Source organism: Mobula birostris, chromosome 7, assembly GCF_030028105.1.
Source record: "Mobula birostris isolate sMobBir1 chromosome 7, sMobBir1.hap1, whole genome shotgun sequence".
In the NCBI taxonomy this organism is placed as follows: domain Eukaryota; kingdom Metazoa; phylum Chordata; class Chondrichthyes; order Myliobatiformes; family Myliobatidae; genus Mobula; species Mobula birostris.
Genome location: NC_092376.1, coordinates 173,091,552 through 173,341,556, shown reverse-complemented (window position 1 = coordinate 173,341,556; position 250,005 = coordinate 173,091,552). Strand labels below are relative to the sequence as shown.

General features: G+C 47.1%; 4 protein-coding genes and 1 long non-coding RNA gene across 7 annotated transcripts; 3 read left to right on the top strand and 2 right to left on the bottom strand.

Moving 5' to 3' along the window:
* Nucleotides 1–11,588: 11,588 nt before the first annotated feature.
* Nucleotides 11,589–120,845, bottom strand: LOC140200900 (macrophage colony-stimulating factor 1 receptor-like). The gene is made up of 17 exons (XM_072264547.1): nt 120,662–120,845; nt 85,043–85,167; nt 82,912–83,083; nt 75,799–75,982; nt 59,962–60,077; nt 50,774–50,880; nt 50,327–50,453; nt 48,740–48,844; nt 47,778–47,888; nt 32,548–32,683; nt 28,837–28,919; nt 27,701–27,786; nt 25,886–26,008; nt 25,282–25,393; nt 24,233–24,332; nt 21,350–21,455; nt 11,589–12,052 (listed from the first exon to the last, which is right to left on the bottom strand). Exons 1-17 carry the CDS (start codon nt 120,708–120,710, stop codon nt 11,930–11,932), a joined length of 1,965 nt encoding a protein of 654 aa, XP_072120648.1. The 5' UTR covers nt 120,711–120,845; the 3' UTR covers nt 11,589–11,929.
* Nucleotides 120,846–134,878: 14,033 nt separating this feature from the next.
* znhit2 (zinc finger, HIT-type containing 2) lies at nt 134,879–139,888 on the top strand. Its single transcript, XM_072264546.1, has 2 exons — nt 134,879–135,332; nt 138,431–139,888. Exons 1-2 carry the CDS (start codon nt 134,925–134,927, stop codon nt 139,190–139,192), a joined length of 1,170 nt encoding a protein of 389 aa, XP_072120647.1. The 5' UTR covers nt 134,879–134,924; the 3' UTR covers nt 139,193–139,888.
* Nucleotides 139,889–141,450: 1,562 nt separating this feature from the next.
* LOC140200574 (uncharacterized) lies at nt 141,451–157,789 on the top strand. Its single transcript, XR_011886666.1, has 3 exons — nt 141,451–144,450; nt 153,966–155,685; nt 155,839–157,789. It is a non-coding gene; the product is annotated as an uncharacterized lncRNA (long non-coding RNA).
* On the bottom strand, nt 143,965–216,191 carry hdac3 (histone deacetylase 3). 3 transcript variants are annotated; one of them, XM_072264089.1, is made up of 15 exons: nt 216,106–216,191; nt 205,192–205,274; nt 203,127–203,269; nt 192,539–192,620; nt 190,064–190,120; nt 188,326–188,381; nt 183,470–183,603; nt 179,563–179,643; nt 168,039–168,112; nt 166,936–167,000; nt 164,839–164,928; nt 155,369–155,427; nt 154,694–154,773; nt 151,217–151,374; nt 143,965–145,191 (listed from the first exon to the last, which is right to left on the bottom strand). In XM_072264089.1, exons 1-15 carry the CDS (start codon nt 216,158–216,160, stop codon nt 145,122–145,124), a joined length of 1,287 nt encoding a protein of 428 aa, XP_072120190.1. In that variant the 5' UTR covers nt 216,161–216,191; the 3' UTR covers nt 143,965–145,121. The 3 variants fall into 3 exon arrangements, with proteins under 3 accessions (XP_072120190.1, XP_072120192.1, XP_072120193.1); XM_072264091.1 differs by lacking the exon at nt 205,192–205,274 and having other exon boundaries at nt 216,106–216,184; XM_072264092.1 differs by lacking the exons at nt 188,326–188,381; nt 203,127–203,269; nt 205,192–205,274; nt 216,106–216,191.
* An 11,347-nt stretch (nt 216,192–227,538) lies between these two features.
* On the top strand, nt 227,539–244,279 carry LOC140200992 (RELT-like protein 2). The gene is made up of 6 exons (XM_072264629.1): nt 227,539–227,647; nt 229,676–229,738; nt 234,250–234,313; nt 238,936–239,145; nt 243,197–243,341; nt 244,111–244,279. Exons 1-6 carry the CDS (start codon nt 227,539–227,541, stop codon nt 244,150–244,152), a joined length of 633 nt encoding a protein of 210 aa, XP_072120730.1. The 3' UTR covers nt 244,153–244,279.
* The last annotated feature ends 5,726 nt before the right edge of the window (nt 244,280–250,005 follow it).

Genomic DNA, 250,005 nt, shown 5'->3' with positions numbered 1-250,005 from the left:
TTTCCCCTCAGTCCTTTGTTATTCCGTGTTTTTCCCCTCAGTCCTGCTGTCATTCCCAGTGGAGCCCACTGGGACGCAGTGGCGATCCCTTCAGGCTGCACAGAAAGATCCCACTGACACTGCACAGCTGGAGTGGGAATCAAACCGGGTGTCACTGTGAAGATCCACACTCAGCCCTCGTCATTGTGGGCTGCTCTCTCTCTTCCCCTTTAACCTTCAATGTGAATCTCTCTCTCTCTCCCCACTGTCCACCTTTATCTTTTGCATCTTCCACAGTGGTTTGAGTGGAATTTACCAACCATGTGGAAAGACTCTGGGTTCACACCCTCCGTTCCAGTCCTGGCAGTGGCCTTCCACAAGCACCTGAACCCAGGAAGAAGTGTTTACGCAACAGGACTGGACTGACCCTGCACCTCCTTGGCCATTACACCGAACACCACCGGCTCTGGACACGAGTCTGGGCTCTTCGTTCTCTGTTGCCATCCGGTGGTCCCTTGTGATGGAAACTTGGCCTGTGGCTTGTGAGATATGATGTGTCTCTCAACCTCCAAACACACCACAGACCTGCCCTCTCTCCTGCCCCCTCCTCCCCCTTGTGTAAACCATTTCCTGCCTCCAGCCTCAGATGTTAACTCTGCTTTCTCTGCACACACCTGCAGCCTGGCCCAGAGGCCTTGGTGTCACAAACTGGACCTGCCTGGAATCAGGCTATTCGGCCAACTAAGCTCATCCTGGCCCGTGGCCTCTTGTCCTGACAAATCCCATACCCCAGCACTTGGCCTGGGTGATTCCAGTCGTTGTCTAGACACAGCTTCAAGCTCTCTGCATCCACCCCTCTCTCTGGCTGTGTGTCCCATGGACTTGCCTCTCTCTGGGCGAAGAACAGCTCTACATCTCCCCTACTCCCTTGTTGAGATTGTGGGAATATTTTCTGCAGCGTGCCTGTACCCCTTATCAGTCATGTCCCCTCCTAACCTCCACCCCGCCAAGAGAATGGACTCAGCGTCTCCAACACCCCCTGATAGAGGTGTAGAAGATGATGAGAGGCATTGATCATGTGGATAGTCAAAGGCTTTTCCCCAGAGCTGAAATGGCTAACACGAGAGGGCACAGTTTTAAGGTGCTCGGAAGTGGGCACAGAGGAGATGTCAGGGGTAAGTTTTTTTACACAGAGAGCGGTGAGTGCGTGGAATGGGCTGCTGGGGACGGTGGTGGAGGTGAAACCGATAGGGTCTTTTAAGAAACTCCTGGATAGGTACGTGGAGCTTAGAAAAATAGAGGGCTATGGGTAACCCTAGGTAATTTCTAAAGTAAGTACATGTTCGGCACAGCATTGTGGGCCAAAGGGCCTGTATTGTGCTGTAGGTTTTCTATGTTTCTGTCCTCCCACCCTCCATTTTCAGCTAATCCAATTTAATTTTCTTAAACATTCTCCTGTGAACGTTCCTCACTGTGCAGATGTTGACTTACTTACAAGTAGATTCTCCCATATTGGCCACACATTTTAATTCCACATCCCATTCCCATTCTGATATGTCTATCCACGGCCTCCTCTACTGTAAAGATGAAGCCACACTCAGGTTGGAGGAACAACACCTTATATTCCGTCTGGGTAGCCTCCAACCTGATGGCATGAACATTGACTTCTCAAACTTCTGCTAATGCCCCACCTCCCCCTAGTACCCCATCCGTTATTTATTTATATACACACATTCTTTCTCTCTCTCTCCTTTTTCTCCCTCTGTCCCTCTGACTATACCTCTTGCCCATCCTCTGGATTTTTCCCCCCCTCCCACTTTTCCTTCTCCCTGGGCCTCCTGTCCCATGATCCTCTCATATCCCTTTTGCCAATCACCTGTCCAGCTCTCAGCTCCATCCCTCCCCCTCCTGTCTTCTCCTATCATATCGGATCTCCCCCTCTCACTCCCACTTTCAAATCTCTTACTAGCTCTTCCTTCAGTTAGTCCTGACGAAGGGTCTCGGCCTGAAACGTCGACTGTACCTCTTCCTAGAGATGCTGCCTGGCCTGCTGCGTTCACCAGCAACTTTGATGTGTGTTGCTTAGATTCTCCCATGAATCTTTTTCAGGTCACATCTGGTTCCCAGGAAACTGGTCTTCCTTCAGTTAAGACCATGCCTGCCTTTATTGTTGAAAATTTTGAATGTTAGTAAGTCTTAACTTTTGACCAAGGGTTGAGAGTAAACGCATGATTTACTGTAAACATCTTTCATTTGTAAATGAACAGAGAGTCAACGCAAAATTTTTATTGTTAATAACTGTATTGAATAAGGACTCACAGTCAACGAATGGTTTTCTTTTCCTGTATGTAATTATTTTTATTTTGTAATATTTCTGAATAAAGTATTTTTGGAAAAAAAAAAAAAAATTATTCCTGGTCTGTCCCTACAGTCAATGTGAAACGCATGGAATGCTGCCTCAAGGAAGCAGCATCCAGCACTGGCGACTCGGCCCACGGGGAGGCCGCGTCCAGCACCGGCGACTCGGCCCACGGGGAGGCAGCGCCCAGCACTGGCGACTCGGCCCACGGGGAGGCCGCGCCCAGCACCGGCGACTCGGCCCACGGGGAGGCCGCGCCCAGCACCGGCGACTCGGCCCACAGGGAGGCCGCGTCCAGCACCGGCGATTCGACCCACAGGGCCACGAGAGGCTGCAGAGGGTTGTAGAACTCAGCCAGCTTCATATCAGGTGCCACTCACCTCACCATCGAGGACATCTTCAAAAGGCAGAGCCTCAGAAAGGCAGCATCCTTCATTAAGGAACCCCATCACCCAGGACGTGCCCTCTTCTCATTGCTACCATCAGGGAGGAGGTACGGGAGCCTGAAGACACACACTCACCATTTTATGAAAGGCTTCTTCCCCTCTGCCATCAGATTTCTAAATGGACATTGAAGTTATGAATCTCATTGAAACCTACTTCTTATCGAAAAGTCTAGACAGAGTGGGTGTGGAGAGGATGTTTCCTATAGAGGGGAGTCTAGGACCAGAGGGCACAGCTTCAAATAGAGGGATGTCCATCTCGAATAGAGATGAGGAGGAATTTCTTTAACCACCGAGTGGTGAATCTGTGGAATCCGTTGCCACAGGTGATCTGTGGAATCCGTTGCCACAGGTGATCTGTGGAGGCCAAGTCATTGGGTGTATTTAAACTGGTGGCTGATAGATCCCTGATTAGTCAGGGCATTAAAGGTTACTGGGAGAAGGCAGGTATATGGGATTGGGTGGGATAATAGATCAGCCCTGATAGAATGGCAGAATAGACTCGATGGGCTGAATGGCCTAATTTTGCTCATCCATCTTATCATCTTATGGTTCAACACTACTTCACTGCTTTGTTCTCTTTTTGCACTATTTATTATACATTCTGAAATGTCTAGCAATTGTTATGTATATTACGTTTGGTAATTTTTATATACATTTTATTTATTGCACCATATTGCTGCAAAGCAACACATTTCATGACATACGTTAGTGATTATTAACCTGCTTCTGATTATGGTCATTATTCCCAAAATGCTCCCCCATTGGAAACTCCCTTCACTCAGCTGGTACATTTCCCAGGAGAAAGTCTGGTAATACTTCCCTTGTTGGTCTACCAACATTAAAAAAACTCTCAACACAGCTCAAACTCATTAACACCTCTACTTTCTGAGGAGGTGCTAGAGAACTGGACTCACAGTCTTGTCCAAATGTACATTCTACATCACTGCTTGGTACGGAAACTGCCCTGCGGCGGACAGGAAGGCTCTACAACGGCTAATCAGAACTGCCCAATGCACCACAGACACCAGCCTACCCACCATGGACATATATACAGAAAGGTGCCGGAAAAGGGCCAGTAACATCAGGAAGGATCCCACCCACCCTGCTCATGGACTATTTGTCCCACTCCCATCAGGGAGGAGGCTACGTAGCATCCACACCAGGACCACCAGACTCAAAAAACAGTTACTTTCCCCAAGCAGTGAGGCTGATCAACACCTCCACCCACTAACCCACCCCTCCACACCCCCAACCACCACTACTTTATCATTTCCTGTCAGTCACCTTGTGTACAGACACTCCTGTGCCAAGTGTCACTTTATGGACATATAATCAATCTATGTATATAAGCTATTTTATGTATATATATTTAACTTTTAATTATTTTTTTTTGTGCTGCCTTGGATCTGGAGTAACAATTATTTTGTTCTCCTTTACCCTTGTGTACTGGGAATGACATTAAACAATCTGGGATTCTGAATTCTGCCCCCTGAGCTTTCTGACCAAAGGCAATCCCTGTTTAATATTCAGGAGATTAAAGTTGACCAGAACCATAAGGCTGTTTTTATTGCATCTCTGAGAGTTTCTGCTCTGATCGTCTGGGGCTTGCTCACCAGCTCAGAGAGATACAAAGCAGCAACGACGGAGGTGTTCACAAACCCACCGTCTGCCCGCAGCACAGAGCGGGACATGAGGCAAGGAACAGCTGCCTGATCCTCACAATAGCCCGCCGACACAACATGCATCATTGGCGAGGGCTGACACTGATGGAGCGACTGCTTTGTCAAGCATCTTTGCTCCGTGCTCTGCAAAAGGCAACATTTCCCAGTGGCCACACATCCCAATTGACACTCCATCATGTCAATCCATGATGGGGCCACTCTCATGCTGGAGGAGCAACACCTTATATTCCATCTGGGGAGCCTCCAACCTGATGGCATCAACACCAATTTCTCAAACATCCAGTAGTTTCTTCTTTCTGCCTCCCTCCTTCTCTCTTTTTCCATTCCCCATTCTGGTTTCCCTCTCACCCCTTCCCTTCTCCTCACCTCCCCATCACCTCCCTCTGGTTTCCCTCCTCTTTCCTTTTCTCCCGTGGTTACTCTCCTCTCCAATCAGATCCCTACTTCTTCAACCCTTTACCTTCTCCACCTGTCACCTCCCAGTGTCTCACTTCATCCCCCTCCCCACCCATCCACCTTCCCCTTCACCTGGTCTCACCCATCACCTCCCAGTGTCTCACTTCATCCCCCTCCCCACCCACCCACCTTCTCCCTCACCTGGTCTCACCTATCACCTCCCAGTGTCTCACTTCATCCCCCTCCCCACTCATCCACCTTCCCCCTCACCTGGTCTCACCTATCACCTCCCAGTGTCTCACTTCATCCCCCTCACCCACCCACCTTCCCCCTCACCTGGTCACACCTTTCACCTCCCAGTGTCTCACTTCATCCCCCTCTCCCACCCACCTTCCCCCTCAGCTGGTCTCACCTATCACCTCCCAGTGTCTCACTTCATCCCCCCTCCCCACCCACCCACCCACCTTCCCCCTCACCTAGACTTGCCTATCACCTCCCAGTGTCTCACTTCATCCCCCCCTCTCCCCACCCACCTTCCCCCTCACCTGGTCTCACCTATCACCTCCCAGTGTCTCACTTCATTCCCTCTCCCCACCCACCCACCCACCTTCCCCCTCACCTAGACTTGCCTATCACCTCCCAGTGTCTCACTGTGTATGAGTATGGGAGGGAGGAAGGAGATTTGTTTTGCTGTTGTTGTTTGTGTAGTGTCCTGCTCAGCATTGTGGGAGTGAATTTCTTGGTGCTCACCTGGTGGAGAATCTCACCTGGTTCCTCAACACCAGCTCCATAGCAAAGAAAGCCCAGCAGCGTCTCTACTTTCTGCGAAGGCTGAGAAAAGTCCATCTCCCACCCCCCATCCTCACCACATTCTACAGAGGTTGTATTGAGAGCATCCTGAGCAGCTGCATCACTGCCTGGTTCGCAAATTGCACCATCTCGGATCACAAGACCCTGCAGCGGATAGTGAGGTCAGCTGAGAAGATCATCAGGATCTCTCTTCCCACCATTACAGACATTTACACCACACGCTACATCCGTAAAGCAAACAGCATTGTGAAGGACCCCACGCACCCCTCATGCAAACTCTTCTCCCTCCTGCCATCTGGCAAAAGGTACCAAAGCGTTCGGCTCTCATGACCAGACTATGCAACAGTTTCTTCCCCCAAGCCATCAGACTCCTCAATACCCAGAGTCTAGACTGACATCTACATCATTTATTATTATATTGTAATTTGTCCTCTACTGTGCCTGTTGTCTTGTTTATTATTTATTGTACTGCCCTGCACTGTCTTGTGCACTTTATGTAGTCCTGTGTAGGTCCGTAGTCTAGTGTAGTTTTTATGTTGTTTTACGTAGTCTAGTGTAGCCTTGTGTTGTCTCACATAGTCTAGTGCAGTTTTGTTTTGTTTCGTGTAGCACCAGCGTCCTGGAGGAACGTTGTTTCGTTTTTACTGTGTACTGGACCAGCAGCTTATGGTCAAAATGACAATAAGAAGCGACTTGACTGGTATGGTGCTGGAATGTGTGGGAACACAAACGACCATTTCACTGTATGTTTCGATGACACATGATAAATTAACTTGAATCCTGAGTCTTCCCCTTTAGTCCCGATGAAGGGGCTTGGCCCGAAACGTCGACTGTTCATTCCTTGCCTCAGATGCTGCCTGACCTGGCGAGTTTCTCCAGCATTTTGACTGTGTTGCTCTTTATTTTCATTTTCTGCTGAACACGGACCAGGAACAGCCAGAGTCCCACCTAACGGCAACAGGAGACCATAACACATAGAAGAATTAGACCATTTGGCCCATCGAGCCTGCTCCACCATTCCATCATGGCTGATTTATTATCCCTCTCAACCCCATTCTCCTGCCTTCTCCCCGTAACCTTTGATGCCTTGGCTAATCAAGAACCTATCAGCCTCTGCTGTAAGTACACCCAATGACCTGACCTCCACTGTGTCTGTGGTGATGAATTCCACAGATTCACCACCCTCTGGCTAAAGAAACTCCTCATCTCTGTCCTAAATGAACGTCTCTCTGTCTTGAGGCTGTGCCCTCTGGTCCTACACCTGCCCACGATAGGAAACATCCTCTCCATATCCACTCTGAGGCTTTTCAACATTCAATAAGCTTCAATGGCTAAAGCTTTAAAAATTAATTTACAACCTAATAAACTGACAGTTTTATTCAGTATAATCCCTCAATATATTCATGGTATTTCTATATCAGACCAACATGTAATTGCATTTGTCACATTATTGGCCAGAAGGGCTATTTTATTAAAATCGAAAGATGCCTCTGCTCCCACTTTGATACAATGGTTCTCTCAGGTGATGTTATGTCTTAGTTTGGAGAAAATCAGAAGTCAAACTTTTGATCCTCGATTTGACTTTGAGAAAAGGTGGGGTTCATTTGTTATCATTTGATTTGAGTTAATCGAGGCGGTCCCCTTCTGATTCTTCTGCGATTGGTTTGAGTTGGCGGGTTGATGTTTTTCTTTAATGGAAGCTTGTATGGCGTATAACTCTGGGGTTGTGCTCCCAATGGGTTTTTTTTCTCGTTTTTTTCCGGTTAGTAGGGTTTTTTTTGTTTTAGTTAGTAGGGGTTCTTTTTCCCTTCTTTCTTTTTTCCAAAAAATAATAGTTTTAACATTTTGTTTTTTCTTATGATTATTGGTATACTGTTTAGCTTGGTTAATCAGTTATTTGATAGTTTAACTCTTATTGTATATATTGATATGTTGATTTTAGTACTTTAATGTATTTTTTGTTGATTTTCAATAATAACTAATGAAAAGATTTAAAAATGAAAATAAGTTTCAATGAGATCCCCTCATTCTTCTAAGTTCAAGTGAATACAGGGCCAGGGCCATTGAAAACACCTCTTAAGTTAACCCTTTCATTCCTGTGATCACTCTCGTGAACCTCCTCTCGACTCTCTCCAATGCCATTCTTTCTGAGATATGGAACCAAAGCTGCTCTCAGTACTCCAGATGTAGTCTGACCAATGACTTATAGGTTAGAGGCATGGCAATTAATCTTTCAATAATCCTGGTTCTCTGGCTGTTACTGTAGCATTCCTGTGTGGAATTGTGCTATGCACAGAATGCCTGCTGCTATCCCCACATTCCACCAGGTGACCCCAAAATAGGAACACTCATCAAGCCAAACAGTATCTGTGGAAGATTAACTCTGTCCTGCCTTGATGAGCTGGGATCCATCATTGGTTGCGGGGGGCAGGGGGAGGGGTTAGCCCTTCCTGTTGGTGCTGCCATTTAGTGTTCACTCAGTGGAACAACAAGCTGGATGGACCTGGAGTTGGGAACATTCACAGACCATCAATCTGCAGGGTATGCCACTCAGCAACATGGGCTAGGTAACTGTATGCATCATTGCTGTTGTAAATATACATGCAGTGTGCTGTTGGTATTGCATTTTGCACCTTGGCCCTGGAGAAACTGTTTTCTATTGGCTGTATTCATGAATGGTTAAATGATAATTAAACTTGGACTACGAGTCTGTGGTGGCCAGTGCTATCATGTTTGCTGTTGTGTGCTGGGGCAGCAGGCTGAGGGTAGCAGACACTAACAGAATCAACAAACTCATTCGTAAGGCCAGTGATGTTGTGGGGATGGAACTGGACTCTCTCACGGTGGTGTCTGAAAAGAGGATGCTGTCTAAGTTGCATGCCATCTTGGACAATGTCTCCCATCCACTACATAATGTACTGGGTGGGCACAGGAGTACATTCAGCCAGAGACTCATTCCACCAAGATGTAGCACAGAGCATCATAGGAAGTCACCAAACTTTACAACTCCTCCCTTGGAAGGTCAGACACCCTGAGCCAATAGGCTGGTCCTGGACTTATTTCCTGGCATAATTTACATATTACTATTTAACTATTTATGGTTTTATTACTATTTATTATTTATGGTGCAACTGTAATGAAAACTAATTTCCCCTGGGATCAATAAAGTATGACTATGACTGTTGGAAATACACGTGCGGTGTGCTGTTGTAAATACACGTGCGGTGTGCTGTTGGAAATACACGTGCGGTGTGCTGTTGGAAATACACGTGCGGTGTGCTGTTGGAAATATACGTGCGGTGTGCTGTTGGAAGTATACGTGCGGTGTGCTGTTGGAAGTATACGTGCGGTGTGCTGTTGGTAATATACATGCAGTATGCTGTTGGAAACATACACATGCGGTGTGCTGTTGGTATTGCATTTTGCACCTTGGCCCTGGAGAAACTGTTTTCTATTGGCTGTATTCATGAATGGTTTAAATGATAATTAAACCTGGACTTGAATGGACACCCTGTTACCCACAGAGTCTTGGCTTTTATTGCAGAATTTACAGCATCGGCGGCACTTTAGCTTTCACCCTTTGACTTCGAGTCGGCTCTCTCAGCGCTACACTCATGCAGGAAAATTGGAAGAAAGGATCAGCCGTGATTGAATGAGGGAGATGGGCCGAATGGCCGAATTCTGCTCCTATGTCTTACGGTCTAAAACCCGCAGAGGGAACGAGAGTTGTCAAAATGCAATGAAACAAGACAGGTTAATTAATATTTATTTCAAGTACAATCTCTGCAGCGTTGGAAGTTTATCAGTTACAATGTTCAGCGCTTCAGTGAGTTCAACATTCACACATTAGTTCTACAGCTTTGTGGGAACCACCAGAGTTCTATGTTCTGCTGGGGCAAGGCGGACGCTGCTCTTGGTTGTATAACAGAATACAGAACACTACAGCACAGTACAGGCCTTTCGGCCCACAATGTTGCGCCAACCCTTTAACCTACCCTAAGACCAAACTGACCCTTCCCTCCATGTGTCTGTCTACGAGGCCCCTGAGCAAATCAGGGTTTTCTCTCAATGGGTCGAATGGCCTAATTCTGCTCCTATGTCTAAAACCCCCGAAGGGAACGAGAGTTGTCAAAACACAATGAAACAAGAGAGGTTTAGAGGTGATTTGATAGAGGTGTACAAGATAATAAGACGCATAGCTCATGTGGTCAGCCAGAGACGTTTCCCCAGGGCGGAAATGGCTGATATAAAGGGGCAAGATTTTAAGGTGATTGGAGGGAAGTATTCCGGGGAGGGGGGCATCAGTGGTAGGTTTTTTACACTGAGAGTGGTGGGTGTGTGGAACGAACGCCTTGCTAGGATGGTGGTTGTTAGGGACATTTAGCTAGGCACATGGATACAGAAACATGGAGGTCTAAGCGACAGATTGATCTTGGTTAAGAGGTTGGTACAACATCATGGGCTGAAGGGCCAGTACTATACTGTACCGTTGTATGTTCTAGCTGCCATTAATGCCCTGGGACAAGTGTCAGAGGTTAACAGAAACCTTTAAAATGTATTAATGGCATCTCAGTCACCGTGGAAACGCATTTTTCCCCAATTCAGAGACATCCAGGGAAATTCCATGGGATCTGGGGCCGGTTCGGTAGTGGGGTGGCTAGCACAGTGCTTTACAGTATCAGTGACCGCTGCTGACTGTAAGGAGGTTTACGTTCCCCCCGAGACCATGTACATTTCCTCCGGATGCTCTAGTTTCCTCCCACATTCCTAAAACAGAGGGTTAGGTGGATGTAATTGGGAGATCATTGGGCCGGGGTGGCCTGCTACTGTGCTGCATCTCCAAATAATAAATGTATCTCCCAGAGGAGAGTGTGGCCTAACAAACAAACATGGTTCTCAGTCACCGACACCCCCCCCCCCCGCCGCATCTCTCCACAGCTCAGCATGTAAGGGACAAGGCCTTAAACGTGAGCTGGGAGGGGAAGCGTTTACATATAGATGATCGCTCGAATGTTAGAACACTAATAAATTTGTTTAAAAAGCAGCATTCAGGACTCCGCACCTCCCAATTGTAAATGAATGAATGGGTTTCACAGGGGGTTAAGCCCCAGCCTGTGGCAGCAATGAGACAAAGGCATTGCCCGCAGCTTCCAGTTCAGTCCCAAAACCCTGCAGACCTGGTGAATTCATTAGAAAACCCTGCCCCCTCCCACACACCCCACTCACCCTCGCACCCCTCCTCATACAACCCACCCTCACCTCTTGCACCTCCCACTTCCCTTCCCCACCCTCATCCCCTCTTCCATCATGCTCTCATTTTCCACACCCCTGTAGTAACCCTCCCAGAGACCCCCAGCATGTCTCTAACCCTCCCAGGGACCCCCAGCACAGCGCTAACCCTCCCAGAGACCCCCAGCACTTCTCTAACCCTCCCAGAGACCCCCAGCACAGCGCTAACCCTCCCAGAGACCCCCAGCACGTCTCTAACCCTCCCAGAGACCCCCAGCACAGTGCTAACACTCCCAGAGACCCCCCCAGCACGTCTCTAACCCTCCCAGAGACCCCCAGCACATCTCTAACCCTTCCAGAGACCCACAGCACATCTCTAACCCTCCCAGAGACCCCCAGCACGTGTCTAACTCTTCTGGAGACCCCCAGCACATCTCTAACCCTCCCAGAGATCCCCAGCACGTCTTTAACCCTCCCAGAGACCCCCAGCACATCTCTAATCCTTCCAGAGACCCCCCAGCACAGCTCTAACCCTCCCAGAGACCCCCAGCACAGCGCTAACCCTCCCAGAGACCCCCAGCACGTCTCTAACCCTCCCAGAGACCCCCAGCACGTCTCTAACCCTCCCAGAGACCCCCAGCATGTCTCTAACCCTCCCAGAGACCCCCAGCACGTCTCTAACCCTCCCAGAGACCCCCAGTACAGCTCTAACCCTTCCAGAGACCCCCAGCACAGCGCTAACCCTCCCAGAGACCCCCAGCACAACGCTAATACTCCCAGAGACCCCCAGCACGTCTCTAACCCTCCCAGAGACCCCCAGCACAGCTCTAACCATCCCAGAGACCCCCAGCACAGCTCTAACCCTCCCAGAGACCCCCAGCACAGCTCTAACCCCTGTGTTATTTGAGTCAGTGGTCACAGCATGAAGCATTGATTAGGAGAAGGCAAAGCAGAGACTCAGCATGCAGATATTGTGCCGTCTTTGAGCTCTCTCGGACACCGAGAGAAAAATACCCACTTCCCTGGCCTCACATCTTGTTGTAGGGGTTGATGAGTGGGACGGTGTCTGCACCAACCTCATCCCCTTTGTGAACGGGAGAGTGACAGCGAGGAGAATCCGAATCATTGTCTCTCGACAGGTTGGTGTAGTCCTGCAGAGAAACACAGCATCAGAAACAGCACTCGTCGGGTTTCGGCAGGAAAAGGACCAATAGACACGGAACATAGAACAAGACAGCACGCACCCACTGCATTGTGTTGTGCCAAACTGTAACCCCAGACCAGGCCCTCTCGGCCCTTTGCAGATCCCAGTTTAACCCCAGACCAGGCCCTCCCGGCCTTTTGCAGCCCCCAGTTTGACCCCAGACCAGGCCGTCCGGCCCTTTGCAGCCCCCAGTTTAACCCCAGACCAGGCCCTCCCGGCCCTTTGCAGCCCCCAGTTTAACCCCAGGCCAGGCCCTCCGGCCCTTTGCAGCCCCCAGTTTAACCCCAGACCAGGCCGTCCGGCCCTTTGCAGCCCCCAGTTTAACCCCAGACCAGGCCCTCCCAGCCCTTTGCAGCCCCCAGTTTAACCCCAGACCAGGCCGTCCGGCCCTTTGCAGCCCCCAGTTTAACCCCAGACCAGGCCCTCCCGGCCTTTTGCAGCCCCCAGTTTAACCCCAGACCAGGCTCTCCCAGCCCTTTGCAGATCCCAGTTTAACCCCAGACCAGGCCCTCCTGGCCCTTTGCAGCCTCCAGTTTAACCCCAGACCAGGCCCTCCTGGTTCTTTGCAGCCCCCAGTTTAACCCCAGACCAGGCCCTCCCGGTTCTTTGCAGCCCCCAGTTTAACCCCAGACCAGGCCCTCCCGGCCCTTTGCAGATCCCAGTTTAACCCCAGCCGAACCACAGGACTATTCACAATGACCAGTTAACCTCCTGACTGCTACGTCTTTGGACTGTGGGAGGAAACCAGAGCATTTGCAGGTCATGGGAAGGAACGTAGAAACTTCTTGCAGAGGACATCAGAATTACCGAACAGAGCATAGGAACATCAGAAACAGGAGCAGGTGTTGGCCATCTGGCCCACAGAGACTTCTCTGCCATTCAATAAGATCATGGCTGATCTGAGCATGGACTCATCTCCACCTTACCTGCCTTTTCCCCATAACCCTTAACTCCCACTAATCTTGGCAACTTTGTACACACAAGCTTTTAGTTTAATGCCTTCTTTTATTTCCTTAATTATCCATACTGGCTCTCCCCACCTTTCTGTCCTTGCTTTTAATGGAATATACTTTTTTGAGCACTGTGAAAAATCTCTTTGAAAATCTTCCACTGTTCCTCAACCGTCTCATGATATAGCCTGTATTCCCAGTCTACACTAGCCAAATCCTCCCTCATTGGCGTCTCCACTGTTTAGGCATAATACACTGGTTTTACAAGGGGTGATTGATAAGTTCGTGGCCTAAGGTAGAAGGAGTCAATTTTAGAAAATCTAGCACATTTATTTTTCCTACATTTACACATTTAGTCCAACGGTCGTGGCGCATATGGATCCCTTCTTTGTAGAAGTCGGCGTCATGGACCTCCAGCAGTGGTCCACAGCAGGGATGATTGATAAGTTCATGGCCTAAGGTAGAGAGAGATGAGGAGAAACTTCAAACTTTCCACATTTTCACTCAGAGTTGAACTGCACGTGCAGGTAATGAGAGCTGTATAACTCATCTCCTTCTACCTTAGGCCATGAACTTATCAATCACCTCTGCTGTGGACCACTTCTACAAAGAAGGGATCCGTATGCTCCACGACCGCTGGACTAAGTGTGTACATGTAGGAGGGGACTATGTTGAAAAATAAATGTGCTAGGTTTTCTCAAATTGATTCTGTCTACCTTGGGCCACAAACTTATCAATCACTCCTTGTAGATCGAAATATTGCACCCTCCATTTGTACGAGAAACTCAATCATACTGTGATCACTCTTTCCAAGAGGATCCCTAACTACAAGATCATTAATTTTACCTGTCTCATTGCATAGGACCAGATCTAAGACAGCATGTTCCCTTGTAGTTTCAGTAACATGTTGTTCAAGAAAGCCATCACAGACACATTCTATGAAGTCCTCCTCAAGACTCTACCTTGACCAACTTAATTTCCCCAATCTATGTGCAAGTTAAAATCCCCCATGATAACAGCTGTTCCATTTTTACATGCCTCAGATATTTCTCTGTTTATTGTTTGTGCCACTGTAATGTTTTTAATTCGGTGGCCAGTAGACAACTCCCCAGTGATATGAACTCACAATTGAACTCGGAACTCCAATACCCTGAGCTATAATAGTGTTCCATGAATTGCCATGCCCTGCCCCATCGTATCAGCATTTCCAAATTGGGATACTGTATATCTTAACATCTTGTACACCTCTATCAAGTCACCTCTCATCCTCCTTCACTCCACAGAGAAAAAGCCCAGCTTGCTCAGCCTATCCTCATAAGACATGCTGTCTAATCCAGGCAGCATCCTGGTAAATCTCCTCTGCACCCTCTCTAATCCAGACAGCATCCTGGTAAATCCCCTCTGCACCCTCTCTAATCCAGGCAGCATCCTGGTAAATCCCCTCTGCACCCTCTCTAATCCAGACAGCATCCTGGTAAATCTCCTCTGCACCCTCTCTGATCCAGGCAGCATCCTGGTAAATCCCCTCTGCACCCTCTCTGATCCAGACAGCATCCTGGTAAATCTCCTCTGCACCCTCTCTGATCCAGGCAGCGTCCTGGTAAATCCCCTCTGCACCCTCTCTAATCCAGGCAGCGTCCTGGTAAATCCCCTCTACACCCTCTCAAATCCCCTCTCCATGCAATAAAGTGTTGCAACTGCTCCCCACTGAGCCATCTGATCTTGTTCTATCACGATAGTGGCTGGTGTAACTCTAAGGTCACGGTTCAATTCCCGCTGCTGTCTGTGAGGTGTTTGTATGTTCTCCCCGTGACCGTGTAGGTTTCCTCTGGATTCTCTGGTTTCCTCCCACATTCCAAAGACACACTGGTTAGTAGGTTACCAAGTTGTGGGCGTGCTTCGTCAGTGCCAGTAGCGTGGTGACACCTGTGGGCTGCCCTTAACACATCCTCAGTCCGTGTTGATGATTGACACAAGTGACGGATTTCACTGTGCCTTTGATGTTTCAACGTACGTGACAAATAAAGCCAACCTTTAATCTTTTCTACCCACGCCTCTCCCTCCTACTGAACACAAAGCTGCTTCTTTGTTTCAAAGTTCTGATGAAGGGGCTCGGATCGGAAACACCGACTGGCCGACCTGCTGGACGCCTTGCCACCACCGAGGGCTTGTCACAAAGCCAGCTAGCTCTCCACCTGTGCTGTGCACCACTTGCATTCTGAATGAGATTTTATGAACTTGTTTGTGGTGAAATTTTGGTTGATGTGCTGTTTGTGATATATTTATTTTGTGGGGTGCACCAAGGTCGAGAGGAACGTTGTTTTGTTTGCTTGTATAAATGTACAGTCAGATGACAATGAACCTGAACTTGAGGATTTTCACCATTGGAGCAGAATCAGAATCAGGTTTATTATCACCGGCACGTGACATGAAATGTGTTAACTTAGCAGCAGCAGTTCAATACAATACACAATGCAGAAGAAACAAAATAAATCAATTACAGTATACGTATATTGAATAGATTTAAAAACCATTCAAAAAAGCCAGAAATAATATACATTAAAAAGTGAGCTAGAGCTCAAATCCACAGAACAAGGGACAGAGAACCAATGTAGCGAAATGCTGGAGAAACTCCAGGAATGCTGGAGGCCTGGATAGAGTGGATGTGGAGAGGATGTTCCAATAGGGAGGGAGTCTAGGTCCAGAGGGCAAAGCCTCAGAATAGAAGGATGTCACTTTAGAACAGAGATGAGGTGGAATTTCTTCAGCCAGAGGGTGGTGAATCAGTGGAATTCATTGCCACGGACGGCTGTGAAGACCAGTCATTGGGTACATTTAAAGCAGAGGTTTATAGGTTCTTAATTAGTCAGAGAATCAAAGGTTACAGCAAGAAGACCGGAGAATGATGTTGAGGGATAATAATTCAGTCACGATGGAATGGTAGAGCAGATTTGATGGGTTGAATTGCCTAATTCTGCTTTGCACACAAAATGCTGAGGGAACTCAACAGATCAGGCAGAATCTACGTAGGGGAACAAATGGACAATGTTTCCTCAGGACCTACTGGCTTGTACTCCTTCCCCTCCGCCTACCTTCTTATTGTTCCCCTTCCTTCCAGTCCTGATGGATGGTTTCGACCCGAAATGTCGACTGTTTATTCCCCTCCATAGCTGCTGCCTGATCTACTGGGTTCCTCCAGCATTTTGTGTGTGTTTCCAAATTGTGCAGAATCTCTTGTGTATTCTCTGCTCCTTAGGTGTAACATCCTGGGAAAGGTTTCACTGCTAATGTGATGGTTTCTCTGCAGCGGCAGTGTTTGGGTTATGGCTAGAGATAACGGGGGCTTTGGAATGAGCGACGTCCAGTGAAGGGAGTGTTTTTTCTTGTTGTGTGCCGGAGATCGAGGTGATCTGGGCCTTTTAAGCAGCACACATCAAAGTTGCTGGTGAACGCAGCAGGCCAGGCAGCATCTCTAGGAAGAGGTACAGTCGACGTTTTGGGCCGAGACCCTTTGTCAGGACTAACTGAAGGAAGAGCTAGTAAGAGATTTGAAAGTGGGAGGGGGGAGGGGGAGATCCAAAATGATAGGAGAAGACAGGAGGGGGAGGGATGGAGCCAAGAGCTGTACAGGTGATTGGCAAAAGAGATATGAGAGGATCATGGGACAGGAGGGCTGGGAAGAAGGAAAAGGGGGAGGGGGGGAAACCCAGAAGATGGGCAAGGAGTATAGTCAGAGGGACAGAGGGAGAAAAAGGAGAGAGAGAGAAAGAACGTGTGTATATAAATAAATAACAGATGGGGTACCAGGTGGAGGTGGGGCATTAGCGGAAGTTAGAGAAGTCAATGTTCATGCCATCAGGTTGGAGGCTACCCAGACGGAATATAAGGTGTTGTTCCTCCAATCTGAGTGTGGCTTCATCTTTACAGTAGAGGAGTGGCCGCACATTTTAATACCACATCCCATTCCCATTCTGACATGTCTATCCACGTCCACCTTATCTAGTCCTTTCAACATTCGGTAGGTTTCAATGAGATCCCCAATCTTCTAAATTCCAGTGAGTACAGGCCCAAAGCTGCCAAATTCTCCTCATATGTTAACCCCTTTTTTTCCTGAATCATCCTGTGAACCTCCTCTGGACTCTCTCCAATGACAACACCTCCTTTCTGAGATCTTGAGCCCGAAACTGTTAACAATACTGCAAGTGTGGCCCGACTACTGTATTACAAAGCCTCAGCATTATCTCCTGAAAGCAGATGACGGGAAGTTAGGAAGGAAGTTGAGAAGCAGGACCACAAAGGTAGTCATTTCGGGATTACTGCCTGTGCCACGTGACAGTGAGTATAGGAATAGAGTGAGGTGGAGGATAAATGTGTGACTGAAGAATTGGAGCAGGGGGCAGGGATTCAAATTTCTGGATCATTGGGACATATTTTGGGGTAGGTGTGACCTGTACAAAAAGGATGGGTTGCACTTGAATCCCAGGGGAACCAATATCCCGGGGGGGAGATTTGTTAAGGCTATTAGGGAGAGTTTAAACTAGGATTGCTGGGGGGTGGGAACCAAACTGAAGAGACGGGGGAAGAGGCGGTTGGCTCACAAATAGAGAAAGCTTAGAGACAGTGCGAGAGAGAGGATAGGCAGGTGATCGAGAAGGAACACGCTCAGACATGGTTTGAGATGTGTCTATTTTAATGCAAGGAGTAGTATGAACAAAGCGGATGAGCTTAGAACGTGGATCAGTACTTGGAGCTATGATGTGGTGTCCATTACCGAGACTTGGATGGCTCAGGGGCAGGAATGGTTACTTTGAATGCCGGGTTTTACATGTTTCAGAAAGGACAGGGAGGGAGGCAAAAGAGGTGGGGGCATGGCACAGTTGATCAGAGATGCTGTCGCGGCTGTAGAAAAGCAGGAAGACATGGAGGGATTGTCTACGGAGTCTCTGTGGGTGGAAGGGGTCAATAACTCTACTGGGTGTTCTTTATACACCACCCAATAGTAACAGGGACATCGAGGAGCAGTTAGGGAGACAGATTCTGGAAAAATGTAATAATAACAGGGTTGTCGTGGTGGGAGATTTTAACTTCCCAAATATCGATTGGCATCTCCCTAGACCGAGGGGTTTAGATGGGGTTGGGTTTATTAGGTGTGTTCAGGAAGGTTTCTTGACACAATATGTAAATAAGCCTACAAGAGGAGTGGCTGTACTTGATCTAGTATTGGGAAATGAACCTGGTCAGGTGTCAGGTCTCTCAGTGGGAGAGCATTTTGGAGATAGTGATCACAATTCTATCTCTTTTACCATTGCATTGGAGAGGGATAGGAACAGACAATTTAGAAAAACGTTTAATTGGAGTAAGGGGAAATATGAAGCTATCAGGCAGGAACTCGAGAAGCATAAAGTTGAAACAGATATTCTCAGAGAAATGTAAGGAAGAAATGTGGCAAATGTTCAGGGGATATTTGCGTGGAGTTCTGCATAGGTACCATACACCTATCCAGGAGTCTCTTAAAAGACCCTAATGTAATCGCCTGCACCACCGTCGCTGGCAGCCCATTCCACATGCTCACCACTCTCTGCGTAAAAAACTTACCCCTAACATCTCCTCTGTACCTACTCCCCAGCACCTTAAACCTGTGCCCTCTTGTGTTAGCCATTTCAGCCCTGGGAAAAAGCCTCTGACTATCCACACGATCAATGCCTCTCATCATCTTATATACCTCTATCAGGTCACCTCTCATCCTTTGTCGCTCTAAGGAGAAAAGGCCGAGTTCACTAAACCTATTCTCATAAGGCGTGCTCCCCAATCCAGGCAACATCCTTGTAAATCTCCTCTGCACCCTTTCTATGGTTTCCACGTCCTTCCTGTAGTGAGGTGACCAGAACTGAGCACAGTACTCCAAGTGGGGTCTGACCAGGGTCCTATATAGCTGCAACATTACCTCTCAGCTCCTAAATTCAATCCCACGATTGATGAAGGCCAATACACCATATGCCTTCTTAACCACAGAGTCAATCTGCGCAGCTGCTTTGAGTGTCCTATGAACTCGGACCCCAAGATCCCTCTGATCCTCCACACTGCCAAGAGTCTTACCATTAATACTATATTCTGCCATTGTATTTGACCTATCAAAATGAACCACTTCACACTTATCTGGGTTGAACCCCATCTGCCACTTCTCAGCACAGATTTGTGTCCTATTGATGTCCCGCTGTAACCTCTGTCAGTCCTCCACACTATCCACAACACCCCCAACCTTTGTGTCACCAGCAAATTTACTAACCCATCCCTCCACTTCCTCATCCATGTCATTTACGAAGAGAAGAAGTCCCAGAACAGATCCCTGAGGCACACACTGGTCACCGACCTCCATGCAGAATATGACCTGTCTACAACCATTCTTTGCCTTCTGAGGGCAAGCCAGTTCTGGATCCACAAAGCAAGAACCCCTTGGATCCCATGCCTCCTCACTTTCTCGATAAGCCTTGCACGGGGTACCTTGTCAAATGCCTTGCTGAAATCCATATACACTATATCTACTGCTCTACCTTCATCAATGTGTTTAGTCACATCCTCAAAAAATTCAATAAGGCTTTTAAGGCACAACCTGCCTTTGACAAAGCCATGCTGACTATTCCTAATCACATTATGCCTCTCCAAGTGTTCATAAATCCTGCCTCTCAGGATGTTTTTCATCAACTTACCAACCACTGAAGTAAGACTCACTGGTCTATAATTTCCTGGGCTATCTCTATTCCCTTTCTTGAATAAGGGAACAACATCTGCAACCCACCAATCCTCCGGAACCTCTCCCGTCCCCATTGATGATGCAAAGATGCAAATAGTTTTTTTAACCTTTCTTTTGCCTTCCTCCTTTCTTAAAGAGTGGAGTGACATTTGCAATTTTTCAGTCCTCTGGGACCATACCAGAATCAAGTGATTCTTGAAAGATCATGACCAATGCATCTGTTATCTTTTCAGCAACCTCTCTCAGGACTCTGGGATGTAGTCCATCTGGTCCAGGTAACTTATCCACCTCAAGACATTTCAGTTTGCCTAGCACTTTTTCCTTGAAATAGCAATGGCACTCACTCCTGCTCTCTGACACATACAGACCACTGGCACACTGCTAGTGTCTTCCACAGTGAACACTGAAGCAAAGTACTCATTAAATTCATCTGACATTTCCATAATGGTTTTTAAAACCTTTACAGTTTCTCACAAAGATTCAACATTTTCTGACCCTATGTTACCTCCTTCTAAAGATGTAATTCCATCTCTTACCAACAGAGCCACACCACAACCTATGCCTTCCTGCCTGTCCTTACGATACAAAGTATATCCTTTGATGTTAAATTCCCAACTTTGACCTTCTTTCAGCCACGACTCAGTGATGCCCACAAAATCATAATGACCAATATCTAATTGCACCACAAGTTCGTCCACCTTATTCCAAATGCTACGTGCGTTTAAATACAGCACCTTCAGTACAGTACTGCATTCTTCACCCTTTTGAATCTTGCCTCTGTGGTACAATTTGACTCTTTGCTCTGTCTGCATTTGTACCCAGTCATTGGCTTGTCCTTCCTTACATTCATGTTACACCCATCATCTACTTGTAAACCTGCTGGCTCATCCTTAGCTCTGTCATACTGATTCCCATCCCTCTACCGTATTAGTTTAAACCTCTCCCAACAGCTCTAGTGAACCTGCCCACAACGATATTGGTCTCCCTCGGATTCAAGTACAACCTATCCCTTTTGTACAGGTCCCATCTGCCCCAAAAGAGGTCCCAATTATTCAGAAATCTGAATCCCTGCCCACTGCTTCAATCTTTCAGCCACACATTTATCTGCCACCTCATTCTGTTCCTATACTCATCATTGCGTGGCAGAGGCAGCAATCCCGAGATTACTACCCTTCTCAGCTTCCTCCCCAACTCCTTGTAGTCTGCTTTCAGGACCTCCTCCCTTTTCCTGCCTGGGTCATCGGTACCTTTGGCTGGCATCTCCACCCCGCCATCCAATGGAATGGTAATAAACCTGATACTGATTCCTTGCCCCTTGACCTCTCCCCATGCCCTCTCCTGAGTACAATCAAAGTACATTTTATTACCATATAAAACCCTGAGGTTCATTTTATTGCTGGCATACTCAGCAAATCGATAGCATTGGAACTCTACCAGGATCAATGAAAGATCAACCAGAGTGCAGAAGACAACAAACTGCAAATGCAAATACAGATAAATAGCAATAAATAACAAGAACATGAGATAATGAGTTCAAGAGAACCTGTTCACAGAACTGCACCATCTGCTTCCCGATCAGTCTCACAATCTGACTAAAGGACGGCCTCTCAGTGGCTTCCAATCTCCAGCACTGGGTCATGATGTCGTAGCTGGGGAACAAAGTTCAAAGGTCAGAGGTAGGCATGGGTCATCTCCCCTGTTTCATGACCGCAAGACCCTGTCTCCCAAGTCAGGGTCAGGCAGCACCTCGGCTTGGATGTCACAGCAGCTCAGTTCTCCCAGACCCCAGCGTCAAATCTCCAAAGTTGTGGGCCTCTGGGCACTGTCGCCCTGCACCCAGGGTTCAGCCACGCCATAGATCATGGAGTCCACACAGAAACAGGCCCTTCACTGCAACAAAGATGCCCTTCTACACCAATCCCTTTCCTTTTTTGCATGTGAAGCCCATTTCCCTCAGCGCCAATGATTGAGGTTCACCTCCTGCCGCTGGAGTTTGTACGCTCTCCTCACTGTTCCCTCTCGGGTGAACGGCCACACACTGAAATGCTCCCACACACAGCCTTTGTTGCTGCGCACATGGAATTTTATTTTATCTAACGTTTTATGAAAGTTCAGTGCAGTTTTCAGGCCGTTCAAAATTTTCCTGTTCAGAGCTGTGGTTGGTCCATGCAGCTGATAAAAAAAAATCAGAATGAACTCTGGTTCTCCCTGTGACGTGTGGGTTTCCTTGCTCCAGATTTCTCCTACATTCCGAAGACGTATGGATTCGGTTTTGTGAGTTATGGGCATGACATATTGGTGGGCTGCCCCAGCACATCCTTGGAATGCAAACAATGGAAAATCTGCAGATACTGGAAATCTAAGCAACACACCAGGCAGTGGGCAGTGGGCCAGGTAGCGGGCCAGGCAAGGCAGTGGGCCGGGCGGGGGCCAGGCAAGGCAGCGGGTCGGGCAGGGGGTCAGGCAAGGCAGCGGGCCGGGCAGCATCTTGGAAAGAAGTAAACAGTCGATGGTTCGGCTCAATATCCGATCATTGGACTGTGCAGGTCGCTGACGCAAATGAAGCATTTCACTGTATGATTTTATGCTTTGCGTGTGGCAAATAAAACTAATCTTTATTATTTATCTTTAAACCTTTCCTATCTATCAACTTACCTCAGACCATTAAACATAGAAAACAGGATAGTAAAGGCTTTTTGGCCCAAGATGACATGCCGACTTTTTAACCTACTCTCCATGTTTCTATCATCCATGTGCCAATCTGAGAGTCTCTCAAAGTCCCATTCTTGAAAGGTGGGACCGTTTGGGAGGATGGGAGGTGATAGACAGGACATACAGAGATGTAGTTACACGCAAGGTGCAGGACACCTTTTGATTCCTAACTGGTGTGACAAGTGTCCTGAGCTGCTTATATTTCAATGCAAGAAGTATCGTAGGAAAGGCAGACGATAGTGATGAAGATGAGGTAGCTGGTTTACAAACAGAGGGGCAATGTGCAGTGTGGGGAGGCTATTGATAGGGTAAATTGCAGTCAACAGGATGAGTTGCAATGTAAAAGGCAGACTGTCCCCATTGATCAGTTCATCTACACCGTCAGACTGTCCAATTGATCAGCTCATCTACACCGTCAGACTGTCCAATTGATCAGCTCATCTACACCGTCAGACTGTCCAATTGATCAGCTCACCTACAGACATCCCACCCTGCGAAAACTCATTTCAGGGAGGTAGCGCCATCAATTTCCGGGAGATGTGGGATGTCTGCAATAGAGTAGCTCCTTAGCAGCCAGCCAGCTAGTTTAAATAATGTTAGCTATGTTAATGAACGAATGACACCTGTTAAACTCACCTCAACATGTCTTTTACAGTCTTAACCCACCATGGGCAATAGAAAAGTCACTGTTGCAAACAGTGCAGCGAGCAACACTGTCATTATTTTTCACCCCTATTAGGCAGGGGTACACTTTAGTGTAGTCTGGGGTGACGTACGTTTTATATTTTTTTGGAACACTCTGCCATGGTGCGCTCTCTCTCTCTCTCGCTCGCTTTCTCTCTCTCGTGGTCGCTCTCGCGCTCTCTCTTGCATTCTCTCACTTGCTCGCTCTCAAAAAAATTGATTTCCGTGACATTGTATATAATTTGCAGGCATCAGGGAGCCACTATTCATATGCGGGAGACTCCCGGAACTTCCGGGAGAGGTGGGATGTCTGCATCTACACCCTCAGACTGACCAATTGATCAGCTCATCTACATTCTCAGACTGTCCCCACCGGTCAACCAAATGACCCATGATCTGGAGTTCCGTGCAGAATTCCGACCGGTTCCCTGCTGAAAAATGTGGGGGATTTTGTGTTTCTTTTACCACAGATTTGTGGCAGCCTTGTAACTACCCTTGTCAGTCCCAAGCCCGACTGCAAAAGGAGGTTTGGGCATGGGGCTGGTAGCCCATCCCGTGAAAACCTGGAGCTAGAGGAACGCCAACAGAAGCTCTGAAGAGCTCATCCCTGGGAGAGGAGGGATGCACCAAGAAGATGGGAAAGACTGCCTCAGAGCTGGTGAGCTGAAATAAATGGCAGCATTAAACGTCTCAACTACCAGATTTTTTAAAAAAGTGAATTTGTTCCAAACCTTCATTAGTGCTGTTGGAGATGGTGATCTCCAGGATAGAGAACAGGCAGGACTCGGATATGGGCCCCTGGATACTGCTCTCAGAGCCGATGTGATGGGAGTCCTGAGGGTTCGGCCCGTGCACTCCCCACCTGTACCGAGCCGTTCAGAAGCCGTTCCCCGGTCCAGTTTTATTGGAGAGTTCCCAATGAATCCCTCCTACTGCCCAGATCACTGTCTCATCCCTCCCCGCCCCACCATTCCCAATGAATCCCTTCCTTTGCCTCATCCCTCCCCGCCCCATGGAGTGACTGGCTTACAGCTCGGGAGGGGCGGTCGCTGGTCGTCCCATCTGAAAACCCGATCTGATCAGCTTGTAGAAGGTGCTGTCCACCGGAACTCCCGGGTACGGGCTCGAACCTGCAGTGGGAACACACACTGTGTTTGTCACGCTACTCAGGGAAGTTTCTGTGTGTGTGTGTGTGTGTGTGTGTGTGTATACACAAAATGCTGCGTGTGGCTACGTGTGTCTGATAGTGTATGCGTGCACATGTATTCAGAATGGTGTGTGTGAGTATGTGTCTGTGTGTGAGAGTGTGTACAGAATGATGTGTGAGTGTGAGAGAGGGCGTGTGTCTGTGTGTGAGAGTGTGTACAGAATGATGTGTGAGTGTGAGAGAGGTCGCGTGTCTGTGTGTGAGAGTGTGTACAGAATGATGTGTGAGTGTGAGAGAGGGCGCGTGTCTGTGTGTGAGAGTGTGTACAGAATGATGTGTGAGTGTGAGAGAGGGCGCGTGTCTGTGTGTGAGAGTGTGTACAGAATGATGTGTGAGTGTGAGAGAGGGCGCGTGTCTGTGTGTGAGAGTGTGTACAGAATGATGTGTGAGTGTGAGAGAGGGCGCGTGTCTGTGTGTGAGAGTGTGTACAGAATGATGTGTGAGTGTGAGAGAGGGCGCGTGTCTGTGTGTGAGAGTGTGTACAGAATGATGTGTGAGTGTGAGAGAGGGCGCGTGTCTGTGTGTGAGAGTGTGTACAGAATGATGTGTGAGTGTGAGAGAGGGCGCGTGTCTGTGTGTGAGAGTGTGTACAGAATGATGTGTGAGTGTGAGAGAGGGCGCGTGTCTGTGTGTGAGAGTGTGTACAGAATGATGTGTGAGTGTGAGAGAGGGCGCGTGTCTGTGTGTGAGAGTGTGTACAGAATGATGTGTGAGTGTGAGAGAGGGCGCGTGTCTGTGTGTGAGAGTGTGTACAGAATGATGTGTGAGTGTGAGAGAGGGCGCGTGTCTGTGTGTGAGAGTGTGTACAGAATGATGTGTGAGTGTGAGAGAGGGCGTGTGTCTGTGTGCCAGCGGCAGTGCAGGCTGTTTACCCAGAGAAAAGATCTCCCACAGGAGGATGCCGTACGACCAGACGTCGCTCTGCACCGTGTAGACACAGTCGAAGATGCTCTCCGGGGCCATCCACTTCACGGGCAGGCGAGCCTGGGGAGGGAGCAGAGTCAGTAACACTGGCCCGGGACGGCAGCAGGGGAGAGGATGGAGAGGGGAAAGGAAAGATGGGAGAAGAGGGGAGAGTGGGGAGGGAGCAGAGTCAGTAACACTGGCCCGGGACGGCAGCAGGGGCACTGCGGAGAGTGTCCGCGATTGGGAGGGGAGGAAAGAGGGTGGGGAGAGGGGAGGAGGGGTAGTGAGGGGAAAGGAAAGATGGGAGAAGAGGGGAGAGTGGGGAGGGAAGAGAGAGCAGGAAGGGAATGGGCAGAGTAGATGGGATGGGTGATTACTGGTGGAGCGGAGAGTGTTTGGATACTGAAGATGGTTGCCCCGACTAATGGCAAGTTTAGTCTGTACTGGACATACTGGACATGAGCTATTGCAACAGGACAGGAGGTGGGTGGGAAGGACCGGGGGGTTGTGGGGAGGCTGACAGCGGCGGACAGAGAGCTGATTCAGCGGCTGCCCAGTCTCAGAACTCACGTTGCCCTTCACCACGTAGTTGGAGTCGTTCATGATGTCCCTCGCCAAACCGAAGTCGCAGATCTTGGCCACTCGGCCCTGTGAGAGCAGGACGTTCCTGGCAGCCACGTCTCGATGGATGCACTGTAATCAGATCCGGTCCAGTAGTCAGTATCCCTTGCCTGATCTCACTATCGCTCAGTCCTCCACAGCCTCGTGACTCACCAGATAACCGGCCTTCAGCGCTGCAGAGTCCTTTGGCTCACAAACAGGCCCTTTGGCCCATCGAGTATGTACTGATAATCAAACACCACTGTCACCCATCCGATATCTTTCTCTCCAAATTAGACCATAACATACAGGGGCAGAATGAGGCCATTCTGCCCATCGAGTCTGCTCCTCCATTCCATCATGGCTGATTTATTATCTCTCTCACCCCCATTCTCCTGCCTTCTCCCCGTAACCTTTGACACTCTGACTAATCAAGAACCTATCAGCCTCCACCTTTAAGTGTGCCCAGTAACTTGGTCTCCACTGCCATCTGTAGCAATGAATTGACTACAAGACCATAAGGCAAAGGAGCAGAAGTAGGCCATTCGGCCCATCGAGTCTGCTCCGCCATTTTATAATGAGCTGATCCATTCTCCCATTTAGCCCCACTCCCCCGCCTTCTCACCATAACCTTTGATACCCTGGCTACTCGGATACCTATCAATCTCTGCCTTAAATACACCCAATGACTTGGCCTCCACTGCTGCCCGTGGCAACAAATTCCATAGATTCACCACCCTCTGACTAAAAAATTTCTTCGCATTTCTGTTCTGAATGGGCGCCCTTCAATCCTTAAGTCATGCCCTCTTGTACTAGACTCCCCCATCATGGGAAACAACTTTGCCGCATCCACTCTGTCCATGCCTTTCAACATTCGAAATGTTTCTATGAGGTCCCCCCTCATTCTTCTAAACTCCAAGGAATACAGTCCAAGAGCGGACAAACGTTCCTCATATGTTAACCCTCTCATTCCCGGAATCATTCTAGTGAATCTTCTCTGTACCCTCTGCAACGTCAGTACATCCTTTCTTAAATAAGGAGACCAAAACTGCCCACAGTACTCCAAGTGAAGTCTCACCAGCGCCTTATAGAGCCTCAACATCACATCCCTGCTCCTATACTCTATTCCTCTAGAAATGAATGCCAACATTGCATTTGCCGCCTTCACCACCGACTCAACCTGGAGGTTAAACCTGAATTGCACAGATTCACACCAACAGCCCCCAGATGCCACTTGTCACCCACACAATTCACAGTGGCCGGGTAACCCAGCAGCTCCGCACGTCACGAGGATGTGCGAGGAAACCGGTGCACCACAGGAAGCCCATGCAGACAGAGAGAGAACCTGCAGACCGTGGAGAATGTGAATGTGAACGTGAGTGTGAGTGTGGAGAATGTGAATGTAAGTGTGAGTGTGAGTGTAGAGAATGTGAGTGTGAACATGAGTGTGAGTGTGGAGAGTGTGAGTGTGAGCATGAGTGTGAGTGTGAGTGTGGAGAGTGTGAGTGTGAACATGAGTGTGAGTGTGAACATGAGTGTGAGTGTGGAGAGTGTGAGTGTGAATGTGAGTGTGAACATGAGTGTGGAGAATGTGAGTGCGTACGTGAGTGAGTGTGGAGAGTGTGAGTGTGAACGTGAGTGTGAGTTTGGAGAGTGTGAGTGTGAACCTGAGTGTGAGTGTGGAGAATGTGAGTGTGTACGTGAGTGTTAGTGTGGAGAATGTGAGTGTGAATGTGAGTGTGTGAGTGTAGACAGGCACCCTCCCTCTATCTGAGCCATACTCACATTTCGGGAGGACAGGAACTCCATGCCAGTGGCCACCTGATGGGAGAATCTCAGTAGATCCTCCAGGTTCAGCTGCACCTCGTCCTCTGTACACAACACAGCAAAGCAGGACAGCGTCACGGATAGTGACTGCACGCAAGGTGGCCATTCGGCCCATCCCACCCCTTCTTCTAGCACCTTGCCAATGCACTCATCCATTCCTTAAACCTCTACCTCCCCCCAGCCAAACTCCCTATTTACCAAGTCTCTATTGGATGACTTGGTCATGGAATGATAGTGAGGTACAGCATGGCAACAGGCTCTTCGGCCCATCGAGTGTGTGCTGACCATTTACACAGATCTCACTATATTCTCTCCCACGTTCCCATCAACAACCCCCCAGATTCCACCACTCACTCTATGCCAAGGGACCAATTAACCCAGCAGCCTGCGCACCGTTGGACTGTGTGAGGAAAGCGGAGCACCTGGAAGGAACTGCCCGGTCACGGGGACAACGTACAAACTCCTGATGGACAGCGGTGGGAACTGAACCCGATCATAAAGTGACTGCACCAACCAGCCAGAATGACTCTCTGCCTTTGTCCGTCTGGCCCAGGTTACCACCCCAGGATAACAGGAGCGTGATGTTATTGTGCCTCAGGTGTGGGAGTTCAATCCTGGTGTCCTCTGTAAGAAAGTTTGTATGTTCTCCTGATACATGGCATGAATTTCTTCTGGGTACTCAGGTTTCCTCCCACAGTCCAAAGACAGACCAGTTAGTAGGTTAATTGGTCATTGAAAATTGTCCTGTGATTAGGCTGGGGTTAAATTGGTAGGTTGCTGTGGGTGATGCAGTTCATTATCAGAAGGACCTGTTCTGCATCGTACCAATCGGTCAGTAAGCTCGGGACAGTACCGACCACTGGCCAAGGTGTGACCCCACCCCCCGACCCAGGAACAAGCATTACCAATCGGTCAGTAAACTCGGGACAGTACTGACCACTGGCCAAGGTGCGACCCCGCCCCCCCGACCCAGGAACAAGCATTACCAATCGGTCAGTAAACTTGGGACAGTACTGACCACTGGCCAAGGTGCGACCCCGCCCCCCGACCCAGGAACAAGCATTACAAGCACTGCCAGTGAACTGAACGCTTACCCTCGGAGTCCTGGTGTTCAGACTGAGAAATGATCGGACTGCTACTCCCTACACTCATCCTCATGGGCATGTAGTTGCCCGACCTGCGGGAGAGAAGAGGGCAGAGCGTTGGTTCGTGTCCTGGGAAGGATTAGGGGAGGAGACACAACATGATCTGTCCAACTGGAGGTGATCTAGCATTCAGTTTGAGAGGACTAGGATGCAATCAGTGCTGAGGCGTTGCTCAGACCGGACTTGGAGAACTGTGAGCAGCTTTGGGCCCTTTGGCATTGGAGAGGGTCCAGAGGTGGTTCACAAGAATGATTCCTGGGATGAAAGAGTTAAAGTATAAAGAGTATTTCATGGGGCTGAGCCTGTCCTCACTGGAGCTTAGAAGAATGAGGGGGGAATCTCACAGAATCCTGTCGAATATTGAAAGGCCTAGAAGGAGTGGACATGGAGAGGATGTTTCCCATAGTCTAGGACCAGAGGGCACAGCCTTAGAATAGAGGGATGTCCATTTAGAACGGAGATGAGGAGGAATTTCTTTAGCCAGAGGGTGGTGAATCTGTGGAGTTCATTGCTGCAGATGTTGTGGAGGCCAAGTCATTGGGTTTATTTAAAGCGGAGGTTGGTAGATTCTTGATTAGTCAGGGAGTCAAAAGTAGCGTGGCGAAGGCAGAAGAATGGGGTTGAGAGGGATAATAAATCAGCCATGATGGAATGGTGGAGCAGACTGGATGGGCCAGAAATGCTACTCCCATGTCTTCTGCTCTATAGACAGAGAATTGAACCTGATCTGCATTCACCAGCACTGTAGTAGCATTATGATCAGGCCAAGTTAAAACATAGAACAGTACAGCCCAGGAACAGGCCATTCGGCCCACAATGTTGTGCTGCCCAGCTAAACACCAAATCAGAAACACCCAAACACTAGTCCCTCCTACCTACCACTGCTGAGGCCTCTGTCGGTCAGAGTAGACTGTGGGTATTACATCCAGCTGTCTAAGTACGCAATATACAATATGGAGGGCAAGCTCCCCGCCTCCATGCGTCTGATGAATGGCAGGGACTGATACAGTTTGGTACCAGCAGCATGACGGGAGTTGCCAGTCGGGATTGAACTCAATGTAGGACTGCCTTAGGGACTCCAGCTCCAGATTTTTCCCTCGAGGTTTATTCTCGAAGCTTTCCCCATGAGTGGGTATAACCACAAGGCTGCAGAGGTTTGACATCAGAGTTTGCCTTCTCCTAGATGAGCTGCCAACCATGGCTGACGAGCCCCATTTGACCAAAGTGACTGGCTCTAAGGTCCTAGTAACCCACCTTTGCCCCTTCTCCTGTCAGCAGAAATGGTTCGGCTGGGCTTAATAGCTAAGTCACATGTGAAGGCCAGGAGCTGGACTTGGTTGTCAGAGGTTATTTGAGGCGAATGCCATTGGGAACATTTAGTAGGTAGTGGGAGCTTGTCTCCATTACCATCCCTGGCTGTAACAAACTTAAGGAACCTACACCATGTCCATATCCCTCCATCTTTCTCACATGTGCCTGTCTAAACTTCTCTTGAAAACCTCTCACGTATTTGCCTCTACCACCATGCCAGGCAGCACAGACCAGGCATCCACCACTCTCTGAGTAAAAAACTTACCCCTCACATCCCCCCTGAACCAACCCCCTCTCACCTTCAATACATGCCCCCTTGTATTAGACACTTCAACCCTGGGAAACAGATACTCCCAGTCCACTCTATCTCTGCCTCTCATAATCTTAAAAACCTCTATCAGATCTCCCGTCGGCTTCCGATGCTCCAGAGTCATGCCCTCTAAACCAGGCAGCATCCTCTGCACCCTCTCTAAAGCCTCGACATCCTTCCTATAGTGGGGTGACCAGAACTGTACACAATACTGCAGATGCTGCCTAACCATAAAGTTATAAAGTTGCAATGGAATCTCCTGACTTTTGAACTCAATGCCTTGACTAATAAAAGCAAACATCCCATAAGCTTCTTAACCACCTTGTTAACCTGTGTAGCCACTTTCAAGGAGCTATGAACTTGGATCCCAAGATCTCTCTGTTCAGCAACACTGTTAATGATCTTGCCCTTAACAGTGTACTGTCTCCTTGCATTTGTCCTTTTGAGGTGCAACACCTCACATTTATCTGCCAGTCACAGCAAACTGAGCAGTACCTGAGGGGGGCTGGGGAAGAACCATCACTGTTTCAGGTTGAAACCCTATTTGACACTTTAATCAAACTCCAGGATTATTTCTGTATGGCTGACATTTCACCAACAAGTAGAATATCTGAAAGAACCCAGGCAGTGCAGGAGACCCAGGGAGCAGATGAGATGAGCTGAGGGTGAGCTTTGATCTCAGTGCCAAGACTAGAGAGGCAAGGGAGTGTGAGTCCATGATCTTGTCCTGTTAATGTAGAGGGGGGCTTGACCCGGAAGCAGAGGAGCGGAGACAATTTAGCGATAAATGATACTTATCGCAAAATAGCAAGCCACAAGGGTCACAAATCAAAAGAGAACAAGAACTAAAGACGACGAGATAACGAGGTAACTTAAGACTTGGAGCCACTGGTTGAGGCTGGCTGGTTGGATGAGTGAACAAAGATTGGATGAGTGCTGGGTATAAATAGGCTGCAGGTGACTCCTGTTAGCTGGGTGGAGACTGGGGGGGGGGGTGCAGTCCGGGAGGAAGGCGAGTTGAGTTACGTTTAGGGACAGAACACATCACCACCTATCTGTATGATGCCATACAAAACAAGTGTCATACAACAATGGATAATATTAAAAAAGAGTGGGAAAAGGAGTTGGGTACAGAGGTAGAGGAGGTTATATGGAATGAGGTTTTGGAGTATGTTAACTCCTGTTCCATCAATGCCAGGCATTGTTTAGTACAATTTAAAATCCTACATAGACTACATTACTCAAAAGTAAGGATTCATAAAATATTCCCAGAGGTGTCCCCAATGTATGAGAAATGCAAGTCCTCGGAGGCAAACTTGTTACATAGTTATGCTTTGTGTCCCAGGATACAAGAGTATTGGAAGCAAATATTTGAGGTCCTATCGAAGGTACTAAAGGTTCAGATAATACCAGACCCCATTTTAATAATTTTTGGAACTTCTGTGAGGTCAAATGAATTCCAGGCTACCCAGCAACAACTCCTGACCTATGGCATACTTAATGGAAAGAAACTGATACTGATGTTCTGGAAAAAGGAGGAAACTCCATCACTCAGACAGTGGCTGGCTGCAGCGATGGATACTCTGCGTCTAGAGAGGATAAGATGCATCATCAAGGACAGACTCAAGGAATTTGAAAAAATCTGGCCACCATTACCGTTGTATTTAGAAGAGACCGACAGCTGAACTAAATGTGGGGGGGGGGGGAGGCAGTAGGACCTAAACAGCACATACGAGAGGGGTGAGGGGAGGGAAGGGCTGGGAAGGGGAAAGGAGACGGGGTGGTAGGGTTTCCTTTGCTTTTTGCTTGTTCACTATACATACATTCATTTGATTTTCATTATGGTGTTATAAGAAAGGGAAAAGAAGCATTGCACTCTAGGACATTGTCGGTTGTGGTTAAGCTGATGTTGCTTTACAATAAAAACATTTGAAACGGAAGGGGAGTTGAGAAGCCAGATGTGGGTAGGATTGGTTGGAAGAAGGTTGAGCCTATGGCAGATGATGTGAACCCGGTGCAGAGGACAGAATCTCCCTCACCTCTGGCCTCCTTTCAGCTGGGATACGTTCTTGTAATGATTCTCACGGTCACTGTAGGCCAGGCTCTGCCCCTTCTGTTTCAGGAAGTTCAGTAAATCGCCGTAGTGACAGTATTCGGTGATAACGAGGACTGGGCCTGCAATAAGAGGGGATCAGGTTAAAGAGCCTGTCACACATTGTTGTGTTAGTGAAAAGCACCTCCCTCGTAAACCAAAACTCTCAGCGTCAAGCAACCAGTCCCTGCAATCATCGACTCGTAACAATTCAGATTAATAACCTCGCCCACCTCGATTTAGCCCCTCTTTCTCCATCTCCATTATCTCTGTCTATTATATCTATCTGTCTCTCTATTTCTTTACCTTCCCTCTCTATATTTATGCAAACACTAAACAGTACACCACAGAAACGGGCCCATCAGCTCATGTACTTTGCACTGAAATATTAATCTGCCTAGTTTCATTGATCTGCACCCGGACCATAACCCTCTGTACCCCTTCCTTCCATGTACCTATCCAAACTTCTCTTGACGTTGTAATCGACCCCATATCCACCACTCGTTCCACTCTCACCGCCCTCTGAGGGAAGAAGTCCCCCTCATGGTTGCCTTAAACATTGCACCTTTCACACAAAACCTATGACCTCTAGTTCTAGTCTCACCCAAATCATTGGAAAAAGCCTGCTTGCATTTACCCTATCTATACCCCTCATAATTTTGTACACCTCCATCAAATCTCTGCTCATTCTCCCACGCTCCAGGGAATAAAGTCCAAACCTGTTCAACCTTTCCCTATAACTCAGGCCCTTCAGACCCAGCAATAACCTCATAAATTTTCTCTGTACTCTTTCAACCTTATTTACATCTTTCCTGTAGGCGGGTGACCAAAACTGCACACAATACCCCAAATCAGGCCTCACCATTGTCTTATGCAATTTCAACATAACATCCCATCTCCTGTACTCAGTACATTGACTAATGAAGGCAAATGTGCCAAAAGCTTTCTTCACAACCCTATCTACCTGTGACGCCACTTTCAAAGAATTATGGCCCTGTATTCCCAGATCCCTTTGTTCTACCACACTCCTCAGTGCCCTCCTGTTCACTGAGTAAGACCTACCCTGGCTGGTCCTACTGAAGTAGAAAACCTCACACTTGTCTGTATTGAATTCCATCTGCCATTTTTCCAGCTGGTCCAGATCCCTCTGCAAACTTCGATAATCTTACTCAATCTCCACTAAACCCCCAATCTTCAAGATTCAAGATTGTTTATTGTTATTGTTCAGTACACAAGTGTAAAGGAGGACAAAATGATTTCTACAGCGGATCTGATGCAGCATAAAAAACACAATGAAGGCATTCCTATAAAACTCAATCTACAAAGAACTGTTGAGTGTGACTGTGTACACATAAAAATATCTTATATACTGTATCAGATACTAGAGAGCACCCCCGTGGCTGTCCCCCTTAACAATAAGTACTCCTGTTTGAGTACTGTTGGGGGAGACGGCCTACCTGGGGGAAACGACAGTGGCCGTGCCTCTGGCACAGAGACTGGCCTCGTGGCTCAGAAGGGTAGGGAAAGGAAGAGGAAGACAGCAGTGATAGGGGACTCTATAGTTAGGAGGGTCAGACAGATGATTCTGTGGACACAGGAAAGAAACGTGGATGGTAGTTTGCCTCCCAGGTGCCAGGGTCCAGGATGTTTCTGATCGTGTCCAAAATATCCTGCAGTGGGAGGAAGAACAGCCAGAGGTCGTGGCACATATTGATACCAATGACATAGGTAGGAAAAGGGAGGAGGCCCTGAAAGCAGACTACAGTGAGTTAGGAAGGAAGTTGAGAAGCAGGACCGCAAAGGTAGTCATCTCGGGATTGCCTGTGCCACATGACAGTGAGTGTGGGAATAGAATGAGGTGGAGGATAAACGCGTGGCTGAGGGATTGGAGCAGGGGGCAGGGATTCAGATTTTTGGATCATTGGGACCTCTTTTGGGGCAGGTGTGACTTGTACAAAAAGGACGGGTTGCACTTGAATCCCAGGGGGACCAATATCCTGGTGGGGAGGTTTGCTAAGGCTACTGGGGAGAGTTTAAACTAGAATTACTGGTGGGTGGGAACAGAACTGAAGAGACGGAGGAAGGGGTGATTGGCCTCACAAATAGAGAAAGATTGGAGACAGTGCAAGGGGGAGGATAGGCAGGTGATAGAGAAGGGACATACTCAGACTGATGGTTTGAGAGGTGTCTATTTTAATGCAGGAAGCATTATGAACAAAGCGGATAAGCTTAGAGCGCGGATCAGTACTTGGAGCTACGATGTGGTGTCCATTACAGAGACTTGGATGGCTCAGGGGCAGGAATGGTTACTTAGAGAGCCAGGTTTTAGATGTTTCGGAAAGGACAGGGAGGGAGGCAAAAGAGGTGGGGGCGTGGCACTGTTGATCAGAGATAGTGTCATAGCGTAGAAAAGATGGACGTCATGAAGGGATTGTCTACTGAGTGTCCGTGGGTGGAAGTTAGAAACAGGAAGGGGTCAATAACTCTACCGGGTGTATTTTATTGACCACTCAATAGTAACAGGGACATCAAAGAGCAGATAGGGAGACAGATTCTGGAAAGGTGTAATAATAACAGGGTTGTTATGGTGGGAGATTTTAATTTTCCAAATAATGATTGTCATCTCCCTAGAGCAAGGGGTTTAGACCGAGTGGAGTTTGTTAGGTGTGTTCAGGAAGGTTTCTTGACACAATATGTAGATAAGCCTACAAGTGGAGAGGCTGTAGTTGATCTGGTATTGGGAAATGAATCTGGTCAGGTGTCAGGTCTCTCAGTGGGAGAGCATTTTGGAGATAGTGATCACAATTCTATCTCCTTTACTGTAGCATTGGAGAGGGATAGGAACAGGTAATTTAGGAAAGTGTCTAATTGGAGTAAGGGGAAATATGAAGCTATCAGTCAGGAACTTGGAAGCATAAATTGGGAACAGATGTTCTCAGGGAAAGGTACGGAAGAAATATGGCAAATGTCCAGGGGATATTTGCGTGGAGTACTGCACAGGTACGTTCCAATGAGACAGGGAAAGGATGGTAGGGTACAGGAACGGTGGTGTACAAAGGCTGTTGAAAAACTAGTCAAGAAGAAAAGAGAAGTTTATAAAAGGATCAAAATATTAGGTAATGATAGAGATCTAGAAGATTATAAGGCGAGCAGGAAGGAGTTTAGGAATGGAATTAGGAGAGCCAGAAGGGGCCATGAAAAGGCCTTGGCAAACAGAATTAAGGAGAACCCCCCCCCCCCCCAAGGCATTCTACGACTATGTGCAGGGCAAGAGAATAAGGCGTGAGAGAATAGGACCAATCAAGTGTAACAGTGGAGAAGTGTGTATGGAACTGGAGGAGATAGCAGAGGTACTTAATGAATACTTTGCTTCAGTATTCACTAAGGAAAAGGATCTTGGCGATTGTAGGGATGACTTACAGCGGATTGAAAAGCTTGTGCATGTAGATATTAAGAAAGAGGATGTGCAGGAGCTTTTGGAAAGCATCAAGTTGGATAAGTTTTCGGAACCAGACGAGATATATCCCAGGCACTGTAGGAGATGAGTGAGGAGAGTGCTGAGCCTCTGGCAATGATATTTGCATCATCAATGGCGACGGGAGAGGTTCCGGAGGATCGGAGGGTTGCAGATGTTGTTCCCTTATTCAAGAAAGAGAGTAGAGACAGCCCAGGAAGTTATAGACCAGTGAGTCTTACTTCAGTGGTTGGTAAGTTGATGGAAAAGATCCTGACAGGCAGGATTTATGGACATTTGGAGAGGCATAATATGATTAGGAATAGTCAGCATGGCTTTGTCAAAAGCAGGTTGTGCCTTATGAGCCTGATTGAATTTTTTGAGGATGTAACTAAATACGTTGATGATGGTAGAGGAGTAGATGTAGTGTATATGGATTTTGGTAAGACATTTGATAAGGTGCCCCATGCAAGGCTTATTGAGAAAGTAAGGAGGCATGGGATCCAAGGGGACATTGCTTTGTGGATCCAGAATTGGCTTGCCCACAGAAGGCAAATATTGATTGTAGATGAGTCATATTCTGCATGGGGGTTGGTGACCAGTGGTGTGTCTCAGGGATCTTTTCTGGGACCCCTACTCTTTGTGATTTTTATAAATGACCTGGATGAGGGCTGTCAGAAGTTACAGCGGGACATTGATAGGTTGCAAAACTGGGCTGAGAAGTGGCAGATGGAGTTCAACTCAGATAAGTGTGAGATTGTTCATTTTGGTAGGTTAAATATGATGGCAGAGTATAGTATTAATGGTAAGACTCTTGGCAGTGTGGAGGATCAGAGGGATCTTGGGGTCTGAGTCCATGGAACGCTCAAAGCTGCTGCGCAGGTTGACTCTGTGGTTAAGAAGGCATACGGTGTATTGGCCTTTATCAATCGTGGTATTCAGTAAGAACCGAGAGGTAATGTTGCAGCTATATAGGACCCTGGTCAGACCCCACTTGGAGTACTGTGCTCAGTTCTGGTCGCCTCACTACAGGAAGGATGTGGAAACTATAGAAAGGGTGCAGAGGAGATCTACAAGGATGTTGCCTGGATTGGGGAGCATGCCTTATGAGAATAGGTTGAGTGAACTTGGCCTTTTCTCCTTGGAGCGATGGAGGTCGAGAGATGACCTGATAGAGGCATATAAGATGATTGAGGCATTGATCGTGTGGATAGTCAGAGGCTTTTTCCTAGGGTTGAAATGGCTAGCACGAGAGGGCATAGTTTTAAGGTGCTTGGAAATAGGTACAGAGGAGATGTCAGGGGTAAGTGTTTTTTTTACGCAGAGAGTGGTGAGTGTGTGGAATGGGCTCCCGGCGACAGTGGTGGAGGCGGATACAATAGGGCATTTTAGGAGACTCCTGGATAGGTACATAGAGCTTGAAAAACGGGTAACCCAGGGTAATTTCTGGACTTCCGGTTATGGCGTGGTGCTGAGCAGACGTGTGTCAGAGCTGCTCCGAAAAGCTTTGAAATTACGCAACCAAACAACCTCAAATTACCTGAACAGCTCCAGTTTGTCTGATTGGAATTAAAATTGTACATTGTTATTATTTGACAAAGGAAAGACTGTCTAAAATGTTTCCTAATGTTGATAGTCAATGTGATAGATGTAAAACTGAGACGGCTATATTGACACACGTCTTGGTTGTGTTCTGTATTGAAACATTTTTGGAAATCTATTTTTTCTACAATTTCTAAAGTTTTAAGGATTAATTTACAACCTAATAAATTGACAGTTTTGTTTGGTATAATCCCTCAATATATTCATGGTATTTCTCTATCAGACCAACATGTAATTGCATTTGTTACATTATTGGCCAGAAGGGCTATTTTATTAAAATGGAAAGAGGCCTCTGCTCCCACTTTGATACAATGGCTCTCTCAGGTGATGTTATGTCTTAGTTTGGAGAAAATCAGAAGTCGAACTTTTGATCCTCGATTTGATTTCGAGAAAAGGTGGGGTTCATTTGCTTGCTATTATCATCTGATTTGAGTTAACTAATCTAGTTTCCTTCTGATTTTTGGTTAAATGGATTTGAGTTGGCGGATTGATGTTTTTCTTTTATGGAAGCTTGTTTGACGTATAGCTCCGGGGTTGTGCTCCCAATGGGTTTTTTTCCTCGTTTTTTTTTTAGTTAGTAGGGGTTCTTTTTTTTCTTTCTTTTTTCTTTCAAAAAAACGTTCTTAACATTTTATTTTTTCTTCTTATTATTGATATACCTGTATTGCTTAGCTTTGTTAATCAGTTATTTGTTAATTTAATTCTTTATTGTACATATTGACATATTGACTTGATTATCTTAATGTTTTTGTTGATCGTTAAGAATAATTAATAAAAAAGATTTTTAAAATGAAATTGGAAACTGAGTGATAGCCTAAGTGCCACAGAAACCAACAAAGCGACGCAAAAGTCTTCGAAGTTAGACCCCACCTGTAACCATGCGGTGCAAGCTAACCACAGTGCTAGTGAAGAAGAGGCAGCAGATGCTAGTGCGGCAGCAGGCCCAAACCAAAGCCTAAGCGCTATTCAGACAATGAAAGATGACCTTGTGTCGAGATTTGATGGGCTACTAAACGCTATTCGGGAGTACAAGCTGATCTGAAAGCTGTCACAGTGCGCATTACAGAAGCCGAAGATAGAATTAGCACTGCTCAAGATGATATCGCCTCTCTGCGTAATCAGAATACAACCACGAAAGCAGCTATGGAGGCGTTAGTGTTTAAAGTGGATGACTTGGAAAAACCGTAGCCGCCGTTCCAACCTTCGCCTGGTGGGTCTTCTGGAGAGGGCGGAAGGGGCTGATATGGTCTATTTTTTGGAAAAATGAATCCCCGAGGTGCTTGGTGCTGAAAACTCCTCTGGGCCCTGCTAATTCAGAGAGCGCACAGAATTGGCAGGGCTAACGAAGTTGAAGTACCGTCGGCTAAGCGACCCAGGGTAATGATAATGAAGTTCCTAAACTACGCGGACAAGACCCGGGTTATGAAGGCTGCCAGGCTGGAAGAACCTGTACTTTTCGACAATCAGAGAATCATGTTTTTCCCCGACGTCTCTGCTGAACTCCTCAGCCGAAAGAAAATTTTTGCTCCAGTGAAGAAAGAGTTAGCCTCTCTCTCCATCCCGGACCTACGGTATGGGATAATTCACCCCGCTAAACTGCTGGTGACCTACAAAAGAAAACGCCACACCTTTGACAGTGCACCGGCAGCGGAGAAATCTGAAGACTACAACTTGGAGGCTGTGGGCAAGTGAGACAGTACAGCAGTTCTTTGACTTTTGCGTGAATAGGTATGTTCATGGTGCCTAAGGGACATAAATTAACGCTAACGAACATTAGCGGTGTGTTACCCACTGCATTGTTTATGTTAACGAATTTGCATCGGTTCTCATTATCTCCAGTGGCACTGTAACTACGACCAGGTTAAATTTGATGAAGACTCTTGGTATAATTTGGTTGTAATATTCTCTACTACTGATAACGTTGGGGCTCTGTTCTGGCTGTTGGCCATGCTGTTCCTCACCATGATGATGGCACGGGAGGACCAGTTAAGCTCCATAATTAGGCCCTCTTTCGGAGCCGACAGGAGGTGTTCATCGTGGGATGGGTGGGTGTATTTCAGTTCCGGAAGTATACTTAGTTATGTTTACAATGCCCTAGTTGTTATTTACTGGTTTTTACTCATTTTTTTTGTTATGTTGTAATCTCAGTTAGCAGTCGTTCTAAATCAATTCAGCTCAACATGATTGAAATTATAACTAATAGCCTATGCCCTGTGAACTTCAGTTTTACCTCTTGGAATGTAAGAGGATCAAACAAACTTGTCAAGTTAAGGCAAGTCATGAGTAGGATAAGACAGTTAAAAACGAAAATAGTTTTTCTGCAGGAAAGCCATTTAACCCCTGAGGATATAGTTAGAGTAAGGAGGAGATGGCCGGGACAGGTTTTTTCAGCCTCTTTCAGCTCACACTCATGGGGGTAATTACCCTTATACATAAGTCAACGCCTTTCCACCTTGTTAATGCTACTGAAGACCAATCTGGCAGATACCTGATCATTCAATGTGAAATTTTCTCAACCAGGTTTAATTTGGTCAATGTGTATGGGACAAATGATGGCAATCCAGCTTCTTTCAGACATATGTTTTTATTATTAGCTGCTCTGCCAGGCCATCTTATGGTGATTTTAATTGTGCACTTCAACCTGAATTAGACAGATCTAATGGGATAGATACCTCTCACCATCAGACAAGAAGAGAGTTATTGCAATGCACTAAAGACTTTAATTTAGTTGATGTGTGGAGAAGGAAGTACCCGGATAAACTTTTTCCTGCTATTCCAGCACTTGCCAGTCCTTTTCCAGAATTGATTATTACTTAGTTTCAGCTGCTTGAATATCCACAATCATAAGCTGCTGGTATGATAGCATAATAATTTCAGACCACGCCTCAGTTTCATTTATTTTGAACCTGCCTAACGCTTTACATTACTCCCCAAGGTGGCGGCTTCAAACGACTTGGCTTAGGGATCCAGAATTTATAGAGTTTATCGGAGAACAGATGGACTACTATTTTGGAAATAATACCGACCAGACATCTGCTGCTATAAGGTGGGAAGCCTTTAAAGCCTTTCTCAGAGGTCAGATGATTAGCTTTACCAGCTTTAAACACAAATCTTTTAGATTGGAAACAGAACAGCTTGAAAAAAGAATAAAAGAGACCAAATCTGAAATATTTCAAAATCCCTCTCAGCAGCTATTTGCAGAACTTAACAAACTGAGAGCTAAATATAATGTATTGTCCATTAATGAGGCAACAAAAAGTTTGATGAGACTGAAGCGATCCTATTTTGAGCAGGGTGAAAAGGCGCATTAAACAGATACAAACAGAAAGGACAATAAATTCCACACAATCAGATGAGGGGGTGACAACTGCTGACCCAAAAGAAATAAACAATATCTTTTTGAGATTTTACCAAAATCTGTGTAACTCAGAATATCCAGATTCAGCTCCACAAATACAAAAGGAATTTCTCAACTTGTTAGAATTTACACCCCCTGGATGAAACGTCCTTGATCTTGCTGGAGTTTAACTTAAACTTAAAGTTAAAGGCATCCGTTAGTCTTGCGAGATCTGCACCTGGGCAAGGTTGTATGGAAGACCGGCAGGTGCCTATGCTGCAAGTCTCCCCTCTCCACGACACCGATGTTGTCCAAGGGAAGGGCATTAGGACCCATACAGCTTGGCACCGGTGTCGTCACAGAGCAATGTGTGATTAAGTGCCTTGCTCAAGGACACAACACGTTCCCTCGGCTGGGGCTTGAACTCACGACCTTCAGGTCGCTAGTCCAATGCCTTAACCACTTGGCCACGTGCCCACACAAAGTTTAGCTTAGAGGCTAAAGAATTGTCTGAAGCTATAACTAACATGAAGGGAGGGAAAACTCCTGGGCCTGATGGAGTTCCGATTGAAATATACAAAATCTTTAAGACTAAATTAATACCACCTCTGCTTGATATGTATCAGGAGTCATTTGACACTGGATCCCTTCCTCCATCTCTTAATATGGCAGTAATTACACTACTGTTCAAACCTGGAAAACCACCGTCCCTATGTGGATCTTATAGGCCAATCTCACTTCTGAACAATGATCTCAAAATTCTCTGTAAGGTATTAGTTAGGAGGCTGGAGCCACTCTTGCCAAAAATGGTCCACCCTGACCAAAATGGATTTGTTAAGGGAAGGCAGGGCTTCCACAACATTCGAAGAGTGCTTAATAGACTTTATGAAAAATCTGGAAGCTCTGATAGCGCTATTCTATCATTGGATGCCAAGAAAGCCTTCGACAGAGTGGAATGGCAATATCTATTTAAAGTTTTAGAAAGATTTGGTATAGGGGGAAAATTTCTAAGGTGGAATTTTAAGCTTCTTTATTCTAACTCACAGGCTGAAATTTTAACTAATGGGCTTTTTTCGGCACCTTTTAAACTCTAACGGGGAACAAGACAGGGCTGTCTCCTATCTCCCCTCCTGTTTTTTCTGGCCGTTGAGCCACTTGCTATGGCAATTCGAAAACAGGCTAACATAGTAGGAATAACTATAGGAGATATAGAACATCGCATAGCCCTGTACGCAGATAATGTAATTTTGTTTTGCTCCAACTTGAAACAAACATTAATTGACCTGATAAGTACTTTTGGTACTTTTGCAGGCTATAAAATAAACAACAACAAATTTGCAATATTATTCATGGATAAAGATGAGAAACTCAATCTCTCACTTCAAACTCTGTTTATGGTGTCAGAACAGGATTTTACTTATTTGGGTGTTAAAATTACTCCTACTAGTGATAAAATTATCCCAACTAATTATAATCCTCTCACAGACTCAGTTACTCAATTTATAAACAGTTGGACGAAATTGCCCACATCTTTGATTGGATGCATAAACATTCTAAAAATGTAAATTTTACCTAAGTTCCTGTACCTTTTCCAATCTATCCCACTTTCTCCTCCATCTTCTTTCTTTTATCTATTAAAGAAATTTTTTTCTAATTTTATCTGGAATAATGGACGTCCAAGACTCAGGCTTTCCGTGTTATATTTGCCGTATGATAGAGGTGGCTTATAGCTACCAAATCTTACATGGTATTCCTGGGCAGCCCAAATTAGAGCAGGAATGTTTGACTTTGTTAAGGATCTCTCCCCTACTTGGGTCTCAAAGGAATCCAGTCAATCAATATCCCTCTAGAACTATATGTGTATTCAGCAAATTAGAAAAAACTGGTCAAACAAACTAAAAACCCTTTTGTAAAAAATACAATAATGGTTTGGCACGATGCTCTTGCGTATTTGGGAGACACATCACAGTTATCCCAGTTTACTCCTATCTTTGGTAATGATAACTTCTGGCCCGGCAGAGCTGACCCTGGTTTTAAAACTTGGTCGGCCAGAGGCATAGCTAAGGTGTCTGATCTTTATAATGGCAATACATTATGTCATTTGAAGAACTCAGGCCACATATGGAATTCCAACAAAACACTTTTTTAAAATACCTTCAGTTGCGAAGTTTTATTATGTCCAGGCAAGGTCACAGTTTGAAGCTCCCTCCTTTACCTACCCTAGGAGACATCACTCTGAAATTATCTGAAGCTAGGGGACATGTGTCTGTATTATACAATTTGTTTGCAAGTAAATGCAAAGAGTCATCAAACAACATACTACAAGCATGGAGAACTGACTTGCATGAGAATCTGTCAGAAAGAAGCTTGCTCCTTAGTTCACACCCAATCAGTGAACACTCATTCGAAATTACCACAATACAAGTGGATAACGAGACAGTACATTACTTCAGTCAGGTTGCATCACGTTAACACCAACATTCCAGACACAGGCATTAAATGCAACCACCAAAAGTGGTCTCTGTTCCATTGTATGTGGGAGCACCCCCAGATAATCTGCTTCTGGAAGAAGGTGCTGGATTTGATTAGTCAGATTATTGGAAAAAAGGTGCCCCTTGATCCTAAATTATGTATTCCGAATACTTATCCAAAGGACTTTGTAACCTTCAAAATTGTAAGGTCTCTGCTTAATATTTGTTTTTTGGAAGCCAAACGCTGCATGGCCTATTCATGGGAGAAACCAACAACCAATGGGCTCTCACAATGGCTGAAAGGAATGACTTCTTATCTTGCTCTAGAAAAGATAAACTACATCACAGAAAACAAACTTGGCAAATTTCAGGAGATTTGGGACATTTTCTACAAGTTTCTGGAGAACAATATTCAGGATGATGAAAGTAACAAACTGAATTGACTGCTTTTTTAATGGTGGGGTGTTTGCTTTTTTCTTTTGATTTCTCATGTTTTTTTTCTTTTCTTTAACTTTGTTGTACTTTCAAACCTATGGATGATCTAATGTGTTTTCTTTTTATTCTGTAAAAGCAATAAAGAGATGTTTAAAAATAACCCTAGGTAATTTCTAAAGTAAGTACGTGTTCAGCACAGCATTGTGGGCCAAAGGGCCTGTATTGTGCTGTAGGTTTTCTATGTTTCTATATAGTGCATACTTGGTATCATATGCAAATATGTTGATCCAGTTTACCACATTTTCATCTAGATCAGTGATATCGATGACAAACAGCAACGGACCCAGCACCGATCCCTGTGAACTCCACTAGTCACAGGTCTCCGGTCAGAGAGGCAACCATCTACAAGTACTGTACAAAAGTCTTAGGCACACCTAAAAAAAATTCTGTTAAGCAAAGTTATTTTCAAAAATAATTAAATAAAAACATAAGAACGTAAGAAATAGGAGGAGGAGTCGGCCATCTGGCCCGTCGAGCCTGCTCCACCATTCAATAACATCCTGGCTGATCTGGCCATGGACTCATCTCCACCTATCTGCCTTTTCCCCATAACCTTTAATTACACTTCTATGCAAAAATCTAATCAGCCTTATCTTAACTGAGGTAGCCTCCACTGCTTCATTGGGCAGGGAATTCCACAGATTCACCACTCTGGGAAAAAAAGCAGTTCCTCCTCATATCTGTCCTAAATCTACTCCCTCGAATCTTGAGGCTATTTCTAGTCTCAAAAATTTCTAAATATCAAAAAAGTACTATAAAAAGTAATAAACAGTAAAAAAAAATTAATCAAATCAATATTTGGTGTGACCATCCTTTGCATTTAAAACTACGTCAATTCTCTTAGGTACACTGTTGTGCAGGTTTCTAAGAAAATCGGCTGGTAGGTTGTTCCAAGCATTTTGGAAAATTTGCCACATTTCTTCTGCAGATTTTGGCTGTCTCACTTGTTTGTCTCTGCAAGTAACCCCAGACAGCCTCGATGATGTTGAGATCAGGGCCATATCATCTTTTCCAAAATTTGTTCTTCCTTTCACTGAAGATAGATCTTTATGTGTCTGGGCTCATTGTCCTGCTGTAGAATGAAGTTGGGACCAATCAGACGTCTCCCTGATGGTATTGTGTGATGGATGAGAATCTGCTTGTACTTCTCAACACTGAGGATTCCATTAATTCTGACCAGATCAGGAACTCCATTTGCAGAAGTACAGCCCCAGACCTGCGGGGAACCTCCACCATGCTTCACTGTTGGCTGCAGACTCTCATCACGTAGTACTCCACAGCTCTTCTACGGACAAACTGCCTCCTGTTTGACGCATCAGTTCAGAACACCCGCTGCCCTTGTTCAGCACTCCAGTACATGTGTTTTTGTGCATAGGTGAGTCTCTGGGCTTCGTTTCCAATTTAGAGGAATGGCTTTTGGCAGCACCTCTTCCACGAGACCACTTCTGACAAGACTTCTCTGGACTGTGGAGGGGTGTTGTTGGGTTCCAGTGGTTTCTGTGAGTTCAGAGCTGATAGCAGTGCAGGACATGTTCTGATTGAGAAGGGACATCAGTTTGATGTATCTCTGGTCTGCTGCACTCAGTTTCTGTGGCCAACCATTGCATTTCTGGTCTTCATCCTACCCATTTCTTTGTGCTTCTTCAGAATAGCTTAGTCAACACAAATTGAAACTCCTGCCTGCTGTGAAATTTCTGCCTGGGAGAGACTTGGCTGATGCAGAATGACCACCTTGTGTCTTGTGTCTCTTAGCATGGTGTAACATTTGGTGATTTAAAGGTTAAACTGTCACATCTGCCACTCCCTCACCTTTTAGTTTGGTTGTCCTTTGCCCAGTTTGATTCCTTCTATACCTGTTTCTATTTCAGTTAATCAGTTTAGTTCATTCCACTCATTATGTCATTGATCATTAGCAGCTGTTTCTTACCTTTGTTTAATCATGCACTGGGCCAGATGCCTACAAACTAATCAAGTTTTTATTTGAAAAGTCTGTTACTTAATACTTTCTTTAAAGAAATACAAAAAATTTCTCTAACATTTAACGTTTTGGAAAATGAATGTTTGTAAAACTAAAACTTGCTCTTTTCTACTGACACGATAATGCAAAGATGAAAAATAAATGTCTAAGACAAAAGGTATATTAAAGATTTAGAGGCCTAAGACCCTTGCACAGTGCTGTGCAACCACACTTCAGCTGCTCCCCGTAAGCTCCAATGTGAGTCCAAGTTACTGCCTCATCCTGAAAGTCAAGCAACTGAACCTTAGAACATAGAACATGAACCAGTATAGTACAGGAACAGGCCCTTCAGTCCTCAGTGTTGTGGTAAACCAATTAAATTAGTCATCAAATGGCTAACTAATCCCTTCTGCCTACGCAATGCCCATTTCCTTCCATTTTCCTCACATTCATGTGCCTGCCTAAACGTCTCTGAAAAGTCCCTGATGTACAGAGCATCCTGAGCAGCTGCATCACTGTCTGGTTCGGAAATTGCACCATCTCGGATCGCAAGACCCTGCAGCGGATAGTGAGGTCAGCTGAGAAGATCATCGGCGTCTCTCTTCCCGCCATCACAGACATTTACACCACACGCTGCATCCACAAAGCAAACAGCATTATGAAGGGCCCCACGCACCCCTCATACAAACTCTTCTCCCACACAAGTATTCGGGCTCTCACGACCAGACTATGTAACAGTTTCTTCCCCCAAGCCATCAGACTCCTCAATACCCAGAGCCTGGACTGACACCAACCTACTGCCCTCTACCGTGCCTATTGTCTTGTTTATTATTTATTGTAATGCCTACACTGTTTTGTGCACTTTATGCAGTCCTGGGTAGGTCTGTAGTCTAGTGTCGTTTTGCGTAGTTCAGTAGGTCAGGCAGCATCTTTAGGAAGAGGTACAGTCGATGTTTCGGGCTGAGACCCTTCGTCAGGACTAAATGAAAGAAGAGCTAGTAAGAGATTTGAAAGTGGGAGGGGGAGGGGGAGATCTGAAATGACAGGAGAAGACAGGAGGGGGAGGGATGGAGTTCCGAACCTCGACTGTACCTCCTCCTAGAGATGCTGCCTGACCTGCTGCGTTCACCAGCGACTTTGATGTGTGTTGCTTGAAATTCCAGCCTCTGCAGAATTCCTCGTGTTTACATAGTTCAGTGTAGTTTTTGTATTGTTTATGTAGCACCATGGGCCTGAAAAACGTTGTCTTGTTTTTACTGTGTACTGTACCAGCAGTTATGGTCGAAATGACAATAAAATGTGACTTGGCTTGACCACCACGCCAGACGGCACAATCCAGGCCCCCGACACTCTGTATAAAAAAACTTTCCCCTCTCATCTTTGAACTTAGCCCCTCTTGCCCTCTGGTACTAGAACGTTTGTACCTTGGAAAAAAGATGCTGTCTGTCTACTTTGTCTGTGTCCCTCAATCTTATAAACCTCTATCAGATCTCCCGTCAGCCTCCACCGCTCCAGATAAAACAACCCAAGTTTGTCCTACCTTTTGGTATATCACAGGTCTTCAATTCCAGACCCTGTGAACCTCTTCTGCACCCTCTCCAAAGAGGGTATCTTCCCATTATGGGTGACCAGAACTGCACAGAACACTCCGGATGTGGCCTGACTAGAGTTTTATAAAGCAGCAACATAACTTGCTGACTTTTTAAACTTAACGCCTTGACTAATAAGCAAGCATGCTGTAAGCTGCCTCAGCCTCCTTGTCTGCATTCTCACAATCTTTCATGTACGAGGGTGAGGGAATGTTTTGCTTCTCCCACCGGACTGTCCTCGTACCACCCTCCCGCCCTCCTTCCTTTCTCACCTCCGAGTGTGCATGCCCCCAAGAGGTTGACCACGTTGGAGTGCTGGCCCAGGTGGCTCAGTATCTTCAGCTCGGAGATCAGGGCCTCTTTCTCAGTGGAGTGGGCACTGGCTGTGGACGCAGAGAGAAAGAGACTCAGGAGATGCCACAGTCTGGTCGTCTCTGGCAGTAATGGCTGCAACTGGTCAAGCAGGCAGCCGGGAGGGAATGATATACCAAGAGCGTGGGTCAGAGGAGAGAACTAAAGGGAGGGACCTGAGAGCCAAAACTCCACCGTGGACGGTCCCAAGCCCGGCTGTGAAAGAAAGGGGGCTGGGCATGGGGTTAGCAACCCCATCCTGTTAAAAACCCAGTGCCAACAGACACTCCAAAGGTCTCATCCCTGGGAGAGGAAGGAAACAGAAGGAAATGGGTTACACCTGGGGACAACGTGAAACACAGGCCCAGGACAGAGGGCTGTTGGCAGTCTATGCCCCGGTCGGGGTAATGTGGCTGAAGAAGAATTAGGTCTGAGGTGTTACTTAGAGGTGCTGAGTATGTGGGATGAGCTGCCAGATGAGAGGGCAGAGATTGGCCCAATTATAGTGCTTAAAAGCCTCTGGAGTCCACGGTGAAGGTAAACTACTGTCATGACCCTTGGTGTCGGAGATGGGAAGTGGGTTGTGACTGTGGAGGGAAGGGTGAGGAGGGAATTATGCCTTGGCAGAAGGGGTGAGGGTCTTCACCCCTCCGGTATCAGTGGCAGGGAAAAGGTCATGAACCCAGTGTCAGAGACAGAGAGAAGGTCGTGACCCTGATGTTGAAGTTTGGGAAAGGACCGTGAAGCCAGGAGGGGTGACCAGAGGGTTATGGCCCATGTTGGAGGTGAGGAGAATGTCACAACCCTAGGAAGGGACATGGAGAGGGTTACACTCCGTGACCCTGGCAGGGGGAGCGGCAGGAAGGTCGAACTGAACTCTTACGTTTCAGCATCTTGACGGCCACTTTGGTGGCCTCGTGTTCCTGACCCAGGCCGAAGGCCGTCGCCTCCACCACCTTCCCAAAAGCTCCCGCACCAAGCACCTTCCCTGGGAAGAGAAGCATTTAGGATGAGACCCATCCGACTGGCCCCCGTTCTCCACATCTCCCTCACATCCCTACCCTATCCATGTCCAAACACCCCTCAACCTCCCCTTCACCCCCTCCACTCCCAATCCCTCTCTCCACCATTCCCTTCACCCTGTTTACTCCCAACTCCCTCTCAAACTCCCTTTCACCCTTTCCACTCCCAAATCTTCCCTCAACCTCTCCTTCACCCCATCCACTCCTAACCATTCACTCCATCCACCACTCTATCCACTCCCAAACCCCGTCTCTATCCTTCCCTTCACCCTATCCACTCCCAAATCCTCCCTCAACCTCTCTCACCCTATCCACTCCCAACCACTCTCTCCACCCACAACTCTATCCACTCCCAAACCTTCCCTCAAACTCCCCTTCACCATTTCCACTTCCAACCTCTTCACCCCATCCATTCCCAACCCCTCTCTCCACCCACCACCATATTCACTCTCAATCTCTCTCTCTACCCTTCCCTTTACCTTATTCAGTCCCAGCCCCTCCCTCAACCTCCTCTTCACCCTATCCACTCCCAACCCCTCCCTCAAACTCCCCTTCACCCTATTCACTCCCAGCCCCTCCCTCAACCTCCCCTTCACCCTATCCACTCCCAAATCCTCCCTCAACCTCCCCTTCACCCTATCCACTCCCAACCCTTCCATCAACATCCCCTCAACCCTATCCACTCCCAGCCACTGTCTCCACCCTTCCCTTCACCCTACTCACTCCCACCTCCTCCTTCCACACCCATCTGCCGTCCTCCCACTACTCTCTCACCTTACTCCCCTCAGCCTAACCTATCATGGGCTTATCCTCACTCCTTTAACCCTCAATCCACCCCTCACGCATCCCCCCCTGTCATTTTTTTATTTCTTTTATTGAGATACCATACAGAACTGCCCACCCCACCCCCCGCCCAGTGAGCCGCACTACCCAACAACCCACTGATTTAACCCTAGCCTAATGACAGGAAAATTTACAATCGCCGGTGACCCTGTCTTTGGAATGTGGGAGTAATCGGAACACTCAGAAGAAGCCCATGCATTCACAAGAACAAACATATAAATTGATTTATGGAGGACATCAGAAGTGAACTCAAAATTCCAACTCCCCGATGTGTAATAGTGTTTTCCTATCCCACACCCACCAAACCTCCCCTTATCCCACCCCCAACCGCCACTCTTCCCCCTGTTACCCATTACCCACCCACTCCTCTCCCATCAACGACTCCACCACCTTTCCCTTCCCTGCCCACCATACCTCCGGGATGTGAGGTTCAGGCCTTGTCCTGAGAAACCCTGGACACCAGGACTGATTTCAGAATCAGGATGTGATGAGGTTTGAACCCCCGATTCTCACTTGCTGTCCTCTCTGGACACACAGCCGGCTCCCCCCGCACCCCTACACACCCCTGAGGCCCCTGGTGTGAGGGGCGGAGGGAGAGTCTGTACCTAGGCGGAGTTTCTCCCTGGGGAACTCCCACTTCTCGTTGTAGGGCAGCTGGGTGGGGTCAATAAAGGTGTAATCATTCCCGTTGACCGCCTCGATGATCTTCCAGCGCACCTCGTACTTGGGTTTCTGGAGGATTGTAAGAGTGGAGAGGTTACAGAGAAATGGGGGTGGGGTGGTGAGATTAGAGAGAAATGGAGGTGGGTGGTGAGATTAGAGAGATGGGGGTGTGGTGGTGAGATTAGAGAAATGGGGGTGTGGTGGTGAGATTAGAGAAATGGGGGTGTGGTAGTGAGGTTAGGGAAATGGAGGTGGGTGGTGAGATTAGAGAAATGGGGGTGTGGTGGTGAGATTAGAGAGAAATGGGGGTGTGGTGGTGAGGTTAGAGAAATGGGGGTGAGGCTATGGACCCCCCCCCCCGGCTGGTGCCTGTCCTGGGTAAGACTGACCTGTTTGTACTTGTAGAAGAGGAAGGCCACAATGAATATCAGGAACACCACCATGGAGATGGAAACCCACAGCACCCAGTTGAACAGCAGGCTGGCCCCAGGGTGACCTGTCAGATTAAAGGCAAATATTAACTTTATTTGTTGCACGCACATCAAAACATTGAAACATACGATATGTCGTTTGTGTCAACGACCATCACAGTCCGAGGACAGGGGAAGCCCGCAATTGTCGCCATACTCAACAGTGCCAACACAGCCTGCCCACAATTTACTAACCTAACCCATACACGTTTACAAAGCTGGGGCTTTATAAGCCTTTGGTCAGACCACACTTGCAGTACAGTATTGTGAGTAGTTTTTGGCCCCTGATTTAAGGAAGGATGTGCTGGCATTGGGAAAGGTCCTGAGGAGGTTCATGAGAATGATTCCAGGACAGAAAGGGTTAACATATGAGGAATATTTGACGATTCTGAGCTGGAACTCACTGGAGTTCAGAAGAATGAGCCCGGATCTAATTAAAACCTTTTGAATATTGACAGGTCCAGATATGTGGAGAGGATGTTTCCTGTAGAGGGTGAGACTAGGACCAGAGGACACAGCTTCAGAGTAGAGCGATGTCCATCTAGAACAGAGATGAGGAGGAATTTCTTTAGCCAGAGGGTGGTGAATCTGTGGAATTCATTGCCACAGATGACTGTAAAGCCAAGTCATTGAGTATATTTAAAGTGGGGGTTGATATGCTCTTGATTAGTCAGGGTGTCAAAGGTTACGGAGAGAAGACAGGAGAATGGGGTTGCGTGGAATAATAAATCAGCCATGATGGAATGGTGGAGCAGACTCGATGGGCTGAATGGACTAACTCTGCTCCTGGGTCTTAAAGTCTTTTGGAATGTAGGAAAAAACCAAAGCACCCAGAGGATACCCATGCGGTACGTACAAACTAGTTACAGGCAGCAGCGGGAATCGAACTGTTATTGATGGTACTGTAAAACATTACACTAACTACCTGGAGAGATGGGTTGTCGCCCTGGGGACTCCAGAGGGCATGGGATCCCCCCTCCCTCTTCCCGTTCTCCCAGACTCCCCCCCCCCACATGTCCGTCTGTTCCCCTGTCCTTATGACCAGAGTGTAGTACTGAAAATCCTGGCTTCACCTACCTCATCCTCATCCCCTTCCTCAACTTCCCTCACACCCCCCTTCACCCTCAATTCCCTCCTGAACTCTTACTCCCTTCCCTCACCCTCACCCTTACTCCCCTCTCTCAATTTCCCTCATCCTCACTCCCTTCCCTCTTCCCCACTCCTCTCCCTCACCCTTGCTCTCTTCCCTCAACCCAACTCCCCATCCCTAACCCTCACTCCCTCTCTCAACCTTCCTCACCTTCACCTCACTCCCCTCCCTCATCGTCACTCCCTTCCTTCATACCCTCTCCCCTCCCTCACCCTCATTCCCTTCCCTCACCTTTATTCCACTCTCTCAATTTCCCTCACCCTCACTCCCTTCCCTCTCCCCCACTCCTCTCCCTCACCCCAGCTCCCCTTCCCTAACCCTCACTCCCTCTCTCAACCTTCCTCACATTCACCTCACTCCCCTCCCTCAGCCTCACTCCCTTCCCTCATCCTCTCACCTTCTCCCTTCTCCTCCAACCTCGTTCCTACTCCCTCAGCTCACCACCTCCTACCCCTCTGTTCCACCTCCTATCCATCTCTCATCTCTCAGCCTCTCCCTTCATTCACCACCTCCTCCTCCCTCAATCCCTTCCCGCCTCTCCTGACATCCTTTTGCCCCTCCGTCACCCCTCTCCCTAACCCTCTTTCTCATTTCTCGCCTCCTCTCTCACCTTCTTCTCTCCATCTCTTTCTCCTTTCTCACCAATCTCCCCATCTTTCACCCCTCCCAAACCCAGCCCGGCCCCAACCAGCACCTCCCTGCTCTGGGGCCCAGAGCCGTAGCTCTATATCTGACGGACCGTGTCCTCGGACTTCCCTCCTCAATCCCAGTATAACTGCACAGGAGGAAGTGATTGCAGAGGGAAGTGCAGGAGATTTGCTCAGTGTCAGCAGTAAGGGAATTGGTAGACTGCGGGGTTGTGATAACAGAACTCTTCAAAAATATCCACAAGACCACACAAGTTCTCATTCATCCCTCCCATCTGTCCAACAATCTCTGACACCCTACCTCCTGCAGGAGGTAACATAGCATTAGGACGAGGATTGTTAGGATAGGGAGAGGCTTTCCCCCCAGGTCGTGAGACTACTGAACTCCCTGACACCACACAGCTCTTACAGCAGCATTATGCTGTTCACTTTTTAACTTGTATTGCACTTGTATTGTTTATGAATTTATTTGTGGTAATAGTACTTTGTGTTGTGCGCCTTGGCCTGAAGGAACGTTGTTCCATTTGGTGGTATGGCTGAATGACAATAAACTGAACTGGAGCTTGGGTTTGAAAAAGGAACGTCTCTCTGACAACCCCCAGGAGGTATCTGAGAGTGTGGCTCGTGGAGTAACTGGCAGACACGGTGCCCCGATGGTGTAGCTCTCAAAGTGAGAGTTCAGTACTAGTGCTGTCTGTGATAAGTTTGTACGTTCTCCCCATGACCCCACAGGTTTCCTCCTGGAGCTCCTGTTTCCTCCCACAGTCCAAAGACGTAACGGTAAGTAGGATAATTAGTCTTTGAAGTTGTCCTGTGAATAGGTTTGGGTTAAGTCATTGGGTTGCTGGGTTACACAGCTCATTGGACCGGAAAGGCTTGTTCCACTCTGAATTGCTAAATAAAATAAGATTAACAGTTTTAAGATTTAAGGAAGGAGTTTGATAAAGTTCCACATTACCAGTCAAGAAGGGGGAGACTGATGATAGGTCAAAATTACAGTCAATAAGATGAGCTGCAATGTAAGAGGTGGACAAAATGGAAAAGGGTGACTACAGGACTGACGGTGAGGTGTCTGAATGTGCGCAACATATGGAATAAGGTCAGCGAACTTGTAGCACAGTTACACATCGGCGGGTATGATGTTGTAGGCATCACTGAATCTTGGCTGAAAGATTGTAGCTGGGAGCTTAATGTCCAAGGATACACATCGTATTGACAGGCAGGTGGGCAGAGGGGGCGGCGTTGCTCTGCTGGTAAAAAATCATTAGGAAGAGGTGACACACATAAAAGTTGCTGGTGAACGCAGCAGGCCAGGCAGCATCTCTAGGAAGAGGTACAGTCGACGTTTCGGGCCAAGACCCTTCGTCAGGACTAACTGAAGGAAGAGCGAGTAAGAGATCTGAAAGTGGGAGGGGGAGGGGGAGATCCAAAATGATAGGAGAAGACAGGAGGGGGAGGGATGGAGCCAAGAGCTGGACAGGTGATTGGCAAAAGGGATACGAGAGGATCATGGGACAGGAGGCCTAGGGAGAAGGAAAAGGGGGAGGGAGGAAGAAAGAGGTGACATAGGGTTCGAAGGTGTTGAATCATTGTGGACAGAGCTAAGGAATTGCAAGAGTAAAAAGACCCTGATGGCAGTTGTATACAGACCCCCAAACAGTAGTAAGGATGTGGTCTACAAATTACAGCAGGAGATAGAAAATGAATGCCAAAAGGCCAATGTTTCAACAGTCATGTGGGGTTTCGATATGCAGATAGACTGGGGAAAGCAGGTTGGTGCTGGAAGTGTATGCTCATGTATTTTAGTAGAAGAAATAAAGGATAGACTATTTTCTAACCGGAAGGAAAACTCAAAAATCTGAGTCCTTGTGCAGGATTCCTGAGCCGATGGTGAGGAAGGTAAATGCAGTGTTAACATTCATTTCAAGAGGACTAGAATATAAAAGCAAGAATGTAGTGTTCACACTTTATAAAACACTCGTGAGGGCTCACTTCGTGTATCGTGAGCGGTTTTGGGTCCCTCATCTTAGAAAGGATGTGCTGACACTGGGGATGGTTCAAAGGAGGTTCATGAAAATGATTCCAGGTTTCAAAGGCTTGTCATATGAAAAGCATTTGATGGCTTTGGGCCTATACTCATGAGTATAGAACATAGAACATAGAATAGTACAGCACAGTACAGGCCCTTCGGCCCACAATGTTGTGCTGACCCTCAAACCCTGCCTCCCATATAACCCCCCCACCTTAAATTCCTCCATATACCTGTCTAGTAGTCTCTTAGACTTCACTAGTGTATCTGCCTCCACCACTGACTCAGGCAGTGCATTCCACGCACCAACCACTCTCTGAGTAAAAAACCTTCCTCTAATATCCCCCTTGAACTTCCCACCCCTTACCTTAAAGCCATGTCCTCTTGTATTGAACAGTGGTGCCCTGGGGAAGAGGTGCTGGCTATCCACTCTATCTATTCCTCTTGCTATCTTCTACACCTCTATCATGTCTCCTCTCATCCTCCTTCTCTCCAGAGAGTAAAGCCCTAGCTCCCTTAATCTCTGATCATAATGCATACTTTCTAAACCAGGCAGAATCCTGGTAAGTCTCCTCTGTACCTTTTCCAATGCTTCCACATCCTTCCTATAGTGAGGTGACCAGAACTGGACACAGTACTCCAAGTGTGGCCTAACGAGAGTTTTATAGAGCTGCATCATTACATCGTGACTCTTAAACTCTATCCCTCGACTAATGAAAGCCAACACCCCATAAGCTTTCTTATCTACCCTATCTACCTGTGAGGCAACTTTCAGGGATCTGTGGACATGTACCCCGAGATCCCTCTGCTCCTCCACACTACCAAGTATCCTGCCATTTACTTTGTACTCTGCCTTGGAGTTTGTCCTTCCAAAATGTACCACCTCACACTTCTCCGGGTTGAACTCCATCTGCCACTTCTCAACCCACTTCTGCATCCTATCAATGTCTCTCTGCAATCTTTGACAAACCTCTACACTATCTACAACACCACCAACCTTTGTGTCGTCTGCAAACTTGCCAACCCACCCTTCTACCCCCACATCCAGGTCGTTAATGAAAATCACGAAAAGTAGAGGTCCCAGAACAGATCCTTGTGGGACACCACTAGTCACAATCCTCCAATCTGAATGTACTCCCTCCACCACCTCCCTCTGCCTTCTGCAGGCAAGCCAATTCTGAATCCACCTGGCCAAACTTCCCTGGATCCCATGCCTTCTAACTTTCTGAATAAGCCTACCGTGTGGAACCTTGTCAAATGCCTTACTAAAATCCATATAGATCACATCCACTGCACTACCCTCATCTATATGCCTGGTCACCTCCTCAAAGAATTCTATCAGGCTTGTTAGACACGATCTGCCCTTCACAAAGCCATGCTGACTGTCCCTGATCAGACCATGATTCTCTAAATGCCTATAGATCCTATCTCTAAGAATTTTTTCCAACAGCTTTCCCACCACAGACATAAGGCTCACTGGTCTATAATTACCCGGACTATCCCTACTACCTTTTTTGAACAAGGGAACAACATTCACCTCCCTCCAATCCTCCGGTACCATTCCCGTGGACAACGAGGACATAAAGATCCTAGCCAGAGGCTCAGCAATCTCTTCTCTCACCTCGTGGAGCAGCCTGGTGAATATTCCGTCAGGCCCCAGGGACTTATCTGTCCTAATGTATTTTAACAACTCCAACACCTCCTCTCCCTTAATATCAACATGCTCCAGAACATCAACCTCACTCATATTGTCCTCACCGTCATCAAGTTCCCTCTCATTGGTGAATACCGAAGAGAAGTATTCATTGAGGACCTCGCTCACTTCCACAGCCTCCAGGCACATCTTCCCACCTTTATCTCTAATCGGTCCTATCTTCACTCCTGTCATCCTTTTTTTCTTCAATAATTGAAGAATGCCTTGGGGTTTTCCTTTACCCTACTTGCCAAGGCCTTCTCATGCCCCCTTCTTGCTCTTCTCAGCCCCTTCTTAAGCTCCTTTCTTGCTTCCCTATATTCCTCAATAGACCCACCTGATCCTTGCTTCCTAAACCTCATGTATGCTGCCTTCTTCCTCCTGACTAGATTTTCCACCTCACTTGTCACCCATGGTTCCTTCACCCTACCATTCTTTATCTTCCTCACCGGGACAAATTTATCCCTTACATCCCGCAAGAGATCTCTAAACATCGACCACATGTCCATGGTACATTTCCCTGCAAAAAACATCATCCCAATTCACACCTGCAAGTTCTAGCCTTATAGCCTCATAACTTGCCTTTCCCCAATTAAAAATTTTCCTGTCCTCGTTGATTCTATCCTTTTCCATGATAATTATAAAGGCCAGGGAGTGGTGGTCACTGACCCCCAGATGCTCACCCACTGAGAGATCTGTGACCTGACCCGGTTCATTACCTAGTACTAGATCTAGTATGGCATTCCCCCTGGTCGGCCTGTCCACATACTGTGACAGGAATCCATCCTGGACACACTTAAAAAATTCTGCCCCATCTAAACCCTTGGAACTAATCAGGTGCCAATCAATATTAGGGAAGTTAAAGTCACCCATGATAACAACCCTGTTATTTTTGCACCTTTCCAAAATCTGCCTCCCAATCTGCTCCTCTGTATCTCTGCTGCTACCAGGGGGCCTATAGAATACCCCCAGTAGAGTAACTGCTCCCTTCCTGTTCCTGACTTCCACCCATATTGACTCAAAAGAGGATCCTGCTACATTACCCACCCTTTCTGTAGCTGTAATAGTATCCCTGACCAGTAATGCCACCCCTCCTCCCCTTTTTCCACCCTCTCTATCCCTTTTAAAGCACTGAAATCCAGGAATATTGAGAATCCATTCCTGCCCTGGTGCCAGCCAAGTCTCTGTAATGACCACTATATCATTATTCCATGTATGTATCCAAGCTCTCAGTTCATCACCTTTGTTCCTGATGCTTCTTGCATTGAGGTACACACATTTCAGCCCTTTTACCTTACTGTCTTTACACCGTTTATTCTGCTTCTCTTTCCTCAAAGCCTCTCTATATGTTAGATCCGGCTTTAGTCCATGCACTTCTTTCACTGCTCTATCGCTCTGGGTCCTCATTCAGTAGAATGAGGGGTGACCTAATTAAACCTACTGAATGGTGAAAGGCCTCAGAAGAGTGGATGTGGAGAGGATATTTTCTATTGATAGGAGAGTCTAGGACCAGAGGACACAGCCTCAAACTAGAGAGACATTCATTTAGAGTGGACTGGGGAGGATGCTGTCCTGTGGTGGGGGAGTTTAGGACCAAAGGCACAGCGTCAGAATAGAGAGACATCCACTTAGAATAGAGATGAGGAGATGATGTTTCAGTAATGGGGGAATATAGGAACAGAGTAAACAGTCTCAGAATAGAGAGAACGTCCATTTTGTGGGTGTTGCACAAGTTTTCCAGCAACTGCAGAATCTCTTTTCTGTTTAAAATTCCATGACACGTGTCAGTGATAATTAAACAAATTAAGAATATATATAAAATAACTTTTAAACCATTGTTCAAACCAGATTTGGAGTATTGTGAGCAGTTTTCGGGCCCATGGGAGGTTCATTAGAATGATTCCAGGAATGAAAGGGTTAATGTATTAGGCGTGTTTGATGGGTCTGGGACTGCACTTGCTGGAGTTTGGAAGGATGAGGAAAACCAGCAAATATAGAAAGGTCTGGATAGTGTGTGTAACGCTCTCACCGTAGTTAGCAACTTCTGGGAATTCAACCCAACAGCAACATATCTCTACAACACATGGGGAATAACGATGAGAAGAACATTTCCAAAAAATAAACACGTCTTGGGTAAACATGGTTTGGATAAACACAAAAACATAAAATTTTTAATGTTCCTTTAAGGGGAAAAAAAAGGCTATCACTTGTATGAAGACTGATACACCCAAGCAAATCTGCTGTTCACCAAGAAGCAATAATTTAATCTACAGCAGTATAAACTTCAATTGAAATTTGTATTTTAAACTACAACAATCAAAGTAAAGAAAAGGACCCATCATATATAACGTGCACGTAATTGTCGGAGCTCGAGCTGGATTACCCATCTGGTTTGCTTCACTCCATTTACTCATGGTACAGAAACAGTTCTGTGCTGAAAAGTCAGTCCAAGCGAAACATAAATACCCACACAACATATAAGGACAAGGAGTCGAACTTTCTCCAAGGTTGTATGATAACTAGCTAACTAAAAAGTTATCTGCATATTCTCTGTGAGACCAAAGTTGATATGAGGATTTTCTGACATCAGTGTCTGTCCTTCCAAATTTACTTCTGAGCATTTCACCATGTGCTTCATTCAAGTTTGTTATCTGTCTCCATCCTGTGCTCCCTGTAGAAAATGGCTTACCGTTCTCTCCAGAATATTACCCAGACAAATCCTATTGGTTAATTCAAACAAGCCTAATTTATTGATCAAGTGATCTTTATTTTAAGCAGCAAAAATGAAACACTCAATTGTATAAGGGAACTTTCTTCTATACGTATAGCCGACCAGTGGTGCAGTGCCATCTGCACTGGACTTTGAGGTGAACGGTCCTGGCTTCAAGTCTGGCCGGTTTCTTGCATGCTTTCCATCCGTTCTAGACTGAGCATCGAGCTAGCAACTTGGCCTTGTGAAAAACAGACAAGCACCAAAGAAACAGCAAGGTTGCTACCCAATGTGCCAAAGGAGCAGAGAGGAGCTAGCTAAGTAACTTCCTTTTATATACGTTTGCAGTTTGCGAAAATCTGCAGAAAATAAAATGCCCAAAACGTAACTATATTAATGAAATAAAGCACGGTCTTAAACCAGGGCATTACAAGTGGATGTGGAGAGGATGTTTCCTGTAGTGGGGGATTCTAGGACCAGAGGGAACAACCTCAGAATAGAGGGATATCCATTTAGAGGAGACCGGTGTGGAGGGGGATGAGGAGAACGGAGGGGGATGAGGAGGCCGGAGGGGGATGAGGAGGCCAGAGGGGGATGAGAACGGAGAGAGATGAGGAGAAAGGAGGGGGATGAGTAGAAAGGAGGGGTATGAGGATGCTGGTGTGGAGGGGGGATGAGGAGGCCGGAGGTGGATGAGGAGAACGGAGGGGAATGAGGAGGCCGGAGGGAGATGAGGAGAACAGAGGGGGATGAGGAGGCCGGAGGGGGATGAGGAGAACAGAGGGGGTTGAGGAGGCCGGAGGGGGATGAGGAGAACAGAGTGAGACAAGAGGCTTCTGGGGATATTGGGGAAGATTTCATCTTTAGGTTTTACTCACTGCTGATTAATACATGGAAGGTCAGAGATGAGTTCATTTCTTGATTGGATGCCAAGAACTTGTAGAAGCCGCTCTCAGTTTCTTTCACACGTACCAGTGACAAAGTGCTCCTGTACCTGTCAAAAGTCACGTTCTGGAGTCACACTGGGACAAGCCAGTCGGCCCAACCCGTCAATGCTAACCAACCAGGTTCTTCTGCTCTGATGCTGTTTACCAGCAGTCAGTGTGGAGGATCCATTCCTCCCCTCAGTCTATGTGTTCCACCCTCGTTCCCAGCTCCCTGGTCCCTCACCTCTCCCCTCCCCTCAGTCCGTGTGTTCCACCCTCGTCCCCAGCTCCCTGGTCCCTCACCTCTCCCCTCCTCTCTGTGTGTTCCACCCTCGTCCCCAGCTCCCTGGTCCCTCACCTCTACCCTCCCCTCAGTCTGTGTGTTCCACCCTCGTCCCCAGCTCCCTGGTCCCTCACCTCTACCCTCCCCTCAGTCCGTGTGTTCTACCCTCGTCCCCAGCTCCCTGGTCCCTCACCTCTCCCCTCCTCTCTGTGTGTTCCACCCTCGTCCCCAGCTCCCTGGTCCCTCACCTCTACCCTCCCCTCAGTCTGTGTGTTCCACCCTCGTCCCCAGCTCCCTGGTCCCTCACCTCTACCCTCCCCTCAGTCCGTGTGTTCCACCCTTGTCCTCAGCTCCCTGGTCCCTCACCTCTCCCCTCCCCTCAGTCTGTGTGTTCCACCCTCGTCCCCAGCTCCCTGGTCCCTCACCTCTTCCCTCCCCTCAGTCTGTGTGTTCCACCCTTGTCCTCAGCTCCCTGGTCCCTCACCTCTCCCCTCCCCTCAGTCCGTGTGTTCCACCCTCGTCCCCAGCTCCCTGGTCCCTCACTTCTCCCCTCCTCTCAGTCGACAAGGAGGCCTGTTGCCCATGGCTTCACATCCCACCGAGTGGTACAGCACAGAACCGGGCCGCACAGACCAAGTAGTTCATGATGGCCCGTGTCCTCCCTGTTGATTCCAATTGCTCACATTTGGCCCATAATCCTCCTAGCCCCTTCCTGCCATGTACCTATCCAAAATGCCCCTCAAATAGGACTCGGACTGACTGACTGGGTGTCAGATTAATGAACAGCCTACCACCAACGAGTTCTCGTCTCATCACTCAGACAGTGGGCTTTTTACTGCTTACCTGTGCTCTGCTACATGTGCATTTCGAATTAACTTATTTATGGTAATACTTTGCTTTATGTTCTGTGTGTGATATATGTTTTGTAGGTGCACTGTGGTCCAGAGAAATGTTGTTTCGTTTTGATGTATATGTGCACAATCAGATGTCAATAAAGTTGAATGTGAAAATGTTGCCATTGTACCTGCCTCTTCCACTTCCTGCGGCGCTCATTCCAGATACTGTACTCACTAGCCCCTGTGTGAAGAAGTTACCTCTCAGGCTGCTTTCCAATCTCTCTGCTCCTGTATCTGTGTCCTGTAGTGTTGGACTTCTCAGTCCTGGGGAAAAGGCCATCCCTGTCCACTGATCCACAGCTTCTGTGAGGGCTCCCTTCCTGCCTGCTCTCCAGGGTATAAAGGTTCAATGTGGCCCACCTCTCCCTATCACAAACATTACAGCACAGGAACAGGCCCTTCAGTTCTTTGTTTTGTGCTGAAATAATTAGGCTAATTATGGGTTTGGGATACATCTCTGCCAAAGGAGGTGTAAGGCGCTCCTTCCCTCCGCTAGCCTGCAGGTCACCTTTGGGCAAGGTGTAGCACCTGCTTAGCCCCCCCATCAGGGTCACGTGAATCCATGGGAGTAGGTGGTGGATGGTCGTATGAGCAGCCGGTGCAGATCACAAATCCTGGTTATGTGACCACTGATGCCAGGCAGACAGTCTCTGAAGAGTATTGGTAATGACTGGGATCACCCGTCTTGTAAAGACACTGCCCAGAGGAAGGCAATGGCAAACCAGTTCTGTAGAAAAATTTGCCAAGAAGAATTATGGCCATGGGACACAGCTCATAATGGTGGTGATGAGTTATGGGTAATTAAGCTCATCCTTGTAAGGTCCACATCCCTCCATTGACTGCATATTCATGTGTACATCCATTGTACATATCTGCCCCTACCACCACTCTCCAGGTTATAAACACTTGCCCTCTACATCTCCTTTGAACTTGCCCCCAACCCCCCCCACCAAAAAGCATGCCCTCTGGTATTACACATTTCAACCCTGGAAAAAAGAAGACTAGTCAATTATCCTATCGTGTCCCTGAAGATATTATAAACCTCTATCAGATCTCCCCTCAGATCTCTGCTACTCCAGATAAGACAAGCCTAGTTAGTCCACCCTCTCCTTTTGGCACATGCCCTCTAATCCAGACAGCATCTTGTAAACCTCTTCCAACTCCCATAGTCCACACTGCACTGTATTCTCCTAATGTGCCTAAATTCTTCTGCAGACTCTCTGCTTCCTCAACACCACCTGTCCCCCACCTATCTTCGTATCATCTGCAAACCTAACCACAAAGCCATCAATTCCGTCATTCAAATCATAAAAAGATGCAGTCCCAACGCTGACCCCTGCGGAACACCACTAGTCATCGGCAGCCAACCAGAAAAAGATCCTTTTATTCCTATACTTTGCCTCCTACCAGTCAGCTAATCTCCTATGCAGGCTAGTGCCTTTCCTGTAATATCACGGACTCTTATCTTGTTAAGCAGCCTCATGTGAGGTACCTTGTCAAAGGCCTTCTGAAACTTCAAGTAAACAACATCCACCGATTCTTCTTTACCTCTCCTGCCCATCATTTCCTCAAAAAAATTCCAACAGATTTGTCAGGCAAGATTCCTGCTTTAGAAAACCATATTGACTTTGGCCTATTTTATCATGTGCCTGAGAACACATCCTTAACAATTAACTCCAACATTTTCCCAACCACCAAAGTCAGACTAACTGGTCTGTAATTTCCTTTCTTTTGCCTCCCTCCCTTCTTAAAAAGAGTGGAGTGACACTTGCAATTTTTCAGTCCCCCGGAACCATTTCAGAAACTACTGATACTTGAAAGATGCCTCCACAATCTCTTAAGATATTATAAACAAGATTTTTGAAGAGGTGGTCACAACCAGAGTACAGGCTTCAGACAGTAGATGGGAGAGCACCAGGAGAGGTAAGAGGATTAAGAAGTCAGTGCAATTCCCCTCAGCAACAAGTATACCCCTTTGGAAACTGCCAGGGGGGTCGGGAGGTGACTCATCAGACCACAGCAGCAACAGTCAGGCTGGTGTCACCGTGGGGGGCTCTGAGACTCGACCGGGAAGGGTAAGGTCAGGCAGTGCTACAGATCAGAATCAGGTTTGTTATCACCGGCATGTGAAATTTGTTAACTCAGCAGCAGCAGTACAAAGCAATACATAACAATATTTGAAGCAAGAAGGCTATGAGAGGAACGGCTAAGGAATTTTGGAGAGAAGACATTTTACTACTCGGGATAAAGAGAGGCAAGACTGCGCAGGCGCGTGACGTTAGCCAGTAGAGCGGGAAAAGTTTTCAAAGAAGACCGCCATATCCAGTGGGCAGCAGAGTGAGAGGAAGCGGAGTGATAGGGCTTTGGCTCAATGGGCAGTAACGAGGCGAGGTAGGTTTGCCTGTGTTAATTGCGGAAAGGAAGTATGTATGTGAGGCCGGTTTTCTGTGCTTGGTGTCAGATGTGGGAGGTCCTGGAATCTCCCAGCCTCCCGGACGGCCATATCTGCACCCAGTGTGTCAAGCTGCAGCTCCTAAGGGACCGCGTTAGGGAACTGGAAATGCAGCTCGATGACCTTTGTTTGGTCAGGGAGAGTGAGGAGGTGATAGAGAGGAGTTACAGGCAGGTGGTCACACCAGGGCCACGGGAGGCAGAAAAGTGGGTCACAGTCGGGAGCGGGAAGGGGAAGAGTCAGGTACTAGAGAGTACCCCTGTGGCTGTACCCCTTGACAATAAGTATTCCTGTTTGAGTACTGTTGGGGGGGGGGGAACAGCCTACCTGGGGGAAGCGACAGTGGCCGTGCCTCTGGCACAGAGTCTGGCCCTGTGGCTCAGAAGGGTGGGGAAAAGAAGAGGAAGGCAGTAGTGATAGGGGACTCTATAGTTAGGGGGTCAGACAGGCGATTCTGTGGACGCAGGAAAGAAGTTTGGATGGCAGTTTGCCTCCAAGGTGGGTCCTGGATGTTTCAGATCGTGTCCAAGATATCCTGCAGTGGGAGGGAGAACAGCCAGAGGTCGTGGTACATATTGGTACCAATGACATAGGTAGGAAAAGGGAGGAGGTCCTGAAAAAAGACTACAAGAAGTTAGGAAGGAAGTTGAGAAGCAGGTCCGCAAAGGTAGTAATCTCAGGATTACTGCCTGTGCCACGCGACAGTGAGTATAGGAACAGAATGAGGTGGAGGATGAATGCGTGGCTGAGGGATTGGAGCAGGAGGCAGGGATACAGTTTCTGGATCATTGGGACCTCTTTTGAGGCAGGTGTGACCTGTACAAAAAGGATGGGTTGCACTTGAATCCCAGGGGAACCAATATCCTGGTGGGGAGGTTTGCTAAGGCTACTGGGGAGAGTTTAAACGAGAATTGTTTGGGGGTGGGAACCGAACTGAAGAGACTGGGGAAGAGGCGGTTGGCTCACAAATAGAGAAAACTTGGAAACAGTGAGGGAGGATAGGCAGGTGATAGAGAAGGGACGTGCTCAGACCGACGGTTTGAGATGTGTCTATTTTAATGCAAGGAATATTATGAATAAAGTGGATGAGCTTAGAGCGTGGATCAGTACTTGGAGCTATGATGTGGTGGCCACTATAGAGACTTGGATGGCTCAGGGACAGGAATGGTTACTTAGAGAGCCAGGCTTTAGATGTTTCAGAAAGGACAGAGAAGGAGGCAAAAGAGGTGGGGGTGTGGCACTGTTGATCAGAGATAGTGTCACAGCTGCAGAAAAGGTGGACGTCATGGAGGGGTTGGAAGATGGAGATTAGGAACGGGAAGGGGTCAATAACTCTACTGGGTGTTTTTTATAGGCTGCCCAATAGTAACAGGGATATCGAGGAGCAGATAGGGAAACAGATCCTGGAAAGGTGTAATAATAACAGATTTGTCGTGATGGGAGATTTTAATTTCCCAAATATCAATTGCTATCTCCCTAGAGCGAGGGGTTTAGATGGGGTTGGGTTTGTTAGGTGTGTTCAGGAAGGTTTCTTGACACAATATGTAGATAAGCCTACAAGAGGAGAGGCTGCACTTGATTTGGGAAATGAACCTGGTCAGGTGTCAGATCTCTCAGTAAGAAAGCATTTTGGAGATAGTGATCATAATTTTATCTCCTTTACAATAGCCTTGGAGAGAGATAAGAACAGACAAGTTAGAAAAGCATTTAACTGGAGTAAGGGGAATTATGAGGCTATCAGGCAGGACACTGGAAGCTTAAATTGGGAACAGATGTCATCAGGGAAAGGTATGGAAGAAATGTGGCAAATATTCAGGGGATATTTGTGTGGAGTTCTGCATAGGTACGTTCCAATGAGACAGGGAAGTTATAGTAGGGTACAGGAACCGTGGTGTACAAAGGCTGTAATAAATCTAGTCAAGAAGAAAAGAAAAGCTTACAAAAGGTTCAGAGAGCTAGGTAATGTTAGAGATCTAGAAGATTATAAGGCTAACAGGAAGGAGCTTAAGAAGGAAATTTGGAGAGCCAGAAGGGGCCATGAGAAGGTCTTGGCGGGCAGGATTAAGGAAAACCCCAAGGCATTCTACAAGTATGTGAAATGCAAGAGGATAGACGTGAAAGAATAGGACCTATCAAGTGTGACAGTGGGAAAGTATGTATGGAACTGGAGGAAATAGCAGAGGTACTTAATGAATACTTTACTTCAGTATTCACTATGGAAAAGGATCTTGGTGATTGTAGTGATGACTTGCAGCAGACTGAAAAGCTTGAGCATGTAGATATTAAGAAAGAGGTTGTGCTGGAGTTTTTGGAAAGCATCAAGTTGGATAAGTCACCAGGACCAGATGAGATGTACCCCAGGCTACTGTGGGAGGTGAGGGAGGAGATTGTTGCACCTCTGGCAACGATATTTGCATCATCAATGGGGACGGGAGAGGTTCCAGAGGATTGGAGGGTTGCGAATGTTGTTTCCTTATTCAAGAAAGGGAGTAGAGACAGCCCACAAAATTATAGACCAGTGAGTCTTACTTCAGTGGTTGGTAAGTTGATGTAAAAGATTGTGAGAAGCAGGATTTATGAACATTTGGAGAGGTTTAATATGATTAGGAATATTCAGCATGGCTTTGTCAAGGGCAGGTCGCGCCTTACGAGCCTGATTGAGTTTTTTGAGGATGTGACTAAACACATTGATGAAGAAAGAGCAGTAGATGTAGTGTAAATGGATTTCAGCAAGGCATTTGATAAGGTACCCCTTGCAAGGCTTATTGAGAAAGTAGGGAGGCATGGGATCCAAGGAGACATTGCTTTATGGATCCAAAATTGGCTTGCCCACAGAAGGCAAAAAGTGGTTGTAGACGGGTCATATTCTGCATGGAGGTCGGTGACCAGTGGTGTGGCTCAGGGATCTGTTCTGGGACCTCTTCTCGTTGTGATTTTTATAAATGACCTGGATGAGGAAGTGGAGGGATGGGTTAGTAAGTTTGCTGATGACACAAAGGTTGGAGGTGCTGTGGACAGTGTGGAGAGCTGTCAGAGGTTACAGCGGGACCTTGATAGGATGCAAAACTGGGCTGAGAAGTGGCAGATGGAGTTCAACCCAGATAAGTGTGAAGTGGCTCATTTTGGTAGGTCAAATATGATGACAGAATATAGTATTAATGGTAAGATTCTTGGCGTGTGGAGGATCAGAGGGATCTTAGGGTCCAAGTCCATAGGACGCCCAAAGGAGCTATGCAGGTTGACTCTGTGGTTAAGAAGGAATACGGTGTATTGGCCTTCATCAATCGTGGAATTGAATTTAGAAGCTGAGAGGTAATGTTGCAGCTATATAGGTCAGACCCCACTTGGAGTACTGTGCTCAGTTCTGGTCGCCTCACTATAGGAAGGATGTGGAAACCATAGAAAGGGTGCAGAGGAAATTTACAAGGATGTTGCCTGGATTGGGGAGCATGCCTTATGAAAACAGGTTGAGTGAACTCGACCTTTTCTCTTTGGAGCAACGGAGGTTGGAGAGGTGACCTGATGGAGGTGTGTAAGATGATGAGAGGCATTGATTGTGTGGATAGTCAGAGGCTTTTTCCCAGGGCTGAAATGTCTGCCACAAGAGGGCACAGGTTTAAGGTGCTTGAGAGTAGGTACAGAGGAGATGTCAGGGGTAAGTTTTTTACACAGAGAGTGGTGAGTGCGTGGAATGGGCTGCTGGCAACGGTGGTGGAGGCGGATACGATAGGGTCTTTTAAGAGACTTGTGGGTAGGTACATGGAGCTTAGGAAAATAGAGGGCAATAGGTAAGCCTAGTAACTTCTAAGGCAGGGACATGTTCGGCACAACTTTGTGGGCTGAAGGGCCTGTATTGTGCTGTAGGTTTTCTATGTTTCTATGTAATAATAGAGAAAGAAAACAAATAAATCAGTAAATCAATTATAGTAAGTCTATACATAAAAATAGTTAAATTAAAAATAGTGCAACAACGCAAATAATATACATTAAAAAAAGTGTGGTATGGGTTCATTGTCCATTCAGGAATCGGATGGCAGAGGGGAAGAAGCTGTTCCTGAATCACTGAGTGTGCACCTTTGGGGTTCTGTACCTCTTTCCTGAGAAGAGGGCATGTCCTGAGTGATGGGTGGGGGGGCGGTGGTGGTCCTTCACAATGAAAGTCACCCTTCTGAGACATTGCTCCTTGAAGATGTCTCGGATACTATGGGGACGAGTACCCATGATGGAGCTGACTAATTTTACAACTTTCTGCAGCTTCTTTTGATCCTGTGTCAGAATGCTCTCCATGATATATCTACAGAAGTTTTTTAGTGTTTTAGGTGACAAGCCAAATCTCTTCAAACTCCTAACTAAATATAGCTGCTGTCTTGCCTTCATTATAGCTGCATCAATACTTTAGTCCAGGTTAGAGCCTTAGATCTTGACACTCAGGAACTTGAAATTGCTCATCTCTCCACTTCTGATCCCTCTATCAGGACTAGTTCTTGTTCCCTCATCTTACTCTCCCTGGTCCACAATCAGCTCTTACGTTTTACTGATGTTGAGTGCCAGGTTGCTGCTGAGACACCACTCCACTAGTTGGTATATCTCGTTCCTGTATGCCCTGTCGTCACCACCTGAGATCCTATCTGAGTTACAGGGGTCTTAGTAACTGGGGGACAGAAAGGAGACTCTGGGATGGTGTGTTGCCTCTCTTGTGCTAGGGTCCATGATGTATTGAAGTGACTGCAGGATTTTCTCGAGGGGGGAGGGGGTCAGCCAGAGGTCGTGGTGCATATTGGCACCAATGACATTGGCAGAAAAGGGGAAGAGGTTCTACGAGGTGAGTCTATAGAGCTGAGGAAGAGTCTGAAGAGAACAACCTCCAAGGTAGTAATCTGCAGACTTACTCCCACTGCCACGGGCTCGTGCAGGTAGGGATGGGTGATAGCGTGGATGAATGAGTGGCTGAGGAGATGGTGCAGGGACCAGAGTTTCAAGTTCGTGGATCATTGGAACCTTTTCTGGCGAAGGGGTGACCTGTACAAGAGGGACAGATTGCACGTGAATTGGATGGGAACCAATATCTTGGTTTGGAGTGAGACATCCCGGGAGAGTTTAAACTAGTTTTGCAGGGTCTGGGAACAGGAGCATCAGATCAGTAAGGGGAGGATTGGACCAGAAGGTAGATGTCAGGGAAGGTATTGAAAATCAAAATAACAGGTATGATGGCCGTACTGGACCTGGTGTTGGGTAATGAGCTCGGCCAGGTGACTGACCTTTCAGTGGGTGAACAGTGACCACAACTCCTCAACTTTCAGGATGGCTATAGATAAGGATAGGTATGGTCCTCGTGGGAGAACTTTAAATTGGAGTAGGGCAAAACATCAGTGGGACAAAGGGACTTAGGAATCCTTGTGCAAGACTCCCAGATGGTAATTTACAAGGCGAGTCTATGATAAAGAAGGCAAATGCAATGATAGAATTTATTCTAAGGGAATAGAATATAAAAGCAAGGAGATAATGCCGACCCTTTATAAGACACTAGTCAGGCCACACTTGGAGTATTGTCAACAGTTTTGGGCCCCATATCTCAGAAAGGATGTGTTGTCATTGGAGAGAGTCCAGAGGAGGTTCATGAGGATGATTCTGGGAATGAAGGGGTTAACAAATGAGGAGTGTTTAGGTGAGGGTTAGGGTCTCATTGAAACCTACCGAATGTTGAAAGGAGTAGATAAGGTGGATATGGAGAGGATGTTTCCTATGGTGGGGGTATCCAGAACTAGAGGGCACAGCCTCGTAATTGAGGACAAACCTTTTAGAACAGAGGAACGGAGCAATTTCTTTAGCCCGAGAGTGGTGAATCTGTGGAATGCTCTGCCACAGACTGTGGTGAAGGCCAAGTCTGTGGGTATGCTTAAGGTGGAAGTTGATTGTTTCCTGACTGGTCAGGGCATCAAAGGATATGGTGAGAAGGCAGGTGTATGGGCTTGAGTGGGATCCGGGATCAGCCATGATGGAACGGCGGAGCCAACGTGATGGGCTGAATGGCCTAATTCTGCTCCTTCGTCTTATGGTCTTTTGGTCTAAATTGTGAGGGCATTGGCAGGAGCTAAGGAGAGTTAATTGGGAGGGTGTTTTAAGACCAATTGCAGAGTACAGCAAAGGCATGTTCCTGTGGGAAGGTAGAATGGGGATGGAAAGATAAGAGAATCTTGGATGTCCAAAAAGTTGATGAAAAAGGAAAAACTTCAGAAGTCAGGATCAAACAGAGCACGTGAGGAGTATACAGAAGACAGAAAAGAACTAAAGAAGGAAGTTAGGAAAGCCAGGAGGATCAGACAGGATTTATACAACAATGCCAAACACAAGACAATATACGAAGGACACTTCACGTTATGGATCATATACAAAAAAATAAAATTGAAGCAATAGTGATAAGCCTGGACGCTGAAAAGGCATTTGATTCGGTTAATTGGAACTTTCTTTACAGAGTTTGACATAGATTTGGTTTCCATGACACAATTATTAAAACTATACAGGCACTATATGACAACCCTACCGCTAGGATTAAAATCAATGGATATTTATCAAATATTTTTACCATAGAAAGAGGCACGAGACAGGGTTGTGCATGCTACTCTTCGCATTATATCTGGAACCATTAGCTCAAAACATCAGACAAAATGAAGATATCAGGGGAATTACTATTAAAGGGACAGAGCATAAATTGGCCTGTTACGCGGATGACACTTTAATCTATTGAGGGCAGCCAACATACTCTTTACAATCCTTTGAACAATATGGTCAATTATCAGGATACAAGATCAACATAGATAAAACTTAATTACTTTCATATAATTATAGCCCACCAAGAGAAGTTGAAAGTAGATATTCCTGGGCATGGCAAACAGAGTCTGTCAAATGTTTGGGCATCATTATGCCAAAAGATTTGGCAAAATTATCAGAATGCAATTATCAGCCTATATACAAACCCCATTTCCAGAAAAGTTGGGATATTTTCCAAAATGCAATAAAAACAAAAATCTGTGATATATTAATTCACGTGAACATTTATTTAACTGACAAAAGTACAAAGAAAAGATTTTCAATAGTTTTACTGACCAACTTAATTGTATTTTGTAAACATACACAAATTTAGAATTTGATGGCTGCAACACACTCAACAAAAGTTGGGACAGAGGCATGTTTACCATTGTGTTACATCACCTTTCCTTTTAATAACACTTTTTAATCGTTTTGGAACTGAGGATACTAATTGTAGTAGATTTGCAATTGGAAATTTTGTCCATTCTTGCTGGATATAAGACTTCAGTTGCTCAACAGTCCGTGGTCTCCATTGTCTGATTCTCCTCTTCATGATGCGCCATACATTTTCAATAGGAGATAGATCTGGACTGGCAGCAGGCCAGTCAAGCACACGCACTCTGTGTCTACAAAGCCACGCTGTTGTAGCCCATGCAGAATGTGGTCTGGCATTGTCCTGCTGAAATAAGTGTGGACATCCCGGGAAGAGATGTTGCCTTGATGGCAACATATGTCTCTCTAAAATCCTAATATACGCCTCAGAGTCAATGGTACCTTCACATACATGCAACTCACCCATGCCGTGGGCACTGATGCACCCCCATACCATCACAGATGCTGGCTTTTGCACCTTTGGCTGATAACAATCTGGATGGTCGTTTTCATCTTTGGCACGGAGAACTCGATGCCCGTTTTTTCCGAAAACTAGCTGAAATGTGGACTCATCTGACCACAGCACACAGTTCCACAGTCTTTCGGTCCATCTGAGATGAGCTCGGGCCCAGAGAACTCGCCGGCGTTTCTGCATAGAGTTGATGTATGGCTTCCTCCTTGCGTAATACAGTTTCAAGTTGCATTTCTGGATGCAGCGACGGACTGTGTTGAGTGACAATGGTTTTCCGAAGTACTCCCGAGCCCAGTTGGCTATAATTGTCACAGTAGCATGACAGTTTCTTAGGCAGTGCCGCCTGAGGGCTCGAAGATCACGCACATTCAACAGTGGTTTCCGACCTTGCCCTTTACGCACTGAGATGTCTCTGAATTCTCCAAATCTTTTCACAATATTATGTACTATAGATGTTGAAAGACCTAAATTCTCTGCAATCTTGCATTGAGAAATGTTCCTTTTGAACTGACTAACAATTCTCTCACGAATTTTGGCACAAAGGGGTGAGCCACGACCCATCCTTGCTTGCAAAGACTGAGCCTTTGATGGATGCTACTTTTATACCCAGTCATGATACCTCACCTGCTACCAATCAGCCTGCTTAATGTGGAGTCTTCCAAACCGGTGTTACTTGAATATTCTGTGCACTTTTCAATCTTATTTTAACTCTGTCCCAACTTTTGTTGAGTGTGTTGCAGCCATCAAATTCTAAGTTCGCGTATGTTTACAAAATACAATTAAGTTGGTCAGTAAAACCATTGAAAATCTTTTCTTTGTACTTTTGTCAAAGATGAAGCCACACTCAGGTTGGAGGAACAACACCTTATATTCCATCTGGGTAGCCTCCAACCTGATGGCATGAACATTGACGTCTTTAACTTCCGCTAATGCCCCACCTCCCCCTCGTATCCCATCCGTTATTTATTTATATACACACGTTCTTTCTCTCACTCTCCTTTTTCTCCCTCTGTCCCTCTGAATATACCTCTTGCCCATCCTTTGGGTCCCCCCCCCCCGTCTTTCTTCCCAGACCTCCTGTCCCATGATCCTCTCGTATCCCCTTTTGCCATTCACTTGTCCAGCTCTTGGCTCCATCCCTCCCCTCCTGTCTTCTCCTATCATTTCGGATCTCCCCCTCCCACTTTCAAATCTCTTACTCACTCTTCCTTCAGTTAGTCCTGACGAAGGATCTCGGCCTGAAACGTCGACTGCACCTCTTCCTAGAGATGCTGCCTGGCCTGCTGCGTTCACCAGCAACTTTGATGTGTGTTACTCCCTACTTGTACATAGTTTTCTCCTTTTGCTTGTTCTTTCTTTCCTCTAAGTGTATACCTCAGATAAATAGTATGTGGAGATTTGTGGCATATATGACTATATGATATATATGTAGAATATCTGAAATACATCTTATGGAAATATTTGTTTGATGATGAACTTCAATAAAAAAATAAATTACAAAAAAAAAGGAAAGCAAGGAGGGGACATGGAAAGTCCTTGGCAAGTAGAATAAAGGTGAATCCCAAAACATTCTATACATACATCAAGAGGAAAAGGACAACTAAAGAGAAGGTGGGACCACTCAGGGATAAAGGGGAAAACATTTGCTTGGATGCAGAGAATATGAATGATGTACTTAACTGAGAACTTTACTTCAGTATTTACCAAGGAAAAGGATGTCGAGGACCAGGAGATCAGTACTGAGTGTATAAATACTCCAGGGCGTTTAGAGGTCAAGGAGGAGGAAGTGTTGGGCCTCCTAATGAATATTAAGGTGGATACGTCCTCAGGGCCTGATGGGATTTACCCCAATTTATTGACGGAGGCAAGAGACGAGATTGCTGGGCCCTAGACCTGGAGGACTAGCGAGTGGCTAACATTGTACCTCTATTTAAGCAGGAAACAAGAGGAAATCCTGGGAACTAGAGCCTGGTGAGTCTCACATTAGATGTAGGGAGACTGCTGGAGAAAATTCTTCGGGATAGGATGTATGTGCATTTGGAAACCCATGGCCTAATTAGGGAGAGTCAGCGTGGCTTGATGCACGTCAGGTCATGCCTTACCAACAGATATTTTCTGACAAGATGACGAGAGAGAGATTGATGAGGGTAGGGCAGTGGATGTTATGTGGCGCGTGGCCAAGTGGTTAGGGCGTTGGGCTCACAATATGAAGGTCGTGGGTTTGAGTCTTAACCACACACTGCTCCAGTCCACCCAGCTGAAAATGGGTACCAGCAAAATGCTGGGGGTTAACCTTGCGATAGACTGGCGTACTATCCGGGACGTACCCTCAGTCGCTTCATGCCACAGAAACCGGCATAAGCACTGGCCTGATGGGCCACAAAGGCTCGGGACAGACTTTAACTTCTAAGGGCAGTGGATGTTGGCTACGTGGATTTCAGTAAGGCATTTGACAAAGTCCCTCATGGGAGGCTAATCCAGAAGATTAAGATGCGCAGGATCTGTAGCGAATTGGCTGTTTGAATTCAGAACCGGCTTACACATAGAAAACAGAGGGTCGTTGTTGAAGAGACTTATTCCAGCTGGGTGTCTCTAATGAGTGGAGTTCCACAGAGATCTACGCTGGGATCTCTGCTGTTCGTGATATATGCACATAACTGACTTGGATGAAAATGTAGATGGTGGGTTAGTAAATTTGCAGATGATACCAAGATTGGAGTTGTACGTAGTGAGAAGACTGGCAAAGAATATGGCGTGACATAGATCAGTTGCAGATGTGGGCAGGGAAATGGCAGGTAAATCTTAACCCAGATAAATGTGAGGTGTTACAGCTTGGTAGGGCAAAATGCAAGGAGTTAGTACACTGTTAAGGACAAGACCCTTAACAGTGTTGTTGAAAGTGGCTCCACTGGTTGATAAGGCAGATGTAGTTTAACCCAGATAAATGTGAGGTGTTGCTCCTCAAAAGGACAAAAGCAAGGAGACAGTACACCGTTAAGGACAAGACCCCTAACAGTGTTGTTGAACAGAGAGATCTTGGGATCCTAGTTCATAGCTCCTTGAAAGTGGCTACACAGGTCGATAAGGTGGTTAAGAAGCTTATGGAATGCTTGCTTTATTAGTCAAAACATTGAGTTCGAAGGTCAAGAGGTTGCAACTTTATAAAACTCCAGTTAGGTCACATCTGGCGTATTGTGTACAGTTCTGGTCACCCACTATCAGAAGGGTGTCAGGCCTTGGAGAGGGTGCAGAAAAGGTTTACAAAGATGGTTTAGAGGGCATGTGCTATAATGAGAGACTGGATAAACTTGGGCTATTTTCTCTGGAGCACCAGAGGCTGAGGGGAGATCTGAGAGAGGTTTGCAGGATTATGAGAGGCAGATCGAGTGGACAGAGCACCTGTTTGCCAGGGTTGAAATGTCTAATACCAGAGGGCATGCATTGAACGTGACAGGGGGTAATTTCAAAGGAGATGTGAGTTTTTTTTACAGAGATTGGTGGGTGTCTGGAATGTACTGCCTGGGTGGTGGTAAAGGCAGATACATTAGAGACTCATAAGAGACAATTTGATAGGCACATGAAAGCATTCTTCTAGGGTGCATCACAACCTGGTATGGAAGTTGTCCTGATCAAGACTGGAAGAAGCTGCAGAAGATCGTGAACACGGCGCAGCTCATCACACAAACCAATCTTCCGTCCTTGAACTCACTTTACACCGCACGCTGTCGGAGCAGTGCTGCCAGGATAATCAAGGACACGACCCACCCAGCCAACAGACTTTACGTCCCTCTTCCCTCCGGGAGAAGGTTCAGGAGCTTGAAGACTCGTATGGCCAGATTTGGGAACAGCTTCTTTCCAACTGTGATAAGACTGCTGAACGGATCCTGACCCGGATCTGGGCCGTACCCTCCAAATATCCGGACCTGCCTCTCGGTTTTTTTGCACTACCTTACTTCTCGTTTTTCTATTTATGATTTATAATTTAAATTTTTAATATTTACTAATTTTAACTATTTAAAAAATTTTTAATATTTATTATTTGTAATCCAGGGAGTGTGAAGCGCAGATTCAAATATCGCTGTGATGATTGTACGTTCTAGTACTAATTTGGCGACAATAAAGTATAAAGTATGTGAGGAAAATGGAGGGATAAGGACATTGTGTAGGTGGGAGGGATTAGTATTTAGGTGTTTTTGCTTTGCTTTTTAGCTGGTTCAGCACAACATTGTGGGCTGAATGGCCTGTTTCTGTGCTGTACTCTTCTAGGTTTAAGATGTTATAAAGTTGTGTGGTGAAAGCCACATGACCATGGAAGCCACAGGCCTGAAGAACCTTCCAGCAATCGAGTGGCCCAGGACACAGGACTCTGGTGATCTGCTGTCAGCCGCCTGTGCCCAGTAGGGGTGACGGGCCTAACTGCGTAACAAAGCCGAGAGCCAGGCGGAAGGTGGGTGGTTGCCAGAGTGGGGTTGGGACGGGGACCATGTTCCCATTAACGCCGGGTTACCTGTGCTCCTCTACAGTGGTCATGGTTGTTGTGTGATCGGTGTAGTTGCTGTTGCTCGGGTAGATCCAGTGATAGTCCAGCATCTCGGGGTATGACTCAACCATCACGCTCAGCTGCAAGTTGGCCCCGAAGTCTACGTACAGCTCGGTCTTCTGCTCCGTGAATACTTGGAGGTAAGGCTCTTCTGCAGAGACATGACATGACAAGGCAAGGATAAAGATTAGCTCTATTTGTCACATTCTTTAAGGTTGTCATAGCCAGTGTGGTAATGGGGACAAACTCCCACTACCTATTAAATTCTCCCAATGGCATGCAACTCGAACAGACTCTGACAACCAAGCCCAGCTCCTGACCTTCACGTGTGGCTTGGCTTCTAAGCCCGGTAGAACCGTTTCTATCGACAGGAGAAGGGGCAAAGGTGGGTTACTGGTGCCTTAAAACCAGTCACTTTGGACACATGGGGCTCATCAGCTTATCTAGGAGAAGGAAAACTCTGATCTCAAACCTCCGCTGCCTTGCGGTTATACCCACTCATGGGGAAGGCTTCAGGAGTAAACCCTGAGGAAAATCCAGAGCTGGAGTCCCTAAGGCAGTCAGTCCTGGGTTGAGTTCAATTCCTGTGACATCAAACTTTATCGGTCTTGGATTCATCAGCTGTGTGGAGATGGGGAGGGAGCCTGTTGCCCGGGCAACAGCTTTCTCATCCTATCGTTCTAATTTGCATACTGCCCAACCAATGGATGGTCTCTTGCTGAACATCAAAACATCGAAACATACAGTGAAATGTATTATGTGCGTCAACAACAACACAGTCTGTGGTTGTGCTGGGGGCAGCCCGTAAGTGTCACCACGCTTCCGGCGCCAACATAACACGCCCACAACCCACTTAACCCTAACCCGTACATGCTTGGAAGGTGGAGGAAACTGTGAGCTTTCCCTGGCTATCCCAGTTTCCTCCCACACTCCAGACATACCAGCGAAGTTCATTGTTCATTGTCCCATGATTAGCTTCCAGTTAATTGGGGGTTGTTGGGTGGAGTGACTTGAGGGACCGATTCCACTCTCTATCACTAAATAAATGCATCAATAAACACAGCACATATGAGGCAGTCACGCAAAAACACGATATATCCTGATTTGATGGAGACAGCTGTGAGAAGCACAGAGGAACATCTGGAGTAACTTCTGAAATGCCCGCTTCACTGCCGCTGCTACTGTGCGATCGAGAATCTCCGGAGACGAAGGCCTCAAATCCTCGGCTTTCCCTATTGCCTGTTGCCGGGGTCGGGGTCGAAGCGCTCGGCAGAGATGGTGCTCTGTGTCGGAGGGCTGGTTGGAGGCTCGAAGTTTTCAGACAGACTCAGGAGTTGGCTGTGGTCGGATGCTTCCGGGGTGCTGCATCGGCAAGTTTGAGGCGCTGGAGGCTCATGACAAGGAGAGCTTCTCCCTTCAACCGTCTGCGTGAGATGTTGGGACTTTCGAGAGACTTTGAGACTTTTTTTTACCATGCCCATGGTCTGTTCTTTATCAAATTATGGTATTGCTTTGCACTGTTGTAACTATATGTTATAATTACGTGGTTTTTGTCAGTTTTTTTAGTCTTAGTTTGTCTTGTGTTTCTGTGATATCATTCTGGAGGAACATTGTATCATTTCTTAATGCATGCATTACTAAATGACAATAAAAGAGGACTAGTATCCTCATAATCTAATATCCCGGCCCTGACTGTCATGTCCTGTGGCATAATGGTGCGTGGGTGACAACAAGAACAAGCTCACGGCAGTCTGCTCACCAGGTGCTCGTGTAACTGGAGACAAAAACAGTCCAGCTTGTCTTTCACTTGGGAGAGGCCAGTCCCCAACCCAACCCAGCGTGCCCCACCACCTCCAGCGTCTCTCACCTGTGCAGCGGCCACAGGCAACCCCACGGCTTGAGGGCCTGTTCTGCCCTACAACCGGGGCCTCCCCCGCTGTCGGTCTCGCCAGAGCCCCAGTGAATGGGCTACACACCGGAGCAGGGCCACTGGGATGGGCGAGGTTTGACTGCGCCCACAGGAAAGATGGAAAACCTGCCATGGATATTGCAGGGGAAATGTGGGAAGGCAGCAGGCAGGGCTTGGGTTACAGCAGGGAGCTGCTCCTGATTAGAACCACAGTCCCGTTTATTATCACAAACATCTGCTGTGATGTTTGTTGTTTTATGGCAGCAATACAATGCAATACGTAAACAAGTACGATAAATTATAATAAAAATAAACAGTTAAAAGAAGAGCAAAATGGTCATTGTCTGATGGTGGAGGGAATGTTGAGTTCTGTACCTTCCCCCTGATGGTAGCAGTGAGGAGAGGGCGGTGGGATTCTCCATGATGGATGTTGCCTTCAGGAAGCATCGCCTTTTGAAGATGTCCCTGATGTTGGTGTCCATGATGGGGCTGGCTGAGTTTACGACTTTCTGCAGCCTTTTCTGATCCCGTGCAGTGGCCCCTCCGCACCAGACGGTGATGTAGACAGTTAGAATGCTCTCCACGGTCCATCTGTAGAAATTTGCTAGTGTCTTTGGTGACATATAAAATATAGCCAATGTCACGTCTTACTCATGATTGCATCCTGGGCCCAGGACAAACCCTCAGAGATGTTGACACCAAGGAACTTGAAGCTGCTCGCCCTTCCCACCGCTGTCCCCTCGTGTGTCGTGTTCCTGCGAGCTGTTAGGAGCCTGAACTGTCTCTAAGTCAGAGCTGAACATCGTGGGTGAAGGACCTGCACGGTGCTGTACTGTTCCATTTTCCATATTCTTCTCCAACAATCATCGCTTTGTCATGGTGAAGAGGCTTGTGAATGCCTGAAATCCCAACAGTGCAGTTTTGCCTTAGATCCTCATAGGCTCATCCACGGTGGCAAAGGTTAAGGGGGAGGATCCAGACAAAAGTGACACAACACTGGAGCCAACCACAGCGGTGAAGAGGGATCACTGCTCAGCGCTCACTGCCTTACCTGCCTGCACCCCAGACGCTGACTGTAGCGGCTCGGTAGAGACAGCAAGCGCACGTGTACCACTCACAGCCGGCTGAAGATCCGTCTCCATCCCTCCTGTCCCAACCACCGGCCCGTGTTCTCAGGATGTCAATAATGTGGGCAGAACCAACGAGTGGTTGCAATTTGGACTTCCTGGTGGAAAAAATGGAACCTGGGCTTCCTGGAGGGAATCTCTACAGGAATGAAGAGAGAATGATTTCTCCAGTCACCACTATTGTGAGCGGTTTTGAGCTTCATATTGAAGAAAAGATGTGCTGGCATTGGAGAGGGTCCAGAGGAGGTCCACGAGAATGATTCTGGATATGAAAGGGTTAACATATGAGGAGTGTTTGATGGCTCTGTGCCTGTACTCACTGGAATTTAGGAGAATGAGAGGGGGATCTCATTAAAACCTATCAAATATTGAAAGGCTTCAACAGAGTGGATGTGGAGACACAGATAGAGTGGATGTGGAGAGGATGTTTCCTGTAGTGGGAGAGTCTAGGACCAGAGGGCACAGATAGAGTGGATGTGGAGAGGATGTTTCCTATAGTGAGAGAGTCTAGGACTAGAAGGCACAGATAGAGTGGATGTGGAGAGGATGTTTCCTATAGTGAGAGAGTCTAGGACTAGAAGGCACAGATAGAGTGGATGTGGAGAGGATGTTTCCTATAGTGAGGGAGTCTAGGACCAGAGGACACAGCATCAGAACAGAGGGATGTCCATTTAGTACAGCATGGGTGGTGAATCTGTGGAATTCATGGCTGTGGAGGCCAAGTCATTGGGTATATTTAAAGCAGAGGTTCTCTATTCAGGAGAATAGAGTTGTAGGAATAATAAATCAGACATGATGGAATGGCAGAGCAGACTCGATGGGCTGAATGGCCTGATGGATTATGTCAGTATTAACAAGCCTGATTCTGTGGGATTGAATAGCCTTTTCTGTTTCCATTTTTCACGTCCCCATAAGGAAATGGTTGCAGTTCACAAATACTTGAGAGCGTCTTCGCAGAAGATGAAACATAAAGGGCTCCCGGAAACAGTAAGGAACCAAGTGCGTCGTGAGAATGAGGAACTCCGTGGGTAAAAATATGCAATATTACAGAAGTTGAGCCTCAGAAGAATGATGAATCCCACCTACTCAAAAACAGCCACCTTAGAGTAAGCAGATTTCGGCCTCTGTAGACTTAGGATGGTACAGGGCCCTGAAGGAATATGTGAGCCCTATTTTAGAAAGGACAGAGAGGAGAATCTGGGAACATTGGACTATTTATTGGACGATGAAGAAGGCTTATGGCATGCTTGCCTTTATTAATCGAGGCACTGCGTTCAAAAGTCAGGAAATTATCTCATAGAAAAATACAGCACAAAACAGGCCCTTCTGCCCATCTAGTCCATGCCAAACCATTTAAACTGCCTACTCCCATCGACCTGCACCGAGACCATGTACCTATCCAAACTTCTCTTAAAAACGGAAATCGAACCTGCATCCACAACTTGTGCTGGCAGCTCATTCCACACTCTCACAACCCTCTGAGTGAAGACGTTTCACCCTTCACCCTTGACCCATGGCCTCTAGTTGTAGTCTCACCCAACCTCAGTGGAAAAAGCCTGCTTGCATTTACCCTATCAATACCCCTCACAATCTTGAGACCTCGATCAAATCTCTCATTCTCCTTTGTTGCAGCTTTATAAAACTCTGGCTAGGCCCGTTCCAGGATGTCAAGGCTTTAGAGAGGGTGCAGAAGAGATTCGCCAGGATGCTGCCCACTTTTGAGGGCATGTGCTATAATGAGAGGTTGGACAAACTTGGCTGCCTGGGGTGGTGGTAGAGGCAGATACACTGGAGACTTTTAAGAGGTGTTTAGATGGGCTCACAAATGTGAGGACAATGGAAGGATATGGACATTGTGTAAGAATGAGAGATTAGTTTAGGTGGCCATTTGGTTGCTAATTTAATTGGTTCAGTACAACACTGTGGGCTGAAGGGCCTGTTCCTGTGCGGTACTGGTCGATGTTCTGTGCTCTATATATTTGCCAAGATGCTGGAATGCTGCGTGAAGGTTGTAACAACGAAACACCTGAAGGAGAGATGTCGGCATCGAGGGGTCAGTGATGGAAAGGCTGAACAGCTTCAAGTTCCTGGACGTCGGCCTCTCTGAGAATCTCTCCTGGGCCCTACACACTGACGCAGTCACAAAGGAGGCACAGTGGCTACAGTTCATTAGGAGTTTGAGGAGATTGGGTAAGTCAAGAAAGACTCTAGCAAATTTCTACAGATGTACCGTGGAGAGCATTCGAACTGGTTGCATCACCGTCTGGAATGGAGGGGCCGCTGCACAGGACCAGAAACAGCTGCAGGAGGCCGTAAACCCAGCCGGTTCCATCGTGGGCGCTGGCCTCTCAGCTTCCAGGATCCATCACGAAGGATCTTCACCATCCAGAAGATGCTCTCTTCTCATTACCACCATCAGGAGGTACAGGAGCCTGAAGAATTTTAAGAACAACCTTGTTTCCTCTGCCTTCATATTTCTGAGTGGTCCATGCTGACTACCTGTTTATTCCTTTTCTGCACTTTTTAATTTGTAACTTATAGAAATATTTTATATCTTGCTCTGTATTGCCGTCACAAAGCAACACGTTTTGCAACATATGTCAGTGATAATCGACCTGATTCTGATTCTGAAGTAAAGGTTTTGTGGCCAGTCTTCTGGAGTTGCTTGAGGGTGTCATTTATGGGGCACATCAGCAGGAACCCATGGGTGCCCTGGATCTGAATTTAATCTTTTTTTCCCTGTGTTATAAGGAAAGGTTGAATAGGTTATGATATCATCCCCCGGCACAAAAGAGATTTGAGAGAGGTATACAAAATTATGAGGGGTATAGACAGGGTAAATGCAAGCAGGCTTTTTCCACTGAAGATGAGTGAGAAGGGAACTAGAAGTCATGGGTTAAAGGTGAAACATTTAAGAATATGAGAGGGAGCTTCTTCATCAAGACACAGAGCACTACAGCACCAAAACAGGCCTTTTGGCCCATCTAGTCCATGCTAAACTATTGTTCTGCCTAGCCCCATCAACCTGCACCAGGACCATAATCCTCCATACACCCTCCCATCCATGTACCGACCCAAACTTCTCACAGAGGCGTACCGTCAGCACGACCCCATTTCAGCCCAGGGCGCTGGAGTGGGGAGTGCAGTCCCTATGCAGTCGGTACGACCATCCTGTGAGAGCATGCGTCTCACAGTATGATAGTATCCGGCTTCCTGCCACAGTAAACAGACCAGCCGGTCCTGTGATTCAGCTAGGGTTAAACTGGTGGGTTGCTCGTTCCGCGCTGTACTGTATCTATAAATAAATAAATATCAACAGCAAACCCGCATTCCAGCACCCTCTGAGTGAAGACATTCGCCCTTCACTATTCCCCTCCTCAGCCCTGGCGATCCTTCACTCTGCCAACGGTTTATCAGCAAAGGAACGCAGCCCCAGGTTGTCCCCCATCCCCCCCCCAGCACAAGAGATTCACTCCTGCTGACCCTGCCTTTGGACACTCACACCTGGAGTGAGGGGGCTGATCTCGCCATCTCCCCACCCTCAGGCACAGAGGCGGTCAGGGTTCACAAATCACAATCAGAACCAGGTTTCATATCACCAGCTTGTGCCACGAAATTTGTTGCTTTGTGGTGCAGTACGTTGGAATGCATATAAAGCTATAAATTACAATAAGCATATATAAAAACTTAAATTAAATTAGTAGTACAAAAAGAGAGGGAAAATAGTGAGGTAGTGAGGTAGTGTTCGTGGGTTCATTATTTATTCAGAAATCTGATGGCAGAGGGGAAGAGGCTGTTCCTGAATCATTGAGTGAGTGTCTCCTGGCTCCTGGACCATTGCTTTGCTGGTAACAGTGAGAAGAGGACATGTCCTGGGTGATGGGGGTCCGTGACGATGGATGCCACCTTTCTGAGACATCACTTTTGAAGATGTCCTCGATGCTGTGGAGGCCGTTGTCAGTGATTGAGCTGACTGAGTTTGTAACATTTTCCCGATCTGGGCCAGTGGCCTCTCCATGCACAGTCAGTCAGGGACATCCTTACCAATAACATGCAGAGAAGAGATGGACTGCAGCTCCACAGTTTCCCCAGACTCTTCCCCCGTCAGCAGGCAGGTGTAGATCCCAGTATCGTTCTGGCTCACATTCAGAATGCGTAGCTCTGAGGTTAGACTGAATTTATCCCCATATTCCCGACGTTCTTTCAATTCGAGAACCTGGTGAGGGAAAATGCAGTTACAAATGGATCTCTGCATCTGTCCAAACAGGAGGGAAGTCCAGAGCGTTCGGTCCAAGAGTCACAACCCTTTCCCATCCCACAGACACTCTCCCCACCCACTGAATCCCCTCCCACAGCCCACAGACACTCTCCCCCATCACTAAATCCCCTCCCACAGTCCACAGACACTCTCCCCATTACTGACTTCCCACCCACTGAATCCCCATCCACAGCCTATAGACACTGTCCCCATCACTGACTCTCCCTGCCCACTGAATCCCCTCCCACTGTCCACAGATACTCTCCCCATCACCGACACTACTGATACCCCGACCCACTGAATCCCCTCCCACGGACACTCTCCCCATCACTGAATCCCCTCCCACAGCTCACAGACACTCTCCCCATCACTGACTCCCCACCCACTGAATCCCCACCCACAGCCTATAGACACTGTCCCCATCACTGACTCTCCCTGCCCACTGAATCCCCTCCCACTGTCCACAGACACTCTCCCCATCACCGACAGTACTGATACCCCGACCCACTGAATCCCCTCCCACGGACACTCTCCCCATCACTGAATCCCCTCCCACAGCTCACAGACACTCTCCCCATCACTGACTCCCCACCCACTGAATCCCCACCCACAGCCTATAGACACTGTCCCCATCACTGACTCTCCCTGCCCACTGAATCCCCTCCCACTGTCCACAGACACTCTCCCCATCACCGACAGTACTGATACCCCCACCCACTGAATCCCCTCCCACGGACACTCTCCCCATCACTGAATCCCCTCCCACAGCTCACAGACACTCTCCCCATCACTGACTCCCCACCCACTGAATCCCCACCCACAGTCACAGACACTCTCCCAATCACTAACTCTCCCCACCCACTGAATCCCCTCCCACAGCTCACAGACACCCTCCCCATCACTGAATCCCCTCCCACGGACACTCTCCCCATCACTGACTCTCCCCACCCACTGACCCTCCCACAGTTCACAGACACTCCCCTCCTCACTGACTCTCCCAGAGCTCATGGACACTCCCCTCCTCACTGACCCTCCCATTTTTCTCTCTCTATTTCTCATTGAATTTCACCTGTTTCAGAACAGAAGTACAGTACAGGAAGAGACAGGTGGAGATGTGACCTGAAGTCTGCTGTTAAGGAGGGGAGGTGGAGGAGCAGAGGATGCTGAGTCTGGGAGACAGCGTTCCCCAGCTCAGTGAAAGGATGTAGAAGATCGAACCTCTGATTAAACCCACAGGTTGATCATGATCTGCAGCTGGACAAGAGGCACAGATCTGGAATTGTTACTCAGCCACCAGGGCTTACAGAGATGGGGTGGGGGGAAAGAGAATCCCCCTGGATTTGCACCTTCTGTTTACTGGACGGCTTGGAGAGATCAGACATGGAGACGATGTTTCCAGTAGTGGGGGAGACTGACACCAGAGGGCACAGCCTCAGGATACAAGGACATCACTTTAGAACAGAGATGAGGAGGAATTCTTTAGACAGAGGGCGGTGACTCTGTGGAATTCATTGAGAAGGCTGTGGAGGTCAGGTCATTGGGTGCGTTTAAGGCAGAGCTTGATGAGTTCTTGACTAGTAAGAGGTTAATGGTTACTAGGAGAATGTCGGAAAACAAGATTGAAAAAAAAATTCAGCCATGGTGGAATAGTGGAGTAGACATGATGGACCGAATGGCTGAATTCTACTCCAGTATCTCCTGGTCTTATGATGGAGGGTTCTGGCTGAGCTTCCATGAGAGGGACTCTCGTAAAAGCCCACCCCAGTGAGGTGAGCGAGTTGGCCAATGACTAGGTCCCACGTTATCCCAGGCAGGTGGGAGGAGGCTCCCAGCGCTGGTGTGGGTCTCCCTCCTACTGCTCTACTGGAACAAAACAAATCTGACTCGATAAAAAGGGAGAATAAATTTCAAACTGACCTTTCCCTGCGGAGTTACCCAATTCACAATCATCCTGAGGCTGTCACTGAGGCCAGTGCATGTCGCCACGAACGGTTCCCCTCTCAGACGCAACTGATGCTTGGGTTCGACTGAAAGATGGAACTCTGGAATTGGACAAGAAGTGGCTGAAAGATTGTGGAGAGAACGTTCTTTTCCCCAAGCAAAGGCTCTGAAACTCTGTCAACGTTTCACACAATTCTTCACCGTGGCACTGAATGCACGGTTACATCATGGTCTGGTACGGCAGTCCGAATGCACAGGAACAGAAGAAGATCCAGAGAGAGATGGAGTCATGCCAATATATCACAGGCACATAACTCCCCACCATTAGTAGTGTCTACAGGAGGTGCTGCATCAAGAAGGCAGCATTGATCACCATCATCCAGGCCAGCTCATCTCCTACTGGCTCCTCTCAGGAGAAGGTACAGAAAACAAAGCCCTAGACCACCAGGTTCAGAAACAGCTACTTCCCCTCAACCACCTCGCTTTTGAACCAACTGGTACAAGCTTCAGTAAAGCAACACTGGGAACACTCTGCATCTTTTTGTTCTGATTATGTTCTATCATGCTTAATTTTGCATATTATTTATCTCTGATTTATATTTTTTCCAGTGACTGTTGTTTATCTGACGCTCTGCGAGCCAGTGATGCTGTTACAAGTAAGTTTTTCATTACACCTGTGCAATATTCTGTGGAAGTTAGCACAACACTACTACAGATTAGCGTGTCGCAGGTTGGAGTTTAATCCTGGTTTCCTCTGTAAGGAGTTAGTTTCTATGTTCCTCCCCATGGACGTGGGTTTCCTCCCACAGTCCAAAGGTGTACCAGTTAACAGGTTAATTTGTCATTGTAAATTGTCTTCTAGTTAGGTTAGGGTTAAATTGGAGGTTGTCATGGGTGCTGGGCGAAAAGCTGGAACGGTCTGTTTTGTGCTGCATCTCCAAAAATTATCAAATAAACTTCAGTTTGACTTTATGCCTTTGAGAAAGACAGCAGGTTTATCTTGAAACACACAAAAATTGCTGGTGAACACAGCAGGCCAGGCAGCATCTATAGGAAGAGGTACAGTCGACATTTCGGGCCGAGAGCCTTCGTCAGGACACAAGAGTCCTAATGAAGGGTTTCGGCCCGAAACGTCGACTGTGCCCCTTCCTATAGATGCTGCCTGGCCTGCTGTGTTCACCAGCAATTTTTGTGTGTGGTGCTTGAATTTCCAGCATCTGCAGGTTTCCTCATATTTGATTTGTCAGGTCCCGATATCTGGCTTCAAACTCACACCTCTGTCCCCTGTGGACAGACAAGGGTCTGTAAAACCCAAACCTCTGTCTCCTGTGGACAGTGAGGGGTCTCGACACCCACACCTCTGTCTCCTGTGGACAGTGAGGGGTCTCGACACCCCTAGCAAATTTATAGCAACTTTTTCATTTTGCTATTCTGCCAATATGCCCTTGCTTGAGGAGACTTCTGGGGTATTCAGAATAATTGTTTATTAATTGAAATAGTTTGGCACAGTCTAGATGGGCTGAAGGGCCTGTTTCTTTAAATGTTCCCATCAGTGAATTATAGGGAATGATTGCTTTTGGAACGCAGGTTATTGAGAAGGGCAACCTGTCTCTGATATCCCTCATACTTTGCCCCAGTCACCTTAAAGTTATACAGACACAATGCTGCAGGAAACCGTCAGGCCAGGCAGCATCTCTGGAAAAGAGTACAGTTGACGTTTTGGGCCGAAACTCTTCGGCAGGACTCCGAATGGTCTTGGCCTGAAATACCAGCTGTACTCTCCGTGGACTGTACATCGCCTGAGTTTCTTCAGCATAGCAACTGCCGATTTTCTCTTGTTTGACCTTAAAGCTGTGGTCCCTTCTGTCGCCACTTCCGCCCTGGGAACAAGAACTCTGTGCCTCCCATCATCTTGTACACCTCAATCAAGCCCCCTCTCACTCTCCTTCGCTCCAAAGAGAAAAGCCCTAGTTTGCTCAAACTATCGTCATGAGACATGCCCTCTAAAGCAGGCAGCATCGTGCCAAATCACCTCTGCATGCTCTTGAAAGCTTTCTATAACGAGGTGAGCAGAAGTGAACACATTATTCCACATGTTGTCTTATCGGGGTTTTATAGAGCTGCAACGTTCCCTCACGGCTCTGGAACTCAGTCCCTGACTAATGATCACACCATACACCTTTTAACCACTTTATCGATCTGCACTGAGTTGTTACGTAATTATCATACAAGTGGTCGGTTCACAAGTCTATTTCTCTTGCAGTTATTTCTGTGTGTTCTTCAGTCTGCCTCAGCCACCTCTCCAGCCTTTGCTGTCCATTCCAGATGAAGGGTTTCTCCCACAAACATTGACTGTTTGTGCTGCCTGACCTGCTGAGTGTCTCCAGCTTTCTGTGTTGTGCCTGACCCCAGAGCCTGCAGTCCGATGTGTCTCCCTCACTGTTTAAATTTCATTCCATTGTTTCACTTTGAATCATTACTTTTTCAAAGTCATTGTCAGATCCTCTTATTTTATGATCACTCTTCCCCAAAGACGTCTTGACACACCTCATATTCTGTCTGGGTAGCCTTCAGCCTCATGGCCTGAACATCGATTTCTCTAACTTGTTGTACTTCCTTCCTCCTGCCCTTTTTTCCATTCCCCATTCTGGTTTTCCACTTACCCCCTTCCCCTCTGACCTGCCCTTCACTTCCCTCTGGTTACACTTCTCATTCCCTTTCTCCCATGGTCCACTCCCTCTCCTATCAGATTCCTCCTTTCACCTATCACCTCCCAGTGTCTCACTTCATCCCCCTCCCCAGCCACCCACCTTCCCCCTCACCTGGTCTCACCTGTCACCTCCCAGTGTCTCACTTCATCCCCCTCCCCACCCACCCACCTTCCCCCTCACCTGGTCTCACCTGTCACCTCCCAGTGTCTCACTTCATCCCCCTCCCCACCCATCCACCTTCCCCCTCACCTGGTCTCATCTGTCACCTCCCAGTGTCTCACTTCATCCCCCTCCCCACCCATCCACCTTCCCCCTCACCTGGTCTCATCTGTCACCTCCCAGTGTCTCACTTCATCCCCCTCTCCCCACCCACCCACCTTTCCCTTCACCTGGTCTCACCTATCACCTCCCAGTGTCTCACTTCATCCCCCTCCCCAGCCACCCACCTTCCCCCTCACCTGGTCTCATCTATCACCTCCCAGTGTCTCCCTTCATCCCCCTCCCCACCCATCCACCTTCCCCCTCACCTGGTCTCACCTGTCACCTCCCAGTGTCTCCCTTCATCCCCCCTCCCCAGCCACCCACCTTCCCCCTCACCTGGTCTCACCTATCACCTCCCAGTGTCTCCCTTCATCCCCCTCCCCACCCATCCACCTTCCCCCTCACCTGGTCTCACCTGTCACCTCCCAGTGTCTCACTTCATCCCCCTCTCCCCACCCACCCACCTTTCCCTTCACCTGGTCTCACCTATCACCTCCCAGTGTCTCACTTCATCCCCCCCTCTCCCCACCCACCTTCCCCCTCACCTGGTCTCACCTATCACCTCCCAGTGTCTCACTTCATCCCCCCTCCCCCACCCACCCACCTTCCCCCTCACCTGGTCTCACCTGTCACCTCCCAGTGTCTCACTTCATCCCCCTCCCCACCCATCCACCTTCCCCCTCACCTGGTCTCACCTGTCACCTCCCAGTGTCTCACTTCATCCCCCTCACCCACCCACCCACCTACCCCCTCACCTGGTCTCACCTATCACCTCCCAGTGTCTCACTTCATACCCCCCTCTCCCCACCCACCTTCCCCCTCACCTGGTCTCACCTATCACCTCCCAGTGTCTCACTTCATCCACCTCCCCCACCCACCCACCTTCCCCCTCACCTGGTCTCACCTGTCACCTCCCAGTGTCTCACTTCATCCCTCCTCCCCACCCACCCACCTTCCCCCTCACCTGGTCTCACCTATTACCACCTATTCTGGCTTCTGCCCCATCCTCGTCTTTCTAGGTCTGAAGAATGGTCTCGGCCTGAAACGCTGACTGTTTATTCCTCTCCATAGATGCTGCCTGACCTGCTGAGTTCCTCCAGCATTTTGTGTGTGTGGCTCTGGATTTCCTCAATTTGCAGAATCTCTTGTGTTTTTGACAACAACACGTTCTCACTGGACAAAATCAGATCTGGAATACCTTTCCCTGCTGATCCCTCAGCACGTTGATCTGGAAGAGCGCCTTGTTGAATTAGCCCAACAAAGCTGATTTGCTCAGCCTGTGAGCTCCTCCGTTATTTACCTTTTCAACATTTCAGATTCCAGACTGTTTAATGTCATTCCCAGTGCCCCAGGGTAAAGGCGAGTGAACGAATTGTTACTCTGCATCTGATACAGCTCAAAAACCCACAAAAGATAAAGAACGCAATATTTAAAAAGACACAATAAATAGAAATACATAAGATAGCTTATATACATAGATTGATTGTATGTCCATAAAGTGACACTAGGCACAGGAGTGTCTGTACACAAGGTGACTGACAGGAAATGATAAAGTCGTGGTGGTTGGGGGTGTGGAGGGGTGGGTCAGTGGGTGGAGGTGTTGATCAACGGGTGGAGGTGTTGATCAGCCTCACTGCTTGGGGAAAGTCACTGGTTTTGAGTCTGGTGGTCCTGGTGTGGGTGCTTTTGATGGGAGTGGGACAAACAGTTCATGAGCAGGGTGGATGGGTTCCTTCATGATGTTATTAGCCCTTTTCTTTAGACATATGCTTGATGGTGGCGAGGCGGGTGCTGGTGGTGCACTGGGCAGTTCTGACTACCTGTTGTGGAGTCTTCCTGCCCACAACAGGACAGTTTCCATATCGAGCAGTGGTGCAACTTGTTAGGATGCTCTGTACTGCACATCTGTATGACCCTCCCTCAGTACCACCCCTCCCTCAGTGTGACCCTCCCTCAGTACCACCCCTCCCACAGTGTGACCCTCCCTCAGTATCGCCACTCCCACAGTGTGACCCCCCCACAGTGTGACCCTCCCTCAGTACCACCCCTCCCACAGTGTGACTCTCCCTCAGTACCACCCCTCCCACAGTGTGACACTCCCTCGGTGTGACCCTCCCTCAGTACCACCCCTCCCACAGTGTGACCCTCCCTCAGTACCACCCCCCCACAGTGTGACCCTCTCTCAGTACCACCCCTCCCATAGTGCGACCCTCCTTCAGTACCACCCCTCCCATAGTGTGACGCTCTCTCAGTACCACCCCTCCAACAGTGACCCTCCCTCAGTACCACCCCTCCCACAGTGTGACCCTCCCTCAGTACCACCCCCCCACAGTGTGACCCTCTCTCAGTACCACCCCTCCCACAGTGTGACCCTCCCTCAGTACCACCCCTCCCACAGTGTGACTCTCCCTCAGTACCACCCCTCCCTCAGTGTGACCCTCCCTCAGTACCACCCCTCCCACAGTGTGACCCTGTCTCAGTACCACCCCTCCCACAGTGTGACCCTCCCTCAGTACCACCCCTCCCACAGTGTGACCCTCTCTCAGTACCACCCCTCCCACAGTGTGACCCTCCCTCAGTACCACCCCTCCCACAGTGTGACCCTCCCTCAGTACCACCCCTCCCACAGTGTGACTCTCCCTCAGTACCACCCCTCCCACAGTGTGACCCTCCCTCAGTACCACCCCTCCCACAGTGTGACCCTCTCTCAGTACCACCCCTCCCACAGTGTGACCCTCCCTCAGTACCACCCCTCCCACAGTGTGACCCTCCCTCAGTACCACCCCTCCCACAGTGTGACTCTCCCTCAGTACCACCCCTCCCACAGTGTGACACTCCCTTAGTACTACCCCTCCCATAGTGTGACCCTCTTTCAGTATCACCCCTCCCACAGTGGGACTCTCCCTCAGTACCACCCCTCCCACAGTGTGACCCTGTCTCAGTACCACCCCTCCCACAGTGTGACCCTCCCTCAGTACCACCCCCCCCACAGTGTGACCCTCTCTCAGTACCACCCCTCCCATAGTGCGACCCTCCTTCAGTACCACCCCTCCCATAGTGTGACCCTCTCTCAGTACCACCCCTCCAACAGTGACCCTCCCTCAGTACCACCCCTCCCACAGTGTGACCCTCCCTCAGTACCACCCCCCCACAGTGTGACCCTCTCTCAGTACCACCCCTCCCACAGTGTGACCCTCCCTCAGTACCACCCCTCCCACAGTGTGACTCTCCCTCAGTACCACCCCTCCCTCAGTGTGACCCTCCCTCAGTACCACCCCTCCCACAGTGTGACCCTGTCTCAGTACCACCCCTCCCACAGTGTGACCCTCTCTCAGTACCACCCCTCCCACAGTGTGACCCTCCCTCAGTACCACCCCTCCCACAGTGTGACCCTCCCTCAGTACCACCCCTCCCACAGTGTGACTCTCCCTCAGTACCACCCCTCCCACAGTGTGACACTCCCTTAGTACTACCCCTCCCATAGTGTGACCCTCTTTCAGTATCACCCCTCCCACAGTGGGACTCTCCCTCAGTACCACCCCTCCCACAGTGTGACCCTGTCTCAGTACCACCCCTCCCACAGTGTGACCCTCCCTCAGTACCACCCCTCCCACAGTGTGACCCTCCCTCAGTACCACCCCTCCCACAGTGTGACCCTCTCTCAGTACCACCCCTCCCACAGTGTGACCCTGTCTCAGTACCACCCCTCCCATAGTGTGACCCTCTCTCAGTACCACCCCTCCAACAGTGTGACCCTCTCTCAGTACCACCCCTCCCACAGTGTGACCCTCCCTCAGTACCACCACTCCCACAGTGAGACCCTCCCTCACCATGCCCGTTTGCTTATATACATGCAGACTTGCAGCAATCCAGTCGCTACGTATCAGAGGGAAATTGAGATGAGATGAGTCAAAGGCCGAGTGTCATAGAGTTGCTTTTTGACTATACTTGTCTGTGATGACACTTTCAAGGAATTACGGATCTGTATTCCCAGACGTCTTTGATCTACCACACCCCTCAGTGCCCTACTGCTGACAAAGTCCTATCCTGATTCGTCCTCTCAAAGTGCAACATCTCACACTTGCTTGCATTTAATTCCATCTGCCATTTTCAGCCCATTTTCCCAGTTGCCCAAGAGCTGTCTGAAAGTGCTTTGGGTCTTCACAAATAAACCAGCACCTAGATAAGTGTCATACAAAAATAGTCACAATTTCAATTCCCGTTTCTTAGCCTCACTTCTCCTTCGCCTCCCAGATTACCTCAGCAGTCCTGACCACATTGCGAGCAGCAGCGTTGCCACACTTTGTGCCTGACCTGTCTGCTCTGCTGTGATGTTCACAGATGAGCCTGTCTCTCTGAGGGAATGTGCGCATCTGCTGAGATGTTGCAACTTCAGGAAGGCCTGCTGCGTTTCTGAGTGTGGGGTGAGTACCGCCCAGGGCAGGAGACAGGCGTCGGACCCCAGGAGTTTCTGTAGTGCACTTCACTCTCCAGTATTGTTGTTTGGAGTTTTAATTCCACATGAAATTATTTTCACTCCCCAGTCTCATCCCGGTCCAGCGTCATCCCTTCAGTTTTTCAAAGGATCGAGCCACCAGTTTTCCTTTTAAGTTGCAAAGTCTTCCGGTAGACTTTATTTATTTGAAAATGTATTTTCTTTGGAGGTATGGCACGTTAACAGACCCTTTTGGCCCAACGAGCCCTGGCCGCACAATTATCTAGTTTGAGATTCAGCACGGAACAGGCCCTTCTAACCCAATGAGGCACGCTGCCCAGCGATACCACCCATCCATTAACCCTCGTCTAATCAGGGGACAATTTACAATGACCCATTAACTTACTAACCAGTATGTCTTTGGACTGCAGGAGGAAACCGGAGCACCCGAAGGAAACCCAAGCATTCACAGGAAGGACGGCAAGAATTGAACCCAGACCCCTGGCACTGTAACAGCATTCCGCTAACAGTTCCCGATCTGAGAGCGACAGGCTTATCAGTAAATACCATTATAGTCATCATTATCAGATTTATTGTCCTGATACAAGTTGTAAATTTTTTTCCTTTGTGGCAGTAGTACAGGAATATGCATAACAATAAAAAAACTATAAGCTACAATGATCAATCAATCAATGAACAGAGTAATAAATAATCCTTGTGTAATAATAAACACACGAGATTCTGCTGATGCTGGAAATCCAGAGCAAAACACACAAAGTGCTGGAGGAACTCAGCAGGTTGGGCAGCATTTATAGAGAGGAATAAACAGCCGAGACCCCTCATCGTGACTGGAAGAGAAGGGGGAAGGTGACCAAGCTGCCTCCCTGTGTTAGAGCCATTTGCCTGTGTTGGCCCATGTCTTTTTAAGTAGAGCAGAACATTAGACATACAACAGTATGCCATAAGGCTCAAAGATCAATATAACCCTTCCTGCCGAGATTTCCTGGTGGCCAACCACTTTAATTCCACCTCCCCCCAATTCCCACTCTGACATGTCGGTCCTTGACCTTCTCTTCTGCCACAACCAGGCCACTCTCACATTGGAGGAGCAACACCTCATATTCCAGCTGGGGTGCCTCCAACCTGATGGTATAAACATCAATTCCTCCAACTTTCGGTCATTTCTCTCCACTCCCCCTTACCTCTTCTTCAATTCCCTGCTTTGGCCTTCCCTTACCTCTTTCTGTTCTTCTCACCTGCCCAACACTTTCCCCAGTGCCTCTCCTCCTTCCCTTTCTCCCACGGTCCACTCTCATCTCCAATCAGATTCCTTCTTCCTCAGCCCTTTATTTTTCCAATTTTCACCCCCCCCACTTCTCACTTGATCCCCCTCCCCACCCACCTGACTTTACCTATCACCTACCAGCTTGACCTCCTTCTCCTCCTTCCACCTTCTTAATTTGGCTTCCACCCCCTTCCTTCCCAGTCCCTCCATGACCCACATCCGTGGCCGGTCTCCAGACCCAGATGGGGAAGGAGGACACACACAGATCCAGGAGAAACTCACTGGCAGCAGCGGTGGTGGGAAGTGGACAGTTGACATTTCAAGGCTAAAAAGAGGAGAGATGGAAAGGGAGGAGCAAGAGCTTAGAACATAGACCAGCACAGGAACAGGTCCTTCAGCCCACAATATTGCGCTAAACCAATTAAATTAGTCACCAAATGGCCAACTAAACTGATCAATTCAGCCTACACAGCTCACAGGTGATTGGTGGATCCAGGTGGAGAGGGTAAGATAGGCAGGTGAGGAGGGTGAGGGCGGGAGTGTCAGAAGCTGGATTGTGACTATTCCTCTTCGTAGATGTTGCCTGACCTTCCTCCAGCATTTTGTGTGTGTTGCTCTGGATTTGTGCATCCGCAGAATCTCGTGTGTCTCCAGGTCGGGGTTACCTGAACCTCTGTAACAATTCCCACAACCTAAATGTCCCAAAACAAGGAATTAGATTTGAATTGAAGTTCACAGTCACCAGAACATTCGAAACCCGGCCTGGGAGATTCAATCCCACAACTCAGCTCCCAGCCCAGGAGATCTTTCCAGCACCTTCTCCTGCACATCTTTATCATGGAGACCAGAACAATTTAGTGCATTTTCACAATCCTAATTTAAAAAGTGAAAATCAAATAAACTGCAGATGATGGAAATCTAAATTAAAATCAGAAAGTGCCAGGAATAGTCAGCAGGTCAGTCAGCGTCTGGGGGAAGATATACAGGGTTGAGTGTTTCCTGCATTTTCTGATTTTGCTTTTAATGCAAATCCACTTGAATTCATTTGCTGATTTTTGCCTTGTTATTGGTGATTGGTTTATTATTGACACATGGACTCTGAGATATCGTGAAAAACTTTAGAAGACATTTACCAGAAGATGTTTACGTAGAGGAGGTTAGAGAGCCATTAGTCCATACGACTCAGGAGCAGAATTGGGCCATTTGGCCTCTTGACTTTGCTCTACCGTTCCATCATGGCTAATTTATGATCCCTCTCAACCCCATCCTTGTAACCTTTAACACCCTGACTAATCAAGATCCTATCCGCCTCCTTTTTAAATATACCCAATGACTTGGTCTCCACAGTATTTTGTGGTATGTGCTGTAACGAGAGGTTGGACAAACGTGGGTTGTTTTCTCTGTAATTGGTTCAGTACAACACTGTGGGCCGAAGGGCCTGTTCCGGTCTCTGTTGTTCTGTGTTTAGTGTACATGCCACCCAGACAGATCATTCCATACAAACGTACAGAATGCAGAATAAAAGTGTTACAGTTACAGAGAGAGTGCAGTGCGGGCAGGCAAGCAGGTGCAAGATCCATGATGATGCAGATTGGGAGGTCAGGAATTCACCTTTAGCACACAGCAGCGGGGTAGAAGCTGTCCTTAAGCCTGGTGCTATGTGATTTCAGGCTTTTGTATCTTCTGTCCGATGAGAGAGGGGAGAAGAGAGAGTGTCTGGGGTGGGTGGGGGCTTTGATTATGGTATCTGCTTTTCTGAGGTGGCAAGTTAGACAGAATGGCCGATTCTGTGGTAGACTGGACTGCGTCCACATTCTCCGCAGCCACCTGCATTGTTATTTTCCCTTGTCTGCGCCTCTGCTCCCAACAGCATCTGCCCTGGGCTAAGCTCGTTACATCCACTAATGACAGCGCTGATGAACTGGCGGGTGTGAGTCTGACGAGTCTATGTCTTAGGGACAGTGCTCTGCCTTCCAGAGGGTACATTGGCAGTGGAGAGTCTTTGCAGAATCTCGGGTGGTGATGGGGCGGCATACAGCAATGTGATAGATCAGCTGGCTGAGTGGTGACACGGTGCACTCAATGTCAATTAAACTAAGGAATTGATTGTGGTCTTCAGAAAAGGGAACACACACTCATGGAGGAACCAGCAGTGGAAGGTGTGAGCAGTTTAAAGTTCCTAGATGTCAACATCTCTGACGATCTTTCCTGGGCCCAACATATTGATGCAATTACAAAGAAGGCACGACAGCAGCAATATTTCATTCGGGACATGAGAAGACTTGGGATTTCCCTAAAAACTCATGCAAATTTCCACAGATGTACTAGAGAGCATTCTAACTGGTTGCATCACCAACTGGTACAGAGGGGCCACTGAACAGGACTGGAAAACGCTATGGAGTGTTGTAAACTCCGCCAGCTCCACCATAGACACTAACCTCCCCAGCATCGAGGACATCTTCAAGAGAAGATGTCTCAAAAAGACGGCATCCGTCACGAAGGACTCTCATCACCCAGGACATGCTCACTTCTCATTGCTACCCTCAAGGAGGAGGTACAGGAGCCTGAAGACACACACTCAGTGTTCCTCACTATTTTTGCACTATTTAACTTCTCACGTATTTTGCCCTGTAACTAACACTATTTATTTACCTCGCAATTCCATGAGCAACATTCAGCCCAACAAGCCGCACTGCCCAGCAGCCTCCGATGTAACCCTCGCCTAATCACAGGACAATGTACAACCAGTTAACCTGCCAACCGTACCTCTTTCGAATGTGGGAGGAAACCCACACGGTCTCAGGGAGAACATACAAACTCCTTAGAGGAAGCAGAATTGAGCTCTGAACTCTGAACTCTTACGCCCCAAGCAGTAATTGTGTCGCAATACAGTGAAAATGAGTTTGCAACTCTCGTACTCAATGCTATAAAACAATAATCAAACAATAAATAAAATCAAGTAACCAGCCAGTACAAGCAATGTCCAGCAGTACAAAAGCGAAACTCAGATGCATGACACCATAAAACTAATATTAAAGTAGCAATATAACAAATTTTATGGATGATGCTTGATCGATTGGTTCAGAGCAATTATAGCTCTGGGGAAAAAGCTATTTTTCAGTCTGGAAGTGCGGGCATAGAAAATCTTATAACGTCTGCCAGATGGAAGAAGTTCAAACAGAGGATTGCATGGGTGTGTATTGCCCTTACAGATGCTTGTAGCTTTCCTTAGGCAGCGAGAGCGGTAGGTGTCCCCCAGGGCTGGGAGCTGTGTCTCGATGATCTTCTGTGCGCTAGAGACGACCCGCTGAAGTGCTTTCCTATCAGCTGCTGTACAACTGAGACACCACACAGAGATGCAGTGTGTTAAGATGCTCTCTATGGTGCAGCGGTAAAAGATCACCAGCATCTGTTCAGGTGGACCAGCTTTCTTCAGCGTCCTGAGGTGTGCTTTCTTAACTATTGTAGAGGTGTTAGTGGACCATGTAAGGTCTTCTGAGATGTGTATTCCCAGAAACCTGAGACTGGACACTCTCTCCACTATGTCTCCGTTAATGTAGACTGGAGTGTACTTGTCATCACGTGACCTTCCAAAATTGATAATTAGCTCCTTAGTCTTTGCTGTATTAAGTGACAGGTTCTCTGAGCACCAGCTCACTAAGTTCTGTACCTCCAGTCTGTACACTGATTCGTCTCTGCTGGAGATCAACCCGATCACTGTTGTGTCGTCTGCGAATTTGACGATGGTGTTGGTGTTAACTGCAGGTACACAGTCGTAAGTGAAGAGGGAGTAGAGTATGAGACTCAATACACAAGCTTGTGGTGTACCAGTTTTGTGACATGTGCCAGTGATAATAAAACCGATTCTGATTCCAACATATTTGAATTTCAGATGATATCAGTGGAGGTCTGTGCTTGTGTTTTTCCTGTAATGTTAGTTCCCTATTCTAACTTCCCAGTTCCATACTGATTCTCTCAGACAAATACTGTCTGGGTGATCATTGGTACAGATATGTGAGGGATCTGTGGTTTTGATGTGTTTCAAACACTCTGCTGAAGTTGCTCACCAAAATTCACATAAAATCCTTACAGGGTGGCTCAGGCTGGATACAGGAATGATGAGGAATCTGGGAGCGTGCTCCCAGGACTGAAGTGAAGAAAGATTTGTTCAGGCGAGGGTGGTGAATCCCGTGATTCTTTGATTCTGAAGACCATGAGGCACAGGAGCAGAATTGGGCCACTTGGCTCATCGGGTCTGCCCCACCAAAGAGATATATTATCCCGCTCAGCCCCATTCTCCTGCCTTCTTCCCATAACCTTTGACACTTAGATTACTCAACCCACTTTAAATATACTCGGTGGCTTGACCTGCACAACCATCTGTGGCAAGGAATCCCACAGATTCACCATTCCCTGTCTCAAGAAATTCTTCCTCATCTCTGTTCTAAAGGGACATCTGTCTATTCTGAGGCTGTGCCCTCTGGTCTTAGACTCTCCCACTATAGGAAACATCCTCTCCTCATTCACTCTATCTCAGTCTTTCAATATTCGAAAAGTTTCAATGAGGTCCCTCCCCCCATTCTTCTAAACTCCAACAAGTACAGGGTCAGAGCCATCAAACATTCCTCATACATTAACCCTTTCATTCCCGGAATCATTCTTATAAACCTCGTTTGGACTCTCCCCAATGCCAGAGCATCCCTTCTTAAAAAAGGGGCCCCAAACTGCTCACAGTACTCTAAATGTGGTCTGACCAACGCCTTATAAAGCCTCAGCATATGAAAAAAATTGAAGACGCGGAGGCTCAGTCACTGAGTTCGTCCCAAAGAGAGGTGGATGGGTCTGTGGATGTTAAACAAACAGAGTGGTATGGGGCATAATGTATGGTGACATATACTTACTTCGAAATTTGAACACCCCAAGCACAGGGGAAGTCAGCATCTATGGAGGGGAATAGACAGTCGACGTTATGAGTTGAGACTCTCTCTCAGGTCTGGTTAATCTGGGAAAGCTATGATGGGGATGAAAGCTGACATCTCTGTTTGCTCTTGATGCTCATGCAGTAAATTGGTAAATGGGTTTGTCATTGTCACACGTACAATGGAAAACACACACACAAAACGCTGGAGGAGCTCAGCATGTCAGCAGCATCTACGGAGGGAAATAAACAGTTGACACTTTGGGCTAAAACCCTTCATTTCCAGTCCTGATGAAGGGTCTCAACCTGCAATGTTGACTGTTTATTCCCGTCCATAGATTCTGCCTGGCCTGATGAGACCCTTCAGGATTTTGTGTATGCTGCTCGGGATTTCCAGCATCTGCAGAATCTTGAGCGTTTACAGTGAAAATCTTTGTATTGCAGGCCATATAAACAGATCAGATCATTACACAGTGCATTGAGGTAGAACAAAGTAAAACAAGAACAGATGCAGAATAAAGTGTCGCAGTTACAGACAGAGTGCAGTGCAGGCAGGCAATAAGATCAGAACAAGGTAGATGGTGAGGTCAAGAGGCCATCTTATCATACAAGGGGACCATTCAATAGTCTTTTAACAACGGGTAGAAGCTGTCCTTGATCCTGTTGTTAATGTACCTGCCTCAACCACTTCCTCTGGCAACTTGTTCTACGGAGATATCACCCTCTGGGTGAGAAAGCTGCCCTTCGGGTTCCTATTAACTCTCTCCCCTCTCACCTTAACCCTACACCTTTTAGCTTTTAATTCCCCAACTCTAGGGAAAAAAAGACTGTGCACATTCACCCTATCTACACCCCTCATGATTTTATACACCTCTATAATATCACCCCTCACTCTCCTTTTCCCCAGTGACTTTTCCCCTCAGTCTCCTTTTCCCCAATTGACAATAAACTGGACTGGTCAAAGAACACTGAGGCTGTCTACAAGAAGGGTCAGAGCTGTCTCTATTTCCTAAGGAGACTGAGGTCCTTTAACATCTGCCGGACGATGCTGAGGATGTTCTACGAGTCTGTGGTGGCCAGTGCGATCATGTTTGCTGTTGTGTGCTGGGGCAGCAGGCTGAGGGTAGCAGACACCAACGGAATCAACAAACTCATTCATAAGGCCAGTGATGTTGTGGGGATGGAACTGGACTCTCTGACGGTGGTGTCTGAAAAAAGGATGCTGTCTAAATTGCATGCCATCTTGGTTAATGTCTCCCATCCACTACATAACGTACTGGGTGGGCACAGGAGTACATTCAGCCAGAGACTCATTCCACCGAGATGCAGCACAGAGCATCATTGGAAGTCATTCCTGCCTGTGGCCATCAAACTTTACAACTCCTCCCTTGGAGGGTCAGACACCCTGAGCCAATAGGCTGGTCCAGGACTTATTTCCTGGCATAATTTACATATTACTATTTAACTATTTATGGTTTTATTATTACTATTTAATTATTTATGATGCAACTGTAACGAAAACCAATTTTCCCCAGGATCAATAAAGTATGACTATGACTAAAGTCCCAAATGCCCAACTTCTCTCCAAAACTCACCCCCTCAAGTCTCCACAACAACCAGGTAAATCTCTGCACTTCTTTCAGTTCAATAACATCTTTCCTAGAGCAGGGCAACAGAAACTGCACACAATACTCCAGATGCAACCTTACCTTCATCCTGGACAACCACACCTCCACCTTCCAGTTTCTGCACTCAGGACCTTGACTGATAGAGGCTAACATGCTAAGAGGCTTCTTCCCCATCCTGCCTACCAGTGACTCCACTTTCAGAAAACCATATACTCTGACACCAACACTCCCCAGGGCCCTGTGTGTTTTCTCTGCAAGTCCAACTTGCATTTGCCTCATCCTGTTCTTCCAGGCTCTGCGGAGAAAGTCGGTGCACTTGGACCACCCGGTGGTGCCTGCTGTCTCTTGGAGCATTCTCTGTTCGGCTGCCGGTGACTAGAGGTGTTCCACAAGGGTTGCTGTCGAGTCTGCTTCTCTTAACAAGCACGTGAAAACCTTCTTACTCTAACTTCTCTTCTTCCGTTCCAGCCCTGATGAAGGGTCTCAGCCCAAAACGTCAACTGTTTACTCTTTTCCATACTTGTTGGCTGGCCTGTTGAGTTCCTCTAGCATTTTGTGTGTGTCACTTCTTACATTGTATGCCAATGGTTTGGATGACAGAATTGATAGTTCTGTGGCCACATTTGTTGGCAATACAAAGATAGGTGGAGGGGCAGGCAGTTTTGAGGAAGTAGAGAGGCTGCAGAAGGACTTTAGACAGATTAGGAGAATGGACAAAGAAATGGCAGATGGAATACAGTGTCGGGAAGTGTATGATCATGAACGTTTGTCGCAGGAATAAAAGCGTAGGCTACTTTCTGAGGAGAAAATTAAAAATCTGAGGTGCAAAGGTACTTGGGAGACCTTGTGCAGGATTCCTTAAAGGTTGATTTGCAGTTGGAGTCTGTGCTGAGCAAGGCAAATGTGATGTTAGCATTCATTTCAAGAAGACTAGAATATAAAAGGAAGGATGTGCTGACATTGGAGAGGGTTCAAAGAAGGATCATGAAAATGATTCTGGGATCGAAAGGCTTGTCAAATGAGGGGAGTTTGAAGATGCTGGGCCTGTATTGACTGGAATTCAGAAGAATGAGGGGAGTGGGATCTCATTGAAACCTTTCAAATGTTGAAAGGCCTCGATAGAGTGGACGTGGAGAGGTTGTTTCCTAGAATGAGGGAGCCTAGGACCGGAAGGCACAGCCTCAGAATTGAAAGGAGATGAGGAGGAATTTCTTTAGCTGGAGGGAGGTGAATCTATGGAATTTGTTGCCACAGGCAGCTGTGGAGGCCACACTTAAGGTGGAGGTTGATGGATTCTTTATGTCAGGGAGTCAAAGGTTACGGGGAGAAGAGAGGAGAATGGGGTTGAGGGAGGTAGTAAATCAGGCTTGACTCAATGGGCCGAATGGCCTAATTCTGTTCCAATGTTTTATGGTCTCAGGGTGTAAGAGCTCAAGTATGACAGGGTCTCTAGTGAGTCTGGGACCTCGGAAGGAGAAGGGACAGCAATGCAACGGGTTAATATTGAGTCTTGCTGCTTACGAACAGGTGAGTTTTGTGTCTGGGGAGCGTTGCCAAGGCACCGGGTAAGGGGAGAGGGGAAAGATTTAGTAGGAACTTCTTTACACAAAATAATAACAACAACTTTATTTATGGGGCACTTTTCAATCAGATGATGTAGTTCAAGCGGCTTTATAATGGGATAGAAGTGCAAACATGGAAATAAAATAAAAATAACCATGAAACTAAAAGACAGAGGGATTTAGTTAAAAGCAAGATTAAATAAATAGGTTTTGAACTGGTGCTTAAAAGTGTCAACTGAACATACATCCCTTATAGTTTTAGTTATTGAATTCCACAGTTTTGGAGTGTAATTCAAAAATGCTGACTCGCCAATCATCTTTTGAGGGAGATTGTTTAAATTTAAGAAACTGACAGGACAAACCTGAGAGCTCGAGCAGAACTATAAAACAAAAACAATTCTGTGATCCCAGACCACTGAGAGCTTTAAAAGCAAGTGAGGGAGCTTTAAAACCAATTCTAGAAGCGGTCCAGTCAGCATTGGGAGCAGAGCACAGCAAATTAAATAAACGTACAGATGAGGCAAGCGGGGTGCCCATTGTCGGGAGTGGGCCAGCAGTGACAGTAAGAGTTCCAGGCTTTGACTCAAGAGGCTTCGATGAGAAGACCGTGGATCTGCACCTGGAAAGTCTTCACTCTCCAGGGCGCAGGCCTGGGCAAGGTTGTATGGAAGACCAGCAGTTGCCCATGCTGCAAGTCTCCCCTCTCCACGACACCGATGTTATCCAAGGGAAGGGCATTAGGACCCATACAGCTTGGCACCAGTGTCATCGCAGAGCAATGTGTGATTAAGGACACAACACGTTCCCTCAGCTGGGGCTCGAACTCACGACCTTCAGGTAGCTAGTCCAAAGCCTTAACCACTTGGCCACGTGCCCACACTCGATGAGGAGAGGCTGAGGCCAAAGTCACGGGCTAGAGGATTTGGTCTTGGTTGGCCAACGTGCAATGCAAGCAGGATGGCAGATATGGCAGTGGAATGCTCCTCCTGCAGGATGTGGGAATTCATGGAACCTGATCGTCTCCCTGATGACTGCGCTCGTGGGAAGTGCAGCCAGCTCCAGCTCACAGAAGACCGCATTAAGGAGCTGGAGTTGGAGTTGGAGTTGGATGAACTTCTGGGAGGCAGAGCAATTGATAGATAAGACTTTTGAGCAGGTGGTTACACCCAGAGTGCAGAATTCAGGGAGCAGAGGGGTGAACACCGAGAGAGGTAAAGGGAGAAAGAAGTCAGTGCAGGGTCCCCCTGTGGCCATTCCCCTCAGAAACAGGTTTTACCCTTTAGATACCCTTTTGGATCTGGGCAAGGCAGCAGCAGCCAGACCAATAACACTGTGGTCGGCTCTGAGCTTCAGAAGGGAAGGGTGAAGTCAGGCAGAGCAATAGTCATAGGGGACTCGATAGTGAGGGGAACAAAAGGAGATTCTGCGGTAGCTGAAGAGAAACCAGGATAGCGTGTTGCCTCCTGGGTGCTAGGGTCCAGGATGTCTCTGAGCGGTTGCAGAATATTCTTGAAGGGGAGGGTGAGCAGTCAGAGGTCATGGTATGTACTGGTACCAATGACATAGGCAGGAGAGGGGTAGTGGTCCTGTGCAGTAAGTTTAGGGAGTTAGGAAGGAGGTTGATGAGCAGGACCTCCAAGGTGGTCATCTCTGGAGTACTCCCAGTGCCACGGGCTAGTGAAGATCAGAACAGGAAGACAGCGCAGATGAATGAGTGGCTGATGAGATAGTGCAGGGACCAGGGTTTCAAGTTCTTGGATCACTGGAACCTTTCCTGGGGAAGGAGTGACCTGTACAAGCGGGACGGGTTGCACCTGAACTGGAGGGGAACCAATATCCTGGGAGGGAGGTTCGCTGATGCAGCTGGGGAGGGTTTAAACTAGATTTGCAGGGGTGTGGGAATGAAGAGGATGAGGCAGATGATTGAGCAAAGAAGCACTCAGCCAGGTGGTTTGAGATGTGTCTATTTTAATGCAAGGAGTATCATAAACAAGGTGGATGAACTTACAGCGTGGATCAATACCTTGGAACTGTGACGCTGTGGCCATTACAGAGACTTGGATGTCTCAGGGGCAGGAATGGCTGCCAAGTGTGCCAGCTTTAGATGTTCCAAAAAGAACAGAGAGAGAGGCAAAAGAGGTGGGTGCGTGGTGTTGCTAATCAGGGATAGTACCACGGCTGCAGAAAAGGAGGAAGTCATGGAGAGATGGTATACCGAGTCAGTGTGGGTGGAAGTCAGAAACAGGAAAGGGGCAATAACTCTACTGGGTGTTTTTTTTTAATAGATCCCCAGTAGTGATAGGGATATCGAGGAGCAGATAGGGAGGCAGATTCTGGAACGGTGCAATAATAGGGTTGTTGTGATGGATGATTTTAACTTTCCTAATATTGATTGGCATCTCCTTAGAGCAAGTGGTTTAGATGGGGTGGAGTTTGTTAGGTGTATTCAGCAAGGTTTCCTGATGCAATATGTAGATAAGCCAACCAGAGGAGAGGCTGTACTTGATCTGGTGAGGAAATGAACCTGGTCAGGTGTCAGATCTCTCAAGTGGGACAACATTTTGGAGGTAAGGATCACAACTCCACCTCCTTTACCATAGCGCTGGAGAGGGATAGGAGAAAACATTTAGTTGGGGTAGGGGGAAATATGCTATTAGGCAGTAAATTGGGAGCAGATGTTCTCAGGGAAATGCACGGCAGAAATGTGGCAAATGTTCAGGGAACATTTGAATGGAGTTCTGCATTGGTATGTTTCATTGAGGCAGGGAAAGGATGGGAGGATAAAAGAATCATGGTGTACAAAGGATGTAGAAAATCTATTAAGAAGAAAAGAAAAGGTTCAAGACACTAGATACTGCTAGAGCTCTAGAAAATTAACTCCTTCGAGTTTAAGAATGAAATTAGGAGAGCCAGAAGGGGCCAAGAAAAGGCCTTGGTGAGCAGGATTAAGGAAAACCCCAAGGCATTCTACAAGTATGTGAAGAAGCCATGAGAGAATAGGACCAATCAGGTGAATAGTGGAAATGTGGAGTCAGATGAGGTAGCAGAGGTACCTAATGAATACTTTGCTTCAGTATTCACTATGGAAAAGGACCTTGGCAATTGTGGGGATGACTTACAATGGACTGAAACACTTGAGCATATAGACATTAAGAAAGGAGATGTACTGGAGCTTTTGAAAAGCATTAAGTTAGGTAAGTCACTGGGACCAGATGAGATGTACCCCAGACTACTGTGTGAATTGAGGGACGAGATGGCTGAGCCTCTGGCAATGATCTTTGCATCATCAATGGGGATGGGACAAGTACCAGAGGATTGGAGGGTTGTAAATATTGTTCCATTGTTCAAGAAAGGGAGTAGAGATAACCCAGGAAATTATAGACTAGTGAATCTTACTTCAGTGGTGGGAAAGTTGTTGGAGAAAATCCTGAGAGGCAGAATTTATGAGCAGTTGGAGAGACATAATCTGATTAGGGATCGTCAGCATGGCTTTGTCAAGGGCAGGTCATGCATTATGAGCCTGAATGAATTCTTTGAGGATGTGACTAAACACATTGATGAAGGTAGAGCAGTGGATGTAGTTATATATGGTTTTCAGTAAGGCATTTGATAAGGTTCCCCATGTGAGGTTCATTCAGAAAGTAAGGAGGCATGGGATCCAAGGAGATCTTGCTTTGTGGATCCAGAATTGGCTTGCCCACAGAAAGCAAAGGGTGGATGTAGGTGGATCATATTCTGCATGGAGGTCAGTGACCAGTGGTGTTCCACAAGGATCTGTTCTGGGACCCTTCCTCTTTGTGATTTTATAAATGACCGGGATGAAGAAGTAGAAGAGTGGGTTAGTAAGTTTGCTGGTGACACAAAAGTTGGGAGTGTTGTGGATAGTCTGGAGATGCAGAACTGGACTGAGAAGTAGCAGATGGACTTCAACCCAGATAAGTGTGGAGTGCTTTATTTTGGTAGGTCAAATTTGAAGATAGAATATATTATCAATGGTAAAACTCTTGGCAGTGTGGAGGATCAGCGCGATCTTGGGGTCCGTATCCATAGGACACTCAAGGCTGCTGTGCAAGTTGACAGTGGTGTTAAGAAGGCGTATGGTGTGTTGGCCTTCATCAACTGTGGGACTGAGTTCCAGAGCCATGAGGTAATGTTACAGCTATATAAGACCTTGGTTAGACCCCATTTGGTGTTCTGGTCACCACACTACAAGAAGAATGTGGAGACCATAGAGAGAGTGCAGAGATTTACAAGGATGTTGCCTGGATTGGGGAGCATGCCTTATGAGAGCAAGTTGAGTAAACTTGGCCTTTTCTCCTTGGAGCGACGGAGGATGAGAGGTGACCTGATAGAGGTGTACAAGATGATGAGAGGCATTGAACGTGTGGATATTCAGAGGCTTTTCCCCAGGGTTGAAATGGCTAGCGCAAGGGGGCATAGTTTTAAGGTGTTTGGAAGTAGGTACAGAGGGATGTCAGAGTTAAGTTTTTCACACAGAGAGTGGTGAGTGTGTGGAATGCACTGCCAGCAAAGGTGGTAGAGCTGGATATAATAGGGTCTTTTAAGAGACTCTTAGATAGGTACATGGAGCTTGGAAAAATAGAGGGCTATGCGGTAGGGAAATTCTAGGCTGTTTTGAGAGTAGGTTACATGGTCGGTACAACATTGTGGGCTGAAAGGCCTGTAATGTGTATGTTCTGTGATTCAGAAAGCTAATGCAGAGTAGCTTGTACAGGAGTGATATGTTCTCTCTTCCAGGTTTTGGTTAAAAGTCTAGCAGTGGTGTTCTGAATGAGTCGAAGTTTGTCAATAGTAGGGCCATTAAAAGGTGCATTGCAGTAATGTAGTCCAACAGATATAAAGGTTGGTAGCTGTGGAACGAGTTGCCAGAGGACATGGTTGATGAAGGAACGTAAACAAGATTGAAATGACGTTTGAATGCCAATACAGGCAAATGGGACCAACTTGGAAAGGGTGTCTTGGTCGGCATGGAGCAATTGTGTCAAAGGGCCTATTTTTGTTCTGTGTGACTATGAAACCAAAGTGAGTCGGGAAGTTGAGGTCGGAAGATCAAACCGTGATAGGTGAGTTCTGGGTTGGTCCAAAGTTGGAGGCCCAGTGCCTGTGCCTGAGAATCTGGACCCAGGGACTGGAGGCCAGAGCCTGGGAGTGGCCTGCCCCGGGTTTGGAGGCTTGTTTATGTGTGTGAATGGGTGGGTAAGGGGCTGCTTTTGCTGCTGTTATTATGATCTTGCACTTTATTGTCTGCCAGCACTGTACTTTCTCTGTAACTGTGATAGTTTATTCCACATTCTGTTCTTGTTTTCCCTTGTTCTCCCTCAATGCACTGTGTAGTGATCTGATCTGTATGAACAGTGTGCGAGACAAGCTTTTCACTGTATCTCGGTACATGTGACAGCAATAAACCAATTTACAACATGTGATGTTCTTGGAACCTCTCTGCTCTCTGCCCGCAAGGCTTACAAACCTCAACATTAATTTGCAGATAATGGAGAGAGTGCAGAGGAGATTCACCAGGATATTGCCTGGATTGGAGGGTTTAGTTACGGATTATAGAACATTAGAGCACAGTACAGACCCTTCGGCCCACAATATTGTGCTGACTTATATCAACCTACTCTAAGATCAATCTAATCCTTTTCTCCCACATAACCCTCCATTTTTCTATCATCTATGTGCCTGTCGGAGTCTCTTAAATGTCCCTAATGTATCTGCCTCTACCACCACCCTGGCAGTGTGTTCCACACACCCACCACTCTCTGTGTGAAAAAACCTCCATCTGACATCCCCCTAGACTTCCCCCAAACACCTTAAAATATCCCAAATGTCCCCCCATATTAGCCATTTCCACCCTGGGAAAAAGTCTCTGGCTGACCAATTTATCTATGCTTCTCATCACCTTGTAAACCTCTCCCCCTTTCCAAAGAGAAAAGCCCTAACTCGCTGAACTTCTCCTCAGAAGACACGCTCTCTAACCCAGGCAGCATCCTGATAAATCTCCTCTGCACCCTCTCTAAAGATTCAAAGCCTTCCTATAATGAGGAGATGAGGAAATCAGGATGAATGGGCTCGGCTTGAAATGTGAACTGTTCATTCCTCTCCATCGATGCTGCCTGACCTGCTGACCTGCTCCAGCATTTTGTGTGTGTTGCTCTGGATTTCCAGCACCTGCAGAATCTCGTGTTTATCTTTTTAAAAGGTGGAGTTTTACCATCAAATATACACAGATAAAGGTGAGATCTCTTGAGGACTACTGTGTGCAGGGACAGAGCTCGGGGCGTAAAGATTGTCTTGCACACTGTTCACACAGATTAGATCATTACACGGTGTATTGAGGTAGAACAAGGTAAAACAGTAACAGAATGCAGAATAGAGTGTCACAGTTACAGAGAGAGTGCAGTGCAGGCAGACAATACGGCGCAAGGTCATAATGAGATAGATTGTGAGATTGAGTCCATCTTACCATACTAGGGCACCATTCAATAGTCTAATACGGTGGGGTAGATGCTGCCCTTCAGCCTGGTGTTATGTGTTTCCAGGCTTTTCACTCAATGGGAGAGGGGAGAGGAGAGAATGTCTGGAGTGGGTGGGGTCTTTGATTATGCTGGCTAATTTACTGAGGCAGTGAGAAATGTCTGTGGAGGGGAGGCTGGTTTCCGTGATGTGCTGAGCTGTGTCCACAAATCTCTGTAGTTCCTTATGGTCTCGGACAGAGCAGTTGCTGGACCGAGCCGTGAGCAGGCGTTCCTGGGGATCCTGTTTATTCAGCCTGTGTTTTCTCTCTGGGGGTGGGAGACATTCCCAGTCTGCTCCCCACCCTCCACACCCTCCTATTCTATATTTCACCACGTTTTGACCACGTTCGCTCTCTCTGACTGATCCCAGTCAGCACTGATCGGAAAACTGGACGGCACAGTTGTGACACTACTACAGCTGGGAATTCAATCCCGGCACCTTCTGTAAGAAAGTCCCCCATGGAACACATGGATTCCTCCGGGTGCTCCAGTTTCTCCCACAGTTCAAAGACGAACCGGTTAGTAGGTTGATTGGTGATTGTAAATTGTCCTGTGATTAGGCTGAGTTAAATCGGGGGCTGCTGGTAGTGCACCTCGAAGGGCAGAAAGGACCTGTCCAATGTTGTATCTCTAACATTTGCAGAGCGCTGTGGTCACTCTGGTTCACCCTGTCAGAGACACCCTCCTTCCTGTATGGTAAGGAGCTTCTCTTCTCCGCTCTGATGAAGGGTCTTTAACCTTGTTTCACTTCCTACAGAATCCGCTTGGCCTCCTGAGAAACTCTAGTATTTTAATTTAGATTTCCAGCATCTGCATTTTTATTTTTATTTTGATTAACACTTCCTTCACAAACTGCTGCCCCGAGGGTCCATGGGAAATGTGGCCAGGGTGGACATTTTGCGCCACAATCTCTTCACTTATTGAGATTTCCCTGATATAACTTCTGCAAATTCCTTCCCCTCCCCTTCTCTCCCCTTCTCTCCATTCCCCATCCTCGTTCCTCTCTCAACCCTTCCCTTCTCCTCACCTGCCCATCACCTCTTTCTGGTTCAAAGTTCATTTATTATCAAAGTATGTATACTTTATACAACTTTGAGATTAGTCTCCTTACAGACAGCCACAAAACAAAGAAACCCAACAGAATCCCTCAAAACAAGACTGTCAAGTACCCAATGTGCAGAAAGAGAAAAAAACAAATCCCTTCTTTCCCTTTCTCCCACGGTCCACTCTCCAATCCAATCAAATTCCTCCTTCTTCAGCCCTTTACCTCTTTGACCTATCACCTCCCAGCTTCTTATTTCATCCCTCCTCCCCTACATGACACACCTTCCCCTTCAACTGGCCTCAGCATTACATCCTTGCTTTTATATTCCACACCCTCTAAGGCATTGGTCAGACCGCACTTGGAAAATTATGGGCAGTTTTGAGGCCTTTATCTAAGAAAAGATGTGCTGGCATTGGAAGGGGTCCCAAAGAGGTTCAAGAAAAATTCTGGGAATGAAAGGGTTAACACGAGGAGTGTTTGATGGCTCTGGGTCTGTATTCACTGGAGTTTAGAAGAATGAGGAGGAATCTCGTTGAAACCTATCGAATATTGAGAGGTCCAAATAAAGTGGTTCTTGATTAGTCAGGGTGTCAAAGGTTACAGGAAGAAGGTTGGAGAATGGGAGGGAAAATAAGTCAGTCATGATGGAATGGTGGAGCAGACTGGATGGGCTGAATGGCCTCATTCTGCTTTTATGGCTTATGGATTCATCATGGCTTGATATGACGAATGCTCTGTGTGTGACCACAAGAAACTTCAGAGAGTTGTGGACACAGCTCAGAACATCAGAGCAACCAGTCTCCCCTCCATGGACTCTGTCTACACTTCTCACTGTCTCAGTAAAGCAGTCAGCATATTCAAAGACCCTACCCACCCTAGACATTCTCTCTTCTCCCCTCTCCCATCGGGCAGAAGATACAAAAGCCTGAAAGCACGTCCCACCAGGCTCAAGGACAACTTCTACCCCACTGGTATCAGTGAAAGCACATCCCACCAGGCCCAAGGACAGATTCTACCCCACTGTTTTCAGACTCTGTGTGTAAGGAGCTTGTGTGTTCTCCTCGTGACCATGTCGGTTTCCTTCCATGTTCTAAAGACATATAGGTTGGTAGAATATTTATTTATTTATTGAGATACAGGGTGGAACAAGCTCTTTCAGAGCTTTGAGTTGCACCATCCAGCAACCCCCTGATCTGAGCCTAGTGTAATTTACAATGACCTTTGGAATGTGCGGGGAAACCGGAGCATCTGGAGGTAACCTACACGGTCACAGGGAGAACACACAGACAGTGTGTCTTACAGACAGTGGCGGGAATTGAACCCGCTTTGCCTGTACTGTAAAGTGTTACGCTAACCACTATGCTGCCATGCCAGAAACTGGTCATGTGAGTGTAATTGCACGGTGTGGGCTCATTGAGCCAGAATGGCCTGTTACCATGCTGTATCGCAAGTTAGAAAAATAAAGTGGTAGAATAAATAATTAAATAATAGAATGAGACTGAGAGGCAAAATAAATCATCCAGAGCAGACTTGATGGACCGAATGGCCCTATTTCTGCAACTATGTCTATGGTTTTATCAATAAGACTGCTCTGAATGGCTGGTATAGAGGCTCTAATGCACAGGACTGCAAGAGAATGCAGACGATTGCAAACTCAGCCAGCGCAAATCTCCCCATCTTCGAAAACATCTCAAAAACGGTGGCATTCATCCTGACGGATGCTCACCCACGCAGGATGTGTGCTCCCCTCGTTGCTACCATGAGGGAGGAGACACAGAGCCGGAGAGAACACACTCAGCGTTTCAGGAGCCGCTTCCTGCCCTCCACCCTCACAATTCTGAACGGACAACGAGCTGTGTTGTTCTCATTTTGCACGGCCTGTTCATTTATTATATATTTCTCTTTGTAGCTCATAGTATTTTGTGCTTTGCGATGTACTGCTGCCGTAAGACAACAACGTCAGTGATATTAAACCCAATTCTGATGCGGAAGAGAGGCTGAACTGAGCGGTTTGAGGTGATTCCGGCTGTGACAGAGACCTGTGCCATGGAATATTCAGACTGAGCAAGATAGATGGCAGAGGTTTCCCATGTGATTCAGCATCCTCCCACCTCCCAAAGGATAATTAGTCATTTAAATTGTCCTGACATTAGATTAGAGTTAAATCGGTGGGTTTCTGGCCTATATAAAGGGCAGATATTTAAGATGAGAGGGGAAAGATTAAGAGAGATGCGAGGGGCAGGCAGTCATTTTACACAGAGAGCCTGGAGTGGGGTGGTACAACAGAAATGTGTAAGGGTCATTCGAAGAGACACGCGATGCGTCTGGGTACAGATGGATGTGGAGCACGTACAGGAAGATGGGATTAGTTTAATTCAGCAGCTTGCCCGATGGGAGAGGTGAGAAGAGGGAATGTCCTGGTCCTGAATCTTTGATTATGCTGGCTGCTTTACTGAGGCAGTGAGAGTGTAGAGAGAGTCGATGGAGGGGAGGCTGGTTTCTGTGATGTGCCGAGCTGTGTCCACAACTCTCTGCCGAGTCTCCCGATGAGAGGGAAAGAGAATGGGATTGAGAGGGGTAATAAATCAGATTTGATGGGCTGAATGGCCTCATTCTGCTCCCATGTTTTATGGTATTTGGAGGGCATCCAGTATCAGAGACTACAAGTACGTGGGAGGGAAGGGCACTGTGATTTATGTAAGAAACAGAAAACCTACAGCACAATACAGGCCCTTTGGCCCACAATGCTGTGCCGAACATGTACTTACTTTAGAAATTACCTAGGTTTACCCATAGCCCTCTATTTTTCCAAGCTCTATGTACCTGTCCAGGAGTCTCTTAAAAGACCCTATCGTATCTGCCTTCACCACCGTCACTGGCATCCCATTCCACACACTCACCACTCTCTGTGTAAAAAACTTACCCCTGACACCTCCTCTGTACCTACTTCCAAGCACCTTAAAACTGTGCCCTCTCATGTTAGCCATTTCAGCCCTGGGAAAAAGCCTCTGGCTATCCACACGATCAATGCCTCTCATCAACTTTAACACCTTTATCAGGTCACCTCTCATCCTCCGTTGCTCCAAGGAAAAAAGGCTGAGTACACTCAACCTATTCTCATAAGGCATTCTCCCCAATCCAGACAATACCCTTGTAAATCTCTTCTGCACCCTTTCTAGTGTTTCCACATCCTTCCTGTAGTGAGGTGACCAGAAATGTGCACAGTACTCCAATTGGGGTCTGACCAGGGTCCTATACAGCTGCAACATTACCTCTCGGCTCTTAAACTCAATCCCACGATTGATGAAGGCCAATATACCGTATGCTTTCTTAACCACACAGTCAACCTGCACAGCAGCTTTGAGTGTCCTATGAACTTGGACCCCAAGATTCCTCTGATCCTCCACACCGCCAAGAGTCTGACCATTAATACGATAGTCTGCTATCATATTTGACCTACCAAAACGAACCACCTCACGCTTATCTGGGTTGAACTCTATCTGCTACTTCTCAGCCCAGTTTTTCATCCTATCAATGTCCTGCTGTAACCTCTGACAGCCCTCCACACTATCCACAACACCACAAACCTTTGTGTCATCAGCAAATTTACGAACCCATCCCAACTTCCTCATCCAGGTCATTTATAAAAATCACAAAGAGTAGGGGTCCCAGACCAGATCCCTGAGGCACACCACTGGTCACCGACCTCCACGCAGAATATGACCCATCTACAACCACCCTTTGCCTTCTGTTGGCAAGCCAGTTCTGGATCCACAAAGCAATGTCCCCTTGGATCCCATGCCTCCTTATTTTCTCAATAAGTCTTACATGGGGTACCTTATCAAATGCCTTGCTGAAATCCATATACACTACATCTACTGCTCTTCCTTCATTAACATATTTAGTCACATCCTTAAAAAATTCAATAAGGCTTTTAAGGCACGACCTGCCTTTGACAAAGCCGTGCTGACTATTCCTAAACATATTATACCTCTCCAAATGTTCATAAAATCCTGCCTCTCAGGATCTTCTCCATCAACTTACCAACCACTGAAGCAAGACACACTGGTCTATAATTTCCTGGGTTATCTCTACTCCCTTTCTTGAATAATGGAACAACATCCGCAACCCTCCAATCCTCCGGAACCTCTCCCGTCCCCATTGATGATTCAAAGATCATCGCCAGAGGCTCAGCAATCTTCTCCCTCTCCTCCCACAGTAGCCTGGGGTACATCTTGTCCGGTCCCAGAGGCTTATCCAAGTTGATGTTTTCCAAAAGCTCCAGCACATCCTCTCTCTTAATATCTACATGCTCAAGCTTTTCAGTACGCTGTAAGTCATCACTACAATCGCCAAGATCCTTTTCCACAGTGAATACTGAAGCAAAGTATTCATTAAGTACCTCTGCTATCTCCTCCGGTTCCATACACACTTTTCCACTGTCACACTTGATTGGTCCTATTCTCTCACATCTTATTTTCTTGCTCTTCACATACTTGTAGAATGCCTTGGGGTTTTCCTTAATCCTGCCCACCAAAGCCTTCTCATGGCCCCGTATGGCTCTCCTAATTTCATTCTTAAACTCCTTCTTGCCTTATAATCTTCGAGATCTCTATCATTACCTAGTTGTTTGAACCTTTCATAAACTTTTCTTTCTTCTTGACTAGATTTACAACAGCCTTTGTACACCACGGTTCCTGTATTCTACCATCCTTTCCTTCTCACATTGGAACGTACCTATGCAGAATGCCACACAAATATCCCCTGAACACCTTCCACATTTCTGCTGCACATTTCCCTGAGAACATCTGTTCCTAATTTATGCTTCCAAGTTCCTGCCTGATAGCCTCATATTTCCCCTTACTCCAATTAAACACTTTCCTAACTCGTCTGTTCCTATCCCTCTCCAATGCTATGTAAAGGAGATAAAATTGTGATCACTATCTCCAAAATGCTCTCCCACTGAGAGACCTGACACCTGACCAGGTTCATTTCCCAATACCAGATCAACTACAGACTCTCCTCTTGTAGGCTTATCTACGTATTGTGTCAAGAAACCTTCCTGAACACACCTAACAAACTCCACCCCATCTAAACCCCTCACTCTAGGGACATGCCAATCAATATCTGGGAAATTAAAATCTCCCACCACGACAACCCTGTTATTACTTCTAGAATCTGTCTTCCTATCTGCTCCTCAATGTCCCTGTTACTATTGGGTGGTCTATATAAAAAAAAGCCCAGTAGAGTCCTGTTTCTAACTTCCACCTACAGAGTCTCAGTAGACAACCCTCCATGACTTCCTCCTTTTCTGCAGCCCCTGCCTCTTTTGCCTCTCTCCCTGTCCTTTCTGAAACCTCTAAAACCCAGCACTCAAAGTAACCATTCCTGCCCCTGCACCATCCAAGTCTCTGTAATGACCACAACATCGTAGCTCCAAGTACTGATCCACGCTCTGAGCTCATCTGCTTTGTTCACAATACTCCTTGCGTTAAAATAGACACATCTCAAACCGTCCGTCTGAGCATGTTCTCTATCACCTGCCTATCCTCCCTCTCGCACCGTCTCCAAGCTTTCTCTCTTTGTGAGCCAACCACCCTTTCCTCTGTCTCTTCAGTTCGGTTCCCAACCCCCAGCAATTTTAGTTTAAACTCTCCCCAATAGCCTTAGCAAACCTCCCTGCCAGGATATTGGTCCCCCTGGGATTCAAGTGCAACTCGTCCTTTTTGTGCAGGTCACACCTGCCCCAAAGATCCAGAAATCTGAATCCCTGCCCCTGCTCCAACCCCTCAGCCACGCATTTATCCTCCACCTCATTCTATTCCTATACTCACTGTAACGTGGCACAGGCAGTAATCCCAAGATTACCTTTGAGGTCCTGCTTCTCAACTTCCTTCCTAACTCCCTGTAGTCTGTTGTCAGGACCTCCTCCCTTTTCCTACCTATGTCATTGGTACCAATATATATCACGACCTCCGGCACCTGGGAGGCAAACTACCATTCGCGTTTCTTTCCTGCATCCACAGAATCGCCTGTCTGACCCCCTAATTATAGAGTCCCCTATCACTACTGCCATCTCTCCCTTTCCCTGCCCTTCTGAGCCACAGGGTCAGACTCTGTGCCAGAGGCACGGCCACTGTCGCTTCCCCCAGGTAGGTCGCCCCCCCCCCCCAACAGTACTCAAACAGGAGCACTTATTGTTAAGGGGGACAGTACTGTCTAGTATCTGACTCCTGCCCTTCCCTCTCCTGACTGTGACCCACTTATCTGTCTCCCAAGTCCCTGGTGTTTTTCTAGTGAACACTGCTTATCCGCGGCTGCGTGTCTGCAACGCTGCTGCCGAGAAGTTTTTCTTTGCGCCCTGTGGGCTTTGTGTAACTGGGCCAGCATAGGAGTTTAAGGTCTGAGGCTTTATTATTGAGAGGCTTTGGGATTGAGGCACAGGTGAGTAGCGGGGAAGAAAAGGTAAGTATTGTTCAGTAATTAACTTTAAAATAAAATAAATTGAACTAATTAAATGAAGTAAATGAAAATAATGAATTAAATAAATTCATTAAATGATTTAAACCCACCACTCTGTGTAAAAACCTATCTCTGACGTCCCACCTGTGCTTTCCTCCAACTACCTTCAGATCCTGCCATCTGATATCAGCCATTTCCATGGTGGGAGCAACACTAAACTCCACCTGCACATCGAGAGGAACGTCTGTCTAAGGCTACGTCCACACTAGACCTGATAAAACCGTAACCGAAGCTTTTTCTCTTCCGCCCACACTGAAACGGCGTTTTTCTCCCCCGAAAACGGAGCTTTGCTAAAACGCTGTCCAGAGTGTGTAAATCTGAAAACGCCGGTTGGGCGGTGTAGTGCGTACGGGGTAACCGGAGCTTTTTAAAAACGCTGTCATGACCTGGCAGCAGCGCGGCATTTCATTATTTTCTTGAACGCAATCTCCAACACCACAACAACAATGGCGGACGGCTTCGTGCATGCGTTGTGTACTTTATTGTCTACTTTAATTTCAACCTCCCACAAAACCTAACAATTTCAGAACAGACAGCAACGAGACTGAAGCCAGAAGAGTTCAAAATGTACTCCCCAAATACTTTGACCCAGAACTTACTGAATACTAAATAAATAAGTATACTCACTTTGCCCTGTTTTCTGTCCTTGCTTTTATGAAGGTGGTTTACCTATTTATGCAAGTACTTCTCTGACAATAGACGTGTAACAGCCTAATGGAACATTGTATGGAAATACTAGATAACACTGATGCAGACGTGTTTTACACATTTAACAAGGTGCTTTATTAATGTATTGCTTGTGCAAACATTCAATAGATGCAATTGTCACTACTTCCAAAATGTCATTTTTAAGTAGCAGCTTATGTTTGGCATAGATATGAAAATGTTAAGGCCAAAAAGGGAAAATTGTAAGTTTCACTTTTACTCAGGTAAAAATAAAATCACTTTTGCTCAGTAACTCGTTTTATTGCACGTTAAATACAGCAAAATAATACAGAAGGACATAGCAAAAGTAAAGGCAAACAAATGAGGTAACAGCAAACAACAGGAATTCTGCAGATCTGACGAAGTCCTGATGAAGGGTCTCGGCCTGAAACGTCGACTGCACCTCTTCCTAGAGATGCTGCCTGGCCTGCTGTGTTCACCAGCAACTTTGATGTGTGTTGCAGGTAACAGCAAATTTCACTTTTGCCCAGTGACAGGCCTTATTGCATTTAGTTGTAGCTGTCATCCCTTTCACCGGTGAACACACTATGGCCGTAGGAAATGTTTCCCGGGTGACCCCTCTGTGGGAGTGGGGAAGATGTTGGTGGGGCCACCCGGGGGTCTGTGTGTCCGTATGCGTAGCTATTGTAGTGGCTGTGAGGCTGGTATTGTGGCAGTGAAAAGTACTGGGGAGAGCCATCATATTCCTCATCATTGCAAATCCCTCTGCAACAGAGTTAGTCAGTTTGTCAATGGTCGCCGTCAGCCGGGTCATACTGTCCGTGAACTCCCTGTCAGTCGCCTCCATACGCTGCAGTGTTTGTTTTTTCAGTTTTAAGACCTCCTGCGCGAGGGCCAACAGCTGTCCGTCGCTTGGCAATTTCCTTTGAAGTTTTTCTAGTCTGTAACTGGACAAACGCGCACCAAGTCTTTCACGGCGAGATTCCACATCAAACATATCGCAGCCATCACCTGTTGCTTGGTCCAAACTGTCGGAGTCAGGCGTGCTCGTCGAAGCGGCTGAATTCTGTAGATCTGTTCTGCGCATGCCTAGTAGCAGGAAATTCGCCCAAGTACCCGTTTTAATGAGGACAGAGGTACTTTCAAAAACGTCTGGTGTGGACACCTATTGTTTTTACACAAGACTGGCGTTTTCAAAATTTTCTGGTCTAGTGTGGATGTAGCCTAAAATGGCAGTGTGGAGACTTTGCCGTTCACCTACTCTGACACCTTCCACCACACTGAGAAGCCGGAGACCATCCCAGATCCGTGGCCTAGCAATCCAGACGATAAGGTCATCAGAGTAATTCTAGATGGCAATTCAGCCCATCACTGGCAAGAGTTCAAGGTTCATTTTATTGTCAAAGTATGCATATACTATACAACTGTCGGCGGGAGGAGAAGATGGCAGCGCGACGCGCACGCGCAGCTCTCTGGTGAAATGATATCGTATCTGTTAAATAGAGGCCATGGACAATTCTGATTTGATGGAGACAGATGTGAAAGCACAGAGGAATATCTGGAGAAATTTCTGAAACGCCAGTTCGCTGCCGCTGTTACTGGGCGATCGAAAATCTTCCAGAGGGAAGGCCCCAAAATCCCTGGCTTTGCCTGCTGCTGGCAACCGAGGCTGAGGTCGAATCGTTCGGATAGAGATGGTGCTCAGTACTCAGTGTCGGAGGGCTGATCAGAGCTCAAAGTTTTCGGACGACTCAGAGTTGGACTGTGGTCGGGCAAGGCAGGGAGAGTTTTCTTCCTTCTCCTGAGAGACTTCGAACTTTTTTTACTGTGGCCATGGCCTGTTCTTCATCAAGTTATGGTATTGTTGCACTGTTGTAACTATATGCTATAATTATGTGGTTTTTGTTAGTTTTTCAGTCTTGGTCTGTCCTGTGTTTTTGTGATAATCACAACGGAAGAATATTGTATCATTTCTTAATGCATGCATTACTAAATGACAATGAAAGAGGACTGTGTGTCCTCATAATCTAATCTAATCTAATATTTGTCTTCTCCAGATAGTCACGAAATACTGAAAGATCATGGGTGGATGAAAGAAAAGACATCAACTCCCCCACCCAGCATGAAAAAGGAAAGAAACAAAACTCACATACCCCCCAAATCACCCCCACAACAAACACCAGCCACATTAACAATCCCCGACCCCCTCACTAACAGAAAAGAACAGGGACAATAACAATCCCTGACCCCCTCATTTACGGAAAAACAACAGTGACAATAACAATCCCGACCCCTCACCCACAGAAAAACAACAGTGACAATAGCAAACCCGACCCCCTCACTCACAGAAAAACAACAGTGACAATAACAAACCCGACCCCTCACCCACAGAAAAACAACAGTGACAATAACAATCCCGACCCCTCACCCACAGAAAAACAACAGTGACAATAACAATCCCGACCCCTCACCCACGGAAAAACAACAGTGACAATAACAATCCCGACCCCTCACCCACGGAAAAACAACAGTGACAATAACAATCCCGACCCCTCACTCACAGAAAAACAACAGTGACAATAGCAAACCCGACCCCTCACTCACAGAAAAACAACAGTGACAATAACAATCCCGACCCCTCACCCACGGAAAAACAACAGTGACAATAACAATCCCAAACTCCCTCACCCACAGAAAAACAACAGTGACAATAACAATCCCGACCCCCTCACTCACAGAAAAACAACAGTGACAATAGCAAACCCGACCCCTCACTCACAGAAAAACAACAGTGACAATAACAATCCCGACCCCTCACCCACAGAAAAACAACAGTGACAGTAACAATCCCGACCCCTCACCCACAGAAAAACAACAGTGACAATAACAATCCCGACCCCTCACCCACGGAAAAACAACAGTGACAATAACAATCCCGACCCCTCACTCACGGAAAAACAACAGTGACAATAGCAAACCCGACCCCTCACTCACGGAAAAACAACAGTGACAATAACAATCCCGACCCCTCACCCACGGAAAAACAACAGTGACAATAACAATCCCAAACTCCCTCACCCACAGAAAAACAACAGTGACAATAACAATCCCGACCCCCTCACTCACAGAAAAACAACAGTGACAATAACAATCCCGACCCCTCACCCACAGAAAAACAACAGTGACAATAACAATCCCAAACTCCCTCACCCACAGAAAAACAACAGTGACAATAACAATCCCGACCCCTCACCCACGGAGAAACAACAGTGACAATAACAATCCTGACCCCTCACCCACGGAGAAACAACAGTGACAGTAACAAACCTGACCCCTCACCCACAGAAAAACAACAGTGACAATAACAATCTCGACCCCTCACCCACAGAAAAGTACAGTTGACCAAGGCACAAACTCCCACACCCCCCAGTTACACACAAAAAATTGACAGATCACCCACCCACCAATTGTCCACAGAAAAGAAAACAGTGAAAAACGAAAGGAAACCAATATAAAGTACAGTCCGATAATCACATGAATCTCAGAATATGGGAAACATTCTAATTCCCATACTAATTGCCTGCCCCCCGTTACTGCCTCAAAGCCCGATCCCAAAGATAAGGTGTTGTCATAGAGACATAGAACACAAGACTCCAAATTTGCCCTCACCAGTGTCATATACAACTCTACCATAACATCCCATCTTCTGTACTCAATACTTAGGTTTATGAAAGCCAATGTTGCCAAAAGCTATCTACCTGTGATGTTACTATCAATGAATTATGGACCCGTATTCCCAGAACCCTCTGTTCTATCGCACTCCTTCGTGTCCTACCCTGTAAGGCCTATCAAAGTGCAAAACCCCAGATCACAGAAGCTCTCAGTATAAGCACATCCCTTAACACTGAGGGTACTTTCGCATCCTTTGACCGGATAGGAATGTTCCCTCAGCCCGTCTGCCCTGCTTCCCCCGTGTCGGGGTTCAGTGGCATCAGTGGAGGAGAGGCAAAGGAGTGACATCCCTACCTGCCCAGCAGACCACAGGAAGAGCGAGGATGGGGACCCACGGATACATGGTGGTCCCCAGCCCGACGGTTCGGAGCCCAGCGTTGTTGCTCAGGACACGAGGTGCTGCCCAGGCACACTGAAGTAATTTTTAACGAGTCAGCAGGAATCTCCCACTCAACTTCTCCTTTGGTGTTCTGCTCTGACAAATCTGAGTGTCACCCAAAATAACCATTGACTCAACCCACCAACAACCACACCACACCACACACAGGGCACTTCTTTGAATCGTTCTGCTCAGCGGGGGGGGGGGGGTGTGGTGGAGTTAAATCCAAGTCCACTTCTGGGGTGTCACCGCTTCCCATTTCCACACTCTTTTCTAAGTGCCCCCCTCCCACAGTGTGACCCTCCCTCAGTACCACCCCTCCCACAGTGTGACCCTCCCTCAGTACCGCCCCCCAGTGTGACCCTCCCTCAGTACCACCCCTCCCACAGTGACCCTCCCTCAGTACCGCCCCCCACAGTGTGACCCTCCCTCAGTACCGCCCCCCACAGTGTGACCCTCCCTCAGTACCACCCCTCCCACCATGTGACTCTCCCTCAGTACCACCCCTCCCACAGTGACCCTCCCTCAGTACCACCCCTCCCACAGTGTGACCCTCCCTCAGTACCACCCCTCCCACAGTGACCCTCCCTCAGTACCGCCCCCCACAGTGTGACCCTCCCTCAGTACCATCCCCACAATGCTTGTAACCCAGTCGCTGTGGCATTTTCTTGCGAGGTCGTCCCACACAAAGTGGTACACAGGTACTTGTTTTTGGGGGGAATGGCTACAGGGGTGCTCTGCTCTAACTGCCTATTCACATTTCCAGTTCTCCTGACGGTCACCCAGCTACTCGCCTCCTGCAACTTCGGGTGACTCCCTCCCTGTAACTCTGATCGATCATCTCCTCACTCTGCCGCACAAGCCGATGGTCATCCAGCTGCTGCTCCAGACCCCTAACGCGGTCTCCAAGGAGCTGCAGTCCGAAGCACTTCACGCAGATGTTGTTCCTGGGGAGACTCTGGGTTTCCCAGGACTCTAATATCCGGCACGAGGAAAGCACAACTGCTATTCACTATACCTGACACAGAAAGAGAAAAAAGAAGTCCTTAACGGAAGTCTACCCAGAGCCAACTGCCTCCTTTGAGCCAATGCCTGACACTTCTACTCTCGCCACTGGCCTGCTCCTGACAATGGCCGCTCCGCTTGTCCCTCCTGTCGTTTTATGCAGTTTGCAGTGCTCTGTACCTCTGCAATGGCCAAACGCCCGCGAAGCTCGGCGTCACCGACCAGCAGGAAACCTCTGCTCCTGCCGCCAACAGGGCCTCTGCAATTTAATCCCAGCCTAATCATGGGACAATTTACAATGACCAATTAGCCGACCAGGTAGGTCTTTGCATTTTTGGAGGAAACCAGAGCACCTGGAGAAGATCCATGAGTTCTCAGGGAGAAGGTACAAACTCCTTCCAGGCAGTGGTGGGAAATGAACCCGCGCCACCACCCCACCACCCCACCACCCAGCCGTCCTCCACTGCTGTCACCATCCACTGCAAGATTTGACATGTTGTGCACTCAGAGATGCTCTTCTGCACACCACTGTTGTAACATGTGGTTATTTGAGTTACTGTCGCCTTCCTGTCAGCTTGAACCAGTCTGGCCATTCTCCTCTGACCTCTCTCATGAACAAGGCATTTTTGCCCACAACACTGCTGCTCATTGGATGTTTTTTTTTGTTTTTCACACCATTCTCTGTAAACTCCAGAGACATCAGACACAGAAAACCTACAGCACAATACAGGCCCTTCGGCCCCCAAAGTTGTGCCAAACATGTCCCTACCTTAGAAATTACTAGATTTCCCCATAGCCCTCTATTTTTCTAAGCTCCATGTACCTATCCAAAAGTCTCTTAAAAGACCCCATCATATCCTCCTCCTTTGCTGGCAGCCCATTCTACACACTCACCACTCTCTGAGTAAAAAACTTACCCCTGACATCTCCTCTGTACCTACTTCCAAGTACCTTAAACTTGTGTCCTCTCATGTTAGCCACTTCAGCCCTGGGAAAAAGCCTCTGGCTATCCACGTGATCAATGCCTCTCATCACCTTATACACTTCTATCAGGTCACCTCTCATCCTCCGTCGCTGCAAGGAGAAAAGGCTGAGTTTCTCAACCTGTTTTCATAAGGCATGCACCCCAATCCAGGCAACATCCTTGTAAATCTCCTCTGCACCCTTTCTATAGTTTCCACATCCTTCCTGTAGCGAGGCGACCAGAACTGAGCACAGTACTCCAAGTGGGGTCTGACCGGGGTCCTACTGTGCAGTCCAGGAGATCAGCAGTTTCTGAGATACTCAAACCACCCCATTTGGCACCAACAATCATTCCATGGTCAAAGTCACTTAGATCACATTTCTTCCCTATTCTGATGTTTGGTCTGGACAACAACTGAACCTCTTAACCATGTCTGCATGATTTTATGCATTGAGTTGCTGCCACATGATTAGCTGATTAGGTACTTGCATTACCCAGCAGGTGTTCCTAATAAAGTGGCCACTGAGAGTTGTACAAGACGTTGTTTAGACCCCACTTGGATACCATGCACAGTTCAGGTCCCCTCGCTCCAGTGAGGATGTGGTTACAACTGAGAGAGACTTAGTGGGAATTGGCCTGAAACAGAGGGATTTAGTCAGCAGGAGAGGCTGTGACAGACTTGGTTACTGAAGACATTGGTCATATCTGCACATGGGCTTGAGTTTCAGCTCAAGACACTGGCGTGGCATAGAGGTTAGCATAGCACTGTTACAGTTCGAGTTCCTGTACTGTCTGAAACGAGTCTCTGTACATCTTCCCTGTGGCTACGTGCCTGTCCTCTCACAGTCCAAGGTCGTACCGGTTAGGAGGTTAATGGTCATTTGAAATTGTCCTGTGATTAGGCTGGGGCAAATTGGTGGTGTGGCTGACTGGACAGTGTGACCGACTGGACGGTGTGGCTGACTGGACAGTGTGACCGGCTGGACGGTGTGGCTGGCTGGATGGTGCGACTGGCTGGATGGTGCGACTGGCTGGACGGTGCGACTGGCTGGACGGTGCGACTAACTGACGGTGCCACTGGCTGGGCAGGAAAGATCTGCTTTGCACTGTATCTCTAAATAAAGGGTCTCAGACCAAAATGTTGACTGTTTATTCCCCTCCATAGATGCTGCCTGACCTGCAGAGTCCCAGCAGCATTTTGTGTTTATTGCTAAAGTTGAAGAGTGTTGGAGTTGGAGGGCAGCTGTAAATTTCATCGTTGAGGGACAGCCTTCTGGAGATTTATAAACCTTTACATGGTACAGATCAGGTAGTCAGTTACACCCTCTCTCCCAGAGTGCGGGGGAGATGTCTAACACTGCAAGGCACAGGTTTAAGGTGGGAGGGAAAGATTTGAAAGGAACATTCGGAGCAACTTTTTCCACACAGAGGGTGGTGAGTAGACAGAACATAGAACACCAGAGCACAGTGCAGAGCATTTGGCCCGCAAGGTTGTGCTGACCCTTAACCTACTCTTAACAAGCCCAGCCTGTGTAGTCTCTCCTCTCGGGGCAACACCCTGGTTAAACTCCTCTGCACCTTGAATAAGACCACCCCGGGACTAATATTCAATGTGGTGTCTGGGGTTTGAGGGTGAAATAAACACCAATCGAACACTGTAGAGAGTTATGAGTGAATGTGTGTGTGTGTTTGAGAGAGAGGGAGAGATTTGTGTGCTTGCTTACGTGTGTATGTGAGAGATTCGTGCGTGTGTGTCAGAGAGGGAAAGATTTGTGTGTGTGAGGGAGAAATTTGAGAGTGTGGGCATGTGAGAGAAATTTGTTCATGTGTATGCATGAGAAATTTGTGAGTGTGTGTTTAAGATTTGTGTATGTTGAGAGATTTGAGAGTTTGTGAGAGAGGGAGAGAGAACAAGTCCACATTAGAGAGGGACAAACAGGAGTGGGAGGCCATTCAGCCCCTCCACACTGCTGACTCTCTCACTCTCCCTACACTTTCTGGTGCCTCTCCTGCGCCAATGTTTGTCCATGTCCTTCTGAAACAAATTGGGCGACTTGCCTTCCACTGCCTCCCAGTGGTAGCAGCCAGTCTGTCAGATCCACCACGGAGCTGTTGAGCAGAATGTACATGCTGACTGTCCCCGATCAGACCATGATTCTCTAAATGCCCATAGATCCTATCTTTAAGAATCTTTTCCAACTGCTTTCCCACCACAGACGTAAGGCTGACTGGTCTATAATTACCCGGACTATCCCTACTACCTAATTTGAACTAGGGGACAATATTCACCTCCCTCCAGTCCTCCGGTACCATTCCCGTGGACAACGAGGTCATAAAGATCCTGGCCAGAGGCTCAGCAATCTCTTCCCTCACCTCGTGGAGCAGCCTGGGGAATATTCCGTCAGGTCCCAGGGACTTATCCGTCCTAATGTATTTTAACAACTCTAACACCTCCTCTCCTTTAATATCAACATGCTCCAGAACATCAACCTCACTCATATTGTCCTCACTATCATCAAGTTCCTTCTCACTGGTGAATACTGAAGAGAAGTATTCATTGAGGACCTCGCTCACTTCCACAGCCTCCAGGCACATCTTCCCACCTTTATCTCTAATCGGTCCTACCTTCACTCCTGTCATCCTTTTGTTCTTCACATAATTGAAGAATGCCTTGAGGTTTTCCTTTATCCCACTCGCCAAGGCCTTCTCATGTCCCCTTCTTGCTCTTCTCAGCCCCTTCTTAAGCTCCTTTCTTGCTTCCCTATATTCCTCAATAGACCCATCTGATCCTTGCTTCCTAAACCTCATGTATGCTGCCTTCTTCCACCTGACTAGATTTCCCACCTCACTTGTCACCCATGGTTCCTTCACCCTACCATTCTTTATCTTCCTCACTGGGACAAATTTATCCCTAACATCCTGCAAGAGATCTCTAAACATCGACCACATGTCCATAGTACATTTCCTTGCAAAAACATCATCCCAATTCACACCTGCAAGTTCTAGCCTTATAGTCTCATAATTTGCCCTACCCCAATTAAAAATTTTCCTGTCCTCTCTGATTCTATCCTTTTCCATGATAATGCTAAAAGCCAGGGAGTGGTGGTCACTGTCCCCCAGATGCTCACCCATTGAGAGATCTGTGACCTGACCCGGTTCATTACCTAGTACTTGATCTAGTATGGCATTCCCCCCGGTCAACATACTGTGACAGGAATCCATCCTGGACACACTTAACAAACTCAACAAACTCAGCCCCACCTAAGCCCTTGGAACTAATCAGGTGCCAATCAATATTAGGGAAGTTAAAGTCACCCATGATAATAACCCTGTTATTTTTGCACCTTTCCAAACTCTGCCTCCCAATCTGCTCCTCTGTATCTCTGCTGCTACCAGGGGGCCTATAGAATACCCCCAATAGAGTAACTGCTCCCTTCCTGTTCCTGACTTCCACCCATACTGACTCAAAAGAGGATCCTGCTACATTACCCACCCTTTCTGCAGCTGTAATAGTATCCCTGACCAGTAATGCCACCCCTCCTCCCCTTTTTCCATCCTCTCTATCCCTTTTAAAGCACTGAAATCCAGGAATATTGAGAATCCATCCCTGCCCTGGTGCCAGCCAAGTCTCTGTAATGGCCACTACATCATAATTCCATATATGTATCCAAGCTCTCAGTTCATTACCTTTGTTCCTGATGCTTCTTGCATTGAGGTACACACATTTCAGCCCTTCCACCTTATTGTCTTTACACCATTTATTCTGCTTCTCTTTCCTCAAAACCTCTCTATATGTTAGATCTGGCTTTATTCCATGCACTTCTTTCACTGCTCTATCGCTTTGGGTCCCATCCCCCTTGCAAATCAGTTTAAACCCTCCCGAACCATGCTAGCAAACCTACCTGCAAGGATATTGTTCCCCCTCGAGTTCAGGTGCAACCCATCCAATCTGTACAGGTCCCACCTTCCCCAGAAGAGATCCCAATGATCCAAAAATCTAAAACGCTGCTCCCTGCACCAACTCCTCAGCCACGCATTCAACTGCCATCTCCTCCAATTCTTACCATCACTGTAATGTAGCACTGGCAGCAATCCTGAGAACATCACTCTAGCATACAAGCAGCTGGTGAACATCACAAATCCTCGTTATGTGACCGCTGACGCCAGACAATCTCTGAGAGAATTGATAACAGCTGGGGTCATCTGTCTTGTAAAGAGACTGTCCACAGGGAGGCAATGCCAAACCACCTGTGTAGAAAACTTTGCCAAAAACAATCATGATCATGGAAAGACCGTGGGTTGTCTACGTCATACATTGTGGCACAAAACGATCAAGCCTTATATATTCCTGTCACACTTGAGAATAGGACCAATCAAGTGTGACAGTGGAAAAGTGTGTATGGAACTGGAGGTACTTAATGAGTACTTTGCTTCAGTATTCACTACGGAAAAGGATCTTGGCAATTGTAGGGATGACTTACAGCGGACAGAAAAGCTTGAGCATATAGACATTAAGAAAGAGGATGTGCAGGAGCTTTTGGAAAGCATCAAGTTGGATAAGTCATTGGGACCGGATGAGATGTACCCCAGGATACTGTGGGAGGTGTGGGAGGTGAAGGAGGAGATTGCTGAGCCTTTGGCAATAATCTTTGAATCATCAATGGGGATGGGAGAGGTTCCAGAGGATTGGAGGGTTGCGGATGTTGTTCCCTTATTCAAGAAAGGGAGTAGAGATAGCCCACGAAATTATAGGCCCATGAGTCTTACTTCAGTGGTTGGTAAGTTGATGGAGAAGATTCTGAGAGGCAGGATTTATGAACATTTGGAGAGGTATAATATGGTTAGGAATAGTTAGCATGGCTTTGTGGAAGGCAGGTTATACCTTACAAGCCTGACTGAATTTTTTGAGGATGTGACTAAACACATTGATGATGGTAGAGTAAATGTAGTGTATATGGATTTCAGCAAGGTACCCCATCAAGGTTTATTGAGAAAGTAAGGAGGCATGGGTTCCAAGGGGACATTGCTTTGTGGATCCAGAACTGGCTTTCCCACAGAAGGCAAAGAGTGGTTGTAGATGGGTCATATTCTGCATGGAGGTCAGTGACCAGTGGTGTGCCTCAGGGATCTGTTCTGGGGCCCTTACTCTTCGTGATTTTTATAAATGACCTGGATGAGGAAGTGGAGGGATGAGTTAGTAAGTTTGTTGATGACACAAAGGTTAGAGTTGTTGTGGATAGTGTGGAGGGCTGTCAGAGGTTACAGTGGGACATTGATAGGATGCAAAACTGGGCTGAGAAATGGCAGATGGAGTTCAACCCAGATAAGTGTGAAGTGGCTCATTTTGGTAGGTCAAATATGATGGCAGAATATAGTATTGATGGTAAGACTCTTCGCAGTGTGGAGGAACAGAGGGATCTTAGGGTCCGAGTCCATAGGACACTCAAAGCAGCTGTGCAGGTTGACTCTGTGATTATGAAGGCATACGGTGTATTGGCCTTCATCAATCGTGGAATTGAATTTAGGAGCCAAGAGGTAATGTTGCAGCTATATGGGACCCTGGTCAGACCCCACTTGGAGTACTGTGCTCAGTTCTGGTCGCCTCACTACAGGAAGGATGTGGAAGCCATAGAAAGGGTGCAGAGGAGATTTACAAGGATAAAACAAAAAAGTTTGGCACAACATTGTGGGCTGAAGGGCCTGTATTGTGCTGTAGGTTTTCTATGTTTCTATGAGTCCTTACAGTGCGTTATATACAGGTTGGAATGTCATTGAAGGCCAAGGAGACTGTACTGTGCTTCAATGCTCCCTGCTCTATCACCCACTCTAACCTTTGCCAACCTTCCTCACTGCAATGCCACCATTTTTACATCGTATCTAGTCGACTCACTGAATACTAATCCCACTGATTACTGGACAGTAGAAATGCCAACCTTACCCTCAGCGTATACCCTACTTCCAATGGACCTGATTTTTACTGTGACTCTCCAAGAGGGCCACAATCTTCTCACAGCGAGACAAGACCATAAAATTTAGGAGCAGAACTAGGCCATTCGGCCCATTGAGTCTGCTCTACCATTTCATCATGGCTGATCTAATTTTCCCTCAGCCCCAAACTCACCCCTTCTCCCCATATCCCCTCATACCCTGACCAATCAAGAATCTCTCAAGCTCTGCCTTAGATATACATAAAGACTTGGCCTCCACAGCTGTCTGTGGCAACGAATTCCACAGATTCACCACTTCCTGGCTAAAGAAATTCCTCATCTCCACTCTAAAGATCCCTCTATTCAGATGCTGTGTCCTCTGGTCTTACACTCTCCCACCATAGGAAACATCCTCTCTATATCTACTCTATTGAGGCCTATTAACATTCGATAGGTATCAATGAGATCCCCCCCACCATTCTTCTGAATTCCAGTGAGTACAAGCCCAGAACCAGTAAATGCTCCTCAAATGACAAACCTTTCTATCCCAGAATCATTTTTGTGAACCTTCTCTGAACCCTTTCCAATCTTTTTTTAAGGGGCCCAAAACAGCTCACAATACTCCAGGTGAGGCCTCATCAGTACTTTATAAAGCCTCAACATTACCTTGCGTTTATATTCCAGTTCTCTCAAAATTAATGCTAACACCACATGTACCTTCCTCACCAGACCCAACCTGCAAATTAGGACATCTTGCACAAGGACTCCCAAGTCCCTTTGCACCTCAGATTTTTTAATGCTCTCTTCATTCGGAAAACAGTCTACCTTTTATTTCTTCTATCAAAGTGCGTAGAAACATAGAAAACCTACAGCACAATACAGGCCCTTCGGCCCACAAAACTGTGCCGAAAATGTTCTTACCTGAGAAATTACCTAGGGTTACCCATAGCCCTTTATTTTTCTGAGCTCTATACACCTGCCCAGGAAGTCTTGTAAAAGACCCTATCGTTTCCACCTCCACCACCGTTGCCGGTAGCCTATTCCACGCACTCGCCACTCGGCAGAAAAAAACTTACCCCTGACAATCCCTCTGTACCTCCTTCCAAGCACCTTAAAACTGCGCCCTCTCGTGTTAGTCATTTCAGCCCTGGGAAAAAGCCTCTGACTAGCTACACGATCAATGCCTCTCATCATCTTATACACCTCTATTAGGTCACCTCTCATCCTCCATGGCTCCAAGGAGAAAAGGCCGAGTTCACTCAACCCATTCTCATAAGGCATGCTCCCCAATCCAGGCAACATCCTCCTAATCTCTTCTGCCCCCTTCCTATGGTTTCCACACCCTTCCTATAGTGAGGCGACCAGAACTGAGCACAGTACTCCAAGTGGGGTCTGACCAGAGTCCTATATTGCTGCAACATTACTTCTCGGCTCTTAAACTCAATCCCACGATTGATGAAGGCCAACGCACCGTATGCTTTCTTAACCACAGAGTCAACCTGCACAGCAGCTTTGAGTGACCTATGGACTCGGACCCCAAGATCCCTCTGATCCTCCACACTGCCAAGAGTCTTACAATTAATATTATATTCTATCATCATATTTGACCTACCAAAATGAACCACCTCACACTTATCTGGGTGAACTACATAAACTATGATTATACACTTCCTTATTCTGTATTCCATCTGCCACTTCTTTGCCCATTCTCCAAATTAAGTCCTTCTGTAGCCTTTCTGCTTCCTCAAAACTACCCGCCCTTCTCCTTTCATTAAATTGTCCACAAAATTAGCCACCAAGCATCAATTACTTCATCCAAATCATTGACATATAACAAAAAAGGAAGTGGTCCCAACACAGACCCCTTAGGAACACCACTAGTCACTGGCAACTAACCAGAAAAAGCCCCCTTTATTCCCACTCTTTGCCTCCTGATAGCGGCCACTGCTTTATCCATGCTAGAATCTTTCCTGTAATACCACGGGCTCATAGCTTGGTAAGCAGCCTCATATATGGCACCTCGTTAATGATCTTCTGAAAATCCAAGTACGTAACATTAACTGATTCTCCTTTGTCTACCCTGCTTGTTATTTCTTCATAGAATTCCAACAGATTTGTCAGGCAGGATTTTCCCTGAGGAAACCATACAACCTATTTTATCATGTGCCTGCAAGTACCCTGTGACCTCATCCTTAATAATCGACCCCAATATCTTCCCAAACACTGAGGTCGGACTAATTGGCCTGCAATTTCCCTTCTTCAGTCTCTCACTGTTCTTGAAGCATAGAGTGACATTTGCAATGCTCCAGTCCTCTACAATCATGCCAGAATCCATTAACTCCACAATTCAGCCACCTGCTCCAACAGCCTCATCTGTCAACCATCTGGTCCAGATGACTTAGGGGGCATGTGTACCTCAATGACCTGTGGGCTACGCTGAGGGTCGGTACCTCTGTTCATTACCGTGTGGGTAACAGTGAGTCAGAGTGTTGTGACGAGGGTAGAGTCAGGATATTTCAGAGACTCCTAAATAGGAACATTGATGATAGAGAAATGGAGGGTTTTGTGGAAGGGAAGGGTTAGGTTGATCTTAGACGAGGTTAAAAGATCGTCACAACATTGTGGGCTGAAGAGCTTACACTATCGTGTTCAGATATAACTATCACAGTGAGGAATAGGGCTCGGGGAGTGATACAGGACAGAGTACAGGCACACTGTTTGGCAGGATGGGGAAGAGGGCTTCTGGTCTCTGGCATTGAGAGACCATTCCCAGTCTGGGCATTGAGTACAGTGTAGGAGTTAGGATTGTGATGGGGTCCTGAATTACCCCTATGAACTGTGCTTTTGAAAAGAGAGAGAGAGAGAGAGACGAAGACTAACTGTTGGACTGTCACTTTAAGACACAAGAAAGAACTGGCTAACTTTTGGATTTCTGCTGAGTTGGAGATGGCACCGAGCAGCTCGTCAGTTGCCATGGTGACCGAGGGCAGTGTTATTTGATGGACAATCGATGTTATGATTTTTCGGCAGTGTGTTCATACTTCTCAAGGACATTTGCCTGCTTGTACATTTCTTACACAGAGAGAGAGAAAGGAGGAGTTATTTGACTGACAATTGGTACTCAGTACGGTGAGATAAATAGGTCAGATAATATAGAGCCCAGACACATGTTTTGGACACTGAATGAGCTTTGTTGTGCCCGCAGAAAAAGTGGGTTTTTGGAGGATCGATCAGGCAGATCGATCAGTGGCTCTTGCAGTGAAAAGGCAGTGACCGGTGGGGAGTTGTCCATGTGTCCTCGCCTGGGTTGATAGCTCCACCACAGAAAACCGGTCCCCTTTGTTGTGGTCACAGTCAGTGACTTTTCAAGGATTTTGGAGGACAACGAGAAGATCGACAGCATCAGCGCATCTGAAGACTCAAATCTCTCCCTCTCTCCATCACTACTCAACTCAATACCACGAACTGAACTGAACTTTACTCATCATCGTATGACTGTATCTTTCTACCCCTAGACTTGAAGAAGCTTGATTTTCATATATATTTCCACACTTACTTATTTACTTATATATAATCATTGCTAACCTGTTTGATTTATCTACATTTATATTACTGTATTGCATAGTTACTAATAAATATTATTAGTTTATAGCAATATCTCACTCCAAAGTGTTTTCCATCTCTGCTGGTTCTTTATTCCTGTCAAGGGGTTCGTGACAGGATGTAATTCTGCAGTTGTACAACACGTTGGTGAGGCCAGATTTGTTATATTGTGTTTCGATATGGTTACCCTACTACTGGAAGGATGCCATTAAGCTGGAAAGAGTGAAAAAAAAATTTACAAAGGTGTTGTCTGGTGTCAGGGGACTGAGTTAGAGAGTGAAAGCTTGGGAAAATCATCTCACAGTCTCGAGAGTGGAGGAGACTGGGAGGTGATCATAACGGATCTTCACAATGCATACAGATGATGTAGTTCAAGGGGATTGGCTAGAAGAGACCAGTTGGGCTGAAAGGCCTACTCAGGGATTGAAGAGTGTCTGTACATTAGGTGACCAACAGGAAATGACAAAGTCGTGGTGGTTGAGGGGTGTGGAGTGGTGGGTTATGGGTGGAGGTGTTGATCAGCCTTACCAGTTGGGGAAAGTCTGGTGGTCCTGGTGTGAATGCTACGTAGTCTCCTCCTTGATGAGAGACCATGAGCACGTTAATATCACCAGCATACATGGTGAAATTTGTTGTTTTGTGACAGCAGTACAATAGTAATAAAAATCTATAAATAGCAATAAGTACATATAAAAATAAATAATAAGTATAGAAGAGGGAAAAATAGTGAGGTAAAGATGATGGGTTGATCTGATGGCGAAGGGCAAGAAACTGTCTTCAAACATTGAGTGGGTGCCTTCAAGCTCCTGTACCTCCTCAATGGTTACAATGAGAAGAGGGAGATGTCCTCTGTAATGATGGGTGCAGCCTTTTTGAAGCATCATCTTTCGAGGATATCCTCGATGCTGGGGAGGCCAGTGCCCACGATGGAGCTGGCTGAGTTTACAACTTTCTGCAGCTTTTTCTGGTCCTGTGCAGTGGCCCCTCCGTACCAGACGGTGATGCAGCCAGTTCCAATGCTCTCCATGGTCCATCTGTAGGAATGACCAAATCTCCTCAGACTCTGAATGAAAATTAGCTGTTGTTGCACCTTTTTGTAATTGCATTGATATGTTGGTCCCTGAGAAGGGCGGGTGAGATCCTATATGATGTTGGCAACACACACAAAATGCTGGAGGAATTCAGCAGGTCAGGCAGCATCTCTGGAAAAGAGAGTCAACATTTTGGGCCATTGCAGCAGAAGAGGCCATGGACTGACATGTGGGAATGGGAAAGGGAAGTGGAATTAAAATGGGTAATCCCTTGGAGATCCTGTTTTTTCTGGTGGATGGAGTGTAGATGCTCAGCGAAACAGTCTCCCAATCTTACGTCGGGTCTGACCGATATGCAAGAGGCCACACCGGGAGCACTGAACACCCTATATGACCCCAACACACTCACATGTGAAGTGTTGCCTCACCTGGAACGACTGTTAGGGGCCCCGAGTGAGAGAGAAGGTGTAGGGGCAGGTGTAACACTTGTTCCGCTTACAAGGATAAGTGCCAGGAGGGAGATCAGTGGGCAGAGGTGAATGGCCAAGGGAGTCGCGTAAGGAGCGAAAAGCAGGTGGGGGGGGAGGGTAAGGTGTGCTTGGTAGTGAGATCCCATTGGAGATGGTGGAAATTAGAGAATTATGTGCTGGACGTGGAGGCTGGTGGGGTGGTAGGTGAGGACAAGAGGAACCCTACCCCTGGTAGGGTGGCGAGAGGATGGGGTGAGAGCAGGCCTGCGTGAAATGGAAGAGGTGCAGTTGAGGGCAGCGTTGATGGTGGAGGAAGGGAAGTCCCTTCCTTTCAAGGAGTAGGACATCTCCTTTGGTCTGGAATGAAAGGCCTTGTTCTGAGAGCAGATGAGGTGGAGACACTGGAATTGAGAGGATGGGATGGCATTTTTAAAAGTAACAGGGTGAGGAGAGGTATAGTCCAGGTGGCTCTGATAATAGACATCAATAGATAAGTTGTCTCCGGAGAGAGACAGCAAGATCGAGAAAGGGGAGGGAATGGACCAGGTAAATTTGAGGGCAGGGTGGAAGTTGGAGGGAAAATGGATGAAATCGACAAGTTCAGCACAGGTGCAGGAAGCAGCACCAATAGAGTCATTGATGGAAAAGCATGGGATGGGCACCATCGTAGATTTGGAACATAGACTGTTCCACGTAGCTGACAAACAGGCAGGTATAGCTGGGACCCATGCGAGTGCCCATGGCTACATGTTTTATTTGAAGGAAGTGGGAGGAGCCAAAGAAGAAATTACCGAGAGTGGGGACAAGTTCCTCTAGACAGCGGGGAGGTCTGGTGTCCAGAAAGTTCCTCTAGACGGAGGAGAGTAGTGATAGAGGGGAACTGGTTAGGTCTGGTGTCCAGAAAGGAATGAAGAGCTTTGAGGCCTTCCTGGTGGGAGATGGAGGTGTATAGGGACTGGACATAGGGGCCAGGGAACTTGTCGGAGGTGAAAATGAATGATGCCACTGGCCCTGTATCCTAGACTCTGATTTACACTAGTGCGGCATCTCCCGCCCTCCGCCCGAGGCCACGCCCCTTCACAGTTAACGGCCCTGTCGCCAAGGTGAAAGCGCTTTATCTGCTGAGCGGGACCACGCTGTCGTAAAACGGAGAAAGCGTGGGTTTACGGCGGAAGCCAATGTCGGTGCGGGCGGCAGGCGAGGCCGAGGCTTGCGGCCTGTGTGGGGGCCCCGGAGCCCGGTACACCTGCCCCCGCTGTAATCAACCTTATTGCTCGTTACCCTGCTACCGGCGTCCGGAGCACCAGGCCTGCGCTGAACTTTTCTACCGTGACGCGGTGCTATCAGAGCTGCGGGGAGCGCGGGCGGACGGCGCCGAGCGGCAGCGGCTCCTTGACGGCTTAAGATGGCTGCGGGAGACCGAGGACATGGATCTGGATCCGGACCCGGACCTGGACCCTTCCGCCTCCACCTCCCGCCTTTGGGCCGCCCTCAGCGACCGCCAACGGAGCGACTTCGAGCGCCAGCTGCAGAGCGGCGAAGCCGCGGCCTGGCTGCGCGAGTGGAGGCCGTGGTGGGAGCGCAAGGTGAGGAGGGGCGCCCCCTGTGGTGGGCAGAGACGTGACCTCCCGGTGTGGGAAACAGCGCCCCCTGTGGTGGGTAGAGACGTGACCTCCCGGTGTGGGAAACAGCGCCCCCTGTGGTGGGTAGAGACGTGACCTCCCGGTGAGGGAAACAGCGCCCCGTGTGGTGAGCAGAGACGTGACCTCCCGGTGTGGGAAACAGCGCCCCGTGTGGTGGGCAGAGACGTGACCTCCCGGTGTGGGAAACAGCGCCCCGTGTGGTGGGTACAGACGTGACCTCCCGGTGTGGGAAACAGCGCCTCGTGCGGTGGGCAGAGACATGACCTCCTGGTGTGAGAAACAGCGCCCCGTGTGGTGGGTAGAGACGTGACCTCCCGGTGTGGGAAACAGCGCCCCGTGTGGTGGGCAGAGACGTGACCTCCCGGTGTGGGAAACAGCGCCCCGTGTGGTGGGTACAGACGTGACCTCCCGGTGTGGGAAACAGCGCCTCGTGCGGTGGGCAGAGACATGACCTCCTGGTGTGAGAAACAGCGCCCCGTGTGGTGGGTAGAGACGTGACCTCCCGGTGTGGGAAACAGCGCCCCAGGTGGTGGGCAGAGACATGACCTCCCGGTGTGGGAAACAGGGCCTCATGTGTTGGGCAGAGACATGACCTCCCAGTGTGGGAAACAGCGCCCCAGGTGTTGGGGAGAGGGTGAACAAAGCTTCGGTAAGTGTTTGGGGAGAATCTCCATCAGGGAGGGAAGGAGATATCTCTGCAGGAACTCTCCACACCCAAGGAGTGACACCCCTGCCCATGGGTGTCGCTGTGCCCAGAGGATTGGGTATAGTTATCCTAGGGGTTACAATGGAGTTGGGTCTGTTCCTGGAACTGGGGTCTGATGGGATCGGCACTTTGCCGGAAGTCACACCATGGTGGGGAGCGGACATAGGATCTTCAGGCTCTCCCTTTGTCTGGGTGATGGGGTTCCGAGGGGATGGGGGGCAGGTCCTGTCTCTTCTGGGAAGAGTGTGCAGAGACCCTGGACAGGACTCCCTCCTTCCAGCTCGGATTTGAAGAGTGACGTAGGGAATATTGGGCTGGAGTGAAAGATGATTGAAGGAGAGAGCATGTCTTAATGAGAATCGGTTGAGTGAGCTAAAGGAAGAACGTGGAAGCTTTAGAGAGGGTGCAGAGGTGATTTACTAGGATGCTGCCTTAACACAGGAGATTAGTGTGCAAACTTAAAGCACACGGTATTGGGGGTATGGTATTGATGTGGATAGAGAATTGGTTGGCAGACAGGAAGCAAAGAGTGGGAATAAACGGGACCTTTTCAGAATGGTAGGCAGTGACTAGTGGGGTACTGCAAGGCTCAGTGCTGGGACCCCAGTTGTTTACACTATTTATTAATGACTTAGACGAGGAATTAAATGCAGCATCTCCAAGTCTGCAGATGACACAAAGCTGGGCGGCAGTCTTAGCTGTGAGGAGGATGCAGGGTGACTTGGATAGGTTAGGTGAGTGGGCAAATTCATGGCAGATGCAATTTAATGTGGATAAATGTGAGGTTATCCACTTTGGTGGCAAAAACAGGAAAACAGATTATTATCTGAATGGTGGCCGATTAGGAAAAGGGGAGGTGCAACGAGACCTGGGTGTCATTATACACCAGTCATTGAAAGTGGGCATGCAGGTACAGCAGGCAGTGAAAAAGGCGAATGGTATGCTGGCATTTATAGCGAGAGGATTCGAGTACAGGAGCAGGGAGGTACTACTGCAGTTGTACAAGGCCTTGGTGAGACCACACCTGGAGTATTGTGTGCAGTTTTGGTCCCCTAATCTGAGGAAAGACATCCTTGCCATAGAGGGAGTACAAAGAAGGTTCACCAGAGTGATTTTAAAAACGCAAACAACAGGAATTCTGCAGATGCTGGAAATTCAAGCAACACACATCAAAGTTGCTGGTGACACAGCAGGCCAGGCAGCATCTCTAGGAAGAGGTACAGTGGACGTTTCAGGCCGAGACCCTTCGTCCTGATGAAGGGTCTCGGCCTGAAATGTCCATTGTACCTCTTCCTAGAGATGCTGCCTGGCCTGCTGCATTCACCAGCAACTTTGATGTGTGTCACCAGATTGATTCCTGGGATGGCAGGACTTTCATATGATGAAAGACTGGATCAGCTAGGCTTATACTCATTGGAATTTAGAAGATTGAGGGGAGATCTGATTGAAACGTATAAAATTCTAAAGGGATTGGACAGGCTAGATGCAGGAAGATTGTTCCCGATGTTGGGGAAGTCCAGAACGAGGGGTCACAGTTTGAGGATAAAGGGGAAGCCTTTTAGGACCGAGATGAGGAAAAACTTCTTCACACAGAGAGTGGTGAATCTGTGGAATTCTCTGCCACAGGAAACGGTTGAGGCCAGTTCATTGGCTATATTTAAGAGGGAGTTAGATATGGCCCTTGTGGCTAAAGGGATCAGGGGGTATGGAGAGAAGGCAGGTACAGGGTTCTGAGTTGGATGATCAGCCATGATCATATTGAATGGCGGTGCAGGCTCAAAGGGCCAAATGGCCTACTCCTGCACCTATTTTCTATGTTTCTATTAGAGAGCATGTCTTATGAGGATAGGTTAGTGAGCTAGGAGTGAAGGAGCATGAGAGGTGACTTGATAGAGGTGCATAAGACGATAAGAAGCATCGATCAAGTGGACAGTCAGACTTCTTCCCAGGGCAGAAATGACTAATGTTAGGGTGTGTGGAGAAAAGTCAGAGATAGGTGTTTTTTTTTTTTTAACAGAGTGGTGGGTGTGTGGAACACACGGTCAGGGGTGGTGGTAGAGACAGATACATTAAGATAGGCACGTGAACGATAAAAAAAATGACAGGCTATGTGTGAGGGAAGTAGGTTAAAACACCATGTGCTGAAAGGTCTGTAATGTCCTCGACTCTTCACGAGGCAGGGGCAGGGTCAGGGTCAAGTGGTCTCACTTCATCTGGTTGGTAAAGGAACTCTTTCCTGAGGGAGTGGGGTTGGGGTTTGACCACCAGTTCCCTCACACTGTCAGACACACACTTCCTAAGCACAAACTGATCCACAGTTTTTTTTAATTCCAAGGTGGTGGAAGAAGTTGAGACCAGTGGGAAAATCCAGGATGAGCACCCTGTGGTCGGCAGTGCAGAGAAGGACGGAAGGACAGAAATGGACCTGGAACCTGAGTGGGAGACAGATGAGGCCGTTCCTCCTGTCTGCACCAATATCGCTCCTCTGGAGACTCTGACTGCCAGGCCATCCCCCCTCATCTCATATAGTGTGGTCAACGTTCTCTACGCCTACGCGTTCTCCATGAGACTTGTCAACGGGGACGTGGTGGGAGAGATGCGGCAGGAGTTTGTGGAGACGGTGATGGCCATTTCGGAGACTCTGAGTGCCAACAGCGTGTACACGTCCACCGCCAGCGCTCTGCAGGCTGGTGCTGAGTCCGTTCGCAACTGCCCCTCTGCTTCCAATCCCTTCCAGGCTGTGAGGGCGATGGAGGACACATCAGCCCTCCTCGCTGGAAGCAGTGGGCTCCACACCCTGGCCGCGCTCTCCCACCTTGGCCGCATCCTCGGCAAGGCCCAACGATGCCAGCACAAGCAGAGGAAGCCCGGCAAAGACTATTGCTACAGAGCTCAGAAGAAATGCATGTTCCTCCTGTCCTGGGTGAACGAGAAGCGGCTCACTCTGGCCGTCCTGTCCTTGGAAGCACAGCAAGAGTTCACGGCCTCCCTCCGTCACCTGCTCCATGTGGAGGAAGGAAAATCAAAGCTGGAGAAGGCCTGGGGTGCAAAACGTCCGCCGGAGAAGAAAGTGTTAATTGAGGAACTGGATTCCTGATCCCTGTGTCAGTCTCAATGGTGGCACAGAGGTTTAGAATGGTCCACACAGTTCTACGTGTTCCTCCATAAAACAAATCACTCTTACTGCGATAGCCAGATTAAAAAATCTAAAGAAAGCACCAAATGTCCCTTCACAGCTGACCTCTCTTTAACGCAAAAGCTTATGCACACAAAAATACATCAAGTGCGAACATCGAGTGAATAAATTCAAATTAAAATATAATTACTGTCTGTAAAATATAATCACAGTCAATTCCCACTGCTCCCAGAAGCCCCCCACTGTACCCGCTGTGACCGTGTGTTCTGGGCACAAACGTATCCCTAGAAGAGGGGCAGGCAGTCGGCCCTGGCAGAGCCCTTGACTGTCTACCACCTGAACCTGAGCAGCAGCCCCTTCAGATACTCAAACGGGGACGGCAACCTCTCACACTCCATGTCAGCGTGGTACACTGACCCTCCCGGCCACAGAATGGGGTGTCAGTGAACCTGCTCAGCAGTAGCCACCCACTGCTCCGGGGAAGAAACCTTCAGATTCTTTTATTTCTTCACCTTCCTACTGGCCACCTGAACCCGCCCCTCAGCGCTGTGCCCTCCCTCACGTCCCACCTGAACCCGCCCCTCAGCGCTGTGCCCTCCCTCACGTCCCACCTGAACTTACCTCTCAGCACTGTGCCCTCCCTCACGTCCCACCTGAACTTACCTCTCAGCGCTGTGCCCTCCCTCACGTCCCACCTGAACCCACCCCTCAGCGCTGTGCCCTCCCTCACGTCCCACCTGAACTTACCTCTCAGCGCTGTGCCCTCCCTCACGTCCCACCTGAACTTACCTCTCAGCGCTGTGCCCTCCCTCACGTCCCACCTGAACTTACCTCTCAGCGCTGTGCCCTCCCTCACGTCCCACCTGAACTTACCTCTCAGCGCTGTGCCCTCCCTCACGTCCCACCTGAACCCGCCCCTCAGCGCTGTGCCCTCCCTCACGTCCCACCTGAACCTGCCCCTCAGCGCTGTGCCCTCCCTCACGTCCCACCTGAACTTACCTCTCAGCGCTGTGCCCTCCCTCACGTCCCACCTGAACCCGCCCCTCAGCGCTGTGCCCTCCCTCACGTCCCACCTGAACCCACCCCTCAGCGCTGTGCCCTCCCTCACGTCCCACCTGAACCCGCCCCTCAGCGCTGTGCCCTCCCTCACGTCCCACCTGAACCCGCCTCTCAGCGCTGTGCCCTCCCTCACGTCCCACCTGAACTTACCTCTCAGCGCTGTGCCCTCCCTCACGTCCCACCTGAACCCGCCCCTCAGCGCTGTGCCCTCCCTCACATCCCACCTGAACTTACCTCTCAGCGCTGTGCCCTCCCTCACGTCCCACCTGAACTTACCTCTCAGCGCTGTGCCCTCCCTCACGTCCCACCTGAACTTACCTCTCAGCGCTGTGCCCTCCCTCACGTCCCACCTGAACTTACCTCTCAGCGCTGTGCCCTCCCTCACGTCCCACCTGAACCTGCCTCTCAGCGCTGTGCCCTCCCTCACGTCCCACCTGAACTTACCTCTCAGCGCTGTGCCCTCCCTCACGTCCCACCTGAACCCGCCCCTCAGCGCTGTGCCCTCCCTCACGTCCCACCTGAACCCGCCCCTCAGCGCTGTGCCCTCCCTCACGTCCCACCTGAACCCGCCTCTCAGCGCTGTGCCCTCCCTCACATCCCACCTGAACTTACCTCTCAGCGCTGTGCCCTCCCTCACGTCCCACCTGAACTTACCTCTCAGCGCTGTGCCCTCCCTCACGTCCCACCTGAACTTACCTCTCAGCGCTGTGCCCTCCCTCACGTCCCACCTGAACTTACCTCTCAGCGCTGTGCCCTCCCTCACGTCCCACCTGAACCTGCCTCTCAGCGCTGTGCCCTCCCTCACGTCCCACCTGAACTTACCTCTCAGCGCTGTGCCCTCCCTCACGTCCCACCTGAACCCGCCCCTCAGCGCTGTGCCCTCCCTCACGTCCCACCTGAACTTACCTCTCAGCGCTGTGCCCTCCCTCACGTCCCACCTGAACTTACCTCTCAGCGCTGTGCCCTCCCTCACGTCCCACCTGAACCCGCCCCTCAGCGCTGTGCCCTCCCTCACGTCCCACCTGAACTTACCTCTCAGCGCTGTGCCCTCCCTCACGTCCCACCTGAACTTACCTCTCAGCGCTGTGCCCTCCCTCACGTCCCACCTGAACCCACCCCTCAGCGCTGTGCCCTCCCTCACGTCCCACCTGAACCCACCCCTCAGCGCTGTGCCCTCCCTCACGTCCCACCTGAACTTACCTCTCAGCGCTGTGCCCTCCCTCACGTCCCACCTGAACCCGCCCCTCAGCGCTGTGCCCTCCCTCACTTCCCACCTGAACTTACCCCTCAGCGCTGTGCCCTCCCTCACGTCCCACCTGAACTTACCCCTCAGCGCTGTGCCCTCCCTCACGTCCCACCTGAACCCGCCCCTCAGCGCTGTGCCCTCCCTCACGTCCCACCTGAACTTACCTCTCAGCGCTGTGCCCTCCCTCACGTCCCACCTGAACCCACCCCTCAGCGCTGTGCCCTCCCTCACGTCCCACCTGAACTTACCTCTCAGCACTGTGCCCTCCCTCACGTCCCACCTGAACTTACCTCTCAGCGCTGTGCCCTCCCTCACGTCCCACCTGAACCCACCCCTCAGCGCTGTGCCCTCCCTCACTTCCCACCCGAACTTACCTCTCAGCGCTGTGCCCTCCCTCACTTCCACTGCTGGAACGGGGGTGGGGGAACAGCATGAGAGAGTCAGTGGGAGCCCAGCGGTGTCGTCCTGTGCCTCCAAGGCGGAGTTGGGAACCTAGCAGTTTGGGCAATTCCTTCAAATATGTCCAAACTCTTTGCTGGCATGGCATTGCAAGCGGCCCATAGCCGCGGGATGATGTAAGGATGCACCTGAAGTCGACCCTTGGCATCCCCGCCCCACTCCAGGTGCACGAGCTGGTGGCTGAAAACCCCCTCAGAGGTGACCCGTACCACATTGGGGTTACTTTTGGTTGCAACTCACCCAGACAGCACAGTTGGGCCAGGAGCGCCACATCAGGGATATGGGAGTGGGTGGACGTTGGAGAGTACCTTCTGTACAGGGGCCAACACCAACTCCACTCGCAGGAAACCCTCCCCACCCTCAGGGCCAGAAACACATCTCTCGCTGACCTCAAATAGAAAATAGTTTTCCCCGTTCAAAACCGCTGCTGCAATAATGTCCTCACAAGCTCCAGTAGTCACCCATGGCTTTTACAGCGGCGTTCCTGCTGACTGAAGCAGGTACAGTACACTGCACAGCATTTTTAATCAGTGACCCTCTTCACAAACAGTAACCCCCGAACCTGCAGCCTCCTCATACAGCTGCAGTGTCTACAATTTGCAGCCCGCTATAACAGACCACTGTGCAGTCTGAAATTCAACTGTACTGCTGGCATTTTGCAGTTCTACACGCACACCACCAGCATAGAGTCTGAAAAAGAAAACTCTATACAGGGCAGGGCAAGTCTGTGCAAAGGAAAAAGTTCAGTGCCGCTGTGAAAACGAAGGCATCTCCCTTGCCAGTCTGCTTCCTCCAGCCGCTCTGGTCCCTTTGCCCAATTGCATTGGGCCATGCCCGTCCAGAGGGAGGGAATTTCCACTGGTAGAAAACTGAATAAATCCACTCCTGCTTCCAACAATGTTTAAGACTTGAACTTTGGCAACCTGCTGTTCACTGTTTGAGAGACACGGGCCGAAAACGTTACAGAACAGAGCCCTTCCGGAAAGAAACTGTTCTTTTAGGATTTTGCTGCAAAATTTTCAACTTTAGGACAGGGAGCTCTGTGAGCCTCACCTCAGTACCGCACAGTATAATTCTCCCTCGGTACTGCCCCTCCCACAGTGTGACCCTCCCTCAGTACTGCCCCTCCCACAGTGTGACCCTCCCTCAGAACTACCCCTCCCACAGTGTGACTCTCCCTCAGTAAAGCCCCTCCCACAGTGTGACCCTCCCTCAGTACTGCCCCTCCCAGTGTGACCCTCCCTCAGTACCGCCCCTCCCACAGTGTGACCCTCCCTCAATACTTCTATTTGTGCAAACCAGAATCCCATTCCCAGCTTTGGGGACTCAGCAAATCTTCCTGTTCTCTGGTAACATTAAGTGAAAATAAATCAACTAATATAACTAAGGACGGTCATATCTTTTCTGCTCAGGTAGGGTGAGACTAGAATAGAGGTGATGGGTTAAGGACGAAAGGTGAAACACTCGGGCTGGTGCGGGCTGCCAGTGGAACTGGGGGAATGGCAACACTGAAGAGAAGCTTGGATGAGTACCTGGATGTGTGGTCTCGATGGCACTGGGCTGGGCAGAATGCCTCTGCACAAGATGGGCTGTTGGCTCTCCACTCCACACTGCTGATGAAGCTAAAGGAACGGCAGAGACGGGTACACTTTGGTGCCACCAGTGACACAGAAGTTGCCCATCAGTGTTGAACTCAATGTACAGATTCCAGCTCCAGATTTTTCCTCAGGATTTACTCTTCCCCATGAGTGGGTATAGGCGCAAGGCAGCGCAGGTTTGAGATAAAAGTTTTCCTTCTAGATGAGCTGCCAATGATGGCTGACGAGTCCCCCACCCCTCCGCCCGAAATGACTGGTTTTAAGACTGTGATAAATAAAGCCAATTAAATTACTTAAGTTCTAAGATCTCATATGTGATCTACGATCAAAAATTTAACGAGTTATTAAAAGCATTTTAATGAGAAAATGAATTGTTTTTCAAATAGACAACCCTAGTTTATTTACACAAACTGAACGACAGAATAAAACACTCACTGAGCGATGTGTGTTGCTGCTGTCAAATGATTTGAACTTGATCACAGTTTGCTAACACACCCAACTCACAAATGCGACACAGATACCCCAAACCTTGCAGACCAATGTCTTGATATGTAATTCCAACATGTGAAATCTTCTGGACAGTTGCCTCACTGTCTTCCCTCGCACACCGTGTGGTCTACACATGGCTGAACTCCGCCTGGCGACTCAGAACTTTCAGAGTACTTTCTCATTTATTGCACAACTCCATTGTATTCTCAGGATGGTGTCATTGAAATTGTCTGAGAAATGAAAAATGTGGAGCAACACAGAACACTGGAGGAACTCAGCTGGTCAGGCAGCAGCTACGGAGAGGAATAAACAGTCAACGTTGTGGGATGAGACCCTTCATCAGGACTGGAAGGTGGACAAGACAGAAGGTACAAGTGAAGCCAGGAGGGGGGATGAAGTAAGAAGCTGGCTGAAAAGGTAAAGGGTTGAAGGAGGAGGAATCTGAAGGAGTGGACAGTAGACCACGGGAGAAAGGGAAGCAGGAGGGGCACCGGGGAGGTGATGGGCAAGTGAGAAGAGGGGTGAATGGGGACTGGAAAAAGAGACAGCTTACTCTCCTCCATAGATACCGCCTAACTTGAGCTCCTCAAGCATTACGTGTGTGTTGCTTAAAATAAAAATAATGTGATTAGAGATATTCCACAAAGGACATTAATGACTCGCGTGTCTGTGAGGGAAGGGTGGGGTCAGGGTACCGATAACACCTCAGAATCTCTGGATTACCTTCCAGGCTCAATGACAGTGTGACGGAGAAAGAACGGCTGTCCCAGGCTGCAGATCTGGCGATGCTCAGTGTCAGCGGCCTAATCCCTGAACCCTTTGATGCTTGGTGTCGAAAGCCAACTGTTGGTATCTGAATGGACACACGCCCCACCGCAGAGTGCCGACGATTCTAACCAACAAATTCTCCTGCCCCGCTAGGTGAAAGAACCAAACACCAAACTCAAAGGGTCCAGGGGCTGGGGAACCACCACCTGTGTCAGGCCGACGAGAGACGCTCAGCTCTGCTCTATGGGACGGAAAGCCACAGATCTGGTCCTCAGATTTCCACATCACTCTCCTTATCATTATCATGGTCACCGTCGTAAAATTCGTTGCCAGCGTCGGGCCTAGGACAGACAACATAGAACATTACAGCCCAGCACAACTCTAAGATCCCTCCTACACAGAGTTAGATATGGCCCTTGTGGCTAAAGGGATTGGGGGTATGGAGGGAAGGCTGGTACAGGGTTCTGAGTTGGATGATCAGCTATGATCATACTGAATGGCAGTGCAGGCTGGAGGGGCCGAATAGCCTACACCTGCACCTATTTTCTATGTTTCTATGTTTCACCCCTCTCGGGATTGCTGCCCATGCCACATGCCAGTGAGGGTAATTGGATGGTTTGGCAGATGAAGGCGAGGCTGAGGAGTTGGTACATGGAGCAGGGGTTCAGATTTATGGATCCCTGGGATCTCTTCTGGGGGAGGTATGACCTGTACAAAAGGGATGGTTTACACAAAAACCCGAGCAGGACTAACATCCTTGTGGGCAGGTTTGCTCGCATTGTTTGGGAGGGTTTCAACTAATTGGCAGGGGGGTGGAAATTGGAGCGAAGGTGCAGAGGCAATGTGTAGTGAGGAGAGGCTGTAGATAGGGCAGAATTGCAGTCAACAGGATGAGTTGCAATGTAAATGGCAGACAAAATCAAAAAAGGTGAATACAGGGCTGAAGATATTAAATTTGAATGTGCGCAGTATAAGGTAGATGAACTTGCAGCACAGTTACAGACTGTGGGCATCACTGAGTCGTGGCTGAAAGAAGATTATAGCTGGGAGCTTCGCATCCAAGGATACAGATTGTATTGAAAAGATGCAGGAAGGCCGAGGGGGTGGCGTGGCTGTGTTGGTAAAAAATGAAATCAAATCATTAGAAAGAGGTGACATAGAGTAGGAAGGTATTGAATCATTATGAGTAGAGCTTAGAAACTGCGAGAGTACGAAAGACCCTAATAGGAGTTACATACAGTCTCAAACAGGAGTAAAGATATGGTCTACAAATTACAATGGGAGATAGAGAATCCATGTCAAAAGGGCAATGTTACAATAATCATGGGGGTATCAGGACGCAAGTAGTTTAGGAAAATCAAGTTGGTGCTGGATCCCAAGAGGAGGAATGCACACGAACAGCTTGTTGTTGAGCCCACTAGGGGATCAACTATACTGGTCTGGGTGTTGTGCAATGAACCAGAATTGCTTACAGTGGAAAAAAAGGAATTACAGAGACATGAGAGAGGAGTTGGCCAAAACTGATTGGAAAGGAACACTGCAGGGATGTCTACAGAGCAGCAATGGCTGGAATTTCTGGGAGCAATTCAGAAGGTGCAGGATATATACATCCCGACGAGGAAGAAGTATTCGAAAGGCAATATGACACAACTGTGGCTGACAAGGGAAGTTAAAGCCAACATAAAGGCCAAAGGGAGGGCAAATAATAGAGCAAAAATTAGTGGGAAATTAGAGGATTGGGAAGCTTATAAAAACCAACAGAAGCCAAGTAAAAAAAAAAGTCATAAAGGAAAAGATGGAATATAAGAGTAAGGTAGCCAATAATATTAAAGAGGATACTAAAAGTTTCTTCAGATATATAAAATGTAAAAGAGAGATGACGGTAGATATTGGACCCCTGGAAAATGATGCTGGACAGGTAGTAATGGGGGTCAAGGAAATAGACAAACTTAAGTATTTTGCATCAGTCTTCAGTGTGGAAGACACTAGCAGTATGGTGGAAGTTCGAGAGTGTCAGGAGGCAGAACTGTGTAAAGTTGCTATTACTAGAGGGAAGGTTCTTGGGAAACTGAAAGGTCTGAAGGTAGATAAGTCACCTGGACCAGAGTCACACCCCAGAGTTCTGAAAGAGGTGGCTGAAGAGACTGTGGAGGTAATGGTAAAGATCTATCAAGAATCAATTGATTCTGGCATGGTTCCAAAGGAATTGAAAATCGCAAATGTCACTCCACTCTTCATGAAGTAAGGGAGGCAGAAGAAAGGAAACTATAGACCAGTTAGCCTAACCTCAGTGGGTGGGAAGATGTTGAATTTGATTGTTAAGGACGTGGTTTTGGGTATTTGCAGTAACATGATAAAACAGGCCGTAATCTTTATGGGTTCCTCAAGGGAAAAATCTTGTCTAACAAATCTGTTAGAATTCATTGAAGAAAGAGCAAGCAGGATAGACAATGGAGAATCAGCAGAGCATGTGTGCTTGGATTTTCAGAAGGCCTTTGACAAGATGCCGCATAAGGCTGCTTAAAAGTTAAGAGCCGATGGTATACACAAAAGATTCTAGCATGGATAAAGCAGTGGCTGATTGGCAGGAGGAAGGGAGTGGGAATAAATGGGGCCTTTTCTGGTTGGCTGCCGGTGACTGGTGGTGTTCTACAGGGACCTGTGTTGGGACCACTTTTTTACATTTTATGTCAATGACATGGATGATAGAATTGATGGCTTTGCAGCCAGGTTTGTGGACGATACGAAGATAGGTGGAGAGGCAGGTAGTTTTGGGGAAGTAGAGAGTCTACAGGAGGTTTTCAACAGATTAGAAGGATGGGCAAAGAAATGGCAGATGGAATACAGTGTCAGGAAGTGTATGGTCATGCACTTTGGTAGAAGAAATGAAGTCTGAGGAGCAAAGGGACGTTGGAATCCTCAGGATTCCCTACAGGTTAATCTGTAGGTTCAGTTGGTGGGTGAGGAAGGGAAATGTGATGTTAACATTTATTTCAAGAAGCAAGGATGTAATGTTGAGACTTTATAAAGCATTGGTATTGTGAACAGTTTTGGGCTCCTTATCTAAGAAAGGATGTGCTGACATTGGAGAGGGATCACAGGAGGTTCATGAAAATGATTCCAGGATTGAAAGGCTTGTCACTTGAGGAGTGTTTGATGGCTCTGGGTCTGTACCCATTGGAATTCAGAAGAATGAGGGGGAATCTCATTGAAACCTATCGAATGTTAAAAGGCCTTGACAGAGTAGATTTGGAGAGGATGTTTCTTATGATGGGAGAGTCTATGATCAGAGGGAACAGCCTCAGAACAGAGGGACATACATTTAGAATGGAGATGAGGAGGAATTCCTTCACCCAGAGAGTGGAGAATCTGTGAAATTCGTTGCCTCAGGTGGCAGTAGACGCCGTCATTACGTATATTTGAGGCAGAGGGTGATAGATTCTTGATTGGCCAGGGCATGAAGGGATACAGAAAGAAGATAGGAGATTGGGGCCAAGAGGGAAAATGGATCAGCCATGATGAAATGGAGGAGCAGGTTCGATGGGCCAAATGGCCTAATTCTGTTCTTATGGTCTTATGAACATAGAACATAGAATAGTACAGCACAGTACAGGCCCTTCGGCCCACAATGTTGTGCCCACCCTCAAACCCTGCCTCCCATATAACCCCCCCACCTTAGATTCCTCCATATACCTGTCTAGTAGTCTCTTAAACTTCACTAGTGTATCTGCCTCCACCACTGACTCAGGCAGTGCATTCCACGCACCAACCACTCTCTGAGTAAAAAATCTTCCTCTAATATCCCCCTTGAACTTCCCACCCCTTACCTTAAAGCCATGTCCTCTTGTATTGAGCAGTGGTGCCCTGGGGAAGAGGCGCTGACTATCCACTCTATCTATTCCTCTTATTATCTTGTACACCTCTATCATGTCTCCTCTCATCCTCCTTCTCTCCAAAGAGTAAAGCCCTAGCTCCCTTAATCTCTGATCATAATGCATACTTTCTAAACCAGGCAGCATCCTGGTAAATCTCCTCTGTACCCTTTCCAATGCTTCCACATCCTTCCTATACTGAGGTGACCAGAACTGGACACGATACTCCAAGTGTGGCCTAACCAGAGTTTTATAGAGCTGCATCATTACATCGCGACTCTTAAACTCTATCTCTCGACTTATGAAAGCTAACACCCCATAAGCTTTCTTAACTACCCTATCCACCTGTGAGGCAACTTTCAGGGATCTGTGGACATGTACCCCGAGATCCCGCTGCTCCTCCACACTACCAAGTATCCTGCCATTTACTTTGTACTCTGCCTTGAAGTTTGTCCTAACAAAGTGTACCACCTCACACTTCTCCGGGTTGAACTCCATCTGCCACTTCTCAGCACACTTCTGCATCCTATCAATGTCTCTCTGCAATCTTTGACAATCCTCTACACTATCTACAACACCACCAACCTTTGTGTCATCTGCAAACTTGCCAACCCACCCTTCTACCCCCACATCCAGGTCGTTAATAAAAATCACGAAAAGTAGAGGTCCCAGAACAGATCCTTGTAGGACACCACTAGTCACAATCCTCCAATCTGAATGTACTCCCTCCACCACCACCCTCTGCCTTCTGCAGGCAAGCCATTTCTGAATCCACCTGGCCAAACTTCCCTGGATCCCATGCCTTCTAACTTTCTGAATAAGCCTACCGTGTGGAACCTTGTCAAATGCCTTACTAAAATCCATATAGATCACATCCACTGCACTACCCTCATCTATATGCCTGGTCACCTCCTCAAAGAACTCTATCAGGCTTGTTAGACACGATCTGCCCTTCACAAAGCCATGCTGACTGTCCCTGATCAGACCACGATTCTCTAAATGCCTATAGATCCTATCTCTTAAGAATCTTTTCCAACAGCTTTCCCACCACAGACGTAAGGCTCACTGGTCTATAATTACCCGGACTATCCCTACTACCTTTTTTGAACAAGGGAACAACATTCGCCTCCCTCCAATCCTCCGGTACCATTCCTGTGGACAACGAGGACATAAAGATCCTAGCCAGAGGCTCAGCAATCTCTTCTCTCGCCTCGTGGAGCAGCCTGGGGAATATTCCGTCAGGTCCCGGGGACTTATCTGTCCTAATGTATTTTAACAACTCCAACACGTCCTTTCCCTTAATATCAACATGCTTCAAAACATCAACCTCACTCATATTGTCTTCACCATCATCAAGTTCCCTCTCATTGGTGAATACTGAAGAGAAGTATTCATTGAGGACCTCACTCACTTCCACAGCCTCCAGGCACATTTTCCCACCTTTATCTCTAATCGGTCCTACCTTCACTCCTGTCATCCTTTTTTTCTTCACATAATTGAAGAATGCCTTGGGGTTTTCCTTTACCCTACTCACCAAGGCCTTCTCATGCCCCCTTCTTGCTCTTCTCAGCCCCTTCTTAAGCTCCTTTCTTGCTTCCCTATATTCCTCAATAGACCCATCTGATCCTTGCTTCCTAAACCTCATGTATGCTGCCTTCTTCCTCCGACTAGATTTTCCACCTCACTTGTCACCCATGGTTCCTTCACCCTACCATTCTTTATCTTCCTCACCGGGACAAATTTATCCCTTACATCCCACAAGAGATCTCTAAACATCGACCAAATGTCCATAGTACATTTCCCTGCAAAAACATCATCCCAATTCACACCCGCAAGTTCTAGCCTTATAGCCTCATAATTTGCCTTTCCCCAATTAAAAATTTTCCTGTCCTCTTTGATTCTATCCTTTTCCATGATAATTATAAAGGCCAGGGAGCGGTGGTCACTGTCCCCCAAATGCTAACCACTGAGAGATCTGTGACCTGACCCGGTTCGTTACCTAGTACTAGATCTAGTATGGCATTCCCCCTGGTCGGCCTGTCAACATACTGTGACAGGAATCCATCCTGGACACAATTAACAAAGTCTGCCCCATCTAAACCCTTGGAACTAATCAGGTGCCAATCAATATTAGGGAAGTTAAAGTCACCCATGATAACAACCCTGTTATTTTTGCACCTTCCTAAAATCTGCCTCCCAATCTGCTCCTCTGTATCTCTGCTGCTACCAGCCTATAAGCCTATCTAATAGTTTCACCATGTAAGGCCTAGGGAGAAGGTGGAGGGAATTACCTCAAGGACTCTCATTCCAAATTCCAATGTCATACAAGGATAACATGGAAAGATGGAAGTGAACAGTGAGATGGGTACAGGGTTCTCGGACGCCAATTTGTTGGGATTGGGTGAGCTATCGAAGGATTTGGGGAGTTCCTCGGGGTCTGGGAGTATGGATACGTGGGGATGGGGTGGATTATTGTGTCTCCTGTGGCACCCACCTGTTGTAGTTGTCCTCGGACCCACGCTCCTCAGGGTCGGGCTCATCACTCCGTTCATAGCTCAGGAGGTCTGACGGAACGTCGTGGATCTGGACACTGGGTGCGTGATTCAGCATTTTCAGATTCTCAAAGATGGTCTGCCGGATCTGATCGAGGTACTACAATACAACGTTCTGATCAGGAACGCGGCCATCAGCCACCGCTTCACACCCCGACATTCCTTGCCACACCCCAGCCTCACACGCAGACAGTCCCACCTCAAGAACAATATTCCTCTGGACCAAGGTGCACAACACAGTACATATAACTCACACAGACAACACAAAGTAATATCACCACAAATAACAACAGATAAGAAGGGCAAAAGCAAAAAAGTAAACAGTACAACAATATTGGCATTTAATAGGTGATCAGATCAGGTGGCGGCAGGGCGTGCAATACTCTCAGAGTCTGGGGGAAGAAACTGTTTCCCATCTGAACAGTTCTTGTCTGAACGGCAGGGCATCTCCTGCTTGATGGGAGGTGATCAGAGAGTTTGTTGGATGGATGGCGGGGGGGGGGTCAGTGACAATGTGATTATTGGATGGGGCGTCACTGACAATGTGATTATTGGATGGATGGGTCACTGACAATGTGATTGTTGGATGGGGTGTCACTGACCATGTGATTATTGGATGGGAAGGTCACTGACAATGTGATTGTTGGATGGGGGGGTCACTGACAATGTGATTGTTGTACTGAGAGGGGTGGGGGTGATGATTGATGATGCTAAACGCCGCCATATATCAGACCATAAGGTATAGGAGCAAAACAGACCATTCAGCCTGTCGAGTCTGCTGTGACATTCAATCATGGGTTGATCCAATTCTTCCAGTCATCCCCACTCCCCTGCTTTCATCCCATACCCTTTGATGCCCTGGCTAATCAAGAACCTATCTATCTCTGCCTTAAATGCACCCAAAGACTTGGCTCCACAGATATTCATGGCGACAAATTCCACATATTTACCACTCTCTGACTAAAGTAATTTCTCAGCATCTCTGTTCTAAGTGGATATCCTTCAGTCCTAAAGTTGTGCCTTCTTGTCCTAGACTCCCTACCATGGGATATAACTTTGCCATATCTAATCTGTTCAGGCCTTTTAACATTTGGAGTATTTCTACAAGATCCCCCCTCATTCTCCTGTAGGCTCTCTGTTTCCTCAACACTACCAGCTCCTCCACCTATCATTATATCATCAGCCTATTTAGCCACAAATCCATTAATCCCATAGTCCAAATCACTGACGTACATCGTAAAAAGCAGCAGTCCCAACAGCGACCCCTGTAGAACTCCACTGGTAACCGGCAGCCAGCCAGAATAGGATCCCTTTATTCCCACTCTCTGTTTTCTGCCGATTGGCCAATGCTCCACCCACACTAGTAACTTCCCTTTAATTCCATGGTCTCTTATCTTGCTAAGCAGCCTCAAGTGCGGCACCTTGTCAGAGGCCTTCTGAAAATCCAAGTACACCACATCTACTGCATCTGCTTTGTCTACCCTGCTTGTAATTTCCTCAAAGAATTGCAGTAGGTTAGTCAGGCAGGATTTTTCTTTCAGGAAACCATGCTGACTTTGGCCTATCTTGTCGTGTACCTCCAGGTACTCCATAATCTTATCCCTAACAATTGATTCCAACCACTTTCCAACCACTGATGTCAAGCTAACAGGTCTATAGTTTCCTTTCTGCTGCCTCCCACCCTTCTTAAATAGCAGAGTAACATTTGCAATTTTCCAATCATCCGGTACAATGCCAGAATCTATCGATTCTTGAAAGATCATCGTTAATGCCTCCGCAATCTCTCCAGCTACTTCCTTCAGAACCCGAGGGTACATTCCATCAGGTCCAGGAGATTTACCCAGCCTCAGACCATGCAGCTTCCTGAGCACCTTCTTAGTCGCAATTTGCACTGCACAAACTTCACTTCCCTGAGATTCTTGGATGTCCGGAATAGTGCAGATGTATTCCACTGTGAAGACTGATTCAAAATATGCATTCAGCTCCTCTGCCATCTCTGCGTGTCTCATTACAAATTCTCCAGCGTCATTTTCTATTGGTCCTATATCTACCCTCAACTTTCCTTTACCCTTTATACACTTAAAAAAGCTTTTAGTATCTTCTTTGATATTAGTCGCCAGCTTGCTTTCATAGTTCATCTTCTCCTTCCTTATGACCTCCTATGTTTCCTTTCACAAATTTTTAAAAGTTTCTCAATCCGCTATCTTCCCACTGGCTTCCTTGTATGCCTTGTACATAACACTTCTAACGAATATCTCTGATGGGTGAAAGAGAGCGCCTGATGATCTTCTCAGCAGTCCTCGCAATTCTTTGTAGGTCAGATGCCTTGCAATTCGCTCTGGGTCTGACCCTGGGAGTGTATGATGGAATGGTGTAGAGAGATCTTCACTGTGTATGTGACCCTGGGAGTGTGTGATGGAACAATGTAGACGGAGTTTCACTCTGTGTCTGACTCCGGGAGTGTGTGATGGGACGGTGTGGAGGGAGCTCCACTCTGTTTGTAACCCTGGGAGTGTGTGATGGGACACTGTGGAGGGAGCTTCACTCTACGTCTGACCCCAGGAGTATGTGACGGGACGGTGTGGAGGGAATTCCACTGTCTCGGACCTATGAGAGGAGAGGAGAAGATGGCGGCGTGACACAGTGCGCAGTGGCCTCTCCGGTGATGAATATCTGTTATCTGTCAAGTAGGGTGCCATGCACAATCCTGATTTGATGGAGGCAGGCGTGAGAAGCACGGAGGAACATCTGGTGAAACTTCTGAAATGCCTGCTTCGCTGCTGCTGCTACTGTGTGATCCAGAATCTCCGGAGGGGAAGACCCAAGTCCTCGGCTTTGCTTGTTGCTCGGCGGCCGGGGCAGGGTCGAAGCGCTTGGCTCAGTGTCGGAGGGCTGGTCGGAGGCTCAAAGTTTTCGGGCGGACTCAAGAGTCGGCTGTGGTCGAGTGCTTCCAGGATGCGGCATCGGCAAGTTTGCGGCGCTGGAGATTCATGGCAGGCAGAGTTTCTCCCTTCTGCCATCTGCGTGAGATGATGGGGCTATCGGGACTTTGAGACTTTTTTTTTAACGTGCCCATGGTTTGCTCTTTATCAAATTACAGTATTGCTTTGCACTGTTGTAACTATATTTTATAATTATGTGGTTTTGTGAGTTTTAGTCTTGGTCTGTCTTGTGTTTCTGTGATATCATACTGGAGGAACACTGTATCATTTCTTAATGCATGCATTTCTAAATGACAATAAACGAGGACTGAGTGTCCTCATAATCTAATCTAATCATAATCTAATCTATGCTGTCCCTGCTTTGGGAAAAGATAAACAAACAACATTTATGTTTCTCTCACCTCACTGAGTACAAATTTCACAAGTAAAATATCCCACCTACCAGATACAGGGTGGGTACTCGGACCAAGCACTAACCTGCCTTGTGTTCTGGTTCTCAATCCTGGTGCTCACATCCGGGTGAAGCGTGAAGTCTGGTGCAAAGTACTCAAAGTACTCTGAGGAAGAGGGAATTGTTGAGTTAACACAAAAGACTCTGCAGATGCTGGAAATCCAGAGCAACACACACAAAATGCTGGAGGAACTCAGCAGGTCAGGCAGCATCTATGGAGGGGAATAAACAGTCAACAATTCGGGCCGAGACCCTTCATCAGGACTGTTGTTGAGTTACTGCCGGTGTTGACCACACTGTGCCTCATCCCTCCTTGCAAGCTCTGACAAAATTGACCACAGCACAGGCACAATTCCACTCCCAGGGTAGTTTCGGTGCTAGCTCTCACCAGAACTCAGTGTTGGTTAGACCAAAAGACCATAATACATAGGAGCAGAATTAAACCATTCAGCTCATCGTCCATCATAAATGATTTATTATCCCTTTCAACCCCATTCTCCTGAGGCTCTGACTCATCAAGAATCTATGAACCTCCATTTTAAATATAGCCATGACTTGGCCTCCTCAGCCATCTGTGGCAATGAATTCCCCACTGCTAATTAACTATGTTCTGATGCTCATCGGCAACCTAGTTTCAGTGATTACATTCTAACTTTGCCTGGTGAGTTAGAGTTTAGCACCTCTGACACCAGTTAACTTACCGTTATATGGCAGCTCGTCACTAATCTCTTCGTCAACCAGTAACGAAGTTTCGAATGTCCTAGGAGAGAGAGAGAACAATGAACAGAAGGCTGCTTTCCAACAATCACACTGGGAGCCTGCTTCTCCCGTCCTTTTCAATGCATCACGTGCTGGCAACACATACAACGCTGGAGGAGCTCGGCAGGTCAGACAGCATCTCTGGAGTGAAATTAACAGTCGACGTTTCAGGCCGAGACCCTTCATCAGGACTGGAAAGGGAACGAGCCAGAATGAGGAGGAGGGGAGAGGGGAAGGCATACAAACTGGCAGGTGATAGGTAAGACCAAGTGAGGGGGAAGTGTGGGAGGGGAATGGAGTAAGAAGCTGGGAGGAGCAAAAGATGGCAGACTTGGGCGACTTCTTTAAGTCCATTTGCGAACCAGTTTAAATCTCCTGCTGTTCTCATATCTCTTTCTTTGTCCTTTTCGAGGTGGCTGGGTTCTTGTTGGAGACCGTGATCTACAGCTGCGCTCAAACTACATTCTTCACGGGCGGTGGGTTCTCACTTTTCAAACCCATTGAGTGGCCTGCACTTTGGCATCTCACGATCCTTCGGGGTGCGCCTTGTGGACGATCCCGTTCCTCACCAACGTTACCGACTGAAGCTTTGTGGGAGGTGGAAACATCAAGGCAACAGGCGCAGCTGTTGGAGGACCCCGCTCTCTCTCGATGGCAGAGAGTGTCAGGGGAACTTGAACAAGCAACTCTACAGATTGTAATATCAAAAAAGCGAGCTGTCGGCCTCTGCCCTTGCAGGGACAGAAGTAATATCTGGTTTCCCTCATTAGCAAGAGGGAGCCTGTCTGAGATGTCAAAGTGTTCCTGGAACAAAATCTATTTTCGACATCTCAACTGTTGGAATGTTACAAATCCAAGGTTATCGACCCCGAAAATCGATCCCGGAGACAGAATCTGCGGATAATCGGGCTTCCCGAAGATATCAAGAGGGGTGATCCTATTAAATACTTTTCTCAATGTGTTTGGCTCAGAAGTTCTGGATGCTCTTCCGTTGATCGATGGAGCGCACCGTACGCTCCGTCCCAAACCTCCCATAGAATCTAAGCTGAGACCCGTTATAATTCATTTCCATTATGCTCACATCAAGGATCGTTTGATACGAGTTGCCCAGTGGAAAGGTATGATCGAATTTCAAAATTTCAAATTTCGCCTCGTCGAAGATTTTAGTCCTGAAGTTCTGAGGGAACGGATGTCTTTTAAACCACTGATGTCCGAATGTAATCGGAAGGGCCTTAAACCAGCTCTGCTGTTCCCAGCACATCTGAGAATTGTTCTCTCAGATAATTCTCGTCGTTTAATTCTCCAAGTGCAGCTCAAAGGTTTCTTGATGATCAGTGTTCGTCTGCTACGGACTAATTAATGTACTGTTTTTTTTTCATCTCTGTTCTTATTTGTCTTTTTTAAGCTAATAACTAGCTTACAGATCTGGACTTTTATAATTTGAGTGTTTTAGCTTTTGGTTTGTAGTGTAGGTATTTTTCATATTTCCAGATAAAAATTTTCTTTTTCCTTTAGTGGTACTGTTTTTTTTTACTTCTAATCTTTTGTTTCCGAAAGTAAGTAGAAGATTTGGTGTTTGATTCCACTTTCTTTGAAATTTTAATGGGGAAGTATTTGTTTTTTTTTTTGCTTTTTTACATTTCAAGATGTCGTCTTGCTTTCTTCTTCCCCATGACCTTATTTTTTTTCGGTGCGTTATTCAGGCCCACCAGCGCCTTTACTTCCTGAGAAAACTAAAGAAATTTGGCCTGGCCCCTAAAACCCTCACTAATTTTTATAGATGCACTGTAGAAAGCATTTTTCTAGGGTGCATCACAACCTGGTAAGGAAGCTGTCCTGTCCAAGACTGAAAGAAGCTGCAGAAGATCGTGAACACGGCACAGCTCATCACACAAACCAATCTTCCGTCCTTGAACTCACTTTACACTGCATGCTGTTAGAGCAGTGTTGCCAAGATAATCAAGGACATGACCCACCCAGCCAACACACTTTTCGTCTCTCTTCCCTCCGGGAGAAGGCTCAGGAGCTTGAAGACTCATATGGCCAGATTTGGGAACAGCTTCTTTCCAACTGTGATAAGACTGCTGAACGGATTCTGACCCGGATCTGGGCCGTACCCTCCAAATATCCGGACCTGCCTCTCAGTTTTTTTGCACTACCTTATTTTCCATTTTTCTACTTTCTATTTATGATTCATAATTTAAAATTTTAATATTTACTAATTTTACTATTTTTAATATTTAATATTCATAATCCAGGGAGTGGGAAGCGCAGAATCAAATATCACTGTGATGATTGTACGTTCTAGTATCAATTGTTTGGCGACAATAAAGTATAAAATATTTTCAATCGTTCATGTTTGAAAATAACTAACAATATGAATTGGCACTTGTTCTTTTTTTGACATGTTAGTAAGATGATACTCTGTTTTATGTTTGAAATTTTGTGTTTTACTAATTGCTGTAGTTTTTTTCCATTTATGGTAATCTTTTTTTTTTTTTTTTTTACTTATTTTGACTATGGGTGGTTTTTTAAAAACATATATTTCCGGGCTGCCTTCAGGAGAGATGGGGTTAGATTTAGTGTTAGATTATTCTTCGGCTGGACTTTGGCTTTGTTTCAGGCTTTTGTGGGTGGGGATAAGGGGGTATTAATAATGAAATACTTATGCTGGTTGACAAGATTAAAGAAATTGACAAGAAATATTCCATTGCTCCCAGCAAGGAGCTTCATAAAAAGAGAGTCGAACTTCAAATGGAGCATAGTTTATTACTAACATCTTCAATTGAAAATCAATTAATTAAAACTAGGAGTCAGTTTTATATACATGGTGATAAGTCTGGTAAATTACTGGCTAATCAATTGAAAACTGCTTTGGTTAAATGCCAGATTATTAAGATTCGTAAACGAGATGGTAGTCTGATGGTTGATCATGATGAGATAAATAAATCTTTTCAAGAATTTTATACTTCATTATATCAATCAGAATTTCCTGATGATCCCACTATAATGCATGAATTTTTAAGGAAATTGAATATTCTGAAATTACCACCCAATGAACGTTTAACATTAGATGTACCTATTACAGAAGAAGAAATAAAGGATTTTATTTCTTCGATGAATTCAGGTAAAGCACCTGGTCCGGATGGCTACACAGTAGAACTTTTAAAATCCTTTTCTACTATACTTTCTCCTTGGTTATGTAGAATCTTTAAGGATGCATTATTTATAGGTAAATTACCACAATCTTTTTATGGAGCCTCTATTTCCCTAATTCTTAAAAAAGATAAGAATCCTACTGAATGTGCATCATATAGGCCAATATCCTTGCTGAATGTGGATTCCAAGATTTTTTCTAAAATACTGGCAACTAGATTGGAGAATGGATTGCCTCAAATTATTTCTGTTGACCAGACTGGATTTATTAAAAGTCATTATTCGTCTTTTAATATTAGGAGATTAATGAATATTGTTTATACTTCTTCATCTAGAACTCCAGAATGTGTCATGTCACTGGACGCTGAGAAAGTGTTTGACAGAGTTGAATGGGCATATTTATTTAGTACGCTTGAGAAATTAAATTTTAGTCCGATATTTGTCCGGACTGTGCAATCAAGTCAATCAAGATTTGAATAGCTCAGACTCAGCAGAAAGCAGCTGATTGGGCAATCGAGGTCAGGTTCTCCATGCTGCCTATATTTATTGTAGATATCTCTCTTTTTCCAAACCAAGTTTCCAATATCCCTTGAAAACCATGGCTCTCTCAAACTTTTAACCTTTCCTTTCAACCTAACAGGAACATAAAGATTCTGTATCCTCAAAATTTCACCTTTAAATGACCTCCATTTCTCTATTACATCCTTCCCATAAAACAAATTGTCCCAATCCACTCCTTCTAAATCGTTTCGCATCTCCTCAAAGTTAGCCTTTCTCCAATCAAAAATCTCAACCCTGGGTCCAGTCCTATGCTTCTCCATAATTATATTGAGACTAATGGCATTGTGATCATTGGACCCGAAATGCTCCCCAACACATACCTCCATCACCTGACCTATCTCATTCCCTAACAGGAGATCCAACACTGCCCCTTCTCTAGTTGGTACCTCTATGTATTGCTGCAAAAATCTATCTTGCACATATTTTACAAGCTTCAAACCATCCAGGTCTTTTACAGAATGGGTTTCCCAGTCTATGTGTGGAAAATTAATATCTCCCACAATCACAGCGTTGTGCTTACTACAAATATCTGCTATCTCCTTACAAATTTGCTCCTCCAATTCTTGCTCCCCATTAGGTGGTCTATAATACACCCCTATAAGCGTCACTACACTTTTCCCATTCCTCAATTCCACCCAAGTAGCCTCCCTAGACGAGTCCTCTAATCTATCCTGCCAGAGCACCGCTGTAATATTTTCTCTGACAAGCAATGCAACACCTCCCCCTCTTGCCCCTCCGATTCTATCACACCTGAAGCATCGAAATCCAGGAATATTTAGTTGCCAATCACACCCCTCCTGCAACCATGTTTCACTAATAGCTACAACATCATATTTCCAGGTATCAGTCCATGCTCTAAGCTCATCCACCTTTCTTACAATGCTCCTAGCATTAAAATAGATGCATTTAAGAAACTCTCCACCTTACTCTCTGGTTATCCCTAATGGTGCAAACAACTTTGTTTTATTTTTCTTCCTTCTCCCCTACATCTTCGGTCTGAGTACGCCCATTCTCTATCCCCTGCCTATCCTCCCTCACACACTGTCTACTAGCTTTCTCTATTTGTAAACTAACCACCTCTCTCCTAGTCTCTTCAATTTGATTCCCACCCCCCAAACATTCTAGATTAAAGTCTCCTCAGTAGCCTTCGCAAATCTCCCCGCCAGGATATTGGGCCCCCTAGGATTCAAGTGCAACCCGTCCTTTTTGTACAGGTCACACCTGCGCCAAAAGGGGTCCCAATGATTCAGAAACTTGAATCCCTGCCCCCGCTCCAATCCCTCAGCCACACATTTATCCTCCACCTCATTCCATTCCTACTCTCACTGTCACGTGGCACAGGCGGTAATCCCGAGATTACTACCCTTGCGGTCCTTCTTCTCAACTCCCTATATTCTCCTTTCAGGACCTCTTCCCTTTTCCTACCTATGTCATTGGTACCTATATGTACCACGACCTCTGGCTCCTCACCTTCCCATTTCAGGATATCTTGGACGCAATCAGAAACATCCCGGACCCTGGCACCAGGGCGGCAAACTACCATCCGGGTCTCCTGACTGCGTCCACAGAATCGCCTATCTGACCCCCTAACTATCGAGTCCCCTATTACTACTGCCCTCCTCTTCCCTTCCCCACCCTTTTGAGCTACAGGGCCAGACTCTGTGCCGGAGGCACGGCCACTGTTGCCTCCCCCAGGTAAGCTGTCCCCCCCCCCCCAACAGTACTCAAACAGGAGTACCAATTGTTAAGGGGCACAGCCACTGGGGTACTCTCTAGTACCTGATACTTCCCCTTCCCCCTCCTAACCGTGACCCTCTTGTCTGCCTCCCGTGGCCCCGGTGTGACCACCTGCCTGAAACTCCTCTCTATCAACTCCTCACTCTCCCTGACCAGACAAAGGTCATTGAGCTGCAGCACCAGTTCCCTAACACGGTCCCTTAGGAGCTGCAGCTCAGCGCAGATGTGGACGTCCGGGAGTCTAGGAGACTCCAGAGCCTCCCACATCCGACACCGAGAACAGCAAGCTGCCCTCACACTCATACTTCCCCCTTTCCTCAAATAACAGGAAAAATTGAAAACCAAACCTACTTTGCCTCGCCCGTTTCCACCTAAGCCCGTTGAGGCAAAGCCCTTAAGCCTTCACTCTGCTCCCGGCTCACTCCGCCGCCCACAAAACGATGCTGCCCGCTGTATAAGGTTGTGTTCCTTTTAAATCTTCCGCGCTTCACTGCCCGACGTCACACGCCTGCGCAGTCCCGCCTCTCTTAACTCCGATGAGAAAAAGAAAAAATCAAAATGGCTTCCGCCGCACTCCCGCTCCAATTCTCAGACTTTCTTCTCCGAATGGAAGGTATGCAGATGATCTGTTACTATATATCTCTAACCCTGAGAAATCCATTCCTGCAGTAATATCCCTGCTTGCTCAGTTTAGTAACTTTTCTGGCTAAAAAATGAATCTTAATAAGAGTGAACCCTTCCCATTAAACATTCAGGTTCCAATTTATAGACGTTCACCATTCAGACTGGTTACTGACTATTTAACTTACCTGGGTGTTAAGATTACTAAGAAGTATAAAGATTAATTTAAGGCCAATTTTTTACCTTTAATTAATCAGGTTAAACAATTGCTTACTAAATGGTCTCCATTGTCTTTATCACTGATTGTTCAAATCAATGCTATTAAGATGATTATTCTACCTAAATTTCTATATCTATTTCAAGCGGTACCAATTTTTATTTCTAAATCCTTTTTTGATGCTGTTGACTCTAAAATTTCTTCATATATATGGCAGAATAAAAATCCTAGGCTAAGTAAAAAATACTTACAGAAGTCTAAAAAGGATAGTGGTTTGGTATTGCCGAATTTAAGACTTCATTACTGGGCAATTAATAACCGATATTTAATATTTTGGACACAGGATTTGGATATAATCCCAAGTCCACGATGGGTAAACCTTGAATGTAAATCTGTACAAAGGTTTTCATTGGTTTCTATTTTAGGGGCTTCGTTTCCCTTTGTTCTTTCCAAATTGAATAAACAAATGGTTAATCCAATTGTTAAACAAACATTACGAATATGGTTTCAATTTCATAAACTTTTTGGTTTGAACAAATTTATTTTATCAAGCCCTATTATATCTAATTTTTTTTCCAACCCTCTGTAATGGATCAAGTCTTCTTGGCATGGAAAGTGAAGGGTATAATATGTTTTCGTGACTTATCCTTAGATAACTGTCTCATGTCTTTTGAACAGTTGTCTAATAAATAAAATTTGCCCAGATCCCTTTTTTTTTAGATACTTACAAATTAGAAACTTTTTAAATACTACGCTACCTACTTTTCTGACTTCATATTCAACTGATATCATGTAAAAAATTTTAACTTTAAACCCATATCAGAAGGGTTTAATAGCAACTATTTATGATATGATTATGAAAGTACAGCCAGGTATATCTGATAAAATTAAGAATGAATGGGAAAGGGAACTTCAACTTTTCGTACCTATAGAAAAGTGGGAGAAAATTTTCCAATTAGTTAACTCTTCCTCTATATGTGCTAAACATGTGTTGATACAATTTAAGGTGGAGCATAGGGCCTACATGTCTAAAGATAAACCAGCTCGTTTTTACTGTCCTATAAGTCCTGTTTGTGACAGATGTCACTCTGAGCTAGCTTCTTTGACTCATATGCTCTGGTCTTGCCCTCTTTTGGAAAAATATCGGAAAGCCATTTTTGATACTATTTCAACAGTTTTGCATATTGATTTACAACCTCACCCTATTACTGCAATTTTTGGTTTACCAATGATGGAACATAGTTATTTATCCTCCTCAGCCCGTCGGATAATTGCATTTGCTACATTAATGGCTAGAAGATCCATCTTATTGAATTGGAAAGAGATCAATCCTCCTACTACATGTCAATGGTTTTCCCAAACTATATCTTGTTTAAATTTAGAAAAAATCAGAAGTGTCACTTTTGACCCTTCAATTAAATTTGAAGAGACTTGGAGGCCATTTATTCAACACTTTCATATGATGTAGCTTGACCTTTTCCGAATCCTTTTTATTAACCTTAAATACATGGACAGAGGAGTGGAGTTAATGACATTAATGAATGTATCCGATGTTATATAATAGCCCAGCTTTGTTTTGTTTAGTTCAATTTTTCTAACTTGGGTTCTTTTTTCCTGACATCTTTTCATTTTTCTTTTTATCATGTTTAATTACATTAAGAGTTTGGAAGGCTTAGTATACTTGTGTTATCTGTAGTTTATATTCGCATATGCTAATTACCAATCATGTAATCCCAATCTCTTCATACTGATATTATGTTTATGGATTTGAAAATTAATAAAAAGATTGAAAAAGAAAGATGTCGAAGTGTTGGGATGGACAATAGTTTCTGATGGACTCTCGACCATGGTCTCTGGGGGCTTACATAGTGGGTGGTGGGGCTACTGCTTTAGCTGCCTGTGATGGAGGGCTTTGGGATTCAAACGTTTTTTTCTGTCATTCATTCTTTGGGTTTTGTTCTCTCTGTTTCGTGGATGTCCGTGAAGAGTAAGGATTTCAGCTTGTAGACTGTATATATTCTCTGATATTAAATTGATCGGTGGAAAAGGTAAATTGCTGAAGAAGAAGGAATCTGATAGGAGAGGAGAGTGGACCATGTGAGAAAAGGAAGGGAGAGAGGAACCAGCAGGACATGATGGGCGGGTGAAGAGAAGGGCTGAGAGGGGAACGTGAATGGAGAATGGAAAAAGGGAGAAGGGGAAGGAATTATTGGAAGTTGGAGAAATTGATATTCATGCCATCAGGCTGGAGGCTACCTAGGTGGAATCTGAGGTGATATTTCTCCAACCTGAGAGTGGCCTCATTGTGCAGATAGATGAGACCATGGACCACGACGTCAGAATAAGACCATAGGACGTAACAGCAGAATTAGGCCATTCAGTCCATCGAGTTCGCTCCACCATTTCATCATGGCTGATCACGGATCCCATTCAACCCCATACCACCTACCCTCTCACCATATCCCTTGAAGCCCTGACCAATCAGGAATCTATCAACTTCTGCTTTGAATATACCCACGGACTTGGCCTCCACCACAGTCTGTGGCAGAGCATTCCACAAATTCACCACTCTTTGACTAAAAAATTCCTCCTTACTTCTGTTCTAAAAGTCACCTCTCAATTTTGAGGATGTTCTGGATACCCCCACCATAGGAAACATCCTCTCCACATCCACCCTATCAAGTCCTTTCAACGTTCAGTAAGTTTCAATGAGATGCCCCCACATTCTTCTAAATTCCAGTGAGTACAGGCCCAAAGCTGCCAAATGATCCTCATATGTTAACCCTTTCATTCCTGAAATCATCCTCGTGAACCTCCTCTGGACTCTCTCCAATGACAACACATCCTTTCTGAGATAAGGGGCCCAAAACTGTTGACAATATGTGGGCTGACTAGTATCTTATAAAGCTTCAGTGATGGAGATGGAGATGGGGATGGGGATGGGGAATGGAATGATTGGCCACCAGGAAATCCTGCCTTTTGTAGTGGACAGAGCGTAGGTGCTTGACCAAGCGGTTCCACGATACCCCAACCCCCAAAACAACACATTTCACCGGATGTTTCAATGTACAAGTGATAAGTAAAAGAATCTGAACCTGAAACTCAACTGACAGCACTTACCAGCACCTGGCAACGTTGCGGACTGTATAACCCCCGCCACCCATCACCAGCAGAGGGATATTGAAACTCTTCACGAACTCCACACAGTCCCTGCAAGCACAACAACTCCATTAGTGCCAATGGTTAATGTGACACTATGACAGCTTGGGGCGTTAGTATTTAAGTACAATTCTAGCGTCGTCTATAAGGAATCTGTACATCCTCCCCATGGAATGTGTTGGTTTTCTCCCACTGGTTATTGTAAGTTGTCCCGTGATTAAGTTAGGGTTAAATTGGGGCGGCTCGAAGGGCTGGAAAGGCCTGTTCTACTCTGCAAGTGAGGGCTTTGTAGCGTGCTGTAATGACCCACACTGTACAGGTGAGGGCTCTGTAATGTGCTGTAATGACCCACACTACAGGTGAGGGCTCTAACGTGCTGTAATGACCCACACTACAGGTGAGGGCTCTAACGTGCTGTAATGACCCACACTACAGGTGAGGGCTCTAACGTGCTGTAATGACCCACACTACAGGTGAGGGCTCTAACTTGCTGTAATGACCCACACTACAGGTGAGGGCTCTAACGTGCTGTAATGACCCACACTACAGGTGAGGGCTCTAACGTGCGGTAATGACCCACACTACAGGTGAGGGCTCTAACTTGCTGTAATGACCCACACTACAGGTGAGGGCTCTAACGTGCTGTAATGACCCATACTACAGGTTTGGGCTCTGAAACGTGCTGTAATGACCCACACTGCAGATCACACCCTACAGGTGAGCATCGCTGCCTCCCCACCACCCCTGTTTCTGCTCACAACATTCAATTAAATCAATGCTGACTGCATTCAACTGCAACAGAAAAAAATGATAATGATGTCACCTGGACGTGAGGACCTGAGTTATAGGGAAAGGTTGAAAAGGTTCGGACTTTATTCCCTGGTGTGTAGGAGAATGAGGAGGGATTTGATAGAGGTATACCGAATTATGAAGGGTATAGATAGGGTAAATACAAGCAAGCTTTTTCCACTGAGATTGGGTGAGACTAGAATTAGGGGTCACGAGTTAAGGGGAAAGATTAAATATTTAAGGGGAACCTGAGGTGGATCTTTGTCACTTAGAGGGTGGTGAGAGTGTGGAATTTTGGTGAGAGCACCAAATTTCTTGGTTTTCACCTGGCGGAAAATCTCACTTGGTCCCTCTACACCAGCTCCATAGCAAAGGAAGCCCAGCAGTATCTCTACTTTCTGCGAAGGCTAAGAAAAGTCCATCTCCCACCCCCCATCCTCACCACATTCTACAGAGGTTGTATTGAGAGCATCCTGAGCAGCTGCATCGCTGCCTGGTTCGGAAATTGCACCATCTCAGATCGCAAGACCCTGCAGCAGATAGTGAGGTCAGCTGAGAAGATCATCGGGGTCTCTCTTCCCACCATCACAGACACTTACACCACATGCTGCATCCACAAAGCAAACAGCATTATGAAGGACCCCACGCACCCCTCATATAAACTCTTCTCCCTCCTGCCATCTGGAAAAAGGCACCGAAGCATTCAGGCTCTCACGACCAGACTATGTAACAGTTTCTTCCCCCAAGCCATCAGACTTCTCAATACCCGGAGCCTGGACTGACACCAACCTACTGCCCTCTACTGTGCCTATTGTCTTGTTTATTATTTATTGTAGTGCCTGCACTGTTTTGTGCAGTCCCGGATAGGTCTGTAGTCTAGTGTAGTTTTTGTGTTTTTTCTTACGTAGCTCAGTGTAGTTTTTGTATTGTTTCATGTAGCACCATGGTCCTGGAAAACATTGTCTCATTTTTACTATGTTCTGTACCAGCGGTTATGGTTGAGATGACAATAAAAAATGACTTGACTTGACTTGAATTGGCTGCCAGTGGAAGTGGTGGACGTGGGTTTGATGAGAAGTTTAGATAGGTACATGGATGGGATGGGTGTGGGTGTGCAAATCGATGGGACGAGGTAGATTAACAGCTTGGCACAGGCTAGAGGGGCCGAACAGCCTGTTTCTGTGCTGTACTGTTCTATCACTCTATGACAAGGACGATTCTGGTCACCGTGCGGATCACAGCATGCAGAACAGGAAAAGCCAAAGTTACCCGTGCCCTTTAATACTGAGATTGAAACAACCGAGCCGATCACAGCCGAGGGAATCCGCACCGCACTGCAACAGAGAGAGAAGAGGTAAGCGTCAGGAACAGCCGCATGATTCACCAAGTGTGCGACCCAGAGACCCACCGATGAACCTCGGAATGGTGAGAGGGAGAGGGACATGTCAGGCGTGGCCATGGGAATCCCCATCTCTGGAAACCCAGAGACCCACCGATGAACCTCGGAATGGCGAGAGGGAGAGACATAGAGGGGGAAGGGCAGAGTGGGGAGGGTGGGGGTAAAGGGCGGGGAGAGGGCGGAGCGGGAAAACGGGAGTGGACGAAGAGGGGAGTGGGGGAGGGAGCGAGGGAGGGAAGGGGGGTAAGGGGGAGGGGAGGGGAAGGGTGAGGGCGAGAGAGAGAAAGCCAGGTATGGCCACATAAATCCCCATCCCTGGAAACCCAGACACCCACAGAACAGAGGGAGAGGTGAAGAGGGAGAAAGAGGGAGTGGAAGAGGGAGAAAGAGGGAGTGTAAGAGGGGGAGGGGTAGGAGGAGAGGGAGTGGGGGGAAGGTGAGGTGGAGGGGCAGGGAGAGAGATCCAAAACCTGATGCCCAGGCAGTATTCTGACAAATCTCCTCTGCACTCTCTCTAAAGTTTCCACATCCCTCTTACAATGAGGCAACCAAAACTGAACACAGTACTCCAAGTGGGGCCTAACCAGGGTTTTACAGGGCTACAACAGCAAAGAGAAAAGGCAGATGCCTGCTCTGAAATGTGATGCTCTATACAGATGAACGACTGGTCCCAGTACAGCAGACCAGGTTTCCAAGGATATAGGAAAATGAATGCCTACAGAACTCACTGGGATGAGCCATGTCAGCAGTGAAGAGGGGGCTGACGTGGGGCAAGTAGGAACCACAGAATGGGTGTGTTCAATGGACTGGGAGAGGAGCAGGACCTGCCCTCCACTTATTGCCGGGTGGAACTCTAGAGACTAGTGGAGTGGCAGCATTGCCCTCACACCAACATCAGGGACCCATCCCGACTTGCTGTTACTCTAGGGGCCACTGAAGGTTTTGGGGAATCAGCAAATGGCAAGAATGTTACCTGGAGCACGATGCAGGTTGGCTGATAGAAATCCACAACCTGCTTGATAACGGGCTGGAACAGCAGTCTGTAGCCTGAAACACGAGGACAGAAGCATCAGGTTAGAACATCCGGCCACTTTCACTCACCGACGGCAGAGTGCACTGCTCTCTAGCTGCCTGATCTTTGCGTCAGACTTCCCACACGTGCTCACGGTGCAGTCTTCTGTGCAGCACAGTCGTACAGTGGTTAGCGTAACACTTTACAGCGCCACCAAACTGGGTGGCATTCCCACCTCTGCCTCTACCTTCTCCCCGTGACTGCCCACTTCTCCTCAGGGTGCTCCTCTTTCTCCCCACATTCCAAAGTAACACGGGTTCGGGTGAGTGGGCTGTGGGAATGCTACGTTTGCACCAGAGGTGTGGCAACACTTGCAAGCTGCTACTCCACCCCCTCAGCACAACCCTCAGACTGTGTCAGTCGTTGAAACGAATGACACATCTTTTCGATGTCTATGTGACAACTTATTTAGAGATACGGCATGGTAACAGGCCCTCCTGTGCCATCCAATCACACCCACGTGACCAATTAACCTGCTAACCAGTGCACCACAATGAAATACAAATGTTGGAAAATGCACGGTCACGCACTTTGGTAGCAGAAATAAATATACGGACTATTTTCTAAATGGGGAGAAAATCCAGGATTCTGAGATGCAGAGGGATTTGGGAGTCCTTGTGCAGAACACCCTAAAGGTTAACTTGCAGGTTGAATCAGTGGTGAGGAAGGCAAATGCCATGTCAGCAATCATTTCAAGAGGTCTAGAATACAAGAGCAGGGATGTGGTGCTGAGGCTTTATAAGGCACTGGTGAGGCCTCATCTTGAGTATTGTGAATAGTTTGGGCTCATCTTAGAAAAGACGTGCTGGCATTGGAGAGGGCCCAGAGGAGGCTCACAAGGATGATTCCAGGAATTACAGGCTTATCATATGAGGAACATTTGATGGCACTGCATCTGTACTCACTGGAATTCAGAAGGATGAGGGGGGGATCTCATTGAAACCTTTCGAATGTTGGAAGTCCTAGATAGAGTAGATGTGGGAAGGACGTTTCCCATAGTAGGAGAGTCTAGGACAAGAGAGCACAGCCACAGAATAAAGGGGTGCCCTTTCAAAACAGAAATGCGGAGAAACTTCTTTAACCAGGGGGTGATGAATTTGTGGAATTTGTTGCCACATGCAGCTGTGGAGGCCAGGTCACTGGGTGTACTTAAGGCAGAGATTGATAGGTTCTTGATTGGACATGGCATCAAAGGTCACAGGGAGAAGGCTGGGAACTGGGGTTGAGGAGAAGATTAAAAAAAAAGGGTCAGCCATGATTGAATGGTGGAGCAGACTCGATGGGTCAGGTGGCCTAATTCTGCTCCTGTGTCTTATGGTCTTAGCACAGTCAGAGAAATGTAGAGCACAGAAACGGGCTTTTCAGCCCACCGAGTCCACGCCGAACCATTTCACCCTGCACCAGGACCACAGCCCCCCATGCCCCTCCCATCCAAACTCCTCAAAAAGAGTGAAATCGGGCTCGTGCTGGCAGCTTGTTCCACACTCTGAGTGAAGTGTTTGGAATGCGGGAGGAAACCGGAGCGGCTGGAGGAAACCCATTCTATCACAAGGAAAACGAAAAAAACTCTTCGCAGGCAACAGTGCGAATAAGACTAAACAGAAACCTTCCTTCAAACATCCCAGTGACAGTGGCCTTCAGGTACAGTCAGCCGTGGGAGAGTTCTGCTCGGACACACAGTGAGTATTCGGGGAAAGGCCATCTTAGATTGGGTGTTATGTAATAAATCAGATCTTATTAGGGAGCTCAATGTAAAGGAACCCTTAGCAGGCAGTGATCGTGATATGATTGAAATCATACAGCAATAGGAGAGGGAGAAGCATGAGACACATGTATCAGAATTGCAATGGAATAAAGGGAATTACAGAGGCAAGAGAGAGGTGCTTGCCCAGGTAGATTGGAGGAGGGAGCAACACTTACAGTACGCTGGATGAACTCAGCAGGTCAGGCAGCATCAGTGGAAACGATGAATTGACGTTTCGGGCCGGAACCCTTCATCAGGTTCCGGCCTGAAACGTCAATTCATCGTTTCCACTGATGCTGCCCGACCTGCTGAGTTCATCCAGCGTACTGTAGTGTTGCTTTGATCACAGCATCTGCCCATTATTTTGTGTTTAAGATTGGAGGGGGGTACTGGTGGGGATGACGGCAGAGCAGAGATGGTTGAAGTTTCTGGGAACAGATCACAAGGCCCAGAATAGCAAAATCCAACAGAAGAAGTAGTTCTCAAATGGCAGGGGTAGGCAACTGTGGCTAACTAAGGAAGTTAAGGACTGCATAAAAGCCACGGAAAGAGCATATAAGGTAAAAAAAAAGTGAGTGGGAAGTTGGATGATTGGGATTGGGAAGCAACAAAAGGCAACTAAAAAAGTTATAAGAATGGAAAAGATGAAATATGAGAGCAGACTAGTCAATAATATAAAGTAGTTTCTTACTTCAGTGGTTGGTAAGTTGATGGAGAAGATCCTGAGAGGCAGGATTTATGATCATTTGGAGAGGCAAAATATGATTAGGAATAGTCAGCATGGCTTTGTCAAAGGCAGGTCGTTCCTTACGAACCTGATTGAATTTTTTGAGGATGTGATTAAACACATTGATGGAGGTAGAGCAGTAGATGTAGTGTATATGGATTTCAGCAAGGCATTTGATAAGGTACCCCATGCAAGGCTTATTGAGAAAGTACGGAGGTATGGGATCCAAGGGGACATTGCTTTGTGGATTCAGAACTAGCTTGCCCACGGAAGGCAAAGAGTGATTGTAGATGGGTCATATTCTGCATGGAGGTCGGTGACCAGTGGTGTACCTCAGGGATCTGTCCTGGGACCCCTACTCTTCGTGATTTTTACAAATGACCCAGATAAGGAAGTGGAGGGATGGCTTAGGAAATTTGCTGATGACACAAAGGTTGGGGGTGTTGTGGATAGTGTGGAGGGCTGTCAGAGGTTACAGCAGGACATTGATAGGATGAAAAACTGGGCTGAGAAGTGGCAGATGGAGTTCAACCCAGATAAGTGTGAGGTGGTTAATTTTAGTAGGTCAAATATGATGACAGAATATAGTATTAATGGTAAGACTCTTGGCAGTGTGGAGGATCAGAGGGCTCTTGGGGTCCGAGTCCATAGGACACTCAAAGCTGCTGTGCAGGTTGACTCTGTGGTTAAGAAAGCATATGGTGGATTGGCCTTCATCAATCATGGGACTGAGTTTAGGAGCCGAGAGGTAATGTTGCAGCTATATAGGGCCCTGGTCAGACCCCACCTGGAATACTGTGCTCAGTTCTGGTTGCCTCACTACAGGAAGGATGTGGAAGCCATAGAAAGGATGCAGAGGAGACTTACAAGGAAGATGCCTGGATTGGGGAGCATGCCTTATGAGAATAGGTTGAGTGAACTCGGTCTCTTTTCCTTGGAGCGATGGAGGATGAGAGGTGACCTGATAAAGGTGTATAAGATGATGACAGGCATTGATCATGTGGATAGTCAGAGCCTTCTTCATATAGAAACATAGAAAACCTACAGCACAATACAGGCCCTTCGGCCCACAAAGTTGTGCCGAACATGTCCCTACCTTAGAAATTACTAGGCTTACCTATAGCCCTCTATTTTTCTAAGCTCCATGTACCTATCCAGGAGTCTCTTAAAAGACCCTATCGTATCCGCCTCCATCACCATTGCTGGCAGCCCATTCCACACACTCACCACTCTCTGAGTAAAAACTTACCTCTGACATCTCCTCTGCACCTACTCCCCAGCTCCTTAAATCTGTGTCCTCTTGTGGCAACCATTTCAGCCCTGGGAAAAAGCCTCTGCCTATCCACACGATCAATGCCTCTCATCATCTTATACACCTCTGTCAGGTCACCTCTCATCCTCCGCCGCTCTAAGGAGAAAAGGCCGAGTTCACTCAACCTATTCTCATAAGGCATGCTCCCCAATCCAGGCAACATACTTGTATATCTCCTCTGCACTCTTTGTATGGTTTCCACACCCTTCCTGTAGTAAGGCGACCAGAACTGAGTACAGTATCCAAGTGGGGTCTGACCAGGGTCCTATACAAATGCAACATTACCACAACACCCCCAACCTTTGTGTCATCAGCAAACTTACTAACCCATCCCTCCACTTCCTCATCCAGGTCATTTATAAAAATCACTAAGAGTAAGGGTTCCAGAACAGATCCCTGAGGCACACCACTGGTCACCGACCTCCATGCAGAATATGACCCGTCTACAACCACTCTTTGCCTTCCGTGAGCAAGCCAGTTCTGGATCCACAAAGCAATGTCCCCTTGGATCCCATACCTCCTTACTTTCTCAATAAAGCTTGCATGGGTACCTTATCAAATGCCTTGCTGAAATCCAGATACACTACATCTACTGCTCTTTCTTCATCAATGTGTTTAGTCACATCCTCAAAAAATTCAATCAGGCTCGTAAGGCAAGACCTGCCCTTGATAAAGCCATGCGGAATATTCCTAATCATTTTATACCTCTCCAAATGTTCAAAAATCCTGCCTCTCAGGATTTTCTCCATCACTTTACCAACCACTGACGTAAGACTCATTAGTCTATAATTTCCTGGGCTATCTCTACTCCCTTTCTTGAATAAAGGAACAATATCTGCAACCCTCCAATCCTCCGGAACCTCTCCCTTCCGCATTGATGATGCAAAAATCATCGCCAGAGGCTCAGCAATCTCCTCCCCCGCCTCTCACAGTAGCCTGGGGTACATCTCATCTGGTCCCAGTGACTTATCCAACCAGCACATCCTCTTTCTTAATATCTACATGCTCAAGCTTTTCAGTCTGCTGCAAGTCATCACTACAATCACCAAGATCCTTTTCCATTGTGAATACTGAAGCAAAGTATTCATTAAGTACCTCTGCTATTTCCTCCGGTTCCATACACACTTTCCCACTGTCACACTTGATAGGTCCTATTCTTTCACATCTTATCCTCTTGCATTTCACATACTTGTAGAATGCCTTGGGGTTTTCCTTAATCCTGCCCGCCGAGGCATTCTCATGGCCTCTTCTGGCTCTCCTAATTTCCTTTTAAAGCTCCTTCCTATTAGCCTTATAATCTTCTAGATCTCAAACATAATCTAGCTCTCTGAACCTTTTGTAAACTTTTCTTTTCTTCTTGACTAGATTTATTACAGTCTTTGTACACCATGGTTCCTGTACCCTATCATAACTTCCCTGTCTCATTGGAACGTACCTTTGCAGAACTCCACACAAATATCCCCTGAACACTTGCCACATTTCTTCTGTACTTTTCCCTGAGATCATCTGTTTCCAATTTCCTGACTGATAGCCTCATAATTCCTCCTACTCCAATTAAACGCTTTTCTAACTTGTCTATTCCTATCTCTCTCCAATGCTATTGTAAAGGAGATAGAATTATGATCACTATCTCCAAAATGCTCTCCCACTGAGAGATCTGACACCTGACCAGGTTCATTTCCCAATACCAAATTAAGTACAGCTCTTGTAGGCTTATCTACATATTGTGTCAAGAAACCTTCCTGAACACATCAAACAAACTCCATCCCATCTAAACCCCTCGCTCTAGGGACAAGCCAATGGATATTTGGGAAATTAAAATCTCCCATCACAACAACTCTGTTATTATTACACCTTTCCAGGATCTGTTTCCCTATCTGCTCCTCAATATCCCTGTTATTATTGGGCGGCCTATAAAAAACACGTGGCCAAGTGGTTAAGGCATTCGACTAGCGACCTGAAGGTCATGAGTTCGAGCCCCAGCCGAGGTAGCGTGTTGTGTCCTTGAGCAAGGCACTCTGCAACGACACTGGTGCCAAGCTGTATGGGTCCTAATGCCCTTCCCTTGGACAACATCGGTGTCGTGGAGAGGAGAGACTTGCAGCATGGGCAACTGCCAGTCTTCCATACAACCTTGCTCAGGCCTGCGCCCTGGAGAGTGAAGACTTTCCAGTCGCAGATCCATGGTCTCGCAAGACTAACGGATGCCTATAAAAAACACCCAGTAAACTTATTGACCCCTTCCTGTTCCTAACCTCCACCCACAGAAACTCCGTAGACAATCCCTCCATGGCGTCCACCTTTTCTGCAGCTGTGACACTATCTCTGATCAACAGTGCCACGCCCCCACCTCTTTTGCCTCCCTCTCTGTCCTTTCTGAAACATCTAAAACCCGGCACTTGAAGTAACCATTCCTGTCCCTGAGCCATCCAAGTCTCTGTAATGGCCACCACATCATTGCTCCAAGGACTGATCCATGCTCTAAACTCATCCGCTTTGTTCACAACACTCCGTGTATTAAAATAGATGCATCTCAAACCTTCGGTCTGAGCGCGTCCCTTCTCTATCACCTGCCTATCCTCCCTCTCGCACTGTCTACAAGCTTTCTCTACTTGTGAGCCAACCTCCTCTTTCCGCAGTCTCTTCAGTTCGGTTCCCACTCTCCCCAGTAGCCTTAGCAAAACTCCCGGCCAGGATATTGGTCCCCCTCGGATTCAAGTGCAACCTGTCCTTTTTATACAGGTCACACCTGCCCCAAAAGAGGTCCCAACGATCCAGAAATCAGAATTCCTGCCCTTGTTCCAATCCCTCAGCCACGCATTCATCCTCCACCTCACTTTATTCCTATACTCATTGTCACATGGCACAGGCAGTAATCCCGAGATTACTACCTTTGCGGTCCTGCTTCTCAACTTCCTTCCTAACTTCCTGTAGTCTTTTTTCAGGACCTCTTCCCTTTTCCTACCTATGTCATTGGTACCAATATGTACCACGACCTCTGGCTGTTCTCCCTCCCACTGCAGGATATCGTGGACGCAATCTGAAACATCCCGGACCCTGGCACCTGGGAGGCAAACTACCATCAGGGTTTCTTTCCTATGTCCACAGAATCACCTGTCTGACCCCTAACTATAGAGTCCCCTATCACTACTGCTTTCCTCTTCCTTTCCCTACCCTTCTGAGCCATAGGGCCAGACTCTGTGCCGGAGGCACGGCCACTGTCGCTTCCCCCAGGTAGGCTGTCCCCCCGCCCACCCCCCAACAATACTCAAACAGGAATACTTATTGTCAAGGGGTACAGCCACAGGGGTACTCTCTAGTACCTGACTCTTCCCCTTCCCCCTCCTGACTGTTAACCACTTGTCTGTCTCCCATGGCCCCGGTGTGACCACCTGCCTATAACTCCTCTCTATCACCTCCTCACTCTCCCAGACCAGATGAAGGTCATCGAGCTGCATCTCCAGTGCCCTAACTCGGCCCCTTAGGAGCTGCAGCTCGACACACCTGGTGCAGATATGACCGTCCAGGAGGCTGGGAGACTCCAGGACCTCCTACATCTGACACCAAGCACAGAAAACTGGCCTCACACACATACTTCCTCCTTTCTGCAAATAACACCAGTAAACCTACCTTGCCTCGTCCCATTACCGCCTAAGCCCGTTGAGCCAAAGCTCTATCACTCTGCTGCCTCTCACTCCACTGCCCACTGGATATGGCGGTCTTCTTTTTAAACCTTTCGCGCTCTACTGGCTGACGTCACGCGCCTGCACAGTCTTGCCTCTCTTTTACCCAGAGTGGTAAAAATCTGCCTTCGCTCCGAAAATCAACCGTTCACTTGCAGCCTCCTTGCTCCAAATCCAGGGCTGAAATGGCTAGCACGAGAGGCTACAGTTTTAAGGTGTTGGAAATAAGTACAGAGGAGATGTCAAGGTTAAGTTTTTTACACCAAAAGTGGTGAGTGTGTGGAATGGGCTGCCGGTGACAGTGGTGGAGGCAGATACAATAGGGTATTTTAAGAGACTCCTGGGTGGCTACATGGAGCTTAGAAAAATAGAGGGCTATGGGTAAAGCCTAGGTAGTTCTAAGGGAGGGACATGTTTGGCTCAGCTTTGTGGGCCGAAGGGCCTGTATTGTGCTGTATGTTTTATATTGCAGATCCCACTCAACCCCATTCATCTGCCTTCTCACTATATCCTTTGATGCCCTGACCGATCAGGAAACAATCAACTTCCGCCTTAAACATACCCACGGATTTGGCCTCCACCACAGTCTGTGGCAGAGCATTTCACAGATTCACCACTCTTGAGCTAAAAGATTCCTCCTGTTCTAAAATGTCACGCCTCAGTTGTGAGACTGTGCCCTCTAATTCTGAATACCACCACCATAGGAAATATCCTCTCCACATCCACTCTATCGAGTCCTTTCAACATTTGGTATGTTTCAATGAGATCCCCATGCATTCTTCTAAACTCCAGTGACTACAGGCCCAAAGCAGCCAAATGCTGCTCATATGTTAATCCCTTTATTCCCAGAATCACCTTCGTGAACCTCCTCTGGACTCTCTCCAATAACAACACATCCTTTCTCAGATATGGGGCCCAAAACTGTTGACAATACTCAAAGTGTGGCCTAGCTATCTCCTTGTTTTTATATTCTATTCCCCTTGAAATAAATTTAGTGTTGCATTTGCCTTCTTTACCACAGACTCAACCTGTAAATTAACTTTCCAGGAATCTTGCGTGAGGACTTCTAAGTCCCTCTGCACCTCTGATGTTTGAACCTTCTCCCATTTAGATAACAGTCTATACTATTGTTCCTTTTACCAAAATACGTTATCATACATTTCCCAACACTGTATTTAATTGTCACTTTTTTGCCCATTCTTCCCATTTATCTAAGTCCTGCTGCAATCGCATTACTTCCTCAGCACTACCTACCCCTCCACCTATCTTTGTATCATCTGCAAACTTTGCCACAAAACCATCAATCCAAATTATCGACAAACAACATGAAAAGTAGCGGTCCCCAATACTGACCCTAAGAAACACCACTAATCACTGGCAGCCAACCAGATAAGGCCCCTTTATTCCCACTGACTGCCTTCTGCCATTCTGCTATCCATGCCAGTATCTTTCCTGTAATGCCATAGGATTTTATCTTTTTAAGCAGCCTCGTGTGGCACTTTATCAAATGCCTTCTGAAAATCCAAGTAAATGACATCCACTGCTTCTCCTCTGACAACCCTGCTTGATACTTCCTTGAAGAACTCTAACTGATTTTTCAGGCAAGATTTCCCTTTACAGAAACCATGATGACTTTGACTTATTTTATCATTAGTCTCCAAGTACCCTGAAACCTCATACTTAATAATGGACTTCATCACTTTCCCAACTACTGAGGTTAGGCGAACTGGCCTATAATTTCCTTCCTTTTGCCTTCCTCCCTTCTTAAAGAGTGGAGTGACTTTTATAATCTTCCAGTCCTACAAGACCATGCCAGAATCAAGTGATTCTTGAAAGATTATGACCAATGCATCGATTATCTCTTCAGTAACCTCTCTCGGGACTCTGGGATGTAGTCCATCTGGTCCAGGTGACTTATCCACCTTAAGACCTTTAAGTTTGCCTGGCACTTATTCCTCTGTAATAGCAATGGCACTCACTCCTGCTCCCTGACACTCATGGTCCTCCAGCACACTGCTAGTGTCTTCCACAGTGCAGACAGGTGCAAACTGCCCATTAAGTTCATGTGCCATTTCTTTGTCCAACATTGCTACCTCACAGGCATCATTTTCCAGTGGTCCAATATCAACTCTCACCTTCTTTTTACTCTTTATATTACTGAAAAAACTTATAGTATCCTAATAGAAACACAGAAAACCTTCAGCACAATACAGGCTCTTCGGCCCACAAAGTTGTGCCGAACATGTCCTTACCTTAAAAATTACCTAAGGTTTAAAAAAGTGCAGTCAATATTTTGGACTGAAACCCTTTGGCAGGACTGGAGAAAAAAAGCGTAAGAGTAGATTTGAAAGGTGGGTGGAGGGGAGAGAGATAGGTGAAAGATGAAACTTGGAGTGGGAGGGATGAAGCAAAGAGCTAGGAAGTTGATTGGTGAAAGAGACTGAAGCCCATGGAAGAAAGGGGGGTGGGAGGGGGGAGGTAGCAGTACCAGAGGGAGGTGATCTGCTGGCAAGGAGATAACATGAGACAGGGACAAGGGGATGAGGAATGGTGAAGGCAGATAGGGGTGGGGTGGTGTGGAGGCATTACTGGAATTTTGAGAAATTGATGTTCATGCCATCAGGTTGGCGGCTACCCAAATGGAATATAAGGTGCTGTTCCTCTAACCCAAGTGTGGGCTTATCCACAGTGGGAGGCGGCCATGGATGGGAATGGGAATGGGAAGTGGAATTAAAATGGGTGGCCACTGGGAGATCCTGCTTGTTCTGGCAGACAGAGCATGGATCCTCGGTGAAGCAGTCTCTCAATCTACATCGGGTCTCGCTGATTTACAAGAGGCCACACCTGGAACACCGAACACAGTATATGACCCCAACAGACTCACAGGTGAAGTGTCACCTCACCTGAAAGGACTGTTTAGGGCCCTGAATGGTAGTGAGGGAGGAGGTGTAGGGGCAGGTGAAGCATTTGTTCCACTTGCAAGGATAAGTGCCAGGAGGGAGATCAGTGGTGAGGGACGAATGGACAAGGGAGTCGCATAGAACACAATCACTGCTGAAAGCAGAAAGTGGGACGGAGGGAAAGATGCGTTTGGTGGTGGGATCCCGTTGGAGATGGCAGAAGTTTCAGAGAATTACGTGATGGACGTGGAGGCTGGTGGGGTGGTAGGTGAGGACAAGAGGAACCCTATCCCTGGTAGCATGCGGGAGGATGGAGTAAGAGCAGACGTGCGTGAAATGGATGAGATACGGTTGAGGGCAGTGTTGATGGTGGAGGAAAGGAAGCCCCTTCTTTGAAAAAGGAGGACACCTCCTTCATTCTAGGATGAAAAGCCTCATCCTGAGAGCAGATGCAGCAGAGACAGAAGAATTGAGAGAAGGGGATGTTGTTTTTACAAGTAGCAGGGTGGAACAAGGTATAGTCCGGGTAGCTGTGAGAGTCTGTTGGTTTATAATAGACATTGGTGGGTAAGCTGTCTCTGGAGATAGAGACAGTGAGATTGAGAAAGGGAAGGGGAGTGTTGGAAATAGACCAGGTGAAAGTTGGAGGCAAAGTGGATGAAATCGACAAGTTCAGCACGGGTGCAGGAAGCAGCACCTATACAGTCGTCGATGTAGCATTGGAAAAGTGTGGGACGGTCACCAGTGTAGGCTTGCAACATAGACTGTTCTACGTAGCCGACAAACAGATAGGCATAGCTGGGACCCATACGAGTGCCCATGGCTAATTCTTTTGTCTGAAGGAAGTGGGAGGACCCAAAGGAGAAATTATTTAGAGTGAGGACAAGTTCCACCAGGCAGAGGATAGTGGTGGTGGAGGGGAACTGGCTGGGTCTGGTAAAATCATAATTAATTTTTAATTATTCTGTGCGAAGAGGGTTAACTTTGGCTGCTCCCAAAAGAAAAGCAGGATTGGGAAACTGGATTTGTGGCGGGAGTAATAGAAAACTTTGCTCTTACTTTGATCATCGATCCCATCGCGGAGAGGAACATTGAGGCAGTAATAACGCCCGCTCTCAGCTCCCACTTCATACATGTCACCTGAAGAGACAGAGGCAACACCACAGGAACAATCATTTCTTTCTCAATCAAACATGCAGAGCAAAAATTTGTTACTAAAGAAACCACTGCTTCCAAATCCAAAGATATTAATGTAACATCCATTTCAAGTTGTACTCAACATTTAAGGTAAATTTATTATCAAAGTCTCCTAATGTCACATATACTACCCTGAAATTCTTTTTCACAATACACTAAAGAAATACAATACAAACTATGAAAAAACTACACACAAAGATGGACAAACAACCAACGTGTGTAAAAAAAAGAGAAACTGCAAAAAAAATAACAACAATAAATAAAAAGTGAAAAAATAATACTGACAGTAGGAGTAGTAGAGTCCTTGAAAATGAGCTTGCAGATTATGGTCAAGAGAAAATCTGCAGATACCAGAATTCCAAGCAACACACACTAAATGCTGGAGGAACTCGGCAGGCCAGGCAGCATCTATGGAAAGGAGTACAGTCTATGGGAAAGAGAGGGAAAAGGGGATGGGGAATGGAGGATGGGGGGGGGCATTACCGGAAGTTGAAAATTCAATGTTCATGCCATCAAGTTGGAGGCTACCCAGACGGAACATAAGGTGTTGTTCCTTTAACCTGAGTGTGGCCTCATCACGCCAGTGGAGGAGGCCATGGGTAGACATGTTGGAATGGGAATGGGAATGGGAAGGGGAATAAAATGATTAGCCACTGATCTCTCAATCTATGTTAGGTCTCACCGATATACAGGAGGCCACACTGAGAGCACCAGATACAGTAGATGACCACAACAGACTCACAGGTGAAGTGTTACCTCAGTGGAAGGACTTATGATAATTTCACACACTTCTTGTCACCTGGAACTTCCACCATACTGCTAGTGTTTTCCACTGTGAAGACTGATGCAAAATATTTATTCAGTTCATCCGCCATTTTATTGTCCTCCACTACTATCTCTCCAGCATCATTTTCCAGTGGTCTGATATCCACTCTCCCTGCTTTCTTACATGTTCTGTAACTGAAGTAACTTTTGGTATCCTCTTTATTATTGGCAAGCTTACTTTCATATTCCATCTTTACCTTCTTAATGCCTTTTTTAGTTGCCTCCTGTTGGTTTTTTAAAAGTTTCCCAATTGTCTAACTTCCACTAATTTTTGTTCTATTGGCTTTTATGTTGGCTTTGACTTTGCTTACAGTATTAAATAGTTAGATTAAAAATAGTGCAAAACAAATAATATATATTAAAAAATGAGGTAGCGTTCATGGGTTCAATGTCCATTTCAGAATTGGACAGCAAAAGGAAAGAAGCTGCTCCTGAATCGCTGAGTGTGTGCCTTCAGGCTTCTGTACCTCTTTCCTGATGGTAATGAGAAGAGGGCATGTCCTGAGTGAAGGGGGTCTTTAATAATGGATGCTGCCTTTCTGAGGCACCACTCCTTGAAGATGTCTTGGATACTACGGAGGCTAGTACCCTAGATGGGGCTGACTAACTTTACAACTTCTGTAGCTTCTTTCAGTCCCGTGCAGTAGCCACCCCTCCCCATACCAGGCAGAGACGCAAGCCCGTCAAAATGCTCTCAGGTAAAGTCCCCTCCACCCTCTATACAAAGTGCTGTTACAGGAAAATATCATCCTTTATCAGAGACCCCTAGCACCCAGGACATGCTCTCTTTTCGCTCCTGGTGATGTGGGTCCTGAGGTGGTACAGAAACCTCAGGACCCACATCACCAGGTTCAGGAACAATCATCACACCTCAATCATCAGGCTCTTGTATCTAAACACTAGGAAATCTGCAGATGCTAGAAATCCAAAGCAACAGATGCAAAATGCTGGAGGAACTCAGCAGGCCAGGCAGCATCTACAGAAAAGAGTACAGTTGACATTTCGGGCCGAAACCCTTTGGCAGGAGTAGAGAAAAAGAAGATGCGGAGTAGAGTTAAAAGGTAGAGGAGGGGAGAGAGAAACACAAGGTGATAAGTGAAACTGGCAGGGGAGGGGTGAAGTAAAGGGCTGCGCAGAGATACAGGGCTGGAAAAGGGGGAACCTAAAAGGAAAGGACAGGCCATGAAAGAAAGAAAAGGGTGGGGGGGGGGAGGAGCACCAGAGGGAGGCAATGGGCAGGCAAGGAGATAAGGCGAGAGAGGGAAAAGGGAATGGGGGGGGGTGCATTACCAGAAGTTCGAGAAATTTATGTTCATACCATCAGGTTGGGGGCTACTTAAACGGAATATAAGGTACTGTTCCTCCAACCTGAGTGTGGCCTCATCGTGACAGTAGAGGAGGCCGTGGATAGACATACCAGAGAGGGAATGAGAAGTGGTGTTAAGATGGGTGGCCACTGGGAGATGTGACAATAGAGGAGGCCGTGGATAGACATATCAGAAAGGGAATGGGACGTGGTGTTAAAATGGGTGGCCGCTTTTTCTGGCGGACAGAACGTAGGTGCTTGGCAAAGCAGTCTCTCAATCTACTTCGGGTCTCACCAATATACAGGAGGCCACACAGGGAGCTCTGGACACTGGATGTGACCCCAGGGCTCTTGTATTTGCAGAGCTTGTTGTTTTTTGCACATTGGTTGTTTGTCCGTACTGCTGGATGTGGCCTTTCATTGATACTATTGTGACTCCTTCTATTTACTGAGAATGCCTGCAAGGAAATTAATCTGAGAGTACCATATTGTGACATACATGTACTTTAATAAATTTACTTCGAACTTTTGAAAGCTGCCAATACAACTAGAATTTCCTTGCCTATAGACTGTGGCCCTGCAAGGTTTTTTTTAACTGCTGAGATAATGGGAGTGCATATCCACCAATTGAGTGTGGAGGGGTGTTGGAAAGGGTTTGCTTTATGGAAAATTGCATGAAGGGTTGTTTTTAAGAAGCAACCCCTCCATAACAAGGTGGTACACTCGAAATCGATCTGCATCAAACCCATCTCGCCACTGAAGTCTACAGCACAGAACAGGCTCCTCGGCCCATGATGTTGCGCCGACCTTTTAAACTGCTCCAAGATTGATCTAACCCTTCCCTCCCACATAGCCTCCATTTTTCTACCATCCATATGCCTGTCTAAGAGATTCTTAAATGTCACTAATGTATCTGCCTCTACCCGCACCCCTGGCAGCACGATCCACACGCCCACCACTCTCTGTGTAAAAAACCTACCTCTGACATCCACCCTACCCTTTCCTCCAATCACCTTAAAGTTATTCACCCTCATATAACCTACTTTCGCTCTAATGAAAAATCTTCTGGCTGTCCACTCAATCTATGCCTCATATCATCTGGTGCTCCTCCCTGCAGATACAGTTCCTCCGTGCAGAGCGCTAGAGTGTCCTGACCAGCTGCATCACTGTCTGGTATGGGAACTGCAAAGCATCTGACTGCGTCCCTACAAAGGATAGAGAGGATCATTGGGGTCTCTCTTCCAACCATCAAAGAGATTTATCAGGAGCCCTTAGTATTGTAATGATCCCTCCCATTCGCCCCACAATCTCTTTGACCCAATACCATCATGCAGGAGGTACCGTAGCATTAGAACAAGTACTGTTAGGATGGTAAGCAGCTTCTTCCCCTGACCCACTCTTCCTTTAAGACTACTGAACTCCCTGCCACCACCCAGACCCCACACAGTAGCATTCCACTGTTTACTTGTCAACTTGTAAATGCACATTATCATTTGCTAATTTACTTGTGATAATATTACTTGATGTGTTATAGGTGTGAGTTTTATGATCTGCGTTGTGCACCTTGGTCCAGAAGAATGTTGTTTTGTGTACAGTTGAATGACAATAAATTGAACCTGAAGCTTGATCATGTCTCACCTGTTCCTGGGAAAAAATAGTTCCCATACTTGTGGAAGGATACAGTCATGACCCTGTCTGTGAGGTAGAAGGCTTCCTGCACCCCATCACCATGATGGATGTCAATGTCGATGTAGAGGACACGAGGGTGATACCTACAGGAAGACAGCATCGATTACACCAGGCCAGAATTCATCTTTTCATAGAGTGTAAAAACGCAGAGGCTTCACAAGTCATTGGTCAGACTGAATTTAGAGTACTGTGAGCAGTACTTATCTAAGAAAGGATGTGATGGCATTGGAGAGACCATAATGCCTTCGGTTCTTTGCGGGAATGGGACCTGCTCTCAAAGCCTCACGACCGGCAGCTTCTTGACATCCCAAGGACACGCCTTCAGGGTGCCAGATTTTCGTGCTGATTCAGGGCCAGTGCCCTGAGTGAGGCGTCGCAGGAGAACACAGAACATCAGGAGCAGTGGGTTAGCTGCCGGGGGTTGTGTGTCCAGAGACCTGAACCCTGGAGCCAACTCTCTGGGCGCAGAGCTTGGAAAAAGAGATGCAACAGACTTTTAACATCATAAATCAGCGGGTTGAATGTTATGTCTCCCCTCTCGCTGTGAAATGGGGACACCTCTTTTTCTCTTATTAGGGAGAGAGGCTGTGGTATCTCGAATTACTGGGTGAACGAGTAGTCTTTGGGGTATTGCGAGTCTGTGTCTTTATTGATGCTTTGCTGCACGCTTGAGTGCTCGGTGGGGGGCGCCGATGATTTTTGCTGGTGGAGGAGGGGGGGGTTTGTTGCCTTGCTGCTGCTTATGCGTGGGAGGGGGCTTTGGTGTTCTAACTTTTAATTGTCATTCATTCTTTGGGGCTCTCCTCTGTTTTCGTGGGTGTTTGAGAAGAAAAATAATTTCAGGATGTATATTGTATACATTTCTCTGACATTAAATGTACCAATTGTACCTATGGAATTGTAAGATATAGGAGCAGAATTAGGCCACTTGGCCCATTGAATCTGCTCTACCATTCAATCATGGCTGATCTGGATCTTTTCCCCTCCTCAGCCCCACTCCCCAGCCTTCTCCCTGTAACTTTGATGCCGTGTCCAATCAAGAACCTATCAATCTCTGCCTTAAATACACACAATGACTTGGCCTCCACAGCTGCCTGTGGTAAGGAATTCCACAAATTCACCACCTTTGGCAAAAGAAATTTCTCTGCATCTGTTTTAAATGGATGCCCCTCTATCCTAAGGATGTGCCCTCTTGCACTAGACTCCCCCACCATGGGAAACATCCTTTCCACGTCTACTCTGCCTAGGCCTTTCAACATTCAAAAGGTTTCAATGAGATACCCCTCAACCTTCTAAATTCCGGTGAGTACAGGCCCAGAGCCATCAAATGTTCCTTGTATGATAACCCTTTCATTCCCGGAATCATCCTTGTGAACCCCCTTTGAACCCTCCCCAATGCCAGCACAGGAGTCCAAAACTGTTTTCAATTCTCAAGGTGAGGCATCACCAGGGCCTTATAAAGCCTCAGCATCACATCCATGTTCTTGTATTCTAGACCTCTTGAACTAAATGATAACATGGCATTTGCCTTCCTCACCACCAACTCTACCTGCAAGTTAACCTTTACGGTGTTCTGCACAAGAACTCCCAAGTCCATTTGCATCTTGGATTTTTGGATTTTCTCCCTGCTCAGAAAATATTCCGCAAATTGAATTCTACTACCAAAGTGCATGACCATGTATTTTCCAATATTGTATTTCATGTGCCACTTTCTTGCCCGTTCTCCTAATCTGTCTAAGTCACTCTTTTTGTGACTTTTGCACTTTCCAGTCCTCTGGCACCATGACAGAGTCCAATGATTTTTGAAAGATCATTACTAACGCCTCCACAATCTGAAATACTGCTACATTAGACTTCACTTCCTCCCTATCAAGTTTCAAGCTGAACTCAATCACATTGTGGTCATTGCCTCCTGAGGGTTCTTTTACCTTAAGCTCCCTAATCACCTCTGGTTCATAACATAACATGGCATCCAGTATAGCTGATCCCCTAGTAGGCTCAATGACGAGCTGTTCTAAAAAGCCATCTCATTGGCATTCAATAAACTCACTCCCTTGAGATCCATTACCAGTCTAATTTTCCTAATTGATGTACATGTTAATATCTCCCAACACTACCTTACCATTCTCTCTACTATAAGCCTACTGACTCTCACAGCTATCTGCACTATTCCTCTTCTCTCTACTATAAGCCTACTGACTCTCACAGCTATCTGGACTATTCCTCTTCTCTCTACTATAAGCCTACTGACTCTCACAGCTATCTGGACTATTCCTCTTCTCTCTACTATAAGCCTACTGACTCTCACAGCTATCTGGACTATTCCTCTTCTCACCCTGTCCCTTGCAAAAACGCCATCCCCTTCTCGCAATTCCTCCGTCTCCGCCGCATCTGCTCTCAGGATGAGGCTTTTCATTCTAGGACGAGGGAGATGTCTTCCTTTTTTAAAGAAAGGGGCTTCCCTTCCTCCACTATCAACTCTGCTCTTAAACGCATCTCCCCCATTTCACGTACATCTGCTCTCACTCCATCCTCCCGCCACCCCACTAGGAATAGGGTTCCCCTGGTCCTCACCTACCTTCCCACCAGCCTTGGGGTCCAACATATTATTCTCCGTAACTTCTGCCACCTCCAACGGGATCCCACCACTAAGCACATTTTTCCCTCCCCGCCTCTCTCTGCATTCCGCAGGGATCGCTCCCTACACAACTCCCTTGTCCATTCGTCCCCCCCATCCCTCCCCACTGATCTCCCTCCTGGCACTTATCCGTGTAAGCGGAACAAGTGCTACACATGCCCTTACACCTCCTCCCTTACCACCATTCAGGGCCCCAAACAGTCCTTCCAGGTGAGGCAACACTTCACCTGTGAGTCGACTGGGGTGATATACTGCGTCCGGTGCTCCCCGATGTGGCCTTTTACATATTGGCGAGACCTGACGCAGACTGGGAGACCGCTTTGCTGAACATCTACGCTCTGTCCGCCAGAGAAAGCAGGATCTCCCAGTGGCCACACATTTTAATTCCACATCCCATTCCCATTCTGACATGTCTATCCACGGCCTCCTCTACTGTAAAGATGAAGCCACACTCAGGTTGGAGGAACAACATATTATTTTCCGTTTGGGTAGCCTCCAACTTGATGGCATGAACATCGGCTTCTCTAACTTCCGCTAAGGCCCCACCTCCCCCTCTTACCCCATCTGTTACTCATTTTTATGCACACATTCTTTCTCTCACTCTCCTTTTTCTCCCTCTGTCCCTCTGAATATACCTCTTGCCCATCCTCTGGGTCCCTCCCCCCTCCTTGTCTTTCTTCCCGGACCTCCTGTCCCATGATCCTCTCGTATCCCCTTTTGCCTATCACCTGTCGAGCTCTTGGCTCTATCCCTCCCCCTCCTGTCTTCTCCTATCATTTTGGATCTCCCCCTCCCCCTCCAACTTTCAAATCCCTTACTCACTCTTCCTTCAGTTAGTCCTGACGAAGGGTCTCGGCCTGAAACATCGACTGCACTTCTTCCTACAGATGCTGCCTGGCCTGCTGCGTTCACCAGCAACTTTGATGTGTGTTGCTTGAATTTCCAGCATCTGCAGAATTCCTGTTGTTTGACTACCTTACCAGTGCCCTTTTAACAAGCCTTTTCTGTTTCCTGTTGTAATCTGTGGTCCACATCCCAGCTGTTGGGAGGTCTGTATATAACTGCCATCAGGATCCTTTTATCCTTGCAGTTTCTCAACTCAACCCACAAGGATTCAACATCTTCCGATCCTACATCACATCTTTCTTCTGATTCGATGCTATTCTTCACCAGAACCATGCCACCATTCCTATCCCTCCGATATAACGTGTAACCTTAGACCTTCAGTTCCCAACTACAACCATCCTTCAGCCATGATTCAGTGATGGCCACAACATCATGCCTGACAATCTCTAATAGTGCAACATGATCATCCACCTTATTTCTTATACTCTGCACATTGAGATATAACACTCTTGAGTATTGTATTTCCTACTCTTTTTGATTCTGCATCCCTCATGCACTGATACTCACCCAGCTGGCTGCAATTGTGTCTTATCATCTGCTTGCCCTTCCTGACAGTCTGACTGCACGCTATCTTTGCTTTTTTTTTTAAACCATCCATTCTATCCTAAATCCCTTCACTCCGGTTCCCACTCCCCCGCCAAATTAGTTTAAACCTTCCCTAACAGCTCTAACAAACCTGCCCATGAGAATATTGGTCCCCCTCAGGTTCAGTTGCAACGCGTCACTTTTGAACAGATCCCAATGATCCGAGAACCTGAAGCCCTGCCCCCCTGCACCAGCTTCTCAGCCACGCATTAATTTGCCAAATCATGCTGTCCCTACCCTCACTGGTGCATGGAACAGGCAGCAATCCTGAAATTACAACTCTGGAGGTCCTGCTTCTCAGCTTTCTACCCAGCTCTCTAAATTCTCTTCTCAGGACCTGTTTGTTTTTCCTTCCTATGGCATTGGTACCAATATGTACCAAGACATCTGGCTGCCCTCCCTCCCTCTCCAAGATGTTGTGTGGCCTTTCTGTTCCACAATGGTGGGAAAGGCTTCACTTGTGATGAACTGGGCTTTTCTGTTCCCCTCAATCCCCACTGGAACTCAAGAATCCACAAACTTCCCCAAAATTGCAACACGACCCAAAAACTAAAACATAAACACATATGCACTTGATTTATCTCGCATCTTCTGGCACTTCAAAATGTTTTAGAGTGGGAAAACTAGCAAACCATTCCCCCCACTATTTGCGTGAAATAGGATCAAAGTGTCTTACTTCAGTAGTTCAAGGATCCCAATGACAATGTCGTTGACATAACAGAAGCCCGAAGCCTGGGGAAAAGAAGAATTCAAAGTCAAAGCTAAAGTTTACTATCTTATGTTGAATGCCAAGCAACTGAACTTCGTTGACCAACATCCTATGCGGAGCCTTGTCAAAGGCCTTGCGAAAGACCATGTAGACAATATCCACAGCCTTGCTTTCATCAATTTTCATGGCAACTTCCTCAAAAAACGCTAAGGTTAATCAGACACAACCTACCATGCACAAATCCATGTTGACTATCCCTAATCAGACCCTGTCTATCCAAATACTTATATAACCGAACCCTTGGAATATTTTCCAATAATTTTCCATTACTGATGTCAGGCTCACCGGTCTGTAATTTCTTGGCTTTTTCTTAGGGCCTTTCTTACACAAAGGAATTACACTATCTTCTAATCCTCACCCACGGCGAAGATGTTAAAAAAATTTCTGCTAGGGCCTCCCCTAAGGTCCGTGAAAACACTTCGTCAGGCCCTGAGGATTTATTCACCCTAATTTGTCTCAAGCCAGCAAACACCTCCTCCTCTGAAGTCTGTATATGGTCCCTGACCTTGCTGCTGCTTTGCCTCACATCTATATATGCTGTGTCTGCCTCCTGCATAAACACAGATGCAAAATATCCATTTAAGATCTCCCCCGTCTCTTTTGGCTCCACGCATAGATAACCACTTTGACTTTCCAGAGGTAAAACTTTGTTGCTTGCAATCCTTTTGCTCTTAATATATCTGTGGATTCTCCTTCACCTAGTCTGCCACAGCAACCTCTTGCCTTCATTTAGCTTTCCTGTTTTCCTTCTTAAGTGTTCTCTTGCATTTCTTACCTCATTTGATCTATCTTCCCTATACCTCCCATGAACTTCCTTCTGTTTCTTAACCAAGGCCTTAATATCTCTTGAAAACTAAGGTTCCCTAAACTTGTTACCTTTTCCTTTTATTATGACTGGAACTTTCAAACTCTGTACTCTCAAAATTTCACTTTTGCGGGCCTCCCACTTACCTGTCCCAATCCAAGCTTGCCAGATCCTTTCTGATATCATCTTTCTCCATTTAGGATCTCTCAACCCGAGGATCAGATCTATCCTTCTCCATAATTATCTTGAAATTAATGGCACCATATACTACACTGAGATTCATTTTCTTGCAGGCATTTACAGGAAAATAAAGAAATATAAGAGACTTCATGAAAAACTATACGCAGAGACGGACAAACAACCAACGTGCAAAAAGAATAATACTGAGAACATGAAAAGTCCTTGAAGTCTATCTATTTACTTAATGATACAGCCCTTCTGGCCCTTTCAGCCGCACAGTCCCAGCAACTCCCAGAACCCCTGGTTTACACCTAACCTAATCACAGGACAATTTACTATGACCAATTAACCCACCGAGTACTTCTTTGGACTGTGGGAGGAAACCGGAGCATTCCACAGGGAGGACATACAGACACCTTACAGAGGAAGTCGGGATTGAATTCAGCACCCTGAGCTGCAATCGCCTCGCACTCACCACTCACCACAGTGAAAGTGAGTGTGTAGGTTGTAGAATCAGTTCAGAGCTGTGGTCACTGAGGTTATCCGCACCAGTCGATAATAATTGTTCCTAAACTTGGTGGTGTGGGAACTGAGTACGGGGTTTGGTCTGATCCGTGAGTGTTGTGTGTAACTGATTCTTTTCACCAGATGGTGCAATACCTCGAATTTCTTGGCATGGTGAAGTCCTCCTGCCCAGTTGATGGCAATATCGCACACCTGGAGACACAAAGACACAAAGGCACAGTAAAGAAAAATCTGCAGATTCTGGGAATTCCAGCAACACACACAAAATGCTGGAGGAACTCAGCGGGCCAGGCAGCATCTATGGAAAAAAGTACAGTCGATGTTTCAATTCGAAGCCCTTCAGCAGGACTGGAGAAAAAAGCTCAGGAGTAGATTTCAAAGGTGTGGGAAGGAGAGGGAGGAATGCCAAGAGATAGATGAAACTTGGAGGGTAGCCTCCAACCTGATGGCCTGAACATCGATTTCTCAGACTTCCAGTAATGACTCCACCCCACCCCTCCCTCTCCAAGTTTCACCTGTTGCCTGGCATTTCTCTATCGCCTCCCCACACCTTTCAAGTCTACTCCTCAGGCTTTTCTCTCCTGTCTTGCGGAAGGGTTTCAGCCCGAAATGTCTTGCTGCCTGACCTGCTGAGTTCCTCCACCATTTTGTGCATGTCACACAGTAAATCAACCCAATTCCATCACCAAGAGCCAAGGAGTGAAGTACACGCAGGAGGCAGGGCAGAGAACAGGGAAAGAGAAAGAGAATAGCAGGAGAGAGTGGGAAAACCATAAGATATAGGAGCAGAAGTAGGCCATTCAGCCCATTGAGTCTGCTCCACCATTCAATCGTGGGCTGATCCAATTCTTCCAGTCATCCCCACTTCCCTGCTTTCTCCCAATACCTTTTGATGGCCTGGCTAATCAAGAACCTATCTATCTCTGCCTTAAATACACCCAATGACTTGGCCTCCACAGCCGCTCATGGCAACAAATTCCAGATTTACCAACCTCTGATTAAAGTAATTTCTCTGCATCTCTGTTCTAAATGGACATCCTTCAATTCTAAGGTTGTGCCCTCTTGTCCTAGAATCCTCTGCCATGGGAAATAACTTTGCCATATCTAATCTGTTCAGGCCTTTTAACATTTGGAATATTTCAATGTGATCCCCCCTCATTCTCCCGAACTCCAGGGAATACAGCCCAAGAGCTGCCAGACATTCCTCATACAGTAACCCTTTTATTCCTGGAATCATTCTTGTGAATCTTCTCTGAACCCTCTCCAATGTCAGTATATCCTTTCTAAAATAAGAAGCCCAAAAATGCACACAATCTCCAAGTGTGGTCTCACGAGTGCCTTATAGAGTCTCAACATCACATCCCTGCTCTTATATTCTATACCTCCAGGAATGAATGACAACTTTGCATTTGCCTTCTTCACAACCGACTCAACCCGGAGAAGGTAGGCTTGCCAGGGAAAAGGTGCATGAGATATTATGAAGGGTTGGGATGGAGGTGAGGGCAGGGGCGCTATGACAGCATAGCGTTTAGCGCAATGCTATTACAGCTCGGGGCGTCAGGGTTCATAGTTCAATCCCAGTGTCCTCCGTGAGGAGTTTGTAGGTCCTCCCTGTGAAATGTACGGGTCTTACCTGGATGATCCAATTTCCTCCACAGTCCTACTGGGTAGGTTAATTGTCCCGTGATCAGGTTAGGGTTTAATCGGGGCTGTCGGGAGGTGCTGGGTAGTGTGGTTCGAGGGCTGGGAAGGCCTGTTCCGCTCTGTGTCTCCACATAAAAACGAGTAAAGAAACAGATGGGAAAGTCTGTGAAACACGAAGGATGTTCCAATAGTGGGAGAGTCCCAGAGCAAAGGCTGGCTTTATTTGTCACATGTACATTGAAACACACAGCGAGATGTGTTGTTTGCGTCAACAACTAACACAGTGGAAGGAGGTGCTGGGGGCAGCCCGCAGATGTCACCAGGCTTCTGGCACCAACACAACATGCTCACAACTTCTTAACCCTAACCCTTGGAATGTGGGAGGAAACTGGAGCACCCGGAGGAAACATACGCAAACATGGGGAGAACGCACAAACTTCTTACAGACAACAGTGGGAAACGCACCATGATCTTTCAGCTGGTGTGCTGTAAAGTGTTATGTTAACCACCACGTGCCTCCCCCCTTTGAAATGGAGATGGGAAGGAATTTCTTTAGCCAGAGGGTGGTGAATCTGTGGAATTCTTTACCACAGCTGGTTGTGGAGGCTAAGTCATGGGGTATATTTAAAATGGAGGTTGATAGGTTCTTGATTAGTCAGGATGTCAAAGGTTACAGAGAGAAGGCAAGAGAATGGTGTTGAGAGGGATAATAAATCAGACATGATGGAATGGTTGGTCTCAAGGTCAGTAATAATAACCCAGGGTGGGAAAGGGGGTCAGAGGGAGCAGACAGACTAGGGAACTGGAGTGATACAAATCTAGAGCAATGCACGAGACCAAAATCAGGAGAGTGCAGGGTGCTTAGTGGGTTACAGAGCCCCTCCACCACTGAAGTCCCTCACTGTAAAGCAACACCCAACTATTTCTTCATGACTGAGGTCACAGTGACTGACATGACAGATTTACCTTGTTATTCAGTTGCGTTGCTCCCTGCAGAGAAGCTCCTGTATAGCGCGAGCAGAACTCAAATAATCCGGGAAAAACTGGACTGAAATCACAACACAGGTTTCATTTGTTACTACTCTATCCATGACAACAAGAAACTTCACACAGCTCCGCATTTCACAGAAACTAGCCTCCCTCCCCCATGGACTCTGCCTCGGTAAATCAGCCAGCATAACCAAACATCCCAGCCACCACAGACATTCTCCCCTCTTCCTTCTCACACCCGATGCAGAGTATTTATGTATGGAATGATCTGCATCTCCATACACATGACAATGATAAACCACCCAGCATCTCCGTACACGTGACAATGATAAACCACCCAGCATCTCTGTACACACAATGATAAACCACCCAGCATCTCCGTACACACAGTGATAAACCACCCAGCATCTCAGTACACACAATGATAAAACCACCCAGCATCTCAGTACACACTATGATAAAACCACCCAGCATCTCAGTACACACTATGATAAACCACCCAGCATCTCCGTACACACAACGATAAAACCACCCAGCATCTCAGTACACACTATGATAAACCACCCAGCATCTCAGTACACACAGTGATAAACCACCCAGCATCTCCGTACACACAATGATAAAACCACCCAGCATCTCAGTACACACTATGATAAACCACCCAGCATCTCCGTACACACAGTGATAAACCACCCAGCATCTCAGTACACAGTGATAAACCACCCAGCATCTCAGTACACACAGTGATAAACCACCCAGCACCTCAGTACACACAATGATAAACCACCCAGCATCTCCGTACACACAATGATAAACCACCCAGCATCTCAGTACACACAATGATAAACCACCCAGCATCTCAGTACACACAGTGATAAACCACCCAGCATCTCAGTACACACAATGATAAAACCACCCAGCATCTCAGTACACACAATGATAAACCACCCAGCATCTCAGTACACACAATGATAAACCACCCAGCATCTCCGTACACACAATGATAAAACCACCCAGCATCTCAGTACACACTATGATAAACCACCCAGCATCTCAGTACACACAATGATAAACCACCCAGCATCTCAGAACACACAATGATAAAACCACCCAGCATCTCAGTACACACTATGATAAACCACCCAGCATCTCAGTACACACAATGATAAAACCACCCAGCATCTCCATACACACAATGATAAAACCACCCAGCATCTCAGTACACACAATGATAAAACCACCCAGCATCTCAGTACACACAATGATAAAACCACCCAGCATCTCAGTACACACAATGATAAAACCACCCAGCATCTCCGTACATGTGACAATGATAAACCACCCAGCATCTCAGTACACACAGTGATAAACCACCCAGCATCTCAGTACACACTATGATAAAACCACCCAGCATCTCAGTACACACTATGATAAACCACCCAGCATCTCCGTACACACAACGATAAAACCACCCAGCATCTCAGTACACACTATGATAAACCACCCAGCATCTCAGTACACACAGTGATAAACCACCCAGCATCTCCGTACACACAATGATAAAACCACCCAGCATCTCAGTACACACTATGATAAACCACCCAGCATCTCAGTACACACTATGATAAACCACCCAGCATCTCAGTACACACAATGATAAAACCACCCAGCATCTCCGTACACACAATGATAAACCACCCAGCATCTCAGTACACACAATGATAAAACCACCCAGCATCTCCGTACACACTATGATAAAACCACCCAGCATCTCCGTACACACAATGATAAACCACCCAGCATCTCAGTACACACAGTGATAAACCACCCAGCATCTCAGTACACACTGTGATAAAACCACCCAGCATCTCAGTACACACAGTGATAAACCACCCAGCATCTCAGTACACACTATGATAAAACCACCCAGCATCTCAGTACACACAGTGATAAACCACCCAGCATCTCCGTACACACAATGATAAACCACCCAGCATCTCAGTACACACTATGATAAAACCACCCAGCATCTCGGTACACACAATGATAGACCACCCAGCATCTCGGTACACACAATGATAAACCACCCAGCATCTCGGTACACACAATGATAAACCACCCAGCATCTCGGTACACACAATGATAAACCACCCAGCATCTCGGTACACACAATGATAAACCACCCAGCATCTCGGTACACACAGCGATAAACCACCCAGCATCTCCGTACACACAGTGATAAACCACCCAGCATCTCAGTACACACAATGATAAACCACCCAGCATCTCCGTACATGTGACAATGATAAACCACCCAGCATCTCCGTACACACAATGATAAACCACCCAGCATCTCAGTACACACTATGATAAACCACCCAGCATCTCAGTACACACAATGATAAACCACCCAGCATCTCCGTACACACAGTGATAAACCACCCAGCATCTCCGTACACACAGTGATAAACCACCCAGCATCTCAGTACACAGTGATAAACCACCCAGCATCTCAGTACACACAGTGATAAACCACCCAGCACCTCAGTACACACAATGATAAACCACCCAGCATCTCCGTACACACAATGATAAACCACCCAGCATCTCAGTACACACAATGATAAACCACCCAGCATCTCAGTACACACAGTGATAAACCACCCAGCACCTCAGTACACACAATGATAAACCACCCAGCATCTCCGTACACAAAATAATAAACCACCCAGCATCTTAGTACACACAATGATAAACCACCCAGCATCTCAGTACACACAGTGATAAACCACCCAGCATCTCAGTACACACAATGATAAACCACCCAGCATCTCAGTACACACAGTGATAAACCACCCAGCACCTCAGTACACACAATGATAAACCACCCAGCATCTCCGTACACAAAATAATAAACCACCCAGCATCTTAGTACACACAATGATAAACCACCCAGCATCTCAGTACACACAGTGATAAACCACCCAGCATCTCAGTACACACAATGATAAACCACCCAGCATCTCAGTACACACAGTGATAAACCACCCAGCATCTCAGTACACACAATGATAAACCACCCAGCATCTCAGTACACACAGTGATAAACCACCCAGCATCTCAGTACACACAGTGATAAACCACCCAGCATCTTAGTACACACAATGATAAAACACCCAGCATCTTAGTACACACAGTGATAAACCACCCAGCATCTCCGTACACACAGCGATAAACCACCCAGCATCTCCGTACACACAGTGATAAACCACCCAGCATCCCAGTACACACAACAGTGATAAACCACCCAGCATCTCAGTACACACAACAGTGATAAACCAACCAGCTACTTACCAGTTAAACACACACAGGATGCTGGAGGAACTCAGCAGGTCAGGTAGCAGCAGCATTTATGGAGAGGAATAAACAGTTCACGCTTGGAGCAAGACTCTTTCTCAAGATGGGTGAGGGGTCTCTGTCCAAAACGTTGACTCTTTCTTCCCCTCCATAGATGCTGTCTGTCGTGCTGAGTTTCTCCAGGATTTTGTGTGTGTTGCTCTGGATTTCCAGCATCTACAAGATCTCGTGTTGAAAAATGACCAGTTAGGAGACTGAGCTGATTAAATTTCAGATCCCACATAAACAGGAGTAAGACCAGACAATTACCCACCATCTAAATCACAGCTCTGCAACACCTACACATTAATAATTGCTCAAAGCACCTGGACCACGGCCTTCCATACTCCTCTCATCCATGTGCATATCGACACTTTTTAAATGTTGAAATCAAACCTGCATCCACCACTTTCTCTAGCAGCTCATTCCACACTCTCACCACCCTCTGAGTGAAGAATTTCCCCTCAGGTTCCCCTTAAACATTTCACCTTTCACCCTTAACCTATGATCTCTGGTAAACCTCTTGTGCTCTTGATCTCCTCACTAACTTTCAATCCCCTGACCCTGATCACCTCATGGATGTCCAGTCCGTATATATTTCTATCCCCCATCCAGAAGGCCTGAAAGCTCTTCAGCTCTCCACTCCTTTGTCAATAAAAGAACCAATCATTTCCCCTCCACCATCTGGCAGAACCGGTTCTCACCCTCAACAATTTCTCCTTCAACTCCTCCCACTTTCTCCAGACTTGACAGATAGCCATGGGCACTCTAGTGGGCCCTAGCGATGCCTGCCTTTTTGTTGGCTATGTAGAACAGTCCATGTTCCAAGCCTTTCCTGGTAATCTTTCTCAACTCTTCCTGCACTATATTAATGACTGCAATTGTGCTGCTTCATGCACCCATGCAGAGTTTGTCAATTTAATCAACTTTGCTTCCAACTTCCACCCTGCCCTTAATTCACTTCACCCGTTTCTGAAACCTCCCTCCCCTTTCTCATTCTCTCTGTCTCCATCTCTGGAGTCAAATTGTCAGCGAACTTCTTCTATAAAGCTACCGTTCCCACGGCTATCTTGACTATACACTGAAGTGGCAGATGGAATATTGTGGCAAGAAGTGTATGGTCATGCACTTTTGTAAAAGAATTAAACGCAGAGACTATTTTCTAAGTGCAGAGAAAGTTAAAAAATCCGAGGTGCAAAGGGACTTGGGGGTCCTCATGCAGGATTCCCTGAAGGTTCATTTGCTAGTTGAGTGGGTGATGAGGAAGGCATATACAATGTTAGCATTCATTTAGAGAGGACTAGAATATAAAAGCAAGGAGGCAATGTTGAGGCTTTAGAAGGCACTACTAAGCCTCATTTGGAGTATTGAGAGTAGATTTGGGCCCCTTCTCAAAGGATGTAATAAGGCGGGGGTGCGGCTAAGTAGTTATGGCACCCAATGGCGATTCCTTTGCTTGCATCTCCAAAAACAGCTCTATTTCCATCTTTAATATCTCTAGTTTTCCCTCTCAGGGTTCTTTTGAAGACCCTGACCTGGCGTTGCATGCCAACTACGGTTCTTTGTGGGAAAGGCTTGGCCGAAGATTTTGGCTTGGATTCAGAAGCCTGGGATCTCGAGGAACTGGAGACGGACGGATCAAGGGCCGGTGTCACCACAGCAGATCCATGTGTTGTTGGGGGAGTCGGAACATCTGCTGTGTGCCTGGGAACCCGGGATCTTTGTGATCTCCAGGCACAGAGCTCGAAAAAAGTGACGTAACGGACTTTTAACATCGTAAAACAGCGAGTTGTTTGTTATGTCTCCCCGCCCGCTGGAAGATGGAGTCATCTCTTTCTCCCTTATTAGGAGAGAGAGCCTGCAGCATGTCGAATTATAGAGTGACCAATGTAGTGTTTGGGGTAACTGCAAGTCTGTGTCTTTGCTGTAGCTTTGCTCACGCTTGAGTGCTGGTAGCGGGTGCGCTTTATTTTCGCTGGTGGGGGGAGGGGGATTGTTGCTTTCTGCCACTTATGCAAGGGAGGGAGGGGAGCTGGGGGGGGGGAACTTTGGGGTTCTAACATTTAACTGTCGTTCATTCTTGGGGCACTTCTCTGTTTTCGTGGATGGTTGCGAAGAAAAAGCGTTTCAGGATGTGTATTGTATACATTTCTCTGACATTAAATTGTACCTTTGAACCTTTGATATTGGAGATGCCCCAGAGGAAGTTCATGAAAATGATTCCGAGATTGAAAGGCTTATAATGAGGAGCGTTTGATGGCACTGGGCCTGTACTCACTGGAATTCAGAAGAATGGGGGGGGAATCTCATTAAAACCTATCCAGTGTTGAAAGGCCTAGATAGAGCGGATTAACGGCAGACCAATCTATCATTAGCAATGGACCAATAGATTCACAGAGAGCACGAGCTTCACATAAGTCAGGGTGAAGAGTTTAAAAAAGGAGCATTTCACAGGGCTCGGCGCATTAGTGACGGTCCAATCAATTCGTGATTCATTAGCAGTAGAAAATAAAAGTAAAGCAGGGTCAAAGCAGAGCCTCATTGTGTGGGTAGACCAGTGCAGGAGTGGAAACTTGAAGCTTGGCTCGAGAGACTTAAGTAAGGAGGCACAGGTAAGTAACGGGTAAGACTGTTGTAGTAGTTGAATAAAAAGTCACTAAATTACAGCTAATTAAATAAAGCAAGGAAGACGCAGGATCAGGTGATGAGCTGTAGCTGCATGATGTGGGAGCTGGTGGACCCCACTGGTTCCTGGTAACCACATCTGGAGCTGCTCGAGGAACTCAGGCTCAAAGTTGATGACCTGGAATCTGAGATTCAAACACTGCGGCGCATCAGGGAGGGAGAGAGTTACCTGGACCCTCTCTTCCACGAGACAGGCACACCCATTAGATTAACTGCCTCAAAGCCTGTCTGTGGTCAAGAACAAGAGGGTGTGACTGCTAGTGAGGCAGGTAGTGGGATCCAAGAGACAGTGCTGGAGGAGCCTCAGCCTTTGAGCTTGACCAACAGGTCTGAGATCCTTGCTCCCTGTGTGAATGAGAGTGGGGGCTGTAGGAAGGATGAGCAACATAACTGTGGCACCGTAGTTCAGGGAGCCATTCAACAGGCGGGAGAAAGAGAAATGGAGTGGTAATTGGGGATAGTATAGTCAGGGAAATAGAGAGAGTTCTCTATCGTGAGGATAGAGCATCCCGAAGGCTGTGTTCGGGACATCTTATCTGAAATGCAGAGGAATTTGCAGTGGGAGGGGAAAGTTCCAGTTGTCGTGGTCACTATGAGTACCAATGACATAGGTAGAATGAGGAAAGAAGTTCTGCTCAGGGAACTGGAACAGCTAGGGACCAAATTAAAAAGCTGAACCAAAAAGGTGGTAATCTCTGGATTACTACCTGAGCCACGTGCAAACTGGCATAGGGTCAAGAAGATTAGAGAGTTAAATGCATGGCTCAGGGATTGATGTGGGAGATGTGGGTTTCAATTCAGAGGAAATTGGCACCAATATTGGGGAAGGAGGGAGCTGTACCAGTGTGACGGGCTCCACCTGAACCGTGATGGGACCTGGATCCTCGCAAATCGCACAACTAGGCCTGTGGATAGGACTTTAAACTAAATAGTCGGGGTGTGGGTTCAACAGATTGGAGAAGTATGGATAAAGTAAATGAGCAAAGTGTGGATAAAGATAAAGAAAAAACAAAAGATAAAAAAGAAAAGTAAGAGTGGAGTGAAGAAAAGTCAAGTGCAAAAGATTACAAGATTTTAAAAGCACAATGAATGTAAGGGCACTTTATCCGAATGTAAGGGCACTTTATCCGAACGCACATTGTATTCGAAACAAGGTCAGTGTGGCACAAATCAGTACAAAGGGGCCATTACAGAGACATGGTTGCAGTGGGGAGAGGATTGGGAATTAAATATCCATGGATATCAGGTAATACGGAAGGATAAGCAGGAAGGTAAGAGAGGTGGGGTAGCACTCTTAATTAAAGAAGAGATCAGGATGATAGAGAGAGATGATATAAGATCTAAGGAGCAGAATGTTGAATCCATCTGGGTAGAGATTAGGAAGAGTAAAGAGAAAAAAATCGCTGGTGGGAGTTGTCTATCGGCCACCGAATAATAACATTACAGTGGCACAGGCAATAAACAGAGAAATATGTGAGGCATGTAAGAATGGAACAGCAGTTATAATGGGGGACTTTAACTTGCACATAGATTGGGTGAATCAAGTTGGTTGAGACAGTCTTGAGCAGGACTTCATAGAATGCATCTGTGATGGCTTTCTTGAATAGTATGTTACTGAACCTACAAGGGAACATGCTATTTTAGATCTGGTCCTGTGCAATGAGACAGGTAAAATTAGTGATCTTGTAGTTTGGGATCCTCTTGGAAAGAGTGATCACAGTTATGATTGAGTTATTCATACAAATGGAGGGAGCAACAGTTCCATCAAAAACCAGTGTATTATGTCTAAACAATGGAGACGACAATGGGACGAGGGAGGATTTGGCTAGTGTAGACCGGGACACAGGCTATATGGTGGGATGGTTGAGGAATGGTGAAAGTCTTTCAAGGAGATTGTTCACAGTGCTCAACAAAAGTATATTCCAGTTAAAAGCAAGGACAGTCATGGTAGGGAGAGCCACCCTTGGATAACTAAGGAAATAAAAGAAGGCATCAAACAAAAAGCTCATGCATACAAAGTCGCCAAGGGTAGTGGGAAACTGGGAGATTGAGAAAACTTTAAAAAGCAACAAAGAACCACTAAGCGAGCAATAAGAAAATAAACCAGCACTAAATATAAAAACAGATAGTAAGCGTTTTTATAATTATATAAAGTGGAAAAGGGTGGCCACAGTGAATGTAGGTCCCTTGGAGGACGAGAAGCGGGAATTGTTATTAGGTAATGAGGAAATGGCCAAAGCTTTGAATGATTATTTTGTGTCGTCTTCACCGTGGAGGGCTTTGTCCAACATGGCAAAGAGAGATGTTACGAATGCAATGGGAGGTGAGGCCCCCGATACAACAGCTATCACTAAAGAGGTACAGCTGAGCAAACTTGGGGGCCTGAAGATAGAGAAGTCCCCTGGTCCTGACAGAATGCATCCCAGGGTACTGAAAGAAATGGCAGAAGTTATAGGAGAGGCTTTGGTGACAATTTTACCAAAATTCTTTGGGCAGTTCCCAGTAGATTGGAAGACAGCGAAGAGGGGAACAGATGGGTGTTATTAACTTGGAATTCCAGAAGGCGTTCGATAAGGTGCCACATAAAAGACTTATCCATAAGATACGGATGCATAGAGTTGGAGGTGATGTATTAGTATGGATAGAGGATTGGTTAACTAATAGAAAGCAGTGAGCTGGCTGCTGGCTGTGTGCCCAGAGACCCGAGTTCTTTGGACACAGAGCTTGGAAAAAGCAGCACAACAGACTTTTAACACCATAAATTGGTGAATATATGTCTCCCCTCTCACTGTGAAAGGGGGACGTGTTTTTTCCCCTTATTAGGGAGAGAGAGCCTGTGGTATGTCAAATTACCAGGTGAAGGAGTAGTCTTTGGGGCACTGCAAGTCTGTGTCTTTATTGATGCTTTGCTGCACGCTTGAGTGCTTGGTGGAGGATGCAGATGCTTTTTTCTGGTGAGGGGGGTTCAATGCTTTGCTGCTGCTTATGTGTGGGAAGGGGCAACTGGGGGGGGCTTTTGGGGTTCTAACATTTAACTGTCATTCATTCTTTGGGGCACTCCTCTGTTTTCGTGGATGTTTGCGAAGAAAAAGAATTTCAGGATGTATATTGTATACAGTTCTCTGACATTAAATGTACCTATTGAATTATGAAAGAGATAGATAAGATAGAGGCAGGAACGTTGTTTCCACTGGTAGGTGAGACTAGAACTAGGGGACATAGCCTCAAGATTCGAGAGAGCAGATTTAGGACAGAGATGAGGAGGAACTGCTTTTTTCCAGAGAGTGGTGAATCTGTGGAATTTTCGGCCCAATGAAGCAGTGGAGGCTACCTCAGTAAATATATTTACGACAAGGTTGGATAGATTTTTGCATAGAAGGGGAATTAAGGGTTACGAGGAAAAGGCAGTTAGGTGGAGATGAGTCTATAGCCAGATCAGCCATGATCTTATTGAATGGTGGAGCAGGCCTGACGGGCCAGATGGCTGACTCCTGCTCCTATTTCTTATGTTCTTATGATGTTTCCTGTGGTGGGGGAGTCTACCCTCAGAATAAAGGGGCGTCTAATTAGAATGGAGATGAGGATCTTCTTTAGCCAGAGAAAGAACCTGTGGAATTCATGGCTGTGAAGGCCAAATCATTGGGTATATTTAAAGTGGAGATTGACAGGTTCTTGATTAGTCAGGGCATGAAGGAATACGGGAGGAGACAAGAGATTAGGGCTGAGAGGGATATAGATCCCTTCATCTCCAGCCCTATACTTTTCCCACCCGGCTAGCCTCACGTATCACCTTCTAGCTAGCCTCCTTTCCCTCCTCCCACCTGTTTATTCTGGCGTCTTCCCCCTTCCTTTCCAGTCCTGAGAAGGGTCTCGGTCTGAAACGTCAACTGTTTGTTTATTTCCATAGATACTGCCTGACCTCAATGGAAAATGCATCCTTGCACTTATCCTATCTATACTCCTCGTAATTTTGTTTACCTCTATCAAATCTCTCCTCATTCTCCTACACTCCAGGGAATAAAGTTCTAACCTATTCAATCTTCCCCAATGACTCAGATCTTCAAGTCCTGAAAACATCTTTGTAAATCTCTTCAGTATTTGTACTAACATCAATTTCTCCATATAATTTCAAACACTATTATATCAAATTTCTCACAGATTTTGATCAGGCAGAGTGAATGGTCCATTTCATATTTAGCAGTTAAGTACAGAGCTGAACTCTGCCATGGACGGTCCAAGCTCGGCGGCAAAAGGAGCAGAATTGGGCATGGGACTAGTAACTCCGTCCTGTGAAAACCCAGAGCTATAGAAGCTCCAAAGATCTCCTCCATGGGAGAGGAAAGATACATCAAGAAGATGGGCTACACCCGAAAAGAGAGAGGACTCTGGTGAGCTACTGACAGCAGCCTATGTCCCAGTGGACTTAGTAAAATTAAATATAGAGCTGTCCGTTTATACTTAACAGTACTAGTCTTTATCTTACCAATCGTCCCCCACATTGAAGGTGTTCAGACTCTTGGTGAAGCCCTGCATGTTGTTGGGGCTCACGCGCTGTAAGAAGTCAATGTAATCCTCGGAGTGAAAACGACACATGTCGTGCTGAGAGGCCTGGTACGGCTTGAAGACCTGCAAGGAAGAGAACAGTAACCCTCGGGCTGGTTACGGGCACCGTCGGGGCCAGAGACAAAGATCGAAATAGTTACAGACACAGAGCTCCACCAGGTGTGCAGCTCTGTTCACCCCCATTACAGGAAGGGTTTGGAGAGGGTACAGAGAGGGCAAAGATAGTGTAGCAGTTAGCATCACAGTGCCAGCGTGAGTGAATTTCCTGCCGCTGTGGAAAGGTGCTGGCCTTCATTGGTTGGGGCATTGAGTGTGTCAGGAAGTCTTGTTGCAGCTCTATAAAACTCTGGTCAGACCACACTTGGAGTCTTGTACGCATTTCTGGTTGCCCTGTTATAGGAAGGACGTGGAGGCTTTGAAGAGGGTGCAGAAGTGTACCAGGGTGTGATCTGGATCAGAGGGCATGTGCTATAACAGGTTGCTTTCTCTAGAGCAGCGGAGACTGCAGCGAAACCTGATAGAGGTTTATAAGACTATTAGAGGATTTGGGTGAGAGTGGGTGGGATAAAGATCCTGAAAATGTGAGGTGCAGACGTAACAAGACACCATCAGGATGGCACGATAGAGCAGTCAGCACAATCACTTTACAGAGCCAATTCCTGACACTGTTTGTAACGAGTTTGTACATTCTCCCCATGACCTCATGGGGTTCCTCCAGGTGCTCTACTTTCCGGTCACGTTTCAAAGTAGCACGGGTTAGGGTGAGCAAGTTGTGGGATCGCAATGTTAGCTCCAGGAGCATGGTGACACTTGCTGGCTGCCCCCAGCATATTCTTGCTGATTTGATTTGATGCAAACAATGCATTTCACTGTAGTATTTGTATCTGTACACAACAAATAAAGCTAATCTTTGAAGACAGCTCAGGGTGAGGGCTGGGGGGAGGCCAAGGGACAGCACAGGAGTGTAGTGGTTAGCACAATGCTTTACACTATCAGCCACCCAGGTTCAATTCCTGTTGCTGTCTCTAAGGAGTTTATATATTCTCTCCATGATCACTGGGGGTTCCTCAGAGAACTCTTGTTGGTAGGTTAGTTGGTCATTGTAAATTGTTCTGTGATGAGACAAGGGGACTGCTGGGTTGGGCTGGAAGGGGCCGTTCCACACTGTATCTCAATAAATATAAAAAAATAAATATTCTCCACTTTTAATCATTTTCTTTCTCATCAGTCTAATGTGTTTTTGATGTTGTTTATTATTACACCCTGGAGGCATTGAGGACGTTGTAAGAGGGAAGGGTTAGAGTAATTGAAACTCTAAGGTTAGCACAACATCATGTTCTATGAACGTGGTTACTGTATGGTCTTTTTGTGCGTTTTCCAGTTTCTGGCTATAGAAATGAATCCAATTATTCCCATCTTCCATGCCAGTTAACTGGTGATGAAGATCACAAGCTACACAATGGAGACCACAGACACTGGAATCATGAGAAACACACAAGATGCTGGAGGAACTCAGCAGCTCATGCAATCAACGGAGGAAGGTGGACAGTCGATGTTTCAGGTAGAGTCCCATCACCCAGATTAGAGCCACCTTTACCCAAAGATCATTGCTGGCAGGAGATTGTTGATTTCTTTATTTTACAATCCCTTCCAGCCCAACAAGCTGAGCCTCCTAGCAATTCACTGATTTCATCCAAGCTTAATCACAGGACAATTTATAATGATCAAACAACGTACTAACTTCGGACTGTGGGAAGGAACTGGAGCACCCAGAGGACACCCACGTAGTCACGGGGAGAACACAGACTCCTTACAGAGGCCGCTGGGAGTTAACTCTGATGCCCCAAGCTGTAATAGCGTTGCGCTAACCACTACACTGAGAGGTGGGACTGTGTCGGCTATCAACAGCAGCAGAGGTGGCCTGCTTTGTAGTACAGATCCCTGCAATTCAGTGCAATGAAACGCTCCCAAGTCACGGCACCAACCATCATTTTTTTGTAGAGTCCGTAGTGAAGAACCAAGCTGTGTGTGAGAGACAGGCGATGTGGTTTCATTGGGTGTCCAGCACCTAAACAACGACAGACACAAAACACTCAGTCCACAGAAAGGCTGTTCACTTATCTTAGACGTGCTTGTGCTGTGTACGACTGTTGGTACTGTGTTGCTGCAGAGAAACACTGCTTCGTTTGGCTGTAGTCATGGGTGTTTATGTATAAATAATTAAACCTGAATTTTTATTACTCATAATCACAAGAGATTCTGCAGATGCTGGAAATCCACAGCAACACCAACAAAATGCGAGGGGAACTTGGCAGGACAAGAGCATCTATGGAAATGAATAAACTGTCAACGTTTTGGGTCGAAACCACAAGGCATAGGAGCAGAATTAGGCCATTCAGCCCATCAAGTCTGCTCCACCATTCCATCACGTTGAGCCAGGATCCCACTCAACCCCATAACACCTGCCTTCTCACCATATCCTTTGATGCCTTGACTGATCAGGAAGCAATCAACTTCCACCTTAAATATACCCACGGACTTGGCTTCCACTGCAGTCTATGGCACAGCATTCCAGAGATTCACTACTCTGGCTAAAAAAAATTCCTCCTCACCTCTGTTCTAACGGGTTGCCGCTCAATGTTGAGGCTGTGCCCTCTAGTTCTAGATGCCCACACCAGAGGAAACATCCTCTCCACATCCACCCTATCGAGTCCATTCAACATTCAATAGGTTTCAGTGAGATCCCCATGCATTCTTCTAAATTCCAGTGTGTACAGGCCCAAAGCTGCCAAACTCTCCACATATGTTAACCCCTTCATTCCTGGAATCATCCTCATGAACCTCTTCTGGACTCTCTCCAATGATAACACATCTTTTCTGATATACTGGGCCCAAAACTGTTGACAATACTCCAAGTGTGGTTTGTCTAGGCTCAGCATTATCTCCTTGCTTTTATATTCTATTCCTCTTCAAATAAATGCCAACATTGCATTTGCCTTCTTTACCACAGACTCAGCCTGTAAATCAAACTCTGGGAGTCTTGCACGAGGACTCCTAAGTCCCTCTGCACCTTCTCCTCATTTAGATAATAGTCTACACTATTGTTCCTTTTACCAAAATGCATTACCATACCTTTCCCAACACTGTATTCCATCTGCCACTTTTTCACCCATTCTTCCAATTTGTCCAAATCCTGCTGCAATCGCATTGCTTCCTCAGCACTACCTACCCCTCCACCTACCTTTGTATCATCTGCAAACTTTGCCACAAAACCATCAATTCCATTATCCAAATCACTGACAAACAACATGAAAAGTAGTGGTCCCAATACTGACCCCTTAAGAACATCACTAGTCACTGGCAGCCAACCAGCAAGGGCCCCCGTTATTCCCACTCACTGTCTCCTGCCTGTCAGCCATTCCTCTGTCCATGCCAGTATCTTTCCTGTAACATTATAGGATTTTATCTTGATAAGCAGCCTCATGTGTGGCATCTTATCAAGCACCTTCTGTAGTGTATTTAGCAATGCATTTGATAAGGTACCCTATGCAAGGCTTAGTGAGAAAGTAAGGAGGCATGGGATCCAAGGGGACATTGCTTTATGGATCCAGAACTGGCTTGCCCACAGAAGGCCAAGAGTGGTTGTAGATGGGTCATGTTCTGCATGGAGGCCGGTGACCAGTGGTGTGGCTCAGGGATCTGTTCTGGGACCTCTTCTCTTTGTGATTTTTATAAATGACCTGGATGAGGAAGTGGAGGGATGGGTTAGTAAGTTTGCTGATGACACAAAGGTTGGAGGTGTTGTGGACAGTGTGGAGAGCTGTCAGAGGTTACAGCGGGACATTGACAAGATGCAAAACTGGGCTGAGAAGTGGCAGATGGAGTTCAACCCAGATAAGTGTGAGGTGGTTCATTTTGATAGGTCAAATATGATGGCAGAATGTAGTATTAATGGTAAGACTCTTGGCAGTGTGGAGGATCAGAGGGATCTTGGGGTTCGAGTCCATAGGACATTCAAAGCAGCTACACAGGTTGACTCTGTGGTTAAGAAGGCATGCAGTGTATCGGCCTTCATCAATTGTGGAATTGAATTTAGGAGCCGAGAGGTAATGTTGCAGCTATATAGGATCCTGGTCAGACCCCACTTCGAGTACTGTGCTCAATTCTGGTCGCCTCACTACAGGAAGGATGTGGAAACCATAGAAAGGGTGTAGAGGAGATTTACAAAGATGTTGCCTGGATTGGGGAGCATACCTTATGAGAATAGGTTGAGTGAACTCGGTCTTTTCTCCTTGAAGCGACAGAGGATGAGAGGTGACCTGATAGAGGTGTATAAGATAATGAGAGGCATTGATCGTGTGGGTAGTCAGAGGCTTCTTCCCAGGGCTGGAATGGCTAGCATGAGAGGGCATAGTTTTAAGGTGCTTGGAAGTAGGTACAGTGGAGATGTCAGGGTAAGTGTTTTTACGCAGAGAGTGGTGAGTCAGGGTGTTTTTTTTACGGCGGCAGTGGTGGAGGCAGAAGCGATAGGGTCTTTTAAGTGACTCCTGGATGGGTACATGGAGCTTAGAAAAATAGGGGGCAATGGGTAAGCCTTGATAGTTCTAAGGTAAGGACATGTTTGGCCCAGCTTTGTGGTCCGAAGGGCCTGTATTGTGCTGTGGGTTTTCTGTTTCTGAAAATCCAAGTAAATGACATTGACTGCCTCTCCATGGTCCACCTTGCTTGTTACATCCTCGAAGAATTCTAACAGTTTTGTCAGGCAAGATTTCCCTTTACAGAAATCATGCTGACTTTGACTTATTTTATCATTAGTCTCCAAGTACCATGAAATCTCATCCTTAATAATAGACTCCAGCACTTTCCCAACTACTGAAGTTAGGCTAACTGGTCTATAATTTCCTTTCTTTAGCCTTTCTCCCTTCTTAAAGTGTACAGTGACATTTGCAATTTTCCAGTCCTGTAGGACCATGCCAGAATCAGGTGATTCTTGAAAGATCATGACCAATGCATCCATTATCTCTTTAGCAACCTCTCTCAGGACTCTGGGATATAGTCCATCTGGTCCAGGTGACTTATCCACCTTAAGATCATTCCGTTTGCCTCGCACTTTTTCCTTTGTAATAGTAATGGCACTCACTCCTGCTCCCTGACACTCACGGAGCTCAGGCACAGTGAAGACTGATCCAAGGTAGAACATAAGCTGCCTACTGCACATTACAGCCTCTTCGGCCCACAATGTTACTCTGACTAGGTACCCTACTCTAGATGCTGCCTCGAATTTACCCACCACTTAGCCCTCTATTTCTCTAAGCTCAATGCATCTATTTAAAGGTCTCTTGAAAGACCCTATATTTTTTTTTTTACCTTGACCACCTTCACTGGCAGTGCATTCCACACATCCACCACTCTGTGTGGAAAAACTTACCTCTGACATCCCCCTCGTACCTATTTCCAAGCACCTTAAGACTATGCCCCCTCGTATTAGCCATTTCAGCCCTGGGAAAAAGCCTCTGGCTATCCACACGATCGATGCCTCTCATCATCTTATACACCTCTATCAAGTCACCTCTCATCGTCCGTCACTCCAAGGAGAAAAGGCTGAGTTCACTTAACTTACTCCCAAAAAGCACGTTCTCCAATCCAGCCAACATCCTTGTAAATTTCCTCTGCACTCTCTCTCTCTCTCTCTCTCGAGTCTCCATATCCTTCCTGTAGTGAGGTGACCAGAACTGAACACTGTACTCCAAGTGGGGTCTAACTAAGGTCTTATATAGTTGTAACATTACCTCATGGCTCTTGAACTCAAGGCCAACACACCATACGCCTTCTTAACAACACACTCAACCTGCGCAGCAGCTTTGAGTGTCCTAAGGACACAGACCCCAAGATTTCACTGCCAAGAATCTTACCATTAATATTATATTCTGTCTTCAAATTTGAACCGCCTCACACTTATCTGGGTTGAACTCCATCTGCCACTTCTCAGCCCAGTTCTGCATCCTATCGATGCTGCGGTGTAACCTGACAACCCTCCAGACTATCCACCACACCCCCAACCTTTGTATCATCAGCAAATTTACTCACCCACCCTTTTACTTCCTCATTCCTTCTTCACCCAGGTCATTTGTAAAAATCACAAAGAGGAGGGGTCCCAAATCAGATCCCTGCAGAACAGCACTGGTCACCAACCTCCATGCAGAATACAAACCATCCACAACCACCCTTTGCCTTCTGTGGCCAAGCCAATTCTGGATCCAGAAAGCAAGGTCTCCTTGGATCCCATGCCTTCTTATTTCCGAATGAGCCTCGCATGGGGAACCTTATCAAATGTCTTCCACTCTCACTCCTAATTGGTCCTATTCTCACACGGCTCATCCTCCTGCTCTTCACATACTGGTGGAGTGCCTTTGGGGTTTCCTTAATCCTGCTTGCCAAGGCCTTCTCATGGCCCCTTCTAGCTCTCCTAATTTCATTCTTAAGCTCCTCCCTGGCAACCTTGTAATTTTCCAGCTCTAGTTTCTAGCTCCTTGATCCTTTCTGAAACTTTTCTTTTCTTAACTAGATTTTCCACATACTTTGTACACCATGGTTCTTTTACCCATTAAGTTGAAATGCCATTTCTTTGTCCTCCATTACTACCTCACCAGCATCATTTTCCAGTGGTTCCATATCAACTCACCTCCCGATTACTCTAACATAACTGAGAAAAACTTCTAGTATCCTACTTTATATTATTGGCTAGTTTGCCCTCTTACTTAATCTTTTCCCTTCTTATAACTTCTTTAGTTGCCTTTTGTTGGGGTTTTTAAAGCATCCCAATCATCCAGTTTCCCACTCATATTTGCTACCTTATATGCCCTTGTCTTTTATGCAAGCATTAACTTCATTTGAGAAATAGCCCTGCCATTTGAGAACTTCTTCTGTGGGCCATATCTATCCTGCGCCTTGTGAACTATTCCCAGAAACTTGAGCCACCTCTGCTCTCCTGTCAGTATCCTCCTCCAATCCACCTGGGCAAGCTCCTCTCTCATGCCTCAGTAATTCCCTTTATTCCATTGTGACACTGATACATTTGACTTATGCTTCTCCCTCTCAAACTGCAGTTTGAATTCAATCACATTATGATCATTGCCTCCTGTGGGTTCCTTTACATTAAGCTCCCTAATAAGATCTGGGTTATTACACAAAACCCAATCTAAGATAGGCTTTCCCCAAGTAGGCTCAAGTACAAGTTGCTCTAAAAAGCCATCTCATAGGCATTCAACTAATTCCTTCCCTTGCGATCTGACACCAACCAGATTTTCCCAATTCCCTTGCATACTGAAGTCTCCTATTACAATTGTGACATTACCCTTATTCAGATCCCTTTGCAATCTCAACCCCATATTTTGTAAACCTTCTGGCTTCTCCTCAGCTCTATCATACTAGCTCCCACCTGGAAACCTTCATCATGACTGTAAAGGAAGGTGAAAGAAGCCAAAGTGAGAAGGTGGGGAGAAGAGGAGGAGAAGAGGAGGACAAGAGGGGATGTGAGAGCAGCTGAGGGGGAAGGTGTGTGGGAATGATGTGAGAAGTTGGGAGGTGAGAGGTGGGAAAGGTAAAGGGCTGAAGGAGGAGCATTCTGGTGGGAGATGTGAATGGACTATGAAAGAAAGGGAAAGGAGGGAAAACCTGGGGAGCTGATGGGCAGATGAGATGAAGAGGAGGGGTGAGAGGGGAACCAGTCTGGTTAATGGAAATAGAATAATAACAACAACTTTATTTACAGAGCACTTTTCACACAGACAATGTGGGTCAAAGTGATTTACAATGGGATACAATGCAAACATGAAAATAAAATAACAATAAACATGAAAATAAAAGAGAGAACAATGTTAGTTAAAAACAAGATTAAATAAATAGGTTTTGAGCTGGTGTTTAAAGATCAACTAAGTCTGCATCCCTTCTAGTTTTAGATATTGAATTCCAGAGTATTCCAGCCTCTCAGGAAGCTGGTATAGCAGTCTCAGGATTCACACAAACATTTATTTTAATCTCAGATTTGTACTTTTATTCCATTGCAAAGCTCTTTGAACGACATCTGTATGAAAAGAGCTCTATGAATAAAGTTATTATTACAGCCTGACCCCTCTCCCCACTGCTAAACCCGTAAACCCTACACCATAATAACTACACACCATCTGACCGAACACCCGTTACAATCCCACACCATGTTGTCTGACCATACACCATTCCACACCTCCCCCATACCTACACACTGACTCCTCACCCGCTACACACCCCCATACCTACACACTGACCCCAACCCCCCATACCTACATACTGACCCCAATCCACTTCACACACCCCCCATACCTACACACTGACCCTACACTTTCACATAACAGCCTAAAACCCTGAACACCCCAAACCTACACCATCATAGCAACACACAGCGTGACTGTACACCCCCAACCCCACAGCCTGTCCTCTCACCATAGTGACCGTACACCCCCACCCCGAACCCCTCAGCCTGTCCTTTCTCACCATAGTAACCATACACCCAGACCCACACCCGAACCCCTCAGCCTGTCCTTTCTCACCATAGTAACCGTACACCCAGACCCACACCCGAACCCCTCAGCCTGTCCTCTCTCACCAGTGACCGTACATCCACACCCGAACCCCTCATCAGCCTGTCCTCTCTCACCATAGTGACCGTACACCCACACCCGAACCCCTCAGCCTGTCCTCTCTCACCATAGTGACCGTACACCCAGACCCACACCCGAACCCCTCAGCCTGTCCTCTCTCACCATAGTGTCCGTACACCCACACCCGAACCCCTCAGCCTGTCCTCTCTCACCATAGTGACCGTACACCCACACCCGAACCCCTCAGCCTGTCCTCTCTCACCATAGTGACCGTACACCCAGACCCCGAACCCCTCAGCCTGTCCTCTCACCATAGTGACCGTACACCCAGACCCACACCCGAACCCCTCAGCCTGTCCTCCCTCACCATAGTGACCGTACACCCAGACCCCGAACCCCTCAGCCTGTCCCCTCTCACCATAGCGACCCTTCACACACACCCCGAACCCCTCAGCCTGTCTTCTCTCACCATAGTGACCGTACACCCAGACCCACACCCGAACCCCTCAGCCTGTCCTCTCTCACCATAGTGACCGTACACCCAGACCCACACCCGAACCCCTCAGCCTGTCCTCTCACCATAGTGACCGTACACCCAGACCCACACCCGAACCCCTCAGCCTGTCCCCTCTCACCATAGTGACCGTACACCCAGACCCGAACCCCTCAGCCTGTCCCCTCTCACCATAGTGACCGTACACCCAGACCCGAACCCCTCAGCCTGTCCTCTCTCACCATAGTGACCGTACACCCAGACCCGAACCCCTCAGCCTGTCCCCTCTCACCATAGTGACCGTACACCCACACCCGTACCCCTCAGCCTGTCCTCTCTCACCATAGTGACCGTACACCCACACCCCGAACCCCTCAGCCTGTCCTCTCTCACCATAGTGACCGTACACCCACACCCGTACCCCTCAGCCTGGCCTCTCTCACCATAGTGACCGTACACCCACACCCCTCAGCCTGTCCTCTCTCACCATAGTGACCGTACACCCAGACCCACACCCGAACCCCTCAGCCTGTCCTCTCTCACCAGTGACCGTACACCCACACCCAAACCCCTCAGCCTGTCCCCCCTCACCATAGTGACCGTACACCCAGACCCCGAACTCCTCAGCCTGTCCTCTCTCACCATAGTGACCGTACACCCACACCCCTCAGCCTGTCCTCTCTCACCATAGTGACCGTACACCCAGACCCCGAACTCCTCAGCCTGTCCTCTCTCACCATAGTGACCGTACACCCACACCGAACCCCTCAGCCTGTCCTCTCTCACCATAGTGACCCTACATCCGAACCCCTCAGCCTGTCCTCTCTCACCATAGTGACCGTACACCCACACCGAACCCCTCAGCCTGTCCTCTCTCACCATAGTGACCGTACACCCACACCCGAACTCCTCAGCCTGTCCTCTCTCACCATAGTGACCGTACACCCACACCCGAACCCCTCAGCCTGTCCTCTCTCACCATAGTGACCGTACACCCAGACCCACACCCGAACCCCTCAGCCTGTCCTCTCTCACCATAGTGACCGTACACCCAGACCCGAACCCCTCAGCTTGTCCTCTCTCACCATAGTGACCGTACACCCAGACCCACACCCGAACCCCTCAGCCTGTCCTCTCTCACCATAGTGACCGTACACCCAGACCCACACCCGAACCCCTCAGCCTGTCCTCTCTCACCATAGTGACCGTACACCCAGACCCACACCCGAACCCCTCAGCCTGTCCTCTCACCATAGTGACCGTACACCCAGACCCACACCCGAACCCCTCAGCCTGTCCTCTCACCAGTGACCGTACACCCAGACCCACACCCGAACCCCTCAGCCTGTCCTCTCTCACCATAGTGACCGTACACCCAGACCCGAACCCCTCAGCCTGTCCTCTCTCACCATAGTGACCGTACACCCACACCCGAACCCCTCAGCCTGTCCTCTCTCACCATAGTGACCGTACACCCACACCCGAACCCCTCAGCCTGTCCTCTCACCATAGTGACCGTACACCCAGACCCGAACCCCTCAGCCTGTCCTCCCTCACCATAGTGACCGTACACCCACACCCCGAACCCCTCAGCCTGTCCTCTCACCATAGTGACCGTACACCCACACCCGAACCCCTCAGCCTGTCCTCTCAAAATAGTGACCGTACACCCAGACCCACACCCGAACCCCTCAGCCTGTCCCCTCACCATAGTGACCGTACACCCAGACCCACACCCGAACCCCTCAGCCTGTCCTCTCTCACCATAGTGACCGTACACCCACACCCGAACCCCTCAGCCTGTCCTCTCTCACCATAGTGACCGTACACCCAGACCCCGAACCCCTCAGCCTGCCCTCTCTCACCATAGTGACCGTACACCCAGACCCACACCCAAACCCCTCAGCCTGTCCTCTCTCACCAGTGACCGTACACCCACACTCCTCAGCCTGTCCTCTCTCACCATAGTGACCGTACACCCAGACCCGAACCCCTCAGCCTGTCCTCTCTCACCATAGTGACCGTACACCCAGACCCACACCCGAACCCCTCAGCCTGTCCTCTCTCACCATAGTGACCGTACACCCAGACCCACACCCGAACCCCTCAGCCTGTCCCCTCTCACCATAGTGACCGTACACCCAGACCCCGAACCCCTCAGCCTGTCCCCTCACCATAGTGACCGTACACCCAGACCCACACCCGAACCCCTCAGCCTGTCCCCTCTCACCATAGTGACCGTACACCCAGACCCCGAACCCCTCAGCCTGTCCCCTCACCATAGTGACCGTACACCCAGACCCACACCCGAACCCCTCAGCCTGTCCCCTCTCACCATAGTGACCGTACACCCAGACCCGAACCCCTCAGCCTGTCCCCTCTCACCATAGTGACCGTACACCCAGACCCGAACCCCTCAGCCTGTCCTCTCTCACCATAGTGACCGTACACCCAGACCCCGAACCCCTCAGCCTGTCCCCTCTCACCATAGTGACCGTACACCCAGACCCGAACCCCTCAGCCTGTCCTCTCTCACCATAGTGACAGTACACCCAGACCCACACCCGAACCCCTCAGCCTGTCCTATCACCATAGTGACCGTACACCCAGACCCACACCCGAACCCCTCAGCCTGTCCTCTCACCATAGTGACCATACACCCAGACCCACACCCGAACCCCTCAGCCTGTCCTCTCTCACCATAGTGACCGTACACCCAGACCCACACCCGAACCCCTCAGCCTGTCCTCTCTCACCATAGTGACCGTACACCCAGACCCACACCCGAACCCCTCAGCCTGTCCCCTCTCACCATAGTGACCGTACACCCAGACCCGAACCCCTCAGCCTGTCCTCTCTCACCATAGTGACCGTACACCCAGACCCACACCCGAACCCCTCAGCCTGTCCTCTCTCACCATAGTGACCGTACACCCAGACCCACACCCGAACCCCTCAGCCTGTCCTCTCTCACCATAGTGACCGTACACCCAGACCCACACCCGAACCCCTCAGCCTGTCCTCTCACCATAGTGACCGTACACCCAGACCCACACCCGAACCCCTCAGCCTGTCCTCTCTCACCATAGTGACCGTACACCCACACCCGAACCCCTCAGCCTGTCCTCTCACCATAGTGACCGTACACCCAGACCCCGAACCCCTCAGCCTGTCCTCTCTCACCATAGTGACCGTACACCCAGACCCACACCCGAACCCCTCAGCCTGTCCTCTCTCACCATAGTGACCGTACACCCAGACCCACACCCGAACCCCTCAGCCTGTCCTCTCTCACCATAGTGACCGTACACCCAGACCCACACCCGAACCCCTCAGCCTGTCCTCTCTCACCATAGTGACCGTACACCCACACCCGAACCCCTCAGCCTGTCCCCTCTCACCATAGTGACCGTACACCCAGACCCCGAACCCCTCAGCCTGTCCTCTCTCACCATAGTGACCGTACACCCAGACCCACACCCGAACCCCTCAGCCTGTCCCCTCTCACCATAGTGACCGTACACCCAGACCCGAACCCCTCAGCCTGTCCTCTCTCACCATAGTGACCGTACACCCACACCCGAACCCCTCAGCCTGTCCTCTCTCACCATAGTGACCGTACACCCAGACCCACACCCGAACCCCTCAGCCTGTCCCCTCTCACCATAGTGACCGTACACCCAGACCCGAACCCCTCAGCCTGTCCTCTCTCACCATAGTGACCGTACACCCAGACCCACACCCGAACCCCTCAGCCTGTCCCCTCTCACCATAGTGGAAGTTGCCCACATCCGGGTCATAGAAATAGGAAACCTTCCTGGCCATGGCGCGGGCTCCAAACTCCGGCGTCCCACGTAACCGCGTCAATGCGTCAGACGCGTGACAACGTGCTCCCACTGCCCCGAGCCGAGGGGCGGGCTTTCTAAGGAGGCGTGTCTCTGCAGTCCCGGCAGTCGTGGGTGTGGGGGAAGTGGATTGTGGGTGAGCGGGTGAAGGGTGGGTTAGAGGAGGTGAAGGGGGGTTAGAGGAGGTGAAGGGTGGGTTAGAGGAGGTGAAGGGTGGAGGGTGGGTTAGAGGAGGTGAAGGGTGAAGGGTGGGTTAGAGGAGGTGAAGGGTGGAGGGTGGGTTAGAGGAGGTGAAGGGTGGAGGGTGGGTTAGAGGAGGTGAAGGGTGGAGGGTGGGTTAGAGGAGGTGAAGGGTGGAGGGTGGGTTAGAGGAGGTGAAGGGTGAAGGGTGGGTTAGAGGAGGTGAAGGGTGGAGGGTGGGTTAGAGGAGGTGAAGGGTGGGTTAGAGGAGGTGAAGGGTGGAGGGTGGGTTAGAGGAGGTGAAGGGTGGAGGGTGGGTTAGAGGAGGTGAAGGGTGAAGGGTGGGTTAGAGGAGGTGAAGGGTGGAGGGTGGGTTAGAGGAGGTGAAGGGTGGAGGGTGGGTTAGAGGAGGTGAAGGGTGGAGGGTGGGTTAGAGGAGGTGAGAGGGTGAAGGGTGGGTTATCCGTCAGGGCCAGGTGCTCCTTTGGCTTCGGTATTTACTAACAATCAAAGATCCCCTCTTCTTCATCTATTCCGTGGTACTAGGCAGGGCTGTCCTCTTAGTCCACTACTATTTGATAATGCTTTGGAACCCGCTATCTATTGCTATTCGTAATTCCCCTAATATATTTGGCATCACCCAGGGAAATGAGACTCATAAATATCACTATATGCAGATGATTTACTATTATATATTTCTAACCCAGGGAAATCTATTCCGGCAGTATTAACTTTGCTTGCTCAGTTTAGTAGTTTTTCTGGTTACAAACTGAACCTAGATAAGAGCGAACTTTTCCCATTGAATAGGCACCTTCCCATTTATAGACATTCTCCATTTAGAGTGACTACTGACTACTTATTTGGGAGTTAAAATTACTAAGAGACATAAGGATCTATTTAATTTCAACCTTTTACCGTTAACTAATCAGGTTAAGCAACTGATTACTAAGTGGTCCCCATTGTCTCTCATTGATTGGCTGAATCAATGCTATTAAAATGATTATTTTACCTAAATTTTTATATTTATTTCAAAGGATACCAATTTTTATTCCTAAATCGTTTTTTGATACTATTGATTCTAAAATTTCCTCATATATGGCAAAACAAAAATCCCAGATTAAGTAAAAAATATTTACAGAAGTCCAAGAAAGATGGTGGTTTAGCACTGCCTAACCTAAGATTTTATTATTGGGCAATTAATATTTGATATTTAATATTTGGATGCAAGATTGGAATATAATTCCAAACCCATATTGGGTAAACCTTTAAGGCCACTCTGTACAAGGGTTCTCTTTAGCTTCCATTTTAGGAACTTCACTTCCTTTTGTACTATCTAAATTGAATAAACAAATAGTTAATCCAATAGTTAATCATACATTACGAATTTTGTAAATTTTTTGGTTTGAACAAATTTATGTTATCAAGTCCTATTCTATCTCATTTCTTTTTTCAACCCTCGGTTATGGACCAAGCCTTTTTGATATGGAAAACGAAAGGTATAACATGTTTTCGTGACTTATTTCTGGATAACTGTTTTATGTCTTTTGAACAGTTACCTAAGAAATTTGATTTGCCTAGATCCCACTTTTTTAGATACTTACAAATAAGAAACTTTTTAAGTACTACGTTGCCTACCTTTCCGACTTCATATCCTGTTGATATCACTGATAAGATTTTAGGTTTAAATCCTCTCCAGAAGGGATTAATAGCAGTTATTTATGATATAGTTATGAAGTTACAGCCAGGTATATCTGATAAAATTAAAAATGAATGGGAAAGGGAACTTCAACTTTGTCTACCTATAGAGAAATGGGATAATATTTTTCAATTAGTTAGTGCTTCTTCTATATGTGCTAAACATACACTAATATAATTTAAAGTAGTACACAGAGCCCATATGTCTAAAGATAAATTAGCCCATTTTTATTCCTATATAAACCCTATTTGTAACAGATGTCACTCTGAGGTAGCTTCTTTAACTCATATGTTTTGGTCCTGTCCTCTCCTGGAAAAATATTGGGAAGATATTTTTGATATTATCTAAACATTTCTATGCTTTGATTTAAAACCCCATCCTATTATGACAATTTTTGGATTGCCAGTGGTAGAGCATAGATCTTCGTCTTCTTCAGCCTGTTGGATGATCGTATTTGTTACTTTAATGGCCAGAAGATCTATTTTGTTGAACTGGAAGGAGACCAATCCTCATACTACATTCCAATGGTTTTCCCAAACTATATTAAGTTTAAATTTAGAAAAAATTAGAAGTGATATCTTTGATCCTTCGGTTAAATTTGAAGAAACTTAGAAACCTTTTATGCAACATTTTCATATGATGTAATTTGACCTTTCCAAATCCTTATTATTAACTTAAATATATGAATAGAGGAGCGGAGTTGACGACATTACTGAACGTGTTTGATTCAAGATCTAGCCCTGTTTTGTTCCGGTTTTTTTTGGGGTTTAGTATTTAGTTCCTTTTTTTCCTTTTTTTTGGGGGGGGGGTTCTTTGTATATATATATATATTTTTTTTTTCTTTTTATTTCTTCTTTATGATTACTTTCATCATGAGTTTGGAAGTCTATTATATCTATGTTATTTGAAATCTTTTTTGTATATGTTTATTGATAATAGGATTATTCTAATCTCTTCGTATTAACATTGTTATTGTGTTTATAATTTTGAAAATTAATAAAAAGATTTAAAAAGAAAGAGGATGGGTTAGGGGAGGTGGAGGGTGGGTTAGAGGGTGGAGGTGTTGATCAGCCTCACTGCCTGAGGCTGAGGGTAGCAGACACCAACAGAATCAACAAACTCATTCGTAAGGCCAGTGATGTTGTGGGGATGGAACTGGACTCTCTGACGGTGGTGTCTGAAAAGAGGATGCTGTCCAAGTTGCATGCCACCTTGGACAATGTCTCCCATCCACTACATAATGTACTGGTTGGGCACAGGAGTACATTCAGCCAGAGACTCATTCCATCGAGATGCAGCACTGAGCATCATAGGAAGTCATTCCTGCCTGTGGCCATCAAACTTTACAACTCCTCCCTTGGAGGGTCAGACACCCTGAGTCAATAGGCTGGTCCTGGACTTATTTCCTGGCATAATTTACATATTACTATTTAACTATTTATGGTTTTATTACTACTTATTATTTATGGTGCAACTGTAACGAAAACCAATTTCCCCCGGGATCAATAAAGTATGACTATGACTATGCCTGGGGAAAGTCACTATATTTGTGAGTTGGTGGTCCCGGGGGATGCTACATCGCCTCCTCCCTGACAAGCAGTCCGTAGCAGGGTGGGTGGGATCCTTCCTGACGTTCCCGGCCCTTTCCCAGCACCTATCCGTCCATCTGTCCTTGCAACCGCAGCTTGTCGGCAGGTCCCGTCACCCCCATCACTGCCGTGTCGCTCACTTGCGGCCCCCGCATCGCACACATTGCGAGTGCGAACCTGCAGCCGGACGCTGCGACTCGCCCCCCCCCCCCCGCGGTGATGGGGCTGAGCTTAGCAGAGGGATGCAGGGGTCAGACCTCCAAGAGGACCACAGTCTTGTTGTGGTTTGGAGGCTTGCGTGCCTCAGTGACCCGCAGAGCTATGCTGGCTGGAGTCAGGGCTTTATGCTTCGGTTCTTGGTAGCGTCACCCATGCCAAACAGATCAAAGGGTAGAGGCCAGACCACTGTCCTCGGTCCACTGGTCCTCCAGTTTTGCGGATTCAGCTCCGGGCTAACAACCCTGACTGGTAAAACAAAACTGTTCCGGAAACAACAGTGAATAATCTGAGTGCGACGGTACTCGGAACTTGCATGACTGACAGCATTAAAATCGGGAAGATGCTGCTGAGCCCTGAAAACCAGACAGGACATTCATTTCTGCCGTCAGAGAGGGTTGGAGGTTTATGAGAGGCGTAGGTAGAACAGACAGGCATTAGCTTTTTTCCCAGGGTTGAAATGACTAATAGCAGAGGGCATTTATTAACTACCTGTCTATTTATTTATAGTGTATCTAATTTATTTATTAAGATACAGCGTGGAATGGGCCCTCCCGGCCCTTGGAGCTGCAGCGCCAGCTATCCCCCAGTTGCATCCTAGCCTAATCATGGGACAATATACAACGACAAATTAACCGACCAACTTTGGACTGTGGGGGGAAACCGGAACAAACCCATGCGGTACGGGGAGAACGTACAAACTCCTTACAGGCAGAGAACGTAAACTCCTTACAGGCAGAGAAGGTACAAATTCCTTACAGGCAGAGAACGTAAACTCCTTACAGGCAGAGAAGGTACAAATTCCTTACAGGCAGAGAACGTACAAATTCCTTACAGGCAGAGTACGTACAAACTCCCTACAGGCAGAGAAGGTACAAATTCCTTACAGGCAGAGAACGTACAAACTCCTTACAGGCAGAGAAGGTACAAATTCCTTACGGGCAGAGAACGTAAACTCCTTACAGGCAGAGAACGTGCAAACTCTTTACAGGCAGAGAACGTAAACTCCTTACAGGCAGAGAAGGTACAAATTCCTTACAGGCAGAGAACGTAAACTCCTTACAGGCAGAGAAGGTACAAATTCCTTACAGGCAGAGAACGTAAACTTCCTACAGGCAGAGAACGTACAAACTCTTTACAGGCAGAGAAGGTACAAATTCCTTACGGGCAGAGAACGTAAACTCCTTACAGGCAGAGAAGGTACAAACTCTTTACAGGCAGAGAACGTACAAACTCTTTACAGTCAGAGAACGTACAAACTCCTTACAGGCAGTGGCAGGAACTGAACCCGGTCGCTGGTTGTGTGAGGTGTTGTGCTAACCACTATGGTACTGTGGCACCCCAAGGTTGGGGCGGGGGGGGGGGGGAGTTCAAAGGAGATTTTTTTTTTACAAAGTTCAACGTAAATTTATTATCAAAGTACATGCACGTCACCACATACAACCCTGAGATTCATTTTCCTGTGGGCATTCACAGTAAATACAAGAAACACAACAGAATCAGTGAAAGACCGCACACGACAGAAACAGACAAAACAACCTGTGTACAACACACAACAAACTGCAAGTACAAAAGGAATGAAAATAACAATACTCGGTGTGGCGAACACGAGATGAAAGGAGTCTGGAGGTTGCGGGAACAGTTCAGTGGCGGGGTGAGTGAAGCTATCCTTTGTGGGTCAAGAGCCCGGTTGAAGGGTCATAACTGTTGTTGGACCTGGCGGTGCGGATCCTGGAGCTCCTGTACCGTACTGATGGCAACAGCGGGAAGAGAACACGGTCTGGGTGGCGTGGTCCTCCGTGATGGATTTGACTCAATGGGCAGTGGGCCTTTACCCGTGATGGACTGGATGGCGTGAACTCCCAGAGGAGGAACCGATGACCCATTGACGTCAAAGACAGATGGATGCGGAGTCAAAGTCACATCACCTCCAGGTTGCTGCTGTGGGAGAGCTATCTCCTGGAATACCCGCTCACTATGTACGCTGCGGTGAAGATTTGCCGTCTGTGCGAGGTTTAACTTGCCCCTCGGTTACCCGGAGGTCGCTTGCGGAGATATGTCCTGAGAGATTTCTCTGCGCTCAGATGAGGGGAAGCGTGCGCACTCTCTCTCTTGTTCTGTTCTCCGCACCACGGACACGGACCAGGACCACAGCTACACTCCGTAACCGTGCGCCCAAGGTGAGAGATCCCAGAGACTGGGTTTGGAGTTCCGAGGCTCCCCCCGGATCGGGCTCAGCCGCCGAAACCGCTTTCTGCCACGGGACAGCTCGCCGTATTTGCCCGTGGGCCGTTGACACTATCGGGCAGGATCAGGACAGCTTCAGAACAGAGGGAAGTCGATTTAGGACAGAGATGAGGAGGCATTTCTTCAGCCAAAAGGTGGTGAATCTGTGGAATTCATCGCCACAAACGCTGTGGAGGCCCAGTCGCCCCTTCCTTTGCCGCCCCGATATTATTTATTTTCCGAGATGCAGCCGTTATCTCTATGGATGCTGCCTGACCTGCTGGTTCTGCTTGGGTATACTTAAAGCGGAGATTGATGGGCTCTTTACTAGTCAGGGAGTCAAAAGTTTCCGGGAGAAGGCAGCAGAATGGGGTTGAGAGGGATAATAAATCAGTCATGACGGAATGGTGGAACAGGCTCGACTGGCCGAATGGCCTAATTCTGTTCCTGTGTTTTAATTTATTTGTATTTATTTTACTGTACACAAAGGTGCCTTCTGGCTCAACCAGCCCGCGTCAGCCAATTACACCCATGTGGTGAATTGACAGCACGCCTTTGGACCGGACTGTGGGGGGAACCGGGGTCCCGGAGGAAAGCCACGCGGTCACGGGGAGAACACACAGACTCCTTACAGACTCTGAACCTCGATCGCCGGGGCTATAAAGCGTTACCCTCGTCTCTGTAATACCGCGCTGACCCAGGCCCTACTGTCTTGGGAGAGGCCGTTTATTTGTATTTATTTACACGATGTGTCCTCTTTTACACTGGGTTGTCTTTCAGCCTTTGATTATGTATAGTTTTACATGGGACTAGGCAATTCAATTGGTTTGGAACAGAGTGGATGGGCTGAAAGGCCCGTTTCTGTGCTGTGCCTGTATATGACTCTATAAATTCTCCTGTGTATGCATCTCAGGGATTAGAGAAACACAAGAGATACTGGAAATCCAGAGCAAAACACACAAATGCTGGAGGAATTCAGCAGGTCAGGCAGCATCCGTGGCAATGTTTCGGGCCAAGACCCTTCCTCAGGACTGGAAAGGAAGGGGGAGACCCCAGAATAAACAGTTTGGGGGGAGGAAGGAGGTCCAGCTAGAGGGTGACAGGTGAAGCCAGGTGGGTGGGAAAGGTAAAGGATCAGAGAAGAAGGAATCTGTTCGGAGAGGAGAGTGGACCATGGGAGAAAGGGAAGAAGGAGGGGCAACTGGGGGAGGTGATGGATACTTTATTGATCCCACAGGAAATTACAGTGTCACAGTAGCATTACAAATGTACAAATATACAAATATTAGAAGAGAAGTAAGAAAGAATAAAAAATAAGTTACCACAAACAGTCTAACAGGAGGGGGTCATTACTTCCCTGGCATACAGTGCTCTTTGGAGCAGCGTATTTGTCTTAGTCGATTACTAGAAGTGCTCCCCTGTTCAGCCAAGGTGACATGCAGAGGATGAGAAACATTGTCCAGAATTGCCAGGATTTTCTGTAGGGCCCTTTGTCCTTACCTCAACCCCCAGTTTGACTCCTATAACAGAGCCAGCCTTTCTAGTCAATTTATTGAGCCTGTTGGCATCACCCATGGGTGATGCCATTCCCTCAACACCACCACCATATAGAAGACTGTACTGGCAACAAACAGGCTAGTAGAACATGTGAAGGAGGGGCTTGCATGCTCCACACTCCTCAGGTAGTAGAGGTGACTCTGGCCCTTCTCGTACACAGCCTCTGTGTTGGTGCTCCACTCCAGTCTGTCACCCAGGTACACCTGGGGTACTTCTAGGTCCTCACCACATCCACATCCCCACCATCAATAGCAACAGGGAGTAGTACCTGCAGTTCATCTCCATCTCCTTTGTCTCACTGATGTTGAGCTGCAGATGATTCAGCTTGCGCCATTTGACAAAATCCCCCACCAGGGCTCCCGACCGACCTTCCTTTATACACCCAACTGTTGCTGAGTCATCAGAGAATTTCTGCAGATGACAAGACTCAATATTGTGTCTGAACTCTGAGGTATACAGGGTGAACAGGAAGGAAGCTAACACATGATCAGAGATTAAGGGAGCTAGGGCTTTACCCTTTGGAGAGAAGGAGGATGAGAGGAGACATGATAGAGGTGTACAAGATAATAAGAGGAATAGACAGAGTGGATAGCCAGCGCCTCTTCCCCAGGGCACCACTGCTCAATACAAGAGGACATGGCTTTAAGGTAAGGGGTGGGAAGTTCAAGGGGGATAGTAGAGGAAGGTTTTTTACTCAGAGAGTGGTTGGTGCGTGGAATGCACTGCCTGAGTCAGTGGTGGAGGCAGATACACAGTGAAGTTTAAGAGACTATTAGACAGGTATACGGAGGAACTTAAGGTGAGGGGTTATATGGGAGGCAGGGTTTGAGGGTTGGCACATTGTGGGCCGAAGGGCCTGTACTGTGCTGTACTATTCTATGTTCTATGTTCAGTCCCCTGTGGGGCCTCAGGGCTGCTTATAGCCATGGCCATGTCTGACACACCTCTCTGAAGCCGCACAAGCTGTGGTCTGCCAGTCAGGGAGTCCATGAGGAGAAGAGGCAAGCGGCCAGAGTGGGAATAAAAGAGAGGGAAAGGGAAAGGAATTTTTTTTAACCAGAAAGAGAAATCAATGTTCATGCCATCAGATTGGAGGCCTCCAATATGTGATGACATATATGTACTTTGATAATAAAATTACTTTGACTTTACAAAGAGAGCAAAGTCATGAGGCTGGAGAAGGGAACAGATTTCCTCGTAGGGAGATTGTTCGTACAATTCAGGAGGGTGAAATTCAGTTTGAAGGGGTTGGGAAGCCTGATGGCAACCAAGCCTCCAGACGGAGGCAGGCAAGGTAAGGGAACCTGGGGGATAGGGGTTGTTTCCTAATGGGTGGAAGCTCACAGGTAAGGCTAGGGGTGGATTGGCATGAGGGATGGTGACAGTATCATGATGAACAGAATGCCCACAACAAAATGAATCTCAGGCTTGCATATGTACTTTGATTATACTTTGCTATGAAGTTTAAACTTTGAACTTTGGCAGTGATGGTGACTCGTTGTTCAAAGGGATGGGTGTTCCTGATGGGACAATGGGGGTAGCGGGGGGGACACAGGAGAGAATGGGCAGTGCCACCACTGATCAGGGACAACGTGATGGCCTCACTGCGAGAGAACAAACAGTAGAACATTACAGCACGGTACAGGGCCTGTGGGGTCTGCCCTCTTCTCATTGCTACCATCGAGGTTTGATGCGTTGTGCATTCAGAGATGCTGTTCTGCCTGTCATTGTCGTAACGCATGGTTGCTGAGTTACTGTTGTCACTGTCGTCTTCCTGACAGTTTGAACCAGTCTGGCTATTGTCCTCTGACCTCTCTCATCACCGAGGCAGTTTTTACCCACAGAACTGCCACTCACATACCATTCTCTATAAATTCTAGAAACTCTTGAGTACTCAGCAGTTTCTGAGGTACTCAAGCCACCCTGTCTGACACCAGCAATCATTCTACAGCCAAGGTCACTTAGATCACATTTCGTCCCCATTTTGATGTTTGGTCTGAATAACAATTGAACCTCTTGACTGTGTCTGCATGATTTTATGCATTGAGTTGCTGCCACGTGATTGGCTGATTAGATATTTGCATTAACGAGCTGGTGTACAGGAGTATCGAATAAAGTGGCGACTGAGTGTACAGCAACTGTGTTTAAAAACATTTAGACACAGGCAAGACACAGAGGGATATGGTGCTGATGCAGGGAGATGGATTAGGGTAGATGGGCAAAAGGGTTAGCACAGGTATGATGGGCTGAATAGCCTGTTTCTGTACTGTTCCACTCTGAGACTCAGAGCCCCTTGCCTGTGGTGAACCCGCCCTCCCAGGGATGGTGAGGAAGGCTTTGACACGTTGTTTGTAAGATCTGGTTTAGGAACGTGCCGTTGCCTGCTGAGTCAGGCTCCCATTGCAGATGTTTGAGTGGATGGGTGTCCAAGGTCACCTGGGATGGTATCAAATTCACCTTGCTCTGAGTTTGATGCTAAAATCAATCACAAGCAGGACACCACTTTATCCTTTCTCTCCTCCATTTGGATACAAATGTTTCCCTCGCCCACAGAGAAACAAACACCTATATTGTGTTCCCAGCTCTGTTGGGTAGGGTATGCGAAAGTTAGAAACATAGAAAGCCTACAGCACAATACAGGCCCTTTGGCCGACAATACTGTGCCGAACATCAACTTACTTTAGAAATTACCTAGGGTTACCCTCACCCTCTATTTTTCTTTTTTTTTGTAGTTTATTTTTTATTGAAGTTCATCATCAAACATTTCCATAAGATGTATTTCAGATACTGTACATATATATCATATAGTCATATTTGTCACAAATCTCCACATAATATTTATCTGAGGTATACAGAAAGGAGAGAAAAGAAACAACAATTGAAAGAAGAAAACTATGTACAAGAAGGGAGTGATTTTTTTTTTACAACATATTCATTGATTTGTGAGAATAAAATCAGGCCTATGAAGTGTTATATAGTGAAACCATTTTTTTCCAGTATGAATAAAATTGTTCCAACTTATGATTAACAGATGCTGTTATGTTCTCCATTTTGTAAATGTCCGTTGTAATTTCCATCCATACATTTAAAGTTGGGCTCTCCTGTGATAACCATTTCCTGGTAAGGGTCTTTTTACCAGCTACCAGCAGTATATTCATTAAATATTTATCTCTTTTCAACCATTCTTGAGGTATATACTCAAAATATATGGTCTTACTTTCTAAGGGTATTTCACATTTAAAGATATCTTGCAGGGCATTATGTATCCCACTCCAATAGTCTTTGATAACAGGGCATTCCCAGAAAATATGATAATGGTTTGCATTTTGATTTCTACAATTTCTCCAGCAAACAGCGGGGTTACTATCATAATGGGATTTCTGAGAGGGTGTAATAAAATATCTTATCATGTTTTTCCACCTGAACTCCCTCCATTTCTGTGAACTGGTACACTTCCATTGATACCTCCATATTATTGTCACCCGCTATTTTCCTAAGCTCCATGTACCGATCCAAGCGTCTCTTCAAAGACCCGATCGTATCCGCCTCCATCGCCGTCACCAGCATCCCATTCCACACTTTCACCACTCCCACACATCTCCTCTGTACCTACTTCCAAGCACCTTAAACCTGTGCCCTCTCGATACCATGTTTGAATACATGCCATGATTTTGTGAACGTGTGTTTTGCAGCGGCCATGAATAACCAGTGTTGGGTGCTCCCCACCAGTTAGGGTTTCACATCCATCGGCCACACCATCAACTAATCATTGATAAAAGACATGTTTTTTCCATTTTCAGACAAATGCGCGGGATGGAGAACGATGGGACTGAAGAAACTTTGCGGCCTCAGAATCTATACACCACCTTCCTGGTGATCCTGGTCTTCTTCGTGATGGGCCTGTTGGGCATTCTGCTGTGTCACATACTGCAGGAGAGGGGCTACCGCTGTCGGACTTCCCAGGGGCTGGAGCCAGAGGCCGAAGCAGGTGCTGCAGCCGAGGGTCAGTGGCCAATGCACAGATACAGTAGCCGCATTCGGGTGTGGAGAATGGGTTGGGGACCGTATGGATACGGGATGAATGATCCTGGGAATGAAAGGGTTAACATCTGAGGTGTTTTTAATGGTCTGTGCCTGTACTCACTGGAGTTTAGAAGAATGGCGGGGTGGGGGGGTGGGGGATCTCATTGAAATTTATCGAAGGCCTTGATAAAGTGGATGTGGAGAACAGGTTTCCCAGAGTGTGGGAGTCTAGGACCAGAGGGCACAGCCTCAGATTGGAGGGATGTCCCTTTAGAACAGAGATGTGGTTGAGAGGATAATAAGGCAGGCTTTATGGAATGGTGGAACAGACTCAATGAGCCAAATGGTGGACAGTCATGACACAGTGAACCGAAATAAGGAATTGTGCCAGATAGTGAATGACTGTGTCATAGTGGAAGGAGAAGCTGGTGTTCTTGTTTCTAGTGAAAGCAAGCTTCATCCCTGCTGGGGCACAGGATGCCTACAGCAGCTTGCCAGAGTCCTCTGTCCTGGCTCAGTCAATAGACAATAGGGGTAGGAGTAGGCCATTCGGCCCTTCGAGCCAGCACCACCATTCACCGTGATCATGGCTGATCATCCACAATCAGTACCCTGTTCCTGCCTTCTCCCCTTATCCCTTGACTCCGCTATCTTTAGGAGCTCTACCTAAAGTCTCTCAGTCTTTCAAGGAGTAGCCCATCAGAGAACCTTCCTCTCCCAGGGATGAGGTCTTTGGAGCTTCTGTTGACGTCTCTGCAGCTGTGGGTTTTTATGGGGTGGGATTTCTAGCCCCATGCCCAACCTTCCTTTCACAGAGGGCTTGGGACTGTCCATGGTGGATTCGTTTAGCTCAACACTGTGGACCAAAGGGCCTGCGTTGTTCTGTAATGTTCTATCGAATAATCTGCTCCTTCAGATTCACATTCAGGGTTATTTATCCCTTGTCCCTTGGAATACAGAGTAAAATGCATCATTTGTGCTGACAACCAACACAACCTGAGGAGGTGTGGGGGCTGCCCGCAGGTTCCTTGGCTCTGGATGTGAAGGAGCAGAACCATCAGTCCATGTAGCTACCTCAGTCCAGCAACTCTGGACATTACCTGCAGTTTCCCCAGGGTGGAAACACATAACACGATCAAACAATCAAGGCCTGGTTAGAGAGGATATGGGGAGGATGTTCCTATGGAGGGGTGGGGGAATCTAGGCCCGGGGGGCACAGCCTCAGAATCAAGGGATTTCCATTTAGAACAGAGATGAGGAGGAATTTCTTTAGCCAGAGGGTGGTGAATCTGTGGAATTCATTGCCAGAGATGGCTGTGGAGGCCAAGTCATTGGGTGTATTGAAAATGTAGGCTGATAGGTTATGGGGAGCAAAGGTTATGGGGATAAGGCAGGAGAATGGTGCTGAGGGGGATAATAAATAAATCAGCCATGATGGAATGGCAGAGCAGACTCAATAGATTGAATGGGCTAATTCTGCAACTATGTCTTATGGTTCTCTGTTCTGTGTTTAAATTTGAGATCAATCGATATTTCTGATAGAAAGTGTTGAGCATGATGGGACAGAAGGGGTTAAGAGAATTGGCGAATCTGCCATCTCATAGAGGGCTAGAACAAGCTCAAGGGCCGAATGGCCTCTGCCATTCCAGTGCCTCCCTTCCTTTGGGCTGATTCTCAATCACAGAGCAGTAGATTCCATGGGTCAGACTGTTTCCAGGATGCTTTGCAGTGGGTAGTGTCAGTGGAGCAGTCTGAGATGTTAGAATGAAGTCCATCTCATCTCTCGGGGGGGACGGGGAGACGAAGCTGTTCTCCCAAGGACACCTTCACCTCATGACCAACAAACGAAGCAGGTTATTGAGATGTTCGTCCCTGCTTGTAACAGCAAGCTGTGTATAAAATGGCTGCTGCCTTCCTGACCCACTGTGGTGTGTTCAATGTCCCAAGGTGGTGCAAGGGGCCATGGACGTTTTCAATCTCTTCACTCTGTGCTTATTTTTCTCGACAGATGTCCAAGATTCAAACCAGGACACAGTGGGGCAAATTGTGCAATGCATCTTAGACAACAAAGGTGAGCTCCATTGTAGGGGTGGAGGTGGGTTTCTAATCTAAAGCTGCCTCGACACATCAAACCATCCAAGGACAGGGGAATTATTGGTTACTTACTGAATGAAGTCCATCACCCCTACTGGAGCACAGGCTACCAATAGCAGCTCGCCACAGTGTCCTGGGCCAGTCTTTCTAGTTGTCCCCGGGTAGCCCATCTTCGAAGACCTTTGCTCTCCCAGGAACGAGGTGTTTGGGGCTTCTGTTGGTGTTTCTGTAGCTCTGAGTTTTTAAGGGATGGGATTGCTAGCCCAAAGTCCATCGCTTTTCCTTTAGCAGCCAGGCTTGGGATTGTCCGTGGTCCGAGACAGGGCAAGGCTGTCTCTACACTATCCTACCGCAGACTCCAAGGACAGGAGGGTGATTAGTGAGATTGTAACTCTGGATGGAGACTGACGTTGTGCGTTTGCCGAAGGAGATGGAACATCGGGTAGTGCTGCTGTTTCTCAGCTCTGGAACCAGGATCTGGTTTGGTATCAAGTTCTTACATGACATGAAATGTGTAGTTTGCAGCAGCACTATAGTCTTCTTCTTAAGTCCATCTGCCTACGGGGACCCAGGCCGCCGACAGCAACTCTCCACAGTCCTCTGTCCCGGGTCAGTCTTTCACGTTGTCTCCAGGTGTAGTTCATCTTCTTGCTACATCCGTCCTCTCCCAGGGGTGAGGTCTTTGGCGTCTCTGTAGCTCTGGGTTTTATGGGATGGGGTTGTGAGCCCCAGATCCAACCCTCCTCCTTCCACAGCTGGGCTTGGGACTGTCCATGGTGGAGTTAGTACAGTGCAACACGTAAAATTACTGAGCTGAATGGCCCCCTTCTCTGCTGACAGGCTCTCTGGAGCCCTTCCAATTCACACAGCTTCCTCCACACTCCAGCTGGCTTGCTTCCAGTCAGAACCCCAACAAATCAAAGTTCAAAGAAAATTTACTGTCAAAGCACATCACCACACACAACCTTGAGGTTCACTTTCCTGTGGGCGTTCGCAGTAAATGGAAAGAAATGTCAATAAAAAACTGCACAGAACAAGACCAGACAGACAACCAACAAGACGAGCATCTGTGCAAATACAAAATGAAAAATATTTAATAATAAATAAATAAGCAATAAATATCGAGAACATGAGATGAAGAGTCCTTGAAAGTGAGTACAGTTCAGTGATGGGGTGAGTGAAGTTGAAGTTTTATATAGAACATAGAATAGTACAGCACAGTACAAGCCCTTCGGCCCACAATGTTGTGCCGACCCTCAAACCCTGCCTCCCATATAACCCCCCACCTTAAATTCCTCCATATACCTGTCTAGTAGTCTCTTAAACTTCACTAGTGTATCTGCCTCTACCACTGACTCAGGCAGTGCATTCCACGCACCAACCACTCTCTGAGTAAAAAACCTTCCTCTAATATCCCCCTTGAACTTCCCATCCCTTACCTTAAAGCCACGTCCTCTTGTATTGAGCAGTGGTGCCCTGGGGAAGAGGAGCTGGCCGTCCACTCTATCTATTCCTCTTATTATCTTGTACACCTCTATCATGTCTCCTCTCATCCTCCTTCTCTCCAAAGAGTAAAGCCCTAGCTCCCTTAATCTCTGATCATAATGCATACTCTCTAAACCAGGCAGCATCCTGGTAAATCTCCTCTGTACTCTTTCCAATTCTTCCACATCCTTCCTATAGTGAGGCGACCAAAACTGGACACAGTACTCCAAGTGTGGCCTAACCAGAGTTTTATAGAGCTGCATCATTACCTCGTGACTCTTAAACTCTATCCCTCGACTTATGAAAGCCAACACCCCATAAGCTTTTCCCCTCTGGTTCAAGAACCTGATGGTTGAGGGGTAATAAATGTTCCTGAACCTGGTGGTGTGAGTCCTGAGGCTCCTGTATCTCCTTCCTGATGGCAGCAGTGAGAAGAGAAAGTGCCCAGATTCCACACATCCAGACATGGTGACCCTCTGGAATGGTCTCCACTGGAGCAGATAGCAGGTTCCAAGAAGTTACCCCAACAATTGAAGACTAGCTTTATTCCTCACGTGTACGTTGATACAGTGAAATGTATCGTTTGTGTGTGTGTGCAAGTATCGCCACACTTCTGACACCAACACAACATGCCCACAGCTGACTGACCCCAACCCTAACCTGTGTGACTCTGGAATGTGGGAGCAAACTGGAGCTCTGGGAGGAAATCCACACGGTCTGAGGAGAACATACAAACCCCTTACAGACAGCGGGGGGATCTGAACCCCTGATTTTACAGCTGCCCCCCCCCCCCAATTTAGACCCAGGGTGAGACAAGAAGGATTTAGAAGAGACCTGAAGAGCAATTTTTTCACCCAGAGGCTGCTGAGTAAATAAGACCATAAGATACAGGAGCAAAATTAGGGCATTTGGCCCATCAAGTCTGCTCCGCCATTTCATCATGGCTGATCCAATTTTCCTCTCAGCCCCAGTCTCCTGCCTTCTCCCCATATCCCTTCATGCCCTGACCAATCAAAAATCTATCAATCTCTGCCTTAATTATACATAGAGACCTGACTTAAACGGCTGCCTGTGGCAGCACATTTCACAGATACACCACTCTCTGGCTAAAGAAATTCCCCTTCATCTCCGTTCTAAAAGGATGTCCCTCTATTCTGAGGCTCTGTCCTCTGGTCATAGACTCTCCCAACATGGGAAACATCCTCTCCACATCCACCCTATGAAGGCCTTTCACCATTCAATAGATTTCAATCAGGTCACCCCTAATTCTTCTGAATTCCAGCGAATACAGGCCCAGAACCATCAACCACTCTTCACGTGACAAGCCATTCAATCCTGGAATCATCTTCGTGAATCTCCTTTGAACCCTCTCCAGTTTCAGCATATCCTTTCTAAGATAAGGGGCCTAAAACTGATCACAATACTCTAAGTGAGGCCTCCTCACCAGTGCTTTATAAAGTTTCAACACAACATCCTTGCTTTTATATTCTAGTCCTCTTGAAATAAATGCTAACATTGCATTTGCCTTCCTCACCACAGATTCAACCTGCAGATTAACCCTTTAGGGAATCCTGCATGTGGAATCCCAAATTCCCTGGTGCCTTAGGTTTTTGTACTTTCTTTCCATTTAGAAATTAGTCAACCCTTTTATTTCTTCCACCAAAGTGCATGACTATACACTTCTCGACACTGTATTCCACCTGCCTTTTCTTTCCCCATTCTCCTAGTCCTTCTGTAGCCTGTTTATTTCCTCAAAACTACCTGCCCCTCCACCTATCTTCATATCGTCTGCAAACTTTGCAACAAAGCCGTCAATTCCATCATCCAAATCATTGACATATGACATAAAAAGGATCGATCCCAACACCGACCCCTGTGGAACACCACTAGTCACTGGTAACCAACGAGAAAAGTCTCCCTTCAGTCCCACTCTATGCCTCCTGCCAATTGGCCACTGCTTTACCCATGCTAGCATTGCTCCTGTAATACCATGGGCTCAGAGCTTGTTAAGCAGCCTCATGTGTGGCACCTTGTCAAAGGCCTTCTGAAAATCCAAGTACACAACATCAACCAATTCTCCTTTGACTATCCTGCTTGTTATTTCTTCAAGTAATTCTAACAGATTTATCGGGCTAGAATTTCCCTTGAGGAAACCGTGCTGACTACAGCCTATTTTATCATGTGCCTCCAAGTACCCTGAGACCTCATCCTTCAAAATTGACTCCAACATCTTTCCAACCATTGAGGTCAGACTAACTGGCCTATAGTTTCCTTTCTTCTACTTCTCTCCCCACTTGGAAGAGCGGAATGACAATTGCAATTTTCCAGTCTTCTGGAACCATTCCAGAATCTAGTGATTCTTGAAAGATCATTACTGATGCCTCCACAATATTTTCAGCCAACTCTTTCGGAGTCCTGGGGTGTACACCATCTGTTCCAGGTGACTTGTCTACTGTCAGACCTTTCAGTTTCCTGAGAAACTTCTCTCTAGTTGTGCTAACTTCACACATTTATGACCTCTGATGCTCTCAAACGTCTAGCATACTGCTAGTGTCTTCCACTGTGAAGACTGATGCAAAATATTTATTCAGTTCATCTGCCATTTCTTTGTCCCCCTTCCCCCATTACTACCTCTCCAGCGTCGTTTACTAGTGGTCTGATATGCGCCCTGATACCCAGGTCACCTGCACTGTAAAGCTTGGAGCTGATCACGACACCGTCGTGCTGCCCTAGGGAGCTGTTGGACAGGTGGATCGGGCCAAACAGGGAATCGGGATTAGCTGGGTGGACACGATGGCTGGCGTGGACTGAATGGGCCAAAGGGCCTGTATTCAGGCCAGTCCCAACATTTCCCAGAAACCTTTCCCCAGAATTCACCAGAAACTTGGTAATGAGGACCTGGATGGGCTGGGAGACACTGCCCCAGTTACAACGGCAGGCCTTGCTTCTCCCCTGAGGTTTTGTGTGTAGTCATGGTGACACCTTCTTTGTGTTGTTCCGCAGCCAATGCAGAGGCACTGAACAAGATGCTGAAGGAATATGAACAGACGAGAGCCCTGGAACACAGGTGAGCGGGCATCAGAGCCCTCCGCCGACAAGGCAGAGTTCAGGGTTAACAGCAGGAGGCTCAGCAGAATGGCAGGACAGAGATCCACGTCCTTACACACCACAAAGTGCCGTGTAAGTTGACAGGATGGTTAAGAAGAGGTGTGGTGTGTTTGTCTTCATTAGTTGGGGGACTGAGTTCAGAGTTCAAAGTTCAAAGTGAATTTATCATCCAAGTACATATGTCAGCATATACAACCCTGAGAATCATTTTCTTGCAGGCATATACAATTAATCCGAAATAGAATCAATGAAAGAGCACACCAACTGGGTGAAGGTACGGGTCTATAAAACCCTGGGTAGATCACATTTCACCAACTGGGTGAAGGTACGGGTCTATAAAACCCTGAGTAGATCACATTTCACCAACTGGGTGAAGGTACGGGTCTATAAAACCCTGGATAGATCACATTTCAGTCCTTTTAGGGTCCCGGCCCAAAATGTCAACATTTATTAATTTCCAAAGATGTTTTCTGACCTGCTGAGTTGCTTCGGCATTTTATGTGTGTTTATGGATTTCCAGCTTCTGCAGAGTCTCCTGTCTTTACGGAATTTATGACGTGGAGCATTGCGTTCAGTTCTGGTCATCTCATTCAAGGAAGAATGTGGAAGATTTAAAGTTTAAAGCTTTGTTTATCATGTGTACAATCGAAACATCAAAAAACAGACAGTGAGATGCATTGTTTGTGTCAATGTGCAACACAGTCCGAGTATTGTGCTGGGGGCAGCCCACAGGTGTTTCTCTGCTTCCGGTGCAAATATAGTGACTCACTAACCCTAATCTGTACTGTGGGTCTTTGGACTGAGGGAGGAAACCAGATCTTCCGGAGGACACGGGGAGAACGTACGAACTCCTTACAGACAGCACTGGAATTGAACCCAGGTCACTGGCACTGTAAAGTCTTGTTAGCCTCTAAATGTTATCAATCTATCCCTTCCCTCCCGCACAGCCCTCCATTTACCATCATCCACGTGCCTATCTAAGAGTCTTTTAAATGTCCCGAATGTACCTACCTCTACCACCACCCTGGCAGGGTGTTCCACACACCCACCACTCTCTGTGTAAATACCTACCTCTGACATCCCCCTATACTTTCCTCCAAACACATTGAGATTATGGCCCCTAATTTTCCCACTTTAGGTCGTATCCTTGCCTATTTCAGTGTCTAAGAGTCTCCGAACACTGCACTGCCCCCTCTGTCCGTGGTTGCTATCTGTCGTATCCGACAATGACAGGAAGCCTGTGTGGGAGAGTTTTTAAAAGTGTTGCACTGGGGCAGTCCCACTCTCTCGAGCTCAGAAGTCCGGCTTCAGTGGTATGAGCAGCTGTCAGGACTGGGTCTTCAGTGGTTGCAGTGGACGACCGTGACTTTGTCTCGCCCTTCCCTCTTCGTGAAACGTTGCAGTACTGCCTTCCTGGCCATTGGCTCCGTCACAACCACAGATCCGGCAATTGGGCTCGTGAATATGCATGTGCAGCTAATTATTATTTCATTGTGACGGTATTTAACCCCATTCATTGCGTCGTGGTATTTGTCGAGACTTGAGCAAAGCCCAGCAACGTTTTGCTGCCTGCTTGCCTGAGAAATTGGACTGTCCAGTCAACTGACTCTGATGATGAGTGGTATTCATTTTATATTTAGGTAACCCTTTCAGCCGCAGTGTAGGCTTCATTTTCCATTTGAGAGTTTTAGTCAATAGCCCTGTTTGGCCTGGCGTTTATTGTTTTCTTTACTTGCTGTCACTACATTCGGATATAGCCCCAGTGCGAAGCGGGAGACACTGAAGCGTGTCGATAGTTCACAGATTTCAGTGAGAACAAAGTTCGAGGCAAGAGAAAGCTACTGTTGGGAGGCCTGTATATAACTGCCATCAGGGTCCTCTTACCCCTGCAGGTTCTTAACTCAACCCACAAGCATTCAACATTGTCACATCCTTTATGGATTTGATGCCATTCTTTACCAGCAGAGCCTTGCCACCCCCCTCTCCCTACCATTCTATCCGTCCCCAACAGCTCTAAGAGAAGGCTGCCCGTGAGAATATTGGTCTCCCTCAGGTTCAGATGCAACCCGTCACTTTTGTACAGGTCATAACCCCCCCCCCCACAAAGAGATCCCAATGATCCAAGAACCTGAAGTCTTGGCCCTTGCACCAGCTTCTCAGTCACGCATTGATCTTCCAAATTATTCTGTTTCTACTCTCACTGACGCGTAATCCAGAAATTACTACCCTGGAGGTCCTGCTTCTCAGCTTTCTACCTAGCTCTCTAAATTCTCTCTTCAGGACCTCTTTGCTTTTCCTTCCTATGACATTGGTAGCAACATGTACCAAGACATCTGGCTGCTCTCCTTCCCTCTCCAAAATGCAGTGGAAGCGATCTGAGGTGACCCTGACCCTGGCACCTGGGAGGCAGCATAGCATTCGGGTGTCCCGTTCACGTCCACAGAATCTCCAGTCTGTTCCTCTGGCTATCGAGTCCCTTCGTCTCCCTCTTTCCCTTCTGCACCATGGACCTATGCTCATGCCAGTAGCTCAGTGTTTGTGGCAGTCTCCTAGGAGTTCAACCCTCACAATAGGATCCAAAACGGTATACTTATTAGTGAGGAGAACAGCCACAGGGGTGCGCAGCACGAACTGCCTATTCACATTTCCATTTCTCCCGACAGTCCACCCAGCTACTCACCTACTGCAACTGTGATCTACCCTTCTCAGGACACTCATACACTCCTCTGGCAGCAAGTTCCAGATAAAAATGTGTAAAATACTCATCCTTCAGAACCCCTTCAAACCTTCTTCCTCTCACCTCAGTCAAAGTTAACCAACACTTCGTTATTTCTGACAACACCCTGCCCCCGACCAGTGGAGGAAGATACTGACCAACTACCTACCCATGCCTCTGTAAACTTTATCCCTCTCTTTCAGCCCGTCACCCAGCCTCCCTGGCTCCAGAGAAAGCAGTCCCAGCCTGTCTAATCACTCCACATAAGTAAAGTTCTCACAAATCGTTGACCCCTATTGAATGTTGAAAGACCGAGACGGAGTGGATCTGCAGAGGATGTTTCCCATAGTGGGAGAGTCTGAGACCAGAGGGCACAGCCTCAGAATAGAGAGACGTCCGTTTAGAACAGAGATGAGGATGAATTTCTTTAGCCAGAGGGTGTTGAATCTGTGGAATTCATTGCCACAAATGCATGTGGAGGCCAAGTCATTGGGTAATTTAAAGAAAAGGCAGATAGGTTCTTGATCAGTCAAGATGTCAAAGGTTACGGGGAGAAGGCAGAAGAATGGGGTTGAGGGGAATAACGAATCAACCTTGATGGATTGGCAGAGCAGATTTGGTGAATGGCCAAATTCTGCTCCTATGTCTTATTGTCTTCTAGTCCAGCACCAGTGAATCTCCTCAGTACTGTTTCCACATATCCATTCTGCAGGGATCAGAATTGCACACAGTAGTCCAGTACAGTCTGATCAGCGATTTAAAAGCAGCAATATAATGTCCCATCACTGATAATCTCTGTCCAGACCAATGGAGGTAAATGTGCTGCACTTCTTCATCACGACATCATCCACCTGTATCACCTCCTGATCCACCTCTGTCACCTCCTGATCCACCTGTGACACCTCCTGATCCACCTCTGTCACCACCTGATCCACCTCTGTCACCACCTGATCCACCTGTGACATCTCCTGATCCACCTGTGTCACCACCTGATCCACCTCTGTCACCTCCTGATCCATCTCCGTCACCTCCTGATCCACCTGTGACACCTCCTGATCCACCTGTATCACCTCCTGATCCACCTGTGACACCTCCTGATCCACCTGTGACACCTCCTGATCCACCTGTATCACCTCCTGATCCACCTGTGACACTTCCTGATCCACCTGTATCACCTCCTGATGCACCTCTGTCACCACCTCGTCTACCTGTGTCACCACTTCTTCCTCTCACGTTTCCAGCTTCTCCACCTTTGCAACCACCCCAGCCAGCTTTGTGACTGATCAATTTCATCCCCAAGTTGAAACCTCGGCGAGAGAGTTTCTGAAGGTGTAAAAGCCGTGGCACTGGGACACTTCCACTCTGCCGACCTCAGAAGTCCCGGTCCAGTGGTGCGAGTAATCGATCCAACCGGGTCTTCCTGTGTTGTTGTGGATGACCACGTGTCCTTCTCAGCCTATTTCGACTGTGTGTCTGACCCCGGGAGTGTGTGATGGGATGGTGTGGAGGGAGATTCACTCTGTGTCTGACCCCGGGAGTGTGTGATGGGACGGTGTGAAAGATTCACTCTGTGTCTGACCCCAGGAGTGTGTGATGAGACAGTGTGGAAGGAGCTTCAGTCTGTGTCTGACCCCGGGAGTGTGTGATGGGATGGTGTGGAGGGAGATTCACTCTGTGTCTGACCCCAGGAGTGTGTGATGGGACGGTGTGGAGGGAGTTTCACTCTGTGTCTGACCCCGGGAGTGTGTGATGGGATGGTGTGGAGGGAGTTTCACTCTGTGTCTGACACCGGGAGTTTGTGATGGGACAGCGCAGAGGGAACTTCACTCTGTGTCTGACCTTGAGGTTTCTGTTTCCATTTACAGGCTGTTCTTCCCAGAAGAATTTGGAGGGCAGTCCGATGATCAGAGGCCTCACCTCCACACTGTGCACTCGGACACCTCAGGAGAGAATCGTTCAGTGTGTCTGCACTGCACTCAACCGAAGAAGCCAGCTACAATTAATGCTCGCAGTCGGCTGCCCGGTGCTAAAAGATGTGGCCCCAGGGTAGAAGTCACTGTCGTTTCTGTGGGCAGGTAGTACCCTCCCCATTCCCACCTGCCCCACAAGGCCAGGCAGCCTCCTGGAGTCCTCCGGCCTGACACCATCAGACATAGCAGCAGAATTAGGCCATTTGGCCCGTCATGTCTGCTCTGTCATTCAAGCATATCTGATCCTTTTTTCCACTCCTCTATTCCAATTCCAAGCCTTTTCCCCGTGTCCGATCAAGTATTTATCAATCTCTGCCTAAAATACACCTAAGAACCTGGCCTCCACAGCTGCCTGTGGTAATAAATTTCACAAATTCACCACCCTCTGGTTAAAGAAATGTCTCTGCATCTCTGTTTTAAAAGGACGCCCCCTCTATCCTGAGGCTGTGCCCTCTTGTCCTAGACTCCCTCACCATGGGAACAACCTTTCTACATCTACTCTGTCTAGGGCTTTTCAACATTTGAAAGGTTTCAATGAGATTCCCCCCGCCATCCTTTTGAATTCCACCGAGTACAGATGCAGAGCCATCAAACGTCCCTCATATGATAACCCTCTCATTTCCGGAATCATCCTTGTGAACCTCCTCTGAACCCTCTCCAATGCCGGCACATTGTTTCTCAGATGAGGACCCTAAAACTGTTCACAATACTCAAGGTGAGGCCTCACCAGTGCTGTATAAAGCCTTAGCATCACATCCTTGCTTTTGTATTCTAGACCTCTTGAAATGAATGCTAACATGGCATTTGCCTTCCTCACCACCAACTCAACTTGCAAGTTAACCTTCAGTTTGTTCTGCACAAGGACTCCCAAGTTGCTTTGCAGCTCAGATTCCCAGATTTTTTTTCCCCGTTTAGAAAATAGTCCACACATTTATTTCTACTACCAAAGTGCATGACCATGCATTTTCCAACACTGTATTTCATTTGCCACTTTCTTGCCCATTCTCCTAATTTGTCTAAGTCCTTCTGCATCCTACCTGTTTCCTCAACACTTCCTACCCCTCTACTAATCTTCGTATCATCTGTAAACTTGGCAGCAAAGCCATCTATTCCATCATCTAATTCATTTATATACAGCATAAAAAGAAGCGGTCCCAACATTGACCCCTGCAGAACATCACTAGTCACTTGCCGCCTCCTACCAATCAGCCAATGCTCTCAGGAGAGGTCAGACTGGCTTGCATTCAGGACCTGGCCCAGGGGAGAGGTGCTTTGAACCTGATACCCCTCAGAGCTCCCGGGGGTCTCTCCCTGAAGCTCCCACACACTTCTCTCACTCAGCTCGCATTCACTGCTCATTCCTCGCAGAGTGAGTGGGATTTTCTGTTGGTCCCCGTGACTGAGCTGGGATTTTCTGCTGGTTCCCGTGACTGAGCTGGGATTTTCTGCTGGTCCCCATGACTGAGCTGGGATTTTCTGCTGATCCTCGTGACTGAGCTGGGATATTCTGCAATCCACAGATGCAATTTGCTGCTGGTACATCACTGACTGAACTGGGATTTTCTGCTGGCGCCTTGCAGAGCAAGTTGGGATTTTCCAATGGCCCATATAAACCATATAACCATGTAACAATTACAGCACGGAAACAGGCCATCTCAGCCCTTCTAGTCTGTGCCGAACGCTTACTCTCACCTAGTCCCATCTACCTGCTCTCAGCCCATAACCCTCCATTCCTTTCCTGTCCATATACCTATCCAATTTTTTTTTAAATGACAAAATCAAACCTGCCTCCACCACTTCCATTGGAAGCTCGTTCCACACAGCTACCACTCTCTGAGTAAAGAAATTCCTCTTCATGTTACCCCTAAACTTTTGCCCCTTAACTCTCAACTCGTGTCCTCTTGTTTGAATCTCCCCCACTCTCAATGGAAAAAGCTCATCCATGTCAACTCTATCTATCCCCCTCATAATTTTAAATATCTCTATCAAGTCCCCCCTCAACCTTCCAAGCTCCAAAGACTAAAGACCTCACTTGATCAACCTTTCTCTGTTACTTAGGTGCTGAAACCCAGGTAACATTCTAGTAAATCTTCTCTGTACTCTCTCTATTTTGTTGACACCTTTCCTATAATTCGGTGACCAGAACTGTACACAATACTCCAAATTTGGCCTCACCAATGCCTTGTACAATTTTAACGTTATATCCCAACTCCTATACTCAATGTTCTGATTTATAAAGGCCAGCATACCAAAAGCTTTCTTCACCACCCTATCCACATGAGATTCCACCTTCAGGGAACTATGCACCACTATTCCTAGATCCCTCTGTTCAACTGCATTCCTCAATGCCCTACCATTTACCATGTATGTCCTATTTTGATTAGTCCTACTAAAATGTAGCACCTCACATTTATCAGCATTAAACTCCATCTGCCATCTTTCAGCCCACTCTTCTAACTGGCCCAAATCTCTCTGCAAGCTTTGAAAACCTACTTCATTATCCACAACGCCACCTATCTTAGTATCATCTGCATACTTACTAATCCAATTTAGCACCCCATCATCCAGATCATTAATGTATGTGACAAACGACTTTGGACCTAGTACAGATCCCTGAGGCACACCACTAGTCACCGGCCTCTAACCTGACAAACAGTTATCCACCACTACTCTCTGGCATCTCCCATCCAGCCACTATTGAATCCATTTTATTACTTCAATATTAATACCTAACAATTGAACCTTCCTAACTAACCTTGTCAAAGGCCTTACTGTAGTCAATGTAGACAACATCCACTGCTTTACCCTCGTCAATTTTCCTAGTAACCTCATCAAAAAATTCAATAAGATTTGTCAAACATGACCTTCCACGTACAAATCCATGTTGATTGTTCCAAATCAGACTCTGTCTATCCAGATAATTATATATACCATCTCTAAGAATACTTTCCATTAATTTACCCACCACTGACGTCAAACTTACAGGCCAATAATTGCTAGGTTTACTCTTAGAACCCCTTTTAAACAATGGAACAACATGAGCAATACGCCAATCCTCTGGCACCATCCCCGTTTCTAATGACATTTGAAATATTTCTGTCAGAGCCCCTGCTATTTCTACACTAACTTCCCTCAAGGTCCTAGGGAATATCCTGTCAGGACCCGGAGACTTATCCACTTTTATATTCCATAAAAGCGGCAGTACTTCCTCTTCTTTAATCGTCATAGTTTCCATAACTTCCCTACGTGTTTCCTTTATTTTACACAATTCAATATCCTTCTCCTTAGTGGATACCGAAGAAAAGAAATTGTTCAAAATCTTCCCCATCTCTTTTGGCTCTACACATAGCCGTCCACTCTGATTCTCTAAGGGAGCAATTTTATCCCTCGCTATCCTTTTGCTATTAATATAACTGTAGAAACCCTTTGGATTTATTTTCACCTTACTTGCCAAAGCAACCTCATATCTTCTTTTAGCTTTTCTAATTTCTTTCTCAAGATTCTTTTTACATTCTTTATATTCCTCGAGCACCTCATTAACTCCAAGCTGCCTATATTTATTGTAGATATCTCTCTTTTTCAGAACCAAGTTTCCAATATCCCTTGAAAACCATGGCTCTCTCAAACTTTTAACCTTTCCTTTCAACCTAACAGGAACATAAAGATTCTGTACCCTCAAAATTTCATCTTTAAATGACCTCCATTTCTCTGTTACATCCTTCCCATAAAACAAATTATCCCAATCCACTCCTTCTAAATCCTTTCGCATCTCCTTAAAGTTAGCCTTTCTCCAATCAAAAATCTCAACCCTGGGTCCAGTCCTGTGACTGAACTGGAATATCCTGCTGATCCCTGTGGATGAGTAGGGATTCTGTGCTGGTTTTTCTGATTTAGCTATGCCTGTGCAAGGAACATCTGCTGTAATGAGCTGGAATTCTGTGTTGGTCTCTCAGTGACTGAGCTGGAATCCTCTGCTGGTCCATCACTGAGAAGTGATTCTCTGCTGGTCCCACAGACTGAGCTGGGATTTTCTCATGGTCCCTGTGACTAAAATGGGAATAAATCCTGGCCCATCACTAGGTGAGCTGGGACTCTCTGCAGGTCGCTCATGGACTGAACTGGGATTTTCTGCCGATCTCACTGTTTCCTTCTGCAGGTTCCGAGTGACGCATATCGAACGGTGTCGGGCAGCAGAGGAGCTGGCCGCGGGCTTGAGTAGTCAGCCCCGTTCCAAGGAGACGGCAGAGGGTGTCAGCGAGCTCCTCAATGGTGAACGCAGAGTTTCAGGAGATCCCTCACCAGTGAGTCTGCGTGTGAGTGAGAGAGTGTGTGTGTGAGAGAGAGAGAGACTGTGTGTATGCTTGTGTGTGCGTGAGCGGGTGTGAGTGTGTGTGTGCGTGAGTGGGTGTGAGTGTGTGTGTGTGAGAGGGTGTGAGTGTGTGAGACGGTGTGTACACGTGTGTAGAAAAACAAGATGTTTCAGGGGATCGCTCACCAGTGAGTCCGTGTGTGTGTGAGAGAGAGAGAGTGTGTTTATGCTTGTGAGTGTGAGTGTGAGAGACTGTGTGTGTGTGTGTGTGAGACAGAGAGTGTGTTTATGCTTGTGTGTGTGTGTGTGACAGAGTGTGTGTGTGAGAGAGTGTGTTTATGCTTGTGAGTGTGAGAGAGTGTGAGTGTGAGAGACTGTGTGTGTGTGAGAGAGAGTGTGTGTGTGTGTGTGTGTGTGAGAGAGAGTGTGTTTATGCTTGTGTGTGTGTGTGTGTGTGTGTGTGAGAGAGAGAGAGACTGTGTGTATGCTTGTGTGTGCGTGAGCGGGTGTGAGTGTGTGTGTGTGAGAGGGTGTGAGTGTGTGTGTGTGAGAGGGTGTGAGTGTGTGATACTGTGTGTACACGTGTGTGAAAAACAAGATGTTTCAGGGGATCGCTCACCAGTGAGTCCGTGTGTGTGTGAGAGAGAGACACACACGCACCGTGTCTGTGTGTGCACACATGTACAAGAAACACGATGTGTGTGTAAGAACTGCCGATGAGTGTGTGAGACACTGACATGCTGCTCTCTCCTCTGTCCCAGGACAGAGGACCTTGCGCCACAGGGATCGACCGTGGTCGATGACAGACGACTTCAGAGTACCAGGAGGAAAGGGTCCCAAACCAACCTCAGCACGAATCTCCATCGGTGACTGGGAGGGGAGCGGACCCGCCTGAGGCCACAGCGCCTGAAATCTCCACTGCTCTGGATTTGGCACCAAGTCATTGGGGTCTGCTTGACCCAGGGCGGGGGTTGATCCCAGGATTTCAGTCGGGGGGGGGGGGTTGACGGATGAGCTCGAATTTATGGAGACAAGACTTTGAAAGGTCAAAATGAACACAGCCATTTCTCTGTCCCTTCCGGCCCAACCAGCCACGCCGCCCAGCACCCCGCCAATTTAATCCACGCCGCCCAGCACCCCAATTTAATCCACGCTGCCTGGCACCCCGCCAGTTTAATCCGCGCCGCCCAGCACCCCGCCAATTTAATCCACACCACCCAGCACCCCAATTTAATCCACACCGCCCAGCACCCCAATTTAATCCACACCGCCCAGCACCTCAATTTAATCCACGCCGCTCAGCACCCCAATTTAATCCACACCGCCCAGCACCCCAATTTAATCCACGCCGCCCGGCACTTCGCCAATTTAATCCGCGCCGTTTGGCACCCCGCCAATTTAATCCGCACTGCCCAACACCCCACCGATTTAATCCAAGCCCCATCGCAGGACAAATCACAACGACTAATTAGCCTACTAATGGCTACATCTTTGATCTGTGGGAGGAAACCAGAGTACCTGGACGAAACGCACGTGGTCATGGGGAAAATGTACGAACTCGTTACCGACGGCAGCGGGAGTCGAATCCCGGTTCATGGCTCTGTAATAGCATTGTGTTAACCACCGCACTTTCATGCTGGTCCAAAAGAACAATCTTCCCCCCCTTCAGGGAACTCCCAGACAGTTGGAAACATCCCAGATGCCGTGAGGGACCAATTATGATGCAGGGCCATGAATGAGGAGATTTGAATATTCACAAAGTCTTTCGGAAACTCTCCCACTCCCACTCAGCAGCCAGTGTCCTGTCCTGGTGAGAGGCTCTGAAGTAAGGACTGTGGTATCTCGAGTTCCAAGTAAAACTTATTATCAGAGTTCATACACGTCACCACATACAACTCTGAGATTCTTTTTCCTGCCGGCATACTCAAGAAATCTATAGAACAGTAACTGTAAACAGGATCATGCACTGTGCAAATGCAAATATAAATAAATAGCAATAAATAACGAGCATGAAATCACAGGATAAAGAGTCCTTAAAGTGAGCCATCGGTTGTGGGAACACGAGAAGTGTATTTATCCCCTTTTGTTCAAGAGCCGGGTGGTTGAGGGTTGTAACTGTTCTTGAACCCGGTGGCAAACAAGCTCCTCCAGGATTTTATACGTGTTTATTGAACCTGGTGGTGCGAGTCCGCAGGCTTTTGTACCTTCTACATGACGGCAGCAGTGAGAAGAGAGCGGGGCCTGGGTGCTGAGGTTCTTTGATGATGGAGGCTGCTTTTCTGCACCATCGTTTCGTGCAGGTGTGCTCAGTAGGGCTGAGTCCACTACCCTTTGCAGGATTTCCTCTCGAAGGCATTGGTGTTCCCAGACCAGGCTGTAATTCAGCCATCTCTTTTTGTCAATCTGAACTGACTGGGTCTACAAGTGAGGACATCCAGGAGCCAATTGCAGAAGGAGATATTGAGGTCCAGGTTTTGGAGTTTATTGATTAGTTTTGAGGGGATGATGGTGTTAAATGCTGAGTTGTAATCAATAAAGAGCATCCTGATGTATGCATCTTTGTTGTCCAGATAGACCCGGGTAGTGGGAAGAGCCAATGATATCTGATCTGGAAATGTATTCAAACACCACCATTCAGACTCTGGGGACTTGAAACTGGATACAATTATGCAGTAACTCTGAAATAAATGACTGTGTGTATGGAAGGAGAAATGTACAGGATCACTGGAAAGTCAGACCAAAACAGGACTTAGAATATAGAACAGCAGAGCACTGGAACAATGTTGTGCCAAATCAATTAATAGTCATAGTCATACTTTATTGATCCGAGGGGAAATTGGTTTTCGTTACAGTTGCACCATAAATAATAAATAGTAATAACACCATAAATAGTTAAATAGTAATATGTAAATTATGCCAGGAAATAAGTCCAGGACAAGCCTATTGGCTCAGGGTGTCTGACCCTCCAAGGGAGGAGTTGTAAAATTTGATGGCCACAGGCAGGAATGACTTCCTATGACGCTCTGTGTTGCATCTCAGTGGAATAAGTCTCTGGCTGAATGTACTCCTGTGCCCACCCAGTACATTATGTAGTGGATGGGAGACATTGTCCAAGATGGCATGCAACTTAGACAGCATCCTCTTTTCAGACACCACCGTCAGAGAGTCCAGTTCCATCCCCACAACATCACTGGCCTTACAGATGAGTTTGTTGATTCTGTTGGTGTCTGCTACCCTCAGCCTGCTGCCCCAGCACACAACAGCAAACGTGATAGCACTGGCCAGCACAGACTTGTAGAACATCCTCAGCGTTGTCTGGCAGATGTTAAAGGATCTCAGTCTCCTCAGGAAAAAGAGATGGCTCTGACCCTTCTTGTAGACAGCCTCAGTGTTTTTTGACCAGTCCAGTTTATTGTCAATTCATATCCCCAGGTATTTGTAATCCTCCACCATGTCCACACTAACCCCCTGGATGGAAACAGGGGTCACTGGTACCTTAGCTCTCCTCAGGTCTACCACCAGATCCTTAGTCTTTTTCACATTAAGCTGCAGATAATTCTGCTCACACCATGTGACAAAGTTTCCTACTGTAGCCCTGTACTCAGCCTCATCTCCCTTGCTGATGCATCCAACTACGGCAGAGTCATCAGAAAACTTCTGAAGATGTCAAGACCAGATGATATTGCAGCAGAATGAGGCCATTTGGCCCATTGAGTCTGCTCCACCATTTCATTATGGCTGATCTATTTTCCTCTCAGTCCAGGTCTCTTACTTTCCCTGTATCTTTTTGTGCTCTGCCCAATCAAGAATCTATCAACCTCTGCCTTATATATAAAGACTTGGCCTTCACTTTCTGGCAAAAGAAATTCCCCCTCATCTCTGTTCTAAAAGGACACCCCTCTATTCTGAGGCTGCATCCACTGGTTTTAAACTCTCCAGATAGGAAACATCCTCTCCAGATCCACTCTGTCCAGGCCTCGATAGGTTCCAATGAGGTCTTTCTTCTGAATTCCAGTAAGTAGAGGCCCAGAGCCATCAAATGTTCCTCATAGAACAAGCCTTTCAATACCAGAATCATTTTCATGAGCCTTCTTCGAACCCTGTCCAATGCAGCACATTCTTTCTTATATAAGGGGCCCAAAACTGCTCACAATACTCCAAGTGAGGCCTCACCAGTGCCTTATAAAGTCTCAACATTACATCCTTGCTTTTATATTCTAGTCCTCTCGAAATGAATGCTAACATTGCATTTGCCTTCCTCACCACAGACTCAACCTGCAAATTTTCCTTCAGGGAATCCTGCATAAGGACTCCCAAATCCCTTTGCACCTCAGATTTTTGAATTTTCTCTCCATTTAGAAAATAGCTATCATCCAGATCACTGACGTATAACATAAAAAGAATCAGTCCCAACACAGATCCCTGTAGAACACCACTAATCACCAGCAGCCAGCTAGAAAAGGCTCCCTTTATTCCCACTCTTTGCCCCCTACTGATCAGTCACTGCTTTATCCATGCTAGAATTGGTCCTGTAATACCATGGGCTCATAGCTTGTTAAGCAGCCTCATGTGTGGCACCTTGTCAAAGGCCTTCTGAAAATCCAAGTACACAACATCAATCTATTCTCCTTTGTCTAGCCTGCTTGTTATTTCTTCAGAGAGTTCCAAATGATTTGTCAAGCAAGATTTTCCCCTGAGGAAACCGTGCTGATTATGACCTATTTTATCACGACCCTTCAAGTACCCCAAACCACATCCTTTACAATCAACTCCACATCTTCCCAGCCACTGAGGTCAGACTAACTGGCCTATATTTCCTTTCTTCTGTCCCTCTCCCTTCTTTAAGGGAGTGACATTTGCAATTTTCCAGTCTTCTAGAACCATTCCAGAATCTAGTGATTCTTGAAAGATCATTACTAATGTCTACACGATCTCTTCAGCTACCTCTTTCAGAACTCTGGGGCGTACATCATCTACTCCAGGTGACTGATCTACCTTCAGACTTTTTAGTTTTCTAAGAACCTTCTCTCTAGTTGTGCTAACTTCACACTCTTCTGACCTCTGACACTCTCGAACTTCTACCATACTGCTAGTGTTTTCCACAGTGAAAACTGATGCAAAATATTTATTCAGTTTGTCCGGCCTTTTGCTGTCTCCCATTATTACCTCTCCAGCATCATTTTCCAGCAGTCCGATATCCACTTTTGCTTCTCTTTTACACTTACACTTCTCTTCTCTTATCTGAAGAAACTTCTGGCATCCTCTTTATATTATTGGCTAGCTTACTTTCATATTCCATCTTTACCTTCTTAATGACTTTTTTTAGTTGCCTTCTGTCAGTATTTAAAAATTTCCCAATCCTCTAACTTCTCACTAATGTTTGCTCTATTATATGTCCTCTCTTCTGATTTTATGTTGGCTTTGACTTTTCTTGTTAGCCATGGTACTGTCATATTTCCTTTAAAATTCTTTTCACTCTTTGGGATGTATATATCCTGTGCCTTCTGAATTGCTTCCATTGCTGCTCTGCCATCATCCCTGCTAGTGTTCTTTTCCAATCAATTCTGGCCAACTCCTCTTTCATGCCTCTGTAATTCCCTTTACTGCACTATAATACTGATACACCTGACATTAGCTTCTCCTTTTCAAATTTCAGGGTGAATTTGATCATATTATGATCACTTGTCCTTAAGGGTTTTTTACCTTAAGGTCTCTAATCAATTCTGGTTCATTGCACGACATCCAATCCAGAATAGCTGATGCTTCAGTGGGCTCAACCACAAGCTGCTCTAAAAAGCCAACTCATAGGTGTTGTAGAAATTCCCCCTCCTGGAAACCAGCACCTACCTGATTTTCCAAATCTACCTACATATTGAAATCCCCCATGACAATTGTAACATTGCCCTTTTGGCATGCATTTTCTATCTCCCATTGTAATTTGTAGACCACATACTTGCTACTGTTTGGGTGGGGGGGGGGTCTATATAACTTCTATCAGAGTCTTTTTGCCCTGGCAATTCCTTAGCTCTACCCACAATGATTCAACACCTTCCGACCCCATAAAGTTGCTCTCACAGACAAAGTGAAGGAGAATCCTAAGGGATTTTACGGATATGTTAAGAGCAAAAGGATTGCAAGGGACAGGATTGGTCCTCTGAAAGATCAGAATGGTAATCCGTGTGTGGAGCCCAGATGGGGGACTTTTTGCATCTGTATTTACTCATGAGACAAAAAATGAGGCAAAGTAGCATCAACTTCATGGACCCTGTACAGATTACAGAGGAGGTGTTTACTATCCTGGAGCACATCACAGGCAAAACACCGGCTGCGTGGGAGAAACCAGAGAGTGGTAGTAGAGGGATGCCACTCTGAATGGAGGGCTGTGACTAGTGATGTGCTGCAGGGATCGTTGCTGGGCTCTTTGTTGTTTGTCATCTATATCAATGATCTGGATGATAACATGGTCAACTGGATCAGAAAATTTGTGGATGACACCAAGATTGGGGGCTGTAGTGGACAGAGAGGAAGGCTATCACGGCTTGCATCAGCTGGAAAAATGGTAGATGGAATTTAACGCAGACAAGTGTGGGGTTTTGCACTTTGGTAGGACCAACCAGGGTATGTCTTACACAGTGAATGGTAAGGCACTGAGGAGT

What these genes read in the sequence shown, in the direction of transcription:
- LOC140200900 (XM_072264547.1), bottom strand. Translation starts at nt 120,710, where the DNA reads ATGTATCCGTGGGTCCCCATCCTCGCTCTTCCTGTGGTCTGCTGGGCA. An exon ending in ACCACTGTAGAGGAGCACAG is followed by an intron (nt 60,078 to 75,798) that starts GTAACCCGGCGT and finishes GACTTTTGACAG; the next exon opens with GTACAGGAGCACTTTGTCAC. An exon ending in GTGGGAGATCTTTTCTCTGG is followed by an intron (nt 24,333 to 25,281) that starts GTAAACAGCCTG and finishes TTCCCACTGCAG; the next exon opens with GTTCGAGCCCGTACCCGGGA.
- znhit2 (XM_072264546.1), top strand. Translation starts at nt 134,925, where the DNA reads ATGTCGGTGCGGGCGGCAGGCGAGGCCGAGGCTTGCGGCCTGTGTGGG. An exon ending in GGCCGTGGTGGGAGCGCAAG is followed by an intron (nt 135,333 to 138,430) that starts GTGAGGAGGGGC and finishes TTTAATTCCAAG; the next exon opens with GTGGTGGAAGAAGTTGAGAC.
- hdac3 (XM_072264089.1), bottom strand. Translation starts at nt 216,160, where the DNA reads ATGGCCAGGAAGGTTTCCTATTTCTATGACCCGGATGTGGGCAACTTC. An exon ending in CGCAACGTTGCCAGGTGCTG is followed by an intron (nt 155,428 to 164,838) that starts GTAAGTGCTGTC and finishes TCTCTCTCCTAG; the next exon opens with GACATTCGAAACTTCGTTAC. An exon ending in TGACGAGCTGCCATATAACG is followed by an intron (nt 154,774 to 155,368) that starts GTAAGTTAACTG and finishes CCTCTTCCTCAG; the next exon opens with AGTACTTTGAGTACTTTGCA.
- LOC140200992 (XM_072264629.1), top strand. Translation starts at nt 227,539, where the DNA reads ATGGGCCTGTTGGGCATTCTGCTGTGTCACATACTGCAGGAGAGGGGC. An exon ending in ACGAGAGCCCTGGAACACAG is followed by an intron (nt 234,314 to 238,935) that starts GTGAGCGGGCAT and finishes TTCCATTTACAG; the next exon opens with GCTGTTCTTCCCAGAAGAAT. An exon ending in ACTGTCGTTTCTGTGGGCAG is followed by an intron (nt 239,146 to 243,196) that starts GTAGTACCCTCC and finishes TTCCTTCTGCAG; the next exon opens with GTTCCGAGTGACGCATATCG.